The sequence below is a fragment of the Pleurodeles waltl genome, chromosome 9 (assembly GCF_031143425.1).
Source record: "Pleurodeles waltl isolate 20211129_DDA chromosome 9, aPleWal1.hap1.20221129, whole genome shotgun sequence".
NCBI classification, from domain to species: domain Eukaryota; kingdom Metazoa; phylum Chordata; class Amphibia; order Caudata; family Salamandridae; genus Pleurodeles; species Pleurodeles waltl.
The window spans coordinates 243,887,393-244,175,750 of record NC_090448.1 but is presented as its reverse complement, the minus strand read 5'-3'; the positions used below and the strand labels follow the sequence as shown (position 1 = coordinate 244,175,750).

At 43.9% G+C, this 288,358-nt stretch overlaps 1 protein-coding gene across 2 annotated transcripts; it reads left to right on the top strand.

The window, feature by feature from the left end:
* Positions 1-85,942: 85,942 nt before the first annotated feature.
* Positions 85,943-278,505, top strand: PPARG (peroxisome proliferator activated receptor gamma). Of its 2 annotated transcripts, XM_069206652.1 has the most exons (8): positions 85,943-86,163; positions 150,824-150,939; positions 166,081-166,308; positions 170,532-170,701; positions 178,202-178,340; positions 199,846-200,045; positions 230,199-230,649; positions 278,051-278,505. In XM_069206652.1, the coding sequence occupies exons 2-8, from the start codon at positions 150,915-150,917 to the stop codon at positions 278,296-278,298; spliced, it is 1,461 nt and encodes a 486-aa protein (XP_069062753.1). In that variant the 5' UTR covers positions 85,943-86,163; positions 150,824-150,914; the 3' UTR covers positions 278,299-278,505. The 2 variants fall into 2 exon arrangements, with proteins under 2 accessions (XP_069062753.1, XP_069062755.1); XM_069206654.1 differs by lacking the exon at positions 150,824-150,939 and having other exon boundaries at positions 85,944-86,163.
* The last annotated feature ends 9,853 nt before the right edge of the window (positions 278,506-288,358 follow it).

The window sequence follows — 288,358 nt, the reverse complement described above, 5'->3', positions numbered from 1 at the left end:
CCTATCAACATGGTTTAGAAGAGGTTCTGTTGACAACAGGGATGCAGGAAAGTTAGACATTACTGCTGTAAATTTGAGAGAATCATAATTCCTGTGCTGTTTTTCTGACGCATGTTCCACATAGAGTGTTATTTTCCAGAGGAATGACAGCTGACACTGTGCTGCCTGTCTGTCTTTGGTGAAATGAGTCTTGTACAGATACAATTAAATTTTAGGCTAGAAGGACTGACAGACATCTGAGTTATAAATCATTCTAGACTCACTGCTAGGGTTGCGTGGAGTATTGCCAGCTGCTGTTGTTAATGAATATGAATTCCTTCATCAGCTGTATCGAACTGGAAGTATGAGCTTAGTTTCCAGGATTGGATAAGCTTTATAGATTATTTTAGGCAATGGAATATGTCGATTGATTTTGCTATGTGAGGATATTATTGTCCTACTGATTAACTTTAATTCTGCTTAGGAATTATCAGATTTCCAAAGAACACACTGTAGCAGTTCAACAACAAGGGGTAGAGGGTTCATCCTTAACGTAGTGTGCTTTTCAGTGTCATTTAGAAGAGGCGTTTGGATGAACTGATAGCAGTTACTTGGTTGAGAGGTTAAAACTGCTAGCGCGCCTGGTCCTTAGTAAGCAAACTTACAAGGGGACACGTATAGGCCGATGAACCTTTTGCATCGCATGGAGTATCCTAGCTATGTAGTAATCGATGAACATCAATTATCAAAGTAATCAATCATCAACCACTAACAGAATCATTAAGCATGAGATAATAAATCAACATTTCATGAATAACCACAACTCAATTATACGTTTTGTGAAATTTATTTCCCTATTAGTTACAATACTAAGTCATCGGGTTCGATCAAACTCTATTCAATCAAATCAGAATTCATTCATTAATGACCACTGTTAGGCTTTTCATCCTTGCGCGGTCTCCCTTAACTTTTTGCCTCTGTTCCCCAGGTTGTTGATGTGTGCTGGACTCTGATTTTGCTGTTTTTGTTACTCTGGGCACTTTACCACTGCTAACCAGTGCTAAAGTGCAAGTGCTCCTTTACAAAATGTGAATGTAATTGGCTTATCCATGATTGGCATATTTGATTTATTAGTAAGTCCCTAGTTCAGTGCACTAGAGATGCCCATGGCCTGTAAATCAAATGCTACTAATGGGCCTGCAGCACTGTTTGTGCCACCCACATAAGTAGCTCTGTAATCATGTCTCAGGCCTGCCACTGCAGTGTCTGTGTGTGCAGTTTTTAACTATAAATTCCACTTGGCAAGTGTACCCACTTGCCAGGCCTAAACCTTCCATTTTCTTACATGTAAGGCACCCCTAATGTAGGCCCTAGGTAGTCCCAAGGGCAGGGTGTAGTGTATGGTTAAGGAAGGACATATAGTAATGTGTTTTATATGTCCTGACAGTGAAATATTGCTAAGTTCGTTTTTCACTGTTGAAAGGCCCGTCCCTCTCATAGGTTAACATGGGGACTACCTTTAAAAATGATTAAAGTGTAGATTCCCTTTGGGAGCGGATAGACGTGGAGTTTGGGGTCTCTGAGCTCACAATTTAAAAATACATCTTTTAGTAAAGTTGATTTTAAGATTGGGTGTTTGATAAATGCCACTTTTAGAAAGTGACTCTGCCTGTTTGAGGATTCCCTGTCTGGGTCAGTTTGACAGTTGGGCTAGTTGCACCTCTCACTCGACATTGACATAAAGGGAGCTGGGGTGTAGTCTGCATTTCATGATGAGTCATCTGTGCTTGGAGGGTGGGGAGGAGTGGCCACTCACACCTGAAAGGGCTGTGCCTGCCCTCACACAATGCAGTCTCTAACCTCCTGGTGAGTGTCTGGGGCCTAGCCTGGGCAAGGCAGGATTTCACATTCAAGAGAGACTTTGCTTTGAAGTAGGCCTACTTCAAAGGAGACATTGGGTTTAAGACCACAGACTTTAGAACACTTCTGGAAACCAAGAGGAACCTCTGCCTGGAGAAGAGCTGAAGAGCTGAGGAAGAAGAGCTGCCCTGCCTGTGATTGTCCTTTGTGGAGCTATCCTGCAGTTGCTGCTTCTGCCAGAGTCAGAGGGCAAAGACTGGACTTTGTGCGCCTTCCATCTTGTGAATATCTTCAAGGGCTTTATTAGAGCTGGCCTCCTGTTGTTTGAAGTCTCAGGGACAGCAAAGACTTCTCTCTGCCAGCACCTGAAGTCTCTGGAGAGACTCCTACTCTGCCCTGTGGTGCACATCCAGTTCCTCGGACCCTGACAGGATAAGCTGGCAGCCTAAGAGGAGGAAATCCAAGCACAGAGCGCCATGCGGGGAAAAGCTTGACGCAACTCCCATCTGCGGCTAGAGAAACGATACGCCACTGGCTCCGCGGCTGAAAATCGGCGCTCGTCGGAAACACGACTGAAGAATCGACGAGCGGAGCTGGAGAAACGACACACAGCATCACTGAAGGAGGCTGGGTCGATCGCAACCCACGCTGCGTGGTTTTTGGATTATCATGCGGCTGGATTTCCGACGCAAACACCACTGGGTGTGTAAAAACAACGCAAGGCCTGCCCGGAGCTGAGGGTGCTGACCAGATTGACGCATCACTCTCCTGCAGAGAGAAGAATCAACAGGCCCGACCAGACGAAAGGAGAAACGTTGCAAGGTCTTGCTAGTGAGTGAAATCGACGCATCGCAAGGCCTTTTTGACACACACTCGCCCATGGGGGGGTATTTTTGACAAACCCAAGGTACATTTTCATGCTAACAGTGTTAGTATGTGTTTTAAACTACATAAAGACTCTTTTTGCTTTTTAATTGATAACTTGACTTTTGTATTGACGATTTTTGTTGCTTTGGTCTTGTTTTGTTTAGATAAATATTTCCTGTTTTTCTAAATCTGTGTTGTGTCATTTTGTAGTGATTTCATTAAGTTACTCTGTGTGTTGGTACAAATACTTTACACATAGCACTCTGAAGTTAAGCCTACTGCTCGTGCCAAGCTACCAAGGGGGTAAGCAGGAGTTAGCTGAGGGTGATTCTCTTTTACCCTGGCTAGAGTAAGGGTCCTTGCTTGGACAGCGGGTAACCTGACTGCCAAAAAAAGACCCCATTTCTAACAACCACCAATAACATAATCTAATCAGAACTAGAGAAAACATATGCTTGAATGCTTCAGCATAAGCCAACAAAGATTAATAGAAAGGCATTAGTAGCAGAGTTCAGCAATCAGTCCGTCAATCATTTGTCACTGTCAACGTCCCCCAAAGGACCCTTGCCTAACCCAGAGTAGCATTTAGCATGTGGGACGTCTTGCAAAAACAATTTAGAAAACGTGAATTTGGAAAACATCTAGCTAAGAGAAAAACTATAAAACAGCACAGTTGGTACCTAGAAAGAAAGGCATAAAAGTTCATCAGTCACATTGTCATATCTACCTATCCACTAAATGGATCAGCAACAAAGTCAGTCTTCGTCCTCAGGTCATCAATCGATCAGCAACGCATCAGGCTCTCAAGAGCATGAGTCCAATAACAGAATCTCGAACCGTGTCTCTTGACGTCATCAATCCTCCCCTCGCTTCTGCCCTCGCATCTCCTGCATCTGAAGTTGTAGCCATTTGCAATTACTTTTTATTAGAGTTTTTCAGTCCATCCCCCTAATTCCTAATTCGTCAGTCAATCGGCAGATATGACTCTGACCTATAATATTAATTTTACAAATCTTTGAGTTCTAATATTTCTCCATCCCCAATTAGTTGATTGATTTTCTGTACAATGCCATCATCATCCTGCTCATCAAGTATCAAAAAGGTTGCATCTTCTTCTCCAGTCAGTGCTTCTAGTGTTCAAGTCCGGGAAAGTACATCGAGTCTGTCTTACATCAAACTTGTTCAATTTCCTAGTTCCTCATCTCCTGTTCGTCGGTACATTGCAGAAAATTCCAGTTAAGCAAATTTATTAAACAGCAAACATTTTACGGTCAGTTCAATACACCAGCTTCTCTGCAGCACGCTAGAAATTCAGCTTCTGTACGAGGCCTGGAAAAACTAGGCCACAACTTCGGCTAAGTTAATTCTACGATATAACATAGGTCATACATCTCAATATGACATATGATTACATTATTCTATTACATTTTCATTCTTTCACACATTTTTAGTTCTTTTAGTACAAGTTCGTATAAGTGGCTGACATACCCCGTGGGCACATTTTCAAACATGCACATTAATTTTTTTCTGCAATTAATTTCTCTATGAACTTTTGTAAATCATAAAATATAAACATTTATTAATAATTTCTAATTAGCATATCTGCATCAACAGTCCCTCCTCCGATGACTAAATATGTCATCACACCTTTCTTTACCAACATTTCATAATTCGGTTTCAGCTGTATTTTGTCCTTCACAAATCTTACCTATAAATTCTTTCCCTGTATTGTTCTTCCCTCCTCTGATTATTTTTAAATCTTCTCAATGTTATCTTTTGTCATAATTTACATGAACCTCATAATCCTAATAAGCAAGAAATCACAATTAATATTCCTTGTATGATTTTTAATAATACCCCATTCCAAATTTGATTAAGCCAAAATCCCACTGAAGCAAATCCCTTTCCAACTTTTTCCCAAACTCCTGGTTCTTTCAATTCTTTTAAATCCTTAATGGAGTTAGTCAGGTTAGTGAGTAAGGGCCAGATGTACCAAGGGGTTTTACCCAGTCTGTGTCTATGGAAAAATGCTTTAGTACATATGGCCCTAAGTCTCTTATCTCTCTATCATTCTCTGGAATGAATGAGCAACAATGCCTAGCATTAATCATCTTACAGACTCTGCCGTCTTTCGCTAAAAGAATGTCTAAAGAAAACTTATTTTGAAGCGTCATAGCTCAATCCGTGGCTTATTTAGTATCTATCAGGAGTATTGCCCCTGTAAAATTTGTCAACATGTTATCCACAATAATAGACAACTTTTGTATCTTGATCGAATTCAGAATGACTCCCACTGAAGGAATCACTACACTAAAGATATCTCCCACAATTGCAGAAGAGGTTTCCCTCCTCTGTCGCTTATGATGTAATTCAGTCAATTTCGGAAACTTCTTTAAATCATCTATCTGGTACATTTTTGGGAAAACTATCCCCAAATAACATGTCCCAATCCATCCTCTTGGAAGACGGTAATAAGCATTAAGTCAACAAATATAATAGATCCCAGGAATAGCAGGGTCCTGACCATTCAGCCTAAAACGTCCACTTACTCTGAAACAAACACACATGCCTACATTCACTCGTTTCCACAAATAAAGGGTCAGTGTGTGATTTTAGCCTATATATACAAAGCTTCCCTACATGTAATGCATCTAATGCTAATTTCCCTTGCGTTTTAATTGCAGTGTAAGCATAATCATTTTTATAAGTCCTTTTCTCTAAACCCTTTTCTAATTTCTCTTTTAATACTTTTCTCCTATCATCAGTATGCCCTTTTCTAAAGGTGTGAGCAAACATGTGAGTTTATTACGATGTGCATATGCAGTTCCAAATGTTAATGTAGGCTCAAAGAATCCTATAACTAATACAATATCATGCTCTTTAGCTACTGTATATACTCTTGGTTATAGAATCTTGTTAGTAGCAAGCTACAGCTTATTCCATATGTTAGCGGAATACTGTGGTACGTAACCCCTTCTTCTACTGACGAAGAAATTTGCATACATACAATACAATTCCTCACATCCATTGTCTCAACATACTCGCTCAACAAGCAATAGAAAACGTTAGAAGAAAGCTCTCCTTGTACGTTAGTATAATCATGCAAATATATTTAAAAACACATTTTCCTCACATTTCGGCGACAGAAAGTTCAGGAATCTGAGAGGAGCCACAAATTTCCTTCCACCCAGCGTTCCCCCAAGTCTCCTGATAAAAATGATACCTCACTTGTGTGGGTAGGCCTAGCGCCCGCGACAGAAAATGCCCCAAAACACAACGTGGACACATCCCATTTTTTGACAGAAAACAGAGGTGTTTTTTGCAAAGTGGCTACCTATAGATTTTGGCCTCTAGCTCAGCCAGCACCTAGGGAAACCTACCAAACCTGGGCATTTTTGAAAACTAGAGACCTAGGGGAATCCAAGATGGGGTGACTTGTGGGGCTCTGACCAGGTTCTGTTACCCAGAATCCTTTGCAAACCTCAAGATTTGGCTAAAAAAACAAATTTTCCTCACATTTTAGTGGCAGAAAGTTCTGGAATCTGAGAGGAGCCACAAATTTCCTTCCACCCAGCGTTCCCCCAAGTCTCCTGATAAAAATGATACCTCACTTGTGTGGGTAGGCCTAGCGCCCGCGACAGGAAATGCCCCAAAACACAACGTGGACACATCCCATTTTTTGACAGAAAAGAAGAGGTGTTTTTTGCAAAGTGCCTACCTGTAGATTTTGGCCTCTAGCTCAGCCGGCACCTAGGAAAACCTACCAACACCTGTGCATTTTTTTAAACTAGAGACCTAGGGGATCCAAGATAGGGTTACTTGTGGGGCTCTGCCCAGGTTCTGTTACCCAGAATCCTTTGCAAACCTCAAAATGTGGCTAAAAAAACACATTTTCCTCACATTTCGGCGACAGAAAGTTCAGGAATCTGAGAGGAGCCACAAATTTCCTTCCACCCAGCGTTCCCCCAAGTCTCCCGATAAAATTGATACTCACTTGTGTGGGTAGGCCTAGCACCCGTGACAGGAAATGCCCCAAAACACAACGTGGACACATCACATTTTTTGATAGAAAAAAGAGGGTTTTTTTTTGCAAAGTGCCTACCTGTAGATTTTGGCCTCTAGCTCAGTCGGCACCTAGGGAAACCTACCACACCTGTGTATTTTTTTAAACTAGAGACCTAGGGGAATCCAATATGGGGTGACTTGTGGGGCTCTGACCAGGTTCTGTTACCCAGAATCCTTTGCAAACCTCAAAATTTGGCTAAAAAAACACATTTTCCTCACATTTCGGTTACAGAAAGTTCTGGAATCTGAGAGGAGCCACAAATTTCCTTCCACCTAGCGACCCCAAGTCTCCCGATAAAAATGATACCTCACTTGTGTGGGTAGGACTAGCGCCCGCGACAGGAAATGCCCCAAAACACAACGTGGACACATCCCATTTTTTGACAGAAAACAGAGGTGTTTTTTGCAAAGTGGCTACCTGTAGATTTTGGCCTCTAGCTCAGCCAGCACCTAGGGAAACCTACCAAACCTGTGCATTTTTGAAAACTAGAGACCTAGGGGAATCCAAGATGGGGTGACTTGTGGGGCTCTGACCAGGTTCTGTTACCCAGAATCCTTTGCAAACCTCAAGATTTGGCTAAAAAAACAAATTTTCCTCACATTTTAGTGGCAGAAAGTTCTGGAATCTGAGAGGAGCCACAAATTTCCTTCCACCCAGCGTTCCCCCAAGTCTCCTGATAAAAATGATACCTCACTTGTGTGGGTAGGCCTAGCGCCCGCGACAGGAAATGCCCCAAAACACAACGTGGACACATCCCATTTTTTGACAGAAAAGAAGAGGTGTTTTTTGCAAAGGGCCTACCTGTAGATTTTGGCCTCTAGCTCATCCGGCACCTAGGAAAACCTACCAACACCTGTGCATTTCTTTAAACTAGAGACCTAGGGGATCCAAGATGGGATTACTTGTGGGGCTCTGCCCAGGTTCTGTTACCCAGAATCCTTTGCAAACCTCAAAATGTGGCTAAAAAAACACATTTTCCTCACATTTCGGCGACAGAAAGTTCAGGAATCTGAGAGGAGCCACAAATTTCCTTCCACCCAGCGTTCCCCCAAGTCTCCCGATAAAATTGATACTCACTTGTGTGGGTAGGCCTAGCGCCCGCGACAGGAAATGCCCCAAAACACAACGTGGACACATCCCATTTTTTGACAGAAAACAGAGGTGTTTTTTGCAAAGTGCCTACCTGTAGATGTTGGCCTCTAGCTCAGTCGTCACCTAGGGAAACCTACCACACCTGTGTATTTTTTTAAACTAGAGACCTAGGGGAATCCAATATGGGGTGACTTGTGGGGCTCTGACCAGGTTCTGTTACCCAGAATCCTTTGCAAACCTCAAAATTTGGCTAAAAAAACACATTTTCCTCACATTTCGGTTACAGAAAGTTCTGGAATCTGAGAGGAGCCACAAATTTCCTTCCACCTAGCGTCCCCCAAGTCTCCCGATAAAAATGATACCTCACTTGTGTGGGTAGGCCTAGCGCCCGCGACAGGAAATGCCCCAAAACACAACGTGGACACATCCCATTTTTTGACAGAAAACAGAGGTGTTTTTTGCAAAGTGCCTACCTGTAGATGTTGGCCTCTAGCTCAGCCGGCACCTAGGAAAACCTACCAACACCTGTGCATTTTTTTAAACTAGAGACCTAGGGGATCCAAGATGGGGTTACTTGTGGGGCTCTGCCCAGGTTCTGTTACCCAGAATCCTTTGCAAACCTCAAAATGTGGCTAAAAAAACACATTTTCCTCACATTTCGGCGACAGAAAGTTCAGGAATCTGAGAGGAGCCACACATTTCCTTCCACCCAGCGTTCCCCCAAGTCTCCTGATAAAAATGATACCTCACTTGTGTGGGTAGGCCTAGCGCCCGCGACAGGAAATGCCCCAAAACACAACGTGGACACATCCCATTTTTTGACAGAAAACAGAGGTGTTTTTTGCAAAGTGGCTACCTGTAGATTTTGGCCTCTAGCTCAGCCAGCACCTAGGGAAACCTACCAAACCTGTGCATTTTTGAAAACTAGAGACCTAGGGGAATCCAAGATGGGGTGACTTGTGGGGCTCTGACCAGGTTCTGTTACCCAGAATCCTTTGCAAACCTCAAGATTTGGCTAAAAAAACAAATTTTCCTCACATTTTAGTGGCAGAAAGTTCTGGAATCTGAGAGGAGCCACAAATTTCCTTCCACCCAGCGTTCCCCCAAGTCTCCTGATAAAAATGATACCTCACTTGTGTAGGTAGGCCTAGCGCCCGCGACAGGAAATGCCCCAAAACACAACGTGGACACTTCCCATTTTTTGACAGAAAACAGAGGTGTTTTTTGCAAAGGGCCTACCTGTAGATTTTGGCCTCTAGCTCATCCGGTACCTAGGGAAACCTACCAAACCTGTGCATTTTTTAAAACTACAGACCTAGGGCAATCCAAGATGGGGTGACTTGTGGGGCTCTGACCAGGTTCTGTTACCCAGAATCCTTTGAAAACCTCAAAATTTGGCTAAAAAAACACATTTTCCTCACATTTCGGTGACAGAAAGTTCTGGAATCTGAGAGGAGCCACAAATTTCCTTACACCCAACGTTCCCCCAAGTCTCCTGATAAAAATGATACCTCACTTGTGTGCGTAGGCCTAGCGCCCGCGACAGGAAATGCCCCAAAACACAACGTGGACACATCCCATTTTTTGACAGAAAAGAAGAGGTGTTTTTTGCAAAGTGCCTACCTGTAGATTTTGGCCTCTAGCTCAGCCGGCACCTAGGAAAACCTACCAACACCTGTGCATTTTTTTAAACTAGAGACCTAGGGGATCCAAGATGGGGTTACTTGTGGGGCTCTGCCCAGGTTCTGTTACCCAGAATCCTTTGCAAACCTCAAAATGTGGCTAAAAAAACACATTTTCCTCACATTTCGGCGACAGAAAGTTCAGGAATCTGAGAGGAGCCACAAATTTCCTTCCACCCAGCGTTCCCCCAAGTCTCCCGATAAAATTGATACTCACTTGTGTGGGTAGGCCTAGCACCCGTGACAGGAAATGCCCCAAAACACAACGTGGACACATCCCATTTTTTGACAGAAAACAGAGGTGTTTTTTGCAAAGTGCCTACCTGTAGATTTTGGCCTCTAGCTCAGTCGGCACCTAGGGAAACATACCACACCTGTGTATTTTTTTAAACTAGAGACCTAGGGGAATCCAATATGGGGTGACTTGTGGGGCTCTGACCAGGTTCTGTTACCCAGAATCCTTTGCAAACCTCAAAATGTGGCTAAAAAAACACATTTTCCTCACATTTCGGCAACAGAAAGTTCAGGAATCTGAGAGGAGGCACAAATTTCCTTCCACCCAGCGTTCCCCCAAGTCTCCTGATAAAAATGATACCTCACTTGTGTGGGTAGGCCTAGCGCCCGCGACAGGAAATGCCCCAAAACACAACGTGGACACATCCCATTTTTTGACAGAAAACAGAGGTGTTTTTTGCAAAGTGGCTACCTGTAGATTTTGGCCTCTAGCTCAGCCAGCACCTAGGGAAACCTACCAAACCTGTGCATTTTTGAAAACTAGAGACCTAGGGGAATCCAAGATGGGGTGACTTGTGGGGTTCTGACCAGGTTCTGTTACCCAGAATCCTTTGCAAACCTCAAGATTTGGCTAAAAAAACACATTTTCCTCACATTTTAGTGGCAGAAAGTTCTGGAATCTGAGAGGAGCCACAAATTTCCTTCCACCCAGCGTTCCCCCAAGTCTCCTGATAAAAATGATACCTCACTTGTGTGGGTAGGCCTAGCCCCCGCAACAGGAAATGCCCCAAAACACAACGTGGACTCATCCCATTTTTTGACAGAAAACAGAGGTGTTTTTTGCAAAGTGCCTACCTGTAGATTTTGGCCTCTAGCTCATCCGGTACCTAGGGAAACCTACCAAACCTGTGCATTTTTTAAAACTAGAGACCTAGGGCAATCCAAGATGGGGTGACTTGTGGGGCTCTGAACAGGTTCTGTTACCCAGAATCCTTTGAAAACCTCAAAATTTGGCTAAAAAAACAAATTTTCCTCACATTTCGGTGAAAGAAAGTTCTGGAATCTGAGAGGAGCCACAAATTTCCTTCCACCCAACGTTCCCCCAAGTCTCCTGATAAAAATGATACCTCACTTGTGTGCGTAGGCCTAGCGCCCGCGACAGGAAATGCCCCAAAACACAACATGGACACATCCCATTTTTTGACAGAAAAGAAGAGGTGTTTTTTGCAAAGTGCCTACCTGTAGATTTTGGCCTCTAGCTCAGCCGGCACCTAGGAAAACCTACCAACACCTGTGCATTTTTTAAAACTAGAGACCTAGGGGATCCAAGATGGGGTTACTTGTGGGGCTCTGCCCAGGTTCTGTTACCCAGAATCCTTTGCAAACCTCAAAATGTGGCTAAAAAAACACATTTTCCTCACATTTCGGCGACAGAAAGTTCAGGAATCTGAGAGGAGCCACAAATTTCCTTCCACCCAGCGTTCCCCCAAGTCTCCCGATAAAAATGATACCTCACTTGTGTGGGTAGGCCTAGCGCCCGCGACAGGAAATGCCCCAAAACACAACGTGGACACATCCCATTTTTTGACAGAAAACAGAGGTGTTTTTTGCAAAGTGCCTACCTGTAGATTTTGGCCTCTAGCTCATCCGGTACCTAGGGAAACCTACCAAACCTGTGCATTTTTTAAAACTAGAGACCTAGGGCAATCCAAGATGGGGTGACTTGTGGGGCTCTGAACAGGTTCTGTTACCCAGAATCCTTTGAAAACCTCAAAATTTGGCTAAAAAAACACATTTTCCTCACATTTCGGTGACAGAAAGTTCTGGAATCTGAGAGGAGCCACAAATTTCCTTCCACCCAACGTTCCCCCAAGTCTCCTGATAAAAATGATACCTCACTTGTGTGCGTAGGCCTAGCGCCCGCGACAGGAAATGCCCCAAAACACAATGTGGACACATCCCATTTTTTGACAGAAAAGAAGAGGTGTTTTTTGCAAAGTGCCTACCTGTAGATTTTGGCCTCTAGCTCAGCCGGCACCTAGGAAAACCTACCAACACCTGTGCATTTTTTAAAACTAGAGACCTAGGGGATCCAAGATGGGGTTACTTGTGGGGCTCTGCCCAGGTTCTGTTACCCAGAATCCTTTGCAAACCTCAAAATGTGGCTAAAAAAACAAATTTTCCTCACATTTCGGCGACAGAAAGTTCAGGAATCTGAGAGGAGCCACAAATTTCCTTCCACCCAGCGTTCCCCCAAGTCTCCCGATAAAATTGATACTCACTTGTGTGGGTAGGCCTAGCACTCGTGACAGGAAATGCCCCAAAACACAACGTGGACACATCCCATTTTTTGACAGAAAACTGAGGTGTTTTTTGCAAAGTGCCTACCTGTAGATTTTGGCCTCTAGCTCAGTCGGCACCTAGGGAAACCTACCACACCTGTGCATTTTTTAAAACTAGAGACCTAGGGGAATCCAAGATGGGGTGACTTGTGGGGCTCTGACCAGGTTCTGTTACCCAGAATCCTTTGCAAACCTCAAAATTTGGCTAAAAAAACACATTTTCCTCACATTTCGGTTACAGAAAGTTCTGGAATCTGAGAGGAGCCACAAATTTCCTTCCACCTAGCGTCCCCCAAGTCTCCCGATAAAAATTATACCTCACTTGTGTGGGTAGGCCTAGCGCCCGCGACAGGAAATGCCCCAAAACACAACGTGGACACATCCCATTTTTTGACAGAAAACAGAGGTGTTTTTTGCAAAGTGCCTACCTGTAGATTTTGTCCTCTAGCCCAGCCGGCACCTAGGGAAACCTACCAAACCTGTGCATTTTTTAAAACTAGAGACCTAGGGGAATCCAAGATGGGGTGACTTGTGGGGCTCTGAACAGGTTCTGTTACCCAGAATCCTTTGCAAACCTCGAAATTTGGCTAAAAAAACACATTTTCCTCACATTTCGGTGACAGAAAGTTCTGGAATCTGAGAGGACCCACAAATTTCTTTCCACCCAGCGTTCCCCCAAGTCTCCCGATAAAAATGATACCTCACTTTTGTGGGTGGGCCAGGTGCCTGCAACAGAATAAGGCCAAAAACGTGTAGAGATAGAGGGGATAGCACAGCGAGTTGATAAGGACACATTCTTCTATTATACATCTTTAGGCTGACTCTGCTTTGGGTACCCACGCAAGTGAGGTGTCATTTTACTTGGGAGACTGAAGGGAACGCTGGGGAGTAGGAATTTTGTGCTGGAGCGGTGATCTTACAAATGAAAGTCAGGAAAATATGCTTTTTTAAGCAGATTTTGAGGTTTGCTGAGGAGTCTGGGTAAGAAAATGTTGGGGGATCCACGCAAGCCACACCTCCCTGGACTCCTTGGGGTGTCTAGTTTTAAAAAATGTCTAGGTTTGGTAGGTTTCCCTGGATGAAGGCCGCACCCAGGACCAAAAACATAGGTGCCCCTCCCCCCAAACACAGGTAGTTTTGTAATATATCATTTTGATGTGTCCACATACGTCTGTGATGTGCCAAACACTAAAATTGTGAAAAAAAACGCACTTAGGTTATGTGAAAAAGACCCCTCACCCACCAACCAAGTTGGTGGCATGCTTCATTATTGGGGTCCCACCCGAGGCACCTAGCGTGTCACAGGTGTGCTGCGACGCCTGATTACAGCGGAGCAGGTTTTGTTATTTTTACCACACATACCGGTTGGATTTGGCACGAGGGTGGGTGATGGTTCAGTGGATCAAATTTTATTAACAAGAGATTTCACAAAAATGAAATGCACTGTTAATAACTGAAAGGCCAAAAAACTAAACCAATGACTCACAGCTCGTGAGCTGTAAAGCCACAGCAAGGCACCAACCGCTTTACAGTCCATTCACACACCTTTCATACATGACATGCACAAGACCACTCACGCCGCCAGCCACGGGCCCGGCACATTACAACACTCTCATCGTCAGACAGCGCCACTCAAGGGCGCATCACTTACATACGCCCACATGCCTGATACAACAATCACACCAGCTGATGGGAGTGTGTGGACTGGTGTTCGGCTGGCAGTGTGTTGCAGTAGCCAACAGCAAGTCAATATGTTCACTATGTACACCCTCAGCCAAGCCCCACTCCACACACAATGGCATCACTTTTTTTTTTTTAAACAAAGAAACCCCTAACTAATTAGAAATAATTACAAAACTACAAACACAAAAGCTCTAACTAAGTACATGACAGAAATGCTAACCATGAAACTGAACACATGAAAATACAAAACAGACATGAGTTTACACTCATGGTTGTTCCCAGTAATTCTTCTGGGTGTGGTAATTCTTAAAACAACCACCCACACACAGCCCAGGCTTTGAAGGACAATCTGGGCAGTACATGCCAGTCTCCCTCTGGATACCTCTTCGAAAACACACTCTACATTTCTTAGCTGGAAAGTCTTTTTTGGGTGTGGGAGGAATGTGCTCAGCAAAGTGGTGATCTTTCAATCTAGCCACATCCTCCACCACTGCTTCTCTAGGAACTCTGGCCTGTTCCACCACAATAAGGCTCTCTATCACTGACTCCTGAAATTTCACAAATGTCATCTTTGACTCTGGAGACCTATCCTTAAACACAATATAAGCATTAAAAGTTGCTAAGTGGAAGAGGTGAATTGCTAACTTCTTATACCAAACGTAAGACTTACGAATAGCAGTATAAGGTTTCAACCTTTGATCAACTCTATCTACACCTCCCATGTGCTTATTATAATCTAAAATGCACACAGGTTTGCGCACTTCAGCAACCTGGCCCCAAACAGTCAAGGGGGAAGTACTCTCATCATGGATGGTACTTAGCATGTAGACATCCCTCCTGTCTGAAAACTTCAAAGCTAGCAGCTCATCATTCCGCAAGGCACTGCCCCCTCTGAAGTTTTTTACCGACAAGCTCCCTTGAATAGCCTTTCCAGTTACAACGAATTGTGCCACAAGCAACAGTGCCCACTCTAAACAATTCCTTGAACTACTGCACTCCAATGTAAAAGTTATCTACATACAAATGGTGACCTTTGTTGAACAGTCGTCTACCAAGTTTCCACACAATTTTCTCAGTAACTCCAAAAGTGGGAGGACAACCAGGGGGGTCAATACTGGAATCCCTACCAGTGACGACACAGAAATTATACACATATCCTGTACTACTTTCAGACAGAATATACAATTTAATTCCACATCGTGCCCTCTTGCTAGGAATGTACTGCCTAAAAACCAAACGACCCTTGAAGAGGACCAAAGACTCGTTCACAGCTATTTCTTTGCCTGGAACATAGACCTCTGAAAACCGATCTACAAAATGATCAAGGACAGGCCTAATCTTAAAAAGACAGTCAGAATCAGGGTGATCTCGTGGCAAGGCTAATGCATTGTCAATAAAATGCAGCATCCTAAGAAGAAGCAAATACCGATTACGACTCATTGTTGCAGGAAATATAGCTGTTGCCATCAAGGGACTAGTAGACCAATAAGAAGCCAGTGACGGCTTCCTTATCAACCCCATCAAAAGAGTCAAACCTAAAAGCCTTTTCATCTCCTCTAAATTTGTAGGAATCCACTTGGCAGCTCTAGAGTGCGGCCTAAGTCTAGCAGCGTGGTCCCTTAAATACTGCTCCGCATACAAATTAGTCTGCTCAACAATCTCTTCCAAAAACACATCATCCACAAATAACTCAAAGAAATTGACAGGCAAAAAGTTCTCAGTATTGACTCTACACCCCGGGAGACCAGTAAAGGCAGGCAACTCTGGCTGCTCCATGTTTGGGGCAACCCAGAGTTCAGGTCTTCTAACGGGAAACCTTTCAGCCCCAGGTTGCTGCACTAATGGCACATCAGTGTCCTCCTCTGAAACAGGCCCTTCATCTGCACTGAGTGTGGCTTCCACATCAGAAGATTCCTCTCCGACAGAAACTTCACTGCCAGAATCCCTCACTTCCTCCTCTGCTTCAGATGCAGAGTCCGTCTCATAATCATGATCAGACAATGACTCAAAAAGCATACCAACCACCTGCTGAGCGGTCATCCTGCGGCTAGCCATGATCTTTCCTACAAAAATTTACTGGACAAATGCACCACAAACAACCAGCACTGTGTAAGAAAAGTAATAAAGTGTAGCTTTATTAGTAAGAGTTATAAACTCAAAAACTATACCGCTCACTTGCCTGAAAAAGCTTGAATCACCAGCAACTACTCTGCACAGACACAGCAATCAACAATGATATCCCACTAAAAAGAAAGAAAGAAAAGCAAATTAGAAATACAATACAAATATCATTGTGCACAAATCTAAGGACAGTTTCACACAAACCTGCATTTAGGACACCACCTACAAACATGTCATTCATGCACTCCTTTGGAGTAAATTGATTTTACTTACCTAAAACATGCTATTATGCAAACCACAGGTCAACCAGTGCTAAAACCGCAAGGAGCCACAGCAAAGAAAGCAAAAGCTTTGAACTAGAACAAAAAGGAGGAAAAAAATTATCACAAATGCAAATACTTCGTCAGTTGACAAACATCCCACCATCAAGCATTTAGAAATTGGTGCCTAAGTGGATTCTGCCATAGGGGCAGAAGGGCCTACTAAAAAGTAGGCCTATCTGCCCCAAGGAGGGCAGAAAATACCTTCAGTAGTGTGTCCCCAGGGGGAGCGACCCTTGCCCAAAAGCCCACCCCCAAACAAAAATCAAACAACACACACACACTATCCCTGGTGCCTACAGTTCAATGCCCCCACATAAATAAACATATTTTTTTTAAAAACTGGCGTTCTAGTGGTTTCTGCCCCCCTTGGGGGCAGATGGGCCTAAAAACAATAGGCCCATCTGCCCCCAAGGGGGGCAGAAATGGCCAACAGTTCAATGCCCCCCTTGGGGGGGGGGCGCCCCCCACATAAATAAACATATTTTTTTTAAAAACTGGCGTTCTAGTGGTTTCTGCCCCCCTTGGGGGCAGATCAGCCTAAAAATAATAGGCTGATCTGTCCCCAAGGGGGCCAGAAATGGCCTTGGTACACGTGCCCCCAAAGGGGGGCGCCCCTTGCCCAAGGGGACGCCCTCCACATAAATAAACATATTTTAAAAAATCCCTGGCGTTCTAGTGGTTTCTGCCCCCTTTGGGGGCAGATCAGCCTAAAAATAATAGGCTGATCTGTCCCCAAGGGGGGCAGAAATGGCCTTGGTACACGTGCCCCCAATGGGGGGGCGACCCTTGCCAAAGGGGTTGCCCCCCCTCCACCAACACACACACACACACACACTATCCCTGGTGTCTAAGTGGCTTCTGCCTCCCTTGGGGGCAGATCGGCCTAAAAATAATAGGCCAATCTGCCCCCAAGGGGGGGCAGAAATGGGCAACATAAACATGCCCCCAATGGGAGCAACCCTTGCCCAAGGGGCCGCTCCCAAACGCTTAAACATTTTAAAAATAAAAAATGTTTAAAATCCCTGACGTCTAGTGGGCATTCCTGGTGCCCGATCGCAATGCGATCGGGCAGCAGGAATGCTCAAAGAGACACCGGGGGAAAGGAAAAGCCTTTCCTTTCCCCCGGTGCCTCTTTGTCCCAAACCCCCCACCTGCCGGAGAAGAAACTCACCTGTTTCTCCTTTCGTCGCACTGGAAGCAAATGGCTTCCAGTGCGACCGGCAGTGGGTAATGATGTCAGTGCGCGATCGCACGCTGACGTCATTACGGGTGGGTGGGGGTGGAAGGGGAAGGTCTTCCCCTTCCATCCCAAGCCTTGGGTGGGTGGGGAGAACCTCCGGGCTGAGGATGTAATGGTTACGTCCTCTGCACAGGAGCACTGTGCCGCGGGACGTAACCACTACGTCCGCGGCACAGAAGGGGATAATGCAAAATGACAAACCTTATGCAATGTAATAATTCATGCATTATGTGTTGATATTGCATATTAACTTTTTGCATTGCAGGTATTCATCTTGAAATGTCATTAATGCTGTTTGTAGTGTATTGTTAATTTTCATTTTCAAGCATTTCCTGATGGGTGGGCATGTGGGCGGGGCTTGGGTCTATTTAAGGAACCCAGCCCAGCTCCACGTGCTCACTATTCAGAGGTCCCGGTGCAGAGCAGCAGCATTTTTCTGGGCTCCTGTTCCGGAGGCCTACTTGGACATTTCCTGGCCCTGTCCTCATTATCTTGCCGATCTTCAAGCAGGGCGGTAAGGCGTAGGTCGGGGTAGGCCCCCCGACTCCATTTCTAGAAACATTTGAGTTTTTGGCTTTGTGATTTACAGTGTGCGCAATTTATTCTTGGCACTTAACCTTTGCAGTTCGGATCGGCAGAGTGCGCAATCATTTCGAGGCATTTGAATCTTGATGGTTGAATCGGCAACAGTGTGCGTGGTATATTTTTGACACTTAACCCTTGCAGTTCGGATCGGCAGAGTGCGCGATCATTTCGAGGCATTTGAATCTTGATGGTTGAAGCGGCAACAGTGTGCGCAATTCATTCTTGGCAATTAACCCTTGCAGTTTGGATCGGCAGAGTGTGCGATCATTTCAAGGCATTTGAATCTTGATGGTTGAATTGGCAACAGTGTGCATGATTCATTCTTGGCAATTAACCCTTACAGTTCAGATCGGCAGAGTGAGCGATCATTTCGAGGCATTTGAATCTTGATGGTTGAATCTGCAACAGTGTGCGTGATTTATTCTTGGCAATTAACTCTTGTAGTTCTGATAGGAAGAGTGCGTAATCATTTTGAGGCATTTGAATCTTGATGATTGAATCGGCAACAGTGTGCGCAATTCATTCTTGGCAATTAACCCTTGCAGTTCAGATCGTAAGAGTGCGCGATCATTCTAGGTACTTGAGTCTTGATGCGCAGTCTGGCAATAAGGTACGCAATAATTTCTGGGCAATTGAATCTTGAAACTTAGATCAAACAGTGTGTGATCTTTCTAGACAAAACAATTTTAGTCAGTTTGCCTATTCTACAGTATCATTCATGAATCCTATAGCAGTTAATTCTTTGGGAACGAATGTACTCATTGACTCTTGTTGTGACGTAATTGCTATTCTAAGGATTAACTTGAGAGAGTTCAATGTTCAGAGATTATGACTATAAAAAGGTCACGTTATTGAAAAGTTCTTGATCTCTCATGTTATTTGAGCATAAAGAATTAAAACAAAGTTCATGAAGATTAATGTGAATGATCTTGCTATTGTGTTCTTAACTCTTACTTCCACAGGTCTCCTTCCCCGCTGTTCCCAACCTAAACCCCATCCCCGCTTGGCCATTCTTTAACTCTGTGCTATGATAGCTAGTTCAGTTTGGAGCTGCCAAGAGGTGGAGATATTGGGAACAGGCGCAAACCCTGAGGATCCGGCCTCGCTGACAGGTTTGCCCAATGCTTGGTCCTGGGTAGTGCAAGGCCACAGTCTCTCTAGTGGGTGGTTTGCCCACTGCTTGGTCCTGGGGAAAGCAAGGTCACAGTCTCTCTAGTGGATGGCTTCTCCAATGGTTCTGGAGGGGGCCTTGTGCCCAGTGTGATTCATCCTGGGAAAGATGGGGTGAGTGGATGGCTTCTTCCACTGGTTCTGGAGGGGGCTTTGTGCCCAGTGTACTTCATCCTGGCAAGGATGCGGTGAGTTGATGCCTTCTTCCACAGGTTCTGGAAGGGGCTTTTTACCCAGTGATGCAGCACTTGGGGAGTGCCAGGTCACAGTCCCTCACCTGTGTGTCAGACCCACTAGATCTGCAGCGGGCAGGAGGCATAACACTCAATGGAGGCAGGACTACAGTCCATCCGCCGGCGGCTACAACTGCACAGTGGTGGTAGTGGTGGTGCAGGTGGCGGTGCTGCAAGTGGTGGGGGGAGGCTCCAGCCCTTCCCCTGCAGCCTCAGACGGCCGCCCACTGGGGCTGCTGCTGCTGGCAGCGGTGTTGACAGTGGTGTAGGTGGCGCTGCAGGTGGCGGTGCAGCTGGCGGCTCTGGTGGAAGGGCTGGTGGCGGTGCTGGTGGCAGTGCTGGCAGTGGTGGGGGGAGGCTCCAGCACTTCCCCTGCAGCCTCAGACGGCCGCCCACTGGGGCTGCTGCTGCTGGCAGTGGTGCTGACAGTGGTGCAGGTGGCGCTGCAGGCAGTGGTGCAGCTGGCGGTGCTGGTGGCGGGGCTGGTGGTGGTGGTGTTGACAGTCGTGGGGGGAGGCTCCAGCCTTCCCCTGCAGCCTGGGATGGCTGAAGTGCCATGGTTGGTGTTGTGTGCTCAGATCCATCTCCAGCACCAGGCCCCCTATCAATCCTGCCTGCAGTGTCTGCCCTTGGCAGCTGGTGGTCCCTTCTTGCCCTTGCCAGCTGGTGGTACCTCCTTGCCCTTGGTAGCTGGTGGTGACTCCTTGCCCTTGGTAGCTGGTGGTCCCTTCTTGCCCTTGCCAGCTGGTGGTGCCTTCTTGCCCTGGCCAGCTTGTGGTGCCTCCTTGCCATTGCCAGCTGATGGTGCCTTCTTGCCCTTGGTAGCTGGTGGTGCCTCCCTGTTCTTGGTAGCTTGTGGTCCCTTCTTGCCCTTGCCAGCTGGTGCAGGCACACTGCCAGTGCTGACGGGTGTCTCCTTGGAGTCTCTCACACCTGCAGTAGCTGCCGAAACTACAGTGGCCGTGGACTTCCACGCAGAAATACCGCAAGCAAGCCTTGCTAGCTGCAAGAGTTGCAGTTGAAGATAATGGGTGCTGCCAGGGCCCAGGAAGGACCAGGAGGTCGTCCCTTGGAGTAGGAGACAGAGCGGCTGAATCAGAAACAGACAGAGCCCATGCAGAAGCAGGCAGCACCCACAGAAGTACTTCAACAGGCATTCAAGATATGTGAGCACGGTGGTCATCTCAACACCACAAAAGAGGGTCCCACGAAGCCGGTGGTCAACTCAGCAAGTTGAGCAATGCAGGACAGAGTGCTGGGGACCTGGGCTGTGCTGTGCATGAAGGAATCCTTGCAAAAGAGCACAGAAGCCATAGCAGCTGCATATCACGCAGTACACAGGATTACAGTCTGGCGTGGGGAGGCAAGGACTTACCTCCACCAAATTTGTACAGAAAGACTACTGGACTGTCGGGGTGACTTGGATCCAGCTTCTGTGTTCCAGGGACTACGATCGTCAAGATGAGAGGGGCCCGGAGTACTGGTGATGCAGAAGATTGGTGCCTGCGGTAGCAGGCGGAAGATTCCGTCGACCCACGGAAGATTTCTTCTTGGCTTCCAGTGCAGGGTGAAGGCAGACAGCCCTCAGAACATGCACCACCAGGAAACAGTAGAGAAAGCCGGCAGGATTAGGCGCTACAATGTTGCTGGTAGTCTTCTTGCTACTTTGTTGAGGTTTTGCAGGCATCCTGGAGCAGTCAGCGGTCGATCCTTGGCAGAAGTTAAAGAGGGAGATGCAGAGGAACTCTGGTGAGCTCTTGCATTTGTTATCTGAAGAGGAACCCGCAGGAGAGACCCTAAAGAGCCCTCAGAGGAGGATTGGCTACCTAACTAGGTAAGAGCCTATCAGGAGGCGTCTCTGATGTCACCTGCTGGCACTGGCCACTCAGAGGTCCCCATTGTGCCCTCACACCTCTGCATTCAAGATGGCAGAGGTCTGGGACACACTGGAGGAGCTCTGGGCACCACCCCTGGGGTGCTAATGTCCAGTACCGCGCCAGAGCAGGGGCTGGGGGATCCCTGAACCGGTGTAGACTGGCTTATGCAAGGAGGGCACCATTTGTGCCCTTCAAAGCATTTCCAGAGGCTGGGGAAGCTACTTCTCCCCAGCCCTTAACACCTATTTCCAAAGGGAGAGGGTGTAACGCCCTCTCTCAGAGGAAATCCTTTGTTCTGCCTTCCTGGGACTGGGCTGCCCAGACCCCAGGAGAGCAGAAACATGTCTGAGGGTTGGCAGCAGCGGTAGTTGCAGAGAAAACCCCAGAGAGCTAACTTGGCAGTACCCGGGTCCATACTGGAGCCCGGGGGGTGCATGGGATTGGCACCCCAATACCAGATTTGGCTTGGGGGGACAATTCTACAATCTTAGACATGTTACATGGCCATGTGCGGAGTTACCATTGTGAAGCTACACATAGGTATTGACCTGTATGTAGTTCACATGTGTAATGGTGACCCTGCACTCACAAAGTCTGGGGAAATTCCCCTGAACAATGTGGGGGCACCTTGGCTAGTGCCAGGGTGCCCTCACACTTAGTAACTTTGCACATAACCTTCACTAGGTGAAGGTTAGACATATAGGTGACTTATAAGTTACTTAAGTGCAGTGTAAAATGGCTGTGAAATAACATGGACGTTATTTCACTCAGGCTGCAGTGGCAGTCCTGTGTAAGAGTTGTCTGAGCTCCCTATGGGTGGCAAAAGAAATGCTGCAGCCCATAGGGATCTCCTGGGACCCCAATACCCTGGGTACCTCGGTACCATATACTAGGGAATTATAAGGGTGTTCCAGTGTGCCAATCAGAATTGGTGAAAATGGTCACTAGCCTGCACTGACAATTTTAAAAGCAGAGAGAGCATAAACACTGAAGTTCGGGTTAGCAGAGCCTCAGTGATACAGTTAGGCACACACAGGGAACACATATAGACGACAAATTATGAGCACTGGGGTCCTGGCTAGCAGGATCCCAGTGACACAGGCAAAAACAAACTGACACACAAGTAAAAATGGGGGTAACACGCCAGGCAAGATGGTACTTTCCTACACAACCCCCCCCAAACGAGGGACAATAAGGCTAATCCTTGCCCAGATGAGTCTTCATTGTCTAAGTGGAAATATCTGGAGAGTCAATCTGCATTGGAGGGGGTACTCCCAGGCCTATGTTCCACGGTGTAGTCCATTCCCTGGAGGGAGATGGACCACCTCAACAATTTAGGGTTTTCACCTTTCATTTGTTTTAGCCAAAGTAGAGGTTTGTGGTCTGTCTGAACAATAAAGTGAGTACCAAACAGGTATGGTCTCAACTTTTTCAGAGAACAGACCACAGCAAAGGCCTCCCTCTCTATGGCAGACCAACGCTTCTCTCTAGGGGTCAACCTCCTGCTGATAAAAGCAACAGGTTGATCCTGGCCCTCAGTATTAAGTTGTGATAGCACTACCCCAACCCCCAAATCAGAAGCATCAGTCTGAACTATGAACGTTTTGGAGTAGAAAGGGCTTTTTAGGACAGGTGCAGAGCACATGTCCTGTTTCAGGTCATCAAAAGCTTTTTGACAGCTAGCTGTCCACAATACCTTTTTAGGCATCTTCTTACTAGTGAGGTCATTAAGAGGAGCTGCAATGGAGCCATAATTCTTAATGACCCTCCTATAGTACCCTGTGAGGCCTAGAAAGGCTCTCACCTGGGTTTGAGTTGTAGGGGGAGCCCATTCCATAATGGTCTGGATCTTCCCCTGCAGTGATGCAATCTGTTCCCCACCTACAAGGTGGCCCAGATAAACTACTTTCCCGTGCCCTATCTGGCACTTTGAGGACTTGATAGTGAGGCCTGCCTTTTGCAGGGCCTCTAAAACTTTCCACAGGTGGACCAGGTGATCATCCCAGGTGGAGCTAAAGACAGCTATATCATCTAGATATGCTGCAGTAAAAGATTCCAACCCTTGCAGGACTGTGTTCACCAACCTTTGAAAAGTGGCAGGTGCATTCTTCAGACCAAAGGGCATCACAATGAATTGATAGTGCCCTCCAATGGTTAAAAATGAAGTTTTGGGTTTAGCATCTTCTGATAATTTAATCTGCCAATACCCTGCAGTTCAATCAAAATAGCTTAGATACTTGGCAGAAGCCAGTGTATCTATCAGCTCATCTGCCATGGGTATAGGGTGAGCATCTATCTTGGTTACTTGGTTGAGCCCTCTATAGTCAACACTAAACCTCATCTCTCTTTTACCATCTTTACTGTGAAGTTTTGGAACAAGCACCACTGGGCTAGCCCATGGGCTTTCCGAATGCTCAATTACTCCTAAGTCTAACATTTTCTGAACCTCTTGTTTAATGCAGTGCCTGACATGGTCAGACTGCCTATAAATCTTACTTTTGACAGGTAACCTGTCTCCAGTATTGATTGTATGCACACACCAAGTAGTAATACACAAGTAGGCTATCTCTTTTTTAAAATCGTTTACTTAGGACTATGGCCCTCATTCTGACCCTGGCGGTTTGAAACCGCCAGGTCAGAGGGCCGCGGAAGCACCGCCAACAGGCTGGCGGTGCTTCATGGGCAATTCTGACCGCAGCTTTCAGAAAAGGGCAACCAGCGGTTTCCCGCCGGTTTACCCAAGCAGCGCCGCCATGGGGATTCCGACCCCCTTCCCGCAAGCCTGTTCCTGGCGGTTTACACCGCCAGGAAGAGGCTGGCGAGAACGGGTGTCGTGGGGCCCCTGGGGGCCCCTGCACTGCCAATGCCACTGGCATGGGCAGTGCAGGGGCCCCCTAACAGGGCCCCATAATGATTTTCAGTGTCTGCTTTGCAGACACTGAAAATCGCGACGGGTGCAACTGCACTCGTCGCACCCCTGCAAATCCGCCGGCTCCATTCGGAGCCGGCTTCCTCTTTGCAGGGGCTTTCCCGCTGGGCCGGCGAGCGATCTTCTTGAGATCGCCCGCCGGCCCAGCGGGAAAGTTGGAATCACCCCCGCGGTCATTTGACCGCGGTGCGGTGTTTGAGCGGTTTCCGCCCGGCGGGCGGTGCCCGCCGGGGTCGGAATGACCCCCTATGTGTGCTTAATTATTCCTGAATTCAATTTTGAAATACTTTGGAATCTGATTGCTATGCGGTCACAATTTTAAAAAGGAAGTCGTTTTAAATATCCGAATTTTAATTCTTTTGTTTTATTTGGGGGCATTTTAATACTGAATTGTTATTTTCTATGCTGTGTCTGAGCACCGGAGCCCGTGTTTAGTTGGCTACCGGATGCTCAGTAGTCCTTGTTTTCTTCCTCTTCCTGTCTGTGCCATTTTGCGACCGCCATTTTGTGTGGGTTAACGGTCTAGTCTTTTTTATCTTTTCTCCTCGATGCTGGCTCAGGCTGCCTCTCGTCATTATTTAAGGCGCGCCAAAGGCAAGCCCGTCTGCGCCCATCCGCGCCCTGGAGCGTCCTGGGCCCGGAGATGCTGCCCTTCTCCCTCCCCCTAGGAGGTTAGTTTATTCCTCCTCAGAACTATTGGCATTTAGAAACAATAATCCCTGTGTCTCTCATCCTAATGAGTCACATCTCCCTCCCCTCCCCACCTGCCCTCGTTGTGGGTGGACCACCGTGCCCCTCACGTCCGCTAAAACTTTCTCCCCCCTGCTAGCTAGAATGATGCTATTTAACTGCCGGTCCCTTTCTGCTCACTCTTTATATATCCATAATCTCCTTGAAGACCTCATACCTGACGTTCTGTTTCTTACCGAAACCTGGCTTGATGAGGACTCTGCCTTACTCATCTGTAGTTCCCTGCCCACCAGGTACTCTATGATTCATCTAGACAGATCCACGGCCAGAGGCGGTGGAATAGCTATTATTTTCAAAACCACTATTAAATGCACTACTCAACCCCTGGATATTCCTGATTGTGAGAGCTTATTGTTCTCACTATGTTTGTCTCCTACTTTTTACCTTTTCAGGTATTTTGCTTTACCGCCCTCCGGGACCTGTGCTACGTTTCCTAGACGCTTTACCGGAGGTTGCAGCTAGCCACATTTGCAACCTTTCCAATCTTACTATTTTAGGAGACTTCAATATTCATCTTGATAACTTGGAATGCCCTTCGGCTAAACTATTGACATCCTCTTTTGCTGCTCTCCAACTAACTCAGTATGTATCTGGCCCCACCCATCAGAAGGGTCACACGTTAGATCTCATATTCAGCAATATTACCAACTTGCTGACGGTCCCTCCTTTGCCACTTCTTTGGACCGATCATTTCCTTCTCTCGTTCACTTTTCCGTATGATGCCACTCATGGCCACCTCCCTAACACCATTTCTTCCGGTCGTTCTTGGTCAAAACTTGACCCTGTAGAGTGGCGCAAAGCTCTTCTAGCCTCTGATTTAATTTATCACCCCTCTGCCTCAGGAACTGTAGACTCCTTTTATAAATGGATCTCATCCTCTCTGGATGCTGTGCTACCCATTAGCACCAGAGTATCCCTCTTAACTCATAAACCCAAACCTTGGTTTTCCCCCCATCTTCTTGAACTCAAAAAGGACTGTAAAAGACTTGAGAGACTGTGGCGTAAAAGCTACAGTCCCTCCAGCAGAGAGACATACAAGCAATCCGTTAGAACTTACCACCATAACATTAAAATGGCCCAGTCCACCTTCTATGGTGAAAAAATAGAACGCTCGTTATGTCCGCAGAAAGAAATATTTCAAATCTTTAAAGATCTCACTACCCCTTCTAAATCTACTCCGATGACGGAGGCATCTGTGTCCTACAGTAATCGACTGGCATCCTTTTTTCAGGACAAAGTCACCAGTATTTACTTGGGTTTTCCTTCCTATATGAATCACTTCCCCATTGACAACCCTACAGACTCCCTACCTATGGGAGCTTCCCTTATCTCCTTCCCTCCCCTCACCGAGGAGATGACCACTAATCTTTTGTCCAAAATTAAATCTGGCTCTCCCTTAGACCCCGCTCCTCCCTCTGCTCTCGTGCAGGTAGCAGATGTCATTGTCCCTCCTCTCACCAAAATTCTTAACAATTCACTTTCCCTGGGATCGGTTCCCCTGTCATTTAAACACGCTATTGTTAAACCCCTTTTGAAAAAACCCAAACTGGACCCTACCTTACTAGAAAACTTTAGACCTATTGCTCTTCTTCCTATTTCCGCAAAAATCCTTGAGAAACATGTCAACACTGAACTCACCTGTTATCTTGAAAGCAATGAACTTCTTCATCCCACACAAATGGGCTTTAGAACCTTGCACAGCACCGAGTCAGCTCTTCTTACAGTAACTGAGTCAGCTCGCCAGCTCTTAGACCGAGGGTCGCACGTAGCTATCATTCTGCTTGACCTAAGCGCAGCATTCGATACTGTTGACCACGATCTTCTCGGTTCGAGATTATCTGATATAGGAGTAGGAGGCTCTGCTCTTTCCTGGCTCTTCTCTTTCCTTAAAGACAGATCTTTTCAAGTTTTGGACCGTACCTGTTTTTCCGGTCTCTATCCGCTGGTATGCGGAGTTCCCCAGGGCTCGTATCTCAGCCCCACTCTTTTTAATGTCTATCTGTCACCTTTAGCTAGAGTAATTGCCCCTTACAATCTGACTCTGGTAACCTATGCAGATGACACCCAGCTAGTGGTGTCTCTTTCCAGTTCCGGGGACTCTCCAGTGACCAATTTCTCTCGATGCATGAGTGACATTGCCAACTGGATGACCAAGTCCAAACTCAAGTTTAACGATGGGAAATCGGAAGTCCTGGTCCTTGGTAACGGCCCCCTCGCTCTCCCTCTTCCCTCTCTCTCAGATGCCTTTAGATCTCTTCCTCCTCCTAAACCCAAAGTTAAGACTCTAGGTGTGATACTTGATCCCCGGCTTACAATGGATTCTCAAGCCAGTAAAATCTCTTCTACCTGTTTTGGCCTCTTGCGGATGTTTAGAAAGATTCTTACCCTTCTTCCTCCCACAGCCAGAAGAATCCTCATTCAAGCCCTAAATCTCTCCCGCTTGGACTACGGAAACTCTTTGTTCCTTAGTTCCCCTCTCTATGTTTTAAAGAAGCTGCAAAGAGTACAAAACGCAGCGGCCAGACTTCTTACCCACTCCTCAAAATTTGCCTCCGCTAAACTGCATATTTCCACCCTCCACTGGCTCCCCGTTAGAGAAAGGATCCAGTTCAAATCTCTCTGCATTGTTCATAGGGCCCTACAGGACAAAGGCCCCATCTCTTTGAGGAAACATATTTTCCTGCATACTCCTTCCAGGAGCCTTCGCTCCTCCTCTCTTAGGTATGTACATGTTTCTCGCTTTAAGAGAGCCTGGGGTAATAACTCCTTCTCTACTAGAGCCTCCCACCGTTGGAATACCCTGCCTACGGAACTCCGTTTGGAACCCTCCGAGCGCCTCTTTAGGAAAAAGCTTAAAACTTTTTTATTCTGTAACTAATACCGGTTCTCTCTCCTTCTTGTGCTTCGTTACTTTCAGCGTTGGGATGCCTTCGGGTCGTCATGCGCTCTACAAATTCTGAAAACTAAACTAAACTAGTACCTGGTATCAGTGAGAAGAGTTCAGAAAACTGATTTAAGAGATTTACACAGTTGTCCTTCTGCTCAGCGGTAAGGCAATTTGCAAGTACTACTCCCTCCACTAAGCCATCAGCTTCAGTGGTGGAGAAGAGATCAGGGAGAGGGTCACTCTCTTCTTCCTGTCCCTCATCAGTTGCCATGAGCAGGGTGAGATCAGTCCTGTCATAGTAGGGTTTTAGGCGGTTGACATGGAGCACCCTAAGGGGACTCCTGGCAGTGCCCAGGTCTATCAAGTAGATAACCTCACCCTTTTTCTCCACAATGAGATGGGGTCCACTCCATTTGTCCTGGAGTGCTCTTGGGGCCACAGGCTCCAATACCCACACCTTCTGTCCTGGGTGGTACTGGGTCAGGACAGCCTTCTGGTCATGCCATTGCTTTTGCAGCTTCTGGCTGGCCTAAAAGTTTTTACTGGCCTTTTTCATGTACTCAGCCATTCTTGATCTTAGGCCAAGTACATAGTCCCCAATGTCCTGTGTAGGAGCTTTTAAAGGTTGTTCCCAACCCTCCTTAACAAGTGCAAGGGGACCTTTCACATGGTGCCCAAAGAGGAGTTCAAAGGGGCTAGAGGCCACTCCTTTTTGGGGTACCTCCCTGTAAGCAAAAAGGAGGCAAGGTAACAGGACATCCCATCTCTTTCTGAGTTTTTCAGGGAGTCCCATTATCATACCTTTGAGAGTTTAATAAACCTCTCAACCAGACCATTTGTTTGTGGATGTAAAGGAGTAGTGAACTTGTATGTTGCACCATACTCCTTCCACGTTGCTTTGAGGTATGCAGACATGACAGACATGAAGTTACTACCTCTGTCTGACACCACTTCCTTAGGGAAGCCCACTCTGGAAAAGATTCCCAGGAGGGCCTGTGCCACTGCAGGAGCTGTAGTGGTCCTTAAGGGGATTGCTTCAGGATACCTAGTGGCATGGTCCACTACCACAAGGATAAACCTATTGCCTGAAGCTGTTGGAGGGTCAAGGGGGCCAACTATGTCAACCCCTACCCTTTCAAAGGGCACCCCAACCACAGGAAGTAGAAGTAAGGGGGCCTTTGGTGTGCCACCAGTCTTGCCACTGGCTTGGCAGGTCACACAAGAGCAAAAAAACTCGTAGGGTCCTCTGACATATGAGGCCAGTGAAACAGGGGAACAAGCCTGTCCCAAGTTTTACTCTGGCCCAAATGCCCAGTCAAAGGAATGTCATGTGTCAAGGTAAGGAGAAACTCCCTATACTGCAAAGGGATGACCAATCTCCTGGCAGCTCCAGGTTTAGGGTCCCTTGATTCAGTATACAGGAGGAAGTCTTCCCAATACACCTTAAGGCTATCACTGACATCCCCATTCTGCAGTTTGACAGCTTGCTGTCTCAAACCCTCTAGTGTGGGACAGGTCTGCTATGCCACACTCAGCTCTTCCCTAGCAGGCCCCCCTGCACTCAAAAGCTCAGCTGGTGAGGGAGGGATAGTGGGCAAGGATTTACCCTTACTACCCCAGGCTTTTGGGAACACTTGGTCCATTGTTCCAGGATCCAAGTTCTCCTGTCCTTTTTGCTTCTTGGCCTGAGCCCTTGTCAAAGCAAAAAATATGCCCAGGAATGCCCAGCATTGCTGCATGAGCCTCCAACTCCACTTCAGCCCAAGTTGATGTCTCCAAATCATTGCCTAGTAAGCAATCTACTGGTCAATCAGTGGTTACCACAACTTTCTTTGGACCAGTAACCCCCTCCCCCTCCCAAGTTGAGATTCACAAAAGCCATGGGGTGGCTAAGTGTGTTTTTGTGAGCATCAGTCACTTGGTACTGCTGACCAAGTAGGTGTTGATCAGAGTGAACCAGTTTCTCTATAACCGTAGTTACACTTGCTCCTGTATCCCTGTAGGCCTCAACCTCAACACCATTAATTAGGGGTAGTTGCTTGTACTTACCCATATTAAGGGGACAAGCAACCAAGGTGGCAAAGGCAATGCCACCATCAGAGACTAAAACAGCCTCTGTGGTCTCTATGGACGTGACAGCCATTTTATGTCTGTTCAATCACTTGATACCTGATCTTCGACAGGAGAGGACCTACACTGCAAGTGCTGCTGTGACCTCAGTCTGGAAGAGACACTGTCTCGTGTGTCTGGGGAAAGGGCCCCTGCCTTCAACACTGAGGAGTTGGAGAAACTAGTGGATGGGGACCTCCCCCAGTACACGCTACTCTACAGTCCTCCAGACAAACAGGTAAGTACACTGTGAGCATGCTGTAAGGGCAATGCCTGTTTGGAGTGGTGTGGATGAAAGATAGGGGGAGGGAATGAGGCATGCATGAAACGACGGTGAGTGCATGTGCGTCATGGCAAGGGTAGGGATGCGGGCCAATGACTGTGACGGTGCGGATGGTTGTATCTTCTCCTTTTCCCCTGTAGCATTCCTGCAGGTCAGCGCCCACCAGAAGAAGGATATTTGGCGTGCCATCACCAAGGAAGTCTGGACCCTGGGGGTCTACCACAGACAGAGCACCCACTGCCGGAAAAGATGGGAGGACATTCGCCGCTGGAGCAAGAAGACGGCGGAGGCCCAGCTGGGGATGGCCTCCCAAGATGGGAGGGGTGCCCGTCGCACCATGACCCCCCCTGATGTTCCGGATCCTGGCGGTGACGTACCCGGAGTTGAATGGGCGCTTGAGGGCATCACAGCAGCCACAAGAGGGTCAGTACACTCTCATTCAGCTGATTCAGCGCGCATTGTACATGTCTGGGTGGGGGAGGTGGGCTGTGGGTTCCCCTAGACCTGGGCGAGTTTAGTAGGCAAAGTCCCTTCTTAAGGCAGGCCCTGTGGCACCCCACCCCACCTGTGTACTGAGCCAACTACACCTAGTCAGGCTCCTGTGACTTTTATGTGTGCAGCAATCGGGCATAGCTTTGTAACCCATGTCCCTGTGATTGTTTGGGGAACTCCAAGTGCAAGGCGTAGTGCAGGGGGCTTCTGTGTCTGTAGTGTCTGCCAACTGTAGCGGTATTGCATGCACTCAACAGGTCTTTTTTCTGCATTCCCCCACCTTTTTGGGGTCTCCCTGTGCTTGTGTGCATTAGCATCATCAGGCGGAGGAGCAGTGGCACCGGAGCAGGAGGGAGCTGCATCCCACATGGCCCTGGAGGGTGACACAACAGAGTCAGAATTTACCAGTGGGACGGAGGGCGAGGGGAGCTCCACGGCGGGGACAGGAGCTGAGACCAGCGACACCAACTCCTCCTCTGATGGGAGGTCCCTTGCGGTGGTGGGCCCCTCTGTGCCCCCGCATCTACAGGTCCAGCCGCCATTCCCCCTACCAGCACCGCCCTCCAAGCAGCCCCTCAGCGTTTGCTCCGTGGCCACTCACCCAGGAGGGTCGGCATCTCCTTTGCCTCATGCACCTCAGCCCCTGCCCCTGTCACCGCTGCTGTCCTCAGTGAGGAGGCCATTGACCTCCTCAGGTCCCTCACTGTTGGGCAGTCTACCATTTTGAATGCCATCCAGGGTGTAGAGAGGAAGTTGCAACAGACCAATGCATACCTGGAGGGGATTCATTCTGGTCAGGCAGCCCATCAGCAAGCTTTTCAGACTCTGGCCTCAGCACTGATGGCAGCCATTGTCCCTGTCTCTAGCCTCCCCCTCCAACTTCCTCCACCCACACCCAAACCCCTGTACCTCAGCCTATCCTAAGCATACCATCAGACCAGCATGAACACACGTCAACACACAAGGGAAGCTCAGGCAAACATAAGTACCACACATCCCACAGGCACTCACGCAAGCATCATACCTATGCAGACATGCCAACAGCCACTGCCTCCACCGTGTCACCCTCCTCCTCGTCTCCCTCCTCCCTCCCAGTCTCGTCTCCACTCACCTGCATGCACTACATCGTCAGCCACTACCTCCATCACCAGCACACCCACCACCACACCCCGCTCACGTGCAGTCACCACCCCCACTACCATTCACACATCTCCTGTGTCCTCTCCCAGTGTGTCTGTGAGCCCACCTCCCAAGGTACACAAACGCAGCCACACACCCACCCAACAGCCATCCACCTCACGACAGCCTCCAGCCCATGCACCTTCACCCAAAGTCAGCAAACGCAGACCTCCTACAACCACTACCTCTTCCTCCACTCCTAAACCCCCTCCATCTACCCGTCCCATTGTGTCCGCCACAAGCACCGCTGAACAGGACACCGCCACCACCAGCACCGATGAACAGGACACCGCCGCCACCAGCACCACTGAACAGGACACCGCCGCAACAAGCACCGCAGGCCAGTGAGCGGCAAAGCTTCCGACGCTACTGAGGCCGCCACGAGCAGGATGAAGCACTCTGGGCACAAAACCCCCTCCAGAACTAGTGGAGATTCACATCCACTACCTCACTCCTTTGCAGGATGAAGCACTCTGGGCACAAAGCCCCCTCCAGAACCAGTGGAGATTCACATCCACTACCTCAGTCCTTGGCAGGATGAAGCACTTTGGGCACATAGCCCCTTCCAGAACCAGTGGAGAAAGGCATCCACTTGAGAGACTGTGGCTTTGCACTCCCCAGGATGCAGCAGTGGGCAACCCACCCACTTGAGAGACTTGAGAGACTGTGGCTTTGCACTCCCCAGGATAAAGCAGTGGACAACCCACCCACTTGAGAGACTTGAGAGACTGTGGCTTTGCACTCCCCAGGATAAAGCATTGGGCAACCCACCCACTGGAGAGACTTGAGAGACTGTGGCTTTGCACTCCCCAGGATGCAGCAGTGGGCAAACCACCCACTGGGGAGACTTGAGAGACTTTGGCTTTGCACTCCCCAGGATAAAGGAGTGGGCAACCCACGCACTGGAGAGACATGAGAGACTGTGGCTTTGCACTCCCCAGGATAAAGCAGTGGGCAACCCACCCACTGGAGAGACTTGAGAGACTGTGGCTTTGCACTCCCCAGGATAAAGCAGTGGGCAACCCACCCACTGAAGAGACTTGAGAGACTGTGGCTTTGCACTCCCCAGGATACATCAATGGGCATGGAGCCCCCTCGCGGATCTGGCTTCATGCACTCATCTGGCTGAGGTGCCCCACCTCCCTTCCCCCTGAGGTGCCTGTTGTATTTCTTTCTGATGCCCCAGCAGTGTTCTCTCCATTTTGATCGGGTATTGAGTGTGGGCCTCGCCCATGCATTTTGGGCACAGTGGTCCATGGACTATGATGGTGGAATACCTTGGACTTGTATTCTTGGTGTATATATTTGTTTCTATTGTAAATATATGTATATGAATGTATATATTTTTGATTACTGTTTGTGAATAGATTACAAACGTTTGACTCATTTCCTTTTGTCCTTGCATTCTTCCAGGGGGAGTTGGGGGTTGTTAATGTAATGTATCTACATGTACTTCTGTGTGTGTTGTAGTGGGTGAGGGTGAGGGTGGGAGTGTTGCGTGTTGCCTGTGTGTGTCACTCTTTTTTCCCTCCCCTCTCCCCTGATTCGTAGGTGCAGTACTCACCGTAGTCTTCGCCGCCGTCTTTGTTGATCCTGGTAGAGAAGCAGGAAGATAAAGGCTGGCAGTATCTGGAGTTCTGGTTCCATGGCGTCCTGGTTCCTCGTGGGGTGTGTAGAGGTGAGCGTTTTCCCTTCCAAGTCCTGTTTCCGCCGTGTTTTTGTTTGCGGTGAATCCGCCCCGGAAAAGGCGGCGGATTGGACTGTTGTAATACAGTGGGCAGTACATTGTCTTCCGCCTATCTGTTGGCAGTTATCGCCGCGGTGTTTATTTGTACGGCTGTGGCGGTCGGAGTGTTAAAGTGGCTGTCTATGTTGGCGGTTTCCGCCACGGTCGTGATTAATTTTTTTTTACCACCGGCCTGTTGGCGGTCTTACCGCTGCTTTAACACCGACCGCCACGGTTGTAATGACCAATTATATCATAAGAAACACAATACTCAGTTACTAAACATAAAGGTACTTTATTTTAGTGACAATATGCCAAAAGTATCTCACAAGATATACTACCTTAGGAGGTAAGTAAAATACACAAAACATACACACAAAACAAAATCAGGTAAGTAAAACACTTAGAAAAGTAGTGCAAACACTGTAGAACACAATAGAATGCAACAGGAGAAAATAGGCCTAGGGGCAACACAAACCATATACTCCAGAAGTGGAATGCGAACCACGAATGTACCCCAGGCCTATTGCAGTGTGTAGAGGGTCACTGGGAGTGTAAGAAAACACTAATGGTGTCCAAGATACCCCACCCCAAGACCCTGAAAAGTAGGAGTAAAGTTACCCTACTACCCCAGAAAGACAGTAAAGTCGAGATAGGGGATTCTGCAAAGACAACAACTGACTGAAAAGCACTGAAGATGGATTCCTGGACCTGAGGACCTAAAAGGAAAGGGACCAAGTCTAAGAGTCACGAAAGTGTCCGAGGGGGCAGGAGCCCACTAAACCACAGATGAAGGTGCAAAAGGGCTGCCTCTGGGTGGAAGAAGCCAAAGATTCTGCAACAACGGAAGGTGTCAGGAACTTCTCCTTTGGTCAGAAGATGTCCCACAGCATGCTGGAGGATGCAGAGTTGTTTCCATGTAGAAAGACCACAAACAAGCCTTGCTAGCTGCAAGAGTTTCAGTTAAAGATAATGGGTGCTGCCAGGGCCCAGGAAAGACCAGGAGGTCTCCTCTTGGAAGAGGAGACAGAGGGGGCGCTCAGCAACAGACAGAGCCCATGCAGAAGAAGGAAGCACCTGCAGAAGCACTTGAACAGGCATTCAAGAAATCTGAGCATGGCGGTCATCTCAACACAACAAAAGAGGGTCCCATGAAGCTGGTGGTCAACTCAGTGAGTTGAACAATGCAGTAGGGAGTGCTGGGGACCTGGGCTGTGCTTTGCATGAAGGAATCCTTGCAAAGGTGCACAGAAGCCCTAGCAGCTGCAGATGACATAGTACACAGGATTACTGTCTGGGGTGGGGAGACAAGGACTTACCTCCACCAAATTTGACCGAAGGACCACTGGACTGTTGGGGTCACTTGGATCCAGCTTCTGTGTTCCACGGACCACACTCGTCAAGATGAGAGGGGACCCAGAGGACCGGTGATGCAGAAGTTTGTTGCCTGCGGCAGAAGGGGGAAGATTCCGTCGACCCATGGGAGATTTCTTCTTGGCTTCCAGTGCAGGGTGAAGGCAGACAGCCCTCAGAGCATGCACCACCAGGAAACAGTTGAGAAAGCCAGCCTGATTAGGCACTACAATGTTGCTGGTAGTCTTCTTGCTACTTTGTTGCGGTTTTGCAGGTGTCCTGGAGCAGTCAGCGGTCGATCCTTGGCAGAAGTCAAAGAGGGAGATGCAGAGGAACTCTGGTGAGCTCTTGCATTCATTATTTGACGCAAAACCCACAGGAGAGACCCTAAATAGCCCTCAGAGGAGGATTGGCAACCTAACCAGGTAACAGCCTATCAGGAGGGGTCTCTGAGTCACCTGCTGCACCGGCCACTCACAGGTCCACATTGTGCCCTCACACCTCTGCATTCAAGATGGCAGAGGTCTGGGACACACTGGAGGAGCTCTGGGCACCACCCCGGTGGTTGTGATGGACAGGGAAGTGGTCACTCCCCTTTCCTTTGTCCAGTTTCTCACCAAAGCAGGGGCTGGGGGCTCCCTAAACTGGTGTAGACTGGCTTATGCAAGGAGGACACCATCTGTGCCCTTCAAAGCATTTCCAGAGATTGGGGGAGGCTACTCCTCCCCAGCCCTTGACACCTATTTCCAAAGGGAGAGGGTGTAACACCCTCTCTCAGAGGAAATCCTTTGTTCTGTCTTCCTGGGACTGGGCTGCCCAGACCCCAGGAGTGCAGAAACCTGTCTGAGGGTTGGCAGCAGCGGTAGCTGCAGAAAAAACCCCAGAGAGCTAGCTTGGCAGGTCCCCGGGTCCATGCTGGAGCCCCGGGGATGCATGGGATTGGCACCCCAATACCAGATTTGGCTTGGGGGGACAATGCCACGATCTTAGACATGTTACATGGCCATGTTTGGAGTTACCATTGTGAAGCTGCACATAGGTATTGACCTATATGTTGTTCACGTGTGTAATGGTGTCCCCGCACCTCCAAAGTCTGGGGAAATTGCCCTGAACAATGTGGGGGCACCTTGGCTAGTGCCAGGGTGCCCTCACACTTAGTAACTTTGCACCTAACCTTCACTAGGTGAGGGTTAGGCATATAGGTGACTTATAAGTTACTTAAGTGCAGTGTAAAATGGCTGTGAAATAACATGGACGTTATTTCACTCAGGCTGCAGTGGCAGTCCTGTGTAAGAATTGGCTGAGCTCCCGAAGGGTGGCAAATGAAATGCTGCAGCCCATAGGCATCTCCTGGGACCCCAATACCCTGGGTACCTAGGTACCATATACTAGGGAATTATAAGGGTGTTCCAGTGTGCCAATCAGAATTGGTGAAAATGGTCACTAGCCTGCACTGACAATTTTAAAAGCAGAGAGAGCATAAACGCTAAGGTTCTGGTTAGCAGAGCCTCAGTGATACAGTTAGGCACCACACAGGGAACACATATAGGCCACAAATTATGAGCACTGGGGTCCTGGCTAGCAGGATCCCAGTGACACAGGCAAAAACAAACTGACACACAAGTAAAAATGGGGGTAACATGCCAGGCAAGATGGTACTTTCCTACAAATAAACATAGAATAATGCTATCAGTCATACTGTCCGGCCTGTACACTCATGCCCCACCATATCCCTCCCATGCCCTTACGCACATACATTGCCCACAATACATGTAGCACTCTGCACAGGACCCCCCAACCAGCCCCCCCTTACATGAGGCCTTTGCCCACAGCACTCATGCCCCATGCATTGTGCACACAGTGTACTCTACTGTTGGTCTGGATAGCAATCGGTACTGGCGTAGGATCCATTCCAGTAGTCTCTCCAACTCTTCTAAAGTGAAGGCTGGGGCCCTTTCCCCAGAGACTCGAGCCATGGTTGCTTCCTGACACAGGTCACAGCAGCACTTGCAGTGTAGGTCCTCTCCTGTTGAAGGTCAGGTAGCAAGTGAGTGAACAGATAGAAAGCGGCCTCCACGGCGTGCGTACCGTCACCACCGGCGTGCATCACCATTGGCTACTGTAACCCATTGGGCCCAATGATAACCAATGAGGAGTTGCACAGCGGTTCTCGACCGCCTCCCGCAACGGCCCACAACGTCAGCAGAATTACCTCATTTCTTCCTGTCCCTCCACACAGGACAGGCATATGCCATTTCAGGGAGGGGCATGCCATGGCACCTAACTGTGTCACAGCCGTCATAAGCACATTTTGGGATTAAATATAAACTTACTGTTTCTGTCACAACATGCAATGCATTGTACAATTATGAAATGTTGAAAAGTGAGCAGATGCTCATCGTTTTTACCTCTAGAGTACAACCGCTGAGGATGAATAGGAGATGGAGACATCCCACCATGTACAGGACCTTGGTGGACTTGGCAGCAATGGAGAACAGGCACATTATCCTCATCTACAGACTTGATAGGGCCACAATCCAAGAGCTGTGTGCCCAATTGGAGCCAGTCCTGGTCCCAGCTATCCGCCAGCCCACTGGGATCCCCCCTCTTGTGCAAGTCCTATCAGTGCTACATTTCTTGGCAAGTGGCTCCTTCCAAGCAACAGTGGCCATGGCAACATTGATGTCTCAGCCAATTGTAGGAGGCTGGACTGGCTTGTAGTGAGTACCAAGGGGTACTTGCACCTTGCACCAGGCCCAGTTATCCCTTATTAGTGTATAGGGTGTCTAGCAGCTTAGGCTGATAGATAATGGTAGCTTAGCAGAGCAGCTTAGGCTGAACTAGGAGACGTGTGAAGCTACTACAGTACCACTTAGTGTCATATGCACAATATCATAAGAAAACACAATACACAGTTATACTAAAAATAAAGGTACTTTATTTTTATGACAATATGCCAAAGTATCTTAGAGTGTACCCTCAGTGAGAGGATAGGAAATATACACAAGATATATATATACACAATAGCAAAAATATGCAGTATAGTCTTAGAAAACAGTGCAAACAATGTATAGTTACAATAGGATGCAATGGGGAAACATAGGGATAGGGGCAACACAAACCATATACTCCAAAAGTGGAATGCGAACCACGAATGGACCCCAAACCTATGTGACCTTGTAGAGGGTCGCTGGGACTATTAGAAAATAGTGAGAGTTAGCAAAATAACCCTCCCCAAGACCCTGAAAAGTGAGTGCAAAGTGCACTAAAGTTCCCCTAAGGACAAAGTAGTCGTGTTAGAGGAATAATGCAGGAAAGACACAAACCAGCAATGCAACAACTGTGGATTTCCAATCTAGGGTACCTGTGGAACAAGGGGACCAAGTCCAAAAGTCACAAGCAAGTCGGAGATGGGCAGATGCCCAGGAAATGCCAGCTGCGGGTGCAAAGAAGCTTCGACTGGACAGAAGAAGCTGAGGTTTCTGCAGGAACGAAAAGGGCTAGAGACTTCTCCTTTGGTGGACGGATCCCTCTCGCCGTGGAGAGTCGTGCAGAAGTATTTTCCCGCCGAAAGAACTCCAACAAGCCTTGCTAGCTGCAAATCGTGCGTTTGGCGTTTTTGGACGCTGCTGGGGCCCAGGAGGGACCAGGAGGTCGCAATTTGGACCTGAAGAGAAAGGGGACGTCGAGCAAGACAAAGAGCCCTCACTGAAGCAGGTAGCACCCGGAGAAGTGCCAGAAACAGGCACTACGAGGATGCGTGAAACGGTGCTCGCCGAAGTTGCACAAAGGAGTCCCACGTCGCCGGAGACCAACTTAGAAAGTCATGCAATGCAGGTTAGAGTGCCGTGGACCCAGGCTTGGCTGTGCACAAAGGATTTCCGCCGGAAGTGCACAGGGGCCGGAGTAGCTGCAAAGTCGCGGTTCCCAGCAATGCAGCCCAGCGAGGTGACGCAAGGACTTACCTCCACCAAACTTGGACTGAAGAGTCACTGGACCGTGGGGGTCACTTGGACAGAGTCGCTGGATTCGAGGGACCTCGCTCGTCGTGCTGAGAGGAGACCCAAGGGACTGGTAATGCAGCTTTTTGGTGCCTGCGGTTGCAGGGGGAAGATTCCGTCGACCAACGGGAGATTTCTTCGGAGCTTCTGGTGCAGAGAGGAGGCAGACTACCCCCACAGCATGCACAAGCAGGAAAACAGTCGAGAAGGCGGCAGGATCAGCGTTACAGAGTTGCAGTAGTCGTCTTTGCTACTATGTTGCAGGTTTGCAGGCTTCCAGCGCGGTCAGCAGTCGATTCCTTATCAGAAGGTGAAGAGAGAGATGCAGAGGAACTCGGCTGAGCTCATGCATTCGTTATCTGAAGTTTCCCCAGAGACAGAGACCCTAAATAGCCAGAAAAGAGGGTTTGGCTACCTAGGAGAGAGGATAGGCTAGCAACACCTGAAGGAGCCTATCACAAGGAGTCTCTGACGTCACCTGGTGGCACTGGCCACTCAGAGCAGTCCAGTGTGCCAGCAGCACCTCTGTTTCCAAGATGGCAGAGGTCTGGAGCACACTGGAGGAGCTCTGGACACCTCCCAGGGGAGGTGCAGGTCAGGGGAGTGGTCACTCCCCTTTCCTTTGTCCAGTTTCACGCCAGAGCAGGGGCTAAGGGGTCCCTGAACCGGTGTAGACTGGCTTATGCAGAATTGGGCACCTCTGTGCCCAACAAAGCATTTCCAGAGGCTGGGGGAGGCTACTCCTCCCCTGCCTTCACACCATTTTCCAAAGGGAGAGGATGTCACACCCTCTCTCAGAGGAAGTTCTTTGTTCTGCCATCCTGGGCCAGGCCTGGCTGGACCCCAGGAGGGCAGATGCCTGTCTGAGGGGTTGGCAGCAGCAGCAGCTGCAGTGAAACCCCAGGAAGGGCAGTTTGGCAGTACCAGGGTCTGTGCTACAGACCACTGGGATCATGGTATTGTGCCAACTATGCCAGGATGGCATAGAGGGGGCAATTCCATGATCATAGACATGTTACATGGCCATATTCGGAGTTACCATTGTGAAGCTACATATAGGTAGTGACCTATATGTAGTGCACGCGTGTAATGGTGTCCCCGCACTCACAAAGTTCAGGGAATTGGCTCTGAACAATGTGGGGGCAACCTTGGCTAGTGCCAGGGTGCCCTCACACTAAGTAACTTTGCACCTAACCTTTACCAGGTAAAGGTTAGACATATAGGTGACTTATAAGTTACTTAAGTGCAGTGTAAAATGGCTGTGAAATAACGTGGACGTTATTTCACTCAGGCTGCAGTGGCAGGCCTGTGTAAGAATTGTCAGAGCTCCCTATGGGTGGCAAAAGAAATGCTGCAGCCCATAGGGATCTCCTGGAACCCCAATACCCTGGGTACCTCAGTACCAAATACTAGGGAATTATAAGGGTGTTCCAGTAAGCCAATGTAAATTGGTAAAATTGGTCACTAGCCTGTTAGTGACAATTTGAAATAAATGAGAGAGCATAACCACTGAGGTTCTGGTTAGCAGAGCCTCAGTGAGACAGTTAGGCATCACACAGGGAACATATACATGCACACCTATGAGCACTGGGGCCCTGTGTGACAGGGTCCCAGTGACACATACATATAGGCCACAAACCTATGAGCACTGGGGTCCTGACCAGCAGGATCCCAGTGACACATAACAAACATACTGAAAACATAGTGTTTTCACTATGAGCACTGAGGCCTGGCTATCAGGATCCCAGTGAGACAGTGAAAACAGTGACAAACACCCTAACATACACTCACAAACAGGCCAAAAGTGGGGGTAACAAGGCTAGAAAGAGGCTACCTTCTCACACCAATGTACTCAAACGTGCTGACCAGAGTGTTGTCTGCTCTGATTAAACACATGCGCAGCTACATCATTTTCCCCCAGGTGGAGGAATTGGCCACAGTGAAGGCTGACTTCTATGCAATGGGACATATCCCCAACATCATTGGGGCAATTGATGGTACATATATTGCATTTGTCCCCCACTGGAAAAATGAACAGGTGTTCAGAAATCAAAAGGGCTTTCATTCTATGAATGTGCAGATAGTGTGCTTGGCGGACCAGTACATCTCCCATGTGAATGTCAAGTATCCTGGGTGTGTGCATGATGTCTTTATCCTGAGGAATAGCAGCATTCCATAAGTGATGGCTCAGGTCCAGAGGCACAGGGTGTGGCTAATATGTGAGCCCTGATCCCCACCAAGTTGATGTAGGTATATGGGTGTGGGGTTGGCCCTAAGAGTGAGTGTCTGGCTAACAGGTATGCCTCGATTTTCGCAGGTGACTCTGGTTACCCCAACCTCTCTTGGCTACTTACCCCAGTGAGGAATGCTAGGACAAGGGCAGAGGAAAGGTACAATGAGGCACATGGGCGTACAAGAAGAATTATTGAGCGCACCTTTGGCCTCCTGAAGGCCAGGTTCAGGTGCCTCCATCTGACAGGTGGATCCCTGTGCTACTCACCCAAGAAGGTTTGCCAGATCATCTTGGCATGTTGCACATCCTAGCCTTAAGAGGCCAGGTGCCTTTTCTGAAGGAGGATGGGGCTGGAGATGGGCATGTGGCAGCTGTGGAGCCTGTGGACAGTGATGAAGAGGAAGATGAGGATGTGGACAACAGAACATCTATCATACCGCAGTATTTCCAGTGACACACAGGTAAGACACTGTAACTTCACCTTCCATTGCAGGTTTGTGTAGTTAATTTTCTCTAGGCTGGCTGCTGTTCCCACTATTCTGGCCACTTACTGTACCCTTTGACATGTCTATTCACAGATCTTTTTGCCCTACTCTGGCTCCTGGTGTATTGACTGCAGCACATTACAGGTCATACCTATGTATACATAACTGTACAGTCTATCTGTAATGTTCACAGATTGTTAAATGAATACATCCTTAATTAATTTGACAGACTCCATACTTGTATTTTTTAAGAGAGTTTTTATTTGAGTGCTGAGACGTAAATGGGTATGTGCAATGGGCTGGGGTGATGATGGAGGAAAGTCCAGGGTAGAGCTCAGTCTGTTTGTATCACAGGTGCACTGCCCCAGGGGGCATAGGAAGTAGAGCAATGGCAGTTCCAGGTGGACAGGGTAACAGAGTGGGACACAAGGGTGACAATTAGGAGAGTCTTATTTCCTGGCAGGGGTCTTGACCATGTTCTCTGGCTTCTGCCTGGATCGCAGTGACCGTTTGCGTGGTGGTTCTCTTCTGCAGGAGGTGGGGTGCCAATGGCCTGTTGTTCCTGTGGCAGGGCATCCTTTCCTCTAGAGTTGGCAGAGGTGGAGGGCTGTTCATCGGTGTGGCTAGTGTCAGGGGCCTGTTGGTGTGCCACTGCCTCCTTCATGGTATTGGCCATGTCAGCCAGCACCCCTGCAATGGTGACCAGGGTTGTGTGGATGTCCCTGAGGTCCTCCCTGTCCCCAGGTCCTGTCCCTCCTGCAGCCGCTGGGTCTCCTGCAACTTGGCCAGTATCTGTCCCATCGTCTTCTGGAAATGGTGGTATGCTCCCAGGATGAGTGCCTCATGGAGGGTCGGTTCCCTGGGCCTGTCCTCCCCCTGTCGCACAGCAGTCCTCCCAGCTTCCCTGTTCTCCTGTGCCTCTGTCCCCTGAACCGTGTGCCCCCTGCCACTGACCCCACGTCCCTCATCGTTCTGTGTTTGTGGGGTGGCCTGGGGTCTCTGTAGTTGTGGACATACAGCTGATTGACATGTCCTGGGGACAGGGGTATGGTCCCGCTGGGTGGGTGCTGTGGTGGTGTTTCCTGAGGGGGAGGCTCTGTGGTGTTATGGGACTGTGGCTGGGTAACCGACTGTCCAGAGGTCCCTGATGGGCCAGATAGGTCATCCTGATCCAGGCATGCAGAGGTGCTGTCATCACTGTGGGCCTCTTCTGTGGGGGGAACTGGATGTTGCTGGCACCTCCTCTCCGGTGATGTTGTGTGGGGGACCTGTGGGGATGTAATTGCAGTGTTATAGTTTTAGCATGCGTCATCTTGGGCATGGGTATGTTGCCCTCTATGGTTGATATTGCCATGGCAGATTGGCCTTAGTGAGAGTTGTTATTTGGTGGGCCAGGTGATTGTCTCTAGTGTGCATGCAGTGGTGATGGTTGTCCATGCAGGTCTGTGAGTGCATTGGTATATCATGCAGGGCTTGGCATTGGGATGAGTGGGTTGTGATGGTGGGGTGTGTGGGTAGTGGTGGAGTGATGGGAGTGAGGGTGGGGGTTTGTGTTGGCATGCAGGTGGGGGGGGGGTGAAAGTAGTAATGATTTGAATTACCAGAGTCAAGTCCTCCAGATACTCCTGCCAAGCCCTCAGGATGCATTATTGTCAAGACTTGCTCCTCCCATGTTGTTAGTTGTGGGGGAGGAGGCGGGGGTCCACCGCCAGTCCTCTGTACAGCTATCTGGTGTCTTGCTACCACGGAACGCACCTTCCCCCATAGGTCGTTCCACCTCTACCTGATGTCATCCCTTGTTCTTCGGTGCTGTCCCACGCTGTTGACCCTGTCCACGATCCTCCGCCATAGATCCATCTTCCTTGCAATGGATGTCTGCTGCACCTGTGATCCAAATAGCTGTAGCTCTACCAGGATGATTTCCTACACCATGAACCTTAGCTCCTCCTCAGAGAACCTGGGGTGTCTTTGTGGTGCTATGGGTGTAGTGTGAGTGGTGTGTGTGAGGATGTATGGGGTGATGTGTTGAGGTGTGTGCTGTGAGGTGCGTGGATGGTGTATGGGTGATGGTGTTCTGTGGCTCTGGTTGTGTGGGTGCTCTTGGTGTGTATCTCTCTCAGTTGTAAAGATTTTTGAGTCGTAAAGGGTTGTGGGTAATGTGGGTGTAGTGTGTGTAAAGGGTTGTGGGTAATGTGGGTGTAGTGTGTGTATGTGTGTCAGGTGTGTCAGATGTATGTGGTTTGAATTGTCCAATGTGGTGTGGTTTTGTATCTTTGTGTGTATTTTGAGCGCAGTGGTATGTACCGCCAATGGTTTACCGAGGTTAAATGTCCGCCGCAGTGATTCGGGAGTCATAATGCTGTGGGCGTAGTTCTGTTGGCTTAACGGTGTGGGTTTTGCTACCGCCAGTTTATCAGTGGCCTTTGGGCTGGCGGACTTGTGCGTGTGTCTGTATAGTGACGGATTTCTATGTGTGGGTCATAATATGGGTAGCGGTATACCGCTGTGGTCTGTTGGCGGCATTCGCCATGGAGGTAATCGGGACTTACCGCTATGTCATAATGAGGGCCTTAGTCTTGCACAGTTAGTCCCTTCCCAGTAGGTATACTGGATTTGAGTCACAGACTACAAACTTATGCAGTCCCTGGAAGTTGCCAATCTCAACCTGTACTGGATCTGTGATTGGATTTGTCAACTGTCTGTTTGCTACTCCCACAACCTGAACTGTTCTGCCTGAAAGAGGTACGTTCCAAACTTCTGCACTTCTCACTGTAGAGCGTGTAGCTCCTGTGTCTACTAAGAATGAGACTCTGTGACCCATCACCTTTCCCTTCACAAAAAGTCCTCTCTGATCTACCTCTAAGGACGCTGCAAGCATACATAGCTCTTCATCCGAACTAATACTCATCCATTCATCGTTTATTTCATTCTCACAATGTAAGAGGAATTGGTGCACTGTGTCATTACTTCTATCTTGTCTCTGACCTGTGACCTGCGGAGTAAGCATCATCTGTTGCTGTTCCATCGGGGCTTGAGGTATCTGCATTTGCTCTCTAGGTACCATATGAACCTGCTGCTGCATTGGTTGTAACTGTTTTCTCACTCAGTTTTGGATAATCATTTGTGAATGACAGAATATTACTCCTGTGCTATGGAACATGAACAAACTGCCCTCCTGGTATTTCCCTCATCAGTAAAGTTTTTACTGGATCCTTTTCTTTCTGAACACCTTCAGACCCTTCTTGTGAATCTCGTTTCCATTTATCCTTCTTCTTTGCCCACCTACCTTCCCACTTTTCTAATGCTCCCCAAATCTGAGCACTCTGCAATAATTCTTTAAGGTGCGCCTTCATACCTGCTGACCTCATAAGCTCAAAATCCTTTGCCTTGAAATCTAACCTGTAGCTTTGTTTCAAGTGCTTTGTTTTCTCAATTTCTATGTCATGCTTATCTGCCAAGTCTCCAATTTCTGGTGTATCTTGCCCACTTCTCATGTAATCCTCAGACACAAGTACCTCAGCTCTACTTCTGTATAGGACTCTAACCTATTCACTCCCATCGTCCCTTCAACTAGCTCGGTTATTTCTGTAGCCAGCCTTACACGGATTATCTGCTCTTCACCCTTGGAAGTGTTTTGAGGAGTATTCAAACCTTCCAACCACTCATTCAATTGCTGTGCTGTCAATCCCTGTAATGAGATTTTACTCGCATTTGGCAATGGTACCTGTTGTACCACTGCACCTGGAGTCTGCAGTGTCAAAAGCTTCAGGCTCTGACTTACACTCGGGCCATTTACCGCATCTGGAAGTGCAACAAGTGGACTAAGATCAATTAATGGTCTAGATCTATCAAAGGTCTGTTCCGTAGACAATACCACCTGCACATGATCACTCACTCCCCTCCTAATGAGGCTCTGTGACATTTCACCCTGATCTCCTGCAATTGTTTTGTTTTGCGCAAACAATGGTACCGCTGGACCAACAGTAATCGGCAGTGATGTAGCATCTGCTGCTGCTCTGACACTCGCATTTTGTGGAAGTATTACTCCCATGTTCTGATTTATCACTGGTGTCACATCTGACTGTGTTCCTGTCATTGGGTAAACTTCAGCAAACCCTGTGGCTGTGCTTGAGTCAACAACATTGGAGTCGGCTCAGTCTGAACTAGCATTGGCCTCAGAATCACTTGCTCCGACGGCACTACTAAGTTCGAAGTTGTCTCAAGAATTGGTACATCTGGATACATCTTCTGTATTAATGGTGGGTGCATTTGGGCTTGGACTACTGAAATAGTCACTGCAATAGGAGTACTCTGCACTACCCCTTGTATCTCTCCATTATCTGTCTGTACTGGTCCCACTGTTCCTGTCAGTTGTGCTGGAGCAGTCGGAACAGAACTAGTACTTGGACCCCCATCATGTGCTGCATATGGTGGAGGTCGATCCCTCAATATCTGTGTAATGAGATCCTCGACATCTGAATCACCTTCCGCTAAATAAGTATTTTTCTTCTTATTATCTCTTGAACCCTTATCACTCTAGTCATCATCCTCTTTCCCATCTGACTCATCTTCCTCTGCAATAGCAGGAAACAGCCTAACACCCTGTAACATTGTCATTCTCCACTTCTTCTGTTCCCAATCCCACCTTGCTTCTGCCAAGTACTTCTCTACCTTACTTATTCTTCTTTGCAACTTCATCTCTTGCTGCTGTCTGACTCCGAGTGCCCAAACTGCTAAAGCCTCAAACTGTGCTGGTCTCGGAAGTGGCTTCATCTCATATAATGTAATTTGCAACTGATCCAAAATTCTCAAATTAAACATTCCATGCTCTGGAAACGCTAAAGCTCCCTGTTTCTCTGTCAATTTGCACCACTGTTTTAACCAAAGACATAGCACAACACCTCATTCCTCCATCACAATAAATACCGGAGAATTTTCCGGTGGGGTAGGCTCCCCAACTGTCACCTTAATTTAAGAATCACCCTTCATGGCACTTCTGAACACTTTGAAAAACGTCATCTTACTATCTTTTATGTATTTGATTCAATAAAGAAATTACTTTTACTCCCAAGATTCCTTTCACCCGCTTTCTCAACCAATTGCCTCTTACAGGCGGCTCCCAATCCGCTCACGACTCTTTTCACTAACCAATCTATCCCAGTGCGGCTCACTCTGACATCACACTCACACACTGCGGCTGACAAAGTTTTGCAGCTTGTCCTCCTAAACTTCGACTCACACGAAATGCAAAATTATTGCGAGCCAATAACCAAAACAAACCTGCTGGTTTACCACAGAAAGGTACACAATCGCTTCAGAGACCTTACTGATTTTCACTAATGGCCCTTTCACTCATGTAGCTATTCCTCTTTCTCATTCTCCCACACTCGCAAGCAAAATTTGACCCGCAAATTTCACTCTCAACTGATCAATGGGTCTGTCCTGGTGCACATAGGACTCGCCAGATCTCAGTCGAAAAATTTCTTTTACTCGCTTAACTTACACACGACTTGTTCAACACGCCCGATCAACCTACTAAACCAGACAGATTACAACATATACCCAAGTGTCTCCTACACTTGTCAATATACTCTGGAGTCTTAGACCACACAGGGTCCGTACATCACCAACAACCACGTGGACAATTTTTTAGCACAAAGCGCCACACACATATGAAGTTTGACGACTTCCCTACTCTCATACTGCGGAGTACCCACACTCCTACTAAACCTCAACAGGAGTACGCAAACTTCCTACATTCCTCACACACATCACAATTCACCTGCGATTTGCATAACCCTTTGCAAGCGCAACCTACCACTTTCATACTATCACAAACGCGCCGAGACAATACCCATCTTTACTAGCAGTATCAAGGATCTGGAAAAGTCATTTCTGGGCTTAAGGGAACATAATTTTTGCTACAATTGCCATTTCAGAAAAACAAAATTCAAACCTCATAAAAAAATGCACAACTAACCCTTAACTTAAACTACCACCATAACCATCAGTCACCACATAACTAGTTCTCAAAGGAAACTAGCCATGAAGCTGCTACCAAACATTGCAAGCGCGCCTGGTCCTTAGTAAGTAAACTTACAAGGGGACGCGTTTAGGCCGATGAACCTTTTGGATCGCATGGAGTATCCTAGCTATGTAGTAATCGATGAACATCAATTATCAAAGTAGTCAATCATCAACCGCTAAGAGAATCATTAAGCATGAGATAATAAATCAACATTTCATGAATAACCACAACTCACTTCTACATTTTATGAATTTTATTTCCCTATTAGTTACAATACTAAATCATCAGGTTAGTTCAAACTTTATTCAATCAACTCAGAATTAATTCATTAATGACCACCAATAACATAATCTAATCAGAACTTGAGAAAACATATGCTTGAATGCTTCAGCATAAGCCAACACAGATGAATATAGCAGCATTAGTACCAGAGTTCAGCAATCAGCCTGTGAATCATTTGTCACTGTCAACCTCACCCAAAGGACTCTTGCCTAACCCAGATTAGCATTTAGCACGTGGGACTTCATGCAAAAACAATTTAGAAAACGTGAATTTGGAAAACATCTAGCTAAGAGAAAAACTATAAAACAGCACAGTTGGTACCTAGAAAGAAAGGCATAAAAGTTAATCAGTCACATTGTCATAGCTATCTATCCACGAAATGGATCAGCAACAAAGTCAGTCTTCGTCCTCAGGTCATCAATCCATCAGGCTCTTAAGAGCATGAGCCCAATAAGAGAATCTCGAACCGCGTCTCTAGACGTCATCAATCCTCCCCTCACATCTGCCCTTGCATCTGCTCTCGCATCTACCGCATCTGAAGTTTTAGCCCTTTGTCATGACTTTTTATTAGAGTTTTTCAGTCCATCCCCCTAATTCCTAATTGGTCAGTCAATCGGCAGATATGACTCTAACCTACAATATTAATTTTACAAATCTATGAGTTCTAATATTTCTCCATCCCCAATTAGTTGATTGGTTCGCTGTACGATGCCCTCATCATCTGGCTCATCAGGTATCGAAAATGTTGCATCTTCTTCTCCAGTCAGTGCTTCTATTGTTCAAGTCCTGGGAAAGTACATCGAGTCTGTCTTACATCAAACCTGTTACATTTCCTAGTCCCTCATCTCCTGTTCATCGGTACATTACAGAAAATTCTAGCTAAGCAGATTTATTAAACAGCAAACAGTTCACGGTCAGTTCAATGCACCAGCTTCTCTGCAGCACGCTAGAAATTCAGCTTCTGTATGAGGCCTGAAAAAACTAGGCCACGACTACAGCTAAGTTAATTCTATGATAAAATGCAAAACATAGGTTATACATCTCAATATGACATATTGTTACATTATTCTATTACATTTTCATTATTTCACACATTCTTTGTTCTTTTAGTACAAGTTTGTATAAGTGGCTGACATACCCGATGGGCATGTTTTCAAACATGCACATTCATTTTTCTCTGTGTTTAATTTCTCTATGAACTTTTGTAAATCATAACATATAAACATTTATTAATAATTTCTAATTAGCATAACTGCATCAACAAAACTAATAAAATACTGCCATGCAGGTGTAGAGGATGCCTGGGCTGCTTTTATCCCAAGAAGGCCAGCCATGCCAGTCCAAAAGGGGTCACCTTGATCAGAGATCTTTGCTACATCATTTATCGCTTGACACTCTGCTGCATAAAACTTGTTGTCTGCATGTGACCTTACGAGCAAGAAACTGAGTCTATTTGAGAGCTTCCGTTTGACTCACAGGTGTGACAGAGCATGTAGGAGGCTAGATCTGTGTGAAAGACTGCTGTGTGGAAACTTTACATAAGAAACCCTTTTGTGTCAGTTTCTGTGTGTCTTTTTTGTGAAAGAATTATTCACAAAGGGCACCAATGAATAGTGCAACAGTTCATCTCAATAAGTCATGTATGATAGTTCCCTTCCGTCAAACACAAAAAGTCTAAAAAGTCATACTTCACCATTGTTTATGTCAACAAGGCAACACCTTCATACCCTAGTTAAAGGAAGAAATCAAGCAGCGTAATGTTCCCAACCACACATTGTCAGCAGCATTGGGCTCCTCCGTTTTGGTTTCAATAAGTCATGGTTTTGCTTGTGGACAGCCTTAAAGATAGTGGAGAGCTGGAGGCAATTGTAAGTTCAGCACCCTGCTGTAACAAAGTCAATCAATCAATCAGTGCTTGTAAAGAGCAGCTACTCACCCGTTAGGGTCTCAAGGTGCTGGGGTGGAGTGTCGTGTAAACTGGTCGGTTGTTTTAAAAAACCCATGTCTTGAGTTATTTCGTGAAGCTGAGGAAGGAGGTGGTTTGTCTAATGTGGATGGGTAGGGTGTTCCAGGTGGTGGCTGCGAGGTAGGAGAATGAGCATGCTCCTGTTCTGGTTTTCCTGATGCAGGGTACTTTTGCGAGAGGGAGCTTGGCTGAGCGTAGGGCCTGTGGGGTACATGGAAGTTGAGTCGCTCGTTCAGATAAGCTGGTCTGGTGTTGTGGAGGGCTTTGTGTGCGTGGTTGAGGATCTTGAAAGTGATTCGTTTCTCTATGGGGAGCCAGTGCAGTGTACGTAGGTGTTGTGAGATGTTGCAGCATCGGGGTAGGTTGAGTGCCAGTCTGGCGGTGGCGTTCTGGTTGTTTTGCAATTTGCGGGTGAGTTTTTCATTGATTCCCATGTAGAGTGCGTTCCCATAGTCCAGTCTGCTGGTGATGAGGGCGTGTGTGATGTTCTTTCTATGTTCAAGGGGGATCCATTTGAAGGTTTTGCGTAAGAGGCAGAGGGTGCCGAAGCAGGTGGAGGTGACTGAGTTGATTTGTTTGTTCATGCTGAGGTCAGGGTCCAGTATGATTTGGAGGTTGCGGGCTTGGCTGGCGGGGGTGGGCGGGTTTTAGAGGGTGGGTGGCCGCCAGGCATCGCTCCATGCATTGGGTTGTGGGCCCATGATGAGTACTTCTGTCTTGTTTGTGTTGGGTTGAAGGCAGCTGTTTCTCATCCAGTTGGCAACTGCTTCCATGCCTTAGTGGAAGTTGTGTCTGGCCTTGTCAGGTTCGTTGGAGAGGGAGTGTATGAGTTGGGGGTCATCGGCGTAGGAGATGATGTTCATTCCATAGCTTCTGACAAGAGTGGCTAGCAGGGCCATGTAAATTAGCCCAGCTAGCCAAGTCAATTGAAAAGCACAATATAAGGCGGGAAACAATAATTGGCTGTTCTCACAGAGAAAAAAGACTCAGGCGGTCATTCTGACCGCGGCGGTCGCCGCCCGCCAAGCGGTTCCCGCCGAAAGACCGCTCTGCGGTCAAAAGACCGCGGCGGCCATTCTGGCTTTCCCGCGGGGCCGGCGGGCGACCGCCAGAAGACCGCCGGCCGGCCCAGCGGGAAAGCCCCTTCAACAATGAAGCCGGCTCGAAATGGAGCCGGCGGAGTTGCAGGGGTGCGACGGGTGCAGTGGCACCCGTCGCGATTTTCACTGTCTGCAAAGCAGACAGTGAAAAACTTTGTGGGGCCCCCAGGGGCCCCACAGCACCCGTTCCCGCCATCCTGGTTCTGGCGGTGGACACCGCCAGAAACAGGCTGGCGGGAAGGCGGTCAGAATCCCCATGGCGGTGCTGCAAGCAGCGCCACCATGGCGGATACACTGGGCCAGCGGGAAACCGCCGGCTCCCCTTTTCTGACCGCGGCTTTACCGCCGCGGTCAGAATCGCCCAGGAAGCACCGCCAGCCTGTTGACGGTGCTTCCGCCGCCCTCCACCATGTCGGTCATGGACCGCCAGGGTCAGAATGACCCCCTTAGAGCCATCCATCAAATTCCATGGAAGATTGCGCATTCATGAATAGGAAAGATTGAAACTGAGAGAAGACCATAAGAGTGAAGGAAAGGAAACTGGCATGGAATGTATTGATTGTGATGGAAATTCTGAAATTTGGGCTGATGTTACAGAACGTAATGGTATTATGTGTTGAGTTGTCAAAAATATACAATTTATCAGAATCAGAAAGGGGGAATAATCTAAGCTGAAAGAGAGTATGGGGAATTAAAAACGGGAATGATCATCTAAGGTGCCTTTACTAGTACCCTGGCACAAGGAATGTTAATTCCCTATCCTCCAAATTAATTATACTTTTAATGTCAGAGAGTAAAAAATTAACAAGAGCTACAGGTTTAACCTTGAGAACCAAATTCCACACTAATTCCTCATTTTCCCTGCGGTTTCCCATATGTATTTCAGCTGCTTCCAGCAATCTCTGAGGGGATAATAGCAGGTCTGTGGTGTTTCTGAGGATTTTGAAATTCCTATGGGAACTCTGCTACCAGCCTCATCAGGAATTCCGAGACACATCTAACAAGCTCCTTCACAACAGAGTATCTTGTCATCAAAGAATCCTGTGTACTAGAGATAAAGTCAATAAATATATTACAGGCCTCTTCTTGCTAGAGAAAAAGATCAAACAGCTAAGAAATAGAACAAATGGACAAAGGTCATATGTTTTGAAAATCCAACAGATCAGGCGTGGTTAGAAAGTGCTCTGCGATATTTATCCCTGGATTTAGGTGTCCTTTACTGTTGTCAGAATTTGTTGTTTATGTGAATTTAACATCTTCAAAACACTATAAAGGGGTGAGAGGGAGTTCCTGTCCGACCTCCCTAAACCAATAATATTCTCACAGGACAAGGAATGATGTCTGGTGTCAAAACCAGACTAGTTCAAACATCAATATTTTGAAAAAACGGCCCTCACCCACAATTTGTGGCATGCTTCATCATAGGGCCCTGCTAACACACTCTGAGATATAAATCCCCTTCAGAGTGGAGCAGTAAGGGTGGGGGAACATAAAAGCACATTAGACAAGACCAACAATCATGGCACAGGGACCAAAGACGGACAACAGAAAGAGACATAACACTGATTCAGGTTGACCACTTATCCTATTTTATTCCAGTGCAGCCTGGACAGGATTAAAAATGTAATGGTGGTGTTTTCAGGAATTAGTTACCTGTACACCCCAATCTTTGTAGAGAGTCAACATGTTTTGGCCTATTCAAAATGCCAACTTGGGTCATGCAGCCTTCATCAGGACCTTCGTCCTGTCCCCGTATTTATAAAAGTCCCTACCTGTCCTTTAATCAGGAGGTTCACTGATTTGTGCCGCTAGGTACACTTTTGTTTGTCAGCACACTCAGTTATCGAGTTTTATTAACACTCGCTTTCATCAAAGCAGGGTGGGAGCACCACCCTGTAGTCATACATTCGTCAAGGGTCCGGTACTGCCGGTCACCGCCACTCCCCGGCTCCGCGTGGATCCGGGGAGCCGTGGCTTTTCTCTGCCCTTGTCCTGGGATTCCTCATTGGGGTCAGCAGCCATGACAGGTTGGGGTAACCAGAGTCACCTGCAAATGTCGAGGGACAACTATTAGACACACACTAACCCTTAGGGACAGCCCCATACCCAGACACCTATGTCAACTGTATTGGGACCTTGGCCTCACCTATTAGCCACACACGGTGCCTCTGGATTTGCCCCATCACATAAGGGATGCTGCTATTCCTCAAAATGTAAGCGTCATGCACAGAGCCAGGATACTTGACATTCATATAGGAGATGTACTGGTCTGCCAAACACTCCATCTGCACATTCATCGAATGGTAGCTCTTTCGGTTTCTGTACACCTGTTCATTCCTGCAGGGGGGACAAATGCCACATGTGTACCATCAATGCACCAATGATGTTGGGGAGATGTCTCAGGGCATAGAAGTCACCTTTCACTGTGGGCAAATCTTCCACCTCAGGGAACACGATGTAGCTGCGCATGTGTTTCAGCAGGACAGACAACACTCTGGACAACACATTAGAGAACATTGGCTGGGACATCCCTGATGCCATGGCCACTGTTGTTTGAAAAGACCCACTGGCCAGGAAATGGAATACAGACAGGACCTGCACTAGAGGGGGGATTCCTGTGGGATGGCGGATAGATGAAATCAGGTCTAGCTCCAATTCGGCACACGGTTCGTGGATTGTTACACAATCAAGTCTGTATGTGACTAGGATGTGTTTCTCTTCCATTGTCGACAGGTCCACCAGGGGTCTGTACACCGGAGGATGCAGCCATCTCATCACCTGCCCCAGCGGACGTGCCCTATGGTGGAGAACAGCGAGCAGAGAGTCATCCAACACTGAGGTATCACAATGTGTTATTTGCAGAAACGTTAACAATCCGCAATGTGCTGGTATCTGTCTATATTCCCAGCCTAGATAGGTGTGACGCAGTTAACATCCATCCCATGTGGCCTCCTGAAATGGCGGCAGCCTCACCTGTAAGGTGGGACAAGGGCATAGGAGGTAACTGCGCTGGCGTTCTAAACCTCGCGGTGGGCAGTCGAAGACCGCGGCGCAATTCTGCACTGGTTAATATTGGGCCCTATGGGTCCCAGGAGCCAATGACGATGTACGGCGGCGGTGGCAGTACGCAGCGCCGCAGATGTGACCGCCATTTTCTGTCTGTTCACTCACTTGATACCTGACCTTCGACAGGAGAGGACCTACACTGCAAGTGCTGCTGTGACCTGTGTCTGGAAGCGACAATGGCACATGTGTTTTGGGAAAGGGCCCCTGCCTTCACTTCGAAGGAATTGGAGAAACTAGTGGATGGGGTCCTCCGCAGTACACGCAACTGTACAGTTCTCCAGACAAACAGGTGAGTACACTGTGAGCATGCTGCATGGGCAATGACTGTTTTGAGTGGTGTGGATGGAAGATACATATGGGGGGGCTAAGGCCTGCATGTGTGGATGTGTGTCAGGGCATGGTTGGGAACTGGGGGGCAATGAGTATGACGGTCCGGACGGGTAAGTAATTTCCTTTCCCCCTGTACCATTCCCCTATGTCAGCGCCCACCAGAAGAAGGGTATTTGGCATGCCATCGCCAAGGACGTCCGGACCCTGGGGGTCTACCACAGACGGAGCACCCACTGCCGTAAAAGATGGGAGGATTGTGGGGCGGAGCTAGCCTGCCGGCAAGATGGCCGTCACCTCTTAGGGCTTAGGGCTTTCAACGTTAATTTATCCTAACGTGGCTGTGTTGGGGGGCCCCCTGTGTCGGGAGCCCTCCAGATTGCTGTGGTGTCCCCGCCCGCTGCCGTTTTTCCTTTGCGGGTGCCCCCGCGGTGGGGCGACGCAGAGCGAGCTAGGCCTGGGGCGGGCCTGCGGTGGGAGGCCTGCCCAGCTGTGGGGGCTGCCGCTCGCCTGCGCGGGCGGCCAGAAGAGGCTTTCGTGTTCTGCTGGAGCGGGGCGCGTGGTGGGCGCTTCCTGGGGGGTCCCTCGGCGGTCGCCTCAGGCCGCGGACCCCCCGAGAGAGATCTGGCCGGCCCCGGGCTTAGGGTGGTGGTGGTCGCGTGGCTGCAGGGCCTGGGCGAGTGAGTCGGCCCGAGTTGGAGTGGCGCGGGCAGCTGTCGCGCTCTGCCGCTTTGGTGGTGGCCGGCGGGGAGACCTGGGAGCCCCGCAGGAGCGAGACGAGCGGTGAGTGGTGCCTGGAGGGACCTTCGGCGGTCGTTTTCGGTCCGCAGCCTCCCCGCGAGGGATTGCTTGGTTGGCCCACGACTTGGGTTGCTCGGCCCATGGGTGGTGGCCGCGCGGTCTGGGCGGCTGAGTTTGCCTCCTTTTGAGGTACCGCGGGAGCCTGCCTTGCTGTGCTGGTTTGGTGGCGGCTGGGCGGCCCCTAGTTTGGCGCTCACATTGGGGTGCGGGGCCCCCCTGTAATTGCCTACTGAGGTGTTGCTTGGTTGGGCTGGAGGCTGGTCCTACACATTGGTTGGCCCGTTTTGGACTGCCTGGCCCTGGGCTTCGCCGGTGGGCCCTGGTGCCTTGATCGCCAGCTGATTCGGGCCTGGGGGAGCCACTTGTGGCGTCTGGTGCAGCATTGGCCTTTTTGGGATTTCTTTGAGGCCTTCTGTTACTGCACTGTAGTGGGGCCTTTGCTGGCTGCACAGACGGAAGCAGCTGAAGATCTGCTGATAGAGATGGTGGCGTGATGGAGCTTCTGGCCGGCCCTTGACACCTTTGTGGAGCCTACTAAGTGTATTGAGGACCTCTGGAACTCACCTGGCTGTGACTGGGCGCTGCCTGGTCAGAGGTATTTTGGGGTTTTGGCTGGGGGCCCTGGCTGGGCCGTGAGCTCTTTGTTTGGACTGTCGGGCCCCTGGTACTTGAAGGTTTACTGGTGGCTGGCTCCCTGGTGCTGTATGGTATGGGCAAGGCGGAGCAGCGGCAGGCGAAGCTCTCTTTTGATGGTGGTAGGCGGAAGGGGAGCACCCCAGGGCCATCAACTGGAGAGGTACAGATGGAGGAGGGGTCCTCGGATGCTTCGGTTCGGTCCATGTTTTTGGATCTCAAGAGTAGCTTGGCGGGCATTGACGCCAAGTTGAACCATTTGACAGAGCAGATGGATCGCAGCCAGGCCCGGGTTGATGAGCATGATGCCCGTTTTGAGCAACTTGAGTCGCGCACTTCGGAGTTGGAAGACCAGGGCCATGGGAGGAGAGAACGTCTGTTACAGATGGAGCGGGTACTGGAGGTGATCAGGAACAAGAACGAGGATTTGGAGGCACAATCCAGGCGGAACAATGTCAGGATGCTTGGTCTTCAGACATGGGTAAAATGGAGGACTTCATGGAGAAGTTGCTTGCGGACTTGTTCCCGGGTGGGCTCTCTCGCATGCTGGTGGTGGAGAGGGCTCATCGATCGCTGGGCCCTCGGCCTCCCCCTGGGACCCTGCCGCGTCCTGTTATTTTCCACCTCTTAAACTATCGCGACAGTGATAATGTGCTGCGAATGGCCCCGGAACACCACCCACTGTTATACGGTAACATGGAGTTATCTTTTTTCCCTGATTATACTCCGACTGTGCAGGCGGCGCGCAAGGCCTTTTTGCCAATGAAGCGCTCATTGAGCTTGACTGCTGCTCGTTTTTCACTAATATACCTGGCAAAACTTAGGATTCAGCATGGTGGCACCCTGCATTTCTTTACGGACCCGAAACTGGCGGCCAAGTTTGTTAAAACGATACCACGGCGCTCTGTTACTGAGGGGGCTGGTGATGCTGGCCCGGAGCGGGCGGCCCTCAGTGACACTGATTGACTGCCTCTGCTCTGAGGCACTGCTGGAACTTGGCTCCTGCTTGGAGCGCTTGTCGTATTGGACTTCAGATACTTTCTTGAAGCCGCTATGTCTGCGTCTTTGTTTGTTCATTTCTGCCCTTCGTCCTTTCTGGCCTGTCTGCTTGCGGATGGTTTGGATGGCTAGCTCACGACCCTTGGATGAGTTCTTTAACTATGTTGTGGGCCCCTGTATGTTCTTTTTGGGGGTTGGGTGGGGGTGTCTCTACTTTGACCCAGTTGGGGGGTCGGCGTGGGTGGGGGGTGGTGAGTGCTTTGGTTGGGTGTTTCACTGTTGAGTGGATATATTGTTCTTGTCTCTCTGGATTGAGGGGGTTCGGCAGGTGGCGACGAGTGGCACGCTGGTGGGGCATAGAGAGTGGTTGCTGGTTTATGGCAAGGACTGATGGCGACAGTTAACTGTCTTACATGGAATGTGCGTGGCTTGAATGATCAGCTGCGTCTGCTTATTTTCAGCGTTACCATATCGATATATGTATGCTTCAGGAGACGCATTTGGATGGCTCCATGACACATCGGTCGCGGGCTGGGTGGATTGGTGAATACCATGGAGCGGGGTTTTCGCGCTACGCTAAAGGAGTGGCGATTCTGATTCGTAAGGGGCTGCAGTGGCGTACTCATTATGTGATAGTGGATCCAGAAGGGCGCTATGTGCTGTTGAATGGCACCCTGTTGGGTCGGCCTTGTCGGTTGGTGTCAGTGTACAGCCTGAATGTTGATGACCCTGGGTTTTTCTGCGAGGTATGGTGCCTGATTGACTCACTGGGATGTGGGACTGTGATCTGGGGAGGCGACTTCAATGTGTTGTTCTGGATCCTGAGCGTATTCGGGAGAGTGCGTCTGGGCCTCGACATTCTGCTGCTGCGTTAAAGACTGTAATGTGTGATGGTACCCTGGTTGATTTATGGAGGGTGAAACATGGGGATAAGAGAGAGGGCATGTACGTTAATTTTATTCATAACAGCCCGTCGCACTTAGATCGATGGCTGGGCACTCGAGATGTGGAGATGTGGATGCAGTCGGTGGATCATTTGGCTCGGACCCTCTCAGACCACTCTCCAGTCGTGCTGCGGCATTCCATAGCTGGAGCCTCGAGTGCTGCATTTGCCTGGTGTCTGCCGCGGGGGTACTTCGAGACGAGGTATTTCGAGAAGAGATCCGTGAGGCCATTGTCAATTTCTTTGCTGAGAATCGGGGGTCGGTAGATTCGGCGAGAACGCTTTGGGAGACCTTTAAAGTGGTCATGCGAGGAGAGTGTCTGTCCAAGCAGCATGGGGTGCTTTGTGCGTTGCGGAGGGAGTTGGCCGAGCTGGAGGGGCGAATATCAGAGCTGGAGGTGCAATTGGTGGCAGATTGGGCAAGCGAGACGATGGTGGCTCTACGTGAGGCGATTTCTAGATATGGGGAAGCCGCTCAACGGAAAGTTTGTTTTCTGGGTAAATATGCCAGGGCCCGGCATTATGGGGAAGGGGACAGGGCGGGTCGGACACTGGGGAATCTGCTGCGCAAGCCTTGGACGAGTGGGTACGTGACCGGAATCGATGGGCAGGGAGGTGAGCGAGTACTGGGTACTGAAGGTGTAATGTAGGATTTTGCACAATATTTTGCGGATCTATATTCTGCCCCCTCTGATCATAACCTTGATGCGGCGCAGGCTTACTTCTCGGAGATTAGTTTGCTTTGGTTCGAGGAGGTTCATAGGGCTTATTTTGATGAGCCTTTTTCAGTGGAGGAGGTCAAGGCAGTAATCAGTGGGCTGCCTGGTGAGAAGGCCCCGGGTTTGGACAGACTAACTCCTGCCTTTTATAAGGAGTACACTGATATTCTTGCTCCTTATCTGTTGGAGGTCTATGCTGAGGCTCTGGAGACAGGATCCCTCCCTGCATCCTTGAGGGAAGTGTTGATTGTTACGATCCTTAAACCTGGCAATGACACGTACAGTTGTGACTCGTACCGTCCACTGTCCATGATCAACGTGGACAATAAAATACTCGCCAAGCTGTTGGCGCTGCGTTTGCAGCCCCTGATGTCGCACTTAGTGCTTCCGGACCAGTCCGGCTTCGTGCCGGAGCGGTCGACGATGCATAATCTTCGTACCTTTTTTCGCGGTGCTGGGTGGTCTTTCGGCAGACGACGAGACTGCCGCTGTGTTTTTGGACGCGACTAAGGCGTTTGATTCTTTGGCCTGGCCATATTTGTTCACGCTCTTGGCAGGGTGGGCATGAGTGCCCGATTTATTAAATTGATCCGCTTGCTGTATTCGGGCCCAGTTGCACGGTTGAGGCTGAATGGTTATAGCCGCTCCTATTCGCTATTGGCATGGGACCGTTGGCGGCTTATCTGCGGCAGCATCACAACCATAGGGGTCTTCAGTTTCGGCAGCGACCGATTTTAATCTCGCTGTATGCGGATGATATCGCGCTGTATGTGCGGGAGCCGGGTGTGAATTTGGATGTCCTGCTGACTGAGGTCGTTCGATTTGGCGGCTTCTCGGGCATCACGATGAATTGGTCTAAGTCGGTGGTGCTTCCCCTCTCTAGTGGGATTGCGCGCTGCTCGTCGCAGTATCCAGTTGAATGGGTGGAGGGCCAGGTCCAATATTTGGGAGTGTGGCTTAGCTGTGATGTAGAAACTTTGTGGCTTGCCAATTACGGTAGATTGATGGCCTGGCTGGAAGATAGACTGGAGGTGTGGCGCACGCTGCCGCTTTCGCTCATTGGGCGCATTGGCATCGCTAAAATGGTTGTTTTGCCAACGTTTTTGTATCTCTTTGTTAACATGCCGCTGGTGCTTACTGTGAATTTCCTTAAGAGGCTTAGATCCGCTTTGGTGCGACTGGTGTGGGCAGGCGCACAGCCTAGGATTGCTTGGGAGAAGCTGACGCTGCTGTTTGAGATGGGGGGCCTTGCTGCCCCGGATCTGGAGCTTTATTATTATTGCGTGCAGGTCCACTTTGCGTATTTCTGGATTCACCCTATAAGGTATCTGCCTCACGTTGCCCCTGAGAGTGATTTGGTCTGGCCGGATCGGCTGCCAAGAGTTCTCGGTTGTCTGTCTCGGACTTGTTCGAGAGGGATAGATTCTGTGGCGTGTACTTCCAGCGCCTGGGTGGCTTTGGGGCGTAGGTTTGGGACAGGTTTGGTTTTTGCCCCTGCGATGCCGGTGTTGGATGCGGCGGATGAGCGGATGTCTCGCGACGCTCGCCTGCGTGAGTTCCTTGAGGCATCTGAGCTGTCATCACTGGGAGCTTGGTTTGTGAATGAATGTTTGCTTGCACCGGAAGAGGCGCTGCGGGCGGGTGCTGACAACCCGTTGCATAGGTTATATTTACTGCGGGTTTACGCGATGCTTCGTGCGCGGTATCCTGGTCTCCCGGCCGTGCCTGAGACTTGTCGAGCACTGGAGTTGTTGTGGCGGGTGCAGTCTTCTCTGAGGCTTATTACTCAATTGTATGGGTGCATGCAGGAGCAGCAGAGGGCAGTGGCGGTGGCTGCTAAGGCTAAATGGGAGCTGGATGTGGGGGAGGTGCTTACCGAGGAAATGTGGAGGAGCTGTTGTGCGCATATTCGCATGTTGTCGCCCAATTATAGGCTGCGACTCATCCACTTTAAATTCCTGTATCGGCTATATTACACCCCTCGTAGCTTATGTGCTATGGGTTTGCGGACTGATGCACGCTGTGAAAGCTGTCATGCTCCGGACACAAATTTTTTGCATCTAGCGTGGAGCTGTGCTGAGGTGCGTGCTTTTTGGGAGGATGTGATGCATGACATTGCTGGATGGACGGGCTCGGTTATGCCTTTCTCCCCTGTGATGGTGCTACTTGGGTTGCTGGATGGGGTGCCATCGGCATGGAGGCGTCTGGTGGGTATACTGCTTCTTCTGGCAAAGAGAAGGGTGGTGATGTGTTGGGGCGGGGCAGGGCACCGCGTAGAGCTGACTGGCTGCGTGATGCTGTGTTCTGTCAGGAACAGTTGTCAATCTTCTGGGAGCTGGCCCCTGCGAATTCTCGTCCTAGGGATATCTGGGCACCTTTCTGCGCTTTTTTGGACTCTCAGGATTGAATGGAGTGAGGTGATGCTTCCTATGTCACGCCACATTCTGACATTGCTTGGCTTGGGTGGGATATACTGTGCGTCATGCATGATCCGCCTGATTGTGGACCCTGCTGTTCGTGCTTGCTCTGCCGCCTCTATTTTGTTGGTTGGTTTGTGTTGATTATGTGTGTGCCCTAGTGAATGCAGGCGGGATTCATTCTTGTGGTGTGATTCTTGTGGCTGTGTTTCTGGATGGCTGGGAGGCTGCTGGTCTCTGTTAAGCTTGATTTGTTGAGATTCTTTATCATTGTACTTTGCCTCTGGCGGTTTCTTGCAAGATTTTAGTACACTACTGTATCCCCTTTACTTGAGGTACAGCTCACAGGGTGGTTATTGGTGTTGTATTGTAAATTTTGCATAAATAAATAAAAAACATTTTTTTTTAAAGATGGGAGGACCTGCGCTGCGGAACAAGAAGACGGTGGAGCCCCAGCTGGGGATGGCCTCCCAACGTGGGAGGGGTGCCCGTCACACCATGACCCCCCTGATGTTCCGGATCCTGGCTGTGGCGTATCCGGAGTTGGATGGGCACTTGAGGGCATCACAGCAGCCACAAGGGGGTGAGTACACTCTCATTCAGCAGACTCAGGGTGCCTTACGAGTTGTCTGGGTGGGGGAGGTGGGCAGTGGGTTCCCTTATGCCAGGGTGAACTTGGTAGGCAAGGTCCCTTGTGAGGCAGGCCATGTGACACCCCAAACCCACCAGTGGTAAGAGCCATCTACACCTAGTCAGGCTCCTATGACTTCCAGGTGTGCAACAATTGGTCTTAGGCCTCGTATCCCATGGTCAGCTGAAATTTCTAGGAACTGTCAGTACATGGCGTAGTGCAGAGGGCTGCTCCCTGTGTGTTGTGTACGCCAGCGGTAGTGGTGTTGCATGCACTGAACATGTCTTCCTTCTGTCTTCCCCCCCTTTTTGTGGTCTCCCTGTTCTTGTGTGCAACAGCATCATTAAGTGGAGGAGCATTGGCACAGGAGGGAGCTGAAACCCACTTGGCCCTGGAGGGTGAAACAACGGAGTCTGAAGCCACCAGTGGGACGGAGGGTGACGCGAGCTCCATGGCAGGGACAGGAGCAGACAGCAGTGACAGCGACTCCTCCTCTGATGGGAGCTCCCTTGCGGTGGCGGGCTCCTCTGCGGCCACCGCATCAACTGGTACAGCTGCCACCCCCCCTACTAGCACCGCCCTCCCAGCAGCCCCTCAGCGTGTGTCCCCAGACAACTCACCCAGGAGGGTGGGCATCTCCTTTCCCCCTAGGCACCTCAGGCCCTGCCCCAGTCAGCCCTGCTGCCCTCAGTGAGGAGGCTATTGACCTCCTGAGATCCCTCACTGTTGGGCAATCTACCATTGTGAATGCCATCCAGGGTGTAGAGAGGCATTTGCAACAAACAAATACATACCTGGAGGGCATTCATTCTGGGCAGGCAGCCCAACAGAGAGCATTTCAGTCTCTGGCCTCAGCACTGATAGCAGCCATCGTCCCGGTGTCCAGCCTCCCCCCTCCAACTTCCTACACCCAGACCCAATCCCCTGTACCTCAGCCTATCCCAAGCACACCATCAGACCAGCATGCACACTCATCAACACACAAGAGTGGCTCAGGCAAACATAAGCACCACACATCCCACAGGCACTCACACAAGCACCATCCTCATGCAGACACAGCAACATCCACTGCCTCCACTGTGTCCCCCTCCTCCACGTCCTCCTCCTCCCTCCCTGTCTCATCTCCACTCACACCTGCATGCACTACATCCTCATCCACTGCCTCCATCACCAGCACGCCCATCACCACACACCGCTCATGTGCACTCACCACCCCACTACTATTCACACATCCCCAGTGTCCTCTCTCAGTGTGTCAGTGAGCCCTCCTCCCAAAGTACACAAATGCAGGCACACACCCACCCAACAGCCATCCACCTCACAACAGCCTCCGGCCCATGCACCTTCACCCAAATTCAGCAAACGTACACCTCCTACAACCACTACCTATACCTCTTCTCCCAAACCCCCTCCATCTTCCCGTCCCAGTGTGTCTAAAAAACTCTTCCTGGCTAACATTGACCTCTTCCCTACACCTTCCCCCCCGTCCTTCCCCTACGGCCAGGCTTTCCAGGTCCCCAGTCCAGCACCTCAGCCACCACATCCCCAGGCACAGTGGTGCCCGCAACTGCTGGGTCATCGAGTGCGCCACCTCTCAGGGCTGCCAGTGTGCCACGTAGCGAGGGCAAGGACATTCCACCACCTGCCAAGGTGAAAAAGGTGCCCACAACCCGGAGGAAGAAGCCGAAACTACCAGCCACCAAGGGCTCAGCAAAAACCAAAGGGGATAGTGGCAAGACAACTGTGGCACCATCAAAGCTGGGGAAGGCCCTAAAGCTGAAGAGCAGGTCAGGAGAGGGCATGGTGGCACCGACTGAGGGACCAGTGTCACACTTTCTGTCCACGACCATGTCAACCTGTATGGCGGCGAAAACCGCTAGCTGCCCCACCACCACAACCGCCACCTTCACCACCGCAAGGCCCACCACCTGCACTGCCCCAGCACGTGTACAGCCTCAGCGACAGTCCACAGCCTCTTCCCCAGTGGGCAGCCGTCCAAGGCTGCAGGAGACGTCCTGCTGTGTCCCTCAGCAGGTGCTGACCCATGCACCGCCACCAGCACCGCCGCCACAGACACTGCCACAAGCACCGCCGCCACAGACACCGCTGCAAGCACCGCCACCGGCCCCGCAGTGTCCTTGGACACAGGCAGCACAGCTGAAATGGCTACCATCCCCAGTGGTCAGTCGTCTGAGGCTGGAGGAGAGTTCCTGGACCTTGGGGCAGCTTCCATGAGGCATGACTTCCATCACTGTTTGCACCTGCAGGTGGAAGGCACAGCCGCAGAAGTGTGGGGTATGTCACTGCCTCCATGGCGTATCATGCTACCTGAACCTCGTAAATCTCGTGGCACGCACAACCAGGTGAGGGAATTGTACTGGCCACACTGCACGTGGAGCACTCTTTGCACCATGCCCCCTCCAGAACCAGTGGGGAAAAGCATCCACTACCTTAGTCCTTGGCAGGATGAAGCACTCTGGGCACCATGCCCCCTCCAGAACCAGTGGAATATCACATCCATACCCTCAGTCCTTGGCAGGATGAAGCACTCTGGGACCAGGCCCCCTCTAGAACCAGTGGAGACTGTTCTCCACTTGAGAGACTGTGGCTTTGCACTCCCCAGGATAAAGCAGTGGGCAAACCACCCTCTGCCGTGACATGAGAGACTGTGGCTCTGCACTCCCCAGGATAAAGCAGTGGGCAAACCACCCACTGGAGAGACTTGAGAGACTGTGGCTTTGCACTCCCCAGGACAAAGCAGTGGGCAAACCACCCACTGGAGAGACTTGAGAGACTGTGGCTTTGCCCTCCCCAGGATACAGCAATGGGCATGGAGCCCCCTCGTGCAGCAGTGGCGTTGTGCATTCATCAGGCTGAGGTGTCCCTTCCCCTGAGGTGCCTGTGTATTTTCGATCTGATGCCCCAGCAGTGTTCTCTCCGTTTCGAGTCAGGTATCATGTGTGGGCTTCGCCCATGCATTTTGGGCCCAGTGGTCCACGGACAATGATTAGTACACTATCCGGACTTGTGTAGTTGGTGTACATATTTTTATATACTGAATTTGGAGTTTTGACTAATGGATTTTTCATGATTACAATTGTTACAATCATTTCCTTTTGCCCTTGTGTTCTTCCAGGGGGTGGGGAGGTGTATATGTAATGTTGCTGCATGTATTTGTGGGTATGTTGTGGGTGAGGGTGGGGGTGTTGCGTGTGTGTGTCACTCTCTTTCCTCCCCCCCTCCCCTGTGTTGTAGGTGCAGTACTCACCGTGGTCTCCACCACCGCCGTTCGTACTCCTGGTAGAAGAGGAGGTAAACCAACATGGGTAACACCTGAAGTTCAGGTTCCATGGCATCCTGGTTCCTCGCTGGGTGTCGAGAGGTGAGTGTTTTCCCTTCTGTGTACTATTTCCGCTGTGCTTTTGATAGCGTTGGTTCCACCCCGGAAAAGGTGGCGGATAGGCCTCTTGTAATACAGTGGGCGGTACTTTGTCTTCCACCTGTCTGTTGGCGGTGTCCACCGTGCTGTTTGTTTCTACCGCCGTGGCAGTCGGAGTGTTAAAGTGGCTGTCTATGTTGGCAGTTTCCGCCACGGTTGTAATCCCATTTTTTTTTCCGCCAGCCTGTTTGCGATATTACCGCAGCTTTAACACCGACCACCAGGGTTGTAATGAGGGCCTACATTAGCAAAATTCTACAATATGCATCTTTACAAACTTCAGACTAATTTTGCCTATATTACATGAAATAGTTCAAGCAGTTGTCTGAAAATTGTACATACTGAGATCAGTGGCGGCCCGTCCTTTAGGGCGGAGGGGCCACGCCCCCCCACCCCATGAAGAGTGTCTGTCAGGCTGAACAAAGGTCAGCCTGACAGACACTCTTCATGCTCAGGTCAGGCAGCCAGGAGCAGACATGCTCGATTTGCGTAGACTCCTGGCTGCCTGAGCTGAACTTTGCTGGGCTGAGGAGGTCACAGCTCCTATGGGCGTGACCTCCTCGGCCCAGCAAAGGTGCCTCGAGGCCCTCCCCTGGGTGACGAGGAAAGCGTCACCAATTGACACTCTCCCTGGGCGCTTCAGTTTAAGCCCTGAAGCGCCCAGGGCGAGTGTCAATCAGTGACACTTCGTCACAGAGTGGGGTGGGGTCAGCAGTCTCACTGACCCCAACCCACTCTGTGACGAGGCTGGGACTGCTGCCTTCCCTCATTGGCTGACCTCAGGTCAGCCAATGAGGGAAGGCAGCAGTCCCAACCCTCCTGGGACCTGGAGGCTAAAGGTAAGTGTGTGTGTGTATGTATGTGTGTTATGTTTTACATTGAATGTTTGGTGTGCGCGTGCATGTTTGAGTGTTATGAGTGTTGTTAATGGATGTGCGTGCGTGCGTGCGTGTGTCAAAGAATGAATGTGTGTGATCTTGTAAAATGAATGTTTGGTGCGTGCGTGCATGTTTGAATGGAATGAGTGTTGTTAATGGATGTGCGTGCGTGCGTATGTGAAAGAATGAATGTGTGTGATCTTGTAAAATGAATGTTTGGTGCGTGCGTGCATGTTTGAATGGAATGAGTGTTGTTAATGGATGAGCGTGTGTGCGTGCGTGTCTGAAAGAATGAGTCTGTGTGTGTGTGTGTGTGTGCCCCGCCCGACCCCCTCCCAAAGCTGCCGGCCGCCACTTGCTGAGATCAAAGGAGAGGATTCACAATGATATGGCTGCTCATTTCTGAAAAGCAAGTGGTGTTGTCTCTCGTACAAGATAGGCTTTACTTTTCCAAGCTAGAGATTCGAACTCACAATTAGGATCTGGAGATGTTGCTCAGGCCTTGCCTTTCTAGGTGAACCATCCTTATAAACTATATCAGCAGACATTATTTTTGCGCTCTAGTGTGAGTTGGCCCCTGAGAATATCGTTAACAATAACAGGACTTAAAGAAGCTATGGCCTTGTCAATTGATTGAATTACACTTGTACCCCTGAATGGATACCAGAAATGCAATTCTGTATTATGCTGCTTTTGATGTGATTTAGCAGTGGCGTACGTGGCGCTTGCTGTGCTGTTAGGGAACCTCTGTACCATGTCAGGATGTTGGATGAACGATAGATGTGGATCAATTTCTGCGTGGATCGGTAATACAGAAGATCCGCGCCTGCCCGATGCCGGGTATAATGCCCAGTCACACTCTCAAAGCACCCATTTTGTTTTGGACAGTAGGGGAAAGATGCACATTCTAGACATGCAGCACACTTTACACATTGAGATTTGTGTGTGAACCTGCGCTTGCACAACATGTGCTTCCCACACCATTAGTGCTAGGACAGATGGGGATAAATTGCTTAGGACTCTCCTCTCCCACACTCAGTTGCTAACAATGTTTTTTTCATTATCCTGCTTTAATGCTGTAATTATCAAGGTTGGATTCATACAACGGTATAAGAGAAATATGTGAGTACATTTATAGTAGCGATTTTATTTTTTTGTTTATTTACCCTTTAATATTTACTTATGTTGCTTGTGTTATTGTTTCATTATTGTCTGCATGTATTGTTTGTTGATTGTTTTATTGTTTTTTGTGTGTCTTTATCATGTTAGGAATGGTATAAACAAGGACAGACAAGGACAATAGGCCCCTACTCTAAAAGAGCAATTGATCTGCCAATGTTTTTCCATCTCGCCAACACAGCGCATGCGCTGTGCTGCAAGACATATTGTTTATCAGTAGGCTTACAACTGACTCACACCATACAGTTGTTTTTTTTATTGTCCCTCTCATTTGCAATCTTGCGATTGCTTAGCTCCCATAGTCTTCCATTCCATCCTTGTGTTACGTCTCATTTGAGCATGGACCAAAGTACATTTGTTTTTCCTCATCTTTTGGGAACACACTACACTTTTATTTTATAACTTTTTCAGTGATATTCCTGAATGTGCAATGCATTTTCATACTTTTGTCACACAGGCATACAGTTGTGTTCACCCCATCTGCCAAGTCTGTTAATGTTTTACTTACTTTCATCGATAGCTTTACTACTCTACTCTTCACTACTCCACTGTATGCCACTCCATTGCACTCTACACCACTCCAGTCTATGCCACTCCATCTACCCCACTCCACTCTATATCACTCTATGCCACTTACATCGATACCACTCTATTCTACACCACTCCACTGTACTGTATGCCACTCTGTCACTTCACTCTCCTCTACACCACCTCACTCTACTCTGCGCCTCTCCACTCTCCTCTGCACCACTCCACTTCATGCCTCTCCACTCTACACCACTCTGCTCTATACCACTTTACTCTACACCAATCCATGCTACTGTTTATCAATCTATTCTACAAAACTCCGCTGTACCCTATGCCACTCCACTCTGCTTTATGCCACTCCACTTTACCCTACACCACTCCACTTTACTCAGCACCACACAACTCTATATAACTCCACTCACTGCCACTGTACACCACACCACTCTACTCTATGGCACTGTACTCACAACACTCTACATTACCCCACTATGTTCAATGCCACTCCATATCACTCCACTCTATGTCACTTTACTCTATGCCACTTCATGCTACTCTTTTCTACTCCACTCTGCACAACTCTGTGCTGGTCCACTCTATGCCACTCTATTCTATGGCACTATAGACTGCACCGCTATAGTGTTCGCTACTCTATGCCACTTCATTCTATGCCACTCCACACCACTCACCCACATGCCACTTCACTCTACACCACTTCATTCTACACCAGTCTGCTCCACTGTAGTCCCATCTACACCATGCTATGCCACTGTAAGCCACTCTACTCCACTTCATACCACCAGACAATACCACTCTATGCCACTCTAGTCCACTCCAACATATGCACTCTAGTATAGGTCTCTCTATGCCACTCTTCTCTGTGGAACTTTATTCTACACAACTCCACACTATGGCACTCTCCACTACAACACTCCACTTTATGCCAGTCCATTTTACTCTACACCACTCTACTTTACTTCACCCCACTCTGTGCCACTCTACGCCAGTTTATGCCAATCTACTGTAAGCTATGCAACTCTATGCCACTCTATTCTATGCTCCACTGCATTCTTTGCTGCTCTACTCTACTCTATGCCACTCTATTCTACACCACTCTACTCTACATCACTCTGCTATATGCCACTCCACAGCACTCTACTCCATGAAATTCTGCTCCACTCCATGGCACTCTAATATATGCCCCTCTATGCCGCTCCACTTCACTCTATGTCACTTTACTTCACATCACTCTACTCCACTTTATGCAACTTTACTCCATGCCACTCAACTCTACACCACTCACTACACTTTACGCTACACTATGCCACTTCTACTCTGTACCACTTCACTCTCTACCACTCTATTCCTCGCCACTCTATTCTACTCTACTTCGTTCTATACTATGCCACTCCACTTTACACCACTCCACTCTACACCAGTCTGCTCTATGCCACTCCACAGCACTCTAATCCAGGCCACTCTACTCCACTTCATTCCCCGACATTCTATTCTACACCACTCTATGCCAATTTGCTCTACGCCACTCCACTCGCCTCTGCACTATTCTACTCTGACACTCTACTTTATGCCACTCTACTCTAGTCTATAACACTCTATTTAATGCCACTTCACTCTCTGCTTCTGTACTCCATGACACTGCACTCCACTCTATGCAGCTCTAATCTATGCCACTCTCTTTATGCCACTTCACTCTATATCATGTCACTCTATGCCACTTCACTCTACTCTCTACCACGCCGCTCTATGCTACTCCACTCTACACCACTCACTCCACTCTAGGCCACACTACTCTCCATCACTCTATTCCTCTCCACTCTACTCCATTCCCACTCTCTATGCTATTCTACTCTAAGCCACTCTACTTGATGCCACTTTATTCTATGCTATGCCACTCTACACTACCCCACACTACTGTACACCACTCTACTGTATGCCACTCACTCCAATCAATGCAACTCTACACTCCTCTACTCTTGCCATTCCACATTATGCCTCTCCACTCTATGACACTCTACTCTATGTCACTCAGTTTTATGCCACTCCACTCTACTCTACATTACTCCACACAATGCCACTCTATAGAACTCTACACCATTCCACTCTGCACCACTCTACTGTATGCCACACAATGTGACTACACTCAATGCAACTCTACTCTATGCCACTCCAATCTACTCTACATCAATATACTCCATGTCACTCCAATCTACTCCGTGCCACTCTACTCCACTCAACCCCACTCTATGCTACGCTACTCTATGCCACTCTACACTACTCTACTCTATACGATGACGATCTATGACACTCCACTCGATGCCACTCCACAGTATGCCACTCACTCCACTCTACCCTACTATATGTGCTCTGCTCTGGACCACTCCACCTTATGCACTCTACTCTCCTCCATCGTACTCTCTGCTACTTTTCTCCAGGCCACTCTATTTCACAACACTCCACTATCCCACTCTATGCCACTTACTCTAAGCCATTTTACTCTATGCCAGTCCACTCTACTCTATTTCACTATATGCCACTTTACACCAGTCCCCTTTGTCCCACTCAACTCTGCACCACTTCACTCTACACCACTCTGCTTTTTGCCACTATACTCTATGCTACTTCGCTCTGCACCACTCCTCTTTCCACTCTACACTACATCACTCCACACAATGCAACTATACAGCACTCTACACCACTCCACTCTATGCAACTCTACTTTATACAACGCTATGCCACTCAATTCAAATGCAGTCCTGTAGGAGGCTGGCCTGGCTTGTAGTGGGTACCAAGGGGTACTTACACTCTGTACCAGGTCCAGTTATCCCTTATTAGTGTAGAAGAGGTGTTTCTAGCAGCTTAGGCTGATAGAAGGTAGCTATAGCAGAGCAGCTTAGGCTGAACTAGGAGACATGCAAAGTTCCTACTATACCACTATGGTGTCATATGCACAATATCATAAGAAAACACAATACACAGATATACTAAAAATAAAGGTACTTTATTTTTATGACAATATGCCAAAAGTATCTCAGTGAGTACCCTCAGTATGAGGATGCCAAATATACACAAGATATATGTACACAATACCAAAAATATGCAGTAATAGCAAAAGGAAGTAATGCAAGCAGTGTAAAATTACAATGTATTGCAATAGGAGCACATAGGTATAGGGGCAACACAAACCATATACTCCAAAAGTGGAATGCGAATAACGTATGGACCCCAAACCTATGTGAGCTCGTAGAGGGTCGCTGGGACTGTAAGAAAACAGTGAGGGTTAGAAAAATAGCCCACCCCAAGACCCTGAAAAGTAGGTGTAAAGTGCACCTATATTCCCCAGAGAGCACAGAAGTTGTGATAGGGGATTTCTGCAAGAAAGACCAACACCAGCAATGCAACCAAAGTGGATTTCCAGACGAGAGTACCTGTGGAACAAGGGGACCAAGTCCAAGAGTCGCGACAAAGTCGAGATTGGGCAGATGCCCAGGAAATGCGAGCTGAGGGTACAAAGAGGCTGCCACCGGATGGTAGAAGCTGTGGATTCTGCAAGAACGAAGAGGGCTAGAAACTTCCCCTTTAGAGGATGGATGTCCCACGTCATGAAGAAGCTTGCAGAGGTGTTCCCACGCAGAAAGACTGCAAACAAGCCTTGCTAGCTGGAAGGGTCGTGGTTAGGGTTTTTGGATGCTGCTGTGGCCCAGGATAGACCAGGATGTCGCCACTTGGACGAAGAGACAGAAGGGGCACCCAGCAAGTCAGGGAGCCCTCACAGGAGCAGGCAGCACCCGCAGAAGTACCGGAACAGGCACTTGGAAGAGGAGTGAACCGGAGCTCACCCGAAGACACAAAAGGGAGTCCCACGACGCCGGAGGACAACTCAGGAGGTTGTGCACTGCAGGTTAGAGTGTCGGGGACCCAGGCTTGGCTGTGCACAAAGGAAATCCTGGAAGAGTGCACAGGAGCCGGAGCAGCTGCAAATCATGTGGTACCCAGCAATGCAGTCTAGCGTGGGGAGGCAAGGACTTACCTCCACCAAACTTGGACTGAAGAGTCACTGGAATGTGGGAGTCACTTGGACAGAGTTGCTGAATTCCAGGGACCACGCTCGTTGTGCTGAGAGGGGACCCAGAGGACCGGTGATGCAGTCTTTTGTTGCCTGCGGTTGCAGGGGGAAGATTCCGTCGACCCACGGGAGATTTCTTCAGAGCTCCTAGTGTAGAGAGGAGGCAGGCTACCCCCACAGCATGCACCACCAGGAAACCAGTCGAGAAGGCGGCAGGATCAGCGCTACAAGGTTGCAGTAGTCGTCTTTGCTACTTTGTTACGGTTTTGCAGGCATCCTGAGCAGTCAGCGGTCGATCCTTTAGCAGAAGGTGAAAAGAGAGATGCAGAGGAACTCTGATGAGCTCTTGCATTCGTTATCTAAAGAATTCCCCAAAGCAGAGACCCTAAATAGCCAGAAAAGGAGGTTTGGCTACTTAGGAAGGAGGATAGGCTAGCAACACAGGTAAGAGCCTATCAGGAGGAGTCTCTGACGTCACCTGCTGGCACTGGCCACTCAGAGCAGTCCAGTGTGCCAGCAGCACCTCTGTTTCCAAGATGGCAGAGGTCTGGAACACACTGGAGGAGCTCTGGGCACCTCCCCTGGGAGGTGCAGGTCAGGGGGGTGGTCACTCCCCTTTCCTTTGTCCAGTTTCGCGCCAGAGCAGGGCTGGGGGATCCCTGAACCGGTGTAGACTAGCTTATTCAGAGATGGGCACCATCTGTGCCCATCAAAGCATTTCCAGAGGCTGGGGGAGGCTACTCCTCCCCAGCCCTGACACCTTTTTCCAAAGGGAGAGGGTGTATATCACCCTCTCTCTGAGGAAGTCCTTTGTTCTGCCTTCCTGGGCCAAACCTGGCTGGACCCCAGGAGGGCAGAAACCTGTCTGAGGGGTTGGCAGCAGCAGCAGCTGCAGTGAAACCCCGGGAAAGGAAGTTTGGCAGTACCCGGGTCTGTGCTAGAGACCCGGGGGATCATGGAATTGTCTCCCCAATGCCAAGATGGCATTGGGGTGGCAATTCCAGGATCTTAGACATGTTACATGGCCATGTTCGGAGTTACCATTGTGACGCTATACATAGGTAGTGACCTATGTATAGTGCACGCGTGTAATGGTGTCTCCGCACTCACAAAGTCCGGGGAATTTGCCCTGAACAATGAGGGGGCACCTTGGCTAGTGCCAGGGTGCCCACACACTAAGTAACTTGCCACCCAACCTTCACCAGGTGAAGGTTAGACGTATAGGTGACTTATAAGTTACTTAAGTGCAGTGTAAAATGGCTGTGAAATAATGTGGGCATTATTTCACTCAGGCTGCAGTGGCAGGCCTGTGTAAGAATTGTCAGAGCTCCCTATGGGTGGCAAAAGAAATGCTGCAGCCCATGGGGATCTCCTGGAACCCCAATACCCTGGGTACCTCAGTACCATATACTAGGGAATTATAAGGGTGTTCCAGTATGCCAATGTGAATTGGTGAAATTGGTCACTAGCCTGTTAGTGACAATTTAGAAAGCAGAGAGAGCATAACCACTGAGGCTCTGGTTAGCAGAGCCTCAGTGAGACAGTTAGTCATCACACAGGGAACACATACAGGGCACACTTATGAGCACTGGGGCCCTGGCTGGCAGGGTCCCAGTGACACATACACTAAAACAACATATATACAGTGAAATATGGGGGTAACATGCCAGGCAAGATGATACTTTCCTACACAACCCCCCCACCCAAACGAAGGACAATAAGACTAGTCATGACCTGATGAGTCTTCATTGTCTAAGTGGAAATATCTGGAGAGTCCATCTGCATTGGAGTGGGTACTCCCAGGTCTATGTTCCACTGTATAGTCCATTCCCTGTAGAGATATGGACCACCTCAACAATTTAGGGTTTTCACATTTCATTTGTTTTAGCCAAAGTAGAGGTTTGTGGTCTGTCTGAACAATGAAGTGGGTGCCAAACAGGTATGGCCTCAACTTCTTCAGTGCCCAGACCACAGCAAAGGCCTCCCTCTATGTGGCAGACCAACGCTTTTCTCTAGGGCTCAACCTCCTGCTGATAAAAGCAACAGGTTGATCCTGGCCCTCAGAATTGAGTTGTGATAAGACTGCCCCCACCCCTAATTCAGATGCATCAGTTTGAACAATGAATTTTTTGGAGTAAGATGGGCTTTTTAGGACAGGTGCAGTGCACATGGCCTGTTTCAGCTCCTCAAAAGCTTTCTGACAGCTAGCTGTCCACAATACCTTTTTAGGCATTTTCTTAGAAGTGAGGTCATTAGGAGGGGCTGCAATGGAGCCATAGTTCGTTATGAACCTCCTGTAATACCCAGTGAGGCCTAAGAAGGCTCTCACCTGGGTCTGAGTTGTAGGGGGAACCCAATCTATAATAGTTTGGATTTTCCCCTGAAGTGGTACAATCTGGTCTCCACCAACCAGGTGTCCCAGATAAACCACTTTCCCCTGCCCTATCTCGCACTTTGAAGCCTTGATAGTGAGGCCTGCCTTTTGCAGGGCCTCCAAAACTTTCCACAGGTGGACCAGGTGATCATCCCAGGTGGAGCTAAAGACAGCTATATCATCTAGATATGCTGCACTAAAAGCCTCCAACCCTTGCAGGACTGTATTCACCAACCTCTGAAAAGTGGCAGGTGCATTTTTCAAACCAAAGGGCATTACTGTGAATTGGTAGTGCCCTCCAATAGTTGAAAATGCAGTTTTTGCTTTTGCATCCTTTGATAACTTGATCTGCCAATACCCTGCAGTCAAATCAAAGGTGCTTAGATACTTGGCAGATGCCAGTGTATCTATGAGCTCATCTGCCCTGGGTATAGGGTGAGCATCAGTTTTAGTTACCTGGTTGAGACCTCTGTAATCTACACAAAACCTCATTTCTCTTTTCCCATCTTTAGAGTGAGGCTTTGGTACAAGCACCACAGGAGAGGCCCATGAGCTTTCAGAGTGCTCAACCACTCCCAGTTCAAGCATTTTCTGAAATTCTTGTTTTATGCAGTCCCTGACATGGTCAGGCTGCCTATAGATCTTACTTTTGACAGGCATGCTGTCTCCAGTATCTATAGTGTGCTCACACCAAGAAGTAGTGCCTGGCACAGTAGAAAATAGTTCAGAAAACTGACCCAGGAGATTTATGCAGTGGTCTTTCTGCTCAGCAGTAAGACAGTCTGCTAAAACTACACCTTCCACTAGAGCATCTTGTTCTGTGGAAGAGAAGAGATCAGGGAGAGGGTCACTCTCTTCTTCCTGTCCTTCATCTGTTGCCATGAGCAGGGTGAGATCAGCCCTGTCATAGTAGGGTTTTAGGCGATTGACATGGAGCACCCTAAGGGGGCTCCTGGCAGTGCCCAAGTCAACCAAGTAGGTGACTTCTCCCTTCTTTTCAACAATGATGTGGGGTCCACTCCATTTGTCTTGGAGTGCTCTTGGGGCCACAGGCTCCAAGACGCACACCATCTGTCCTGGTTAGTACTGAATCAGAACAGCCTTCTGGTCATGCCATTGCTTTTGGAGCTCTTGGCTGGCCTGAAGGTTTTTACTGGCCTTTTTCATGGACTCAGCCATTCTGGATCTTAGGCCGAGTACATAGTCCACTATGTCTTGCTTAGGAGCTTTTAAAGGTTGTTCCCAACCCTCCTTCACAAGTGTTAGGGGACCTCTTACAGGGTGTCCAAATAGGAGTTCAAAGGGGCTGAAGCCCACTCCTTTCTGGGGTACCTCCCTGTAAGCAAAAAGGAGGCAAGGTAACAGGACATCCCATCTCCTCCTGAGTTTTTCAGGGAGTTCCTTTATCATTCCTTTGAGAGTTTTATTAAACCTCTCTACCAGTCCATTTGTTTGTGGATGATAAGATGTGGTGAATTTGTATGTTACACCACATTCCTTCCACATGGCCTTTAAGTATGCAGACATAAAGTTGCTACCCCTGTCTGATACCACCTCTTTTGGGAAACCCACCCTGGAAAAGATTCCCAGGAGGGCCTTTGCCACTGCAGGTGCTGTAGTGGTCCTAAAAGGAATAGCTTCAGGATATCTTGTGGCATGGTCCACTACCACCAAGATAAACCTATTGCCTGAAGCAGTAGGAGGGTCAAGGGGGCCAACTATGTCAACCCCTACCCTTTCAAAGGGAACCCCAACCACAGGCAGTGGGATAAGGGGAGCCTTTGGGGTGCCACCAGTCTTGCCACCGGCTTGATAGGTGACACAGGACTTACAAAAATCTTTTGTGTCCTCTGACATTCTAGGCCAATGAAACAGGGGGACACGCCTTTCCCATGTTTTAATTTGCCCTAAATGTCCAGCCAAGGGAATGTCGTGGGCTAGAGTTAGGAGGAACTCTCTGTATTGCAGGGGAATGACCAATCTGCTGGCTGCTCCAGGTTTAGGGTCCCTTGCCTCTGTATACAAGAGGTTGTCCTTCCAGTAAACTCTATGTGAGTCACTGACATCCCCATTTTGCTGTTTGACAGCTTGCTGTCTTAGACCCTCTAATGGGGGACAGGTTTTCTGTGCCACACTCAGCACCTCCCTGGCAGGCCCCCTCCACCCAAAAGCTCAGCAGTGTCTGCTTCCAGCTCCTCTGATGAAGGTTCTGCACAGGGGGGAAATTCTTCTTCCTCAGAAGTAGAATCATCTGTAGAGGGAGGGATAGTGGGTAGGGATTTACCCTTACTAACCCTAGCTTTAGGGAGCACTTGGTCCATTGTTCCAGGATCCAAGTCACCCTGTCCTTTTTGCTTTTTGGCCTGAGCCCTGGTTAAAGCAAAAATATGCCCAGGAATGCCCAGCATTGCTGCATGAGCCTCCAACTCCACTTCTGCCCAAGCTGATGTCTCTAAATCATTCCCTAGTAGACAGTCTACAGGTAAATCTGAGGCAACCACAACTTTCTTTGGACCAGTAACCCCGCCTCCCCCCCCCCCCCCCCCCAGTTGAGATTTACAACAGCCATGGGGTGGCTAAGAGTGTTGTTATGAGCATCAGTCACTTGGTACTGGTGACCAAGTAGGTGTTGTTCAGGGTGTACCAGTTTCTCTATTACCATGGTAACACTGGCACCTGTGTCCCTGTAGGCCTGAACCTCAACACCATTTATTAGGGGAAGTTACTTGTACTTATCCATATTAAGGGGACAAGCAACCAAGGTGGCCAAATCAATGGCACCTTCAGAGACTAGCACAGCCTCTGTGGTCTCCCTAACAAGACCAACCCCAACTAAATTACCAAAAGTGAGCCCAGCTACTCCCTTGGATTGGCTATTAGTAGGTTTGCTCCCACTACCACTGCTATTACTAGGGGCACTAGGTGTAGCAGTAGGGGTTGTGGTAGTGGGAGGCTTGGTGCTTTTCTTTGGACAACTGGCATCAGTTGTCCAATGGCCTTTTACTTTACATAAATAGCACCATGGTTTTTTTACTTGATTAGAAGAGGATTTGGGCCCACCACCCCCACCAGAGTGTTTTTGTGGGCCTGATGAAGACTCATTTTTAGATTTGTCCCCACCCTTGTCTGAAGACTTACCATCCTTCTTCTTGCCATCCTTGTCACCCTCTGTATGAACTTTTCTGTTCACTCTTGTTCTGACCCATTTGTCTGCCTTCTTTCCCAATTCTTGGGGAGAGGTCAGATCTGAGTCCACTAGATATTGGTGTAACAAATCAGACACACAGTTATTCAGAATATGCTCTCTCAAGATTAGATTGTACAGGCTTTCATAGTCAGAAACTTTACTGCCACGTAACCACTCCTCCAAGGCCTTCACTGAATAGTCAACAAAGTCTACCAAGTCTTGTGAGGACTCTTTTCTGGTTTCTCTGAACTTACTCCTGTAATGTTCAGTGGTTAAGCCAAATCCATCCAAGAGTGAATTCTTCAAAACTGTAAAATTATTGGCATCACTTTCTTTCACAGTAAGGAGCCTATCCCTACCCTTTCCACTGAAGGATAGCCATAGGATAGCAGCCCACTGCCTTTGAGGGACCCCCTGTGCAACACAGGCCCTCTCAAGTGCAGCAAACCACTTGTTAATGTCACCCCCCTCCTTGTAAGGGGGAACTATCTTATGCAGATTCCTAGAATCATGCTCTTTCACATGATTACTATCTGTAATACTGCTGCTGCCACCATGGGGTCCAAACCCCAACCTCTGTCTTTCTTTTTCTAAGTCTAAAGATTCCCTGTCTAGAGCCAGCTGTTGCTGTTTAAGCTTCAGCCTGGTCTCTTCCACTCTTAATCTATTGAGCTCCCTTTCTAACATTCTGTCATCAGGGTGGGTGGGTTGGGCATGCTTTGACACAGAAGAATGATGTGAATGAACAGAGGGTGAATTGTCCCTAACAGTTGGCACTCTAACAACCTGGCCTGCAGGAATGACATCCATACTGTGATGATAGGTCACATTAGTACCAGTTATGCTAGGTGGTCTGCTAAGGGGCAGTTTGGGAAGGGTACCATCTAACACTCTCCCTAGTGGTGCCCCAGAGTCAGAGTGTGAACCATCTCCTAACTTCTCCACTGATGTGCCAGCTAAGGCCTTATCATTTTCAATGAGCATGTTATTTAACAATTCTCTAGAGGGATTCTTCCCTACCCCTAAACCTCTATCAATGCAGAGACTCCTCAAACCTTTCCAGCTAAGGTGGTCATAAGCTGTGCTGACCAGATCAAGAGTAGGACCTGTGCCAGACATGATAGAAAAGGGTTTAGGGACAGAAAAAAGAAAGAAAAAGTTTCAGGACTTTTTTAAGGACACAGAAAAAATAACTTTTTCAACTTTTTAGAAACTTTTTGAAAGTTTAGAGGTACTTTTCAGCACTTAGCAAATAGAGTAAGAGGAGAAAAGCAAAACTTTTGGGTTAGGTTTACATACACTGAACTTGTTTTGTATATTTTTCTCTTATGAAAAGTACAATATGACAAAGTGGTAAGCAGTTACAAGTACTTATCCCACCACTGCACAACCAATGTAGGAGGCTGGCCTGGTACTTACACTCTGTACCAGGTCCAGTTATCGCTTATTAGTGTAGAAGAGGTGTTTCTAGCAGCTTAGGCTGATAGAAGGTAGCTATAGCAGAGCAGCTTAGGCTGAACTAGGAGACATGCAAAGTTCCTACTATACCACTGGTGTCATATGCACAATATCATAAGAAAACACAATACACAGATATACTAAAAATAAAGGTACTTTATTTTTATGACAATATGCCAAAAGTATCTCAGTGAGTACCCTCAGTATGAGGATGCCAAATATACACACGATATATGTACACAATACCAAAAATATGAAGTAATAGCAAAAGGAAGTAATGCAAGCAGTGTAAAATTACAATGTATTGCAATAGGAGCACATAGGTATAGGCGCAACACAAACCATATACTCCAAAAGTGGAATGCGAATAACGTATGGACCCCAAACCTATGTGAGCTCGTAGAGGGTCGCTGGGACTGTAAGAAAACAGTGAGGGTTAGAAAAATAGCCCACCCCAAGACCCTGAAAAGTAGGTGTAAAGTGCACCTATATTCCCCAGAGAGCACAGAAGTTGTGATAGGGGATTTCTGCAAGAAAGACCAACACCAGCAATGCAACCAAAGTGGATTTCCAGACGAGAGTACCTGTGGAACAAGGGGACCAAGTCCAAGAGTCGCGACAAAGTCGAGATTGGGCAGATGCCCAGGAAATGCCAGCTGAGGGTGCAAAGAAGCTGCCACCGGATGGTAGAAGCTGTGGATTCTGCAAGAATAAAGAGGGCTAGAAACTTCCCCTTTGGAGGATGGATGTCCCACGTCGTGAAGAATCCTGCAGAGGTGTTCCCATGCAGAAAGACCACAAACAAGCCTTGCTAGCTGCAAGGGTCGTGGTTAGGGTTTTTGGATGCTGCTGTGGCCCAGGAGGGACCAGGATGTCCCCACTTGGATGAGGAGACAGAGGGGGTGCCCAGCAAGTCAGGGAGCCCTCACAGGAGCAGGCAGCACCCGCAGAAGTACTGGAACAGGCACTTGGAAGAGGAGTGAACCAGAGCTCACCCGAAGACACAAAAGGGAGTCCCACAACGCCAGAGGACAACTCAGGAGGTTGTGCACAGCAGGTTAGAGTGTCGGGGACCCAGGCTTGGCTGTGCACAAAGGAAATCCTGGAAGAGTGCACAGGAGCCGGAGCAGCTGCAAATCATGTGGTACCCAGCAATGCAGTCTAGCATGGGGAGGCAAGGACTTACCTCCACCAAACTTGGACTGAAGAGTCACTGGACTGTGGGAGTCACTTGGACAGAGTTGCTGAGTTCCAGGGACCACGCTCGTCATGCTGAGAGGGGACCCAGAGGACCGGTGATGCAGTCTTTTGTTGCCTGCGGTTGCAGGGGGAAGATTCCGTCGACCCACGGGAGATTTCTTCAGAGCTCCTAGTGCAGAGAGGAGGCAGGCTACCCCCACAGCATGCACCACCAGGAAAACAGTTGAGAAGGCGGCAGGATCAGCGATACAAGGTTGCAGTAGTCGTCTTTGCTACTTTGTTACGGTTTTGCAGGCGTCCTGAGCAGTCAGCGGTCGATCCTTTGGCAGAAGGTGAAGAGAGAGATGCAGAGGAACTCTGATGAGCTCTTGCATTCGTATCTATAGAATTCCCCAAAGCAGAGACCCTAAATAGCCAGAAAAGGAGGTTTGGCTACTTAGGAAGGAGGATAGGCTAGCAACACAGGTAAGAGCCTATCAGGAGGAGTCTCTGACGTCACCTGCTGGCACTGGCCACTCAGAGCAGTCCAGTGTGCCAGCAGCACCTCTGTTTCCAAGATGGCAGAGGTCTGGAGCACACTGGAGGAGCTCTGGGCACCTCCCCTGGGAGGTGCAGGTCAGGGGGTGGTCACTCCCCTTTCCTTTGTCCAGTTTCACGCCAGAGCAGGGCTGAGGGATCCCTGAACCGGTGTAGACTGGCTTATGCAGAGATGGGCACCATCTGTGCCCATCAAAGCATTTCCAGAGGCTGGGGGAGGCTACTTCTCCCCAGCCCTGACACCTTTTTCCAAAGGGAGAGGGTGTAACACCCTCTCTCTGAGGAAGTCCTTTGTTCCGCCTTCCTGGGCCAAGCCTGGCTGGACCCCAGGAGGGCAGAAACCTGTCTGAGGGGTTGGCAGCAGCAGCAGCTGCAGTGAAACCCCGGGAAAGGTAGTTTGGCAGTACCCGGTCTGTGCTAGAGACCCGGGGGATCATGGAATTGTCTCCCCAATGCCAGTATGGCATTGGGGTGGCAATTCCATGATCTTAGACATGTTACATGGCCATGTTCGGAGTTACCATTGTGACGCTATACATAGGTAGTGACCTATGTATAGTGCATGCGTGTAATGGTGTCCCGCACTCACAAAGTCCGGGGAATTTGCCCTGAACGATGTGGGGGCACCTTGGCTAGTGCCAGGGTGCCCACACTCTAAGTAACTTGGCACCCAACCTTCACCAGGTGAAGGTTAGACATATAGGTGACTTATAAGTAACTTAAGTGCAGTGTAAAATGGCTGTGAAATAATGTGGGCATTATTTCACTCAGGCTGCAGTGGCAGGCCTGTGTAAGAATTGTCAGAGCTCCCTATGGGTGCAAAAGAAATGCTGCAGCCCATAGGGATCTCCTGGAACCCCAATACCCTGGGTACCTCAGTACCATATACTAGGGAATTATAAGGGTGTTCCAGTATGCCAATGTGAATTGGTGAAATTGGTCACTAGCCTGTTAGTGACAATTTAGAAAGCAGAGAGAGCATAACCACTGAGGCTCTGGTTAGCAGAGGCTCAGTGAGACAGTTAGTCATCACACAGGGAACACATACAGGGCACACTTATGAGCACTGGGACCCTGGCTGGCAGGGTCCCAGTGACACATACACTAAAACAACATATATACAGTGAAATATGGGGGTAACATGCCAGGCAAGATGGTACTTTCCTACAAGTCCTCCAAACAATGCCTCTCTATACATCTCCACTCTATGTTACTCTATCCTATGCCTCTCTAAGCCACTCCACTCCCCTTTACAACACTGTACTCTTCACCACTCCACTCTACCCCACTCCATATTACTCCATGCCACTCTACTCCACACCACTTTAGTCCACTCAACGCCACTATTCTCTCCATCACTCTACACAGTCTACACCATTCTACTCTTTGCCTTATTACTCTATTCCACTCTACTCTATATAAATCTAATCTATGCCACTCTACTCTACACCGCTCTATGCCCCTATTTTCCATGCCACTCCACTCCAGTATATGCCACTATGTGCATTCCACACCACTCCACTCCACACAGTGCCACTCTATAGCACTCCATGCCATTCCACCCACTGCATGCCACTCCACTCTACACCACTCTACTCTATGCCACTCAACTCTATGCCACTCTACTCTAACCCACTCCACTCTACACCAGTCAACTGTATGCCACTCCAATCTACGCCTTTCGATTCCATGGTACATCAGTCTGTGTCACTCTCCACCACTCTACACTACTTCTCTCTACTCTTTGCCACGTCAGTCTATGCTACTCTACTCTTCACCCATCTACTCTAGCCCTCTCTATGCCACTCTATTCTATGCCACTGTACTTTATGTCACTTTGCTGTACATCACTCCATTCTACGCCACTCCACTTTACTCTATGCACTCCACTCTTCACCACTCCACTCTATACCACCCCACTCTATGCCACTCAACTTTACTCAATGAACTCCACTCTACACCACTCCACTCTTCACCACTCCACTCTATGCCACTCTTCTCTGCACCACTCTATCCTACACCACTCCTCTCAACTCCACTCTTGAGCACTCTACTCCACCCCACTCTAGCTCACCCCACTCCAAGGGCCAGATGTACAACGTGTTTTACATGGCGCAAACTGCGGAATTCGCAGTTTGTGCCATGCAAAACGCGCATTGCGATGCACATTCCTATTTTGCGAGTCGGTACCGACTCGCAAAATGGGAATGTGACTCGCAAATAGGAAGGGGTGTTCCCTTCCTATTTGCGATTCGCACCGCGATGCAGAATTGCTTTGTGACCGCGAACGCGGTCGCAAAGCAATTTGCAGTTAGCACCCATGTCAAGTGGGTGCTAACTCATTCGCAAAAGGGAAGGGGTCCCCATGGGACTCCTTCCCCTTTGTGAATGTCGCCAAAAATATTTTTTCAGACCAGGCAGTGGTCCAATGGACCACTGCCTACTCTGAAAAAATGAAACCAAATGGTTTAATTTTTTTCTTTTGTATTGCAACTCGATTTCCTTTAAGGAAAACGGGCTGCAATACAAACAAAAAACTGCTTTATTAAAAAAGCAGTCACAGACATATTAATGAGGTGGGTCTTTGCGACCCCCTTGCGATTCGCAGATGGTGTCATGGACACCATTCTGCATATGATTTTGCGACTCGCAAATTCTGAGTCGCAAAATCATATGTACCTACATCTGGCCCCAAGACACAATACTCTTTGCCACCCAGAGCCACTCTGCTCTACACCACTACACACCACTCAACACCACTCTAGTCTATGTCACTCCATTCTACTCTATGCCACTCTACTATGTGCCGCCCCACACTATTCTACACCACTCTGCATCAATCCACTCTACTCTGTGCAACTCCACTCTACACCACTAACTTCACGCTAAGCTACTCTATGCCACTCCACTCTGCCAACTCTACTCCATTCCATCCCACTCTCACACTATATGCCACACTACTCTGTCACTCTACCCACTCACCTCTACACCACCCCACTCAACTCTATGACACTCAATGCTACTTCATTTGATTTTACACCACTCTATGCCACTCACTCCACTCAATACCAGTCTTTGCCACTCCACTTTGCACCACTCCATGCCACTCTTCTCTACATCACTCTACATCACAATGTCTTTTAGCCATGCTGCTGTACAATATGGCTAAAAGACATTGACAAAGCCAATAGCTCTCAATCTATTGACTTTGTCAATGCTTATTTACATTGCCAATAGCTTGAATGCATTCATATTAATGGGCATGCATCCATGGCTGGCAATCTTGCTGTGGGGTGTCGATTGAAGAAAATGCTTCTCAAAAAGGTTGTCAACATGTCAATGCTACACAACATGCACGTGCCTCTGCATCACAACACATGCACAAAAATGCCTTATGACTTCTGGGTGCATGTGCATCCATGTAGCAGTTTGCCGCCTGCAGGGGTGGGTCATTAATATACATACATAAATATTTAAAACAAGGAGCAGGAAGGGGATTTGTGGAAGTGAGGTACAGAAAGGAGAGTACAGTGAGAGTGTGCAGGGACAAAGGAACAAGAAGGAGAAAGTAAGCACAAGGGGTGGTAGATGGTAAAAAAAAATATATATTCCCCTTAAGTTGGCAGTAAAAGGAACCCTGTGACACTGAAATGCTGCTGTCCTGGGTGTCACAAAAACAAAGAGGAAAGCTGTTGAATCAAGCCCTGAAGTAGACGAGAAAGTCAACTCATCATGGGGACAGGGCAGACATAATGTCCACTCAAAGTATATATTATGTACCAGAACTAAAAGGTCTTGCCGGGCCATGTGGACCATGTACAGCCAGGTTTCAGACCCCAACAGTACTTAAAATCCTGACACAGAAACGTAGCCCTGCCAGGCTCTATATTCCTGTTCTTAACTCTACTATCCAAAGAAACACTGATCGAGGATTCGAGTTCTCAGCAATGACTTTAAAAACCCTTAAAATATATTTCTTGTCAGCGATTCAATAATCACATTTCACATGCATCCTCTGAGTCTGCTTTTTTCAAGATTATGTATTTTTGCTCCTTTTTCATGCAACATGTGACTTTTAGTGTAGTCCATACTTTGAAATGAGTTTCCTCAGGTGTCTAGATGAGTTCAAGTTGTGGGTGGATATTTATAACTGGGCACAATTGAGATATTTGATGCTGAGGCTCAAGGAAGTGTATGTTTCTCACAGTGCTTGTCTGTGGGTCATAAAGGTGTGCAGACAACGTGCGCATCCATTCCGTGGCCTCTCTGTAGAGTGGTGAAAGCGCTGGCTTCATTTGTGCCAAATGGAATTTTGAGAATGTGTGTAACAGAGGTGCACAGATGTCAAACAGTGATGTAGGAAATGAAAATGCCCCGCTTTCAAGTGAGTGGTTAGCACGAGTGATAAATGGTAAAGTGCAGGAGACAAAAGGATGCACAAGCCATGGCAAAACCAATCGGTCTGGGTTGTTTTAGGAATATGTGTTGATTGTGATATATGTCTGGATGAAAGGGTCAAGTGGCACACTAGGTGTAGAACAGGATAAAGTATACATGTTTTAATCGACACCCACCATTAATTACATAGGTCATGCCTCCTTGAAAGAATTCATGGCATGCTTCCTTGACTACGACCTTTTTAGAAAACCCACTGACTACATTCCTCCTCTCGTCCTCGTTTTGCTTCGTGTTTCGTATGATTGAAGTAGTACATTTTCACTTCCTAGTCGGTGGCGTTTACCCTCCGCTTCCTTCTCTGCACTGCTTACACTTAGAATTCGTAATCACTATCCACGATTCACGCACCATGCCTCTACATCAAGCACTGCGATGCCCTTTTCAGCCCTCTGTGCTGTCTCATCACCAAGTTAAGGCCAGCGCTACCGGCTTCAGAGCCGGGGGTACAAGGGTCGAAAATCTGCCTCGGCTCAACACGTTGTGATTCTGGGCAAGTCACCAAATATCCTCGTGCGTACAGAAAAAAAAACGAACATGAACGTGTCCTTGGTGTAACTTGTGCTCATGTAAAGCGCCCCCATACCTTCGAGTTCGTGCAGTATACAACTGCAAAAATAACAAAACGACGTTTTAGCCCAGAGCAGAAGAACCGCCGGGCGCACATTTTTGCAGAGCCTACGTTCCACTCAATATAATATCCGCCCAGTAGGCGGCGATGAATTAGTGTAAGTGGCTTACATTATTGCTAGACTTTAAAAAAAGATGAAAAAAGTACCGAAATGAAGTTTCATGGAGGTCCTCCTGAGGGAGAGAGCACGCGGAGAGAGGCCACATGGGGCGGAATGGAGAGGGAATGAGGAAGCGGGGAGAGAGAGACGGGTGTAATCTGACAGCTCCCTCTGAAAGGGGAGGAGACGACTCGCCAAGACTCTCAGCGGGCAGGCTTGCAGCGCGTTGCCCGCCCCTCCTTATTAGCCAGGACATAGAGAGCGAGGCTTCCCTCTGAGTGGTTTCATGTCACTCAGAAGAAGACAGCGAGAGAAGCTGCTATGTCACGCTGAGGTGATGTCTCTGCGGGTGGCCGATTGACAAGTACAACCAGTCTCTCGATAAGAGTCGAAATCTTTGCATTGGGACTTGGCACTTCGAAGGTCAGTGAACTGAAGGGGTCCAAAGTTTGCCAAGCTCGCCAACTTACGTTATTATGTAAGCTGTGATGTATGTGCTTGCGATAGGTTCAAGAAAGCCATTACACGTATATCGTAACTTAATCCATATTCGGGTAGAGATGTACGCATGCTTGTTAGTCCTAGCTATGCTATCCATATGCGTACTCCTATGTTATGAGTATCATTGGCTGCGCTCTCGTCAGAATTGATCTGTATAGTTAGTAGCAGTGCGCGAGACTGTGCCCTTTGAACCATGACGACAGTGGCAGAAGTGCTTGAAATATGTCCACCTCGGTGTTTACTTGAGTGTTTTGTCATCCCGGTCATTGAGAAGGGTGTTACTGAGTTACCTATCTATCCACGAGGTTTTCCAGTTTACACTGTCGTAGCTATCAATGCATTTTCGCAGGTTTTAAAGTGAGCTCGTGCTGAACCTAGATTTTTTTAAAATTAATGTTAACAATCTTCTAATACAAGACCCATTCCTGTCAATTCCTGACGTCTTCATAACTATTCTTTAAAAATATATTAATGTTTCCTAAATAATGTGCTTCTTTGCAACATTCCTTACATTATGTTTGTGCCTGCTCTAAATGCACCTGTGAGGTAGGCAGCTACTATTTGGACTCTATAAGGCATGTGACATCCTCGTCGTGCTCCCTTCTGTATAGTCCTGGCACTGAATTGCCTATATCATGGTTATGTTTACAAGCAACGGGTGGGTTTTCAGGGAAGTCCCATGTAGCCTTCGATCAGCAGTAGCTCATGCTCAATAGCAGTGGTAGGCATAGGCCATGACATCGAACTGAGTAGATGGACCACTTTACAACAGCTAAGTGATGATATGGTCTTCAAATCCCAAGTACTTTAATTTCTGCAGGCAGTTGGACCGGCACTCAGATGGAGAACTGAGAATTATTTTCATCAGCAGACATTTACCCAGTGTGAGAGACAGATATACAGAGTAAGGAGCTACAAGGAGGAAGTGAAGCAATAGCAGGGATAAAAAAAGAACCCGTAAGTGTACTATAAGGAGACAGGAAGTGTCAAGTTGTGGAAAAAAGAGACAAGAAGTGTAATCAAGGCTAGCTATCCTTGGTTTCTGTAACCCTGTCTTTTGGCAGCCCAGCAGGCTGGCTCCTAAGAAAGTCTTTGGCCCCTCCACTTATTTTGGTACAAATTAAGCACTGTCACCTTCTAGTGCCCTCATGACATTGTCTGCAGAGAGGTGGTGTGGTTTCCAATATTCATTGGGACATCCGTGACATCAATAGGTACTGTGTTTTTACTATAGCATTTTCATTAAATTACTGACTACATAAGCAGTGCCAGGCAGTGTCCTGCACCAATCCCCCTCCATCACAGAGACTGAAGTATAACAAAAATATTGGAACTGTGAGCAGTGGTACATAGGTGGTACCTCAGAGGATGACGAGAGGGAGTGGTGTTTAATTGAAACAGATCACAGTTTAAAGTTCACCAGAAGCACAAGTAAAATAATTAGCATCATAGGAAATTTCAAATGAGACTGTAGAATAAAAAGAGGTACACTTTAGCTGAAAAGAGGTCTGGAAAAGTAAATGAGTACACAGAGCAGTGGAATTCTTTACAAATAATTAACATGTAGAACTCAGTTCCTATTACTTCATGCTCACTTCGACCTGGGCCTAATCTAATGAAAGTGTTTGCAATGTGGTCTGTTGTAAATTAAGTACTGAGGGTATATCAGCTAGCTCGAAACAGTTGAATACTATAGTTAGATTATTAGCCACAACTAATACTTTTCAAGCATTGCAAGGTTCCTGTTCCTGCACACGGGCGAGCAGTACTGGCAAATAGAGCTCTGGTCAGACACATTCTGCAATAGGGCTCCTTTAAGACTGAGTAAATTTAGCATTCTGTATGTTGCTTGGTGAAAGGAGTAATAAAACGCAAACATCGAGAAAAAATCACCCCTCAGTAGAAGGTAGCAAATAAACTCTGTAATGTCATCAATATAATTGAAAGAGTCTTGATTGTGAAGATTGTAAACTATAGGATGGGAGATCCCTTCTCTTCCGGGTTTAGGGATTAAAATCCTGTCCCAGTGATTCATTCACGAAATGTAGAGGTACACACTGGATATTCCCCCACATAAACGGGCCACTGAGATGCCACAGCTTCAGTCCCTATGTATAAAAGCGCAATTCAAACTTTTTAAATCACTCTTGGAGTTTGTGGAGGTTTCCCCGTTTGAAACCAGACATGCCCCATAGCGAGAAAAAAAACAATATTGCATTCAAGCTGAGAACGTAAGCATCGCTTTAAGAGATTTTGGCACGTAATTATTTTTTACATAGTCCTCAAATACTATGTTTCCAAAATGTATCCCCGCTTATTAAACTGTTGGTAGACAGATGGCTCAGTGGTTTGACACATAGCTGAAGCTCTTATGTTACTGGTTGTAGTGCAGTCTGTTTCGGAGATAATTTAATGTTCTGGTTCTACAGCAGTCACCTGGTAGTTTTAAAGAATAAGCCAGGGAAGTAGTCCAATGTGGCTTATTTGTTAACAACCACCATAGTAGTCAGTTTTCATAGCCTCACTGTAGAGTCAAAAGATGGGATGAGTATGGATTTTGAGCTACTAGTAAGTAGATTTTCACTCTCTGAGGAGCCCATTCCAGGGGGCAGTTAAGATACCCTGTCTGAGCATTATAAGGAGGCTTGCACGGATAATGTTTTCACTGTGTCTTCTGCGTGGATACATGCAGCATATATCTTCAAGGTGCTGTCTGTCCCTTATGTTCCTTGTTCACTTCCAGAATAAAGCATTAACTTGAAAAATATCTCATAGTCTTTCAATGGACTTGAACTTAGGAAGCAACATTCTCCAAAGAAAAGACCTGTCTAGGGGGTGGCTGGAAAGGAGATGGCAGCTTATTTAGCATGCCGATTAAAAGTAACTGATTTCACGCTAATTCATTGCGAAACACAAAGCAGCCCTGTTAAAAAAAGAGTACACGATGCCTATGGAAGTTCAGTTAAATTTCTAATGTTAAAAATATTTTTGAACCATCAGACCTTTGATTATAATTTCACATCCCGGCTGGGATGGCAAACGTTTTTCTTCTAGCCTTCAGAAAGTAAAGCTAATTCAGCATCTATAAAATGTGGCCACATACAAGAAGTTCACACGTTGAGTCTATATGGAAGTAGAACTCAGGCTTATAAGGTTTAGTGGCTGGTTCACTTTCAATATCATGTGTCAGGTAGGGGAATTCCCACCTCTAATTAGCGCTCTAGTAAAAGCTCGGAGTGCTTACGGCAAGTTCTCTATGTAGTGCCCATCTATTTATGTGAAAAAAACAGTGAAATGTGGTTTCTGAAAAGTCAAGTCTAAAACAGAGTAACATTTGACTGGTGACCAATACATGGGTTGAAGAATGGAAGGGTCTAGAACTTTCTGTCCACAGGGATGACATACTGAGGGTGCAAGAAAACCCAATATGGACTGTGGGTCAATTTTAGGAAACCTACACATATTGAGTACATGTTGACATTTAACTCAGTACAATGGTATTGCGAAATCAAAAGTTCACACCACTGATTTCTTTACTCGAGTTAATGTTCGTTAGGGAATCCACATGTTCAGGAAGGGGGTGAGCTTTGAGACTCTTCTGTTTTCATAGGTGTTCTTACACATGGCTATGGACATCTGAAAACTGATATCAGGGACATTTACAAGCTAGAAGAACACCACAAGGAAAATAGCTTCACCTCTCACTTTTACTTACGTGGCCATCGAGTTTCACTCAGTAAAGTCTGCTAAAGTCAACATGTGGGGCAGAAATGAGGGAAATTTCCTCAAGAATAGGGATAAATGCATCATGAAGATTTTGAAGGAGAAAGCACCAGTTAGCAGGGCAGGGATTGAAGTCACTTGTGTGTGGCCAAACCTTCCAATGAAATATCTATATAAAGTTATGCCTGCGATGTGCCTGACAGAGAAAGGGTTAATCAATAAAGGCACTTTGTCCAATAATATAGCACAGTAAACATATAATACAGATTGGTAAAATGATTATGTTAGCATTGTAGTACCTTCTGTACATTGGTCAACATTATCAGCACAGGCCTATTTTTTATTTTTTTTGCTTACTAAGTTTGCATATATAGCCCTCACGCTACTCCATAGCTACAGCCAAGCCTTTCATCCCAAGAAGGGGATGGTTGTTGCAAAGCATTGCTAGTCTGTTTTGAACATTTGATCAATCCCATAGGCCAAGGTGAAACTATGGATTTCCTCTCTGTCAGTATCTTCAACAGTCTTCTTCCAACCTGCAATGAAAGAGAAGAAATATCCCAGAAGAATTGACCCATCCCGCTTCACCCCAATTGCAGACCTCAGCCTTAGATGTATGAAAGCACCTTAATAACTTAGTGTGAATTCCTATGGCACAGGACCATGTGGAGAATACACCAAGTACTTAATTTATGAGGAAATCAGGCAGTGCAGCACAGCAAGTCACCTTACTGTGCTGCCCTAGGTGACAGGGAAAGGACAGGAATACAGCATGTTTAAGGCAATTCAGTGCATTCCTTTCCTTTTCCATGGGCTGGCACACAATGGGCTGCCTAGAGCTAACGCAGGCACGCTTGCACCATGATGCAGGGGTGCCTACATTGGATGCAGAATTGTTTTTGTGCACAAAAACAATCCTAGGAGGTATATTCCTCTCAGCACACATAGAAATAGGAAGAAACAAGGAGAAATAGCAATAGTTCTCCTCATTATGCCTCCTCTGGGAAGGTGTAAGATTTTGGAGCATACCCAGGTATACAAATGCTTGTAAATCTGGGGATACATAAAAATTCATGGGAATTATGTGGGAACATCCAGGCAATACTCATGGAATGCCTTAGCAGAGTAACGCAACGCAGTGATTTGCGCTGCGTGGTCTTACTCAAGATTTTTGGAACCACTCAGAGCCATGCAAAGTGGCTTTGTGTGTCTTCAAAATTCTGTCTTATGGTTTGCATCGCTCTTGCACCATGTTGCGTGGTGCAAGAGTGATGCAAACTGCCTCATAAATAGCCCTCCTAGTCTCAAAAATGGACCTAAGAATGCTATCTACATGAAAATGGGCATTTTCAAGGTTAATCAGGGTCTTTGCTTGTTGTCTCGCATACCCGATTTCCTTAAAATTGTATGATTACTACACATGTGAGCTATTTGGAGATGATACTAGTAGCAAGATAAGTAGGTATGAAGATGGTGATGAGGGAAGCTAGATACAGGGGTTTTCTGTTGAGGAGTTTTCAACTATCACAGATGGAAGAGTGGTTAGTATAAAGTAAAGGATGAAGTCTGGGACATCTATCTGAATAATGTGGTGTACCAGCCATCAGCAGGACAATAGAGCTCTTTTTGTGGATGGAGTAGCTGTTTTTGGTATAGGTTGGGTGATCAGTGGAATTAGTTTCATACTTTGGCGTCATTGATGATGTGCACCCTGAATATCAAACCCAGAATATCAATGGGACAGAATATCAAGGGCAAAATATTGGAAAAAAATATTGGCAAGTACGTCTAGATTGTCTTTACCTAATTCCACATATATGTGCCTACGCAATACATGTATCTTTATGGCACATAGTTGGGGAGGTAAGAATAGTAAATCTATACTTCCTGACACACATTTAGCTTTCAAGATTTTGCCTTTATGATATTTTGAGCTAGATATTCATATACCACACTATTCCGGGGGCTTGTATTCAGTAAGACAACCATCAGTGGGAGTGGAAAATCAGAACCTCCAACACTGTTGTCAAGTGTAGGAGCCTGAAAGGGTGAAGTATGATCTAGATTACATAAACTGCCCTAGTGATTCTAATTTGTAGAGCCCATTTAAACCCATTATATAAATGCAGAAAAGTGTTATTTAATTTCCATTGGTGAGTATTGTATGGACTCAGAAAAACTCAACATATTCTGTGCAGGTAAATAAAATACAAACATTTTTTTTTGCTGCTTTAGTGAAGCAGTGGCTGTTGCAAAAAGAGATGAAGCAAAATATTACACAATCTCAATATGCACTATGTTGTAACATAACAAATCAGTGCAAATTAGAAACATCCTTTAAGTTAATGTAATCAAGAACATATCCACCTCTCCTTAGGTCTCATTATGGGTGCCCTGGTGCAGGGGATATTAATTCCACACCCATTGAGTTAATAATACTGCGGGTCCCATTAACTTCAGGGATGCAGAAGGAATTGGAAATATTAAGTGAACCATAAAAAGCCACTCAAAATGGGGACTCATATAATTCTGGGTCTGAGCCCACAAGCAGTTCCTTATTCTCTCCCACAGTTCTGCTGAGATTTCGGCTCCTGAAAACAGATGAAATTTGCTAGGGAAATGAAGGTCAGTTGAGGTTCCACAGTCCTTGCATTTCTCAGTATGGCCGGAAATAACTGCATGCTGCAGGGCACTTCTATTGAGACTCAGAGGAAGGTAAAATTAGAGTTTCTAAAGGCTGGCACTGAAAACATGTGTGGTTCAGTGCTAAAAGCATAGTGGACTAGTGTCTCACACTCAAAATAAGCCTAAGACAAGAGGAAGCTGTTATCTGCACACTTTAAGAAGAGTGCTTCTGATTGGTTTGTATTGGTATTGGTGTAATCTCGAGTTAGGAACTATTTTTCCAATCTTGCCTTCATGATAATTCCTCCTTTATTTATTTTATTTGTTGTGTTTCATAAAGCGAGAGCATAGCCATCACGGTAACACAGTGCTGTACAAAGAGCGTGCTATTTAGGGTTACTATAATGTGTAACACACCTGTTACTTCAGATCCGCTGTTCATGGAGTTCGAAGAGCTAGGTCAAAGCAATTGGATACAACATAAAATAAGATGAATGACAGTTCTCTTATGACACAAGGTTTTCTAGAAGTATGCCTTTGACTTCCTTCTTGAAAAGTCAGGGTGAGGTAATTGCTGTGGTGGTTTGAATGGTTGTAGATTTCTAAGAAGCTGCAGATGCAGGTTAGCGCTTCTGATTGCAGCTTTCATGTGAGCACACATGTTTAGATTTGAGTCTAGTGTGATGCCTAGTGATTTTACTTATTTGCAAATGGTTGGGATGGAGTTTAGCAATCTGAGGGAAAATTACCATGATTGCAGATGTAGGGATCTAAGGGGTGGGGAGAGAAGAATGAATTCGGTTTTCATTGGATTCCATTTTAGATGGTTGTGTGCCAGCCAGTCCTGTGTTTTCCTCAGGGTGTCATCTAGTCTCCGGATATCCTCTTGAATTGAGAGTTTGATGTAGAGCTGAGTATCATCAGCATCGATGTGGTATGAGATTTATGATTGTTTCTGGATTTAAGTGAGTCGTTACATGTATAGATTGAATAGCGTTGGTGAAATTGCAGATCCTTACAGAACGCCCATGTCAATATCCGCTACATCAGATAGGATGGTGTTGATTAGTTCTGCAAGAAGGAGGTGACCAAGTTAAGGACTGCTCCTGATAGGTCCATTCTGAATTCAAGAGTTTCTTTGAGGCATATGTGGCATTCCTCCCCCTGCCCCAAAGCAAATAGACCTGATGGGTCTTTCTTGAAATTTACGGTTCGGTGGGTTTAGTGTTAGCCAAGACCTTTAAATTTTACTAAAACTATATGTATAGTGGACTTACATATAGGGGATTTCAGCCAGCTTTTTCCATCCATTGGTCTGCTCTTGTAACATTTCTCTCAAATACAGCATGCCTCTTGGGGCAATGTTTCAGCCCACTTTAGCCATTGACTACTTTCACTGTGAGAGATATTATTTTGCCATTTCACAGGTATCATGTCTGCAGACAAAGTATTTCCGTTAGGCGACAGGAACATTACTATTATGGCAATGTGTGATTTTTGTGACCAAACACATTTTTGCTTATAGCCAATCACTTTTTTGTATCGAAGAAGGCCCATCAACTACGCCAACAATAACATTGTGCAAAAACCATGACAAAGAAACCAAGCACTGGCAAAGCCTAAAACGTTGCAGCCAATGCCAGACCTTTTGGCTTCACCAATGGTCTTATTCTTAGGTGAAATTGATTTACTGAATGTTCACTTATGTCTTTAACTGTTCTGCTATCTGCTTTAGAAAAGCCTGCATTACAGAGCTCTGTAAACAACGCATTACCTAGAGAAAGTGAGGTTAAATATTTGTCTATATATCACAAAGTGCATAGTTGTAATTGAGTAAATGTGCAGCTGTCTGCCACTAGGTGAACATAGATCTGGCGGGTGTATGATATGTATGCTGGAATAAAGCTGCATCTATAGCCAGTGGTACTAAACTAATTATAACAACCTGAAGCACCCACTCATCAACTCTAACCAGGAGGGAAAGGTTCAAATAGAATAGATGTACTTATGACTAGCAATCACATACTCTATGGAGTAGCAGTACAGACAAAGTGAACATACCAATTATTTAAACACACACCTAGAAAATACAAGGCAGCTCATCCTTATGATAATAAGCTATTATGGTGCATATATGTTCATCTGTAATTCATTAAAAACACATACAGTGAAGTAAGGAAACAAGAATTCACATCTGCCTTGGTGTGAATAGAAACTCATCACAGAGAAGAGACACTTACCAAAGATTCAACAGACAAGAATTTATTTCCTTATTTTATGAAGCATCACAGGATAGATGTGTATCGCAGTCACATTATACACATACTTCAGCCTCTCTTTGACCCTCCTGGCTTATATTCATTGGGGCGGGGTGAGTGCTAATCATGAGGGTGCTCTTTCTGGCCAATCAAACTTTGAACATTAACAATTTACTATTAGAAACATTAGACTAGTTAGCCTCAATGCAAAGCTGGTTATTGAATGTAATTGATACCTATGTAAATTTTCCTGCCGGATTATTGGTACACCTTTAGAAACCAGAATTATGGTTGTGGAGTGGTCTTGAGTTTGTATTTTGCAAAGTTCTTTATGGAAATAGTTTCCTGCCATTAATCTTCTTCCTATTAAAAATCTTCATTCCTGTTCTGATACATTCTTCCACAATTCTTTCGGTAGTCAGCTGACCAGGTAACTCAAGACTCCTAATTCTCAGAGGACTATGCTGCATGTAGAATCTGTGGGCATATAGATGTGATTTAAGTTTAGGGAGGTGACAGGCCCTGAGGCTACAGGGAGGTCGCGCGGCCCTCGCTGCATTCTATGTGATTTAAGCCCTGGGAGGTGGAGGTTCCCGGGCATAAAAATTCTCTAGGAGGGGGCCCTGTGCACCCCCCCTCCTCTCTTTCAACATTCTCCGGGGGCTTCATAAAAACAAGCACTGTAGAGCGCCCTTGGTTTTTTTATTTAAAATTTTTGCCATTAATTTGCAATGTTGTCGTGAATAAGCAGCATTTTGTTTTTTAGGTGTCCGTATCCTGGCCCTTTTTCTTTCCTTCACTTTTTTTCTGGGACTCGGCTGAAGCTGGGTCCCAAGATGGCTGCCAACACCTCCTTGTTTGAAGTGTTGGCAGTCAATCAGAGCTCTGCAGCTCTCTGCACAAGTTCTTATTATTTGCAGTGTCATCAGGGAGGATATGTGGCTCTAGACATACACATTTATTTTCCCTTTAATACCTCAAAAATTACTGAGCAGGTTTACACCAAATAACCAAAAGCACAATCTACAGAACAAAATCTAGCTTTTTGTCAAATTTGATGTGATTCCATCTGGCAGTTAGGACTGTGGTTGTGTTTAAAACTGCTATGGGAAATACGATGGGAAGTGCAGGTTTTTGATACCCCCTTTTTCTTTGACCCCTACTTGCCAGATCACCCCAAAACTTCCCATTTGCAACAAGAATTACAGGAACACTTTTTTAGAAAAGTTTCTGAAGATTCATCAAACTGTGCAAAGATATAGGCAAGTCAAAAGCGCTTTTTCTTTGGAAACATCACTAGGTAAGATATATATACACACACATACATATTAGGTATATATATATATATATATATATATATATATATATATATATATATATGGCACATTTTAAAACATCTTGAAGATGAAGTTCTCTGCATACTGGTGAATGGCCACACACCTTTCAATGTCATATTTTGGTCTCCTAAATACAAACGCTGATTTATTCTCAGCTGCTAGGCCCTGCCCTTTGATTTGGTCCAACCAATTAGTCGTAATCTTCTCACTAAACAAGACAATGTCTTGGATTCTTCTACTATCCCAAATCACTCCACGTGGGCTTGCAGAAAGCTGTAATGACTTATGTATGAGTGTTTTTTTTTTTTACAAAACATTCCATAATTGAAAACTTTATTTTAAATGTGACGGTTTTAACTGTATTTCTTGTAAAAAATCAGACATACTTGTTTACCCCTGATGTGGCTCTTAAAAAAACTGTCAGTGAAAAATATTTTTGTTGAGAAAAAATTACACAACCTTATTCTCTTTCTGAAAAAGTTTCTTTAATTCTAATCCTATTTAATTCTGTAGATTTCTCCTAACTTTCTAGTGAAATCCAGGATTCCTATTATATCTCTTCCATAGGTGTGATGAATCTGTATAAAGTCCAATCCCATCAAATGTGCCAATGATGTTCTGTTGCTTAGTATTGACCAAAGAGTGGAAGTCATACATGTGGCTAATACGATGCAGTCACAAAACTGAGAGTGAAAGTTGACTTATCATATATTGAATGTGGCGGCTTTGCACTGAGCACGTACTTATGCATCACAAAGCAAACTCTCACTTGTCACAGGATGATTGTGCACTGACATTTTGTAGGCAAATTAACTCTGTATATAATGCTTGTTAATCGAACCTAAGAATGTGTTTATAAAGCTGCCTGAATGAGCCTTGAAGAGAAATATTTGACAAGCAGATCTAACCGTTCTGTAGCAGAGCATTGATCCGTATCATATTGCATGATCATTCTGACTACCAAAACATGGAAAAAGACCCTAAGAAACCCATGGGCATATGTAAAATCTTTTGACGCTGGGCAGCGCACATTCCTGTCCTTTTCCAATGCGCTGGTGCATAATTAGCTGCCATGCGCCAACCCAAGCACCCTTGCACCATGAAGGAAGGGTGTTTGTGCTGGGGGGAGGATAGTTTTTGAGTTTCCTGCACAAAAACAAACATGAGAGGCGTTTTCCTCTTTCCTCTTTCTATGTGGGCTGCAGAAATCTGAGAATGCATCAAAATCTGTAGGTGTTGAATGGGAACACAAACCGCGATACCCATGGAATGCCTCTTTGACGCAGAGTAAGGTAACGGAGCAACTTGAGCTGCATTGCCTTACTCCATATCTACAAGGCCATGTAAAGCCATGGCTTGTAAATATGGACCCTAGTATATTTGGCTTTATTTCTAGTAATAATTCTACTCTGATATACTGCGTCATTCCATGTTCAGAGCGGGCTGAATTACTGATTCTTGCTTTACACCATCACCACACACACACACACACACAAAAGAGACCTGGTATGTAATAATCCAGAAAAGATATTCTATAAGCTTATGTTTCCTGGCTGTCAGTTGATGCAGTGTGATTCTGACACAGATTGCTCATTTTTGTATGAATTTACACATGGGCTTTAGAAGTGCAGAGTTTGCACCTTCCATAGGACCATGTGCTTTTTACAATAATGTGCAATGATTTTTCAGTACTGTTCACCAATAAGTCAACAGTTGGCAAATGATTTGTTATTGATTCGCAAAAATATTTTCTTTGAAGAATGTTAGAAGATGCCCCTTGGCAACTCAGAATTATATCAGAATTCATACTATGTTCATAAAAATTTAAATTGAAGGAAATAATTTGTTAATGTGTGTCTATGTGAAGCCTTGAGAAGGGCCGGTGGGCTGCTGTCAATCATCCGCTTGCTCCATCGGAGCCCTCTCATAGGCAATTTATTTTGCAGATTGGCAATCCAATCCCCTGCTCTCATACATTTCAAAGGTCTATCAGATTTATCCCTCTTTGGCAAAAATCTGAATCCTCCACAATCTCACCAAGCCAGACTCTGCCCACCCAAACCTCCACCCCCGCACTAGTTCCTGCACTACTCCCTGTTCCCCAGGGTGCCTAACCCAGACACAAGAAGTTCTGCCATTCTCGGACAACTGGTAGGCATCACTCACTCCAATTCAGCTTGCTTTGCTTGCTAAGAGCAAACATTCTGATCTCCCTACTTGACCTGCCTGTTTGAGATGCTACTTTACACATTTAATTGCAAATATTTGCCCATGTGCATCTTCAAAATGAGCAATTCATCTCCAGATTTTCTTGAGTTTGGTATAAAAGAGGCTAACAGGCTCACATATGCCCCAAGGAAAGCATAAAAACAGATGAATATGATATATATGCCTATTTTTGCACTGTCTCCTTTTGAGGGCAGATAGGAATTCCACTGGATCACACTTTACACTTGCAGTTTGCTTGGTGTGGACTGTTAGCACTGATTGGGATTGACGCGCAAAGAGAATGTGCAAAACAGGCACAAAAATCTTTGGTGCATGTAATTCCCCATTTTTTCAAAGAGGGGTAAATTGCATACAATAACTCAGTGGGCATTTGCTGCATGTGTAATTTGTATAACTCAGTATGTATGCGCTGCAAGTGTAAGTCGTGCTTGTGAGTTTGGGGGCCTGATTTGGTGACTGGCTCTAAATTGTCTGTTAAAAGCAATGTTAACTACCAAAGTTGATCTCAGAAATTGCTTGAGCAGTCTGAAGCCTCTTTTGTTGAAAGTGTGCTCTAATGCAAGACCGTTAAAAAACAAAAAATGTGATGGATGGATGCTTGAATTAATATCAACAACTGAGTCCATCGGCTTTTGCGTACCCGGCCACTATAGATAGACACCAACCATATGCAAGTGAGACTTGGTCCTGCTCCCGTGAGAACTGTGAGGGCAGGCCACTCCAATGGAAATGCAAGCAACCCCAGAACAGATTCAGGTCCTCATTACAACTTTGGCGGTCTTTTTTGAAGATCGCTGAAGCTGCTGCAGTCAGCAGACTGCCAGTGTTCGTGGTCTGCTGACAGCCATATTACAAGTCCTGATAGGACTTCCGCCCGTTTACAGGTGGAAATCTGACTCCTTCGGCCTGGCTGACGGAGTTGAAGAGGAGGTTCCACCACCAGCACCACCATGCCAACAAGACTCTGCCCGCCGTATTACGATACGGAATACGGGGTGGCAGAGTCCTGTACGGCGGTGAAAAACACCAGGACCCATCCCCTTCCGGACGACTTCCTCGCCGGAAAAGGTAAGTTGATCGTCCGAAAGGGGAGGTGGGTGGGAGGTGTTGGGTGCATGTGTGTGGTGTGTACATGTATGTGTGCCTGAATGGGTGTGTGTGAGTGTATGTCTGTGTGCGTGGAAGGCGTGTGTGTGTGTGTGCATGTGTGGATGAATGGGGGGGTGGGTGAATGTCGATGAAGGGGGTGGGGTGTGCATGTGTGTGGATGAAGGGGGAAGTGCATGAGTGTGAATTTGGAGGGAGTGTGTGTGCATGTATGCAAATGAGTGGGATGGTACATGGGGGTGTGCGGACATGCGTGTGTGTATGTGCCGGCGGCAGGAATGGGGATTCCTGTCACCAGGTGTGTGACCGCCAGGCTTTTCGTGGCAGCGTAACCACCACAAAAAGCCTGGCGGTACACTGCCTCGTAATGCGGCCGGCAGCCTGAGACCTGACGCCGGCCCGGAGGCCTGAGACCTGCTGCCGGCCCGGAGGAGCTCATGCTGGTCGCGTCGGGGCGACTGCACCAGTGGGCCAGGCGGCGTTGTGGCAATTTGGCTGCAGCCAAATCGCCTATCTCATAATGCGGCGGTCTTCACCCCGGGGACCGGGGCGGGGAGACTGCCGCAGTGAGGCTGGCTGTTTAAAGACCACCAGCCTCGTAATGAGGGCCTCAGTCTCTAGGGTGTCTCATAAATGAGCCTGAGTCCAATGGCACAGTGAGCATAGGGCTCACTTTTTGGCATACCCACCACACCAAGGCTATTTCACTTTGAATACCTAAAGTGAAAAAAGCATGCTTGAATTAATCTCAGACACTGGTCCTTTTTCACTCAAGGATACATTTAACTTCCTCTATTGTTGTTTCTGATTATCTCATTCTAGGCAGGGACTAACTGTGTGCAAATCAGACATGTTACTGCTCCTTTAGGAACTGTTAGGCCATGCCCTCCTGAGACACAACACACACAACCTCAGTAAAGGTTTCAGTCTGTCTGCAGTGGTGAGTGGAGAGTTGCACAACATTATTGAAAAAAGTATTAAAAAATATATACATTTTAATATGGTTAACCTCTAATTAAGAGGTAACTTCGCATTTTGCTTTGTACCCACTGGAAAGTCTACTAAAGCAAAATCAATCCTAGGAGTAAAATTGATAATTCTAAAAAAATAGATAGTGTGCACTGCTGACATGTCATGTTCGCTGTCCTTATTTGACAAAGGGCCGTTTCTTTCCGTCCATCAGTTCATTTTAGGCCTTTAGAGCGTGGCGACCATTGTGTTGTGTCTGTCAAGCCTGTCCCAGCAGTTTGAGGCTCTCTAAATGTTCTTCCCCCAAGAGGCAGGTGTTGGGGGCATGAAACAGAATTCTGAAGCAGCAGGACCAGGGCTTGTTGAGCCTGTTGTTCGTGACACTGTGTCATCTGGTAACCCTTAATTATCAAAGCCAAGCAACAACTGAAAGTACGGTTTGCGGTGGAAATACAACATACCTGAATTCTATTGTTGAAGAAAGCCTTCGAAAGGCCCCCGAGCTAATATCAACATGAGCGGATCTGGATGGAACGAAACGTGGGACTTATAGTACAGAACGTGACAGAATTCTAATTCTGCTTCCTGGATGGACTGGAAATAAGGCCCAGATTCACAAACTGTCACTCAAGGCAGCACAGCGGAAAAAATGCTGCACTGTGTTGCGTGACAAGGAGAGAGAAGGAGAGCGCCTTATCTATAGACTTTTGCTGCGGAGCGCCACCGACACACCTTTGCGCCATAGTGCAAGAGTGTGTGCGTGAGCCTAGCATAAGTTTTGTACAGAGGGATACCCTTCCAGTACAAAAATACTATGCTTGAACTTAATTTAAACTTTTTTCTCACTTTACATGTGTGCAGTGCAGTGCAGCACGCATGCAAAGTCGGAAAAGAAAGGAGAAATAAAACCATTTATCCTTTTAACACCTTTTTCACTTGGCGTTAATTTTTGGTGCAAAACCCCGTTTATTATTGTTGTTAATAGATAGGGTTTTGTATTAAAAAGCATGGGTAGTTGCATGGGAACGGCCATGTACCAGTCTTGTAACGCCCCCTTGGCACTGAGTAATGCAAAGCAGTGCTTTACACTGATTTGTGTTACTTTTAGGCTCCTTTCAGTCACTTTTACATTTAGGCTGCTAAATGTAAAAAAAAAAACATTTTGTGCTGGTTTGCGTCAACTTTGTTAGGCAACCCCAGCATAACATGTTTGTAAATCTACCCCTAAGTGTTGGTTCTGTGCCTCACAACATTCAGGTCAGTGATTTGAAAAGATGAAGCCATTTACACAATTCATAGGGTTACTTTAGGGCTGGGCGGAATTTCAATTAAGCTGAGGTATTTGGAATAATTTTAGAAATTCTGCAATATTCCTTGATACGGAATTACCAATAATTAAACCATTATTCATCCTCGTGTAATTGAGTGTAATTTGAGGGGGAAAAATCCTAACGTGAGAGCACATGTAGTGAGCATGAGAGGGCACTCGCGATTTGTGTTCTGCTGCATTTAGCGCTGTTTCTTTGCAAAAATGCATCGTTCTGTACATTTTTGACATAGGTGTAATTTTTGCACTAAGAAAATGGTGCTAAATGTCAGTAGTAAGTTGGAGGAAAATCCTACATCAAGAGCACATTTAGTAAGCGTGAGCAGCGCTTGCAGTTGTTACTTGTGTTCTGTTGCAGTTAGGGTTATTTCTTAATGCAAAATTAACCCTTGTATCCATTTTGGGTGCAAGGGGGATTTTTGTGCTAAGAAATAGCACTAAGTGCAGAATTAATCTTCATGCATAATTCAAGCATACTTTTGCTGAAGTTTTAGGTAATTTTGCATAATTACGCTACACTGAATTATGAGAGTAGGGCCACCCCTAGTTTACATCTAAGCAAGGAGAGACTGACACATCTTTTGGTGATCGGCCCCAATGGTCCTTATTTGTCATGCTTCCAGAATCAAGGGATGGTTACTTTGAAACCCGCCGGAACCATCACAGTACACATTTTATATGTAAAACATGCACTGTTCTGAAGTCAAATGGTACATTATCACCAAATTATTTCTCATATCTGTTCGCTTGACTTTTTTGCTAGTCGTAGGCTCCCATTATGGGTGCCCCACAGTTACCTGGCGCTAATACTGAACCCAGTGTTAGTGATACAACACCCTGCGCCCTGTTATTACCTTGGGATCTTAAGTTGCTCCCCCATGTCCTCTTTTGGAACAGTGAATAACGTGGGAATCCGTGTTTCCACGTAGTTATGTCCATATAAATCTGTACTTCCAATATATTTTTGTAACAAGGACAGAGTCCTCTATGTATGATCTGAAGGATTTGCCCTCAGTAAGTAGCACGTTTAGCACATCGAGGAAAACCAGGTGTGGTGATTCCGCATCACCTGTGATTCCCGATCTATCTGATAACTCCCGCTCCCAGTACAAGCGAGAATTATTTTTGAAACGTATTCTTTGCAGTTTTATACAGCATACATGGTCGACCCAGGTTTGTGGAATCGCTTTGCATGCGAACCAGTTACATTCCACAAGGTCAGATTCACTGTCTCGGCACAGTGCCATTAAGTGATTTGCCCAGAATTTCAGGATCTTAAGCCCCGCTGAGACTCGAACATGGTTCCCCCTGTCCCAAGGTCGACAGCTCCGGCCCTAACGCCACAACTTCTCCCCAGTTCACTCGTACCAAAGGCCGTTCTGCGGTATAGTGTTTCACGTTGCCACACAACTTTTCTTCTTGGCCGTATAATAAAGAAATCACACAATGCACTGCAGCTTAAAGATAGATAGATGCCCGTTTTATTTTTTGGAAGTCATTTTGTTTCCCCCGAGAGCTTAATTAAGTTATTCAGTGGTTCAGTGAATGCCGAAGTGTGTTCCCTCTATTGTGAAGGCTGTTGTGCGAAAAGGCTTATCCGTTAGTAGCCAAAGGTGTCAGATAACAGACAACTCATTGCCTTGACGTAGAAGGCTGTTGTTCCTGCAGGGTATTTGTTTGCCCTAACACAGACCTCAGCTTTTGTAAACTGATTCAGTGCTGCGTGGGAGTGCGGCATGAAAACTGTTTGTGAGAACAGAATCCCGTATATATTTATCCTCTATTCTCAGAATGACTACATCGGTTAGTTATTGTTGTGAAACCCGAGACCCGCACAATATGGTGCCTTTTCACTATTGAAAAGGCATCACTCTCAACTGTGTGCGTGTTCACTGCACCATCCATCGTGCGTTCAGTGATTGGACTTTATAAAGGCTCAGGCAACGGGGTTTCCGTTTTCTATTTTTGGAAGCCAAGTTTCGCGTATGGGCGTTACATTTATATGCAATACTTCATACATATGTCCTGGTCTGCTCCTAGAAGATCACAGATTAGAGCCTTCAATTATAATCCGCCGTTCTTAAAAGCAGAACAGGCAGAGCGAAATTAACATGTGCACGTTTTTAAGACGGATAGATTTCACCCGCCCCCTAGCTTCCCAGGGAACGTGGCAATATTGGACACTTCTTGGATCAAACTGGTGTCTCCTTGCTGGTCCCTTCATAAACATACTGCTGCCTTAATGAAGCACAGGGCTTGCAAGCTTTCTAAATTGACAATGTATCATGAGTGCTTCGCCCTCAAACGTTCACAGTCTTTACCGAATATACCTTGACATGTACATAGAGAGTGTCTGTGAGTATTCAAGACCCACCAATGATCTTCTACAAAGTCTCATGGTATTTCACACACAACCAGAGCAAACAGGTGTCTTTCACGATGTGAAATCACATTTGTAATTAAAAAAAGCCAGGCGAGCAATTTTCTGCACTTGGATTATGCCTACCTTTGGAGTAGATTTCCAAATTTTATGGATCCTCAAAGAATGCTAGTACAACCCTGCGAAATATACGACATTATGAAATACTCAAACTTTACCAAGCAGATTTTCACGTACATGAAATATCTGCAGGAATAAATCATGAGGAATGGTACATTTGCAGAATCAGCCTTTTGAAGATTGTTCTTTACACTATTATCAAGCAAATTCCAAAACTAAAGAACAGATAGAGTAAACAAAACATTTTTGGAATATCATCCAGATGTGTTTAATTTTCCAGATAGGCTTACTTACTTATCAATTTTAAACTATGCACAATCACATGCGGAGAAGAATCCCCAAGCCCATCAGCTTTTGATTGCATGTAGTATGGGAAAGTCACCATCCGCCTGAACACTGCAGCAACAGACAGGGAGATCAGGAGTGGTACAGGACTACTAGTCGCTGATTCTGTGTCAGGACCAGGGTCTGAATGATGGTCCACATGAGCCCTATACGCTATAGGAGATGCGAATGTCTATGGTTTTAGGATAAATTCTTTTTGGTTGATCTCTGCTGGGCGGTGTGGGGTAGGGGAGACAGGAGGGTTTGAGTAATATTATTAACCAAGAGAACATTGCACTGTTGGCCTTTCTCTGCAGGAGGCCTATGTTCCCTGTGGGGTGGGGTACTCTCTTTTGTCAGCGGAAGTTTCGTCTTATATGTACCCTGTTGTTCCTTTCCAGGACTGGAGCTGCGGTGTCACTGTCATGTGCCTAGGACATGTTTATGAGATATGGATCATGGTTATATCCTGTTTCAGTGATGGACTTTAGGTGTTCTAAAAACGCAATAAAGATATCTTGTAAAACAAAAAAAGGTAAATTAAGCCATCTATACTGCCTATTAACTTTCACAAGTGGGCCCTGCATCAGTCCGGTTACACCTGGAAGGACACAATAATCTACTTGACATTTTGCCCAAGGTTACATAAAACTCTGCCAAAGGATTCTTCATTCATTAGCCCATATAATTACAGATGTAAATGACAAGACCATATTCATGGTAATTGACAATCAATGACTACCTGTAGAAGCTAGAATAAACCGGTAAGGCCTAAGTATATTTTGCAGTGCTATTTATCTCCACCAGCCCCTATACCTTATGAAGAAAGTCTGTATAGAAATTCAGACATAAAGCACTTTAAAGGTAAAGGTGGAAATAGGTGTTCTTTCCTCACTGACAAAATTAACATGTGGTTGGTGTGGAGTAATATCCAGACAATGGACAATGCAGGACTTTATACCTTTTATAGGACTTTTTTAAGCTTTTAACAGCCAGTAGGCTTGTTTTACAATTGAAACTGAATGGAGGAGTCCCTTCAAAGGTAGAATGAACATTTATTCCCTATACTTCAACCCAAACTCCCAGTTCATTAGCCCTGTGATTATTTTAAATGATGCACAAGCAAAGTGGTAGGTGGGCTATAGTGGCAGTTGTAGAGGGGTGGCTGTCACACATCTGAGATGGTTCTGTACTATCACAACCACCAACTAGGTGACTGCAGTAGAGCTTCTGTAAAATATATTGTATCTATTTTTCGATGAAATTTGGTGTAGGCATTGCCTGTTGGACGGGGAGAGAGGATGGTTGAAGATTATTGGTAAGATTAGAGTGCCAACAGAGTAACAGTAAATGTATCATATTAAAACACATGCAAATATTATTTGCTAGGATATACAAGATTTACCTTCTACTGTATTGGATTTGACAAAATTGTTCCTAGGGTCACACTGTTACTGGATTCGAGCTGGGCTTTATGTGCTGAGACAGGTCATGGATTCATTTTATGGATCAAATCTGTTTATTGGTATATAAAAAGCATGAGAACCGCATACAAAACACTGTGCCTACAGCAATGAATACAGACCAGTAACCCCTGTCATGCATATCAAAGGACGGACTAGGCAGAAGGCTAATTGACAAAGACAAACAAAAGCTGTTGTCCCCTTCAACCCAACCACTGGAGCTGGCGCCCACGTTACCAGTGACCAGGGAACCAGTCCATAATAAAACTGGAAAGCACAGAAACAAACAAAAACAAAATAACAAAACAGTGCTCCCCCCATTTAACCTGCAGCAATGCCTCTCCATTCCGCCACCCTCCGCTCTGCACTCCCCACAGGAGGCCCTCCAACCCCATCACCCTCCAGCTCTGCCCGACGACCCCCCAACCTCGGACACCTCCAATAGCCCCAGAACCCTTAGATAGGCAGGGCAAGTCAGTTCGCTGAATTTCGTGGAAAGAATCTGAATGAAGGGTCTCCAAAGCATGGAGGCCTCCTCTGCCGTCTGCCAAGAAGCCAGTGTTAGTTTCTCCATCGCAAGGATGAACCAAAGGTTATGGAGCCAGGATGTATACGTTGGGACCCTTTTGAAACCCCACAAAGCTAAGATCGTCTGATGCGCGCTGCTCAACGAGCGAAGGGTTAGGTGCAGGGGTTGGGTAAACCCAGTATAAAATATGCCTGAAGTCTAGGAATCTCTGTATGAAAAACTCTGTCTATATCGTCAAGGATGCCCTTCCAAAATCTATTGAGCTTGGGACAGTGCCATAGCAGATGTATAAGTGTGCCCTTGTTGCCACATCCCCTCCAACAGAGCCTCGATTTAGATGGGTCCCATGCATGCACCCTACCCTGTGTATAATACCAGTATGTTGCCAGCTTATAAGCTTTCTCTGCCCCCGACGTGCTGTGCGCTGTGTGGTGTGCTCTATAGTGGACTCTCTCCCACTCCTCCTCCGCCAACTCCCGCCCCAACTCTTCCTCCCATCTCTTGTGTCATGTGGTTTTCGACAGAGGTGCTACCCCCTGCAAGAGTCTATACAGTTCCGAAATCACCCGTTTATCATCTTTCTTCATCAGGAGCCATTTCTCAAAAAGGTGTAAGCGCTCTACCCACCAAGGGCCTGACCGCCGGCTGGAGAGCCCATGGATTCATTTTATGAAGTAAGTAGGAGTGTCCATTGTTCACATAAATTACATTCTCTTAAGCACACAAAATATTAGGAAAATTACTCGAAATTATGGGAATCCATCATTAGTGCTGTATTTTACCACAAAATGCATCCTCAAGTCAATTTTGATGCAAGGACACAGTTCACACTAAAATATAGCAGGAAAAACAATTGAGGTGAACAACAGCTGCTCACGCTCAGGTTGTTCCCAGTGTTGTCACACTCCTGTGCTATAATTGTGCCACAAACAGCAGTATAATTACTTGATGTGGAATAATGACATAAATTGTGGAATTTTGCATAACAAGCATAACACAAAATTACGTGAACTATGCTGGCATATTATAAATTTCACCTGGGGTTTGTAAGGATACCATCTTGATTTTTTTCTCTCCCTTAAACCTAGTCAATATGGCCTTTAAGGATAGGTGACTAGGTATGATCTTGGGGATTCTGTTTAAAATGTAGCTGTAGTGTTCTTAAGGCCCTGTGCTGGTGAAATAAGTCTTAGGTTCACAGGCATGTAGGCCTTTGTATTGGTCTATTCATCCCTATCACCGATGTACAGTTGTCTTATGACATCAGAGGGGATCCACACAATAAATATATGATAATGTTTGGCAGATTATTCAGATTAACATAGCCAGAGGCTATCTGTAAAGACAAACATCACTAATCACTTCTACAGTTCTCATTTTAGGTAGGAAAGAAACAGAATTATTACCAATGTGCAAATCCGGAAAGTGCTGTTACCTTCAGGAGCCACCCCACAAGGTGACATGGCATGCCCAAATACCTCTTAAAATGAAGGTTAACGTTCCCATGAGAACCAAGCATGCATGCGCACTTCTGAAGACACTATGGTTTGGATTGAACATGCTGACCATGTTTCATCTTATTTTCAATCTACAATTATTTCCTTCAGAAGCACAGGCATGGAGGTCTTCTCTTCCTTTTCACCAGTTGCAGAATCAGTCCCGCAACCCACAGTGGCATAACAAAGGCACACGCAGCCCCCGCGATGCAGTAGGCCCCTGAGCCCCAGCGGACCCCATCAGCACAGCACCTAGCTTGAGAAAGTCTGTAGGAGAGGCCCCTCCATGATGTTTGCAGGGTGCCGCCTTCAGTTTCGTTACGCCACTGACAACACACAAGAGAGCAAAATCTCATTGTGATAAAATGCAGAATTTCGGCCAATCTGCTTATACACAACAGCATGTTTTAACTTTGAACCCATATGTGAAAATTCTTCACACTATACTGAGCATGGTGTTGGCTTTAAATGTTCTTTTTTATCGACAGTGTACATATTCGAGATAGAATAGCAATGGGAAATTGTTCTAATAACAGACACTTAGAATTACACGAAGTTGAGGTGAGAACAATTTGTGCAGATTGTCCTACAGCTGATGCTCATGACTGATGCTCATGTTTGGGAGTAACTAAAGGACACTGCTGTTTCCGAAGTGTGATCACGAAAAGCGTTAGTGTTAGAAGCCATTGAAAGCGCTGACCACACAACTCTTCAAAGAACACAACATAATGACTCACTAAATAGTCTACCTCCAGGCTCAAAACCTAGCAATGCTACATAGATTCTTCCTCTCTTTGTATCTCAGTCTAGGTCCCTGTGCCCAATTTCTTTGCCCTTTATCTAGGTTCATTCTACACAAACACCACATATATACATGCATGCACATACATTTCTTTTTTCTACCCAGCTTGCCTACATCTCTTTCACCTTTTTGTTACAGCATAAAGTTTTAAAGTTTCCAAAAGAGGGACACATTTCTGATTCCTTGATTGTATTGCCCGAACGTCTGTGAGAATTGGGGAAATATGCTTTGACACATTTTTAGCCTAATGTAGTTTCTTTCAAATACACTATTAATATAAATATCAATCCTTCACTTTTTCACTATGGTACATCATTAAACGTTTAAAAGATCTTCTTGCAGGCATTTGACTTCATGTGACATGTATTCACAATAAAAAAATAACACGAAGTGGGGAAGCGAGTGTTGCTAATATTGCGTAGAAGGAATCAGGAAGGCAAACATACTTTTAACAATAATCCTTTTTCTCGTCTTAAAACAATTTCTTTTACTTTCCTGCTGTACCTTTAAAAACGGTACCTTAATGAGCAACCACAAAAGCTCCACAAAATCAAAGAGACTTTAATTTCGTCTGAGGCAGAGATTTTCTTCGCACCTTTGTCAACGGTGCCTAAAAAACACAACCGATTTTCTCACTGGCAGACTAGTATCGTGTTCGTGTATACACAATATGGGTTCTTTGGAGGGGCATGTTAACGATGCAATTTACTGGATCCTTGTGCATCTCTCATTGTGAAACCACAGGCCAAACTTACAGGGAGACACACATTTCCAAATGAACCAAAGACCCACATGTTTTGCTCTTCGTTTAATCAGGGGAAGTACACAGCCCTATTAAGCATTTTGGGCCAGATGTAGGAACCAAAAAAAATAGCGAGTCGGAAATAGCAACTCCTTGCGAATCACTATTTCCGACTCGCATAACGAGATGCCAGGAAAAATTGCTATATCAAATAGCGATTCGGTGCGGAGTCGCACCGCGATTTGTGACCTCTCATTTTGCAAGGTCGCTATTTGTGACCTCGTAATTTGCGAGGTCGCAAATTGCACAACGGTGTGGTCCGGTGTTGCAAATTGCTACTGACTCGCAAATTGCACGCAGGTGCAAATTAAACTGTTGGAAAACCCACTTCCTGGTTCTGAGTGATGACAAACAGCAGAGTCACACCCAAGTGAGAGGAGCTGCAGCAACAATGGCTACTCAGGACAAGGAGACACCCAGTGCTGGCAGGAGTTGGAGGTGCTCATAGAGGAGTGCTGCCTGCACCATGATGAGTTATTTGGAAAGGCAGCAATGAGTGTCCCTGAAAGCTACAAGAAAAAAATCTGGCAGGACATCCTCAACAAAATCAATGCCATCGGAGTCAGCCACCGCACACTGGATGAGGTCCGCAAAAGGTGGTATGACCTACGCTCCAGGACCAAGGAAAGAGTGGCGGAGCGCATGAGGGAGATGCATGGCACTGGCCCATCTACTGTACCACCCCCTACAACCATCAAAACCATGGTGGAGACCACTCTGGAGCCAGAGGCAGTACTTGGCATCAGAGACCTTGACAGTTCAGCACCAGGAACATCCAAAAGTAAGTACCAAAATGAACGTATTTACACCACTCTATGCACCATGCATACAACCACAGTACACATAAGCATGCACCTCCAGATTAGCTCCAGTCCCAGTTTTGCAACCTATAGAACAGTACATAATGGGCAATGTAGTACAGTAGTCCAAATATAGAGAAATGTTTATTCTGAGGCATCAAACATATATGAGGCACCGAAAGTGTTTCCCCTGCGTTCCACAGGTCTCCCACAAGGACCCACCAACAGCGCCACCATGCAGGTAGAGGACCAAGGCATAGACACACAAGAGGAGCCTGCCACAGACACTGCAGGGGAGTGCAGGACAACACCACCCATCCAATCAGCACCAGAGGACACGGATGATCCTGATCTGGGTTTAGGAGCAGCCAATGTGACACCGGGGCCAATGCTTAGAGAGAATCGACCACATAGATCAGCTGGCTCGGTGCGTAAACGGCAACACCCAAAGCAGTTAGCGCGTGGGGAGGATGTCACAGATGAACAATTGTTGGGACTGGAGGCATCCTTACTGCAAAGTTACCGGCTGCAAAATAGACATATGCGGTTAGTGAATCGGAACCTTACCAGACTGCAGAACACACTCAAGCAGGGGTTTGGAAAATGTGGACAACCAGTTCACTACAATGAACGCTCACATGGCAAACCTGACCTTTTCCATAGACAACTTGGTCAGGGATAGGGTGGCTGACAGGGCACATGCACGGTGCAGGGAGCGCAACACTGCTGCCCGTTTATACAGACTAAGTGTGTCAATAGGGCACCTAGCTACCACAACAACCTGCCTATCAAGGCACACAGTGAGCCTGCAAATCAAACTTGGCCATTTTGCAGGTGATGTGGCCATGCAGTGGACCTGCTGGAGACCAGACAGGCAGCAAGGGACATTGGCGATACCCTGCAGGATAGTGAGGAGCTCTCCAGTGTCAGTAGTGTGTCTGCCACTGATGCACCAGTCCTGTGGAGTAGCAGTGCCCGCCAGGGATCAGGGGACCTACCTGGAGTGAGCCATGGTGGCCGCAGTCTCAGGAGGCTGTGAGCTACTAATATGTGGTGTGACAGAGGCACATGAACTTAATGTGTCAGACTACACTTTTTGTGTTCATTATACAGTTTAGTTGACTATAGTTTCCCCATTATAGTCCTGAAATAAAAGGGTTAATTTGTTGAACTACAAAACTGGGCTATGTATGTCCCTGCCAAAGTAGTGGGTTGCAATGTGGTTCCGTCTCTGTCTGCCCTCCATTGCGATGCTTCCATCCCCAGTCTGTCGATGTGGTAACTCTTGCTCCTCATCCTCCAAATCTGTGTCGTCAGGGGTTAGATGTAGCCTACGTCTGCTGGCAATGTTGTGTAGGATGGCACAAGTAGCAACGATCTTGCATGCTGTTTCTGGGGCATACTGAAGTGCTCCTCCACTTTTGTGCAGGCATCTGAATCGTGACTTCAACAAGCCGAACGTCCTCTCTATAACAGCTCTGGCCCGCCGATGTCCAATGTTGTATCGCCTCTCATTCTGATTGGCAGGTGTTAGGTATGGGGTGAGTATCCATGGTCTCAGGGCATATGCACTGTCACCTGTTTGACAAAAGAGGCAAACTTAGCAGGGCATCACAGGGTTACGCAGTACCTAATAAATATCCTTCTCCAAACTCCTCACGTTCTAGGCGTTGGTGTATCCCACTGTGCCTGAATTTGTATGCATCATGTTTACTCACTGGATATTTAGCCACAATGTCAGTAATGACATTATGGGCATCACATACCACCTGGATATTTAGTGAGTGGGTACATTTCCTATTGCAGAACACACATATTCCAGATTTGCAGATGGACAAATTGATATATGTGTCCCGTCCACACAACCTATTACATGGGGGAAGTTGGCAATTCTGTAGAAGTCCAATTTGGTGCTGTTAATTTCTGCCTCATTCCTGGGAAGGTATGTATATCTGGACATGTGTGCGAGTATGGCATCTAGGAAACGTCTGAAGAATCTTGAGAGGGCACTTTGAGATACCCCACCTGCCACTGCAATCACCCCCTGATAGCTATCCGAGGCCAAGAGGTGCAGTGAGCATAGCACTTGCACATGTGTGGGGATGGCGCAGCCGCGCATTGTCTGGCGTTCTAGCTGAGGTTTCTGCAGTTCAATGATCTCTAGGATAACAGCGCTGCTCAGTCTGTATTCATCATAAATCACGTCCTCAGTTTGTTGGAATAGTGTCTGCCTAGTTCGGTATATCCTCTCCTGTCTCTGCCTCCTCCTCCTCCTCTGCTGGGCAGCCTGGACTCTCCTCCTCCCTGCAATCACGTATAGTGCAGCCATTTTGAGTAACCCTGATGCCCTCTGGGTCTCCTTTGGTTCCGGTTACCACCTGTTCGGAATCAGTGGTAATCTGGGTGTGCAAAACGGCCTTTTTGCGACTAGTCGCAATTTGCGACTGGCTTGTGCATTCAGTTTGCAACTTCGTAATTGCGAGTCGCAAAATCAGGTCACAATTCTTGTGAGTCAGTAATGGGTCGCATCGCTATTTGGTACTCCGAAATGGGATTTGTACATTCCATTTAGCTTTTGTGCGAGGTTGCAAATAGCGCTGTGACCCATTAGTGACTAGCAAAAGTTTCCTACATCTGGCCCTCTATCGTTTACAACTCATCATGCCTGTATCTTTGCTCCACACTATCCCTTTTGTGGGTAGTCACATGCCTAAGACCTTGTCAAATCCTGCTTTTAAGTAGGTGAGAAGGTTCTCTAGAGACATGTTTCAACTTCACCCACAATCAAAATGGTCATACATGTTTGTATGCAGTGCACACAGGTCATTAACATCTTGGCTTCAACTGCCTTATCCACTTCCTCTTCGAGCAGCGTGTAGTGACTAAGCAGCAGCATGTAGCACTTCATGAAAACCCTTCTTAGGTTACAGAGGCAATGATGCTGTGAACACAAGGCTAGAAGCAGGAAAAGACTCCCGAGGTGCGCTCATTAGGTTTAAGTTGTGCCTTGGAGCGCAGCCTTGTTCTTGGCCATGTTCAGTGACTTAATTGACTTTAATGGAGTCTCAATCACTCAGAAATATATTTTCTGTAAAATAAATTATATTTTTCTTAAAGCTCTATAATCTCTCTGACATGGAGGTCTGTCTGCTGGCAAATGGATTTGGTGACCTCAGTTTTAAATTATATGGCTCAATGTTATACAAACACAGATTCCAAGCTTATCTTTCAGCTTGGAGAAGGGAGTTGTCCACACATTAAGCAAACATTACCTGCCCTTTTTGCATAGATATCCTGCATGCAAGGCCATGCCATGCACATGCGTGGGAGATCTCCACATGTAAACACAAGGGCCAGTTGGACAAGTAGCAGGATATGAACAGAACGTGTTTGTGTGTGTGCAATTCATCAGCTTGCAGTGTTTGAAAGCAGGATAAATATCTGAAAGTGGATATGCATTAAATTCTGACTTTTCATAAAATGTGTGTTAGTCATACATGTGTAATAGGAAGGCGTTGTGAAATGCACAGTTTCGGCGGCCACCTGACAATTTCATCAGCCCAAACAGATTCTGTGATGTAATGGTAGTTTCTGATAATAGAGGGGATCCACAAACTACATGCATGAATTTCTCTGAAGGTGGTCGAGGTTGTACACTCACATTCACCATTAAGGTGATATCCTGAGCTGTAATATTTGAAAGAAAGAATAAGAAATGCAAAGTTAAATACATGCAATGGTAAAAACAGGTGAAGTTTAGACTTGGGCTGTGGTATATCTTAGGTGGTGTTATTCCTACTCCCAAAACTGAAGCCCAAATAAAACAGCTGTGATACTGCCAGTAGTGTTAGGTGAGTCTGGTGGGTCTGGTGGTGGCTTAGTAGATATATGCATCCATTACAGGGTTTTGTGTTTGGCCACCCGTTCATAGGTTTGAATCCCACTATGTTCACTGAGCATTTCATCCTTCTGAGATTGATAAAATGAACCCCATTGGGTTAGTCAACAGTGCACATCTGTTATCCTGTACATAGTGCCAAAAGATCTATCTAGAGAGTGAACATACGTTTTTGAAATACGTCATACATGAATAACTTTGTATCATTAATAGTTTGAAACAATTATGTAGCTACCCCCACAGCTGGCACATAAGGAAATACTTTAGCCACCACGTAGCTCACTGAAGTTCCACCTCTCTTGAAGTTGTAGCATTAGCTGCTTCAAAAAGAACCACCTGCTGGTTGTATGTTGCCTGATTAAAATGATGCTGCTGGCTTGGCAGTACAACTACTTGCATTTAAAGTGAGTTTTTTAATTGAATCAGTTATTCTATTTTATACAGTCAGGCAAGAGTTATAGTGCCAATGATGATCTTACAGGTCAGTTAATGTCAATGTACAACTTATATTCTACCTTTCGAAACAGTATTCCAAAATCCCAATGCCAGATCCACACCAACACTAATACAGGGCAAAGTCTGAATATGTATTGTATAGTATGTTCAACCATTCATAGGAATTCCTCAAAATGTACATTAAACTGGTGATTTTGCTGGCTTAGTATTATGGATACCAGGGTGCCTGGTATTTTCTTGCTGAGGTGTAGATTTCCTATAGCTCGACACCCAGGACATATTGTTTGGGGTCAAGGACAAAATGTTTTCAGGTTTATTTTGTCCTTGGGACATGTAGGCCCAACCCCCTGTAGCACAAACCCTTTGGTTGCCAATTTATAGTACCACATTATGGAGCAGAGAAGGGAATTGCCTGCAGTTGAGGTAATATTTGTGTCCCTATGTTAACGCTGTTCAAACTTTTATTCATGGTTCATTAATTGAAAGCCATTATTTTTAGGGTGATTGCTCTAAATAAAATGTACGCTCTAACTGCACTACTGACAGTAAAAAAGCCAGTAAAAAAGACTGTGTACACACATTTGGCTGCATATAATGATCACAGAATGCTCTCTGATTAGATGCAGATATTTGTAGAAACTTAAAAGCGAGGTTGATGATAGTTTTCTTGCAAAACAAAATGTTCACAAAAAATGCAACTAGGAAAAACAACTTTACTAAACTATTGTGGCATATTAGGTACAATTTCTTTCAAGCATCATTTAATAAAATGTATTTATGCATGCTAGTATTTACAAAAAATATTCATAATGGAAAGTCAGTGTAACCTGTTTCAACAAGATTATGGGAGACATGAATATAAACAAGCATTTTTAAAGCTGATAGGTCCAACATTGGTGATTAGTCTTTTAGCTTTGTCAATGAGTGTCTTGTTTTCACCCGTTTTTTGTAAAACTTTATTGTTGTGGGAGCTCCTGGGCCCTTGTCATTGTAACAAATATTAGCAAAAAGCTAAAATCTTTTGGGTCATAAAAAGCCCACATTGCCATAGTAGTTCCTGGCACTGAACAAAACTAGTTTGTGTGGCGATATTCTCCTTGTGATAGAGCAGATTGCGACCATTGTAATGCAATATAACGTGGCTTTGTAGAGAACGAAACTTGTCAGTTGTGAGGTTATCCAGACGCTAGGAATCGGTTCTGCAAGTAAAGTAACCCAAAGTAACCCATGGTGAAACCATTGATAAATAGATAGAGAGATAGTATTTTAATAAAACAAAAAGTCTTGGTTAACACCAGTCCCAACTAGGGACCCAATTCTTAAAGAAATTCACAAATATGCACCCATGGTGTAAGCTTTTGCATTAGTGCAGATCTGCGTTTTTCATGAATGCAGAAGAATTTGAAGGAGTAGACCAGGAAATTGTACTCCTAGAAAATATTTGTGGCCTATATTTTAGCACAAGCAAATATGATGTTCACTTTCCCTTAAACCCCTTTCTCCCAACCCTGGAAGACATTTTACTTCTGAACCTTGTCTGGAGGAAATTTCAGTTTCAGTTTGGGAAATGATTAGCGAAGAGCTGGTGAAACCCTTAAAACATGCAAGTTAGTAGTTGGGCAATGACTCAAAAGGGCATTCCAGCCTTGGATCTACTACTTATCACTACCTCTAGCCATAGTATGTAGATGTGCAGAAAAGTGGCAAAACAAGGAAATTGCTAGTATTCAAGCCCTACTATAAAATTAGCCTTGACATAATCAGAGTGGCTATCATCAGAGCACTTATATAATGAGATTGCTGCCATAATTTGTCGCCGCACTACATGGCACCAAAGGGGCAAGTAGATTTTTTTACAGGACATGTATATTTATGAAGCAACCTGTTTCATTGACAAGTAGATACTTTATTAAATTCCACACCCTTGTCTTGGTGTGATATTACCTCTCAAATCTGGATTATACTAATCAGCAAGGGCAATAGCAAGGTAATGTTGCATGTTTTCCCCCATTCCAGGTGTCAAAATTCATAATGTCTAGTATTTCCCAGGACAAAATTCCAACATGATTTAGCTGGCGAAATTTGTGTGATGAAAAATGAAATGCTGTAATATTATACATCTTGCTAATCTATTGGGGCACAAACTCCCATTTGTGTCCAAATCGGGATAACCGGGGCATTTGTAGTGAGTCTAAAGAGAGCAACATGAAAAAAGCACCTTTATCTACCCCAGCTCACACTGGTACAGAGTACCTTCAGCAGCTAATGTCATGTTACTGATCATCCTTTACGTGGAATTGAAGACTCTGCCAAGCCTCTGCATCATACAGGCAGGGCCTGAGTCTGCTAACTTGAATGCTCTGCAGCTCTTAGTATAACTGCCCATACTTTCACTTCCTGTCCTTTATTCATTTACTTCAATAGTAGTGGATAATGATTCTGATCATGCTTAAATTCACAGCATTATACTGATTTGTATATTATATCCTCTAGGTTTCTTAAAACTCACTTTTAACTGATGAATCATTAAAGTGTCTTACCTGTCACTAAAGTGATGTACATCATATTAACTGTAAATTTAGGATGGGTTATAACTCCTCTTCAAGCTTTTCATCTTTAAATCGTAATGATGAATTTGCATTTTACTTAACAATGATCATTTTGGTTTCTAAAAAAGAACTAATATTCATATAATAATGCCTTTCTACAACGAGGTCTCCATTTAGAGGCCCGTTTGCTATTCTTGCCATTTAATATTGCATATCTGTTTTAGTCATGGAAATTTGCATCTAGTATGCCAGTAGCAGACATGGACATTTTCTTTGCGTTTTTTGTGGCCAAGGGGATGCATAAGTATGTTCATCAACATATAACAGGAAGTACTGTTAAGTAAAGTAATGATGCTAAATCTATCCCCTTGGGAGGGTGGATTGCTGAGTTGTACTTGCAAAGATTCAAGGCCATGATCAGTGGGTCACAGAATAACAATGCCTATTGAACGAAATAGTTCACTCAATTTTATTGGGCCAGCACAGTCAAAGAGGTTTAGCTCTTTGACTGTGATAATGGAATGAATTGAAAAAATAATGCAGAAGTCTGGAATATAGATCAACACCCATCAAACCTTTCTCATTTACTTTCTTATGTTATGCAACAATCAATTTGATTTAATAAAATATTTTTGTGAGAGCCCAGGGGGTCTGACAGGGACTATCTTCGGGGCCCGGCACTGCCCTTTGCCTTATGATCTATTCTTATGTACTGAAATATTCTCATTATTACTAATTACCTCTCTTCTTGCACTTCCCTAAACACCCCTGTGAAGTGTGTAATCATTCACATGTTTGTTGGGTTCCTGATTTTGCTCTTTGTGACACCAAAGCAGCGTGGGATCTTGCATCACTGACTTGAGGTCTCTTGATGACGTGATGCTGTGGTGGAGAGGGCTATGTGCCCTTGTGACTAATGTGGAGGAAAGGTTATCAAAGGATTTCCTAATACTCCTGGTGCTCACAGCTATTAAACTTATGCTTACATCAGAGTTCTTGTGGGTACCACAACACTTCCAGGTTTTAGTTACGTGGAGGAGGAGGTAAGTGGGAAAGGGCCAGTGCTAATAAGTTGTGAATGTATTTCTTAGTTCAGTCACCTAACACTATGTATGATCCTATTCACACTACTTTGAAACATTATTATTAATTTTGGGACAGCTCTTTCGGTCCATTACATTGTTATTCAACAATGTATTTTTTCTTTAAAAGCATTACAATAAGTACCCCTTGACAAGGAGCACATCCACATGCAAAGTAGTTCATTTCAGTGCCAGAGACTATTATGGAAATGTGTTCTTTCTGAGACAAAATAAAAATATTTTTTTATTTTACACTTTTTTATAATATTAATGATGGCCTATCAGCTTCCCCAATTATAAAGTTTTGCAAAAACCTAAACAAAACAAGGATCAATCAAGCCTATTTTGGGAGCCAATGGCAGACCTATTTACTTTACCAATGCTTATTCATATTTTGTGTTTTTTGTGCCCGGAGGGGAAGTAAGCTTTTCTTATTACAATTTTTGCATTTATAAAGCACTTTCTAAATCTGATAAGGCGCTGAAGCACATTTGCAGATGAGTACCCAAATGAATGTGCTTAGATGGGAGAATATGAGTTTCTGGTGTTGTCTGTGTGGGAAATGTTTGGTTCCTGCATTTGATGACCAGAGAGTTTTTCTCATGTTATGTTTGTGTTACTGCGCCTGTTATGTGTAGTGAAGTGAAAGGAGTGAGAAATGTAATACTTAGACATGCCCACGCCCAATTTAAACATCTTAAATACAAACAGAAAGTACTGGAATTAGTTATTCAAATATCACCAGTGCTGAGGTAGCCCCAGGAGACGGATCCTAACAAGACCTTGTCACACCAATGGAAGTGGACTGGGCGAAGGGACCAACGCTCAATTCACTATGCAAATTAAAAGGTACCCACAACCGCTACAGCAGCCTTGAACTAATGCTATAATGATCCGCCAGGGCTGAGATCACTGCTTAAAAATAAAATACCAATAAAACAAGCTGGACTTGCTTCACCACTGAAAAAAGAAAGGAACACTCAAGTAACTTAATTGGCAATAATTTTCCTCACTTTCAGCAGTGAGTGGGGTTTCTGAGGGTGTTTGTTTGCTTTTTGTTGTCCTCAGTGCAGATGTAATTTGTCTGACAGATCTCAAACACCTATCGCTGTTGGAGAGACACTACCACTCTAGGTATAGGTTTTTGATAATGTGCATTAATAACTTCCTGCATGGATCGCCTTTCCCATCAATAGTGCCAGTGCATTTGCGACGGACTCAGGCTCCAGCTTAAATAGAAAGCATTCTAAAAAGAAGACTGCCAACAATCTTCTTAATCCCTTTGTTGTGTTAGAAACATTTCGCCTGGCTACCTTTGTGAAACGCAAAAGCGAATACCCACAAACTCCTGGAATAAAGACAATAGTTCATGAACGTAGAAAACATATTTAATGACAGATATGAAATGAAATGACATCATACAAAAATATATTCTTTAAAGCATACACTGATTTAAACTCTCTGTAGTATCCTTTTTTTTAAAGTCTTTCTTTGTTTTTAGTAACGGAAGATGACTGATCTTTTAGAAAATGGAATTAAAAATGAAGCATAACCATAACAATAAAAGCAGGTATATTGCCATTCCTTGGTACCGTACGTACTCTGTCTCTGTGTTTTAAGGGACCCTATCAGTTCTTATAAAAGTCCCCTCACCCACCTAACTAGTTGGCGGCATGCTTCATCATAGGGGTCCCTCGCCGGGTGACTAGTGCCTCCAGCATGTGCTTTCATGCCTGATTACAGCAGAGCGGGTCAATAATTAAGGTTTTGTGCACTTCAAAAGTGATTCATTCATAAACTGAAAAAAAGGGTGTGGTTTTAAATTGTCCAAAGGGACCCCACATACTACTGCACCTTTATTGCTGGTCCTCTCTGGCAAGATTAAAAACAGTATACTAATGCATTGAGCTCACTTATGAGAACTTACTAGTAATGAAACATACTACTGTCCAGAATTTCTGAAACAAGAACAGCACCATCGTTTATTGTGGTTTTTGCTATGCTTAATCACATAATGCATGAAAGGAGCTGCCTCTGGTGCATTAATTGCCATCAGCAATTCTTAGACTTCCTAAGTTGATAATAAAAATGAATGAATCCAAAAGGAGCACTGTACAGTCCACTGTCTTAGGATCAGTAAACCTTGGCAAAGGAAGACGTTTTCAGAATAGAGGAATATTTAGGGTGATGCAACCATGTTATTTCTGGTGAAACACCAAGCATAATATTGAAAAACTTGTTTTAATGAGGACACTGTTATTCTTAATCTGTTGAACCTTTATCCTTATCAACCTCTCTGTATCCATGCCACCTAGTTGCAGGGCTGGAAAATGCTTCTATGACTTTTTAATGTAGAACGTTTCATGCCGGTACCATGTATGTATGCCTATGTCAAACACAACATGGTGCAGGCTTGTTTGCATCCCTTCCTTTCATAAAAAAATAAATAAGCCAATGGGTATATGATAGCATAATTAAGGCAGATGGGCAGGCAAGAAGTTGTTGCTAATGGTAAAGAGTCCAAGGCCTAACTGTAACTTAGTCATCATAGAGTTAACTTTATTCTGCAATTTCTGTTTTTTGCCACTCACCACCTGTGGATACATGCCACAGCACTTGAAAAAAAAGAAAGGAAGGGGGAAGAGGAATGGGGACGGAGTGTGTGGGGGAGAAGAATTGGAGTTGGTCAAAGTGGTTTTACATTGTTTCCTGGTCAAACCTAGTGCTCGCTGTTCAGGGAGAAAGCCTCTCTGGTGTACAGTCAACCAAATGTGTATGGGACAGTCTATGTAGCCACCCTGCACACAGGTCTGACAGGCACATGCCTGAAAAATGTCATAGCCACCACCCTAGCTGTGCTCAAGTTCATCACAACACCAAATGGGGAGTGGATTCCCTGGAGTGCAACAAAGTGTGATTGATTATGTTATCCATCTGCAGTAATAGACTGTGCAGCTGCTTCACCATTGTCTTTGATTCTAAAGAGCACAAACAACTGGTGTGATGAATGAGGGGTCTTAGTTCCATAAAGACATATGTGCAATGCACACTTCATGTCCAAACTGTGTAATTCTCCTTAGCCCAGAAGAAGAACTATCTCCTCATTTGGATGGATCTTGAACAGCAGTTCCATAGAACCTTCCAATCTCTATGAAATATTTTAAAGGGCTACGGCCACCATGTTTCCTCAGTGGATTCCCTAGGAAACAAGCCAAAGCCCACCCACATTAGCTTACTCACCAGCACGGGTCCCATTCATAAAAATTACAGCTGGCTTTGGCCCCGGTACAGAGTCACCGGGCCCGAAGTTCATGTAACTCAGAGTCACTCAGTAAACTAGGACTGAAGTGGATGCCTGCTTGTGCCCTGAGGGGACTGTAGAGTGCACACAATGATGAATGCACTCAAGTGGGTCCCTGCTTGTGCCCAGGGGGGACTAAATTGAGAGTGCTTTGTCTGGAACATTGAGAAGGAATAAAAGGCATATTGCAGGATCTCCATCGAGATAATAATAGTGGGCTGAGCCCACGGCACTTGGGCACCACAACAAAGTTAAAGCAAAGGTGTAGCTCTTCGTATGCTTTATTTTGTTTTCCCGATCGTTGCTTGAGACACTTAAAAAAGAAGTTCGACCAAAGCTGATAAACACAGTACTTTGCTGATGGGAAACTGATAAGAGAAACACACACGGAAGAACTGGAAATAGAACACCTACACCCAATAGAAATGAGGAATAGTAAAATGACAAGTACAAGGACCAATAAGAAGTGAAGGTGGGATGTAATTCCCTTTTAAGATATATTTAATACAATAGATTTTACAAGCACAGCATGAGCGCTGTGCAGGCACAACCTAAACAAGGGGAACCTCTCCTTTAGAGCCTTTTGCCGTCCAAAGATTAGTCTCAGAAATGGTTTGAGAACCATAGGACACTGAACAAGTAGGTCATTCTGTAACAGAAAGAATCCTACATTAATTTGGGGGCTTCAGGAATTAATAATTCTTCCCGGAGGAGAAAGGTATGTATTTGTCACTCATCTCCCCTCCATTGATTTAGCTGTTTTCTCACCATACACATTACCTCTGCAAGCCCACCAGGAAAAGAACTTTCCACATCTCACCTCTACCTGTGGAACTCTGTCACTTTTGTCTTAATCTGAGCGTCACTGACACATAAAGGTATTCCTAAGAAGCTGTCTAGGGTGTCACTAGCAAAAGCCCATGAGTTTGTCCTTATAATCAGCAAGTGTAAACCCATTGTCAGTGGAGGGACTGCCCCAAAAATTAATTTCATATTTATGTGTTTAAAGTTCTTAACTAAACCATGCTGAACACAGGCTTAGCTATGATACTAGTAGAAGATATCATACAGTATTCTGTTGAAAGGAACTGGTGATGTAAGGTGCACAGGAGATATGTACGTCACCAAGGAATGTACATATGGTTTTCGTTAAGATGTTCAGACCAGCTGACAATATTTTTATTCATCCAGCAAACTGTTTAACTATAAACTGCACAAATTAAGACATACCGTTGTTCACAAGTGAGACCTGGTACGCAGGTTACACTAACTGATTCCAATTAACAACTTTTAGGTCTGGCCTGGAGACAGCTTTTACCGTTTCCTCAGCCCCATGTAATAACAAAACAACTTAAATAAAAATTACATACATGTATAATTACACAGTGAGGCTTTTTGTTAGCCCTTATCACCCATTAATTGCCTCGACTATCATTCACATTTTCTTCTGATTTTCAAAGAATACAACTTTTGTCTGTGGGTCTGCCCAAATCACTGTTGGCTCTCTTTCACTATAGGTGGCAGCATTTTTCTTGATCACATGTGCACATCGTTCTAACGACAAGTGTTCTTCAATACCAGGATTGGTAGGTAAATTACTAGACCTGACAGCCTTAGGGTAGTTACCCCCATCTTTTTGCCGGCCTCCCTCCACTTTTTGATACTGTTTTTGCTGGTTTTAGGACTCTGCACACTTTACCACTGCTAACCAGTGCTAAAGTGCATATGCTCTCTCCCTTAAAACATGGTAACATTGGTTCATACACAATGGCATATTTGATCTACTGGTGAGTCCCTAGTAAAGTGCACTGCATGTGACCAGGGGCTGTAGATTGAATGCTACTAGTGGGCCTGCAGCACTGGTTGTGGCACCCTCATAAGTAGCCCCTTAACCATGTCTCAGGCCTGCCATTGCAAGGCCTGTGTGTGCAGTTTCACTGCCACTTCGACTTGGCATTTAAAAGTACTTGCCAATCTTTAAACTCCCCTTTTTCTACATATAAGTCACCCCTAAGGTAGGCCCTAGTTAACCCAGAGGGCAGGGTGCTGTGTGGGTAAAAGGCAGGACATATATCTGTGTGTTTTATATGTCCCGGTAATGGAAAAAGCCTAAATTCATTTTCCACTGCTGTGAGGCCAACATTAAGGCTACCCTCATATACTGTTGGATTGGTAGATTCTGATTAGAAAGAGGTAAACAGGTCAAATTTAGTATGGCCAGAATAGTAATACAAAATCCTGCTGACTGGTGAAGTTGGATATTATGTAACTATTTCAGAAATGCTACTTTTAGAAAATGAGCATTTCTATCCACTTAAATCCTTCTGTGCCTTACAATCCGCATCTGTGGTGGGCTGGTTGACAGCTCCCTTGTACATTTCACCCAGACAACCACAAACACAGGATGCTAAGTCACACCTGCACACATCTGCATACTGAAAGGGTCTTCCTGGGCTGGAAGGGTGGAGGGTCTGACACTTACATTTCAAAGGACAGTGGCCTGCCCTCACACAATGGACTGCCACACCCCCTACTGGGACCATGGCAGACAGCACTGTACTGAAAAGGGACCTTGAGCACTTCTAAGCCACTCTTTGAAGTCTCCCCCACTTCAAAGGCACATTTGGGTATATAAACTGGGTCCCTGGCCCTACCAACTCAGACACTTCTTGGCAAAACACTTCCTGGGAAAGAAACTCTGAACCAGAACCTGCAACCTGCAAAGAGAAGCTGCCTGTCTGCCCAAAGGACTCACCTTGACTGCTGTGCTGTAATGGACGGCTGCCTTGCTGTTGCCCTCCTGCCTTGCTGGCCTCTGGCACTCCTGATAAGTGCTCTCCAAAGGCTTGGATTGAGCTTGACTCCTGTTTCCTGAATTCGCAGGGCCAAAAAGACTTCATCTCTGCAAAGAACTCCTTGTGTGTCGAAAAAATTGACACACAGCCTGCTGGACACGATGCATAGCCTGCTTAGCAGGGAAAGAATCCCCGCATTGCGAACTGGAACGATGCAGCCCGGCTCCCCAAGTGGAGATTGACGTAGTACCAGCTTTGCGACTGGAACTTTGATGCACAGCCCACTGGATCGACGCATTGCCGAGCTGGAACGACGCAGCCCGACTTCATACTAGGGGAATTGATGCAGCGCCTGCCGTGCGACAGAAACTCTGATGCAACACCCACCAGATTGACGCAGCACCTGTGACTTCGTCTTGTGTGCCCCATATTTCCATGCATCATCCCTGGGTGTCAAAAGACCCCGCATCACAAAGAAGATTCAAACTTGCACACCGGAATTTGACACAAAACCCTTGTCACATGGAAAAGAATCGACGCATCGTCTGTGTGCGCCCACAAATCCAAAGCAGACCTACCGTTTTCAATGCATCTCCTCCTCTGCTGTCTTCGTGCGTGTAATTTTGACGCAAACCAGGTACTTTGTGTTTACAAGAGACCATTGTTGCTTTTAAAGAACATAAAACTCATCTTATCATTACAAAAGTGATATTTCAACTTGAATTTATCAAATCTTGATCGTTTTGACCTTAATCTACTCAGATAAATATTCTATATTTTTCTAAACTGGTGCGGTGTATTTTTGTGGTGTTTGCACTGTTATTGCATGATTTATTGCACAAATACATTCCACATTGTCTTCTCAGTTAAGCCTGACAGCTCAGTGCCATGCTACCAGAGGGTGGGCAGAGGATAATTTGGATTGTGTGTGACGTACCCCGACTAGAGTGAGGGTCCTTGCTTGAACAGGGGGTAACCTGACTGCCTACCAAACACACCATGTCTAACACAAATCATTTGCCAATTGTTTTTGCTTTTCATTCTTTATCCTTTATTATTTTTTGAGTTGTCCTTTGTGTTTAAACTATGTCTTCTGGGTACAGTAACACAAATATAATAGTAATTCCTTTTTTTAACTATTAAGACATATTTCCTGTTTTGTGCATTAAAATAGAAAATGTGTTCTATTCTTGTTGTGAGTGCATCTTCTTGCTGCAAAACACCTTTATTACTCTATGAAAATAATAGGCAATGGATATTTCGCTCATTTTAATTTTGTATTGCGAGTATAAGGCTTTCCCAATTAAGTGTCATGTTTTCGGTTAGATTCTTTTAATGTTTGCCTTAATAAATACAAAAACAACAACAACTCTACCAGCTTGCTGAGGCCAGGAGCAAATCACACCTACTCATGTTGGACAGCTTAGTGAATTAGACCTGTTTATTACCAAAAATTGAGAAGCCACGTGATAGTTTTAAACAAACCATACATTTAACAAGTCAAGTAGGGCTGGCTCAAGATCACTGTCTTGTTTTTGAACAAATGTGTATTGTGAATGTCATATTTGTTATTTCTTTTTTTTTAAAACTAATTAGAACTGTGTCCTAAGACTGCACAAAAATAGGATGAACGTATTCCAATTTTCTATTCATTAAGGAGGAACTTTCGCAGAATCGTTCATCTTGTGCTGGGCAAACCCTGGGGGACAGTACAACCAACTGATTGACAGTAGCTGCATTGCCCTGCCGCTCATGCTATTATACATATTATAATACCATTGTACAACGCTTAGGAGCATATTTACAAGAAAGTGGCACATCAGCTCTGATGCACCACTTTTCTTGCGTTGCCCTGCACCCTCTCAAGTCACCATGGTAGCGCTGTATTTACTGTACGGTGCACCATGGCGCACACTAGCACAATAGCGTAATAATTTATTATGCTATTGTGACGTTTGCTGGATTACCACCGTAGATTATAGTGCTAGTCCAGCAAAGCATCGGGAGGTCCATAGGTTATTATGGGAGCATCACTTTAACGTCGAGCAGGCATTAAAAATGCCTGCCAAAATGGCACAGTGAAATCTTGTAAATGTCACTGCAGCATTTGTTTGGGCCTCCCTACATAGGAATGCCCCCCTTGCATAATTTATACCTGGTGTAGGTGTAGTGTGGCACAAGGGGTTACAAAGTGGCACAATGCATGCATTGCGCCACTTTGTAAATATGGCACACGGTAGGGGCCTCCTTAATGCCTCCTTAGCATCAAAATAAATGATGCTAGGGAGGCACAAGGGGCTAGTAAATATACCCCTTAGTGCCACAGTCTTGTAGTCAGGCATGTCAATGGTTTTTGCATGGCCTTGGACAAAAAATATTATTATGGGCCCACAGGTGAATCTGGCACTATCTAGTTAGTTAAGTCCTGTTAACTGCCAAGCACATATAAGACAGCTTGCTTGAAACACAAAATGAGTGCATGGCCCTACAAAAGTGTAGGGTCTGTGGAATAGTGTCAGTTCCTGCCACCACCCCCTTCTGACTGCCTTGCTTATTTTTTCACAGTAATATATACAGCAAGGCATCTGTAACAGACAGCTGCCCACATATGAACCCATAATTCTCGTGAGAGTGGCATACATTAAGTGTTGGAAACCTTACACAATTTGACTCTCCCTGTAGAAGCAAAGGGTATTTTGCACCAAAAACCACCTCATTTGCTTTTTGGTGAAATAAAATACCTAAACCCTACTTAAAAGCAATCAATTGATACTGTTTGTAAAGATAAAGATGGTCTTTGTGTCTGAGAGATGAGCACAATCAGCAGGCGTTAAAAATGCCACAAAAAATTATGCAAGGAAATCTTTAAGATTTCTTTGCGCAATGTTTTCGGCTCCCCTAATGGTGGAACACCCCCCCTTTGCATACATTATGCCTGGAGCAGGCATAATGTGGTGCAAGGGGGTAAAAAGTGGGGCAATTCATTCATTGCGCCACTTTGTAAATATGGTGCAGCAGTTTTTGAGGCCTAGAGCCACTTTAGCATAAAAAAATGACGCTAATGTGGTGCTAGAGCCTCTTGGATCTGGGCCAAAGTGGTTGATAAAGTCTCCAGAGTGGGTGCCAGAGGTGGTTAGAAGATTTGATAGCACAAGTCTTATGCCATTTCGACCCTTTCTTCATCTTGACTTCACTTTTTTATGCTTTGAAGCAGCTTTATACAGACTTCATTAGCACCTTACAAATGACCAATAAACGAATAAATTGATCATACAGATGCAAATCTCCAATGGACAATCAAGATTTTTCCCGTTGTTGGGGTATGTTTACACGCAACACTCGACCCAACCTTCTGTCAATACGGCCTTCAACTACTGGCATGGCAGATCCCCACTACACTCCCAATCAGAACATACATAGGGCACGGCTGATAACCAGGGCTGGGCGGCTTCGTTGAGCTGAAGATTGATGTGTTTGTAGTATGCAGATATGAATACGTACTGTTTTACATTTGAAGGTTTTCTTCAGCGTCAGGGTTACTGTGGTAGCTGGCAACACTTAAAATACACATTGCCTCCTAGGACGCCAACAGAATAACATATTACCTAAGATTGTTTAGATAGTATAGATCCTACTTGCAGGCTCTATCTGTAAATAATCAGGACAAAAATGGCTGTCAATGGCCATGCCTCGGTCACCCACGCATAGTTTCACACAGTTGCAGGAGTTGTTAGAGTTTGCTAAAAGTGCATAGTGCATTATTGTCTACCTAGATGGACATCTGTCCTCAGAACAAACACCAAGTAGACAGTGTTGCATTAACAACATATTCCCCCAAAGAACCAAAAAGCTTCTATTAAGTGTTCAATACCATACTGAAGGGTGGTTAAAATGTCCCTCCCACCGGATGGCATTACCGACCGTTATACAAAAGATATGAGTTGGAACAGTGACACACAGATGGTCAGGCAGAAACACGCTGGCATGAAAGTGTAGCAAGGGCACATGAGCAGAAGAGCAATGCAAATGGCAAGGAAACATTGACTTTATACCAGGGGCAAGCGGACAAAGCCGCAAACTCATTGATACTGGGACAAGACAAGGCCACTGAGAAAGTAGAAATGCACGTTGATACTGCAAAAACGGCATACAAGAACACGAAGAGATGGACATGGATAATGGGGCAGATGTTCGTGCATGGAAATAGGGAGACACACGAACACACATGAAGGGACAAACCAACCTGTAAACTAGCATAGCGCACAGTCCTCATTACCAAATGCCATGACATTGGCAGAACTCCAACTTACGATATACTTCATTACAGTATTTATAGGGTTTGGAAAAGAGCGATTCTGTACAATTTACAAGTGTTTGTTTTTACAGGAGCAGCATGCTTTCTCATTTTGCCTGTGCACGTGGGCTCTTTTGATGGACACTAATAGTTATGTTTATCACATGGCAAAGTATCGTGCTTTATCTGTGATCCTTCCCAGAGAGCCGTCAGATCTGACTGTAATTACTGTACCGCCATGTTGATGCCATAAGTTTGTCTGGTTGTTGTACAGTCCATGATTTGTGAACTGTCAACTGCATTTCTTAAATCATTGAGAGTTTCCACACCCTGACGTTATTTTGCAATTACAATTACTGTAGGAGTTGCCGAGGGAAGGCATGGCCGACTGTAGAGGAGGGACTTTCTCCTTCAGACGTAGTTTCTAGAGCCCTCTCTGGCTGAAGCAGCTCTCTCCAGCTGTCAGCCCAGGTTCCTGCAAATAATCTTTCTCTAGTCAGCAGGAAGGGATTCTCTTCTGCAAAACGGATGGTCAGCGTCAAACTGGACATTGCACGTAAGCGATCTGCTTTCTGTGAAATGTGATTTTGTCAATATTGTTTTTGTAGGTACAGTCTCACACTTTTTACACTAGTGTTGGCTAAAATTCTACTGTGGCCCACTGGTCAGATAAGGGTCTAGAGGAGGTAATTAGAAGACATAGCTAGAGGTCTCCTCCACACCAGTGGTCTTATTCCCCTCCACCCTACACCGCGCTGATACTAAGTTGAAACAGTGACCCAATGCAGGACCTTGGACCCAGAAACAGAGTTGCGCGAGCCTAGGGGACCTCAATGAGGAAAGGCGAGTTTAACGCATCATCCTATAACTTGTAGGGAAGAAGGCCCACTCAGCCAACCTCCCCACACTTTTTGCTTTCATAATGTGAGAGTGTTAGCTGTCCCAAAAGAAACCCAAACATCAAAGCTCACGTTCTGACAGGGCCTCACAATACAAATGTGCATGAAATGAAATGCTAAACATTTAGACGATTTTCCTTTAATCACAATACAACACCGTCCTTCTCTACCTTCCAGCGGGGTCGCACCTTGGCAGTTTTGTGATCAAAGGCGAGAATGCGGGGCTGGGAAAGTGAATAATAAGTCACTTGGGGAAAGAGTAGTAATGCTAATTAACACAATATGTTTTCCATTCATTTAGACAATATCAATAGATATGGAGCCCAATCAAAGCGCTTAGAGGCATTGTGTTTTGGTTGAGTTTTAGGTCACTCCCTTACAATTAAGCTATGGGAACTCTTGATTGTGATTGCACATTGCACTATTGGGGGTTTGTGTGGGAAAGCCTGCTGTACAATCTTGAAACGTGAAATGTGCTAAGAAGAGGTTTCCTGCCATTTATGTTCATATTTCGAAAATGTCAAATTGGACTTTAAAAATAATAAATGTACTTTGCTGTAGTCCCTGTGTGTTCTGCTACTAGGATATAGAATGGCGGGTATGGAGTGAGCGCTCTTGGAAATGAACCAACAATCCCTTTAAGGAGAAAACTGGAGACTCAAGAGGTTACATGCTTTTATATGTGATTCAAAGTCCGATCTGGAATTCCCCTGAATCCCCAGTGCTAGAGTGTATGCATGCCTTAACCAACACACAGGGGTGTGCTGCCAGCGCCACTCTGAGCGACAAAGAAGCCTTCGAAATATTTAAACGTGATTGGACGAAAGACAGGGCCCAAAACGTTGCTTTGAAACCCAAATACATCATTGCGGTGTTTTCTCTGTTTGCAAATTACCAAAGCAAGCAAAGTTTGAGCACCATCCAGCCTGAAGAGGAATATACACCATTAAAATCCGGCTTTTAATTTGTCAAGGGGTACTTTCAGAACTAAAAGATTGGCAATTGGACCCCTGACTGGTCAGTTATAAAATGATGGGAACATTTTGTTGCAGAACTGCTGTTTTCTACCCATCTCTCCTTCAGTTTGTTACGGTATATCTAGGACCCAACTTCTACACCAGCTCCACTATTACAGTTTCCATTAGATAACACGGTTATATCATCCCACAGTTTATTGGAAATATTCCCCAGAGGGGTGGTGGGCGACCATCAGCATTAGGTATTTAAATAAGGAAATATTCTCTGAAGGCCCATCCCAAAAAGCTGTCGTCCACGAGTATATGTCCGGTACCTCGAGAAATTGAGTGGTAAGTCAAGAGTAAGTCACATCTACTCACAGAAAACTCTTTGTGGTTTATGCCTTAATAACAATATGCAAACAAAATGCAGTTGTCACAAAGATATATATAGTGATGCACTTTGTGCAACATGGCTTTTTACTATGAATGCTGGAACAAAATGAGGGAATTAGTTGATGCACAGCAGGGCCCGATGTTTCTTTGTCATGCTCTCAACATACCTAAAAGAACCTCCTTGCCCTTTACCACGAGTGCTGCCATTGCTAATGCCAGTTCTGTGATGGGGAATCAAGGGAGGCATGCCTAAAGAACGCCTACTGCCTGCTTGGGATGGGAGATTGTTGCACATTGCATGACATCACATTATAGTCACTATCTTCTTTCAGGTTGACCCTATTAGTACTGAGATAACAAGTGGTGCTTTGTGAATATCATGTCCATCACCATACCAGCACTGCCAATTGCTTGGCTGTGGCCCACTATTGTGTGTGTAGATATTTATGTTCAATATTATGCTTGATGTCCCCAAATATTACTTTTTCTCAAAATTCTCATATTTATAAATCTGAGTACGGATGGGAATGTTCATTGCTTCTAGGTGTATAGTACTGAAGCAGTTTTTGCAATAATGTAGGTCTTTATGAGGAGGGCTTTATTAGTGATATACACCAGAAGAGGGCTCTAGATGGTTGATTTTCTCTGGTGGTATAGGTCGCACCCTACTTTCTTCTTGCATTTGAATCATGCTCTTCCACTCGAATGAGGAATCTGATAATACCATCTACTGCTTTTCCATCTTTATTTACATGGGTATGCTTGTTCTGTGCATTGATGATCGAGGAGATAATTTATCCTGTTCTTTCCTTTTTTCATTGGACTTAGTGACATATTGATCAGTAGCGTAGTTAACATCACCACCATCATAATTGTTGCTTGTTGACAAATAGATGAAAGAATGGCGGAGGAGGAGGAATTTGTGGTGCTCTTATATTTCATCTGCTTCTCCACAGAGTACTCTAGCTCCTTTACCTATGCAGATGACTTGAAAGTATCATGGAAGGATTCTTAGCACTGATTAGGGACTCTCAACACTGCATCAAAGGTCCTGCTGATGAAGTATCAGGTACAAGTTAACTAGCCTTTAGTGTCAGCACTAGGTGATGGTGCTGACCTTGGACAGAGTAGCCATAGCAGTTGCAATTTGATAAACAATCAGATCTCTTCATAAAAATGTTTTCTGCACTGCAGTGGCAGCTGACAAAAATGATTTAGGTTTGCCCCTCCCCCTACTCCAATCTATTTATGGGCTGGTTTGAGAGCAAGCATGCCTGGTTTCGGGCAGCAAGACGACTTGCCAACCTTATCACTTTTACTGCAACCATTGTATAGGTTATGATTTGACCAGGAACCATCCCAGAACTGAACAAATACTTTCATACCTGAATGACAATGTCTGTATTACAACAAATCAGAAGAAAAAATATCCAGTTCTTTGATATAGAGCTATATAAGAAGGAGACTTGGATTGAAAGTAAGGTATAGTGCACATGTTCTGTTAGCAAATCTGTCTTACATGCTACCAGATCTATTCTGCCAGCAGATCTGCCCTACTTGCTAACAGACCCAGTTCACATCGCTAATCAGTTCTTTGCCATTTAGGAAAGTGATATGCTTAAGAAGGAACTGAGTGTGGATAGGGATTCCTGACAAACGTAACTGTACTGGAAGACAGATTCGGAACTAGAGTGCACAATGAAAAGACTCCAAGCAAGGATCACTTGAGAATTAATACAGTTAGGATGGATGTTTTTTGAGACCCAAACCAAATAAAGTGACAAATGCACACCGAAGCTTTCACACGACCAGGTCATATAGTACAAACAGCTGTGCCATCTATAACATGTTCATCTGTTCACAGAAGAAAACTTGACTTGAACACTAAAGTCGTAACTAGTCTAGAAGAAATGGAGGAGTATCAGGAACGTTATTAGTCCAAATTTTTTACCTCCGCGAGGTAATAAGGGGCTCTGATTTCCTCAAGCTCCAAGAGTATTCCACAAATGTGGTGTCTGCAATATTTGCAAAACACTTGTTAATAAATATAAAACTGTAAAAATATGCAAGATTAAAAAGGCTATCTGGAGAATTATGTCACAATAGAATGCAAAATAAAAGTGATATCATCAAAAAAAGCAACATTCTCGAGTAACTATTGGTGATTGTTAGCAACACAATGCTGGGCTAAGAGAACTGGCCCCTTGACGGACGTTATTAATCACAACAAGTTTGTGACATTAACATACGAATGCACCTGTCGAATAATATATGAGTAGCACTTGAGAGAGCTCAAGATAAGAATGAAAACGCATGTCAAATCAATCCACAGTGGTGATAGTAGATATTTCAAGCCTTTCCATCACAGTAAATAGAATAAAACAGAGAGGAACCTGGAGATTAAATTCTCAGGGATGCATCCTATCAGGAATGACCCTGGAGGTGGAGAAGCAAAGCTGATGCTCACACAATCTGAGCTAAATGGATATGATTTTTAAAGGTTATGCAACACTGTTTGTATATATTGTTTATCACACTGGTAGTGATTAATACAATAAATACTACCATAGGCATGCGAAATCCAAAATACAATGTCTGCTATTAAGGCAAAATGATATTTGCTTCTACTTAACAGGCAGTGGTCTGTGATTGGAAAGAAAACATTATATGTCCTGTACAAGATTGGAGTGTAGAAAGAAAAATATAACCACATAACTTGATAAATGAATTGTATATTTAGAAGTTAAATAAACATGTGTCCACTAACAAAGCTGTAACTATCGTTTTGATACTAGTATGTTATATTGTACAATAGGGACTACCATAACTTTATCTTGTAACAATGCAAGAAGGGAAGTTACCATAAAATGGGCCTTTAAAGAGAAGGTGTTTGCTTGGGTTACATATGGCAATCCTCAATAGGCCTCTTCCTGGTTTCATTCAGTATAAAACGAGGCACAGAGACCTTGAAGCCCTTGGTTTAACGCATTAAAGTCTATTTTCTCTCTTTTTGCGTTCCTAGTCTGGCATGACTCCGTTCTATCGAAATCACTATATTAATAACGTGTCCCGGTATCATTGTAATTGTTATTGTCGTCATCCTCATAGTCATTCTGTTTTTTTGTTGTAAAATAACTTGATTCAAGTCTTCACGCATTTCAGTAGCCTTATCACTATAAACACAGCCCCCAGTGACCCTGGTGGGGAATGGAAAGCATATTGTTATTTAAATAAAATAGATGTAAATATCTTTTCTGAAACAGAGAGGCTTACATTTCTGAGTTTAAAATCAGAGCTTCACTAGAATTACACCGACGAAGGCCAAACCCAAAATCGATAATGGAGCAACAAAAAAGCGCATTCACTAGAAAGCGCCTAGAATACACCAGTGTTTATTGTTTGCTCGTGCAGTTTGTAGCAGGCGATGCTAGCGCTGTGGAGGAGCCTGCAGCTACAGGAACTCTTCTCCTGCAGCCTGATGTATTCATATGAGTATGAGATAAAGCAGCTACCGGGGTCCTTCTTTAAGTGGCGTCATTTTGTGATTTTATTCTGCTTTTAACTTACCTGGCAGCAGTAGTGCTAAGAAACTGGTGTAAAGTCATTTGTCTGTGTAGTAATTCTTAGGCATGCCATGTGTTTGCAACGCTCTCTGCCAACACCTAGGCTCCTAACTCCCGCAGTTACTGTGTTGTGTTTGTAAATCATGAGGTTACTTGAGCAGGTGTCTGCTACTGCAATCTGCCTCTATGATTCTTGTGGATATAATTTACTCCTACATTTTGGTGTGCTGGTGTAAGGCTAAAGTATCTGGACCGTGTAAATGTGCTACACATGAAACTTTGTAATACATCAGGCCTTCTGTGGATATGCCGGAAGCTTTTCTGCGCTATCAATAGTGCATCGTAACCAAAGGGAAGGCCATAGGGCGGTAATCGGTATGCGGTCAGATAGCATCCTAGTAGTGAGTCGAAGTCTGTTTACATTGTGCAAATATGCTCCCTTGTATTTTAGTTAATATTTAACTTATTGTTCGCCTGAAGCAGCTATTTGTAACAACGCTATTCTTAGGCCCTCATTCTAAACGTGCGGGAATGAAGGTGGGGAGGTGTTCACCGCAACTGGCTTCGTTGCAACCGCTTATTCCGAGTTTTCAATATGGAACTGAGGAGGTACAAGCTAAATCCACTAACTCCAGAAATTCACTACGGAAAATGCAGGAGTTAGCCCATGCGCCAGAATTTAGTGGTCTGCTTGGAATCAGGGCTCAACACGAATCTATGACTATTCACCGAACCCCACGTATCACTTGTCATTTAACTTGAAATAAGCGAATCACTGCATGTCTGAGTGAGGTTAGGAGAGAGGTAGTGACATTTTCATTGAGGGTTATTTTCCTGCAGCATGCTATTTATTGCGTCAATTTTCTAAAAAAAATAATTACACGAGTAAGTTTTCTTAACATTCAGATTGCATGGCTTTATGTGGTGTTGAAGTGTGTGTTTAGCATAAAAATGATGTGCGGGGCACCTACATAATAATTTGGTATATAGTGCTCCATATCACCTTTCCTAGTTTCTAAGCACTGTACCTAAGAGGTGATATTGTTACTCGGATTAATGGTTCTCAATTTAATGATGACATAAATCAGAGCTGGAAATGCGGTGATTCAGATTCACTACCCAGACATCAGAGCGGACATTAGCGGTGACCTTTAACTCTGGTCTTTCTTTCCAGTATCTTTGTCTGTCTTTGGTCAGTCATTTTTCTCAAAGTATTAAACAGAGTTTGAACATGGTGATTCTAAACTGATACCTGTTCTGTGAAGGTGAGGGAGGTGGGTTCAAGTGACGCTCACAGGTGGTAAAATAGGTGTCTTTGAATGTTCATTGTGTGAGTTTGAAGGAGCTTTTTTTCTGCACACAGGAGACCCTATTTAAATGTGAAGAAGCTAAAGTGGTTGCCCAAAGAGGATGGGCAGAAGTAGGTGGTATATTATTACCATATTTCCACATCACAACCATATTTGCAAATTAAAAACAAAATAATTGTATGTTTGAGGAGAAAGAAAAACGTATGTACACCTTCTGTATATGTGCTCGAGTGATAGAGAGCCCAAGTCATGGCCTGTAAATGGAAAAACATAAAGCATGGTGGAGTAGAAGTAGACAGGTACAGTTACCGCTATGACGGCTCTTTCCTGCATGTGGTGCTCATTTCTTGGCAGGGGAACAGTCGTAGGAAATCCTAAGCCAAAGTAGGTTGCACGTGGCTATGGGCAATAGTGTACGTTAGTTGGACCGAAAACTGTCATGTTAATGAGGAAATTGCTTGGGAGGATCCCAGACCTGGCCCATGTTAACTCAGTTATGTCCTAGCTCCTTGCAGTGCCACAGCCTTCTTGAGGAGAGAGAAGTTTCAATGGAACTCCTATCGCCCACTGCCATATGTATGTGGGGGAGGAAAGGTTTTTCACAGTATAAACACAACATTTATCAGGCATGAGTGTGGGCAAGAGGATGGCAGACAAGCAGGTTTTGAAGAATCCCTCAAAGTGGCTCCAGTGTGGAAGGATTTGGAGCTTAGACCATAAGCAGCTAATGGGCAGATGAACCCTTCCATTAGTGGTCACAACTCAGATACCACATAGACCATGATGTCTGGCACAAGCAGGTGGCATGAGACAAGCACAGTCCTTCACTGATGTCGAGGGTATGTGCGGTGTAAGAGGGGCTGAAGGTTAATTGTATTCATCTGTGAAAAAAGGAGACGTTTTGAGTAGGGACAAGATGGCCAGGCAGATATTCCACCTAAATATTGTTTCAAAAACCTTGTGTTACCATTATATTATGTGGAAAATATCAAGGACCAAAATTTTGGCAAGGTAAGTATAGATTTACTTTACTTAACACATATACATACCTTGATAATCTACATATCCTGAAGGTATGTAGATGCGTACTTAAGAATACTTATATGTATGTGTATACTGTCTTGATAGGTTGGTCCTAGATATTTTGCACATGATATGGTAGCACATTATTTTTGAAAGAATATGTTCACATACAACTGTAAATGCAAAAAGGCAGTCAGCATTGGGTGTGCTTCTAATGTGATGATGACTGCAGTCAGTGGCTTGTGGGTTGACTGGGTTTTATGTTGCCTTTATGCGTGAAGTAGATGTGAGAAGTCTTCGGACTTCAAAGAGGACGGTGGCAGGATCAACTCCTCAGAAGCAGAGGGAACCAAAAGGCCAAATGATGGCCTTGTGTCAAGTTTGCTTTAGAGGGGGTGGATTGATTTGTACTCTGGCAGAAATAGGTTCTCAACATGCCTTCCTTCGAATACTCATTGCGACGGTTTACTTCAAATTATGCCTGGTTGCTTTTCCTCTAAGTGATGGTGTTCTGAATCATCACAAAGAAAAAAACCACCACAGGGTAGAAAAAACAACTGTGTAGGCCATTACATGACTTTACAGGTTCAAAAGTTCATAAGTGTAAAAACTAAACAATCTAATAGAAATCTAGACTGCAAATGCAGTCATAATAAAACACCAAGCATGTGGTTTCTTGTGCTTCTTTAGCTAAACCAGCAAACTATGATTTTGTCTACAGGTGCCACATTTGACACCACTGACATGAGTTTACTTCCATCCTAGTTAAACTTCTGCATGTTTTTGATTTATACTTTCTCAGAAGTGCTACCTAGAGCCATAAAGGTTGACCAGATCAAGGACATTTCCGGGAAGCATGTTTGCCTGTTTAGCAGTCTTCAGTTTAGCTCCTCTTGTTCGTCCGAGCGTCCAACATCCAGAAACTGCTGGTGTAATTTTGTGGAAGGGGTATTCTTGCAAGTAGTTCAAACTCTGAAGAACAGAAGGTCTTTTACTCAGTCCCATTCAGTGCTTAGTTTGTAAGAAAAAACAAAATAAGTGCAGGGGGGCACATTTTTTCTTAGGAGACCACCACTGGGGTTGTCACATGCTGGGATTGCCAAATGCTAAGACCACCTAGTCTTGACTCTTCCTCTTGTATTTTTCTCCTCCCCCACACTTCCTGACATATTCTCTCCCTCTTAGAGGTTCTTTTCCAATATGCCACCTCCCTTTGTCACTGTTTTCTTTTATTTCTCTTCCACCTTCTTCCTCTCTTTGTTCTAACTTCTTTCTCTTGCCCTGGTTGAAATTCAAATGACAACAAAGAAGTCCTGGTCCTTAAAAAGGACTTCCTGTTCACAACCTCTATGACCACCTCGACAAATTGTGTGGCCCCTCCATCTCTCACCGGGTTATTGCTGTGATCACAGCTCTGTCTCTCTCTTAAAACAGCTTCAATCTGAAGCTACAGTGCATGACACAGAAAACCTCAGGCAGGAAGCTGGAGGTTAATATTTGTAAGACATTTTAAACTCCTGACCTTGATAGGAAGCAGCAGACAGCACTACCTAGTCTAATAAATCTTGTGGTACACCAAACCCGCTCCATGTGCAAACTGCTGCACAAGAAGAGATCACACTCGCTTTGAGTCAATTTCCTTTTGCTTTCTGGCACGACTTCTTCCCCTTCTATCTGAATTAGTAACAACAACATTTGTATTTGTATTTTGTTATGTGTAGGCGCCGGGGAAGTCTCAGAGTTTCTTAGCATTGAAAATATATAACGGAAAAAGACAACCACAAGGTTAATGTGGATGGGCGATAAAGTGCGAAATTCACAGCATAATTCGTTTATATGGTTGAAAGTGGTGGGCACCTGCACTCATTTTTTTGTAGACACGTTCCTATTTTTCATCATCATATATTTTCATTCAGAACAACAGAGAGAAAGGCAAGCATTGGAGAAAAAAAGGAGGAAGAGAAAGAAAGGTAAACCATTATCAAGGGAGACACCAAAAATGAAAAAGAACCTGCAAGACTGAGATAAAGAGAAAATAAGTGGATCGTGGTTGGAGAAAGTGGCATGCAGTGGAATTAAGAATAAGGAGACCTGGTGTTTTCAGATTAAGTGGGGATGAAATCCTAAACAGAAACTATAAAAAAATAAACCTTTAATCTAGCCAGAGGGATAATGTAATAAATATAAGGCTTTGACATAAGACAAGGAAGAATATTCAGCAAAGACTCATTATTTGAAAGAGCTGACTAAATGAATACAGAATACTTCTACTGAAATGGACATAGGAATGAGTTTGATGGAAAATACATCCCACCGTGCTATATAGTATTAATAAGGTGTTTTCATATCTTTTTTGCGAGTGCCACTTTGTAGTGCTGTATAGAACTGGTGTTTATATCACCCAATGTAATGATACTCAATTTATCAACGTGATCAGGTGAAGGACAGTCTCATCCCATCAAGGATTTGAGCTTGAAGGCTTCAATGAAAACACATATTAGAACAGAGCCCTTAATACACTGAGCTGTCTCACAAAGGTAAGGAATGATAATTTTATTAAAAATAGGGGGAAATAAAGTTGTTTCTAGTGATCAGGTATTTATTGCACAAACTGTCAAAATACACACAGCCAATCGCGATAAAACTCATCCCAAGCTGGGCTTTCAGGTTACTATCACGACTTTTGTGGTATTTTGAATGCAAGCACATTTTATTTTGACTTACTCCGAAAATAGCTAAAGAAAATCCTCTTCAATTGCCGACATAGTATGATTTTAAAATCCTCACAAGAAGAAACTGAACAAGGTATGTGCTCGCATAAAAAATGCTCACAAGTTACTACTGCCATTTAACACTCGTTAGGGAAAACAAGGCAAGCTCCCAGGGACGGGAGAAGTTGGTGGTTTCACAAACCAGTGGTTAGCTATTAATCTAAAACGCTGTGAGGCAACACTTGTGTAATCAAAACACAATTCCTATAATGCATGGCAGGACATCTTTCACACATTTCAAAAATGTAATGGTGATCTCCATTGAATGCTACGTTTTTTTCTTCTATGCTTCTCTAGACCATTATGTTACAGGGGTGGACCATATCAGCCTTCCTATCTTTCTGGAACTTTTCAAGAAAGAAAGGTGATAACCCAGAATTAGGAGACAGCAAGTCATAGACCTCCACTTGTTGCATGGTTGTTTGAACGACGAGTTTCTGATTTGAAATTTCGGAAGTGTTTTTAATCTGCAAGATGTCCAGTTTTGCCAAAAAATTAATGTTGGTGCCACCACCTAAAGCCAGTGGCACACATGTAGCACTGCTGTGTCCCTCCATCCAATACCTGGGCCCAAATCTGAACACTTAAATTTCTCATTGGTTGCTAAGCCTTCCACTTTGCTTCAGAATTAAAAATATAGATTTAAAAGATTATGGGCCTCATTATGACCCTGGCGGTAGAGAACCGCCAGGGCCAACGGGGGCGGGAGCACCGCCGACAGGCCGGCGGTGCTCCCTTGGTCATTCTGACCGCGGCGCTTTGGCCGCGGTCAGAACGGGAAAACCGGCGGTCTCCCGCCGGTTTTCCACTGCCCCTAAGAATCCTCCAAGGCGGCGCAGCTCGCTGCGCCGCCGAGGGGATTCTGACAATCCTTACCGCCATCCTGTCAGGATGGCGGTAAGGATTGTAGTGGGGCCCCTGGGGGCCCCTGCAGTGCCCATGCCAATGGCATGGGCACTGTAGGGGCCCCCGTAAGAGGGCCCCGCTAGTATTTCACTGTCTGCGTAGCAGACAGTGAAATACGCGACGGGTGCAGTAGCACCCGTCGCACCTTCCCACTCCGCCGGCTCGATTACGAGCCGGCATCCTCGTGGGAAGGGAGTTTTTCCCTGGGCTGGCGGGCGGTCTTTTGGAGACTGCCCGCCAGCCCAGGGAAAAACTCATAATACCCTCCGCGGTCTTCTGACCGCGGAGCGGTATTATGGAGGGCGGCATCCTGGCGGGCGGCCTCCGCCGCCCGCCAGGGTCATAATGAGGCCCTATGCCTGGTACCTTATCTCAATTATTGAATTTTAGGACTTCCTTTAAAAAAAACAGCTAAAGTTCTGCTTGTACTGACCGCGACCATGAACTCCTCTGTCCTCCCTGCTGAGGCTGGCACTGAGAAACAGCTGCCAGGCTCTGGGAAAACTGATTTTGAAGCGTCAGACATTTCACATTTATTCCTGGTAAATGAATTGTATCTCAATGACAACCACTGAACCAACGTAACCACAGTGTTCCCATATTAGTTTCCTTTTAAGTAGCTTCTCTAATGCCCAGGAAGTACCCCAGTGTAGGAGTCTCTAATGGGAGATGCCTGTGCCACTCAGGAAATTTGATTCACTAACTAGGTCGTAATCCCTCCACAAATTCTATCCTCTAGTTTAAATCAAGGAGTTCCAGGTCTTTGAGTTCTTTCGATGCAAATGAACACGTTGCACTTTTAGCATTTGTTGAGTAAGTGGGCATATGGGCATATTTCAATTAAATTATGGGTGCAGCAGCGCCGTGCTTACATGCCAGCAGCCTTGAACAGCTGTCTGATAGGAGCCGGAAAAGACGGGTCACTTGAAAGTCATTCCAGTCCAGGAATGCTGGCTTGTAAGTGCTTGTTTGATTATTTGTACTTATACAGGGCCTGAGGCTGCCAAATATTCTTCAAGGTGCTGCCTGAAGTGCATTATCATTGGTCTACAATTCCCGCAGGGCAGAAAATCACGTTACTGGCCTCATCAGGCATTATCAAATTACCACAGACATGTCATGTTTTCCTTGGACATCCTACAAAAATCCTACTGCAGGACCACAGGAACAATGAACGTAGTGAACGCGAGGAGCTGTAGCAGTGCATGCTCTATTGCATAAAGCGCTATTTTCCTGACACAAAATGCATCCTCGAGTCCATTTTGGACGAGAGGGTGCATTTTGTGCAAAGAAAACAACTGTAAATGCTGTGTTACACTCCACGTGTTTTTTCATAATATCGTGTAATTTCGATGTAGTTTTTGCATAATTATGCTACAGAAAATTATGCAGATTACCCCCCCGCCCCTAGTAATTACTGGGAGAAAGTGAACTAAAATTACCTACTCTTTTGTAATTCCTGATAACTTACTGAATTCTTCAGCAATATCACAAAGTGAAATGATGGGCACAACCAGCTCTAATGTATTTCCATTTGTGCAGACATAACTTTCTAGCTCCTGACTATGGTATTACGGTTTGTAATCAGCCTCATGTTTCTGCTTTTCGTCTTACACGAGGATCCATTCAGCATATGTCACTGATCAGTGTTCCCTTTCCTCCTCGTGCTCCTCAAGATTCTCCCCCTTTTCACAAATCTTCACATTGTGATAAATTAACACTCATCTACGTGCACATCGCATCCAACAAACCTTAAAGACCACATATTCTAGGATTAAAGGCTGCAACTGTCATGAATCAATATTTTTGGGAAGTGCATACTATGTCACGGTGTATTACTAGTATGATTTTTTTAGTGTTTTGTAAGGAAGGTGTCTCTCCAATAAGTAATGTCCGTCTCTTTTTTAATACCTACAGTGATAATAATGAAACATATCACAGAGTCTGGTTTGCTATATTAAAGTTGTGAAATGCAAGAGGCACAGTATACGTTCCTTTCAATCTAATGCAAAATGTACACACATTTCTTTTACATGCATTTTAATATTGAACTGTCTTTTCTGGCTGCTTTGGTGTGGCTATGAACCGTGTTACTGTTGGACCTAATCTAAGATGTTATAGGTTTCTGAAGGTTTGACACAGTTTGTAGAATCTTCAACACTGCTGTGATTAATGGGTGCAATTTTGTACTGCACAAGGGAACCACAATTTTTAGCTTCCTGTAAGTTTTTTAATGTTGCACACTCGCCTTGTGTGAAAAAATCATTTGGACCTCCAAGAATGACAAACACATGTCTTCCCAATTATTCTATACACCTGGCAGCTGTAAACATATTAAACAATTCAAACATTTAATTTATGTTCAGTCTTCACTAATACGTGATTGCCAACATGCTATAGGCAGTCTGGTCTCCCTAAAGTGGAAACATTTCCTCAGTGTTATCCTTTATCGGAAGTGGGGAGAGGGATTTTGAAGGTTATTTGGACCCTCCTTGATTCCTTTTGTCAGCCAGGACAGACGAATCAAAACGTGATACTAGTGGCCCATTACGGAGTGGCTCGCTGCCACTCTGTGTTTTTCACTAAATACACAGTACTGTTGTCAGCATGATGTGTCTTTTTGGCAAGTGTTTAGCGTTCCCCTTGAGATCAATTCAAGACCCTCCAGTTGGAAGAGCTCTTTTTCAGGTTTGTTTTTAGAAAGGAACCTTTACTCTTCTTCACTTTGCATCTGTCTCTGATTACTGTTAACATATATGGGTAAAAACGTTTCTATATCCATCACTGTGGGTCTATAATCACAAGTAGAGAAATAAAAAAGTCAGCCAAGTAACCAGCAAGAAAATAAAGAGAAAGATTGAGTGCGAGATGCCCTTTCTCTGGAAGTGCTTCAGGAATAAACTGCAACAAAACAGTGTTACTTTAATGCTTTATTGCATGTAGTTGAATTCTTGTAACCTTTAAAGATCGGAATTACAGGGCTCTGGTACTAGGATGTCTTCTACGGTAAATAATTTAACAGAAGTAGGTTGTATTCCACAGATGAGATAATAGTCTGTCGATCATCTGAAATCTCAGTGCTCAATCGCTGCTCTCGGCGGACATGGCCGTCTTTATTTTAAAAACTGAGCAAGCCTTCTTGTCTCTTGGTGGACTTCTCTGTTCCTCAGGCTCAATGCAATTGATTGCTCCCACTCGTGTTCCACAGTTTTTTAATTCCTCACCATTGCACTTTCTTTGAACTCTTTTCAAGTACACCCTAAGGGAATGGGCAATTTTTCAAGAACCCTCTGGTTATGCTTTTACCTGGAATGCCCTTTCAGAATTTATTTTTATTTTTCATAGGCCCTCATAAAATATAGATCTGTATGGAATGGATTTAGTCGTGTAGCTTCCTGAAATCTCATTTCCATGCAATGATTAGCATTGCAAGAGCAGTGAGGCTCGAAATGGGTTCTTTTTTATTACCCTGTCAAGCATGTAAGTAAAGGAAAACAGATGTTCCTTTATAATATATCGTTTAGGATTCTTTGAATTTCTGTTCGACATGATATTTTCAAGAAAACTTCACAATATATTTTCAGCTGCCAATTTGTAACATTAGCAAGGATCTGTGCACACCAATTAGTGTATAGGTGGTGCTAACCGTAACGAGAAATAATTTTCATGTCTTTATTTTAATTCACCCTGTTTCTTTTGGCACCAAACAAAAGTACTGTCTGCATTTTTCAAGAATCTTCACCAAAAGCTGCTCCACGTGAATGCTCCAGGTCTCAACGAATATCTCCTTTTTGAGTATCATCTACCAAGAGTACCAGCTTCTGGGGCAGTTTACGATGAGTTATTATTACATTTGTGGAACCACAAGGGTGTACAAACAGCTCTTTGATAGGTACTGTAGTGCAGAAAGTGGTTCTAGACTTATCTTGTTGCTTCCTGTTATTCTTTTTTCATTGTTCCTTTAGTATTACGTTTTATTCACTGCATAAATTATCAGAGATTTTATCTGAGTTATCTAACAAAGGAGAGGATCTTGAAGTATCATTGGGCACAATTGATGTCTAAAGAGTATCTCAAAACCAGTAGGTACTGGAAGAAGTGACATTTCTTGAAGTAAAATGACAGTTAACTGCAAAAAGTTCAACACTATTTTGACAAAAAAACTCAGGATTTAAACATTTTTTTTTTTTAAAAGAGAGTATCCCAAACTGAACTGAATACAAAAGTGTTCTTATTGTGCACACCCTGCCATAGTATAACATAGATAAGGTCAGATTTTTAGGATTATTTTATGATTACCCATGAACATGCACGGAAAGAGTGACTGGGGTGCCTTCAACAAAGAACCATAGAAAAACATTTTGAACAACAGAGCATTGGTGTTGACATCATTTTTCAAGCATCAGTTTGTCGTAGCCTAAAAAATAAAATATAATTTTTCAACTTGCACTGTCACTTTCACTGTAGCTGTAGTAAAAGATGCATCATTGGGAGTGATAGCACACAACTTTTGATGCAAATAATGGGCCATTATAAGGAACATCAGCATACATCATGTTAATTAAACCTTCATTAATAACAGCCTTCTTTATCTAATAATATCACCGTATCCATCTGTCAATGCTTGAGGCATATTTAATGTAGTCATACTTTGATATGATCTAGCAAAGTAGATGTAATTGTCTCAAAGGTGGTCCATTCAGGTATCTCTCACTGAATTTTAAGGTCATTGACCAAGATCACAAACACCATAAGCATGATGAGCTAACTTTTCTATAAAGAGGGAATAAATGTTTGCTAAGCAACATGTGCAATGATTTGTTGGTTTGATTTTTATGGCAGTGGATACTTCAATTCTGCAGGGAACATAAGGCCCCTTCAACAGTTCACATCAGATGTATTTTCTAAATTAGATGACATTTTCTGAAACAGATATCCAGGTTACCGACACCTGCAGAAATAATTGTTTTCATCTTAATTTTCCCACACACAGCTTTTTCAGGAATGTTTTTGCGAGACTGCTGCTTTTTTTAGTTACAGGCCTGCTCCTGCCCCTCTACTATGCAACCTGCCAAAGATATAAGCCATCATTACGACCCTGATGGTCTCAAGACCACCATGGTCGCGGTGGTGGTTGGACCGCCGCCAATGTGGCTGTCCGGCAGCCACGTTACAACCGTGGAGGTCATGCCATAATCGGACCGCCAGCATCGACAGATCATGACTTTTCATTTGTCTGACGGTCCTAATCCACCAGGGCAGCACTTCAAGCAATGCTGCCCTGGGGATTACACATACCTTCTCCGCCGGAGATCACATGGCAGTAGCCCCGCCAAGTATAGGCTGGCAGAGACGGAGTGCAGGGTGCCTCAAGGGGACATCTGCACTGTCCAAGTACCTGGCCTTGTACCCTGGCCAGCCCCATCGCAATTTTCACTGCCTGCTTTGTTTTGCAGAGAGGGAAAGTCTCGATGGATGCTGGTACACCCTACGCACTACAGCATTGCCGCCGACTCAATTATGAGCCGGTATCAATGTTGTAGGTTGCATTCCCCTGGGCCAGCTGGAAACTATTGATGGGGCCCGCTGGAAGGGGACCGCACTGGCAGTTACCTGACCGTGGGAGTTTGGTGGACGGCCTTTTCCATCCGCCAAACTCATAATGACCCCCATAGTCTATACTATTGTGTACAGTGAGCATTAGTCTGTGTTGGCTAGAGTGTTGTATCACATTATGTTTCTGTAAAAGACGTTTAGCTGTCAAAGCAAAAGAAAAAGATATGATAATGCACTGATAGACAAAACAGTTGATTGTCGACTGCTGAAGCATTTTCAGATAAGTGATGCACAGATGTGCTTATATTTTGAGGGGAGCTAATATCAACTTCAGTACAAAGATTATACTTCAATCCTATATACAGTTTACAGTTGTAGAAGGCGCCCACCATTTTTTTCCTCTCACTAGTTTGCAAAAATCAAAAATTTTCTTTCTGAAAATACTCACGTTTCCCTTGAAAAGAATTCAGACTGACTCCTAATTGACTCTTTAAGTGCAGGAACAAGCTATCTTACTGCTCTCAGATTTTGTTTCTGTATGGGACGATATACTCATAATATTTTACACTGAAGCCCTAATTATGAGTCACAAGTGATTTTGCTGCTTCAGTGCAGCAAAATCATCCTAGCTCTGCCCGTTCATGAGTAAAACCCCGTGGAACGAGGAATTGCAGTGTGGGATGAGTTTCTATCCATAAACCACGCAGAAGACCCTTGTCTAATCGAATTTATCACATACATTTTTGACCTGCTCTGAGCAGGTTGTATAGGTATGTCGGGGCCAGTGCATGAGGTTGGTGGTGAAGGAGGGCGAATGGGGAGTGTGGGAGGGAAGGGACTTTTTTTATGGCAGGTTAAAGCGTTGTATATTGCCCCACAAAATTAAAAAAAGGTGGCATGTGACTTGGATGCTGCTGCAGCCAACATCTCATACTATTGTTTTGTACAACAAGCGGTAAATCTGGATGTGGAAAAACTCAGTGACTCGTTTACTTGTTATCATGCCTTGAGTGTTGTATGCAATAGAATCGGCTCAATACAACCCATAAACCCATGATCTAGGTAACATCATGCAAATAGTGTCAATGTGGACGAATACCATCCACTTTAGCAGTACTTTGTCTCGAAGATACCATATTGAATGAAAGTGGTCTAGCATTGATAACAAAGGATACACCTTCCACAATAGAGTCCAATTGTACTTTTCTTTATAGTGATAATTACACTTGTGTCCCCAATTAATCACCATCTGCTAGATAAAATGTGATATGTTTTTTTTTTTAAACGACTATAGTTCTGAGTGTGTTTGTATCGATTTCTTAAGTACGTCGATCAAAATACCTATTCAGGTTTATGCCCAATGTGATTGTAATTGCAGAGTTGGGTACACCAACTTTCCAAGTCTTAGTAATGGAATGATCGACACTGTTATACCCTTTCCCTCTCTTATCTGGGCTATTGTCTCCATTATGCTAAAAGATTGCTATAAGTTACTGGGCTCTAGTAGTATGCCATATTCCAATCCCCCTGGTGGCAAATATATTTAATAAAGAGTATTTAGATTTGTGGGTGCAGAACATAATGCAAACATTCATTTGATTGAGTTGCGTGCAAACCTTATTATGTCTGTTGACATAAGAAAAATAGTCACAATGTTATGCTTCTAAAAACATCCTCTGGCAAATGCAGCTGATTGTTGGGTGTGAAAACAACTAGATCAATCCATCATCATTAGACCATCATGGCTGTTATTTAAACGTTACAAAGTTGTTTGCTTTTCTGTGTTACCTATTACTGGCTTAACTACTCTCAGCGTGGCAGGGAATGTCGAAGGCAGAATATCGAAGGGTCATAATATTGTGACCAGAATATCAAGGGAATTTTTTTTATTGAGTCAAGTGCACAGAGGGATGTTTAAGCTTACTTTTCTTAACTTTACAGCTACGCACCTTGAAGATATATCTATCAAAAAGGTACATATATGTGGAATTACGTACAGAAAATCCATACATCATAGAAACGTTTCTTTAAATATTTGTCCCTGGATATTCTGGGACTGACTTCGACATTCCTGACCCACACCACTACTCTCTGGTCATTAGCACTATTTACTGCAAGAGAACTCATCAAATGAAATTTAAATATTTTGAGTCCGCACCAAATTTAGGCACCTGGTCAATTTTCAGATACTTTTAAAGACCTTTCTCTTTTGTATGAGTCCATCTGTTTGTTTATTGAGGCATGAGTTGAATGCTGTTGTGTAAAATGTTTTTACTACAAGAATACAGTACTGAATTAGGGAAAAATGGGGGAGTAGAACAATAAAGTTTGGGAACATTTAGGGGCAGATTTACCACTCTTCCGGGCAACACAGTGCAGCAGCCAAAATATCTGTGGTGCATTGTGCTGTGTTCCCCGAGTAGGAGGAAGCAGGAGATCGCCAGACCTGCACAATTATGGCTCTCTCCTCCCCCTTCCCCTAGTGCCAGTGCTGATTTCAGCTGCCGTGCCCACGCACACACCTTTGCACCTTAGTGCAAGAGTGTATGCAAGTGTCTGGCATAGGTTTTGTACTGGAAGGGTATCGTTCAGTACAAAATACTAGGCCAAGACATCACTTCTAAAATTTTTCCTACTTTGTATGTGTGCTGCATAGTAGGAAAAGAAAGGAGAAATTACATTTCCCTTTTTAACGCCTGGTTTTAAAAGGCATTCATTTTTTTATGCAAAACTCTTTGTCACAGTTTTGGTAGGTAGGGTTTTGCGTCAAAAGGATTTGTGGTTGCATGGAACCACCCATGTAACGCCCCCTTGACTCAAAGTAATGCAAAGCAGTGCCTCGCGCTACTTTGCATTACTTTTCATTATTCTCCAGCACAAAACTAGTTTTGCGTTGTGAATTAAATCATAGAAAAAACATTTTGTAATGGTTTGCGTCACTTTCATGATGCAAACCCAGCACAAAATGTTGGTAGACCTGCCCCCTGTTTAATATATGACTAGCCTTTCTTCATGAATCACATCTACTGTACCAACATTAGAAATCTGATTAACAAAATTAATGCTTTATACATATGTTAATCGGTGATGAGGGATCTGTACAAAGAACGTATTATGATTCTTTTTGTGTATGTCGATGTATTTTGTATTTAATAGAAACAATTGTGATAAAAAAGTTATTTTTGAAGAAGAGTTCTCAAGGTATAAAGAACTGGGATAGGCGATTACAATGGTGATCAGTACAAGGTTACCACCCAGACACTTTCATTTTCATTCCCATCTGAAATTCTTCTCATTTGATTAAACTTTCCTATCTATGTTCTTTACTGTATTTACATTCACAAATTGTAAAATGCTCAAATATTTTTTTTAATTAACTAAACAAACATATTTAGCATTGTATTGTGGTGTAGGGCAGTTTTTCTCAACCTGTGGTCTGGGGACCCCTGGGGCCTGCTCAGGGGGTCCATGACTGCTTAGAAAATGAAATAATATTAACGGATTAGGTCCCCAGCTTTCAGTAATTACTCAGTAGGTTGTCCCCTGATTCCAATAATGATTCAGTAGGAGTACCCCGGTTCCAGTAATGATAAAGTGGGGGTCCACAGATGTCAAAGTTTGTGAACATCTGGTGTGGACTGTTGAAATAGCACCATCTTTTGTGCTAAATGTGATTTATTTAAGAATACAATGACATAATCATCTTTCTGATGTCACCCAGGCTTGGAGGAATAATGATCCAATAAAAAGTATTTACCTCTTGTCTTGGTCAGACAATACAAGTATATAGTCAGAGTGCTTCGGGTTGGATTTGTTGCCACGAAGGAAGTACAGATGTTTTTCAGTAATCACTATAATGATTTTAGACAGGTTGGACGCTTTTAAAAATGTGCTTATTCACAAAAGAAACAATGGTTATTTTCTTCTGAAGGGAGTGCGAACGTACTGCAAAAACAATTACTGACAATTATAGGTTAAACTGATTCTCAAATTTGTAGTCTTACATGCAAATATTAGTGCAAGGAGTGCTACAGAAATTAGCTAACAAATTATTATGGCCTGATTACAAGTACTATTTTAAATCCCAAGCCTGTCCAAACAAAAGTTTACAAGTTGTGCCATATTTATCACACACTGTCACTTTTCTCCTGATAGATTGTGGCAGGTCAAATCTTGCTAAATCTATCAGGAGAAAGGGACTGGCAAAAAGCAAAACACGTGAAATTCAGCGTGTTAAATACTGATTCTGCTTGTTATGTCTCATTTCTGGGTTGAAAACACCCTGTAAGTTCCTCGCCAAAGAGTAATATTATTTACCAGATGTGATAAACTTGCAACCAGGGCTTTAGTCAGTTGAACAGAACTTGAAAAGGGTGTAAGGGCTGTCAAATCTTTCTGAACTACTCACACGGGTGCTGTCTTCCTGCAATGTTGTAAGGCAATGGCCTTCTGCCACTGCATTTTCACTGAACACCTTGGTGACTTGTTCTATGATTATGTAGAGTTTGAAAGGTATTTTTCTATTTTGTAATACAGATCCCCCATTCAGACTTGAAGAAAATCTTGCCATAATATTGCTCCACCATTGGCTTTGGACCTCACTTCCCAGATGCTCCCCAGGAGCTGAATGGACAATGACCAAAGTGCTCACGGTGTGTAATATCTTCTCTGCTCTCCATCTCACTCACATGTATTTTTTTTGTTAACTCCTGCAGACCAGTGTTAATGTTGTACAGATTGTGTATCCTACATTTGAAATCCATCACTGATGGAAATTCAGTAAATTAATTACAATTTGTGCCTGCATTCTCCAGAAGCTGGCAAGTGGTTTTTGAGACATCTCCTGAACACCTCTGGAAACAATTCCAGGTGAACCTTGGAACTGGTTATTGGTCTGTAGTCTTATTTGTTGGTTTCAATTCTAGCTGGATGTACTTATTCTAATGTCCAACAATGCATACACCATAACTGTGCCAAGAAGAAAACATTTGTAACTGCCACACCAAAATTTACACCATGGTTGTGTAACTTTTCTAAATGAAGTACTTAAGCAATCCATACATGCAAACACTTGTAATTTTTGTTTAAAACAAATATGACATTTAACAGATGATGTTTCCAAGATAAGACTATTACAGCCTAAAGAACTATTCATGCTTTTCGGGAGTGAAACTTCCTTTCATAGTGTACAACTTACTCTTAGGCACTTGTTATGCAGTGGGCAGATTTCCGCCTATTATTCCCCCTATAAACACCTCCCAACCATTAAATCCCAATACCTACAGCATCCACGGTTCACCAAAGCCTGGAGTGCCTCCCAGAAGAAAAGAAATTAAGTGCTACTGCCCCTTTTCATGAAAAAGTACTTCACACACCATTGTCTTGTGATCCAGGTGACTCATATCTAGTGTTCTTACTCTCTGCATCTTCAACAACATGCCTAAATCAACCTTAGCTGAGGTCCTACCAGGGTGCCTAATTGAAGGTGAGGGACCTGAGGTGTAAGATGGGAGAAGGAAGAGAAACTCTGTACAGTGCAGAAAATTACAGAAAAGAGCCACATTATTCACAAAAAAAGATACTCTTATAGAAGTTATAAAAGATGACAATTCATTGAAGGACAAGGTGATGCAACAAAAGCATATTCTTTTAATGACAAGCTATAGATGAATCTGTTGCTTCCAAGAGCTGTGAATGTGTGTATTTTCCTCTAAAGGCATCCATTTTTTTACCTTAATCATTATGCAAATTACTAGGGTAACAAAACATTGGTCTTTAAGTAGATACATTTGTATCACACGCACAGCAGAAAGCCTGGCTTGATTTGTTTGCGTCCACTTGCCCTCCAATGAACTGTTTTGTGATCAAGGCAGTACATGCTGTTTGGCCCTCCTAAACATTAGTAGAAGTTGAAGAAATGGTTGGGGAAAGGAAGAATAAAGAGATTACAGGTCAGGTGACTGTGGGTAGTGGTGGTTTGCAGAAGCAGTGATTTAATTTTCTTTGGAGCCAGTTCAGAAGAGGAATGCAGCATGGCCTGTATTTAGACAGGTCATAAAACCCCTCTTAGAATTTCTACATTTTCCAGAGAAAAATACCAGCCATTTAAGTTTTAAAATTCTACAATGGCCTGGACTTGATTCTTAACTAAAACTTTATGTGAAAATCGCTTTTATTCATTTTTAACGTGTCTTTTCTGTCTTTGTTTACTTTAATTATAATTCAGGGGTGATTAGGGCAGCTGTAGAACACATTATTTTAATGTGTATTTTTCTAATATTTACTGTTCTAAAGTATATACTGATAAGGCGAAAGTGAAAGTTTTATGTGCTTTTTCTAATGTTTGCACCACAGGGACATTACAATATTGGTCATGCTGGAATAAAACCAGATAGGTGACAATCCTAACCAGTGGTGGCTGGTGATTGAAAGCAGTGGTGGGGCACAAATACAAGACGGAATTGCACCTTGTGAGAGAGCCTCACTACCCACGTCTTTCCATTCACCTACTCACCCACTCCCTTTGGTCACCTACCCATTTACTCATACACATTGTCATCCACTGCCATTCACACAACTCTTATACACAGACACCCACATTTTCTCAGCCACTCTGTCAAGCCCTGCAAACACATTCAAACAAACACACATTGCCTCACCCATCCAGTATCCAGCAGTTTCAGTGATAAAAGGTACACGTTTATTTGAGCTGCAGATTACATGTTTAACATGACATATCACGTCATTAGTCTGCAGAAGAAATAAAACAATAGCTAGCCATGATAAATTACTGGAACCATTACTGCCTTTGAGAGACAAAATCACCTACAGAGGCAGTGAGAGGAGAGCTGAGAGAACAGATTTTTTTCTTATTGTCTGTAAAAAAGATAGAGCTCCAACTTACTTGTGTGCAGGGTTGTCTTTGGCATATTTATGACTTGAAGTCTTCAGGTCACACTCCTGTCTCCCAGAGAGCCCTAGATGGAGTTATTTATTGTATTTATTCCATTTCTCTGCCACAAACTGCTTGTAATGCAGGAAAAGGGGATTTTCGTTGTGCAATGCCACATTATTTTAATAAAATGTGACCTCTTGTACGTAGACCCTTCTGATCACACCCCACCATTTGAGTAAATAGGAAAGGGTGGAGAATAATATCGGAGTGACATGAAGTTTTCAGAAACCCGGGCTGAACAAAATACGCTCCAGGCTGTTTACTATCAGGGCTTCAGGTGGAGGAGGAGATAAGCCAGGGAAGTCACTGCGTTCTGAGAAAATGTAAGGGCTTTGCGTGGGCAAGCCCTGTCAGCCCTACTGTGCAGCTTTCAGCCACATACTGACGCAGGCGCAGTGGGGCTTTTCAAAGTGCACAACTTTCACTCGAAAAATGTTGTGCAGAAAATGTTTTACTTTCATCATGTAATTAAATATATGCTTCACTAGAGAGGCCAGGAAAGGCTAGGGGCGCAGCCCCTTAGCCCTTGAACACCAGCCGCCCCTGATACTAACCCATCTGAATGTCTGCATCCAAGATGTGGGCCCGTCTTACCCATGCCAAAGGCCGACCCTCACAGCATCAGTCACTGGGGGAGGCAGAGGGCTGTGGGATTTTGGCACTAACTGGCGAGAGTGGTGAAATACTGCATCCTCTAATCTGAGTGAGTTTGTAAACTCCTATTACCGGCCTCATTGGGATTACTATGCCGCGCAGAATGAGGGTCCTGCAGCCTCTGACGAGGCTTCAAAGGGCCTTCTGCCACTTATAGATGCTGCCATTCGCCACACTTCATGCAATCCCTAGTCAATAGTGTGGTTTCAGACTACGGCCTAGTCCAAGAGCCCCTGTCTGTGAAAAATATACCATAAAATGAAGCACTTGCTCATGTTTACAGGCCACGTAAACAGGAAGTGGTGTAACAGTTATAAACGAAGCTCCCTAAATGTAATTTGGCTGTGGGAGTCAGTGCAGCCGAAACCAGCCAAGGCCATGGCCAGGACGCTCCTGCATTTAACATACAGCTTTATCCTCCCGGATTACGCTCTGCTTTGGCTCAGATCCCGGAGAAGACACTCAAAATGTGCTTCCTGTCGCTAAGAGGGAGTTCTGCTCTGCACCATCCTGCTTCCCCTTACAGAAAACTGGCACACTTCTCTTTACAGAGTTGATGCTGATATGGCATGGCGCCATTTTCTAGCTTATTATATAGCCACGACTGCTATGCATATTAGTCTGTGTGCATCTTTTTGTTACTGGTTAAATGAAACAAAAACAATTGTATGATGAATCAAAACTTGGCATTTTTAACAGAATGCTTACAGACTCATTACGTGATGCGGTTGTGTAGGACCAGTGCCTTTTCAAGCTTTGGTGAGGCCCTCGGAATGCAATTTTGGTGGGTTCCCTAGAATAAAATGTTGAGTGGATTCAAATCTAAGATTTACTGGGTGCACACAGATATATGCAGCAAACCATACCAACTGTAGACACAAAGGAATGTTGTGCTTCAAAACGTGGAACCATATTCTTATTGTAATTGTAATTTGTTGCAACTTGGTCCAGCGGCAAATGTTGTTAGCACATTACAAATAAACAATTGTGGCATCGTCCCGTTCCACCCAAAAAGCTCTGCCTCCTATCTATCCTATCTCTACCAACCACACATCTTCTCAATTTTTCCCATGGCTGTTTGTATATACACTGAAATATTTTTTGATACACAAAACCATTTGCTTTGTTAATGTTTACTGAAATGGAGGAGAAACACGTACACTCTAGTATAGCCCATAGGCCAGTGACCACATACTGTACTTCTCTTCCTCCATCTCCTTACAAACAATATTGGCTGCTTCCTGCAAAGATACTCTTTTCTTGTGGCTGTTATGACAAAGTCATGGTTAGATCATGTTATCTTCATTTTACCATGAGCCATTAATAGTCTCAAATGCTGTCAACTAAAGGACATGGCACTGCCTGGAGCAAGGCCCAGGGCAGTAACCCCTGTCTTTACCCCACCCTATCTAGGATGTGGTGTTAACAACCCCTCCTTAAACCTGTATGTGGTTAGGCAATTTCAGGTGTGAGCCAACTGCAAGTTTTAACTGTATTTTAAAAGACCGTCCTGTAGACCATCCTGTCTCTCGTTAGTAGCTACAGTTTAGAAATTTTTCAAGACAATAGTCAAGGTTATGTGAAAATCAGGCAAAATTAAGCAAATGCTATGAAATGTGGCTCAGCAGTATCTCGCATGACATTTTCACACGATGGCATACCTCATATTAAAAAACAATTTGCGATGTATGAGCAGGACTAGTTGAATCAGAAAATGTCTCTTGGTCAAACACTTTCAGCTCGAACTTGTCTGCTGCAAGCAAATAATGCTGCAAAATTATATAACGCAAACTTTTGTGATTCTTTGAATTTGCTGATCCAAGATTCTACACTAGAGCCAATTAACAAAAAAAGGCCTGCAAGTGTTGAGGTATAGAGGTAACAGAGTAGCGGATGATGGTAAGACAGTGAAAAGTGGCACAAGGAGGGCAGAGGGAAGACGCACATTTGAGAGAGAGCATCATGGAGTGGGAGAGGGGGGAGAAGAACACAAGGATAGCAGAAAAACATATGCACTCATAGGTTGCTTAAGCAAAAAGAAAAAAGTAGTTCACTGAAAATGGGTAGTGGAAGGACGTAAGTAAAGAGGATATGTTTATGTGGATGGACAAATGCAAGATGGACTAGGCAAGTCATTGAATAAGAAACAAGCAAATGAGAGTGAAAATATAGCAAACCAATGGTAATCAATGGGTGGGCATTAAGCCCACGACAATACCTTGGTAGGCTAACAATAGTTTTTTTGCAACCAGATAGCTTGCACTGTCTGGTATGCTCGACCTGGAAAGGATATCACACACTTGGCGAAGCTGAGTTAGTACAAAATAAATGATAAATGATAATGAGTTGATTTTCGGCTTTTTCTCAGTTTATGGTGATCTCAGATCTAAAAACAATGTAACAAGCATAGCTCTTCTCGTCTAAGTATAGTTTGACCAGTTAATTTGTAACTGCACAGTTTTTGATTGTATACAAAACATTTTAATATTCTATGTCGCTTCTTTTCAAAGTGATTATGCAGATCACCAGATTTAAAGCCGCATGATTCGTTGCTTTGCAGTCAGAACAGTGAAAATCTGTTCGGCTATTTATTGTTTATACATCACAGCAGTGAAAAGACAGGTTGTAACCTTGTGCTTGGACAGCAAATGGCCTGGTGCCTTCCCTTGGTGTACAGAAACCCAAAGGATTAGCACATCACGGTTGCCTGTCTCCTTGGCCTCTTTCTAGTCTCCTCAAACCGCATGGAGTTGGAGGAAGGGGATGATCTTCTTGTCTGCCAACCACTGTCTCACTGCCTGCCACAGGGTTGTGCAAATCTACAGCAGAACCGGGATTAGCAGGAAAACATAACACCTAATGAGAGGACTCAGGAATGAGGGTGAGGTATTGAGATAATGTACAGACTGTGACACGGGTTTCTAAAGAGAAAGGTGAATTTAGGAAGCGGCTCTTGTAATAGGTAGATGCACCACTAACTAAAGCTAGCTACATGCACCTAAAGCTTGCACCTTAATATTGGAGAACATTCTTAGAACGTGTCTCATTAAGAAACTTTACACCCTCTTTCTCACTAATATGACACACATCAGCCATCCTCTCAGCATGAATTAGCATAAAGTGTATGAACAGAAATCCTCAGGAACAAGATGACTTAATTTACTAACATTATTACAATTATAATGTAAACACGGATCATGAAATGAGGTGAAAATATTGAGAATAAAAGTGAGAAAGAAACACATTCTACATAAATAGTTAAGCAATAAGGGATGACTGCGTGCTTTAAGGAACATACAAAATTGAATGGACAAATTCAATAATTAAAAAGTAGGTGAATTAGGCTAAATCATAGAAGCACAGTCAGAGTTGGATTGCGGGACCAATGCTGTCCAGTAATTATAGGCATAGGCATTAATGCTTGAGCATTATTAACTCATGGAGGGAGGGCCTTTTAAGGAATGTGTTTGGGACAAAAGGTAGTGAGAGGTGATTTCAGGTACAGGTGTCAGACGGATGTTTTACATGAATTCGGAATATTCAGAATAGATTTTCAAAATATGGTTCAGTGAGAGAACAGATGGTACAAAGACCACATACCCATATTCTTTAGCATTTATTCTTTGAACATTTATAAAGGAAAAGCATTACATTTTGCAAGTCAGATGTCTCCAGTTTCATAGGCCAGTAGAATCAGCTTTGGAATGTATTTAAAATTAGACATGCTTCTCGATTCAAAAGCTTTTACCCATTATACATTTGCCTTAAAATAAAATCACATATAAGTATAGGAATGTAATAAATATAGCCATTTTGATTTTTGAATTTTTACTTTTTAATTTTTGAATAAATTCTCATTTTTTTAATTGCTAAAACAAATATTAATTGTCTAATATGTTCATTCAAATATGCTGATTTTCTCACTTCTGCATCAAAACTGTTCATCTAGAGCCAACCCACGAAGACATTGCTTCTCTGCTTCTTGCATTTGGACGTTCATTTCAAAGAATTGTTAGCCCTGCAAATGTAGTAAAGACATTTTTGGTGTAAACAACTTAACACTCTGTGTCAAAGGTCCTGCATTAACAATTACCCCTCTAACCCTTTCTCAGTACCTTTCACATAAGAATTAATAATAAATATAGTAATTGTTGTTATGAAATTGGCTCAAAAATGTGCTCATTGGTTCCTTCCTTTGAACATTGGCATCCATGGGAGCGGACTGGGTGAGAGTTCATGAACAGGACATACAAGGCCGTTCACTGCGGAAGTCGACCTCTAGTGTGGAATGTTTTTGCCATCTGATGAATGAGAGTATATTTTTACATGGGTAATTCACTTGTATCCTATTAGACCACGTTTCTGACAAGAGCAGCTCAGCTCCCACATTAGGAGTTGGCAGCCCTGTTTGTGTCTCTGTTCCAAGCAGGCCAAGGGTCACAAGCAAGCCGTCCCTGATTGCATAGCTGACCAGGATACATTCCCAGAAGGATTTCAGGGCTATACATAGTCACCACTACTGCAGCAGCCAAAAATGCATTTTATTGTAAGAATATAAATGGCCTGATTTAGAGTTAGGTGGGCAAGGTACTCCGTCACAAACATGACGGATATCCAGTCTGCTATATTTGAAGTTCCTTAGGATATAATGGAATATGGCTGCCTCATTTGTGATGTAGAAACTCTGACTTCCAAACTCTAAATCAGACGCATAGTTCTTTATCTCAGCTAGCTCAGGTGTGTGTGTTCTCAAACACATTCCTTCCTATCCACTTCATCATATTTATTTCTTAACTAAAAGGATCTAGGTCTGTTCTGTGAATACTTCCTCACTGAATTGTGTTCTCTCCACATCAGCAACACTGCGGTTTTCCCATTAACATTTTTAGATGACAGGCCTGTGCATTTGTTTGCATGTGAATCAACAGTTGGATGGCAAGGGAGCCATGAATGTAGTCCTTGATTTGTATCTGTGGCATAGAAACAACACAACAGTATATAAAAGCTACAACACTATCAACGTCAAAGAGGCAAATAAGGCTGCCGTGGAAGCTGAAATGAGAAGCCGCATGGAGCTTAAGTTCATTATAAAACTATGCCCAGCAGCAGTGAGGAAAAGGCGCTGGGAGGTCAAACTTTAAAAAAAAATGCTTGCCCCGATGTCAATGAGAAAAAGCTTCTGGGAGCTGAAATAACATGTAGGGGGTGATTCTGACCCCGGCGGTCTTAGACCGCCGGGGCCAGGGTCAGCGGGAGCACCGCCGACAGGCCGGCGGTGCCCCGCAGGGCATTCTGACCGCGGCGGTAAAGCCGCGGTCAGACCGGCAACACTGGCGGTCTCCCGCCAGTGTACCGCTGCCCTATTGAATCCTCCAAGGCGGCGCAGCTAGCTGTGCCGCCGAGGGGATTCCGACCCCCCCTACCGCCATCGGAACCAGATGGCGGTGGGGGGGTCGCGGGGCCCCTGGGGGCCCCTGCAGTGCCCATGCCACTGGCATGGGCACTGCAGGGGCCCCCGTAAGAGGGCCCCTACAAGTATTTCACTGTCTGCTTGGCAGACAGTGAAATACGCGACGGGTGCAACAGCACCCGTCGCACCTTCCCACTCCGCCGGCTCGATTACGAGCCGGCATCCTTGTGGGAAGGGAGTTTTTCCCTGGGCTGGCGGGCGGTCTTTTGTCGACCGCCCGCCAGCCCAGGGAAAAACTTAGAATACCCTCCGCGGTCTTTCGACCGCGGAGCGGTATTTCGGAGGGGGAAGTCTGGCGGGCGGCCTCCGCCGCCCGCCAGACTTAGAATGACCCCCATAGTCTGTCCTTATTTCTACATGACCCCCACATGGACACAATGAGCTGAAAAAAGGTCGCCTTGTTAGGGTCAAGTTTGCATGAGCCCTGACATGGAAACAACAATGACAATATAAAAATATTGATTTATCGAAAATATTAAATACAATGGTTAGCTCCATGTATACAATCCATGTAAGCTATTAATAAATTAATGTGTAATGATTGTATACTTTTTGCATGGAAAAAGCCATTTATGCATTGCTATGAAAGATAGAAGAATTCCTTGAAACAACCGATAGCTTGAGGTGAGAGAGAAATATAGAACTATAGCTCTGTGGTGGATCCAAAGCTTACTTCGTGTAAACATTAATGTGAAGGTAGCAGTTGGTCTTTCAGATAGCTATGCTGTTAAGCCCGACCTAAAAATTAATTTTGAATCCCGTGTACATATATTGGTGTATATCAGCTTGGGTATCGGCAATAACAGAGTCTTCCTCAGTAGTACCTGCCTCTGAATTGCATTTTTTCATATTGCCTTTGCTGTCTCGCTCTATCAATTTAAGCAAGGCTTCACTTGCAAAAATGGGGCATGATCCCAGGTTGTGCTTTGGTGTACCAAAATCAAATATGCCACAAGTAGACCGGAGTTTTATGCCGCCTTAACAATAACAGAAATCTAGTTTGATAACGCTGTCACCGTTCTCACATGTGCAGATATGTGCAGGCATGGAAATCCACAAAGGAATCCCAAAGTGTACTAGTGCGCATTGAAGTCTACCTCCACTTATGGGCCATCACCTTTGAGGGCGATGCTCTTCCCTGCATTTACTAGCACCACCAAAGAGGTAGATATTGGTACAGAGAGACCATAGGTGATAAGGACATTGTGAGAATGTCATTTATTTAAGCATATGATCTGCAGCCTGCACAGCATAGGAATAGCGATGCATAAATTATGTATTTGTACAAACGAACACAGCAGCACCATTAGATGCAAGAGGAGATCCACAAAGATATTTCCTGGAAAAACAATTTCGAAAATCAACATTAAGGGCCATATTTACAAGAAAGTGGCACATCACTAGTGATGCACCACTTTTGTTGCTGCACCCTTGAGTCCACTAATGCCACCATGGTAGCACTGTATTTGCAATACAACGCACTATGGCGCATGTTAGGGGCAATTGCGTCAGTTTTTATGATGGTATTGTAACGCTATACTGGATTAGCTTAAAACAAATAATGCTAATCAAGTATAGTGTTTAGAGGCCCATTGAAATCAATGGGAGCCTCATTTTAACGCCTGCTTCAAGCAGGCATTAAAAATGATGCTATAAATGGCACAATGGAATCTTGTAGATTCCATTGCACCATTTGTAGTGGCCCTCTAACGAGAGAACACCTCCTTTGCATACATCATGCATATATGCTTGTAAATATGGCACTATGGTAGTAGCCTGTTAGCGTCACATTTGCAGCACAAAGTTTGACGCAAATGTAGCACTAAGGGGCACAAGAGCTTTGTAAATCTGGCCCTAAATGTGTTATTCTAGCAAATAGTTACAAATAATCGACTTAACATCCCACAGAGATTACTTAACTAGGAGCAAAGATATGAGTACCATATTAAGACTCATAACCGGGATAAATAATGACATTACGTGGTTATTGGTGGGATAGTTCTAATATCCAAAGCCTCATATTCCCTTTACCCAATTGTGATCTGTACAATATAGCAGTTAACCCACATAGCACTAGCGCAAACTATAGGAGCTCACCCCTCTTACATCTGCTTGATATACCATTACTCAGCAAACAAGCAATCTTCCAGCTATTCTGTCATTCACAAATTATACACGTTGCAAAGCATAAAACAATACCTACCTAATCAGGTTTCTGCCCACAATAAGGGAACATTTACACTGGTGCTGTGGTAACACCTTACTTAAGCCCACCCTAGATGGTTTACTCCCAATGTTAGGAACAATACATGCACTCAGTAATAATATTCTACCAGAGTTGAATTTGATGTGCATTACTATCTGCAGTGTAACGCCAATCACACATCACCATAAGTACACTCTTTCCTACCTGCTGCCTTCCACCAGATGATGTCACCACACATTATGTTCAAAGTCGCACATGGAAGTGGTTGTCCTCACTGAAAGTGATATGTACTCTTCAGCTCCCTTCAAATACCTTACATCTGCTGTAGATAGGTAAGAATCGGAGGATGCCTTAGGTTAACCAGTAGAGATTCTCCCTTTGACTAAGTAAGTAGCACGACGCAACATGAAGCAGGGGACACTTCTCTTGTTATCACTGACTAATGATCTGCATATTACATCACAATTCCCCAGTGTGTGGCTGCAAGGGGTTCTCTTCTGTTCCTTCATGGGGCTCTGACACCCTATGAACATTGTAAGACCAGGGACGGCTCCTTCACAATGGCGGAGGAGAGTCACCCCCCTGGCTAATAGCCAGCAGATGAAAAATAAAACAATAGCTTACTATCATTTTAGTTTTCATCTGCTGGCTCAGCCAGCATGTGAAAAGAGGTGCGGAGCTGGGCCATGGGAGGGAGAGAGAGAGCACCTAACTGCGCATGTGTGTTTAGCCGGCTGCCTCAGGCCAGCCAAGAAACATGCACACTTAGGTTTCTTCAACCAGGTTGTGTTGAACAGCCGGGCTGGAGAAACTGCACAGACCCCAGGGTAGTGTCTGAGTGGCAGTCCAAGCTGCTCAGACCAATCCTGATGCTGCTTTCATGCTAGGTTTAGCATTAAAGCAGCACCGGGATAGCTGGGGAGCCTGTGCTGGTATCCCAGTGAATGCTGGAACTCCAGAAGAGGAGCAAGACGGCAGGAGGCGGCGGCAGCAGGAGGCAACGGCAACGAGAACGGTAAGTGGAGTTATTTTTGTTTCCCCTATCCCTGTCATCGACTAGACAATGGAAAAGGCATGATGAATACATTCCTTTCACTAATGAAAGCAATCAGATTTTAAAAGGCAAGCCCACAAACCAATGAAAGTGACAGGCGTAACATGGGCGTGGTTAAAAGCCCAAACAGAGATTACAACAGGGACTGAACGCTTGTGCACTCGACCCTAAAAATGCAGGAGAAAGGTGGATGTTTCCAAAGGATTATTAGATATGCATCTGTAGAAAGCATGTAAAACGTGACCTTGAAAAAATTGCAGCTGGTTGTGACATACAGCCAAGTATGGAGATTAGTGATAATAGACAATCTTCTTATTTCAGAAGGAAAGACTGGAGAAAATTCACTGGGGGAATTCCGTGACATGACGGAAATTCCCCTACTGAATTCTGATTTGGATTTAACATTTCCCCAAAAAATCCGAGAATGTCTCACTAGCACCCAACTTTAAAACAAACTGACAGGAGGCACAACTAGCATGACCGTTATGTTTAATGCAAGTGAAATCTTACTGAAATGCCAATGATGCGGCTTCCTGTATTTCATAGAATGTTCATTTTTCTTGTGCGTTTACACTTAATTTTCACCTGCAGGAGACTTGTTCGAGCAGAATATTTTTTTGGGTGGTATTTAAAAATGGCTATGTGCCTCTGCATCACGTGCTACTCTAGAAAAAATCGCTGTATGACTGTTGGAACTGTGTGAAAAATATATTGAGCTGGGATCATGACCACTTTAGGACAAGGCATATCTCGCATTCAGTTTCCAAACAGATGGCTACCCATGTCTATTTCGCCTATTTCTCTTATTATGTAGATTTTGTGTGTGGAAAACATATAATTTCGCTTATCCGTGTGGACGATCTAAATTAAATTAGTCTATATAATACACCAGTTACCCAAAGGTCACACTTAGGGAGTAAGAAATCTCTGACAATTAAACGAAATCTTTCACCCTGCCATGTCGGTGGCTATTAAAGGTGTCCTAAAGGCTTCTCAGGAGTGACAATACTTCTTACACTCTGAAAAATAAGTCTGACAGTTATTTTCAGTTTATTCATACACTCACAAGTTACTCAAAAAATGCCAATAGGAGTTCTATTCCTAGGCTTCTGTTTCACAAACCATTTTGAGGTGTTTTTATTACAATGGGTTCAAATGACCACATCTACTTCTACTTGAATGCTCTCATGAGTTAATTTAATGCCAAAGACTGGTACAAGGTCACAGATTTACTAAAGTCTACACCTTGTCAGTGGCAGGGGTGGCTCCTCTGTTAGGGAGGAGGAGCGTCGCCCCCCTGCCAGCAGCAGAAGCTGCAAAACTTTCACAACCAGGGGATAATAAACTATGGGCCGTATTTACAGGCCCCTAGTGCCACAGGAGCATCACTTTTTGTGACACTCCTGTGGCTCTAAGCACAGCGCCGTATTTACAAGGTGGCATTAAGCAAGGCGTAAATACGGCCCCTTCCCACGCAGCACTGTGCGTGGAAGGGGCGTGCAATGGGTGTTGCTGTGGACGTGCCAACACCTATTGCATTTTGATGGTGTCTCAGATTTATGAAACTTCGTAAACCTGAGGCAGCACAAAAATCTAACGCCACACCTAGGGTTGGCGTTAGCAGGGCACAACAAGGAGGAATACTTTTTTTCTTCCTCTTTTTTTGCTTTTTATATGTGGCTGCATTCTGCTGCACGCATAGAAAAAGCAAAATGCCAGAAATTATTGTATATGTGTGGGAAGGTGTCCCTTCCTGCACATAAACAATCATTTAAAAATGACGCTATGGCACTTCTAGGCGTTCTGCATTGTGCAGCACACACAGAAGAGCCAAAGCACCATTAGTGATTGTCTATTTGCAGGAAAGGACACCTTCCCGCACATAAAAATCACACCCCTCAACACAAACATCCTTGCACGATGGTGCAAGGATGCCTGCGTTGGCACTGGCAGCTAAATTTAGCACCAGCGCAAGGGGAAACACAGGGGTGCGCCGTATTTCCTTAAATACGGCGCATCCCTGTGTTTCTAAAGTGACGCGGTGCGGTGCTGCCAATTTTGGCGCAGCATCGCACTGCGCCATTTTTCTTTAAATCTGGCCCCTATGTTTATTATCCCCTCATTGTGAAAGGGGCAGGGCATCTGGGATGAGGAGCAGTGAGGGGGAGTGCACAGCACTGCCCGTCAGAGCGCATGTGTGTTTGGCCAGCTGGCTCTTTGGAGAGCCTACAGATGCTCCCTGTCTGCCTGGGAGCACCCTGGCTGGGCGCTCCCGGCCAATCCTGATGCTCCTTTTGAGCAGCGTCAGGATTGACCGCAGGGGAGCCTGTGTCTGCCTGCAGCCAGCAGAGGAGAGGAGAGGAATGGGGCACGGCGGCGAAAAGGTAAGTGTTCATTTAAAGAAAAATTCTATTAAATTTTAGACCCAGCACTCACCCCTGCGCGCCACACCCATCTCGCTCCATAAGAGCGAAGTAAGCTGCATCTGGTCGGGGGTAGTAACGCTATACAAATACAATTTAAAGTTGTGCATGAGTGCTTGTCCCACGCAGTGCGACGGTATGTCATGCTAAGGGATTCAGATACTGACACTGGTCTACTTTCAGATGCAAATAACATTTTGTGTCAAACTTGGATGCTATGCAACTCTGAAGGGCACCGCGTCAGATCAGCTATTGTCATGCGACTTGTCTTTCCATTGAATACAAGTGTCAATGAAAACAGACAATTGTTTGCTATTTCCATCTATAATACATGTACTTTTTTCACCTGATGCCTCTTGTATGTCTTTGCCCAATGCTGAATTCCTATTAGTGTCATTCAGTTGCAGTATATTTAGGTGGCTGATGGCATTACCTACATGTGGCACATGGTAAAAACTATGCACCTTAAATGTTGGCAGTTCATGCTATGTAGATTTGCAGATCTCCACATAGCATTTCCAGGGTTGAATTGACCTATAGAGCTACCTGACAGTCCCAGACGAGCTGGTCTGACAGGGCAGTCTGTGGGCAGTTATTTTGGCTGTTTGTTGGTCTGTTTTACGGTCTGCTGGGCCAGTTTTCACTGTTGAGTTCTCAAATATTAAAACAAACATTGCCCGCAGCAAGCTCAAATCCATGCAGTCTTCCATAGCTTGCAAAGCACTTATATGGCTTGTCGATTTTAAACTCACCCAATTTCCAAACATGGGCCACTTTTTTTGCAATCTAGTTCACTAAGAAGGGCCTCTTTTATTTTAGAGTTCTAGCTTATTTTCTGGAAGTCCGACACCAAATATTCTGTTGCATGAGTCTTGAAACTGCTGCAAGGCCTTCAGATGAAATATACTGTTTTGTAACCCTAACTCAGCATACCTTAATTATCATGTCGGTTTGGACACAACTTTTTGATATAACTGTTTTCAGCAACATCCAGCTTCTCAGTTTGGTGATTTGTTTTGCTTTCATTTCAGGACAGAAAATGGTGGACACGGAGATGCCGTTTTGGCCCACTAACTATGGAGTCAGCTCGTTGGATCTGTCGGCCATGAGCGGCCTCTCCCAGGGCTATGACATTAAGCCCTTCACCACGGTGGACTTCACCAGCATTTCGGGCGGACACTTTGAAGAAATTCCTTTATCGAGAATCGAGCAGGAAGAGTTTGACTTTAAATATGACTTGAAGTTGCAAGAGTGTCAAAGTATGCACTTTTCTTTCCATTGAAACGTGGTCTTTATTTCAGTCTTTATTAACAGTCTAGCAAGAAACCCATTAGAAGTTTGTCAGTTAATAGTTTTTATCCCAAATTATTTTCTGGCCTGAATCCATGTGCACGCCCTACCAACAGAGTTCCACCTCAAAAGCTATAATGACAGACACCGAGTTAAAAAGCAAGAGAAAATATAATGAAAGGCATTGAGTTTTTCTGTTATCAGGCCTGGAAAGCACCACATCTTCCACCACAGCATATGAGACAGATACAAATGGTAAAGTACTCTCATAATAGTTTCTTCATGAGCTACCTATAAAAAATGGTACGCGGGCAGAACTTCTCTTCCATCAAATGTGTTGGAAAAAAAAAAGCTTTCCAAATGTGTTCATGTTTTCTACATTTTAGTATCGAACCACTTTAAGTAGAATAGGACTTTTTAATGAAAGGAAGCTAAATCAATTACTTAAGTAAAACATTCGACTTATTTTTTTCCAGTGGGTATAGAATGTCTTTTTTGTATTCATGTTTGCAAGGTCGAGAAATGCTCTATTTTCCTCTGTGTCATATTTCACAATGGAATAAATCTAACATCCTGCAGCAGTAGTGATGGCCCACCACCGGCCTCGACTCATATCTAACTGTATGATGCCCTTCCAAAAAATACCTTATGCAAGAAATGCAACATTGCTAGGAGTAAGTTCCTGAAATGTACCTTTAAGGTACGGGGACATTTTAATACAGCTCCATCACCTTTGCTGACAACTACACAATACAAAATTGCATTTCTACAGTGGTCCTGCCTGCATATTACATGAATACAGAAGTTTTGATTGTAATATTTTGTTTATTACCAGTCTGAGTGCAGATTTGCATGTACGCTTTGTGCGATGCTGTCTTACTTTAGAACTCTAAACACAAATATTTAATGATAGCCAAAGCACAAGTGGTAAAATCACCCTGGTGAAACAACATAATAAACTGTGTGTGTGAGCCCAGTTGGCTTCTTCTGTAAAAAGGTGCTTGCAACTTGCATCTGTGAAGCAAGAAATGGTAATTTCCACCTCAACTCCTTCCTGGAACGCTTCATTGTGATCCATCCCAGGAAAGGAGAAGGGGGCAAGATAAGAGGGCTCCTAAAATGTTAATTTCCAATGTTAATTCCCAGAGCAAACTTTAGATTTAGGAAAAAACTGCTGCACAGAATTACAGCAATTTGGGAAAAAGTTAGAACACTGTTCAGAAAGTGTGCTTTTTGTGATTTGGTGTAAATATCTTTATCAGTTTTGAAGAAATGTGTGATTAAAGAAATGGTTAGGGTGATTATGAAGGGTTTTAAAAATAGGTATATCTGGACTGTTAGTGTCCAGATGTGTTCTGACGCGTTACTTTAAAGGCGACAAGTCAATCCTGATTGGCTAGCCACAATACAAACAATATATTGTGACAGCTATTACAAGATTCAAGTTCATGGTTCTCATTGAAATGCATTGTAGTGAATGCCAGGAATTGAGGATCAAAAAAGGAGTACATATAAAGCTTGAGGTGAGCCCTGAGCCCACCCTTCATGAACACGTAACACCCTACTTGCTGAGCCTTCAGTCTTTTGCAGCAATGGTTGAGAAAAGGGGTCTATTGTTCAATGATACTGAGCAGCCAGCTCTCAGCAAGTGACCTACCCTATACTGCACCCATCCTTTGGGTGAATACAAGTAAAATGACAATGACACCCTCCAAAAGTGCTTCACTTCTAAAATATCCAATTTCTTTTGCATCTTTTGAAAGCTTGCAGGCAGGTGTATAAGACACCAACCATTAATTTAGTTTGATGTATTACTCCTCATTTACAAAGTCTATAGTACACTGTCAGAATCATAGGCTGATCTCATTAGTGATGGTTACAGTGTTGTTATTTAAATAATCAATGATGTAATCAATTATGTTATTTAAATTTAAAATGTGATGAGTGATGTAATATGTGAGGTCATAAGTAGTGCATGATCGGGGCTCAAGTTATAGTTAGTTCACTAAACTATAACTTGTGTATTTTAGTGTTTTATTTGGGTTTTTTCCAATAAGCTCATGTTTCATTCCAACACCTAACTATAACATCTCTTTAATCATTGGTGAAATATGCAAATGCATGTGAGCCTGCAAAATTTCCCTAATACAGATGGGTTGTGGTGTTTATAATCTCTAATCTCTTATCATTAGAAAATAGGTTGCTGCTCAACTGTAATACATTATTAAAGTTGAGCTGTAATGTCATAATCCCTGCTACTAGAGCCAGCAACCAAGGTGCAAATTATGTCCAGGAGAACAAACTGCAGTTTAAACAAGGACATGGCAAACAGTTTTTTCCTCCTTTGGGTCTTTATTTTTAAAGTTAACAGCAAACAACAGAAAGGAGATGCTTATTTTCTCCACACTTTAAGTCATTACATGAAAGATAGAATCTCTGCATTTTTCTGAACTTTCTGAGCTAAGCATTTTTTAATCTGTCTCACATTGAACTGATTCTAATATCTGTATGCCATAGATTATTAAAACATTTTTGTTGTCTGTTTAATTTTTGTACTACATATTCTAGTTTTATTCGTCATGCCTGCAAACATACTATTTCTTGCATATGAAAAATCAAGACAACAAGGATGTATTTGGTTTGTGGGAAAGGCCATAGTCTGAGCATGTGTTTTAAGGAATAACGCAACTCCTGTAATATGTTAAGAGAATATTGCAGATCAGCTCAGAGTTCTATGATCTTATAAAGAGACTTGGCCTTATTCTCTCTCTCTGTTCACATATCTCCTTAGTGACTTGAAATATCCTTATAACGTGTGGCAGTGGGTACTTCATTCAAGATATATATATATATATATGTATATATATATATATATATACATATATATATATATATATGTATGTATTTATATTAGAGGGATGTGATAGTTTGGCAGACATTTTACCCGCACAAAACCAATTCAGCAGTTATAATTATACTTATACTTATGTTAAGAAACTATAACTCATAACCTAAAGTTACTCAATGGCACGAATTACAGATAAGTATAACTACAACTGCTGGATTTCTATGGTTTTGCGTGCGTAAGCCGACCACCTACATATAACGTCCTTGTAACCTTTGCGTTTTTCAGTGAATTTCTATGCTTTTTAATATAAAGTAATATGTATGTTAATACAACCACCACCACACATGGCCTTCGACCATGCACAGTACTGGTATGGTGTGTGAGTGGGTGGAGGTTTTTTCCCCATGGGGTTTCAGATCCGTGGATACATTGCAGATTTACACTGAGGGTCACACTGTGCACTGCAATGGATCTGCAGATCGGCCAAAACAAAAAATTGGACAGTTTTTTGCCCATGGGAAGTCCCTCAGAGACCCCTCTATGTGTCCTATTGGGTCAGAATACCTCTACCCTTACTCCTAATGGTTGTATTTATTTACATTTTCTCCCCGGGGACCCAGCCATGATGCAAAATGATGGCTGCAACTTTCCTTTCAGGATGCCGCCAGGCAATCAGGGCCTTTCTTTTCACCCAGATCCGTGGGTACCCAGACATCCCATGCGGGTACCCGCAGATCTGCAAACGATCTGCGTCCCTAGATATCTATATTATTTTTTCTTTAATAATTTCAAAACTACTAAACAGATTTACACCAAATTACAAAAAAGAAGCTCTTTCTAGACCAAGATCTAACTTTCTGCAAAATTTGGTGTAATTCCTTTCAGCGGTTCAGCTGTAGTTGTGCATTATCGCCACAGACAGTGCATGGGGAAATAGCATTTTGGGACCCCCTTTTTTGTCGGCCCCTGATTCACAACTGACCCCAAAACTTTCCAGAGAGCAACTGAAGTAACTGGTGCACTAGTTTTTACATTTTTGTGAAGAGTCATCTAACGCCGCCAAAATTATTAGCAAAACAAAGAACACCAAAACACTTTGCCTATTAGAAAAGTAGGTCCTAACTGTAAATATCTATTTGCTATTGCCAGTAGGCTATGTATATATATATATATATATATGTATATATATATATATATATACATATATATTTTTATATATATATATATATATATATATATATAACATATGCAGATATATATGTGTCATCAGATAATACTATAGTCTTCATAACTAATATGTTTGACACACCATTCTCATGTTCTACTATCTTTTTATGTACACAGATTCAATTAAATTGGAACCTCCGTCTCCTCCTTACTATTCAGAACAAAATCATTCTTACAGTAAACTTCCTGAAGATGCCTCCAACTCCCTTATCGCAATAGAGTGCAGAGTGTGTGGAGACAAGGCTTCTGGGTTCCATTATGGAGTTCATGCATGTGAAGGGTGTAAGGTAAGCCACATTCTTTTGCTTGGACCGGGATTAACTAGCATTCACAAAAATATTAATGAAGATCTTTCCCAAACACAGACTGATTGTTTCAGGATTTGGGACATTGTAGAGAAGAGTCAATGCCCTTCCTAGTACTTGAAGAACTCCCTTGTTATGGAAAAATAATGTGCACCTGGTTGAAAGACATTTTGACTCAAGAGCAGAATCACCCAAGCAGAATTTATGATTTGTACTAACATAGTAATCCTTTTATCTCTAGTGGTTAGAAAAAAATTCTGAGTGGACTGTTTTCACAGCCACCTCTCATAGTTTTGGGCCAAAATCTATTCTCTAGACAGAGGGGGAATGTGTGCAGATTCCGTGCGTCCCTGCTTCACAGTGAACGATATGCCACACATGCTGATAGGTGTCAGAAGACCTTTTTGTGACCCCTTCATACCCAACCACATTTATACCAGAAAAAGGCTGGTCTAAATAAGGGCACTTTATGCTCTTACAGTGTCTGCTCTTTAATACCACTTTAGTATACGGAAATAGAGGTGTTTTGTCATGGTTCACTTCAGGAAAATGTGTGGTGATGACGAGCAGGGATTACAGCTGATGGATTGTAATAGTTGATATTCATTTAGCATGTCCCTATCCATGACTAGTTGGAAGACAGGCAGTTAGTGGGGGAACACTCCTTGTGTCTTGATGTTCTCGTCTGTGTCTCCTTGTTACAGAGCTTACGTCTCACTGTCTCAATGTCTCTGTCTTAATGTCCTAAACTGTGGGGTAGAATTACCAATGTTTTGTGTGGTGTCTGACGTATGACAACATGATGTAGACTATGGTTGTGATTTACTATCCATTATAAAAGGCTAGAAGTGCAGCAAAAATATGCACTGCACTTGGTGAGTGTCCATGCAACCCTTAGAAAATATCAGGGCCAAACTGGGAACTATTAGTAGCCATGCAAACATGTTCAAACCAACTTGACACCCTTGCTCCCCCATGTATTGCTATCTCTCTCCCCCTCTATTGCCCTTTTCATATATTCTTTCACTCTTCCACTTTCTTCTCCCTCTATATAATCTCTACCCATCCTCTCTTTCTCATCTTCCTCTCTCTTTACTTTCCCTCTTTCCATCTTTCTATCTCTCCCACTCAGCTTATGCCCCTGTGGAAATGAACAGAGTAAAAAATGTCCCAAAGGCAGCCATAGACCTTGAAAAACTAGCTCCCAGAGGTGGTATCCTCTGGAGAAAAAAAAATCTACTGAGATGAATTGCTAGTTTAGCCTTAGTGATATAACTTCACAAGTCTTCATGTTTCCCAGTCCCAGTGTTCATGTCAGTATATCCTGTGGCTAGTATATCTTCCGTCCACTGTCCTCGTCTCTTTCTCTGATCTAGATGGGATGTGAAGGTTTCTAAGTCTCCTTGATCCTTTATCCATAGTTTCCTGCCACCATTCCCATTCCCATCTCTCCTTGTTAAAGTAACTCCATCTTCTTACCCTGGCTACAGGTCACTCTTCTGTCATTTCCGACCATCCCAAATTCTGGTTCCCCTTGTGCCAGTGTCTGTGTCTCTGTGCTCCTGGTTCCATCACCATGCCCCACTGATCTTGTATAACTGTCACAATACCCATGTCTTTTCATCCTAGGGTTCATATTTTCATATCTAAGCATTCATGTAAATGTTGTCCCAATACCCAGGTCTTCCTCTCCAAGAGTCTGTGTCTCCCTGTCACAGTGCCCTTATCTTCCCTTCCCAATGTCTGTGTCTCTATGCCCAAGTCTTGTTTCTCTAGGTTCATATCCCCTTGTCTTGGTGACTGTGTCTCCATGTCCAGTGGTCATACCTGTCCTGGTGTGAATGGCCCACTGTCTTTGATCTTGTTCCCACCTATTCTAGTGTCTGTGTCTCCCAGTCCTAGTGCCCATGCCTTTAAGCGGCATGTGCCTTTAAGAGGCCATATCCAAGTCTCACCTCCCAAAACAATGGTTCTGTAACTTTAGGATGTTGTAAACCTCGAAGAAGGCTGCATACCCAGTGAAAACCACGACTGAGAGCTGTGGTACCTAGATTTTATTTGAACCACTGGAATGGTAAACAATGTAGTCTTAGCTCTGCCAATCAAGGCATCCCTTAATGCCTCCTCAAACCCGACATTGGATTTATTTATTGTATTCTACAGTCACATATCTGCTAAGGGATTTAGCATATTTGTTTGGTCATACATATGGCCCTTTTACTTCACTGTGTGCAAATGCCCATTCATACCATTGGCTCTTCAAAACTCTCATCACAGAACAGGCTGCATTATAAGTCCTGCTGCATAAGACCATAGAGCCCTTTTTTCCTTTGTTTTTTTACTTGCTTACAATACACAGCATATATGCCATCAGTGATATCATTAATTATTTAAATCAACATGTCATGAGTGATGACATAAGTAAAGTCTTAGGCAGTGCATAACAAGGGTGTGTGTTATGATTAGTTTAAGTAAACCCAACCAGCAAGTATTAGTGTTTTCTAGTTGTTGTTTTGAAACCATAACTGTTTTAGTGAGAGAGAGAGGGTGTGTATGTTTTTGAGAGACACAAGAAGGTTCTACTGTGCATTTATAACAATCCCAAACAAAGCTAACTTTAAAGAAGTTTTTTTAAAGAAGTATTTGCTAATTAACAATATATCAGGGATGTTCATAACTCACATTGAATGGGTGTTGGCATTTAAGTACATTCCTAAACGTCAAAGTTGTTTGGTTTTAGTCACTCTTTTATTTTTACTACTTATGTAAACTACAGATGGTTTTGAATCTATTTAACTATTTGGTAGACCATGGCATTTTATGCTTCCTGGAGCTTGTTTAGTAAATAGTTAGACATGTCTTGGATTTAACACTGCTTCAACAACTTTCGTTTTTAATGCAGGTAGTGTATATTTTTGTTATATGCAGTTTATTGTGCTTTCATAGTCTACAGTGCTATATGCGCTTATCCAAATGGGCACCTAGGCCATCATTTTCAAAGATTTCAAACATGGTACCGCAGATGTGAAGTTGCTGTGCTGTTTTATGTGAAAGGGAGATAGCAGAACTACATTACTTTTTTCATTTAAAAAACTGTTTTACTTTTTCCCTGCACTGACACACAATGGGCTGCTTAGAGCCAATGCAGGCATCCTTGTCCATAGTGCATTATGGTCAAGGTATTTTCTGAGCTGGAAGAGATAATTTCCTGCACAAAAATTATCCTTAGATGCTTTTTCCTATTTGAGTGTGTATTGCGGAATGCAGCTCACATGCAAAGAAGAAATTACAAAGAGAAATAATGAAAATTCTCCTCCATATGCAAGCCTCAATCAGGTGCACACTTTTGGCGCAAACCAATGTCTACAACTCTTTGTAAATGTGGCTTTGCTTCAAAATTCATGCCGCAAAATACACAAGGCAGTCCAATACCCTGTTGTGTTACTTTTTTTCTTACTGAGCAACTCAAATTGACATGCATAGCTTCGCAATAACCAACATTTTGCATCAGGTCAAAAAAGTGTTGGAAATCTGATGCAAAATCTTTGTAAATCTAAGCAACAATTTATTGATTTTTATGATCTGAGGGCAAAAGCCTTTCAAGCAGGAATCATTTAACTGAGCTTTGGTCTCAAAGAACATTTCCCATTCAGAAGATATATGTCAGCAGCACCAGCCTGGAACTGAAGTCCATACACATCACTCCATAATGTGGAGTAGAGGTTGCATACAGACATAAATGAGCATGAAAAGCGATGTAAGAGGTTCCACAGTTCATTTTAGTTGGGTCTGAGTAACAATCTCCCAACTTTCCTACTGATCTCTCAGAAAGGATCTAATCCAGTATGTTTCCTAATCCAAACAAATCTACGAATCATAGATTAAACAACTGGCAAAATAAAATATTTGTTATTCCCTTAGCATCCAAAATGGTCATATCTGCTCTAACTCAACGATAGCGTGTTTCACTTGCTTATCCTTCTTGAAACTGCAAATTACTCTCAACATTATTCATGCAGGGCTGAAAACTTTACCTCTTTATAACTCGTAAATGTATTTTTTCTTCTAAATACTCTGAATTTTATGCGTTTAAGTAGCATTTCATCCTTTGGCCCTTTAAATGCTTTTTCTCACTATACTCAGTCGCGTTGCCAATATCCGGAACATTTCCGTAAAGGGGCTGCATTGAAGAAAAACAAATGAATAACTTTTTTTCATATAGCAAAATGTTCTTACTCAGCGTGCCATGCCTAAGGGCTGTAAAGAAAAGATTGCACTAATATCAAATCTCATGGTATTCAGTTTGTGACTCCAGCAACATGGCAGACTGAATCGTCAATGGCTGGTTTTCAACTTGTAGCCTTCAGATCTCCACAGCAGTAAGCAGTGAGTGATAACTCAGCACACAATTTTGCTTGCTATAGTGTACCATCTTGCAAGCCAAAACACCATACTTTAATTTACTAATACCAAGAAGCTCCTGCTTCTTTCCCATGAAAGACCACTAGCTCAACATTATTGCTCTAACACTCATGATACCACACAGGGGATCCAAATAGAGGTATCTGGGGAAGATTCTACTAATGAATATCAATCTGAGCATGTTGTAGTACAAGAATATTTAGCACAGAATATCGAGGGTCAAAATATCAAAAGGTAAGTGCATATCGGGAAGTATAGATTTGCTATTCCGAACTTCACATATATGCATTACGTAGGTACACATATGTGGAGTTAAGTATAGAAATTCTAGACTTACCTGTCAATATATGTTCTTTCAATATTTTGTCCTCGATGTTGTGTTACATCGATTTGGTGAGATTGATATTCAAGATGCAGACCCTAGCTGAGGTAATTGCCAAAAATATTTCACTAGATGCAACCCCATGCAGCTTAAACTAATGTAACTAAGGTCATTAACATGCAAGAGTGGAATAGTTTTTATTAGTTTGATTCGTTTAGTAGCTGTTGCTTTTTGTTTGTATAGAGTTACCATGGAACAGTATCACGTCTTCAGTATATACATGGGTTAAGGGTTGAGTATTGGTCCAGTCGCTGCTCTGCATTACATTACTTTTTTGTAAGTTTGGAGGCCTAGTGGTTTGTGATGTTACTACATTGACACGTGGATTGTTGTAGTGTGCTGGTTTACGTTCATGGAAAACATCAATAAATAAAATACAAAAGTGCAAACCTCTCCTGTTCCTGCACAGACCACTTTGAGCAACAGAATCAATCCAGGTTCTTGCTCTGAGTTTTCAGCCCAATACTGAGTTCAATTTTCTGGACTCAATGCATGGGCAAAGATTACTGCCTACTCCTTCTTCTCGAGCCAGGCAACCTTAAGGGAGTTCAGGCAAACAACTGAATATTCAAATCATGTCAGTTTTATTTCTATTTGGTTTTATGCAGTTCTTTTTCTCCTTATCTCAGGACATGGTGCGCTTTTTTTCAAGTTCAGCGTTTGGTTTGAGGACATTGTCCAAGTTCGGTCCATTTTATCCTGTTACTCCTTATTGTTCTATTTTATAAGGTGATGTTTAAAACCCCACACATTGATATCACGTTGTGAAATGTATGTCACCTTATAAAGAATTATAAAATAACTCAAATTAAAGGAATAAGATGCAGAAAAGGGTGAATTATTTCCAGAAACAACACAAGTTCAAAGAGCATTATTGCTAATGATCTAAGAACATGATTGCAATGAAAAAAAGATAAAGCGCTTTGTCTTTTAAGTACCTTTTAGAAAAGATATTAACCAAAAGTAGTGTAATCACATATTCTGTGACTTGGGCCTCTGCATTATTCTTATACTATAAACTTGATAAAATTGGACAGAAAATTATGTTTTCAATGTTCACTCTGATTTTCAATCTAGGCCCAGCTTTGCTTACACTTACATTGCTGTATTGGGACTTACTTGGAAAGTAGCCCTAAACAGAGTATGTCCTACGTTGCAACAAGAGGGGGCACCATGGGTGGCACAGGCACTCTCGTGCTACCACCGGTGGATTATTATTATTATTATTATGCACATCTGTACTTACTAACATTGACAGACAGGGATTTGCGCAAAATTGTATGCCTCCTTGAAGCTGGCTTAAGGTTGGACAAAAGTTTGCTTTTCTCCAAACTTGTCCAAGTTTGCATGTGTGCTGTACTTTAAAGGACACATGCAAACTTGTAAGAGTTTTAAACTATGACTAGAAATAGTATTTTGCACTGGAATAGTTCCCTTGTAAGGCTGTGGTTGTGGTGCATAGCAGCCAAACGTGTACCACTACAAGGCGAGGGAGGAAGAGTGTCAGAACCTACTAGATAAGGAGCTGTTCTGCTCCCTTTCTTTGATTAAATTCAGCCCATTAGTTGTTGCACTGTGTTGCGTGACTTATTTTTTAATTTGCCTCTTAGTTTTTGTACCTGATAAGTGTCCATTTGTGCACCTCCTTGGCTCCCAAACTTGGCCCATGTATCTGACTTTCTGGTCTGGCACATACTCCCCTATTTACTTCCTGCTGCAGTGGCAGCCGGCACAAATTAAAAGAGGTGGGTGGGTGGAGGGGGCACGGGGTAGCGCAGAGGAAGTTTAATCAATAAAAAATAAAAAAACTTTTCTGGTGCTCCAGGACGCCTCGGTCTCCTATGCTTCCTGGTCCCAGCAGTCCCTGAGACAGCATCAGAAACTCCCTGAGCAATCCCCCCACTGCTCTCATTCTATTACCAAGCATGAGAGCAGCACAGCGATTCGCATGAGCGGGCTGATTTACTGCTCGCTCAGGCTGTGCTGTTTCTCCAACCTGGCTGTGCAATACAGCTGGGTTGGAGAAACCTAACTGCGCATGTCTGTTCAGTCAGCCTAGAACAGCCGGCCAAACTGACTTGCGCACTTAAGTGCACACCACTACTCCACTCCTGTTCCCCCCTCCCATGGCCCGGGCCTGCACACGCTGGCTCAGTCAGCAGCTGAAAAATAAAATAATAATCAAATATTGTTTTTTTTTTTAGCTGCTGGCTCTGAGCCACTGCTGCCCTGATGTCAATAAACCATACTTCTTGGGTCAGACAGTGCATGGTGCTGAGGTGCAGTGGGTGGACCTGAAACAGTGGGAGAGATGTTTGGGAGACCGCTTTGCTCTCTAACCCTGGGCTGGACCTTGCCGACTTCCAGTTAGTCAGGTTATTTCACCGAAGCACCCCACCCCCCCACGTGGCTGCAACAGCCATCCCTAGCTTGATCACCATTTATTTTTAATACTTTGCTTACAAATGGAGCAGCCTGTTTAATAAATTGTTCCATCTTTTTGTCAAAATGTGTATTCTAACTAATGAACAAAACTTAAAAGTGCACTCACATTTACTGCAGCTCGCTCGAGGACATTGGGGAACATGCACATGTATGCTTATATTTGCGCCTAGGAGGAGTCTGGGCTTTTTCACGTCCTGGTTGGTTTGTTTTTCATATCTACCTTTGTCTTTTAGGGCTTCTTCAGACGAACAATTAGATTAAAGCTAATTTACGACCGGTGCGACCTGAACTGCAGAATACACAAGAAAAGCAGAAACAAATGCCAGTACTGCCGGTTCCAGAAGTGCCTGTCAGCTGGCATGTCACATAATGGTGAGTACACAGCGAGACCTGCTGCAACCAATGCGAGGTTTAATCGTCCAGAAAATAGGGCATTCCTATTACTGTAGCTTATTCACCCCTAAAATCAAGCTCTAGACAGGGTCGAACTGGGACATAAATAGGCTCTGGCACCAAAATAAAAATGGCCCACATTAGGGAAAACAGACAGTTAAAAAAGTGGTAATCTAAGGGAAATCAAAAGTAAAAACTGGCTCATCTGGCCATAAAACTGCCCAACAACTGCTAAAAAAACTGCACACACACTGATCTGTCAGGCCAGACCATTCGGCACTGCCTGGTTAGTCCGACCCTCGTTCTGGCAAGCTGGCACAGTGGTTATAATTTAAATATATTTTGATGCAAGTAAAAAAGAAAAAAAATAGAAAAACATAAAACATGCCCCCCTACATTTTGCAGCCGGATGCCTGCAGTAAAAATTGCAAATTAAAAAAGATAATAATTGCAAATAAATTTAATTTAACAGTGCAGGTGTTAGCAGGCAGAATCCTTTTTTATTTTTAATGCACAGTATAGGAAAACATGATGCTTCTTGGAATAAATAAAATATATTATTGGCTTTGAATTACTATATGTACAAACACATAGAAACAACTAAACCAAAAAGAAAAAAAGGAAAAACCACTGGCAAAGTGTTGGAAAATCATCTTTGGCTCTAAAGTGCTCTTATTTTTTTGTGACTGTGTACATGTGAACAGGTAAAATACAGGTACTCATAATGCAAGACAACCAGTGACTGAAGTGTGCTGGCCCAGTACCCCATGGTTTATGCTGTTTTTGGCAGAAGCAAAATGTGAGGAACAGACCACACTTATCAACAACAATCTTATTCATGGAAAATTCATATACATTTGAGTTTTGCAGAATATTGATGTGCAGAATCATAGGTCTGAAAACCAAGACAACATCTCTTTGAGTAAAAACACTCACCCACCCCACCCGCCGATATATATTGTTTTTGACAATTAAAAAGGCACAAGATCCCCTTCATCTTAGTTCTCTCTGTGCTTTACTGATTCTTCAGGCCTAAAACACACCTCAGTTGTATCCAGAAGGACAGAGACAATTTTTTGTAGGTAAATCCCCATTACCTTGATAACTTAACATCAGCTTTCTTAAAGTTACCAAATAGCTCCATATATTTGAGAGCAGGTTATCATAGGCCCTGGAGTTCTATTTTTTCGTATTACTATTTACTCGTATTTTAGTTAAATTTACTTTCTTGGGCTGAAATAAGGATTCAACATCTATAATGCAATCGATTTGTTAAATGAAATCCCAGGCCTGATAAATTGTGTCCCTGAGGACATGGACTAATCAGGTAATCTTAACTGACCTCTAAATGGGCCTGGCCCCCTAAATCAGACTTGGCCATTACCTCGACGTGCATAACTTACTACAGCTGGCGGTAGAATAATAAGTATGCTCAGTTCAAGTACAAGCAAGTGGAGGTAATGGTCAGTTCTCCACAGGAGATCGAGGCTGTGACCTCTTCATCTTTTTTAGATAAATGTGAAAATATTGCATATGAAAGTTGAGCCTTTTGTTTTACAAACTCAGCTAAACGTGCACAGTCACCAATTAAGGTGCCTTGCACGCCCATTATTGACTGCTTACACATGCTCGGGGTGAAGGAGGTTAACAAATAGGCAAACTCCCTTGGCACAGAGCCCACCCTCTGCACTCATCCTTTCACCATTGTCAAGGTCACTCTAGGAGCAATCTGTAGTGCCAGGGCACTGGTTTCCTGGCATGCAGTCAGCTCACATTGCAATATAACATTCCCCAAGGATCTTTTATGGGGCTACTCATTCACTGATTTGATGGCATGCCCCGGCTTGCAAACACTTTTACAACTCCGGTGTCGATGGCACAATAAAAGAAGAGCATTCGTGTAATATACAGTATCAAGCTATAAAGCTAAAAAGCTTGTTTCCTCTAAATAAATTGCCCTGTTTACGGGCTTCGAACATAAAGATATCACCGCATCCATTTCTTCATATGTGCAAGGCCTTGGGGTGTGGAATTGTGTTTTTGCTTGCAAGGTTTCTGATTTTCGTCCTTTTCCAAGTGCACATTTTCAGTTTAAATTTGCCAAGTTTTTTTTCCCTGCAATTAAATTTTCCTTGCTTATTGAAATGTGTTTTTTCACTCCAATTGAACCTTAGAATACTGGAAAACGTATGCGAAGTATTTCTCTGCAAGTTTATTTTCCGCAGAGCTTTTCATTGCACAATGGTGGTGCACTGAAAAAGAACAATGACGGCTGATTCCAGGTGCAGCAATGATTCGGTTTGAGCTTAATCCGTTTTTTTTCTGAAACATGAGTACAACCATCCTTGTATTTCCAGGCACATAACCACTTTCGAAATGCAGGTTGAAATATGCCAGGAAAACCATTCTGAATTTGGGAAAAACATACTAAAACGGTGCATTACGGTGCACCTCTTTCCACGTGTTATTGCACATTGTAGTTAAAACTTGGAATTGCCCAGCAGAGGCTTGGTAGTACCACGGATTATGTTACACCATGTACAGTATCATCATACGGCCTCCACAGCCTAACAACTAGCGGTATGTTATGCAGAACCATTTTATTCTTGATAATTAAGGTTAAGTGTTGTTTTGCAGTTTAATATAGTGCCTACCACCCCTGTCGAGGCTTTGAATAACTTTGTGGATGGGTAGCACTCTAGTCCTTTGAGCCCAGAGTTAAATTGCAATGTGAGCAGTAAGTGTTGAAAACATGTTTACAGGTTGTAGCATTATAAGAGTAGTGCAGCAAACGTTCTTGATTGACACACAGATGCTACAAAGTGAAACAAGTATTTGCAATGCAGTGGGTCTCGCTTTTGCTCGAGTTAAGGCTATAAGCATTGTAAATTCCTAACAGAACTTTTCTTACCACATAAATTGAAAATGAAAAGTAAAACAGTTGACATTAGCGAGCCGATTCAAAGAGCCATGGCCGCCATGAGCATGAACACGAAGGAGAGACACAAAATGAAAAAGAAGTTTGATCGCAGTCAAATATATTTGCAAAAGTGAAATTATCCATGTAACAGGGTCGATGGCCAAGGCGGTAACAAAACTGCCCCATGGAGGGACAAACGTAAAGCATTTACCAATGATAGCAAAGAATTTTTGAAAGGCAAACCCATGAAAGAGTGAAAGTGAAGGGAGTTCGGTGGGCATGGCTAAGAGTCAACGGATAGATTACAACAGGTCAAAGGGTTTGCACGATCAACCTAAAAATGAAGCCTCAAAAGGTTTCTAAATCTCTGTAGGCATTTCAGAAGGCTTTAAAAAAATCACAACTCCACACACTCATTGTCACCTTGTCACTGGTGTCATTATTCACTACAGCACAGCCGGGGATGGGGGGTGTAGATCAGATGCTCACACTGCTCAAGAGCAATTTTTATAGTGTTTGTTTAAAGTACAGAAATGCTTTGCTGAACAACATCTGACCACAAAGCGTAAATATTTTTATATCAACAAACTCAGCAAAAGCGTGCATTCATAATTTTTATTCTTTGATATTATTATCTTGGGCTCCAATCATTCCTCTGTAAAGATCTTTGCTGTCTACAAATATGTGTCCTTAAAATAGCTATCACAATTGTAAATGAATAGTTCTAATTCCTGATGCATGTTTTTACTTTCAGTTTCTCTTTCCAAATGTTAACAGAACTCGAAAAGGAAGAGCATGCGAATCATTCAGTAATTTTGAATGCTTTCGCAAAAACAAAAAAAGTTGCACTCTTGGGTGGAGCTGCACAAACCTTGTATATAATCAAAGACCAGTAGTTTACTTACGAGATTGAGTCTAATGTTTTGCTTCACAAATCGATTAGACGGAGGCCAATATTTATACTCCTTTGGTGCTAAATTTGCATAATTTTTTTAATGCAAATTCGGTGCAAACCTAACTCCATATTTAAATTTTGACGTTAAAAATGTCTAACTTCAAAATATAGGAGTTTGCACAGTTTTTTGGATGAGTGAACCTACCTTGTGTCAGTGAGATGCAGGGTAGGTTTTCCCATTCAAAAAATGGTTCTATCCCCATATCTCCATATTTATTCCTCTGTGCTAAAATGACACACTGGTTTTGAGACGGGGCTAAATAATGGTGCTAAGCTTCCTTAGCACCATTATTTAACAACTGGATCAGACCAAGCTTTAGGGGACATGTGGACCCATTTCCATAGTTAAACACCATGGAATGGGTCCACAGGAGCCCTTCCCAAGCCCTGGGAACATCCCCACCAGAGGGACACCAGAGGATGGAGGACCCCATCCCAAGTGAGTCCAGGTAAGTATTTTTTAATTTTTTTGTTGCCATTGGTGGCCCTAACTTGGGGCTCTCTGCATGGCACAGTGTGCAATTGCCATGCCCAGGGGCACTTGTCCCCTGTGCTTGCCATTTGGGTGGTGGGCATGACTCTTGTCTTTCCTAAGACAGGAGTCATGTTTTTGGTGGTTGTGCGCTAGTCTGGTTAGGGGCATTTTTTTTACTCTAACCAGGCTAGTGTCATTTTTTCCACACAATCCCCTCCTTCCCTACTGCCACCCACACCGGCTAGCGTCTTTTTTAAAACACTAGCCCAAATATAGCACCGGCTTGTGGCATTCTATTAATACAGCGCCCGGCTGCCATTGTAAAATGACGCAGGCCAGTGCTATACTTTTTGGTGCAGAACTGCATTCCTGCAGTTTTGCACCAAAAGGTACAAATTCGGACCATTCTTCTCATTAAGATGATGATGATGATTATTATTATGAATATAAAGATTATACATATTAATTTTAAATGATTTTATTTTAATTAAGATTATTAAAATTAAGATAAAAATTCTTATTCTTATTGATTTCTTATTGAGATTAGACATAGTCTTTCTTATTGAAATCCGAAGGCTGACAGAATATGGCACAAAATGCTTAACTTCATCTAAACTTCTCCTTCCCCGTGCATGATTTTAGCACAGGGGGATAAATATGGTTCTAAGGCCACAGAGTCATTTTTTGCATGGGAACGCCTACCTTGCATCTTATTGACGCAAGGTAGGTTTCCACGTCCCAAAAATTACTTTGGCACTAGACGGGTCTAGAGCCAAAGTATAAATATGGAGTGAGTTTTGCACCAAATTTATGTTAAAAAAATGACGCAAATTCTGCGCAAAACAAGTATAAACATTCCCCTAGGAGATTATTTTCCGCCTAGATCATGCCAGAGATATCCCCACACCTTCCTCATGAGCACGGCCATGACTTGCTCTTACTGAAGCCCCCCTTAGCAGCCAATGGCAGACAGAGAAGCAAGCATATACACCTACATCAGAACCATGTATCTCACCCTAAGAATAGGCCTGATGCCCTTTTCCGGAGAAGTATCTTGTTCATTTATAGATTTTAGGGTTATTGTTACAGCATCCTGGACTGCTGGTTAAAGGCCCTACATTGTCTAATTAAGTGGCAGAGCTTAACTGTTCTTGCTGTACCTGTTCTGTGAATGCAGAGGTGCCCTGCACCCCCTCCCGTTCTTTTCACGTGCCACAAAAGCACTCTCACACGTGCGGTAGTTCACAATTTTGGCAGCGTTATTTCCATTTCTGCCAAGGAGGCTCCGTGAGTTAAAAGCTTGCTGCTGACATTTGCTATGATCTGCTGCTCATGCACTTATAGTCTTGGCAAGGCTGACTCAGCCTTCTATACTTCAGAGATCCGTAATTACTTACACTGGGTCACAGTAACACCTGTTAGCTAAAGTGCTTAGAAACAGTCGTAGTGCAGTACTAAGTGCTACGGAAAGATAACTGTTCACTGGCTGGAAAGTAACAGATTTGCTTTTAGACGGGAACTTTCCATTTCAAATTAGAAGTGCGTACCAGCAGTAATCTTTCAAGCAGCCAAATGGCAAATAAAACATGCCCTTGTTTACCCTCGTACAAGGCAATAATCATTTTCAGTTTAGAGGTTTAGCATCGGCAGTATTATCATGTTAAAAAGGCACTTTTATAGGTCGGTGGCAGTTTGTGGGAGATAAAAACAGTGCACAGAAGAACAAAGAGTCGTGGGATATAGATGTATATAAGTATAAAACAAGTTATAGGCCAATTTGGAATAGTCATAATCTCATTCTGAATGTTGATGAAAGTTTATAAATTGATATAGCATATATTTATATAATTCCATGGAAATCCCAGCACAATACAAATAATTTCAAACATAGTTGCAATGTCCTTTTTATGTCTTTTTGTGAAAGAATGGTAACACGTGTTTATTTTTCTAATTTACATTTTAAAGGTGATCCTCTAGTCGCTTGGATTGATACATATTGACACTCATTTTCTGCTGTGGCTTTGCCAAATATGAGGTTCACTTTTTAAAAAGGTATAAAAGCACTCGTGTCACCGGCCAAAAAGTTATAGCCCAACAGCGCTGCACAATAATAAAATGACTTTATCTCCAGTGTAACTGAAACCAACGATACCATCACTTGGTTGACATGATTACCTGGTTTTGGGAAATTGATTTCAGTGGGGAAAATAAATAGAGTTTTAATTTCACAATCATGTTGCAGAATCAGATCAGACACCCCCACAATAAACGATTCAACCATGATTAATTTCCTTAAAAAGGTCTTTCACAATTAAAATTGCATTTGACAAAAAAATAATGCATTACATTTCTGTATTGCCCATGGCTTAAAATAGCAAAGTTGGCAGCGATTTGTGGAAGGCCATGTGTGTCATGCGTTAGTGGTTTGCTTTCATTTTATTTTGCTAAAAAAGGGATGCTGACACTATTTGTCTTGTTTTATATTTTTTGTATTGTTTATTGTAATATTCTTATGGAAGAAGACTTCCTTGAAGATTACAGTGGTGGTTTGTGCTGGAAAACTACGTTCACGGTGTTTGTAATACTGGAGTTTTTGCTCACCTCTTACCTCTTTCTTTTGCCTCTTTTGGAAAAAAATAATTGCTGTTTGTTAGCCTTTTTCCCCCTCTTTGTAATATGTTCTGCTTAATGCTTTCTTATAGGCGGTTGCAAACTTTCATTGTACTGCAATCTGAAGGCTCCTCTTTGAGCCTTAATGGTTTGAAGGAATTTGTGGGAGCCTGGATCAGGTATGGGGTGTATAAACTTGCAAAGTCAAGAGGCTCGCAAGTTAGTAGATTTTTAAAAACCTAAAAAATGCGCAGCTCGCTAGGTTTTTTGTAAAAAAAAAAAAAAACAGGAGGAACAGTTTCAGTGTTCCTTTGCACCAGCGGAAATCTATTACCACTGCTGCAAAGTGTGCAAGGCAGAGGGTGGACTATCACCACATAACAGATGTTCTCTGTGCCCTGCTCCGAGACCCACTCTTCTATGCCCTACCTACCACAAGGATTCAGGTGCTGCTCACTTTCCTGGTCCTGAAATTCAGGTTCTGGTGAGATCCTCATCTGTGTACCGTCCCCATAACCAATGACATCCTTCCACTGTGATCCTTCCACACCATCACTTGCAGCCCTCTCCCACACTTTCAGATTGTGACTGTAGGAGACTCACAGGTTTCAGAGATCTCCTGCTTCAAGATGTCACATGCTGGAAACATCGCAGACCACGAAGCATCAGATTGCAACAGGCTGGGGATTTTCCCTAAGTAATGCAACAAACCGGGTGAAGTCTAAAAACTTCACCCAGCTTCATAAAGGCTGAAACTTCCCAACTCATGCTAACTACGCAAGCCTAATACAAATTAAGCCCACCCCCTGCTTATGATTGAGGGAGCCAAGAGAAAGACCAAGGATGTTGGTGCATTCATTTCAAATTGACATTGCGCCTGACAACGTGGCCCACTTGAGTCTGTGTGGGATAAAAACACAACGTTGGTTTGAGTTGCATTTAAGCGTAGCTGTGGAAGGTGTGAGTAGCGCTACCTGAAAAACACCATTCCAATCCTTAGTAAGCCTGCTGCTGAGCAGAATGTATCGACCTGTCATACGAGGAGGTTGATGGCTGATGGTGTCATGGGTTATCAGATTTCAGCTGACTGATGAGAGCATTAATGAAGATTCGTGTCACGCTATCCACGCCAAAAAGTGCTAGGTGAAGTAGTCAGCACTTCAATTGTATCCTTAACTAGCATCCTTGTCGTCGCAGAAAGAAGGCAGCGTAGGCCCTACTCTCCAACTATTCAAGAAGAGACTCCAAGGCGAAATGTGTGTTCTTGTGATATAAACTGATTAGGACCATTAGAATATTTAATCCAGGAATTAGATCCATACGAAGGCAGCAGAACAATTGAAATAGATCTATTTTAGCTGTTAAGGGGAACAACTAACAAGGTAAAAACATGTGCTGTGCAGCACTTTATGATGGACTGTATTGTCAAGGTTCACTTTCTTTTGAGTTTTGTGCAAAATGCAGCTTGAATTTCTTTTGCATTTATGAAATGTACATGGCTCACTATGAGTACACTGGAATTCCTGATGGGGCTGGTACTAGAGTTATCAGCCTTATCGGAAATTAGAAGACGCAGGGAAACTCGACAAACATCTCATTTGTTCCCCTTATATTCCAGCTGTTTTTCAACGTATGGGGAGGGGAAGTTGGACAATGAGGAACTACCAGGAAGGCAGACCCAGAATTACTGAGTTCCATAGCAACTCCTCATTACTCTATCGATTATCAGTGCACAACCTGTAACCCTTCTTAATTTCTCGCCCCTTGGTGCATTGATCTTTCTGTGGCCCTTTTTCTGCTGATGACAACTTACTTGTACAGGCCTCTTCGTTGCACTGTCAGTCAGACGCCTGCAGCTGCTGATTGGCAGTGAGGAGAAGGAAAGACATCTTCACTGATAACGTCATCACATCGCTGGCATTGGTATACATGAAAACGACAAAAATACAAATGAAATAAGTTCCCATTAATGAAAATGAGGCATCATCGGTCATCATAAATTGTCGTCAGTCTAGTCTGTCTCCTTTAAAATAGTCTAAAAATGTATCGGCAGAGCTGTTTCCTGTTCAGTAACTACAGTAACAACTTCGAGACTCAAGAGTCAAGGCTATCCATGAGAATTTCTTGCAAGAGCCAGTACAGTTATAAACGTGGAGACAGAATGCCCTGGGAATCAGCAAATAGAGAAGTTTCTTCACTTTCCTCTAGGTTATGGGAAAAAATGTCCTAAAAGCAATAATCCAGTATAATAAAATATGAGGACACATATAATTATTATATATCATAATTCCAAGCTCTAGTAGGTAAAATGTCATGAAAGGTGGGCTGATCTCCACCTACTTAGTATATTGAACGTTTTTATTGTGAGGCATATAACTTTTGCAATGCACTGCTCAATAACTAAGCCCTGTGACACAGATGAAATCACAAAGGATGGCATCAGTGACTTCACTAACGACATCACAGGCACCTTCGGGGTACTATTGTGAGCAAATGTGTGCCCTTGTAAATAATATGTAGAGAAGCAGATTCCTTCAGTTACACTCACAAGTCGTGCACGTCCTCATATTTATTAATTGCATTTGGAAGGCTGTAGAACCAAATGCAGCAAACTGAAGAATTTGAAGTGCGTATATATACAAAAAACAAAGCTCTATTCACACAAAAAACAAAAGGGGAAAAGAGCAATTGTTTGTGATGTCAGTGATTATATTGATAATGTGAATGGCTATTTGATATGTGATGTCACCGGTGATGTAATCAATTATGTTATTTGTGCTGTCATCTATATATTTAGATAATGAAGGATGCTGCACATACACAGAATAGAAACACATGTAGAAATTAAGTACAATGTCTTCCATTAGAATCAACGTTACTTGCCAATCTCCTGTGAACTATTACCAGTTCATCAATCAATGCATGGAATGGAATATATAACAACGCAATTGATTTAGTGCAACAGTTAAATATTTGTAAGAGAGATTATCTTTCATTGTGGGACGAGAAATAACACTCCAAATAGTAATATAGTGAGAAACACCACACGAAAAGGAAAAATATCATTATTTTTTAATAAATATAACAAGCCAAAACAACAAAAATACAATCAGTAGAAAAAGAGATATGCAATTTTAAAGATTTTGGTGAAAATAGCACTAAGAAGGACACAATACCAACTGTGGATATCTGGTCACGCTAGACCGGGACAAATTCACAAGTTCAGGCAGACCATGATGGATTATAGGCCGGCTACAGGGACCAAGTTAGGCATGCTGAACAAAGTATCTTAAATCCTGGTTTGCAGAGCACTCTGAGGATCTGTGTCGAAGATGAGTTGTGCAGCCAAAGCAATGCGTCGGTTCAGAGGGCAGCAAGGCTACGATGTGTGGTCCTATGTCATCATTGGGGATCCTGTGAATGAGAGCTTGCAGTGCAAAGTCATGCGGAGTCCAGCACGGTTGTCGAGGCTTCTGTCGATAAGGGAAGTGAGAGTCTGCACCGAGGATGCATCATCCAGCAGTAGTTCCGGAGAGGCTGCAAAAGCGATGCAGGTCCTTGCGGTGGGTCCAATCCATACAGCAACGATGCATCAGTTCTGCCAAGGGTTGCTTGCACAGCAGAGGAGATGTGTTCATTCTGCTGGATCTCCAAAAGTCTGGCAGAGAAGTGTATACCCACTTCCAAGGGTCCAGGACTGAGACTGCTGAGACTAACAGATGCAGAGTCCAGGTGCTGGAGTCCAGATTGTTGGAGCCTTTTGTCCTGTCCCTGACTCAAGTCACGCAGCCAACTAGCCTTTAGACTCACTTCGGTTGTCCTGGGTTCAACCAATTTAGGTCCAGTTCTTCCCACCCAGGCAAGAGGACAGCACACAGCAGGTCACCACAGCAGGGCAGCAGTCCTTCAGGGTAGCAGTCCAGCAGACTGGTAGTCCTTTCAGCAGCACATCAGTCAGTCATCTTGGCAGAGTATCCAGAAGTGTATTGAAGAGTTGGTTCTGAGGTCTAGTATTTATACTGTGTGTGCATTTTAAAGTGGGGACTAGTTTCTAGAGGTATGCCTTTGAAGTGCACAGGTGCTCCGACTTCCTGGCCCTGGCTCCAGAATAAGTACAGGGGGGAATACAGTCATTTGTGTGGAGGTAGGGCACAGCAAATTCCATTGTAAGTTGGGCTGTGCAAAGCTCCTACCACCCATCCTGCCAGTGATGGCCCTATTGTTTGTGGCTGCCTAGGAGGAATACAAAAATGCATTTTTTCAACTACTCCCCGTCATGTGATGCAAAGACAGACTACAGGCACCAAATGGCTAAGACAGGGAAATTTCAACTTTCTAAAGGTGGTATTTTCAAAATTGTAATTTAAAATTCGATTTCACTGTAAGTTAGGATTTTTCATTACAATTTGAAAGGCAACAATCATGAACTGGTTACATGTTCCTATTTGGAAATTACAACTTATTAAAAGTAATAAGGTAACTTGAATGTTATCCTATGGGAGAGGTGGGACCTGCAGTAGTGAAAAACTAATTTAAAGAGCTTTTCACTACCAGGACATGTGAAACCTAAAAGTACATGTCCAACCTTTTGAATACACAGCACCCTGTCCAGGGCCTACCCTAGGTGTGGCATATGTATTTAAAAGGAAGTTTGGGGCCTGGCAAGAGATTTATTTTGCAAGGTTGAAATGGGCAGTTTAAAACTGCACACATGCTGCAATGGCAGGCCTGAGACATGTTTGGAAGGGCTACTTAAGTGGGTAGCACAATCAGTGCTGTAGGTCTACTGGTAGCAATTAATTTACAGGCTCTGCGAACAGGTAGTGACACTTTACTAGGCACTTCAAGGTAAATAAAATATGCCAATTGGGTATGAGTCAACTCTACCATGCTTTAAAGAGAAGGCACAAGCACTTTAGCATTGGTTAGCAGTGGTAAACTATACAGAGTCCTAAGACCAGCAAAACAGTAGGTCTGAAAACAAAATGTTAGGGGGGTAAACTATGCCAAGGATGCCAGGACTAACAAATAATATTTTACAAAACAAACCTCAATTTGTGAAATGGCCTCATTTGCATCTAAGCTTACCTGAGTCCAGATCCAGTCACATACCCACTTGTCTGAATACCCTTCATAGGCAAGAATGTTTCATTAACAACATACAAAATGCACCAGTCAAAGCCCCGGCAAGTTAAGGCGTCAAACTTCAAAGAAGTTGAATCTTTGAGTTGCTCCGCTTTGTTTTGTTGGGTCATCTGGAGCCAGCATCCTTCACTGGCAGTGTACTGCCTAGATTCACCATTCTCAAAAACTCTTCTCATCTGGATATTGCTTAAAACTATACTGTTTCAACACAAACGTTCTTGTTTTGTGAGAAGTTTGGATATCAGAGATGTGCTTGATACTAAAAGGAACACTTAGCCTGCCTCAATAGCCATTCAATGCCTGATAAAATATGATCACATTACTCTATCTTGATAGAACATGATTGGTTCCCTGTGCCAGCCCACACCATCTTCAAAAAATGCTGCACCAATTACAAAACAATAAAGACCAATCAATACCTATGCTTATCTTGTAGATAAGCCTACCATCTCTGGTGGATCTTTTCACAACTGCAGCAAGAATACTATCCGACTACAGACTAAGAAGCGTAAAAAAGCAAAAAATGCTGCAGGCCTTTTTATCTATGCACCTGGGATCTGGAACAACATCCCCATATCCATCAGTACCACCCCAACCCTGCTCCAATTTAGGACAATATTAAAGACTCACCTCCTTAAAGGACAACTACATCACAATACATTTAACATCCACAACCCAGCTTCCTCCTCTATAACTCGCTGACTTTAGGTCTTTGAACATGGACAGCAATCCGCTGCTTTTTGGCTAGGTTTGTGTTATAGAAGTACAATATTCATAGATACATGAAGAAAGAAATTATGAAGGAATGTATGAGAGGATTCACAAAAACGTGACCTTGGCACGATAGATTGGCCCTCAGTTTCAAAGTAGTAATCACTAATAGTCCTTTTGAGTCTGTTGTGAGGTGTGATCTCCATACGTTTCATTTTTCTCTTGTGCAAACATTAAATTTATTCTTAAGTCAGAATAGTTAGTTCTTCGGTACCGCGTGTACAGCTAGCAGAACTGTTTCAAGGTACTGGAATGAATTATGTGTGCAGGCATGAGCTGCACCATGTGGTTCAGAATTCAGAGTAGTAGATACCGAAATTATCTCAAGCAACTCCTGGTTTCAGGCCTGGCTCCTAGTATCTGCACATACCACTAACAGGGTGAAAAGTTTGTATCAGTGTAAAATTAATCTTCAAGAAGCAATTATTTGAAATGGGGGTGTATATTATAAAAGCGCAGATGCGTATTAATGCAGTCACGTTGATATTACATATTGTGCCACTCGAGAAACGTGTACTACAAAATCAATTAGTTGGACACTCCGCTATCAGCACTTTTTTAGAACATCCTTGCTAGCGGTTTGTTATTGTTCGCTATCGTGTTGGAGAAGATGCCGTTTTACCATGCTCAAAATAAACGTTTTTAGCTAGTCACTGACATAGTGGGTCACACAGGTCAATCTCTTACAAACAAAGTTACTCCAATCAGGGACATCTTAAGGATTTTGGGGGCCCTGCGCCAAACATATTTAGTGGGGGGGGGTGGGGTGGAGGTGCTCCTGTTAGGAACAGTTTTGAATTTATGATGCAATTTCAGCTCTTTCAAGCCCTCTTCGACCAGGTCACTCACAGGGTACAGGCACACTGATCCAAATTTTAAATGTGTTTACATTCTAAAAGTGTTTATATCTAATATTCAAGGATCGTGACGTGAATTATCAATATTGTAACACAGCCGCAACTCACTATTAGTGCAAATAATATATGTGACACCCTCCCATTTCACATATGTGAGTTCCTGTATTTATCAAAAAACAAACTTTTTAATGGATGTTGCATGTAACACATTTCTCGGAAAATGGCTTAAATAGGCACTCACACCTTACCCACACTAAACATAAAACAAAGCAAAACAGTATGTAAAACAATCTTAGAATTATTCAAGGTCATCAGATCAATACTCTCTGCAAAACAGAGTGGGCTCTATCAGGGGGCCCCTAAAAGGCTGGAGCCCTGGCCGGAGCCTGCTTTGCCCATGCCTTAAAGAGCCCTGACTCCAGTTCAGAGATGTCCACAGACTTCCACTCGGGTGGGCTATCCTGGTGATCGGGGTATGTCACCGTTCTCATTATCCCCTAAGGGACTCTGCGAGACACCGCCTCACATCATGCAACATCACGCACTTTTTTGAGGGGCACGTGGTGGACGCCAAGATGTTACTTGAACATCACGCACTTTTTCAGGGGCACGTGGTGGACGCCAAGATGTTACGTGTTAGTGACAGTGCTCTGTTGACAGCTGAGCCCTAAGGGAAAAAGAGTTATGGTACGGAAGCCGACCTGCTGCTTTGAAGAGCACATATTAGCCAGTAGAATTACAGGCCAGACACCATTCCAACAACCCCTTTCTAAACAGGGGCAGAAAACAAGTTAATCATGCTGCCTGGGTGTGGAAAGGATTCAGAATGCAAGACCTTATCAGATCTCGTGCGATGGAACTGCCTATCTGAACTCACTTTACCTCTGGGAGGTCACTGCCGGGTTCTTTTTTATTATTATCACTTTTGTGGCCTAGAGAGAGATATTTTACTCTGTGTGTCATGAGGTTGTTGGCCTGCTGGTTTTCTCTAAGACTTGTTAACTCGCTGAGACTACATTTTAGAGCCGATATGACTCGCACAATTCAGTTAAAAACATACAGAGCAAATTTGCTTGCAGGATACATCAGTGGTTTGTGGTGTCTCCTCCCCTACTCTCAATTTAGTTGTGATGGTCTAGGCAGGATAGCTGAGCTTGGTCGCAGTCATTAGCTTTTGCGCCGTTCACCGAAGGGGTGATATTCTGGTGCAGGACACGTTTTATCTGCAAGTATTGGCAACAATATACTCTGTCACTCGACAAGACCAATAGAGTGGTAGACATGGTGTCAACAACTGTGCAACATCTTGCAAGACTGCCATTGCATTTATTGATGTAAGCGAGACAGCATAGTTCAGCTCCTGGATTTGTTATGAATGTAAACTTCAACATAAATAAAACAATAAAAGGCCCAGTTTTATGTTCAAGTACTTATCTGTGAACAGGAGGGGTTAGGGTGCATTAAAAGGTGCATGTCCTGAAAAAGGTTGCACTGAGTTTACTTACTGAGTTTTAATACTATGTTGTAATTGTTTTAAGTGGTGTGATAGAAGAGATTATATCTGAAACATTCACATCAAAGAAACATCAGAGGCAAGCACATGATGTCTGCTGGGTGTAAGCTTTAACACAAAGCTCTCCATGGCAGGGTAGGATGGCATAGTAGTCAGAGGAGTCAGCACTGTGGAAATGAATAAGGCTGCAGTGAGATGAGTGTACATCCCTTGGCTCAGCTCCACAGCACCAGAACCACCTCCTGATGACAGCAGCGAGCCTGGGTTTGGCCTCAAATGGCAACAGCGAGGATAAAAGCAATATCCTAACCAAACATAAGTGTGCATAAGAGGCTGTCGAAAACCCATAGTACCTGTAAATCTAGCCAATAGTAGTAGGGGATGCCCTGTCAGCCGCCTGCAGTTCCTTCCCTCCTCCATATTCCAGACCCAGATGTCCAGGAAAGAGCCTTCGGTCTCCTGCGGTTCCAGTAAGGGAAAAATGGCAGAAAGGTTTAATGGCATGGATATGTCTGAGAGTGCGGTGGTATCAATAGTGGAGAATAGAAACAACTTCCTTAAGCTAGTAGTGGGGTCTTTAGGCCAATGGAGTTCAGGGAGAGAAAGTATCAACCATGTGACAGTCTAAGAATGGGACAGGACAAACTATTATAACACAGTCAGAACTGAGGCCAAGGCAGACACATGATGTTATACGGCCAGTCAGTGAGGATGGAAGATACAGCAGAGGCAAAGTATATGAGAAGAATGTAATACATAGGAGAGAGACTGAGTGATTGAGAAAGGGAAAACTATCGAAAAGTGGAGAAAAAAACTTGAATGCCTTGTTAATTAAACCTAATGGACAATATAGTGTACTGTATAAACATAACAGAAGCCTCCATTGAAGCTTTATCAGGGGCCATGGAATGAGAAAAGCAATATGGTGCCGAAGAATTAGCAAGGCAAGGAAGAGGAACAATTGAGGGAGTAGCCAACTGTAATAGCCATTTATGGGTGAGCCAAAGTATTTTTAGGTGAATGGCCCGGTATGGAATGTTTTTTTTATGCACATTAACAGTGATTTCTGGAAATCTTGTCTCCACGTTGAATAGGTGTCCTTATGGTGGTGATTCTCCTGTAGTTTAATTTGTTAACATATTTTATCCCATTAAAGGTATCCAATTAAGGAAAAGGTGACTAGCAATGTGTTTGCCTACATTTCTTCATACGGCCAATGTATGTTTTGGACAATGTGCTGCTTTACTATTCCTTTTAGTTTTCTTTCTCCTCTGCTGGCTCACAATGCCGTAGGATTTTACAGCATGGTCAACAATTGGCCTCATGGGTCTACTGCTCACCATCTGTTTCATCTTCAGTCTTGAGCTTGCTCCCAAGAGCCAGAAAAGAGTCTTAAGAAATGTGCCAAAGTCCAGTTACGGCTGGTATGGGTTGCCACATCCACATGCAAGATCCCCTCCAGGAGACCATGTTGGCAACCCAGCTAGTAAGGAGCAGGAACTTTGCAAGAGCTGTATCTTCCAGCGTGGGTATTGCAAAATGAACCCTGAGACCGAATGACACATTAATCACAAGGCGTTACTTGTTTCCAACATTGTACATTTTTTCAGGCTGATAACCAGAATAACTGGGCGGGGGTGTGTGTTTGGAGAAGAGAAACAAAATGTGTCGGGTGGCGGGGGGGCAGAATAAGGAGGGACAGATGAAAAGTGGAGAGGAGGGGATAAAATTGAGAGATTGGAGATAGTGCAAGAGGGAAAAAAAGAGGACTGAGGCAAGGAGAGGACAGGAGAAAAAAGAGGTGTCTGTGTAGAAATGTATAAAGGTTTTCTCTCCCAAACTTCTTGCGCATTATGCAACTACTACCCACAGTTCTTCATGTATGTTTGAATGTTAAAAGTCAGAATTTACCTGCCTTTGCATGTTGCTTCCTGAAAAATATAGGCAACATATACCCGGTTCCATGGTTCTGGGGAAAATGGTTTCAAAGTTAAACCAGCAGAAAACAGCACATTCATTTTCAGCTCCAACTACTACTTGTGAGGAAAGATTGCCAATTTGCAAGAAAGAAACCCTTGAAATAGCAAGCAAGCAAGAAAAGCAGAAACGTCTGTAAACTATATGAAGGGCAATATAGTAGATCAATGCAAGGCTTCCTTTATGTGATGAAAAGTTCTCACATGACTAGGTTTGTGGAGATTGACATGAGGCAGACAGAGGGCATTTCAGATAAAAAATAACATTTCACACAATCTGAGACATACAACACTCCAATTGTGCACGTGTTTCATTAGTGTCAATTCTCAACAGAGTACCAAAATATTGTTGACACTTTATCATATGACATAAATATCATGGTATAAATAGAGTCTACTAAAATATTGCCCCATTGCAGTTCATAATAGGAATTCTACACCCAACGGAACAATAGATTTGTAAACAAAATTTAGGACACATTATTTATGCTAGACGATATTTCTTTATGCGATATTCTGCTATACAGTACACCTGCCAGTGCTGTTGCACACTTATTTCCGCCTAACTGACCACAACATTTCTTCAAACCTTCTTTGTCAGTTAATTTTCAAAAGTTGTGGCTTGTTGCTGCTTTACACCTGGTTGACAATCACATGCAGACTGGCTATCTGACTAGCATCTCTGGTTAGAAGCACATGCTAGGAAGTTGATCTGTGTTTCTTTTCCCTTTTTTATTAAATTCTGCCTTTCTGTGGTAACTTATACCAACCTCTTCCTTTTTACGCTAAACTATACTTTCAAATGATTTCTCTTACAGAGGCACAGTACCTTTTTAAAAACTTTGGAGGAACACTTGCCTAGCAATATGTCTAGCTAATTTGGGGCATATTTATATGCCCCTAGCGCCACCTTGCTTCACATGAGTGTCATGTTTTTTTGCTAATGTGGCCCAATGAGGCCAAAGTCCTTGCGCCATATTTACAAAGTGGTGCAATGCATGAATTGCACCATTTTGTAACCCTTTGCACTACATTATGTCTGTGCCAGGCGTAATGTATGCAAAGGGAGGGGGTTACCCCATTAGGGGGGGTGAAAAATGACGCAAGGAAATCTAACAGATTTCCTTGCGTCATTTTGTACAGCACTTTAAATGCCTACTCAAAGCAAGCATTAAAAGAGGGCTTTCATCATTTATAATGGGCCCCTATGTACTCTGTAGGAGTAGCGCTAAAATTTTGGCACTACTCCTGCAGAGTACATAAATAGTGTCAATAAAAATGATGCTATTTCCCCCTAACCTGCAGCATGGTGAGCCGTATCTTAGATACACAAAGTGGTGGTAGGGGGATTCTAAGGGGCGCAAGGAAAGTGGCGCTGCACTTTGTGCAGTGCCACTTTCCTTAAATATGACCCTTTGTTCCTTGAATATGATCTAATCAGAGGATGTCATAAGGGAGAAGGACATTTCTTTCATTTGAGCCCTAACTTTCCTCCGTTCGGTGGTTCTGAGGTCTTTTACCCTAGCTCATTTTATCTCCCAATATCTGTCAAGCTTCCAGAAGTATATTGTTGTTGTGAATGGTACTTGGTTCTTTTGTTATATATTATCAGACCCCAAGAGTTGCAGGAAGTGCCAAGGTTTTTCTTGGGAACTCGTTGTCAGTGTTACTCAATGCTGTGGTTGTTGAAAACGGAGGCTGCCTTTTATTGATTCCTCTTCACACACTTTTCTTTCACCACCATACACTTGCTGTCTCGTTATATTACACATGCAGTTTCCTTTTCATTCCTGCTTTCTCCCTCTGTTAATGTTTTCATATTTTCCCTTCTCTCTTCTTTCTCCCTTTTCAGCTTTTTTCTCTCTTGCCCTACGTCAAAGTCTCATGATGAAAAATAAGTCCTGTTCCCCAAAAATAAGTGGTGATGCCGACCACCTGCAACCACCCACACAAATTAGTTGCAGGTGAAAAGGACACCTGACCAGCCATTACCAAGATGTTACTAAAGTCTTTATGGGTGGAATTTCTTGTGAAAATATCGCAAGAATTTAACTACAAAGTGGCTTGTTACTCTTTTTGTAATACAGAATGTAACTGTGCAGGGCATCTATCATGACAAGTGGCTGTAGAACCAACCACTCCTGTGGAGCATCTCTTACTATATTTTGGGGGGTTGTATGAAGGATTTTCTCATTTCTTCTTTTAAGGACATTTAAAAAAGATTTACCACCCCTTTACCCATATCCCCATTCTGAGTATTGGTGAAATTATTGTCACTCCAAACCCTCCTTTCCAAGAACATGTATACAAAGACGTTTGTAGTCCTGAAGAGCTGTAGAAAGGATGCCCTGCTCCTTCTGCTGCAGAATATTGTAAGAAGTAATTGACCAATATCCTGACGATCTGTGGTTCCTCCAATGGTTAAAACAATTCTGTGTTTCTCATGTCCTCAGCATATTAACTTTTTCATCCACATATTAAAGAAGCAACAAGACTCTAAAGAAGGCAGAAGAGCCCACTAAAGCAAGTAAACACCTTGACCATTCAACACTGTGAGCTAGGATTACATCCACAAATAGTCCATGATAGATTGTGATTGGCCAGTATGAGTTCACTGAGTACCCAGGAATAATTTCAATTTGTTGCTGTACTCCATCCTACATGAAATCTTAATAGACTAGTAACACATTTGACCATGCATTCACATGCACACTCTTATTCACAGACACAGGCATGAACACACACACACGGACACATGCATTTATGTAAATGCACAAAGTGACATGCCCAAGCCCACACATACATAGAGACATATGTCCACCAATTAAACCCTGAAACCCTGAACGTAAATCTACAGTGCATTCCCTACTATTGAGAGGGGTGACACGGATTTCATTAGATGTACACCAGGAATGTAAGCTTCAGGCAACCTGTGGCCACTTGCCTGTGATTTGCACTTACATACCTGCAGGCTATTGGCCCGATTTAGAGTTTTGTGGCCAAGGTACGCCATTATAGGAGCAACAGAGTACCCTGTCCGCCAAACCATTGTTCCGCCAACCTCATTTAGCAATGGACTAAGGGGGTCATTCTGACCCTGGCGGTAGGCTACCGCCAGGCCAACGACCGCGGATGCACCGCCAACAGGCTGGCGGTGCATCCATGGGCATTCTGAAAACCGGCGGTGTCCCGCCGGTTTCCCGCTGCCCTGGGGAATCCTCCATGGCGGCGCTGCAGGCAGCGCCGCCATGGGGATTCCGACCCCCTTACCGCCAGCCTGGCTCTGGCGGTTTTGACCGCCAGAACCTGGCTGGCGGTAACGGGTGTCGCGGGGCCCCTGGGGGCCCCTGCAGTGCCGATGCCACTGGCATGGGCACTGCAGGGGCCCCCTAACAGGGCCCCACCAAGATTTTCAGTGTCTGCCAAGCAGACACTGAAAATCGCGACGGGTGCAACTGCACCCGTCGCACCCCTTCCACTCCGCTGGCTCCATTCGGAGCCGGCATCCTCATGGAAGGGGGTTTCCCACTGGGCTGGCGGGCGGCCTCCTGGCGGTCGCCCGCCAGCCCAGCGGGAAACTCAGAATTACCGCGGCGGTCTTTTGACCGCGCAGCGGTATTCTGACGGCGGTACTTTGGCGGGCAGCCTCCGCCGCCCGCCAAGGTCAGAATGAGGCCCTAAGTCTTGCTCCGAAGGTTCGACAAAGTGGGGGTGTCAGAAGAAGGATATTACACCGACTACTGTATTTAGGGTAGACAGTGTAATGTTTTTTTTTTTTCCCCAGTCCATCAACCCCATGAAAAAACCATCAATAAGGAGCAGGGAAAATACTGATCCCCCACTCACTAGGAGAGAACCCCACAGAGGGCTAAGGTCATTAGTTTTCTTCTTTTCTGAAACAAACTCCAGCTTTGGGAGATTGTCAGAAAAACAAAAAACCTTTGAAAAGTTTGATGAATGGTTGCTGGTGGCGATTGCTCAGAACAGACACTCATGTAAGTTTTATTTTGTTTGTGAGTTGAGCTGAGCATGCCACGTGGTGCAGCGGAGTGGTGGGCGGAAGTGCCAGACGTGGGTTTTCCGCTTCTCTGCTTTTGAGATTTACTCTCCAAATCAGCTAACTTTGCTGAGGTCAAGTGCCTCATAACGAAACCAGAGACTGCCAAGAGGTGCTGTGGGGGCAGGGGACTGTTAGAATGCACAGACCTGTATGTCCTTTGGAGTGTGAGGTTAACATGAGCTTTTGTTTTCTTCTTTTTCAGCCATCAGGTTTGGACGCATGCCACAAGCTGAAAAGGAGAAACTCCTTGCGGAGATATCAAGCGACGTGGACCACCTGAACCCTGAGTCAGCGGACCTGCGAGTCCTTGCCAAGCACTTGTACGACTCGTACCAAAAGTCTTTCCCTCTGACAAAGGCCAAGGCGAGGGCCATCTTGACGGGGAGGACGACAGACAAATCAGTTAGTTCTCTTTGCATATATTTTTCATTAATCTCTACGTAAAGTACAATGTCTTTCTACAATTAAAAAAATACCCCACCTCTTCTTTTGAGGTTGGCTATGACATCTTTCTGACCTTGCATAAAAGAAAACATTATTTAGGTAAGTCAGGCAACAGTAGACGTAAAACTACACAACATACAAAGTACTGTAAATTACAGAAAGCTTTCAAGAAATTGAAGGTCAACTAAGCATTTTAACTTGGTGTGACTGTATAGAAGGTTTTTCGTTCTAGCTCCTAGTGGGCCGGATCCAATGCCAGATTTCCAGGTTATCTCCAAAAGTTAACTTTTCATACATTCAGTGTTACTAGAACTTATAGACATAGTTAGTGGTAATTTTAAATGCTTGGTTTGGATCTGGCCCTCTTGGTCCTACTTTGGAGACCCCTGCTGTATAGTGTCAGAGACAGGGCTATTCACGACCCAGGCAGTCGTATTGTGCATGGTGAAAGTAAGATCTTGAAACATCTGGTCTTCTGGAATAATTTAAAATTACCCATTTCAAACCGATTTTTTTTCGTAAGCATAGAAGATAAACAAGGGCTGCCTAGCTCAGTTATACGACCCTGAGTTGCAGAGACTCTCACTATCTGATCTGATATGTGGATGCTTGCTTTAAGTAGGCCGATAGCTCCAGTTCAGTTGTCAGAAGTATGAGGCTGTTCGGTAAGAGAAAATATCACACACTGTACATATTGGTAGTCTCAGCAGAGAGGCCTTTGATTAGCAGATGATTGAATGGGTCCTCTTCCATTCCAAAGCATATCGGTGAGAACCTCATATGAAAAGTACTAAATTTACACTCAAGTTCAAGAAACCGCAACGAATTTGACTTTGTGTGTGGTGCTCTTACAATCAAATTAATCCAGTATGTCTGTGCTGTCCAGTCATGTTTTTTAGATTGAAATCAGCGGTGCTATTGCAGATGTTACGAGGCAGTGTGTCTGTGGCATGTAGTTAGGTGGTTAATTTCCGGATGTAATTTCGCTTCTTTGGCAACATCTTTTTTTCATGCAAACTAAAGTTTGCACTATTGTGAAAATAGCGTGACTTCTTTTATAGAACTTGTTTTTAATAGAGGGGCATTGAGCAAAAAAGCCCAACTTGTTGAAAGCATACCATTTATTTTGGGAGTACTTACATAACAGGTTCATATTTTTCTACTACTTTTAAGTGTGTTAAAGATTAATTTTATATATGAAATTTGATGATTTTTTTTAAATTTGGACGTAATATGCATTATTTACACTAAACTGCATTATTAAGGAATAAGTGGCCCTCCTTGGTAATATGAAAGCTGCACCCCTGTCTTCAGATTTATGACTAAACAATATACAGAAAATTATTTTTTGCCAAATAGTTTCCCCAAAATGTGTTCGAACAAATGTGAAACTTGTACAACTTCGAAAGGATTTTCCCTCAGCTGTGGAAACTTGAAGAAGCCGAGCTTTGATGACTTCGTATGCCTCGAGATAAAACTTTTGATTCTGGCTAGTTTTTTGCCCTTGTGTGGAGGCTTTGCTTGGAACGGCTGTGCCCATAATCATCTGATTTAGGACAGTACAACTCGTTGCCTTTATAGGAACTAGCCAGCCTGGCATAGATCAGGAGTGCAAAGTGATTTTTAATGACAATCTATTCAGCACTAACTGAAGAGGAGGCCGTGCAGCCAAATGCCTGCATTTGACAGTAATTACTGATCCTGAAAGGGGTAGTTCCACGGTCGGACTGGAACAGAAAATAGGCCTGGGCACCAAAAAAAATATAACTAAAGCACTTCCATAAACCTTCTTCCTCTCCTAAGTGGACTGCACCAATCTCAGAGTCCTGCACCGAATCCAGCGCTGCACCTGGATGCCAAAATGCAGCAAACTTTTGCATTTTGCAGGAAGCAGCCACAGAAACAAAGGAAGGGCACAGGGATCCCTGAGGCACATTAAAAAGAGAAGAAGGACTCAAGGGGGCGATTGGGACAAAGGAGGGGAGAGGGTGTGGGTAACGCCCAGAGCTGCGGACCTTCGAGCTGGGGAACTAGGGGCCAGATGTATCAAAGCTTTTTGCATTCGCAAACGGTGCGAATGCAAAAAGCCATTTCAGAATGTATCAAAGGCATTCTGAATGCAATTTTAAGGAATCGCTAAAATAGCGATTCCTTAAAATTGCGACCCTGTTTAGAGAGTCGCAAATTGAGACTCTCTAAATAAGAAATCGCAAATAAGGAATCCTTACTTGCGATTTCTAAAGCACATGTAAGAAGCAATTCCTTAATGCGAATTGGGCATTAAGGAATCGCTATTACCACCAAGTTGAACTTGGTGGTAACCATGCACAAATTTTAAAAATGCATTTTTAAAATTAACATGTAAAGCACACATGCCCTTTTGGGGTGCAGCAGAGGGGTTCTTAGGCCCCCAGCACCCTGGACTTTGCATTTCCAAAAATTGCGAATTCCAGTTAGGAATTCGCAATTTGGGACATGCAAAATATTCGCAAATATGGGCCGACAGGCCCATAGATGCGAATGGGGGCTGTATCGCAATTTGCGATTCGGTAATAGCATTTGCGATTTTAAAGAAATCGCTATTACTGAATCGCGAATGTGATACATTGCATTTTGCGAATCAGAAATAGCAATTTCTTAAAAATCGCTATTTCCGATTCACAAAATGCATTCTTGATACATCTGGCCCTAGGTTTGAGCCTCAGCATCGGCACAACATCCTGTGATTGTGCAAATCACTTAATTGCCCTGTGCCTACCAATAAAAAAATGACTTAATTGTTGACTTTGTAACCTCCACCAGTCTCCTACTGATACGTTTCAAGCTCTCAGTGCACTAGGCAGGTATTTGCCTTCAAACAAGATGCTGAATGCTTGACAAATGAGTTTAAACAGACCCTTGATTCTCGAACATCGTAGAAACGGTCAGCACACATAATGAGGAAAAACCATAAAGGTTATTAGTCAAATATTTCAGCGGCTTGTTCCCCTCCCTTATTTATACATGGGTAACCCAGAATGCCTCCTTACCTTAACCCATGTTTTACAACAAAAGTGTTCCCAGCTCGTAACTGCATACATTTTTCACTGCTGTAGTAGCACAGCCCCCACACACAAAATTAGTTTCTGAATAACGAGGCGCTGATATAAGGGGTACAAGAACAAAACAAGGCTTTTTAACACAGCATAGTGAGCGCAATATAATAATGCAATTTATTTTAAATGTAAACACAGGGGCATTCAGGGAAACAAAAGGGAAGAAGGGGTTAATGGTGGGTGCAGAGTGGGAGTGGGAGTCAGTGCTGGAAATTGAGATAAAATCCTAAAAAATACCAATTGTCTTGGAGAGAGGATGTGACATAACATTCAGAGCTTCCGACTTTGGACCTGGAAAGCTGGTTTGAGTCTCCTTGTCGGCTCTCCCGTGTTAAAAAAAAACACTCTAAAAACTTTGTTTTGGACCTGGTAGTTGATAATAGCTATAATGAATTCAAGTTTGTTTACGCTACATCGTTTCCCGCCAGGAAAAGGCTGTCAAAAAATGAAACATTATCCGCAGGGTAGTGCCGCTACACTGGCAGATAGTTTTTCAACTTACCACCAGGCTGCCTGACGGCAGGAGCCTGGCGGTGGGTGAGGGCTGCCGATGGTGGCCCTCACCATTTTCAGAATATGGCGGTTTGGCCCACCATATTGACTGGCGGCTTCAGCCGCCAATGCCGGCATGGTGGGCCAAACCGCCATGTTCGTAATGAGGGCCTGTGTCGACTTTTCAAAACTGTAAAGATTTTACTTGTAAAACATACTTACCTGATCATATTGATTCTAGTACCAAAACATTTGTAAATATTCTTAATATTTTTATCAATTGGTGTGAATCTCCTTCTTGATTCGTGTATCTCATTTATTGACTGTGTGTGTATTTGCAGATGTCTCACACTCTTCTCATATAAGCCTAAGGCAGCTCCACCACACTACCCCCTAGGAGAGCACCTTGTGATTGCTAGAGCAAGCCCCTGTCCACTAGTAAGTGAACCCCTCGACTCTTTGCAAAATATATATCCCATATTGATATATCATATAAAGAGGCAGCTTCCTACGTTAATTTATCAATAAAAAGATTAGAGGAGATACTTGGCCCATTGGTGACTGGAATAGAGGGACAATTTGACTCCTGCAAATGTCTAGACTATCATTTTTGATGGGGTGAGGAGGAAACACCAAAGCACGGTACATGGTTTTGTATACTTGTGTAGCAATATGGCCCTCTCTACTCAGTTGCTGAATAAAAGATGGAAGGTTTGAAGGAGACAATGTACTATTTTTTAAGAGAGTTTCACTTTGATCTTTAAAAACAATAGAAATCCATATCGGATAGGGAGTACTTCACCTGTAGTAGGGCAAAGGATATTGGGTGACCAACCTCACTCAGATCATATACTATGTTACCACCCGTAGTGGCCCAAACAGGGCCAATATCGGCTGAGATCATGAAAGATGTTTTTGAATTGTTCCAGAAACAGAAGGCCGAAGATTTAGATAAATTAGGGGACAAAGATTTGTCCACAAGTTCAAGAGCTTGAATAGTGTCAAGAAAAATAAGAAAAGAATGAGGTAACGCCTCAGAGTTCATTGTTAAGGTTGCAAGCAAAGAATATGGGGACATGAGATGGTTTTCTATCAAGAGCTATGGGACCACTCTATGGGATGAGGTATCAAGCCGATTCACATAGCCTAGTACAAGAAAAGCTTTTTGGTAACTACATCGATTTAGGAGGTCACATCTTTCCACCGAACGCGGTAATCTAACTTTTTTAAGATTCATTCTAGGCATTTTATTTGACCACAGAAAACCGGATGCTAATTTATTCACAGTAGAGAAGAAATTTAGAGACAACCTTAGAGACAGCATCATGGCCAGGACATTTACCAGGAGCAGGGGTGTGACCATCATTTTCAAAGTTTCCAGTCCCCCCCACCATGATGTGAATTTAGGGACCAAGAAGATAATTGGTTTTTGATGTTATCTAATATTTTTTGTTCAATAATGGCGACCAACTCTACTAAGTCCCCATGGAACTAGATGCCAAGATACTTTATCATTTTAGGCTGCCAATAAAGACCTGATTGACTAATACAAGAAGAGTGACAATGAACGTTGAGAGGCATAACGTCTGTCTTGTCTGTAATTAAGAAATGCTGCTAAAGATTGGATTAAAGAAACAACTTTGGGGATTGTAGCATCAGGATTCTCTGAGAAAAAAAGTATATTTTCTGCATAGACAGCTGTTTTGAGCGTATTTGAGCTGAAGGTAACCCCACTGATATCCGTGGATTCATTAATCAATAGCAACAAAGGGTCTATTGAGAGGAAGAATAGCACAGGGGATAGAGGACGGACAACCCTGGCGAGTAGCTTGATGGATGTAGAGAGTAGGAAGAAGAGCCCAGTTAATAGTGGGATTCACATATAAAGACATAACCATTGAGGAGAATGAATCGCCCAGAATGTAGCGCCACAAGACAGCAGTAAGAAAAGGCCAGTGCACTTTAACAAAAGCCTTTTTGGCATCTAGAGCTACAGCTATAGTGGCACGGGACTGGAGAAGAGCAGCATCCTCATTTATATGCCAAAAGAGATGACTATTATTGCATTCTAATCTACCTTTGATAAACCCAGACTATGATTGATGGATCAATCTAGGAATCAAAGATTCCAGATGTTTTGCTAGAATTTTCACATACATTTTTGATTCCAGATTCAAGAGGGAGATGGGTCTGTAGTTCTCAGCCTCAAGGCGTTTTCCCCCCTCTTTAGGGAATACTACAATAGTGGTTTCTGCTGGCATTCCTGAAACGGTCCCAGAAACTGTCAGAGTCACCAGATCCTCGGGGTCTGTGCACGTTCCCAACACGTCAACCACAAGACAGCTCCAATACTCTGATTAGAATGTCACAGAGTCTAAGAGAGTCCAAGTGGGGAAAAGGGGATTAGGTAGGGAACAGCTGGAAAGGAGACCTGTAGGAAGCAAAAAGGTTAGAACACACAATATCAAGATTATATCATATTAATCATTACTATGCTATGACACTAAGCATTGTCATACTGGAAACATGGATAACTTAAACATGGACTTAAATAACAAGGCCTCAAAAATGTTTGAATACCTGTGAGGGAATCAAGAAAGATTAATACAACTTTCGAATGAACCACTCAATGAAATGTTCCACATGAATTAGAAACATCAGATTTTTCTAGAATTACACTTTCAAATTCAAGCATAGACTTTTGCATGAGGACAAGGAAATAATCTGAATGATTTCTATAACACCATATGAATTGTACTTGAGAGACTTGTTATGCACATACAATATGACATCTAGAATTTATTTTTATTTTTGTTTTCTTAGAATGCAGGAACATGAATTGCGTACATTACAGATTTCTACAAAGGTTTGTAACTGCCATGAAATGTTTAGGCACAAGGAGCAACATGAATTAAACACGAGAAATGAATCGCGCGTTTTGCCAATTCGAAGGCCACCACGTGAATGCCAAGAAAGGGTAGCGCACACTGCATGTCATGAATTTAGTACAAGAAATGAATTGCGTGTCTTGCCAATTCGAAGGCCACCATGTGAATGCCGAGAAATGGTAGCGCACACTGAATATCTTGAACTAAGCACAAGAAATGAATTGCGCGTCTTGCCGATTCTAAGGCCACCATGTAAATGCCAAGAAATGGTAGCGCACACTGCATATCATGAATTTAGTACAAGAAATGAATCGCGCGTCTTGCCGATTCGAAGGCCACCATGTGAATGCCAAGAAATGGTAGCGCACACTGAATATCATGAACTAGGCACAAGAAATGAATCGCACGTCTTGCCGATTCGAATACCACCATATGAATGCCAAGAAATGATAGCGTACAATGAATAACATGAAATAAGCATGAGAAATGAATCGCGTGTCTTGCTGATTCGAATGCTACTTTGTAAATGCCATAAAATGGTAGCGCACAATGAATATCAAGATTTGTACTCGAGGAAAGAATCGCGCGTCTTGCTGATTCGAATGCCAGCATGAAAAATACCATTAAACATCAAGCGCACATTCACACGCACGAGAGCAAAATAGTTTAATCATGCTAATTAGGCCCAAGAACTTGAAATCCTTCGAGAACGGAATCGGGTCCCAGCCCGACCTCCGTCTTACCGCCCTGATCAAGAATCACCGAGCAAAGTGAAAGGGCGAGGCCTGGAAGATCAAAGTAGGCCTCCGGAACAGGAGCTCAGGAAGACTGCTGCTGCTCTGCACCTGGACCTCTGAATAGTGAGCACGTGGAGCTGGGCTGGCTCTCTTATATAGAGTCTTGGCCCAGCCCACAAACCACACCCTGGCATGCTGCAGGGAAAGCTTCTAGAAGGCCCTGGAAAGGGACCATACCCTAACACACTCTGAAAGCCTGCAGCAGTACATTGCAAATGAACAGTATTTATATGCATCTTGAACATAAGTCTTCAGGATTAAACTCTGCAATGCAAAAGGTTAAACAACAGCCTAACAGCACAATGCATGAATTACGTTATCTTGAGAGTTCTGGGTTTTTGCATTCTAGTCGCCCGTAGAGCGCGCATTGCCCTGATGTTGACAGAAACGACAAAATAATAGAATAAAGATTCCAGAGGTGGCAGAATTAAATCAGAGATTGTCTTATAAAATTCAATCAGCAGACCATCCGGTCCAGGACCCTTGTCCCCGGGGATAAGCTGATTGCTTGTACAATTTCAGCTGCATTAATCGGTTTGCTGAGGTGGATATTCTCAAAATCTGAGAGAGATTTCATGGGTATGCATTTAAGAAAAGTTGCACAAGCATCCATCGTGGCTCAGATTTTCGGGGTATAAGAGTGGCATAAACATTTCTAAACTCTAGTAAATCCTCCGTTCCAGGCTTAGTAACACCCTGTAGGTCTTCAAGTGTTAATATGATAGAATTGTTATGTTTAGATTAGAGATATGCTGCTAGAAATTTGCCAGATTTGTTTAAGTAAAAGGGTTTCTTACTTTTTTTAGCTTGTACCACCAAGTGTTCTCTCATACTGACAATAGAATTGTATTCCTATTTGAGACTCAGTTTCTATCTATAAAGGAGGGTCTTTTGCATGCCTGGTAAAAAGATGTCTTATCCTTAACAGTCTTGTCAAGAGAGACCAACAAAGCTTTAATGTATTTACTTTAGCCATCCTACTAATACAGAAGCCCCTAATACACCTTTCAGATCATCCCATAGGACCACCAGAGGGGCAACTGATTGAGAATTTTCCATTAGATATTCTGAAAGTTCTTTGCTCAACCATAACCTGTCGTCCTCAGGACCTAGGAGTTCTTTGTTCATCTCCCACAAACAGTGCTCATGGTGCATGAGGGAGAATGTATAAGATACCGTGATAGCAGCGTGATCAGATACCAGAATGGGTTCTCTGGAGGAGTCTAGAATATCTTGAGATAGGCCAGTACTAAGCAGAATATAATTTATCCTCGAGAAATATGAGAAGAAAGACATATGAAGCCACATACTGTGGGTTCTGTAAGTGCCAGACATCGAATAGTTTATGTGTCTTACATTAATTGAGCATGGCTTTATGAGCCTTTGTAGGCCTTTAATGAAATGCTGATTGTCTATCAAGAACTGTGTCCACCTAGAAAACTATGTGCCAACTGAAGTAAAGAGAAATGCATGGTGTTAATAGTATACCAGAACTCGGGGTCATCATTATTGGGAGAATATATATTGATAGCATTTTTCTTGCCATCACTCTCTGAGAATCTGGCTGTAGACCACCTATCTTTGTTATCCGGTTCCACTGAAATAATAGAAAGACATGAGCATGCTGTAATGAATGTAATCACATCATTCTTTTTTAAACTTGCAGAGGAGCAGGTCAAGTTAGAGATCTGAGTAGAGCGCAGGGAAAGGGGATGTTTAAGACCAATTTTTGTTTCTTGGAGGAACAACGCAGTGGTCCAGTATCTTACTATGTTTTGCTGGATGGTTTAGGCCTTTAGCATTAAGAGGAACAACTTTCAAACTAGGCATTTTAGAGAGTATTAATTGGTTAAAGTATGAAATATGTCATATTCGCTAAATCATAGGGCTAAATAGAAAAATCATCAGTACTGGATGAGAAGAGCCCAAGTGGCACAAAGGGTAGAGTAAAGAGCTAAAGAAAAAAATAGAGCGAATGACATAGGAGTAAAGAAAACTACAAAAAAAGAGCCAACCGTGGTGTCCCTTCTACAATAAAGAGGAAAAGTCCTAAGGGGCGACATACGAGCCAAAGAGGCTGTGGGAGCATCCACTCAGTGATGGAGCCTGGGGCAATCCACTGTGACAACTATATATTGTAAAGGAAGGCCCTGTAGTAGGGAAACCTGACCGTCAGACATATGAGCAGGGAGGAGGGTTCAGCAACCTGATTATTATAGTTTAGTAATACGAGTAAAAAATATAGAAAAGATGGAAATCGTAATCCCTTGCCAGAGGATCCTCTTGGAATTTCTCACATATGCTACAACGGTTTCTGCATGTTGGTAGTGTAGAGGTTTGAAAGCTACCGGTTGTGGAGTTCTAGAGTGTTTACAATGGAATGGAGGTATCCAGTAAGCATGTTCTATTTCAAAGTCTCTGTGGAATGAAATTTGAATGGTGGCCAGTATCCAGCACTCTAAAAACTCAACCATAGAAAGGGCTTTCTCCTCTGTCCCCTCGGGGAGAACAACAATTCTGAGATTCCCAAGTCTGTTGCAGTCTTCCATGTCAGTAACATCCCATTTGAGAGAAGATACAGTCTGATCGATCCTTTGTAGTTTCTCCCCATGGGCCGTGGTACGATCCTCTACATTGCTTATGCTGTCTTCAGCACTGTTTAGTCTAATATTTAAGTCTTTCACATATCTCCTGATAACTGCCACTCCACCTGTAGGAGATCTTAGTACTTTGTGCAATTTCATGCACAGCATTGAGCTAATTAGGATGGCATTCTTAGTGGAAGACTGTTGGAAAATGGGTTATTGGTAGGGCAGGTAGGTACCTACACCTAGCAACAAGCCACTAACCTCCACATAGGTACAGTTAGGTCTCAGTAAATTAATCCCAGCTCAACCCTTGGTAGCTTGGCAACGAGCGTCAAGGCTTAACTTAGGAGACAAAGTGTAAAGCATTCAAATATCACAAAACAGTAATTAAATAAAACACAGGAAACAGTTTAAAAATCCAAAACCAATTTATAAAAATAGTTTATATTTTTATCTTTAAAATGACACAAAAACGATTAAAATCGGTTCAGGGGAACCGGAGATATGAATTTTTAAAGAATTATTACTTTTCTAGCGCTTAGAAACAAAAAGCGCCAATCGGGTCATCTGTTTGCACCTCGACCGGGACAAAGTCAAACTTTCAGGCCGACCGCGATGGAGCCCTGCTCGGCTACAGGTCGCGGGAGGCCTCGGTTAAAAAGTTACCTTCTGACTTAGTCTTTATTTTGAAGTTTTTCTTCACCGGGACGAACCTGCCAGTTGAATCCGACCTCCTGGAGCCCTTGTCCGGATACGCGATGTGGGTTTCCTCGGTGGAGACTTTTACCTTCGGACTTAGTCGTTTTTTCGAGATGAAAATCCTTCGACCGGGGTAAACCTGGATCTTGATCCGACGTCCATGGAGCCCTTCTCGGATACGATGGCTGGGAGGTCCCGGTCAACTTTTTACGTTCGGACTTAGTCTCTTTTTTGGATGTTTTTCTTTACCGGGACGAACCACGAAGTCAGGCCGGGTCGCGGTTGAGGCAAGCCGGCTAGAATTTCCGCTGCGGGTCGGTCCCTCTCTGGAGCTTTTTTCCAAAAATTCTCAAATCTTTTCCAAACTTCTGGGGCTTCACCCAGATGTTCTTTTAAGGTTCTTTTGGGGTCCACAGCTCACCCCAAGGGTCCAGAAGTTCTGTGATGGTCCTTGGGGGGTGCGGACTTCAACTCCCAGAATGCACCTGGCGCAAACTCCTTTTTGGCCACTGGACAGTGGTCAGCTGGTCGCTTTCTTCAGGAGTTGGTGCAGGGGACTCTGGTTTAGCAATTTTTCACCTGTAGCAAACAGGGAGTCCCTCCTTGAACCAGTTGAAGCCAGGCAAAGTCCTTCTTGTGGTGAAGCCCAAGTGTGCAGCTGGTGCAGTCCTTCTGAGTGCAGGGTCCAGGTGCAGGCCAGGGGTCCAGCAGGGCAGTCCTTCTTCTTCTTTAGTTCCTTTCTTGTTGAATTCTGGAGGGGATCTGAGGTGTGGGGGCAGGTCTGCCAGTTTTATCCTTGCTCCTGGGTGAAAAGCAGGGGGGCCCTGGTTCTCCAATCAGGTACAGGGTCGTCCCCCTGTGATGACCACTTCCTGGGAAGTGTGGCAAAAATCCATCCCAAAAGGCAACAGTCTCTAAAAATCCAACATGGCTGAATCTGATTTTTGGAGGTTACATCTGGCTGAGCCCACCCACTGGTGTGGCTAAAAATCATAAACACACCCCTCTCCTGCCCTCTCCTAATCTAATCAAGGGGGCACCTAGCTGTCTGGGGTTGCAGGATGTGGGGGTGTTGCTGGGTGCTGCAAACGTCCTTCTCTGCCTTTGAAGACCAGTTTGGCAGCCCTCCCCCTTCCTGCCTCACCATCTGCTGAGGGGAGATTCTCTCCCCCAAGCACATTCCTTTGTGTGAAGCCAGGCCACTTCACACCTAATCAAGGCAGCCTGGCAGAAGCTGCTGCAGGCTGGCCAATCAGAGCACAGCAGCAAAAACAATGCAGAGCTGAAATTGGCAACTTTTTAGGTAAAGTCTCAACTTTTTACCTGAACAAGTTATATTAAATCCAACAACTGGAAGTTGTGGGATTTATTACAACAATTAATTTGATACCAAATTCTTGGTATGTAACATTTAAGGAGACTTTAAAATTTAAAATAAAGTCTGCCCATTCTAGCCTATGAAGGCCATTTACTTCAATGAGGGAAAAACGAATTTGGCTGTTTTTACCTCACCAGGGCTTATAAATCTATTTTTATAAAGTCCCTGCTTATAGTTACATGGCACCCAGCCCTAGGGGCACATAGGGCACACCTTAGGGGTGACTTATATGTAAAAATAAGGTAGTTTAAGACTTTGGAAGTACCTTTAATTCCAAAGTCGAATTTGCATATAACTTTAATTTAAAAGCAGCCAGCAAGGCAGGCTTGCTTTTAAAATGACACTGGGCACCTCAGCAATGCACCTAGGTGTGCACCACCTATGCTGTGGTCCCTAAACCTACATGCCCTACCATATACTAGGGACTTATAGGTAGGTTAACTTAGCCAATCGGGTCATCTGGTTGCACCTCGACCGGGGCAAAGTCAAACTTTCAGGCCGACCGCGATGGAGCCCTGCTCGGCTACAGGTCGCGGGAGGCCTCGGTTAAAAAGTTACCTTCTGACTTAGTCTTTATTTTGAAGTTTTTCTTCACCGGGACGAACCTGCCAGTTGAATCCGACCTCCTGGAGCCCTTGTCCGGATACGCAATGTGGGTTTCCTCGGTGGAGACTTTTACCTTCGGACTTAGTCGTTTTTTCGAGATGAAAATCCTTCGACCGGGGTAAACCTGGATCTTGATCCGACGTCCATGGAGCCCTTCTCGGATACGATGGCTGGGAGGTCCCGGTCAACTTTTTACGTTCGGACTTAGTCTCTTTTTTGGATGTTTTTCTTTACCGGGACGAACCACGAAGTCAGGCCGGGTCGCGGTTGAGGCAAGCCGGCTAGAATTTCCGCGGCGGGTCGGTCCCTCTCTGGAGCTTTTTTCCAAAAATTCTCAAATCTTTTCCAAACTTCTGGGGCTTCACCCAGATGTTCTTTTAAGGTTCTTTTGGGGTCCACAGCTCACCCCAAGGGTCCAGAAGTTCTGTGATGGTCCTTGGGGGGTGCGGACTTCAACTCCCAGAATGCACCTGGCGCAAACTCCTTTTTGGCCACTGGACAGTGGTCAGCTGGTCGCTTTCTTCAGGAGTTGGTGCAGGGGACTCTGGTTTAGCAATTTTTCACCTGTAGCAAACAGGGAGTCCCTCCTTGAACCAGTTGAAGCCAGGCAAAGTCCTTCTTGTGGTGAAGCCCAAGTGTGCAGCTGGTGCAGTCCTTTTGAGTGCAGGGTCCAGGTGCAGGCCAGGGGTCCAGCAGGGCAGTCCTTCTTCTTCTTTAGTTCCTTTCTTGTTGAATTCTGGAGGGGATCTGAGGTGTGGGGGCAGGTCTGCCAGTTTTATCCTTGCTCCTGGGTGAAAAGCAGGGGGGCCCTGGTTCTCCAATCAGGTACAGGGTCGTCCCCCTGTGATGACCACTTCCTGGGAAGTGTGGCAAAAATCCATCCCAAAAGGCAACAGTCTCTAAAAATCCAACATGGCTGAATCTGATTTTTGGAGGTTACATCTGGCTGAGCCCACCCACTGGTGTGGCTAAAAATCATAAACACACCCCTCTCCTGCCCTCTCCTAATCTAATCAAGGGGGCACCTAGCTGTCTGGGGTTGCAGGATGTGGGGGTGTTGCTGGGTGCTGCAAACGTCCTTCTCTGCCTTTGAAGACCAGTTTGGCAGCCCTCCCCCTTCCTGCCTCACCATCTGCTGAGGGGAGATTCTCTCCCCCAAGCACATTCCTTTGTGTGAAGCCAGGCCACTTCACACCTAATCAAGGCAGCCTGGCAGAAGCTGCTGCAGGCTGGCCAATCAGAGCACAGCAGCAAAAACAATGCAGAGCTGAAATTGGCAACTTTTTAGGTAAAGTCTAAACTTTTTACCTGAACAAGTTATATTAAATCCAACAACTGGAAGTTGTGGGATTTATTACAACAATTAATCTGATACCAAATTCTTGGTATGTAACATTTAAGGAGACTTTAAAATTTAAAATGAAGTCTGCCCATTCTAGCCTATGAAGGCCATTTACTTCAATGAGGGAAAAACGAATTTGGCTGTTTTTACCTCACCAGGGCTTATAAATCTATTTTTATAAAGTCCCTGCTTATAGTTACATGGCACCCAGCCCTAGGGGCACATAGGGCACACCTTAGGGGTGACTTATATGTAAAAATAAGGTAGTTTAAGACTTTGGAAGTACCTTTAATTCCAAAGTCGAATTTGCATATAACTTTAATTTAAAAGCAGCCAGCAAGGCAGGCTTGCTTTTAAAATGACACTGGGCACCTCAGCAATGCACCTAGGTGTGCACCACCTATGCTGTGGTCCCTAAACCTACATGCCCTACCATATACTAGGGACTTATAGGTAGGTTAACTTAGCCAATTATAATTAGCCTAATTTGCATATCCATTTTACACAGAGCACAGGCCCTGGGACTGGTTAGCAGTACCCAGGGCACCTTTAAAGTCAGGAAAACACCAGCAAAAAGTGGAAAATGGGGGCAAAAAGTTATGGGGCCTCTGCAATCAGCCCTGTTTTCTCACAAAGACTCATCGGGTTTACCCTTGATAGGAGATTCAGGGAGTGGAGGTTCCTGTTTAGTGTTTTTCAATTTCCCTTTGGCATCTTTATTCTTAGGGTCTTTGGTTTCAGACATGATGTCATGCCAGAATGTGAGGTAAGTTACGTAAGACAATTACGATATAAGGCGGAGGCACCGTTGTGATACCCCAATTAAAAAGCACAGTGAGGGAATTAAAAAGCGAAAGGCAATTATTGTCACAATCCCTAATTAGAACATACCTTCCAATCTACAAGCCCTTTGGGATTAGATTCAACAGCCAACAGCCAGATGGCACCATCACAGAATAAAGATCACTGGGAGCATGTACCAGATTAAGCTTGCTACTAGTATCAACCAAAAACATCTTGAAGTCACGTCAGTTGTGAGAAGCAGTGCAAAGATATCCAATAAGATGGGCAAAATACTTAGCATCTAAAGAATTTAGACCATGAGTCTATTGTTAATAACAATACAAAAAGAAAAGCAGGAACCAATGAAAAGGCAAGACCAGAAGTGTAAGAGCAGCCCTCTAAAGGTATTTCCTGCATATGAGTAGAAAGGATTTCTGAGGAGGGCTCAGCTAAAGCTCATATGTGTGTTCACAGTTCCTTATCAGCAGCAAGTTCGAGGTGGTAACCGGTGAATAACCCAGATACAACGAAAAACGAAGGGCAGAACAAGTGCTCCAGTGCGACGGGGCTCAAAATCAAATAATGCATAGACAGTAGGGCAATGGGAAAAGTCTCCAGGCATCTGTCACTCACCCCAATGCATTCCAATAGAAAGCGGCCACTGAGTCCTCCTTTGTCAACTTCAGTGCAGCTTCTCCAGCAAGGCTCAGAAAACAAAAGAAAATTACATGGATGACGCCATCTTGGGAGCCGACCGTCTTTGTAGTGTCAAGCCAATGTCGCTGCACAAGCCAAGCATGTTACCCAGGGCACCGGCTCATTAACTCCTCTCTGCCATGGTATCAGGGGACTCCCCCACCAAGGAACATAACTAGAATGGCAGAATTTCAGGTGTTAAGGGTGTTGATATTTTGGTGGCTCCCCAAACCTCACAGGAGAGCTGCCATCCGATGAGGTGCGCAAGCCATGCCTCCTCAAATTAGCTTTCCTAATGCAGCAAGGAGAGTACTTTAGTAGTGTCTCATAGGACATATGGCACACAGTGTTCCATCTGATAGGTTTACTTCTGCGAACCAACACTTTTCAAAGGATAGTGGTGCAAACAACAGTGCGTATCACCTTAAAAGTGCAAAATAGATTTTTTGCTGAAAAGTTGAAGGGCTCACAGTGCAAAGTGCCTTTGCATTGCAGACTTCAACTACCTCCATTATCTAGCGATAGGGGACATAATGGGGTGGGATCAGTGTAAATTCTCATAGGGGTTTGTGCAAAGCCAAACCTACTAAAATAGCTAGACCTTGCTTTTTTGTGAAATCCTAGCAAAAAGGAAACAAGGCTCACAAGAGAGGTAAGCAGAATATTGTATGGTATGCTTACGCTTCAGATGTGTAATTGATGTGACATTACACATTTATGCAGCTTACACTTTGCTGGTTGTAACCATATTTTAATTTGTACTGGAGGATGTACCTCAGGTTACAACATAACAATCTGTACAGTTTTCTAAAGATTATGCAACACTGCACTGCATACTTAAGTGCAGCACTGCATTGCATGAATGTTAGCAAATGTCATCCCTTTTATATGTTACCATGAGTAGGCCAGTACATTGCCTTTTGTTTGTGGCACACTAGCAAGTAAAGAAACGGAAGCAATATGGTTCTATACTTAACATTAGTCAGATTAGGAACTAGGTACGCATTAGTAAGACATATACATTAGTATAGACACCTCCAACCACTGTATTACATTTCAAATCCTAAGTAATGTTTTGCCAGACCATCAATCTTCACATATAATGCTGGGATGTCCCTGAATATCAAACCGACAATATCAGTGGAACAGAATATCAAGGACAAAATATTGAAAAAAATATCAAAAGGTAAGTAAGCATAGATTTTCTATACCTAACTCCACATGTGCATATGCATATGCATTACATATATCTTCAAGGTACGTAGATGTGGAGTTAGGAATAGTAAATCTATACTTCCTCTCTATAAACTTACCTTTTGATATTTTGTCCCTTAATATTCTGTCCTTGATATTTTTATATCGCCATATTGTTGATGTCGACATTCAGTAGTACTATCTATGATGTCTAACAGTATAAATGATGTGACTCATACACCTTGCAGTTTTATGTATCATTTCCTGTACATTACACACTTGTATGATTCATTGTCTCTGAGTAATATGTGGGTGTGAGAGATGTAAAGTGCTTTGACATCCTACATTGGGAGAAGTAGCGCTGTTAAAACAAATTAAATATATTTGAAAGAGAGGCTATGAAGTGATGAAGGTAACCAGTGGAGGGTGATAGTATGAAATATTTGAAGAAGGAAGCAATTGGTGCTGTGTGGGGGAGTGGTGACACCAGCAAAGATTGCTGCACAGGACACCACCAATGTTGAAACTGAACCAGGTGAATAACCGCTGCGCTTTGTCAGAGAGCATGCAGATCCAACTATGGTCTTTGACCCTGTAAATTTATCAAGAACATCACTTGATTGAAAGTACCAGGCACGTTTCAAAATTGAAAACATGTGGCATCAGTAGTGAGAAAGTCATACTTAGTATGTTCCCTTTTGCATGTCAGAAGTGCAGTACCAGACAGATTCCTATCTCTTCCGTGCACAAAGTGAAGCGACATATATGTGGATGCTGGTTTTAGCACTGTAGGAAGTGATGAGGTGTAGGAAGCCTGTGTCTGACTTGTTGAGAGTATGTGGTTTGGGATGCCAATACTCATATCGTCTTCTGGGACTGGGGTTTCCTGGATAGTGTTATGTCGAGGATACAAATGGTAACAGTGTTAGGATTCTCAGTGCAACAAACTAAAGATAATTTTACCATCTGGAGCCTTTCTCATACTCTGAAAAATACCTTTTGGGGAGGGGAATCGTTTTCAGTTAGTATGGGGCTGCCATCAAATGGTTACACTTCAGAGGAATACATGCTGGTTGTGATGTACGTTTTTAAAAACTTCAATAAAATTGCTTATCAGGAAAAAACTTTAGAGGAAATGAGAGACCACACCTACCTTGATATATAAACATCACAGGATCATTGGCAGAGGTCTGAGAAAGCAGTGGAGTGAAACGTATATTAAAATGCAGTGATATCTTAAACACTCTTGGATTCCGTTAAAATACATAATCTTACGTTTTTTGGCTGGATTAAACAACACAGCTGTCAAACAGACCTATTGATGATACACAACATACATAGGGCCTGATTACAACTTTGGAGGAAGGTGTTAATCCGTCCCAAATATGACGGATATACCACCAGCCGTATTACGAGTCCATTATATCCTATGGAACTCGTAATACGGCTGGTGGTATATCCGTCACATTTGGGACGGATTAACACCTCCTCCAAAGTTGTAATCAGGCCCATAGTGTTGCATTCGGGTCTTCTTCTTTCCAACTATTGGCGTTCTTTGACCTGAGACTTTGCAAATCATGTCTTGGTTCAACCCAGTGGAATATTCATATCTAAAAACACAAAAGGGTATGGGGATCACTTGAAATGAGGAGCTCAACCCAAGGGAGATTATCCAGGGGCTCCTAGACCTCAGTGGGTGTATGAATGGAGTGTGAGTGCTGTGGAGTGGTGAGGGGAGGGGAGAGGGAAGCGAATTTCCTTTACGGACTAGGTGGTCTCACACACTATATAGTGTCATGCTTCATCATTTGACCACCTAGCCCCACCCAGGTAGGACAATGCCACCTGGGCGGACTCAACCTTGCCGTTAAAGGAACGGGAGGGAGTGCGTAAATTAGTATTATCTGGAATAAGCGGGATCCAGCTAAGCTAGGGAAAAATATTAAAACACCTAGGTAGTTATCAGTGTGTAATCTACACTTTTAATAATGGTGTCTGCTGGTGTATTAAGCAAGGATCGGACACCAGGGTGAGGACAAGGACTCACTGGGTCACCTATCTAAAAAATGGCCGACATGTTTCTGCCCTCTACAATGAGCCAAGGAAGGTCTGGGGGCTTTCTTCAGGGCCTAGGATCCCTAAACGTCAGGCAATGCAGAGACAGACATCCAACACTCAGTAAGTGAGTGGGTGCAGAAAAATAAGAAGAAATAATGAGGCCTACCTGTGGCGAGGAACTACCTAACGTAGGCCTAAGGAAACAGAAGCGTAATTAACATTTCGTAACAAACACAGCAAAGCAAAACACACACAGGGGTGACACGGCAAGCCAAAGTCATGCAATGCAAAACAAGTGTAACATATATCTACCGAGAGCATAATGTCTTACCCCAAGTCTAAAGGCTACTAGCCTCAAATTCCAGGAGGGGGAGTGTCCCCTTATAGTCACACTGTAAGGGGAGGTAAAAAGAAGAAATAGGCAGTGGCGGCAGTCAATATAAGTAAAAGTAACAGTACAAAACACTATCCAGTGGAAGGTTGACCAAATCCATAGGTATAATCCCTAGGGAAACATATAGGAATACTTATGTGAAACAATGAGGTAAATAACAAGATAACCAACATCTCGAGTCAGCAAGCAGGTGCAGATGCGTGGGTACCTGCAGGGAGGTAATATGCTGAAGTCAGGGAAGAGAAAACGGCAAGCAAATCGTCAGGTACCATAATCACGTGCTAGAAAGCCCGGCCGTCTGTTCCCCGGATCGGGGAAACAGCGGTTGGGAAAGGAAAACTGCACACAGGCTGCACCTATTTAGAGGTGAAATATTTAAAAGTAACTGAGTTCGTTTTTTGAGGAAACTACATTTATCATGATGCAATGGGGCAGATTATTTGCTGGGATGTTAGGCAGGTGTGCTCCTAACTGTTTGTGACTTTAAAAAGGCTCCCTTGAGCCACTGGGCTGACGAGCTCTGGAGCACGCCAGTGAAGAGGTATTGAAACCGGATGATTAATGGCAGCATTTCCAGCACCCCGCAAACTTGTTCTCTGCTGAAGAAGGGATTAACCCAGAAACACATGTGTCCAGAGATGCACAGCAAAGGCTGCACCTATTTAGAGGTGAAATATTTAAAAGTAACTGAGTTCGTTTTTTGAGGAAACTACATTTATCATGATGCAATGGGGCAGATTATTTGCTGGGATGTTAGGCAGGTGTGCTCCTAACTGTTTGTGACTTTAAAAAGGCTCCCTTGAGCCACTGGGCTGACGAGCTCTGGAGCACGCCAGTGAAGAGGTATTGAAACCGGATGATTAATGGCAGCATTTCCAGCACCCCGCAAACTTGTTCTCTGCTGAAGAAGGGATTAACCCAGAAACACATGTGTCCAGAGATGCACAGCAAAGGCTGCACCTATTTAGAGGTGAAATATTTAAAAGTAACTGAGTTCGTTTTTTGAGGAAACTACATTTATCATGATACAATGGGGCAGATTATTTGCTGGGATGTTAGGCAGGTGTGCTTCTAACTGTTTGTGACTTTAAAAAGGCTCCCTTGAGCCACTGGGCTGACGAGCTCTGGAGCACGCCAGTGAAGAGGTATTGAAACTGGATGATTAATGGCAGCATTTCCAGCACCCCGCAAACTTGTTCTCTGCTGAAGAAGGGATTAACCCAGAAACACATGTGTCCAGAGATGCACAGCAAAGGCTGCACCTATTTAGAGGTGAAATATTTAAAAGTAACTGAGTTCGTTTTTTGAGGAAACTACATTTATCATGATGCAATGGGGCAGATTATTTGCTGGGATGTTAGGCAGGTGTGCTCCTAACTGTTTGTGACTTTAAAAAGGCTCCCTTGAGCCACTGGGCTGACGAGCTCTGGAGCACGCCAGTGAAGAGGTATTGAAACCGGATGATTAATGGCAGCATTTCCAGCACCCCGCAAACTTGTTCTCTGCTGAAGAAGGGATTAACCCAGAAACACATGTGTCCAGAGATGCACAGCAAAGGCTGCACCTATTTAGAGGTGAAATATTTAAAAGTAACTGAGTTCGTTTTTTGAGGAAACTACATTTATCATGATGCAATGGGGCAGATTATTTGCTGGGATGTTAGGCAGGTGTGCTCCTAACTGTTTGTGACTTTAAAAAGGCTCCCTTGAGCCACTGGGCTGACGAGCTCTGGAGCACGCCAGTGAAGAGGTATTGAAACCGGATGATTAATGGCAGCATTTCCAGCACCCCGCAAACTTGTTCTCTGCTGAAGAAGGGATTAACCCAGAAACACATGTGTCCAGAGATGCACAGCAAAGGCTGCACCTATTTAGAGGTGAAATATTTAAAAGTAACTGAGTTCGTTTTTTGAGGAAACTACATTTATCATGATGCAATGGGGCAGATTATTTGCTGGGATGTTAGGCAGGTGTGCTCCTAACTGTTTGTGACTATATAGTGTGTGAGACCACATAGTCCGTAAAGGAAATCCCCCTTCCCTCCCCCCCTCACCACTCCACAGCACTCACACTCCATTCACACACCCACTGAGGTCTAGGAGCACCTGGATAATCTCCCTTGGGTTGAGCTCCTCATTTCAAGTGATCCCCATACCCTTTTGTGTTTTTGGCTTTACATGAAGGGAGTTAGTATGGGTCAATCCCTTTGAATCGTTTAGTCTAATCTCCCTCACTCTCCTTTTGTGTTACGAGAGAATATTCATATCTCACTTAAAGCATGTGGCTGTTTGAATGTATACTTCCCCCTACACTTGAGTGCTTGCAAGGTACTCTATCAGGGATTCCTTTAAACCTATAGCCTCTCTGTCCATATCTTCTGCCCCCTGTGTTTCTTGCTGTAATGTAGAAACGTTGCACGGCTACATGAGTCAGCACATTAAACCCAGGACTATTGGTTTTGCCAATGGATATTTATATTATTGATGTACATTGCATGTATGACCTTGGCAAGCACTATAAGTAAAAAGTGCAACTGCTTCCCAATTTCCCGACCTCAGAAGGACGACCTTCCTACAATCCAAACTCATGTTTCAGCGAGCCATTCATGCATGCTAAAGGGTCGAGCATTTTGTGTTTACGATGCATAAGCCACTTCCTGAGGACATGTATTCCCCAAACCAGCCTGCTGAGCTGACCAACTATCTAGGGAGAGTGGATGGAGGTCATGACAGCCAGATAAAGAATGACATTCTTAAAAATAGATTGTGGGAATGTTGCTAATTTTCCCCAAGTGGTAAACCATGATACTCATTAAATCCTACAGTGTGATAAAAATGTAACAACGTCCAGCACATCCCTAACCTCAAGTAATGTCAGATTTCCTTAAACACCAGAAATATGCCATAAACATGTTAATTATAAATCCCAGGTTCGTCCTTTCCATTTTAAAAGGCATGTGAATTTGTTAGTGCGCTAGTAGACGATCTTAGCTTTGGCATAATTTGTGTGCATGTTGGCACGCCTGTGGACTTTGCACCGCAGTATATTGCACCTTTCACAATGGGCAGAGTTGTAGACTTCCCCGTATTTTAACCATAGATCTTGTATCACATATTATGTGATTGTTGCACCAAATGTGCATTGCTCCAAGATCTCTAATGTACATTAAATATGTCCATTTTAACTTCCACCTACAGGCCTTCTTCATAAGTCTAATGAGGACAGGTTCATAAACTTCCATTTTGACTTCTCCTTGACTCACTATGGTGAAGTTTAACCATAATTGAAAGTAATACATTCCATGATCCGTGTATGTGTAAAGTGCACGTTCACCCCAAAGGGCATTTTAGTGTTGAACATCAGATCCCTATTATTACACAACTCTGTGATACTCATTTCAATGACCTTATAAGAATGAAAAGGTGTTTGGAATAAAAATATAAAAATCAAACCTATGACAAGGAGGTGATAGGCATTTCCCTGCAGTGGATGCATCAGTCCACTGAACCACTGGACAGAGGAAGTAGCAATTCTTTTGTTGTCCAGACTACCTTCTTTATCAGTGCAGAGCTTCTTTCGAGGTTTTATGGGGTAGCACACTTTATATAGGACTCGGCTTATCCATTACGGTGCCTTCAAAAGTGTGGAATGTAATAGAACAAGGCCATTCCAACATGACTCCTTGAGACGTCATCGGCTTCAAGTGAACAAGAGTGCCAACCTTAAACCAGGGAGCATGTTCCAAAAGGGTAACCACAACTTTGTGTCCCATCAGATGCAGGACCTACTAGTATTTGCTCAATTGTCAATCACTTAGGTTAACTAAAGAGGATTCAGTGACTAGTACCTAATAACATGAGCTGACCTACACCTACACCCTGGAGCTCATTCCTACTCACAGCAGGGGGTCACAGCCGGTTATCCATCAGAGACAAAAGCCACTTGAGCCATATTTTTTATATGTCAAGTCAACCTACAGTTGAACCCAGAACAAGAACTAACATTCCTTTGAAAGGGCCAATGGGATACTAAATGCATCCTTTCAAATCAGCTCTAAATTTACAAGATAAGGGACTACTTGTGCCTCAGAGCAATTCCATATGTGGTTTTAAAATGTGTGCCTTACACTAGTTCACCAGGTTAGGGTGTGTTAATATGAATGTCAATCTGAGTATCATCAGCAGATGCATCTGTGAAACGCTGATTTCAGAAACAAGATAATTCATAAGCATGTTTGTGTGCTTTTACTTCACAAAATGCAGTGGTATAAAAACCTATATTTCACAAGAACTCATGAAATGTTTTCCATATGTTACAAAAAGTATATTTAAACTCTAGCCTTTCCAGAGCTTTACCATTGCCCATTATATAATTAGTAAAATAAAAAAGCTTTACATCTCTGAGCTTATTTTTCCCTCATTATTTAATTTTTGACAGCCTTGCAAAACAGTGATATGCTAAATTAAATCAGGGTATATTGCTACCTCTGCCTTATGGGCAGTAGCCTCAAAGCCTGCATATAAACACTATCTCTTGTTCAATCAGTTCATGAAAGCTAAATATTCTAATTGCAATCAGCACCCATTTCAGCTGTAGTTTAATTGAAGAACATTTTGTGTTTTTTTAAGAAAGCAAAGCCTATTTTCTCTGTTACCTCATTATCAGTTACACAATTAACAAATATTACTCTAGTCTTTTTATTGCAGACAATCAGTATAGTCCAGTATGTCACTTACTGTTTTCAGTAACCCTTTTTTTTTTTAAGAAAGCATTAATTTCATTCTAATTGCACATGAATAAAAATGTTATATTAAAAATTCATAAAATCCAACTTGTGTAATATGACCCTATATTATCATCTCTGGGTTTTGGTGATATTTACAAACCACTTAGCCTCAATGGTGATATAGGACTGTCTTATACAGTTTCCTGTATGGTCTTCGTTTGATTTGTAATGATTGTACAGCCCCATTTAAACAGAAAAAGTAATTGTGGAGATGGGAATGGACTGCCTAGCGGCATAGCTGTATTCGCTTCGTAATATATGCTTTGATTCAAATTACAGTATTATAAAAACCCATATTTCACAACTAACTGCAAAGTATGGAAAATACTGAATGGTGCCTTCTGGAGTACAGGTTTCATCATTTTAACAACAGCACTAAATCACTTGGCTGCACTCAACCATTGCCATGGCAGTTTGATTATGTGGCAAAGTTATTTAAATTATGTGGAGGGGGTTACTAAAACTAAACTTTCGAACTCGAGTAACCGCCCAATGTTAGGTGTGCATTTTCAAACTAAATATCCCAAATAAACATATAATATTTTTAAAAAACTTAACAGGAAATGTAGAGTATGGCCCCTTGCTACCTACTCAGTGTTCTGGTGACATTGCAAATATACAATTTGCTACATAATTAGATTTCACAATGAATGCTGTTTATAGTTCAAATTGATCAAAATAATGATGCATAATTTAGATAACCTTGCTGCATAATTCAGCTACCCTTATTGGGTAATCCCAGTAGCCCTGACAGTGATAAAGTTTTAAAGAGTCGGTTGGGTACTGTCATTATGATGATGAAAACCATCTTTCACTGAATGGTTTTACTTTTTTTTTATACCAATGCATTTGGTGCATCAAAAACTCCCAAGCATGATACACTGACAGTACTCATGTTTACATTCTGATGAATGCCCGCAGCTGATACAATGTTCCTTTTGAATAGTCACGTCAAGTTACAACTAGTGCTCGTTGAACATTTCCATTTAGGATCTGCCTCAGTACTTAATTTAGGCTGGTGGTTTCTAGTGTGGGGCACCGGCACTTATTTTTGAGAGCCGGTACCTATTTTTCTTCTTTAGCATTTACTGTGAGCAAAAGACACATGGAAAGATGGAGGAAGAGAAATACGAAAACGTGTCACAAAGGGAGAAAGCAAAAAGCTGCAAGAGTGAGCTAAAGGGGCAGGGAGTGGCTCTAAATGGCTCTAAATGGATTAAAGATGCCTGAGATGGCTTTGGGTTTACACTGCCTCAGTATTCTATGCTCGCTCAATAACTTGCAGCATCCACTTGTTTCAGGGGAGAGCTTTGGGCACAAGCACGTTTTTATTTACAAATTAAGTACTGATCTGCCTTTTATTAAAAAAGCCAAGGTAATGATAACATTCACAGCAGAAAATCAGATCTTTTTTTCCATACTAGACTGACATGTGCAGGCATATACAAAATATGTAATATTTCTAATTGTAATGTCTGTAATGGGGAGTAGCTCAGGCTGAGAGAAGCCATGCTGACCTCTGATCTCAATTCTAAAATTAAGATTCCAAAAGAGCATCCTAAAGTTTCTTAGAACCAGAAAGAACCCTGCTGAGTGTTGTTTATCTGTTGAGGAGACAAAGGGTACGAACACTTCCGAGCTGGACATTAGAATATTGTTTCTTCTGCATCTGTTTATCATTCCCCAGAGCTTCAGTCTCCCTGTCGACTACCTCTGAAGGACTGATGTGCGTAGGATAGGCTTTATTTTGCTTGTTAGTTTGGCCTTTGAAGTCAATGCCTCCCCAGTTCATTGACCTGGCTTCGAGATTGCACAAAGAGCTCTAAACTATTAAGATTTAAAAGAGGTCCGGGTTGGTGAATTTTGACTAAAGGAACTTTGTTTGTTCCACTTGCTTTGCACTTTTACTTGTAAAGGGAAGTATGTTGCATCCGTTTTTCAGATAATTTAGTCTCTCTCTGTGAGCCTAGTACAAGGATCTCCAACCTTTAATGTAGTTCGAGCTACCTCTGGTGACTGTAGAGCACCACCTCATCTATGAGTGTTACATAATGGTACAAAAAGTCCACATAAATGAAACAACGCCCCTTGTGCATCCCAGTCCTGCTCCAGTAGTGGGGTCTATAAGGAACATTTTTGTCCTTTGATTTTATTAATCAAAATGATAGATGAGAGTCTAATTTAGACTTGTGTCCTTGTTTCGTTATCATACAATAAATAAGATGACACTGTTCATTGTGATAGATGGGTCATAAAGAACCATTATCAATAATGCATTTTGTGAAGCTCACGCAACCTTCATACCAATCTACAACTAAAAGTATCTTGCCAGTGACCAGCACAATGCACAGCAGACAGACAATATTGACACACAAATTAAGATTTCAAGAGATTGCTTTAAGAAGCTAGTCTGTTTTAGTGGCTAGAAAATCTGTGTTGGTGTCTTCTTTTTTCCGGCCTTGAATAGTACTGCATGTGACATCATCACAGAATGCCACAGAATTGTACACTTCCTGCACAAAAATTATTTCAGTACACGAAGAAAACGCAAATCTGACCTCTATTACTGAAGGGTAAAAAAAGTCTTCATGGAAGTCCAACACAATTCAAAAAAAAGGAAGGAAAGGAAAAAAAACTACAAAAGACTTATAGAAGGATGCAGAGAAGAAAAGAAAGAAATGTATATCAGAATTTCCTCAGCAGGAGCAATCACGGGTACGTCTGCCAAAATCTCTTCCCTCACCCATTCTCTCAGACTTATTAGGGATACGATTTGAAGAGGAGGTTCTTTATTTATCTGGCTGCTCCTTTGTTTGATAGAATAGTGCCATTACTTATTTGCAGGTCTACTGTGCCACTAATGGACAGTGCCAGCACTTTGATGAGTTGCATATTTTTATTATGGTAGTATCAGCACTTCTCAGAGTTATAGCTATTTTTTTCATAACAGTGCTTCAAACAACAGTTTTGCTGTTTTACCAAATGTAGATAGTAGGCATTACTATCACCTAATCTACTCGTCCTCGATTTATCAACCTCAGAGGGATGGTAAACTGAGTCAGCAATTGGGAGGCTTGAACACATGACCTGTATGTCTCCACACATCAACAATGATTTTTTTTAACTCTCTGATTCATCCTGGCAGCTATAAAGGTCTCCTGTAGTAGAAAAATAGAGTACCAGCACTCCTCAAGTGGTCTGCCATATCTTTTAAAGTGACATCACATCGCATTTTCTTCAGTACTACCATATGAATAGAGTTGTATTTGCACTTCCCATCAACTTTGCTTTACAGACAATCCAAGTCTACCAGCACCACTGTTAGGTCTTCTGCATATCCTATTGGTAACTCATCTTTTATGAAATCTCTGTAGAGTCCTCATCAAATCACGAGAGAGACATACATGCTTCACACAATGAATAATCAAAGACTCATAAATAGTCCAGAAATGGAAAATGCTTCACGCTTCTGTGCTTCCTTCTGTCAATCTTGTTTGTTCTATCATGGGTTCTCTAATCATTTACTGCCTTTTAACCATGGTAAATACAACATCACCCCATCTACGAATATTTTACTACATTTAAAAGGTACCTTCTACATCTATATGTGTCTGTAATCTAGCCATGGTGGGGAAAGGAAAAACAATCTAAACTCTTTTGATACAACTCAGCACTAAGCTTCCTTTGTAACAAAAACATGCACCTTCCCTGGGTTAGAAGTATTTCTCATGCTTGTTTACCAATTGTCATGTTTGTTTTCTGCAATTGAGCTAAATTATTAATTATCCATATGACCTTCTGGTTGAAAAATGAATCATTCAAACAAGTCATGCTAGCAAACATTGGAAAAAAGCCAGGGCCTGTGTGTGCACCAGATATACACAAAACATAACCCAGCCCACCACAAACAATATAAATGAGTTTGCCTTTATGTTGTGCTCTGGGCTATTCTTTTACTATATGCACAAATACCAGACCGCCCATAGAAGTCCTTAAACTCACCTATAAGTGATCAGTAAAGAATAATTATGGCTATAAGACTCAGATGGTATGGGGCTATGATGAACCCCAAAATGAGTGGTCTCATTCACTATAATTGGGATAGTAATCTTTTGTGTTGGGGTAGGGTTGGGGTGATCTGTTGTGTATGTTGTGCAGAGCTGTGATTGCCTACCTCAAGTGAGATGTTTCAGACTGCATGGATCTGATAGGTTAATCAGTGAGAACCATGCATATTGCACGGATTTCACAATCATTGGGGATACTGCATGCCTATTACAGTCTTCTGATTGGCTACATAATGCTGAAGAATCAAGCAGAGAGTGAACAAGAACAGTAGAAGAGCAACCAAAGGAACAAAAGAGGGAAAGCTGTCACCAAAATCTCTGACGTTATTGTACAGCTGGCCCACTCTGCACTTGCGAAACATATAGCCTTCTTCCAAGGCTGGCTGATGTCTTTTACCAAACAAAGCAGCTTTGGTATGGATATTGGTTTATTTCCTGCCAAGGTTACTTTCTCAAAAATGTAAATACAACAAAACTGTAAACAAGCATTAAATAAGAACCGCTATTATTCATTTGATGATCTCCCCCGCCCCCTCCTGTAGTGAGACATTTTCTGAAAGGTGTCAGTACTACTGAGTTAAAACATTTCCACAGGTTTGGGAGGAAGCAATGCCACAGGAACGCCCACTCATACAGTCTCTTATTAACATGGATGGTTGAATACCTGCCAGCCATCTACATTCAGCAATAAGTGACACTTTCAAAACACTTAATTTCAGAGCACAAAATGTCAGTTTTGCTTCCAATTTAGATTATTGTTTTCTTCCCATTGGGACTAGGATTAGCTTGTTTTCCAGGAGTGATAATCTCTGAGGACACTTGGCAGAAATGTTTTTTTTTAGGCTAATCTTAAGAGCTCCAGTGCTTGGCCTTACATGAAACCAGTGTTCGTTTCAGAGTTGGAATCTTACCCATACAATTTAACTTTCAATGTTTCTAAAGATTAATAATAAATTAGTATAACTCAATCAAATATTTGACACCTTTCAGATGTCAAATATCCTTTCTACAAGATGATCAACAATCATCACCTCTATATACAATGAAAAGAAAAGAAACACTCCAATAATGTTGGGGACCAAAAGCTTCACTGGACACTCGAAATTTGTTGCAAAGCAATGTTATATAGAGTAATGCAGAAAACCCTAGGTGGGGGTTTTAAAGTTTGGTGGACCTGGATGACTGCTTTGCACCTGGCCCACCAAAAAAAACATCTGACCTAACAACCAGTCCACAGCACTGTCATATTTAGCAAATGGTGACAATCACTATATTTACCTGCCCATGACCTCATGTCAATTCGAGGACCTGGGCCCAGTCATAGGCATAGAATTTGCATAAAGACCCCTATTTGCAGGGAGAAAACTATTTGCATGTTGGGTTTAATGGAGTTTTCTGTTTTTCAAAAATAAATTCCCACTTAAGGACTTGAAAAGCGAAACACTTTGCCAAGTGGAACCATTAAATATGTTACCTGCTCAGCAAGGCTTCACTGCATTCAATGAAGCCCCCATGATGTTGACTCCACTGCAGTTAGAGATAACCCTATTTACACAGATGGGATGTTGCAACCTGTTTTTTGTCTCAGAGGCCAACCTGGTGGCCTCATGAACCTCTGGCCGCCTTAGTATAAATGACACACACAGTCTCCTAAATCATAGTATGACTTCAGTGCCACTCAAAACATTACAAATGTACTGTCTGAAAGTATTTTTTAAAGTAAAACCGGCTTTGAAAATCAAATCCAGTTCATGAAGGTCTGATTGGGCCAGTCTTCTTCAACACCAGCGCCATATGTACTCCTACATTATCATCCTGTTTTTTCCAGTTGCATTTACAAAGAATTGTTTTTGTCATAGAGCCTCTTCAGAAGAGGAGTTCACTGAACACATGCCCAAATAGTATAAGACTCATCTTTGCAGTAGTAAATATATTAAGAGCTACAATAATCTAATCAAGATAGTGTAACTGCCCTTGTAATTACATTCATGGCACATTATACACATGATAGCTTTTTTCATCCACTTGAATTTTGTTTTTATACTAATAGGACTTCAAGGCAAAAATTTAAAGTCTTACAAAAAGCCCTAAAAAATTGTAAATAAAGCAAATGACCTTTTAATATAATACTATCAGCCTGATACCAACGGTTTCTAGTTTTTGACAAACTACAATGTTTAACTGACATTAGAATTACTTTTTCAAAATGGCTGACATTAATACATTATGGTTTTTATTTTATTTTATAGCCCTTTGTCATTTATGACATGAATTCCTTAATGATGGGAGAGGATCAGATCAAATGCCAACATCTAAGCCCTTTCCCGGAGCAAAATAAAGAAGTGGCCATCCGCATCTTCCAGCGATGTCAGTTCCGCTCAGTGGAGTCAGTGCGGGAGATCACTGAATTTGCCAAAAACATTCCAGGATTTGTGAACCTTGACCTCAATGACCAGGTGACTCTCCTAAAGTATGGAGTCCATGAGATCATATTTACAATGTTGGCTTCTTTAATGAACAAAGATGGCCTTCTCATAGCTGACGGGCAAGGATTTATGACCAGGGAATTTTTGAAAAGCCTGAGAAAGCCTTTTTGTGACTTTATGGAGCCCAAATTTGAGTTTGCTGTAAAGTTCAACGCACTGGAACTGGATGACAGCGATCTAGCCATATTTGCATCTGTAATTATTCTTAGTGGAGGTAAGGTTAACATTTGCTAATTTCTAAAAAATATTCTATAGTTACAGCAATCCTTTATCCTTTTCGGCTGGTTTGCAGTGTACCCTGGATGTGTGTGCGACACAACATTAGTGGACGTCGCTGGTACTGCTGTTGCCTGGATTTCTTTTATGCATGCATAAGCCTCAATGTCATGTCTATTCTTCTTCATCCATAAAACAGTGTACTGTTTTCCCAGTCGTGCACTTCTTATAATTTTGCATTTTTCTGCAGTTTCATCAATTTCATCAAATACTGCTCCTTCAAATATATCCATGCCAACTAATCTCATCCCTATTGAGTCACTTGCACAACCAGATTTATTTGAATAAAGAATGGGGCAACGATTTTCTGCAATCTGGGCAATACAGCAATTTAGTTTTAGAGTGCTCCCTGTTCCCTAATTTAAAAAAGACACATTTTCGGGGCTTTTCTAACCAGGCTAACTACTGGAGAAGCCCTGTAGCTGATGGCTAATTTTTCTTTAGGGAAGCACTCACCCTACTGCCAAGCTTCCTTCCTATGTCCGTTCTACCCCTTTCACTATTCTGAAGTGAGCTTGTGTCTTCTCCCTTTACCTATTATTTCTGCCATTCCTGTCTCACTCCCTTACATGATTTCACTTCTTCTCCACCCCAACACCTGATTTTGTCATTGCTCAGCCCTCTCAAAATCTTTCAAGTTTTATCTCACTCACCTGATCTTTCTTCATTTCCCGACTCCTCTAATACACATTGGTCTCACTTTCTGGCCTGATCGCCTCATTCTCCCATTCTTGTTAATATTCTCTTTCTTACTTCTCCCAATCCCCTCACAATATTTTTTGCCAAACAAGCATTCTTTCCCCATATTTCACTTTCTTTCACTGACATTCTGATTATACATGGCCTGGCTGTTCGAGCAGTAGCAGCACCCCCCCACCTCAGCACCTTGAAACCCTTACGGGTGAGTAGTGCGCTTTACAGATTCCTTATCGATTGATTGATACATGGGCACAAGGATGTATACAACCATGTTACTGCCTGCTATGTTTAAAGCTGAATAAAATGTGGTAGAAAGCTAGCAACTCATGTTTCCAAAAGTGCAAAACAGCAACCAATACCACTGATATCCATTAGCAATAGAGATGGAATGGATTTCAGTTGGCGACATAGAAGTGACGGGCTACTAATGCCTAATCCAACCCCCACTTGCCCCATTAAGTCAATTATTGGGGGTTACATAGTTGATCTTCGAAGATTTGAAGGTTCTGGGTATAAAATGATGTACAGAAAATTGACCAAGTTGACAGAAATTAGAAAGTGGATCCTTTCAGTAAACGGGTGGTCTTGTTTGGGTAATAACTTCAGAATTGTATGTATGAATGTATGTCTGTATGAAGGGTGTTTTTATAGTGACAGCTCGTTATAGAGCAGTAGAATTCTGCACAGAGATGGACATGCAGTAACCGCAGGGTAATTTGTAATCTTTAGTAGAGGGAGAAAATTGCAGAAAGAAATGAAAAAGGTGAAGTGGGAGAGGGTTACATGCAGCAGCGACCCATCCTTAAGGGGAGAGGGGCCATGCCCCCGCATTCTTTGGACATAAAGAGTGTATGTCAGGCTGGGCAAAGGTCAATCTTACAGACACTGTTTATTTTCAGGTTAGGCAACCAGGACCTAGACATGTGCTAAATGTTCAGGCTCAGCTGTCTGAGCTGAACCTTGGTGGACTGGCTCCTCAGCTCAGCAAAGGTCCTCAAGGCCATCCCCTTCTGACGAATGGGAGATCCAGTGATAGCCTTACACCTGGGCGCTTCAGTTTTAAGCCCTGAAGTGCCCAGGGCTGAGTGTCTATTACTGCCAGCTTGTCACATGGAGGGTGGGGTCAGCAGTCTCTCTGGCCCCATCCTACTCTGTGACGAGGTAGGGACTGATGCCTCCACTCACTGGTCAGCCATTGAGGGAAGGCAGCAGTCTCCACCCTCCAGGCACCTCTGAGGCATTTTTCACCGAGAGATGCAGCAGGTAAGATTTGTGTTTTTATTGACTGTTTGGTTCGTGCAAATATGTATGAATGTATGAGTATTTTCGAGTGTTGTGAATGGGTATATGTATACATATGTGAATGCGTGGGTGTAAGAGTGCATGTGTGTGTGTGTGTGTGTGTGTGTGTGTGTGGGCCCCACCCCCTCTACGTTTTACTTACTGGCCGCTACTGGTGTATGTAGGCCAGAGAGTGATAGATGAACTACTTACCGCTGAGACATATTGTGAATAAGTGTTTCAAGAATATGGGTGGCTCTAATGAAATGTAATTTTCTGATTTATTAAGTTGAGTTAATTATCCTAGTATTAGGAGCTAATAACAACCCGCCCCTCGCGCCCCTTGAAAATAAACAGGACTCGGAAAGTCATTTTGGTGTTGAGTTAGAACAGGCTTTAGGTTGTAGAAGCTTCGATCCTAAAGTGGGGTTATCTATTACTCAGCATAATATTCTCATGAGAATAAGTTAGGCTACAACTAAATTGACTGTCAACTCTTTCGAACTTTAAAATTATCTGTTTTGTTTCTTGTATATTATCACTACTTCATATATTATATTCTTTAGAAAGATGCAATAAGTGCACAGTCAGAGAGACAGATCCTACCACACTTTTCCTTCTAAAGTGTTATAGGAGACCAATCCTTCAAGCTTACTGTAGAATCATTCATAGAAATGTTTGCCCCAAGGGCGCCTATTTTTCTTCTTTAACTTGTGCTCCTTGGTTTTTCACACTGCACTTGCAAAGTTAATTGACACAGCTTTATAAAATACAACTTCACCTGCAGCGAGAACACGGATTCTTACGTCAGTTTTTGCCACTTCTAAATGTGGCAAATAACAGATGATATTTTACATAATAAATACAGGTGTATTGTTATACAAGCCATCGGCCTGCGAAGGATTTAAGCTTCTGATGTTCTTAAAGGAATTCCGACTCGTTATCCCTAAGCCATATTAGATGCCAGCAGGAGAGCATTTAACTCTTTGAGCTATCTTACCAGTTAAATGCATTGGCAAATTTGTGTGCAGTTTTTGCAGAAAAAGATGAAATAGAACGGGTGGTGGTATAAAACTGTAAACAGAGCAAGACTTAAGATGGAATAAAACGTGTTAGTAGTTAATGGACATATTAAATTTTCAAAGAACTTTGTGACAAGACCTAGATATTACATAGGAGAAAAAGTGAGTGTGGAAAATGAAGGTGTGACTCCTGCGAGAATGACGAATTAAGAATAGCATAATACATTGCAAAGATTGGAAGAAGATAAAAAACATATATACTTACAAAAGTGACACAAAATGTGGCATATTTCTGATCGAAAATGCCATAAGCAGGTGGGACAGATTGAAAAGGTATTTCATAAAGAAGAAAGCCTAACTAGAGTGTGTTGAAATTGTTCTCTCATTCCATTAGGTATTCTACAGCAACTTAAATTTAGCATAACATGTCCAATAGATTTTTTGCATCCACTGTTGGCCAGTGAAGCTGCAACTATGCAATGCAACAAAATGATCTATTGAACTAGTCAAGTCCACTTCAAACAAACACAGTACCTCCAAAAGCAAGGAGACCCCAAGGACTTTCAAAACAGTGAAGGGGAATATGATATTTGGACTCCTTTATTTGGTTTGTAAAAGCTGTGGCTCTTTGAGAGTTCTGTCCAGAACTGATCCCCTTGAGTTAATACAAAATATCCAGATGGAAGTCATTTGACAGAGAGCAAATTGACCTTTTAGTTTATTGTAAATGTGCATTAAATTAGAGTACCCAGTATCTGGACCAACATCAAATGCCCCAGTGCTGCTACAGTTTATAAAATAGTTGAAAGCTCACCCTAATGGACACTGCATTACAATGCAGTAACTGTCCACAGCCCATCTCCCTCTCCTATTTTTGCTGACTTTATGCTTGTATTGGGCACTGTGCAATGCCTCTCTGCCTGTTGGCTAGGATTGCACTATAGAAATACCATAAACATGCATACATATACAGTTCCACTTGATCATACATTAACATTACTATTTATATTGGATATTGCACCCTAGGAAGGAATCGGCCAAACATGATGGTTAGAGAAATGCTTTATTATAAAACTCGAGGCCCGCTTTCCCCACCTATTACTTCACTGTGCAAGAGTGGAGTCCGCTCTTTGCATGGCACTCATGGCCAGCTTTAATAATTGCTCATGCAACCCAGCACAGCAAACTCATTTTACTCAAGAGCTCCATTGGCCCCCAGTGAATAAACTGTAGCGTATTAAAGATCCTCTAGGTTTTCTATAAGACTTTATAATGTAACATAATTATAAGTTAATCATATGTCTAGACAATTATGCAGAGTCAAATATCTGGGTTATTTCTCACAATTGGTACCAACACAAGGGAAGCAGTGCCTTTTCTATTCTGGTCCCAACATTGTGTAATAATCTCACTGACTACCTAACCAGGATATTGAATTGATTGGAGTCCTGAAAGTCTCTGAAAAATGTATTTGTCTGCCTCGTCTGTTTTAGGCGTCCTTTGGAGCTGTCTGAAACAAACAACATGAAACGATAGGGTGAGCAAGAGCCACATATAAGACTGCGCAGAGAGAGATGTATTGGTTCTGTCTATAGCTCAGAATTGATGTAGTATGGATACTCTATGAGGCTTGTCACATGTTTGTAGTTTCACATGTGCCACAGCGGGCTCCTTCATCATAATAAGAACGTTGTTGTATACAGCCCTTCATTCTAGACTTCTGGTGTTTCTAAATGGCGTAAACAACAGTTGTTAATATTACTCAATTTATGGTGATCAATTTATTGATCTCTGAAAGATGGAAGCCTGAATCTGCCATACAAGGATATAAAATTGTTAACTTCAGATCACCTCGTTGTCATTGGTGAGTGTTTTTATTCACTGAGCCATCCTCATGGTACAAAATGTATTCCCAGGGATGCAGTCCTGCAGATGGACAGACAGACAGATAAACGGACAGACGGACGGACGGACGAACAGATAGATAGATAGATAGATAGATAGATAGATAGATAGATAGATTTCAACCCATACATTTTTTCTGTAACACTTTTTGTGAGGTAATACACATCACTCAGGATCTCCTTTTTCTGTACCTCCGTTCTGACTGACATCATTTTAAACATAAACTGAAGCACACTCAACTTGACCCATTTCTGGAATTTGATATGTTTCTTGGATAAGATGTTAGATACTGCACGAATAGGTTACCACCCCCTGCCTGGCAGATTTCCTATTTCAATCACTGTTGCATCATCCCCATTTGTCAAAAAACGTTCTGAACTCTAGTCTAGGCATGATCATGCTTGCCACGTGTTGCACATATCGTCCTTCATTAAGATATAATTATGAACAGTTAGGAAAAGTCTCTTTGATTGATAAAATAATATAGGATTGCATTTTATAGCACTATATTTTTCCTAAGTCCAAAAAGGGTCAGAAGTATCATTCCTGTCATGTATGCTAGGATTTACACCTTTAACCTTCAGATTACAAGCGACAGTCTGTTACTGGAAAAGTAACTGAACAGCAAGAAAGGTTTCATTTTGAATTACCAGAGATGGGTCCTTCACTTCTTCTGCCTCATTCAATGTATTTACCCCATTATTTTCTGAGGCATGGGCTGTGATGGGTGTCATACATGAGTAGTAAGTCTCTCCTCCATAGATTCGATGGTGTCTCTCTTTGTATCATGTAAAAAAAAATCCATTCCCTAGAAGGACTAGAAGGAAATGAGAATGCGAACGTGGTTGATCTTTCTTTATCACTTGTTTAAACTGCAGGGTAAAACCTTCAGCTGAGTAAAAAACGTAATGGAATCACTACTTTGTGTCATTAAATCGTCCCTTTATGCCTCAATAGCCTCAAGTAAATAACCATAAGTGGACAAAAGAATTAGAAATGATAAAACATTTAAGTGATATACTATAAAAAGTTAAAGCATCATAATACAACACTAAATGGGTACAAACATAAATGAAAAAGAATACATAAATAAACATAAAAACACAACTGTAATAAATAGCTTTAGCATCTCTACATATCTGGTTGCTATGTCCAACATTTAGTGTATGTATCTATACGTATGTGGTACTTCTAAAGCACAAACATAGCCAAAAGATAGTGGAGTGTTGTACAATGTCAAGGACAAACATGAAGTCAACATGTGTTAGGAGAGATACCTGGTTTGTGGTTGGTTAATGCATTCTGATGTAGTGTTCATTAAAGAGGTGCACACGGGTGGCTCCTCTGCAATGGCAGTGGAGCGTTGCCCCACTTGGCCAAGAGCCGGGAGATGAAAAATAAAATAATAGTTTGCTATCATTTTATCTTTCATCTTCTGGCTTAGCCAGCAGTGTAGGGAGGGGTGGGCTGGGCCACGGGAGGTGGTAGGGAGGAGGAGGAGGAGAGAGTGCACCTAAGTGCACATGTGTGTTTAGCCGTCCGTCTCAGGCCGGCCAAACACACATGTGCACTCAGGTTTCTCCAACCAGGATGGAGAAACTGCACAGACCCCAGTGCAGTGTCTGAGTGGCTGGCCAAGCAGCTCAGTCCAATCCTGATGCTGCTTCCATGCTACGTGTAGCATGAAAGCAGCACCAGGATTTCGGGGAAGCCTGGATTTCAGGGAGTGCTGGAACACCAACCATCAGGAGCAGAGGAGCAATGCGGCAGGAGGTGGGGGGAATGGCAGGAAAGGTAAGTGTATTAAAAAAAAAATTCATTGTTTCCCCCGTCAACCCCACCTTGACATTTGCAGCAGCTGCCGCTTGAGGTCCATAGCTGTTTTCTAAATCGTAGCAGGGTTGGGGCAGTCTTGAATGATATGGGGATGTTGTTCCAGATTATAGGTGCATAGATGGAAAAGGCCGTTTCCTTGTTTTCCCGTTTATTTGCTTCTTCGTCTGCAGTATTATGGTATCATGGATGCCAGTATGCCAAGAACCAGCAAAGACAGTGAGCTTGTCTCCAGAACATTTTGATCATTTAGGCTTTGTAAATGATCAGCTGGTTTTAAAGATGGTGTGGGCAGGCAAGGCGGTCAAATGGACACAGTCAGGATGGGGGTGATATGATTATATTTTTTTCAGGTCCTGGACAAGACATGCTGCGGTGTATAGGACTCCCCCTCCCAAAGGAGTGTCGGTGTGAAGTCTGTGACGTTATGGGCCACGACATTACCTCCAGATGCAAAAGTATGAGGGCTTGAACAGCGAGTCTGAAGTCATTCACTGAAATAAATTATTTCTCTTTCTTTAGAAAAGAGAGCAGTCACTAGTATGTTTTTTGGGGGAGCAGTGTGTTCCTTGAGGGAGAGGTTGGTATCCAGGGTGAATTCAGGTGACTTGGCATTCAGTGAATGACAGAGGTTGATGCCATCAAGGTTCATGTCACTAAACCAGGCTTGGACTGTTTTTTCTTTGTTATTTTTGGCAAATAACAGGCATTCTGTCTTGGTGGAGGTGAGCTTCTGGTAAGTGCTTGATGTCTACTGTGGATGATGTGCATAGAGAGCATTTATTGAAGCTTTGAATGTCTGAGGCAGAGGACTGTTTCTTGGAATACGTGGCATCATTGCTATTCAAGATACATGATTATAATCACTTGGTATTGCCTTCTAATCGCAGTGTTAAAAGTTGTTAATGCCCAATATAGAGGATGTTAATCACTGTTTCCTGATTGAAATGCAAGCATGGGCCCAAACCGTAGGAATGATGAGGGGAAAGAAAAATTACCATCTCTCAAATGCCTGGACAGTTAAATGTCAACTGCCTCTGTCTGAATAATGTCTTAACCTATGAAAGTAGAATACATTCAAACAACAGTAGTTAGTGCGAACATTCTAAGCATTCTAATTGGCTGAGTCAATCTCAGGATTCCCCAGAGGAATTCCAAATAGTCGTACTATGGTATGCATTCAAGAGAAATCAAAAGTTCATATCAGAGAGGATGCTCAGCTCCAAAATCCTATCTAAGCCTTTCAGCTTTGTGATGTGTGACTCTTGTGGAAACCGCAAAGAGTTTTTTGGGTTGATATTTGCTACCATGTTACTGTTCAAATAATCATGCAACGTAGAGCGGGTTAAAAAATGTTTGTCATTAGTGTGAGGGATAAACAATGGAACAAGACAAAATTAGCCACTCCTTCTGGAGATAATAACCCTAGAGGTTGCAAATAATGTCAAGGCTGTAAGCTATGCAAACATTAACAATCTGAGTTAAACTGCTAAATCTTTATTTTATTACCAATTACTAATTCAGAAGAAAAAGTGCATAGAATAGCACAATATATTTGAGACCGAAGTTGCTTATCATAACTGTGTTGTGCTAACAAGTATCCTTTTTGGTACGTAGAAAGCCAGTTATGTGCATTGACATGTTGGTCGAAAGTTTTTATTTGTGTCATAGGATCAATACATACTCTGAATCTTGTGAATTATCACAAGGCGAAAGTGTATGTTGGATAGGGATAGCTGACAAGGTGGGAGAAAAGAGGGTAGAAGGCAGGATGTGTAAACTGTCAGACCAGCATGAAGATACAAACAAGAATTGGCAAAGGCAGTGTTATGTGCAAGACCTATTGGCTTTGCCAAAATGTTTTAGCCAACATGCACACCCACATGGCAGCTGTTCGGCATGCCTAAAAGTTGGTGGGATAGAGGTGAGTGGCGTGTCGTAGAGTGGAATGATGAAGAGTGGAGTATACTGTTGTAGAGTGGAGTGAAGGAGAGTGTTGTATATTGGAATGGCATAGTGTGATGTCGCTTTGATAAGCATACACAAGTGGCAAAGAGTTGAGTGGACTGGCTTAGACTGCATTGGTGTAGGGTTGCAGAGGATAGTCCCATAGAGTGCAGTGGCACTGAGTGAAGTGGCATTGAATTCAGTGGCGTACAATGCAGGTTGCAGAATGCAGTGGCTTCATATTGGAGTGGTGCATAGTTGAGTGCAGTGGTGCAGAGGGCAGTGGTACAGAAGGTAGTAGTGCAGAGTATAGTGGTGTAGAGTATGACAGAGGGCAGTGGCGCAGAGTAGAGTGGCAGAGAATAGAGTGGCGTAGAGTGCAGTGAAGTAGAGTGGTGTAAAGTGTAATGGCATAGAGTTGAGTGATGCAGAAAACAGTGGTGCAGGATAGAGTCAAGTGGCATAGAGTGGCGCAGAGTAGAGTAGCATAGAATGATGTAGAGTAGAGTATAGTGCCATAGAGTGCAGTGGCATAGAGTGGAGTAGGGTGGAGTGGATAGTGCAGAGTAGAGTGGTATAGACTTCAGTAATGGAGAGTGCAGTGTTGCAGAGTTGAGTGCCAGAGTGCAGTGGTTAGAAATAGATTCAAGTGGCATAGAGTGGAGTGGCAAAGAGTGGAGTAGAGTGGCATAGAGTAAATTGCTTCAGAGTAGAATGATGTGGCATAGAGTACAGTGGTGTAGGGTAGAGTGCAGTTGTGTCGAGTGGCATAGAGTCTAATGGCATACATTAAAGGGGTGTAGAGGACAGTGGTGCAGAATAGTTTAGAGTGGCGTACATTGGATTGGCATAAAGTGCAGGGATAAAGAGTTTAGCGTTACATAGTTCAGTGCATTGACACAGAGTATTGGCATAGAGTGCAGTATTGCAGAGTGATGTAGAGTACAGTGGCGTAGAGTGGAGTTGTGCAGAGTAGATTGGTATGTCCTATAATGGAGGAGTGCAGAGTGCAGTGACAAAGAGTGCAGAGGTGCTGTGTAGAGTGGCAAAGTGTGCACTGGCATGAAGTACAGTGGTACAGGGTACAGTAGACAGGCATAGCTTGAAATGGTGTAGAGTGCAGTAGTGTAGAGTGGAGTACTGGAGAGTGGAGTGGAGTGGCATGGTGTGGTGTGAAGAGGATTACTGTAGAGTAGAGCATTCATTGTGTGATAGCACACTGCCATTACGGACAGCAGATTTTCAATTGAATAGACCATTACATTAGCACAGACATAAAGTTTTACTAATAAAATTATACGGTGCACAGACGAAAATGTGTGAAAATTACATCAGCTAGTTTAATTATTTCTTTGATTATATTAAAGTATTTTTTCCAACACACTTCAGAAATAACAAAAGATGTGCTGCATTTGTGTTTCTAATTCTGATACATTCTGAAATACTGATACAGGCCTTTTAAATATTGTGGTGTACTAGAAAAAATAACTCTTTCCTACCCTATTATCCAGCATGATTGTAACATAAATCCTCTCACTTTGAAGTCAGGGAAGGAGAAGTAAACAAGCGCCCTAGGAAGGCAGACCCTGACATTCCATGTTTAGCGGCAAGATACCCCAAGTGGGTGATTACTAGTGATGTAAAAAAACTATTTTCAAGATAATTCCATTGTCTCATTGCTTGCCATTGTAAAATCAAGTAGTGCAAGGTATTTATTGATTGGTCCCTGGCAATAGAAGATAAAGAACAATGTTCACAGCAAAGGACCAATTATTTAAAATGTTGTTTCGTTAACGTTAGGCATTTGCCCTGTCTGATTCAGGAAAGTAATTACAGTCCCAGCTAACATAATACAAAGCTCGTATGTAATCATCATTGAATAATGGTATTGTGGCTTAAGAAAATAGAGGTGCAGTTGTGCAATTGTTAAAATGGAAAGGGAAATTAAGAAATTAAAATGTGATCATACTTCCTTCAACAGTCCGGATACGGATCTGAAGTTGAAAACGCCCTTATAGGGATATAATAAAATTCTGACTTTAAACATCAGACAGGAAACGGAAACTACCAGTTCTGAGACATACACATAGCTTGCAGACAACATAATTAAAAGCTTGAGCGATTATTAAGGGCAGCTTTTGAAAGTTAACGTTTCTATGCACAAAACATTTGCACCAAAGGGGATTATAGAGACACCCTACGACTGACCTTCATATAAAAATCTAGATCTTCCCACAGTACTCATGATTAGACATCCCAAAAGGTATTGGCACTGTTCTGGGCCTTTGCCAACATCTTACGTAAGGAAACACTTGTCTACGACAGAACTGAATGGGCGTCAGACGGGTATCTTGTACTCTCACACCTATTTACTAGCACTTCCTGGTTTTACCTACTGCATCCGCATGAAGGTGTGCAACCGAGCATGACAAATGCATTCCTGAATTACACAAGACCAGTATTACAAAATGTATTTAATCAATGAGTAACCTTGCACAGAGCACAAATAAAAACAGACCGACATGCCCTGGTGGAGCCAAAGTCACCTATCTATTTGAAGTTGGCACTAATGTGCAGAAAAGATGCAGAGGTTGCAGAATACAGTGTCGCATGACACGAAACAGACCTGTATTACACAGGGCAAAATTCAAATGAATTACTTCAGCAAGTGGTTTAGCAATCAAAATGTGGTAATGAGAAAATCAAAGTGAACTAGGTCTCATTTCCTTACATTTAAAACATGGAACCCTTTTGAGCCCTTTGATGGACTTCACGGAAATCGGGTTCTGACCAAATAGTTGTGGAGTGAAGAATACATGCACTATGTCCTTCCATTTAGGCATCATTTCTGACCTACGGTTCTCAAATGATTCCCTGTCAATTAAATAAGCGTATTTGTTTCATTTGACTTAAACAAAATTTCAACTACCACAATGCATGGTTTTACTGTATGAAAACTTAGGATGGGAAACCTAGTTGTCTGGGGACGTAGAGCCATCTACTAACCCCAATTACGACCTCAATACAAAATTCCTTAAACCTTTATGCCAGATAAAGAACCAATTATTTAAAATGTTGTTTTGTTAACATTAGGCATTTGTCTTGTCTGATTCAGGCAAGTAACAGTCCTAGAAATCATAATACAAAGTCCGTATATAATCATAATTGAATAATGAGAAATCAAAAGAATATAGCCAATTTGGCACCATTGGCCATATCAGCATCAATCTCTATGTCATCCTCTTCAAGGGCTCGTTCAAACAGGTGAAGTATTCAAAATGTGGACTCTAGGATAACGTCCTGTATAGCCTTTAACACAATCAAGCGGTTTGCTGCGATTATTTTTGTTGATTTATCTTCAGAGCAAATTCACCCTCAGTCTCATAAGAGTAGAGTCCTTTCCGGTTTTTGATTCAAAACATAAACCCCACTTATCAAAATAAAGACACTGCTGGGAGAACAAGATGGAACGAATTTGAATAATCCAGACATAATAATATCACTGTTTGGACTGCCAAATGTGGGGCTTAAAAAGGGAGAAGGAGGTTCATGTTGCAAAATAGAGGGGCAGGATGGATGCGAGCAGATAGAGAGGGCGACTGATCGAAAAAGAAACCTAGGTTTCGGAATTTCAGGACGGCGTTTAGGGGATAGACAAGTTCGGCTGGCACCATTCACTACATCAGTGGGTTCTTTTGTTACTAAAAACGGATAAATCCGTTTTGCCTGCATTGATTTCTAAGAAATTCTGATGCATTCAGGAGACTACACAGATAAGGCACCATTTGAAGTTGTACATTTGGTAAAAATGTGACCATAAAGTCAGAGCAGAATTTGAGAGTTGTCAGTAAGGTATGAAAAAGAGATCAAATTATTTTCACAACAGGAGAGACCTAAAGATATTAGAGGGTGGGGTGGAGAGCTAAGCCATGGCGAACACCATAAAGCAATTTCCTTAAAGTGAAATGTAAAGAGGCAAGAGTGCAAAACAGAGATTTTGAGACAGCTAAATTGGAATCTGGCAACAAGCCAGAGCCTTAAGACAAATTTAAAAATCTCCTTGGAGGAGAAGGATGATTTTGTAATGTTGTCCGAAATGATTGAGCTTGGGCGAGACAAATAGATTTCCTATGAGAGTGGAGTGCAATTCTGTAGCTGCCCCAAACTCTGGAGGATTAAGTAAGAAGCAGTATATTTCCTGCCTTCTTGCAGAACAATTTATGGTTCTAAGATTGTGGGGGTGAGGGCAGGCAACAGTAGCATTTAGTAACCTTCAGAGGAAAATACTCATCAGATAATTGAAGTACCCACTCATTGAGAAATTATATGTTTCTTTATTTTCTCTTCAAATAAAGGAGGAGCTCAACCTCGTGCCACATTTGTGACATATTCTCCTGTGTCCTGTTTTTTACCCACGTAGGAGAATGAGAAGTCTCCTTCTAACTAGAGTGTACATGTTGAGCCCTTACTGCTTTATTGTACAGTAAGTGTGTGGGGAGTTGTCAACCCTACAGCAGAGCTGTAGTTTTAGAAGCAGCCAGGCCTACAGAGTGACATCCAAGTAAGACACACGTGGTAAAATACAGCACCATTCAGTCCACACTTTTCACTGTGCTCATACTCATTGATCAGTGATGAGTAGCAGTACATGAAACAAAGAAAGTGTTTAAAAGCCCAAGAGAATTTTTCACAGTACCGACTTTACGCCAAACAACCTTAAACCAGGTGTGGACACTTCATGCACTTTTGAGTGGGTTTCATGTATACCTGAGGTCGGGAACCGTATAGGCCCCGATTATGAGTCACACTGAGCGAAATTACTGCACGTTTTCAAGTGTTTTTACACTCTCTGTTTATAAGTTAACTGTATATGAGTTTTTCATACACGATTATACTGTGTGCTATAATCGTATGTAAATAAATCATGTAAGAAAAATCTGCATGCAATTTTACCGTTCTTAGGGACAGATTTACAAGTCCCTAGCACCTCCTTGCTCCACACTAGCATCAATTTTTTTTTACGCTAATGTGGCACAAGGAGGCAATTTTCACTTAACCATATTTACAAAGTGGAGCAATGTAGGCATTGTGCCACTTTGGGACCCCATGCGCCACATTATGCCTGAGTCAGGCATAATGTACATAAGGGGGAGTTCCAGCGTTAGGAGGCCCACAAAAATGGCACAGTAAAATCAACAAAGCAGGCATTAAAGTGACACACCCATTTTAATCAATGGGCCTCCTTGCACTTTGCTGCAATAGTGTCTAAATTTTGACGCCACTGCAGCAAAGAGCCACAGTAGTGTCAACAGTTTTGCTACAACTGGCCTAACGTGCACCATGCTGCGCCGTATTACAAATACAGCGCACCCATGGTGTCATTAGGTGGGGCAGGGGCGACGCAAGAAAACTGGTGCATCAGCACTGATGCTCCAGTTTCTTGTAAATATGCATCTTAGTTGGCTTATGGGATTGTTCTGCATTTCATGCATTTCATATTGCATCCCATTGATATCTCTAATAATTCGGTATCTCTCATCATAACACAAAACATTAATATTTACTGTGTTAATTCACAAACATCTGCTGTTCTAATAAAACGCTCACAATTGCCATAGAATTGTTTTGAAGGAAAATGCTGACCCTACACTGAGCAGTTTTAAAATTTTAAAAAGTTCGAGGAATACTACAATGGACTGCTTTGGTGGTTGGGGCTGCACTGAAAATGTCATTTCCCATGCTAATTACAACCACCCCATGTTCCATCCCATATGATGATCACAGAGCCGGAATTGGAAGCGGGGACAGCCTGACACCATAAATCCAGCATTTCACCTGGCATGTAAAAGAACAGTAACATTTTTCACCTGCACGGTTGGTTTTCGATTTGTTTAATCAGTATTCTGCTAGCGGATGCCACTCTGACGAAGGGCGTTACAGTTTACGTCTGGGGGTCTCTGGGCTTGATTAAGGACCCTGGGGTCAGTGCAATCAGTGGCACATTGGACGTAGGGCCCCCTGGCACGGCACTCGAGGACATCACATGCCTTCTAACTACATGGTTATGTTGAATGGTAGAAACTTATACACATTAACTACATTGACGAAGGATGGTTCAAAGTTTGAAACAGGTCTGCACTACAAGTGAAAAAACAATAATGGGGCCAATTCACAAAGGCCTGTAAGAGTATGTAAAAGTGTACTACAATAGTACTCTTTTAAATAATTGTACAAACCTATAGTACGCTTATATTCCTCTGTGAATTGGCCCAAAGTATTTAAAATGGGAATGCATTGGGAATATTCAGGTAATACTCAGATACCATAAGTACAAATAGAAGGACTGTGTCTTCATTGCACATTTGCTAAGGAAAGAGTTCTGATTAGATGTGTGTGAATTTCGTGGTCACTAATGGAGCTGGAATTAATTTGGACATTCGAATTAGTGGAAATGTCCTCGAAGAGACAAAATGAATAGTTCTTTGTCTATGAGAATAAGTTACATTTATCGCCTTGGTGCTTCTATTTTCATCTGGGCTGCAGCAATATGATTCCCATTATAACACTATAAAAAATGACTTTCTCCCCCGGGATAGATCAAGAAGATAACAATCACTAATTAAAAAAACATGACGCTGTTTTATATTCACTCTGAGGTTCTTCCTATTGCGTTCTATCAACTAGGAACCTCAAAGTTTCTATACATTTCTTTCTTACTTTGAACCCAAACTCTTCTGTCCTTACAACAGTTTGTGCTTCATTCCAGCCATCTGTTCATATGAGTGTTTTTGGCTCATCTGTCCGTCTGCCCATCCATCCAGTCATCCATCTTAGCTATGAAGCTATCTTTCTATTTAATTAGTTTTATTCTATTTCACCACCATGCTGAGCCTGTATTAACATACATACAAAAAGCATTGAAACCTCAGTTGAGGAGTAATAGTGAAAGTTGTCAATAAGTATGAAAAATGCATATTAATAACTTCAGAAACATCAGAATAAATAGAATTAAGTCAAATGAAGGCCTGAAAGCGAGAAGATTGGGTAGACTTCTAAATTGGAAGTGCAGTAACTTGCATGGGTTTGTTGTAGCACCCGTGAACATCTAGTTTAGGGTTTGGGAGACCTTCAATCTCTGTAATTTATTTTAGAGCGAGTTCTTCCAGAGACCATGTTGTTTACTGGTAATGACATATTAGCTAGATAAGTATGATTACTTTAGTTGGAAAGCTTTCTTACAGGAAGCAGATTTTTACTTAGACTTTCCGTCATTATTGACCTATGTAAGTATTTCAGGATTCAGGAAATATGATCCCATTTTCTTGTAGAGGAGATGTGTCATACTGGGTAATAGAGTAGAGCCTTAAGAGGGACAAAAGAACTTGGAGGGATGACAGTTAGTATTGTGCTGCCAAAATCCAATCTAGAGATGGCTAATGTGTGGGCTGATGTTCGTAGCTGTGCTAGATATAGTTAGCGGTATCTATCTATCTATCTATCTATCTATCTATCTATCTATCTATCTATCTATCTATCTATCTATCTATCTATCTATCTGTTCATCTCTCTGTATGCCCATCTGCAGGACTGCCTGACTGTGAATGCATTTTGTACTGGGAGGATGGCTCAGTGAGCGGAAACACTCACCACAGACAATGAGGTGATCTGAAGGTCAGAAGTTTGTATCCTGGCACGGTAGATTTAGGCTTCCATCTTTCAGAGATCAATACATTGAGCACCATAAATTGAGTAATATTAACACCTGTTGTTTACATTGTTTAGGAACACCGAAGGTCTGGTATTAAGGGCTGTATGCAATAAAGTTCTTATTTTGATGAAGAAGCCAAGGATGGCACACGTGTAACTACAAACATGTGACAAGCCTAATAGGATATTCATAACACATCAATTCTGAGCTAAAGACCCTTACAGAAGTCAAACAAAGACTGTCATCACTATTCGACATCTGCTTCAAATCACATGACAGTAATAAAAGCATAAAAGAGGGGAGAAACGAGCACAATCACAGGGGAGCAGTGGAAGTTGCAGGGAGAAGTGATGATGAGAACGCAGCAACTCAGGGAGTGAAGTTTTTGAAAATCAGGTGGAAAAGAGATGCAAAATGACATCTGGAGCAAAATTAATTCAAAGTAAGAGGGAGAGGACAGGTACATTGACTCAGGTTGCATCGCCAATGAAAAGTAATAGGCATGGGAAGTACATTGACTCGGGTAGGAAGGACAGTGAAAAGAGGTGCAGCGACTTTGTGAAAGCAACAAAGTGAAGTCAAAGGAAAGGAGATGGAACAAGTTGGTACAGTGGCAAAGGGAGCATAGTAGATAACATGGGTTTTGGACAAGCATAGCGCTGAGGTTGGCTATGCGTAAGCACATCAGCATGGTGGAAACCTAGAAAAGGGTTGTTCATATTGTGTCACCTGTGTCATTCAAAGCATAGCCATATGAGTTGGAATGGCTGGAATACATCAGACATGTCAACATGCTTCAGCACAAACAGAAGTAACCCAGTGCAAGACACAGGTAATGGAAACGCACACAAGAATCAACATAAGCACACAGAAATGATCTATTTAGATGACTGAAAAACATACTTCTAGTCCTTGATACTATAGTTATTTCATTTCCCAAGACTATTTAAAATAACCAGGGAGTTCTTCATTGTTGTTTAGGGTGTTCATTTAGACTCTGTGGGTAGCCTTCTGAGGCAGGATGAATTGGGATGTGGCCCCAAGTGATCGCCAGTGACTGAGATTAATTCACGCATTGCATCCATCATTTTGTTATTTTTACACTTGTCTTTGAATCAGACCATAAGTAATGGTGATACCGTATGTATGGAGGATAATTGAAGAAGACAAGAATGCTTAAGGTATCAAATCCTCCTCTAATGAAATGAAGTTATCACCCTTGCTAAATTATTTTTCATTTTTCTGAAAACAAGCATGATAGTCTATGTTACCAAATGGGGGTAGGCATGTCTCCCTTTCTATTCAGGCAAATATACCTCAGAAAAACTCAGTTTTCCTACTCCCAATTTTCCTGTGTTACATTTGTGAAAAGGGTGTAACATATGCAGTAAATAAATTGTATTCTCAAGTGCAGCTGCCAAAACCCCTTTCAAATGGCCACACATCATGCAGGGGCTACTGGGCCCAACCGTGCAAGTTGAGGTCTTTCACTCCTGATATACTGGGCCCGACCAACTATGAATTCCGAGCAACTGGGCCAAGTACTCGTTCTGCTCTTGACTCCCAGTATAGCATGGGAGGAGCAGCCCAATTCTCCTTTGGGGAGGAGCTGAATACACAATAGTTAAAACAGGCTCACACAAGTCAAAATACACAAAGCTTCAGTAAATTACTGTCCCGCTAATACTCACTTTTAAAAAAAAAAGGAAGTTTTATTTTCTACCACTATCACTCAAAAACAATTGAACAGTCCTCCTCTGAGGTCGGGGCTCTAGTGTTTTTAGGTAATACCCTGTCCCAGTCACTCCTCATGTTAGCAATCATGGTTATTCCCCATTCACAATTGGTAACATCTGGGGTATGTCCCTCTAGTAGTCTGAGTCTCTAGAGTGGACTATGACTGTAACTTAAAGTCAACAACGCTACTGTGCTAATTTAGTATTAAGTTCCTTCAGGTCCAACAGGCCCAAAACCAGCCTTATCCGCACCGGAAGATGTGAAGGATTCAGAATTCCTGAGTATGCCCCTTCCAAGGGCACTTGTAGTGGTTGCAGTTGAGCTCAGGTGCAGAGTTTCTCACTGTAGGAAAGTGCCATCTTGCCTGGCATGTTCCCCCCATTTTTCACTGTATATATGTTGTTTTAGTTGTATGTGTCACTGGGACCCTGTGCTCATAAGTGTGCCTGAATGTGTTACCTGTGTTATGACTAACTGTCTCACTGAGGCTCTGCTATTCAGAACCTCAGTGGTTATGCTCTCTCATTTCTTTCAAATTGTCACTAACAGGCTAGTGACCAATTTTACCAATTTACATTGGCTTACTGGAACACCCTTATAATTCCCTAGTATATGGTACTGAGGTACCCAGGGTATTGGGGTTCCAGGAGATCCCTATGGGCTGCAGCATTTCTTTTGCCACCCATAGGGAGCTCTGACAATTCTTACACAGGCCTGCCACCGCAGCCTGAGTGAAATAACGTCCACGTTATTTCACAGCCATTTTTCACTGCACTTAAGTAACTTATAAGTCACCTATATGTCTAACCTTTACCTGGTAAAGGTTGGGTGCTAAGTTACTTAGTGTGTGGGCACCCTGGCACTAGCCAAGGTGCCCCCACATTGTTCAGGGCCAATTCCCCGGACTTTGTGAGTGCGGGGACACCATTACACGCGTGCACTACATATAGGTCACTACCTATATGTAGCTTCACAATGGTAACTCCGAATATGGCCATGTAACATGTCTATGATCATGGAATTGCCCCCTCTATGCCATCCTGGCATAGTTGGCACAATCCCATGATACCAGTGGTCTGTAGCACAGACCCTGGTACTGCCAAACTGCCTTTCCCGGGGTTTCACTGCAGCTGCTGCTGCTGCCAGCCCCTCAGACAGGCTTCTGCCCTCCTGGGGTCCAGCCAGGCCTGGCCCAGGATGGCAGAACAAAGGACTTCCTCTGAGAGCGGGTGTTACACCCTCTCCCTTTGGAAAATGGTGTGAAGGCAGGGGAGGAGTAGCCTCCCCCAGCCTCTGGAAATGCTTTCATGGGCACACATGGTGCCCATTTCTGCATAAGCCAGTCTACACCGGTTCAGGGACCCCTTAGCCCTGCTCTGGCGCGAAACTGGACAAAGGAAAGGGGAGTGACCACTTCCCTGACCTGTACCTCCCCTGGGAGGTGCCCAGAGCTCTTCCAGTGTGCTCCAGACCTCTGCCATCTTGGAAACAGAGGTGCTGCTGGCACACTGGACTGCTCTGATTTGCCAGTGCCAGCAGGTGACGTCAGAGACTCCTTCTGATAGCTTCCTTCAGGTGTTGCTAGCCTATCTTCTCTCCTAAGTAGCCAAACCCTCTTTTCTGGCTATTTAGGGTCTCTGCTTTGGGGATTTCCTTAGATAACGAATGCAAGAGCTCATCCGAGTTCCTCTGCATCTCTCTCTTCACCTTCTGCCAAGGAATCGACTGCTGACCGCGCTGGAAGCCTGCAAAACTGCAACAAAGTAGCAAAGACGACTACTGCAACACTGTAACGCTGATCCTGCCGCCTTCTCGACTGTTTTCCTGGTGGTGCATGCTGTGGGGGTAGTCTGCCTCCTCTCTGCACTAGAAGCTCCGAAGAAATCTCCCGTGGGTCGACGGAATCGTCTCCCTGCAACCGCAGGCACCAAAGAACTGCATCACCGGTACCCTGGGTCTCCTCTCAGCATGACGAGCGAGGTCCCTTGAATCCAGCAACTCTGTCCAAGTGACTCCCTCAGTCCAGTGACTCTTCAGTCCAAGATTGGTGGAGGTAAGTCCTTGCCTCCCCACGCCAGACTGCATTGCTGGGAACCCCGACTTTTGCAGCTACTCCGGCCTCTGTGCACTTCCGGCGGACATCCTTTGTGCACAGTCCAGCCTGGTTCCACGGCACTCTAACCTGCATTGCACGACCTCCTAAGTTGTCCTCCGGCGACGTGGGACTCCTTTGTGCGACTTCGGGTGAGCACCATTTCACTCCACTTTGTAGTGCCTGTTCTGGCACTTCTACGGGTGCTGCCTGCTTCTGAGAGAGCTCCTTGTCTTGCTTGACGCCCCCTCTGTCCCCAGACGCAATTGGCGACATTCTGGTCCCTCCTGGGCCACAGCAGCATCCAAAAACCCTAACTGCACGATTTGCAGCTAGCAAGGCTTGTTGGCGGTCTTTCTTCAAGAAAATACTTCTGTATGACTCTCCACAGCGTGGGGAATCCGTCCTCCAAAGGGAAAGTTCCTAGCCCTTGTTGTTCCTGCAGAATCTTCAGCTTCTACTGTCCAGTAGCAGCTTCTTTGCACCCACAGCTGGCATTTCTTGGGCATCTGCCCATCTCCGACTTGCTTGTGACTTTTGGACTTGGTCCCCTTGTTCCACAGGTACCCTCAACTGGAAATCCATCGTTGTTGCATTGCTGATTTGTGTCTTTCCTGCAGAATTCCCCTATCACGACTTCTATGTCCTTTGGGGAACTTTAGTGCACTTTGCACTCACTTTTCAGGGTCTTGGGGTGGGCTATTTTTCTAACCCTTACTATTTTCTAATAGTCCCAGCGACCCTCTACAAGGTCACATAGGTTTGGGGTCCATTCATGGTTCGCATTCCACTTTTGGAGTATATGGTTTGTGTTGCCCCTATCCCTATGTGTCCCCATTGCATCCTATTGTAACTATACATTGTTTGCACTGTTTTCTAAGACTATTACTGCATATTTTGGTATTGTGTACATATATCTTTTGTATATTTGCTATCCTCATACTGAGGGTACTCACTGAGATACTTTTGGCATATTGTCATAAAAATAAAGTACCTTTATTTTTAGTATATCTGTGTATTGTGTTTTCTTATGATATTGTGCATATGACACTAGTGGTAGTGTAGGAGCTTCACTCGTCTCCTAGTTCAGCCTAAGCTGCTCTGCTAAGCTACCATTATCTGCTAGACACCCTATACACTAATAAGGGATAACTGGGCCTGCTGCAAGGTGTAAGTACCCCTTGGTACTCACTACAAGCCAGTCCAGCCTCCTACATTGGTTGTGCAGCGGTGGGATAAGTGCTTTGAGACTACTTACCACTTTTGTCATTGTACTTTTCATAAGAGAAAAATATACAAAACAAGTTCAGTGTATGTACACCTAACCAAAAAGTTTTGCATTTCTTTTCTCACCTCTTTTCTAAAGTGCTGAAAAGTACCTCTAAACTTTCTAAAAAGTTCTTAAAAGTTTAAAAAGTTTTTTTTTCTGTCTTTCTAAAAGTTCTGAAAACTTTTTTCTCTTTTTCTATCACTTAAACTCTCTCTAAAAATGTCTGGCACAGGCCAAAATGTTGATCTGGCCAAACTTGCATATGATCACCTTAGCTGGAAAGGAGCAAGGAGTCTCTGCATAGAGAGAGGTTTGAGTGTAGGGAAGAATCCTTCTTTGGAATTATGGCTTAACATGCTTAGAGAACAAGATAAGGCCAGAAGGGCCCCATCTGTTGAAAAAGTAGCCAATGGTTCCCAGTATGATCCAGGGACTCCCCTAGGAAAAGATTCAGGAAAGAAACTTCCTAGCCTGCCCAATACTAGACAGCCTAGCATAGTTGGTACAGAGGTTGAGTCACACCATACAGATAGTGTTGTCTCACATCTTAACAAGAGTATTCCTTCTCACCACAGTAGAAGTGATGTTTCTGTTAACCAAGCTGTTAGGGTGCCTTCTGTTAGGGATAGGTCTCCTTCTGTCAATTCTCATCATACCTCTGTTTCAAGACATGTCCCTCCCACCAACCCTGATGACAGAATGTTAGAAAGGGAACTCAATAAGTTGAGAGTGGAACAAACCAGACTGAAGCTTAAAAAGCAACAGCTGGATTTGGATAGACAGTCCTTAGAACTAGAGAACGAAAGACAGAAGTTGGGTTTAGAGACCCATGGTGGCAGCAGCAATATTCCCCATAGTCATCCTGCAAAAGAGCATGATTCCAGGAATCTGCATAGGATAGTTCCCCCTTATAAGGAGGGGGATGACATTAACAAGTGGTTTGCTGCACTTGAGAGGGCCTGTGTTGTACAGGATGTCCCTCAAAGTCAGTGGGCTGCTATCCTATGGCTATCATTTAGTGGAAAAGGTAGGGATAGGCTCCTTACTGTGAAAGAAAGTGATGCCAATAATTTTACAGTTCTTAAGAATGCACTCCTGGATGGTTATGGCTTAACCACTGAACAATACAGGATAAAGTTCAGAGAGACCAAAAAGGAGTCTTCACAAGACTGGGTTGATTTCATTGACCATTCAGTGAAGGCCTTGGAGGGGTGGTTACATGGCAGTAAAGTTACTGATTATGAAAGCCTGTATAACTTGATCCTGAGAGAGCATATTCTTAATAATTGTGTGTCTGATTTGTTGCACCAGTACCTGGTGGACTCTGATCTGACCTCTCCCCAAGAATTGGGAAAGAAGGCAGACAAATGGGTCAGAACAAGGGTGAACAGAAAGCTTCATACAGGGGGTGACAAAGATGGCAACAAGAAGAAGGATGGTAAGTCTTCTGACAAGGGTGGGGACAAATCTAAAAATGAGTCTTCATCAGGCCCACAAAAACACTCTGGTGGGGGTGGTGTGCCCAAATCCTCTTCTAATCAAAACAAAGAAAATAAACCATGGTGCTATTTATGTAAAATAAAAGGCCATTGGACAACAGATCCCAGTTGTCCAAAGAAAAGCACCAAGCCTCCTACCACTACAACCCCTACTGCTACACCTAGTGTCCCTACTAATAGCAGTGGTGTGGGAGCAAACCTACTAATAGCCAATCCAAGGGAGTAGCTGGGCTCACTATTGGTAACTTAGTTGGGGTTGGTCTTGTTAGGGAGACCACAGAGGCTGTGTTAGTCTCTGAGGGGGCTATTGATTTAGCCACCTTAGTTGCTTGTCCCCTTAATATGGATAAGTACAAGCAGCTACCCCTAATAAATGGTGTTGAGGTTCAGGCCTACAGGGACACAGGTGCCAGTGTCACAATGGTGATAGAGAAACTGGTCCACCCTGAACAACACCTACTTGGTCACCAGTACCAAGTAACCAATGCTCACAACAACACACTTAGCCACCCCATGGCTGTTGTAAATCTCAACTGGGGGGGGGTTACTGGTCCAAGGAAAGTTGTGGTAGCCTCAGATTTACCTGTAGACTGTCTACTAGGAAATGATTTGGAGACATCAGCTTGGTCAGATGTGGAGTTGGAGGCCCATGCAGCAATGCTGGGCCTCCCAGGGCATATTTTTGCTTTAACCAGGGCTCAGGCCAAAAAGCAAAAAGGACAGGGTGACTTGGATCCTGGAACAATGGACCAAGTGCTCCCTAAAGCTAGGGCTAGTAGAAGTCAAGCACTTCCTACTATCCCTCCCTCTACAGTGGATTCTACTTCTGAGTAAGAATAATTTCCACCCTGTGCAGAACCTACACCAGAGGAGCTAGAAGCAGACACTGCTGAGCTTTTGGGTGAAGGGGGGCCTGCCAGGGAGGAACTGAGTGTGGCACAGCAGACCTGTCCCACACTAGAGGGTCTAAGACAGCAAGCTGTCAAACAAGCTAATGGGGATGTCAGTGACTCTCACAGAGTTTACTGGGAGGACAACCTCTTGTACACTGAAGCAAGGGATCCTAAACCTGGAACTGCCAGGAGGTTAGTGATTCCTCAGGAGTACAGAAAGTTCCTCCTAACTCTAGCCCACGACATTCCCCTAGCTGGACATTTGGTACAAATGAAAACTTGGGACAGACTTGTTCCCTTGTTTCATTGGCCTAGAATGTCAGATGACACAAAGGAATTTTGTAAGTCCTGTGAAACCTGTCAAGCCAGTGGCAAGACAGGTGGCACTCCAAAGGCACCCCTTATCCCACTGCCTGTGGTTGGGGTTCCCTTTGAAAGGGTAGGGGTTGACATAGTTGGCCCCCTTGACCCTCCTACTGCTTCAGGCAATAGGTTTATCTTGGTGGTAGTGGACCATGCCACAAGATATCCTGAAGCAATTCCTCTAAGGACCACTACAGCACCTGCAGTGGCAAAGGCCCTCCTGGGAATATTTTCCAGGGTGGGCTTCCCAAAAGAGGTGGTATCAGACAGGGGAAGCAATTTCATGTCTGCTTACTTAAAGGCCATGTGGAAGGAGTGTGGTGTGACTTACAAGTTCACTACACCCTATCATCCACAAACAAATGGACTGGTGGAGAGATTTAACAAAACTCTCAAAGGCATGATTATGGGACTCCCTGAAAAACTCCGCAGGAGATGGGATATCCTTTTACCATGCCTCTTTTTTGCCTACAGGGAGGTACCCCAGAAAGGAGTGGGCTTCAGCCCCTTTGAACTCCTCTTTGGACACCCTGTTAGGGGTCCACTAACACTTGTCAAGGAGGGTTGGGAACAACCTTTAAAAGCTCCAAAGCAAGATATTGTGGATTATGTACTTGGCCTTTAGATCAAGGATGGCAGAGTGCGTGAAAAAGGCCAGTAAAAACCTTCAGGCCAGCCAAGAGCTCCAAAAGCAATGGCATGACCAGAAGGCTGTTTTGGTTCAGTACAAACCAGGGCAGAAAGTGTGGGTCTTGGAGCCTGTGGCCCTAAGAGCACTCCAAGATAAATGGAGTGGACCCCACACAATTGTTGAGAAAAAGGGTGAAGTCACCTACTTAGTTGACTTAGGCACTGCCAGGAGTCCCCTTAGGGTGCTCCATGTCAATCGCCTTAAACCCTACTATGACAGGGCTGATCTCACCCTGCTCATGGCAACTGATGAGGGACAGGAAGAAGACAGTGATCCTCTACCTGATCTCTTCTCTTCCACAGAACAAGATGCTCTAGTGGAAGGTGTAGTTTTGGCTGATTGTCTTACTGCTGAGCAGAAAGACCATTGCATAAATCTCCTGGGTCAGTTTTCTGAACTCTTCTCTACTGTGCCAGGTACCACTTCTTGATGTGAGCACACTATAGACACTGGAGACAGCTTGCCTGTCAAAAGTAAGATCTATAGGCAGCCTGACCATGTCAGAGACTGCATAAAACAAGAGGTGCAGAAAATGTTAGAACTGGGAGTGGTTGAGCACTCTGAAAGTCCATGGGCTTCTCCTGTGGTACTTGTACCAAAACCTCATTCCAAGGATGGAAAGAAAGAAATGTGGTTTTGTGTAGACTACAGAGGTCTCAACCAGGTAACCAAAACTGATGCTCACCCTATACCCAGGGTAGATGAGCTCATAGATACACTGGCATCTGCCAAGTATCTAAGCACTTTTGATTTGACTGCAGGGTATTGGCAGATCAAATTATCAGAAGATGCTAAACCTAAAACTGCATTTTCAACCATTGGAGGCCATTACCAATTCACAGTAATGCCTTTTGGATTGAAAAATGCACCTGCCACTTTTCAGAGGTTGGTGAACACAGTCCTGCAAGGGCTGGAAGCTTTTAGTGCAGCATATCTGGACGATATAGCTGTCTTTAGCTCCAGTTGGGATGATCACCTGGTCCACCTATGGAAAGATTTAGAGGCCCTGCAAAAGGCAGGCCTCATTATCAAGGCAAGGCTTCAAAGTGCCAGATAGGGCAGGGGAAGGTGGTTTATCTGGGACACCTTGTTGGTGGGGAACAGGTTGCACCACTTCAGGGGAAAATCCAAACTATTATAGATTGGGTTCCCCCGACTACTCAGACTCAGGTGAGAGCCTTCCTAGGCCTCACTGGGTATTACAGGAGGTTCATTAAGAACTATGGCTCCATTGCAGCCCCTCTTAATGACCTCACATCCAAGAAAATGCCTAAAAAGGTATTATGGACAGAAAACTGTCAGAAAGCTTTTGAGGAGCTGAAGCAGGCCATGTGCTCTGCACCTGTCCTGAAAAGCCCTTGTTACTCTAAAAAATTCTATGTCCAAACTGATGCATCTGAATTAGGAGTAGGGGCAGTCCTATCACAACTTAATTCTGAGGGCCAGGATCAACCTGTTGCTTTTATTAGTAGAAGGTTGACCCCTAGAGAAAAGCGTTGGTCTGCCATTGAGAGGGAGGCCTTTGCTGTGGTCTGGGCACTGAAGAAGTTGAGGCCATACCTGTTTGGCACTCACTTCATTGTTCAGACAGACCACAAACCTCTACTTTGGCTAAAACAAATGAAAGGTGAAAATCCTAAATTGTTGAGGTGGTCCATATCCCTACAGGGAATGGACTATACAGTGGAACATAGACCTGGGAGTAGCCACTCCAATGCAGATGGACTCTCCAGATATTTCCACTTAGACAATGAAGACTCATCAGGTCATGGCTAGTCTTATTGTCCTTCGTTTGGGGGGGGGGGGGGGGGGGTTGTAGGAAAGTACCATCTTGCCTGGCATGTTACCCCCATTTTTCACTGTATATATGTTGTTTTAGTTGTATGTGTCACTGGGACCCTGCCAGCCAGGGCCCCAGTGCTCATAAGTGTGCCTGAATGTGTTACCTGTGTTATGACTAACTGTCTCACTGAGGCTCTGTTATCCAGAACCTCAGTGGTTATGCTCTCTCATTTCTTTCAAATTGTCACTAACAGGCTAGTGACCAATTTTACCAATTTACATTGGCTTATTGGAACACCCTTATAATTCCCTAGTATATGGTACTGAGGTACCCAGGGTATTGGGGTTCCAGGAGATCCCTATGGGCTGCAGCATTTCTTTTGCCACCCATAGGGAGCTCTGACAATTCTTACACAGGCCTGCCACTGCAGCCTGAGTGAAATAACGTCCACGTTATTTCACAGCCATTTTACACTGCACTTAAGTAACTTATAAGTCACCTATATGTCTAACCTTTACCTGGTAAAGGTTGGGTGCTAAGTTACTTAGTGTGTGGGCACCCTGGCACTAGCCAAGGTGCCCCCACATTGTTCAGGGCCAATTCCCCGGACTTTGTGAGTGCGGGGACACCATTACACGCGTGCACTACATATAGGTCACTACCTATATGTAGCTTCACAATGGTAACTCCGAATATGGCCATGTAACATGTCTATGATCATGGAATTGCCCCCTCTATGCCATCCTGGCATAGTTGGCACAAGCCCATGATCCCAGTGGTCTGTAGCACAGACCCTGGTACTGCCAAACTGCCTTTCCCGGGGTTTCACTGCAGCTGCTGCTGCTGCCAGCCCCTCAGACAGGCTTCTGCCCTCATGGGGTCCAGCCAGGCCTGGCCCAGGATGGCAGAACAAAGGACTTCCTCTGAGAGAGGGTGTTACACCCTCTCCCTTTGGAAAATGGTGTGAAGGCAGGGGAGGAGTAGCCTCCCCCAGCCTCTGGAAATGCTTTCATGGGCACACATGGTGCCCATTTCTGCATAAGCCAGTCTACACCGGTTCAGGGACCCCTTAGCCCTGCTCTGGCGCGAAACTGGACAAAGGAAAGGGGAGTGACCACTCCCCTGACCTGTACCTCCCCTGGGTGGTGCCCAGAGCTCCTCCAGTGTGCTCCAGACCTCTGCCATCTTGGAAACAGAGGTGCTGCTGGCACACTGGACTTCTCTGAGTGGCCAGTGCCAGCAGGTGACGTCAGAGACTCCTTTTGATAGGCTCCTTCAGGTGTTGCTAGCCTATCTTCTCTCCTAAGTAGCCAAACCCTCTTTTCTGGCTATTTAGGGTCTCTGCTTTGGGGATTTCCTTAGATAACGAATGCGAGTTCCTCTGCATCTCTCTCTTCACCTTCTGCCAAGGAATCGACTGCTGACCGCGCTGGAAGCCTGCAAAACTGCAACAAAGTAGCAAAGACGACTACTGCAACACTGTAACGCTGATCCTGCGGCCTTCTCGACTGTTTTCCTGGTGGTGCATGCTGTGGGGGTAGTCTGCCTCCTCTCTGCACTAGAAGCTCCGAAGAAATCTCCCTTGGGTCGACGGAATCGTCCCCCTGCAACCGCAGGCACCAAAGAACTGCATCACCGGTACCCTGGGTCTCCTCTCAGCACGACGAGCGAGGTCCCTTGAATCCAGCAACTCTGTTCAAGTGACTCCCACAGTCCAGTGACTCTTCAGTCCAAGTTTGGTGGAGGTAAGTCCTTGCCTCCCCACGCCAGACTGCATTGCTGGGAACCGCGACTTTTGCAGCTACTCCGGCCTCCGTGCGCTTCCGGCAGAAATCCTTTGTGCACAGTCCAGCCTGGGTCCACGGCACTCTAACCTGCATTGCACGACCTCCTAAGTTGTCCTCCGGCGACATGGGACTCCTTTGTGCGGCGTTGGGTGAGCACCGTTTCACTCCACTTCGTAGTGCCTGTTCTGGCACTTCTGCGGGTGCTGCCTGCTTCTGAGAGGGCTCCTTGTCTTGCTCAACTCCTCCTCTATCCCCAGACGCAATTGGTGATATTCTGGTCCCTCCTGGGCCACAGCAGCATCCAAAAACCCTAACTGCATGATTTGCAGCTAGCAAGGCTTGTTGGCGGTCTTTCTTCAGGAAAATACTTCTGCACGACTCTCCACAGCGTGGGGAATCCGTCCTCCAAAGGGAAAGTTCCTAGCCCTTGTCGTTCCTGCAGAATCTTCAGCTTCTACTGTCCAGTAGCAGCTTCTTTGCACCCACAGCTGGCATTTCCTGGGCATCTGCCCATCTCCGACTTGCTTGTGACTTTTGGACTTGGTCCCCTTGTTCCACAGGTACCCTCGACTGGAAATCCATCGTTGTTGCATTGCTGATTTGTGTCTTTCCTGCAAAATTACCCTATCACGACTTCTATGTCCTTTGGGGAACTTTAGTGCACTTTGCACTCACTTTTCAGGGTCTTGGGGTGGGCTATTTTTCTAACCCTTACTATTTTCTAATAGTCCCAGCGACCCTCTACAAGGTCACATAGGTTTGGGGTCCATTCGTGGTTCGCATTCCACTTTTGGAGTATATGGTTTGTGTTGCCCCTATCCCTATGTGTCCCCATTGCATCCTATTGTAACTATACATTGTTTGCACTGTTTTCTAAGACTATTACTGCATATTTTGGTATTGTGTACATATATCTTGTGTATATTTGCTATCCTCATACTGAGGGTACTCACTGAGATACTTTTGGCATATTGTCATAAAAATAAAGTACCTTTATTTTTATAATATCTGTGTATTGTGTTTTCTTATGATATTGTGCATATTACACTAGTGGTACTGTAGGAGCTTCACTCGTCTCCTAGTTCAGCCTAAGCTGCTCTGCTAAGCTACCATTACCTATCAGCCTATGCTGCTAGACACCCTATACACTAATAAGGGATAACTGGGCCTGGTGCAAGGTGTAAGTACCCCTTGGTACTCACTACAAGCCAGTCCAGCCTCCTACACTCACTCGCAGTCCAGAGGCATTTTGCGGCTACTCCTGCAGGGTAAGTGTACCGTTCGTCTCCCAATGGGGGATGGCTAAGACAATTCTGCCTGTGGTCCATTACCTGGGAGATGGTGCACAGGTCTTCCCACAGCATTCTCATATCTCTGTTGGGGACAGAACTAGTAATTGACTTTGTTGGTCCCATGACCTCCTTTGACATATTGGGCGACCATAACTCACAGTCACAGGTCTGACCCAATCAGCACAGTGATATTCTCCACTGCGGCCCCCTCCTGTTATAAGGGGTCTCCGCCTCACTACCGCACAAGGCTACTGTCTTTACCACAAGACAGTCTTTCCAAAGGTAGCCCCGCCTGGGATATGGGGTCACCATTACACTACTGCACAAGTCTGCAGCCCTTACCACATTGCAATCTTTTCCTTGGTGGCCCCTTCTGGCATCAAGGTTTTCCGCCTAGCTTCTCCGCACAGGCTCCACCCCGATTGGTGCAACAAAACATATGGCTAAATTTTCAACATGGCATACAGTGGTTGCTGACTCTGTCCGGCACACAGATAATGACCCGATTGGTGCCTTACACCTCATATAGGGAGTCCACTTGACAGGGCTTCCCACTGTACCTTGCTCCCTCCAACGTTCTCCTATTCCTCACAGGGCACATTGGTCTTGGCAGGCAGACAGGAAGGCTTTAGGTCAGGTGGTCTTGGATTCCATGGGTGATGTCCCCTCACCCAGCAGGGAGACTAGCAGACCTTGGACACCAGTCGTGGTCACAGACTGAAGTCTTGAAGAGCTTCTCCTCCTCACAAAGCCCATCTGGCTACTTGCCTGATGACCATTTTTGTGGTCTCAATCTCTCCTTGTTATAGTCCATTTCTAGACACCAAATATTATTTAGGGTTTATGAAGTTTTATATTGCAGTTATTCGTCTTTTGAAGCACCTACACCTCTGTACCCTCTTGAAAAGCAGCCTGTCACAGCAGGAGTTTCTCTGAAGCTGATAGTTCCACAACACATGCTAGGGAGTGACAAGAGTTCACACCTGGATGTCAGCCTTAGTGATACGCGCCTTAAAAGGTTAGCCCAGGGCCCAAACCCAACTCTTTATGAATCCATTGTCAGTCCCATCTCTTTCCTAAGATGTGCTTAGGACCTTTTATTCTGACCTCTCATTGAACTAAAAAGCACCCTTTGATGTGTACATGGGAAGCTTTTCTCTATGCTCTCCACTGTGTGTCCCACCCAGCTTACAGGAATGCAGCAATACACAGATCTGTCTGGGGGGATCTTACTACCTCTTCCCCATGTTTCAACATGCAAGTCTGCATCTCCCCAAATAGAACCCAGGGCCTTCCACGTTTGGCACCATCCACAGCCACACATACACTCAGGGTATGTTTATAGCATACACACAACGCACATTACTGGCCCTTCCATGTACTATACCACTCATGTGCACATGTACATTCACCATCTGCATTTAAAATGCATGCACTGCCAAGAACGGTATGCTTTCATGTATTTTACCCCTCGTAGGTGCACATACATCCAGCATATGCATTGAATATGCACACACACTTTACCCTTACTACCCAAAATAAAGTCAGATTTGGTCTGATTTTAAAATGGATACAGCTATAAACAACTGCCACAGTGAGAAGTGTGTGCTCACAAAACACTCAAAGATGGGTGACACTAGAGAATCTGTTCATAAATTGAAAATAATAATGCCAGCTGGAATTTTAACTCCCTGAGCTATTTGTGCAGCTGCTGACAATAAATTATGTTTTCCACTTGCTGTAATTTTACCAATACCAGTAATTACCACCATATTTAGTGGTGGCAACATTTGTCATCCCTGGCATTACAACTGTAATTAAACTGAGATAACCATCCACTACTATTTCTTAAAAAGTGAAGCCTCGCCTTTAAGAAATTATTTTGTTGAGGACACTATATTCCAAGAGTTTCTAAAGCAAGAAATAACATGAAACCAAATTAATCAATTTAATGTGGAACAAATTACTGTAAATAATCTAAAGAAGGTGACGGCTGATGAAGCATACAGGAAGCAAAAAAAAGTAATGCAAATCACAATTTAAACTGTAGCTGACAGAACAGGTTTAAAACGGGATGCATCCTTTAAATCACTGGAGCCAAAACACCCTTCTTTTGAGTGGGGTCTAGAGCAATGTGAACTTCCATAATTTCTATGCGTGGAGTAAGCATATTCCTTATAAGAACTATGGAAAGTAAACAAAGTGCTTGAGGTCCAAGGAATTATGGCTTTTATTGGAAAATCGGTACTTTCACAATGGTTTATATTGCCTGGTCCCCATTATCTGAACTTATATGACACTTGCATAGCTTTCTTTTGTGAGCGCAGTGCTTAATTTGAGTTGGTGGTTGACAGTAGGGTCCCAGTGCACTTATTTTTGAGGACCAGCACTTATTTTTCCACCTCAGACATTTACTGAGATCAAGAGGGGGAGAAATACACAAACCAGAAAGATGGTGGAAGAGACAGACTGCATATGCGTCACAAAGGAAGAAAGCAGAAACCAGCAAGAGTGAGATAAAGGGGCAAGAAGTGTCAAGTAGTGGATTAAAGAGGCATGAGGTGACTCCAAGACTGCGCAGTCCAGATATTTGTCTCATTGATAATGAGTAGGACTGGCCACGGGCTTCTGGGCTGAGATTTGGGCACAGGCAATTATTCTTTTACAAATTAAGCACTGCATGAGTGGATACTGTCCAGGCTGTCAAAAAGCAAACAAACATAACAAATACATTGATGTTCTCGACGGTTGTGAGTTAGCGGCACAACTTGCTTCTATAGTACTTACAAATCAAAAGTTAAACAAGGTAAGCACTCGTAGCAAAATGCTGGTGAGTTAGAGATGTGACATGTTATCACAATACTCACAAGAAAAGATAAGAAATATATGTGCTTGCCTAGAAAATACCTGCAAATTGCCAATGGCAAATAACACCCTGAAGAGTAACTATGGGAGTGAAAACAGGAAATTTTGTAAACTAAAGGTGCGACAACAATTATAAACTCCTCAGTTTAATGATAAAAAATTATTGATCAGATCTTGAGGTGACTCATAGAAATGAATGACTGTGCTAAGAGAATTGATTGTACATCCAATCCTGTCCTACTAGTAAATGCTTGAGTAAGCCATGAGTGCACTTGGCTCACTCCTGGAATGCTGTTGTAAATCAGGCGTAATGCAAAAATAAGTCACTGCAAATTCTTTGTGAATTGGGCCAGAGTCTAGAAAAATCGGATTCATTATGTTAATGTTTCTCCCAACTCTCCTGCAGTCAGGTTGTTGTCACTGCATGCCATTCCTACCCGTTTGTCTGAAGGAACACCGCCTGGGGGTGCCGGACATTTGTAAGACAATGGCCTCTACTGTTATTTTAATAATTTGAGGAAAGAATTGTGATGAATGAGATTGGAGTCTCGGTACTAATTAGGGTGTATGAACCCTCACCTTGCAGTTTAATTGCACATGTCCTGCTGCTAGCTTCATGCTTCCTGATATCCCTCATGCAAACTCCAAATTGCCATTTTGTCTTGCTGCAATGCATAGTTACTGTAAGTGTTTATATCCAATTGCACTGACACTGACACTGGTGGAATCTATGTAACCCCAATTGGTGTAAAATTGCATGGAAAGTTATGTAAACTATTTCACCGAGTAATGGTGGAAATTGCAACCACACCAGTGCAATCTAGGTCATCTACAAATGGAGCACATTTGCAACTGCAGTATGAAAACTCATAATGCAGAAATGTTTTTGGAAAAGTACATTAGCACTGGTTCAATTAATGTACCAAAATCTTGGTACAATATTAGAACAGGGCAGGAGCAACCTAGAAATGCTGATGCAAATAACGCCAAACCCCGCTAGTATCTTGATCCTTTTTCTGTGCTGCATCGGCGCAAAGATCTGTTTGTTTCTTAATCGCTTTTTCAGCACATCCATTAATTCGAAAAATCTCTGAGCCTGTTTTGCTGAAAGCATAGTTCAGAAACAGGAAGAGACATCTACTGGCCTGTGTTTCTGAGCTGTGCTTCCTGCAGTCATACACTAACTCAGAGATTGTCGAGTTACTGTGTGCAGCGAAGAAGCACAAAATAAACCTGGACCCAGATTTACAAAGAGTTTATACATCACAGGACAGCAAGCAAATTGCTGTGCTGTGTTACGTAAGCTGGAGAAAGCAGAACTGCATCATATCTACAAAGAAGTGGTGCAGTCTACTCTCCCTGTGCTGGGGCACATTCAGCATCCACGCACCAAAGCGGACACCCTTGCAACATAATGCAAGGGTGTCTACTTTGTGGTCAGCATAGTTTTTGTGCAGGAAGGGGTCTTTTCCTGTACAAAAGGTGTGCTTTAAGACAGTTTCCTCTTTGAATGTGTGCTGCGTTCTTCAGCATACATTCAACGAGGAAAAAACGAGTTGATTTAAAAACATTTCTCCTTTATACACCAGACTATGGGAGGTGCAAGATTTTGGCCAGTGCATGTTTAGAATTCTCTGCAGATATGGAATTGCGACAAAATCCATTTACGGAGGCATGGGAGCACTCATGCCCCACCAATGGAATTCCCCATTGATGCAAAGTTAATTGGCCTCCCTTGCGGTTGCTTTTGGTTACTGACCAAACCAAATCGTCATTTGAGTTGGTTTGTACATACCAACTTGGAGTTTCCATCGGGTCTGTGTTGATTTGTACAGACCAACCTGGATTTTCCATGGGTCTGTGTTAAAAAGGTAACCCAAAACCGATGTAAAATGCTTCAAAATCAGGGTCTTACAAACCCTTTTTGTCCCTACGCAGGGCAGAAAATAGGAACATGATACAGCACTTGGAGCAAACTTTGGGGGTGATTCTGACCCTGGCGGTAAAATCCGCCAGGGCCAACGACCGCGGGAGCACCGCCAACAGGCTGGCGGTGCTCCCTTGGGCATTCTGACCGCGGCGGTACAGCCGCGGTCAGAAACGGAAAGCCGGCGGTGTACCGCCGGTTTTCCGCTGCCCTGGGGAATCCTCCATGGCGGCGCAGCTTGCTGCGCCGCCATGGGGATTCTGACCCCCATACCGCCATCCTGTTCCTGGCGGTTTTGGCCGCCAGGCACATGATGGCGGTATGGGGTGTCGTGGGGCCCCTGGGGGCCCCTGCATTGCCCATGCCAATGGCATGGGCACTGCAGGGGCCCCCTAACAGGACCCCACCAAGATTTTCAGTGTCTGCATAGCAGACACTGAAAATCGCGACGGGTGCAACTGCACCCGTAGCACCCTTTCCACTCCGCCGGCTCCATTCGGAGCCAGCATCCTCGTGGAAGGGGGTTTCCCGCTGGGCTGGCGGGCGGCCTTCTTGCGGTCGCCCGCCAGCCCAGCGGGAAACTCAGAATTACCGCAGCGGTCTTTTGACCGCGCAGCGGTATTCTGACGGCGGTACTTTGGCGGGCGGCCTCCGCCGCCCGCCATGGTCAGAATGAGGCCCTTTGTAATCTGGTTCACTGCTTGTTTTTGACTGTTCGAGAACGAAGGCAATAGGTGCACTTAGAAGTGCAATTTTCCAGCTGGGAGATGTTTAGAAACAAAACTGGTGCAGGTTTGAAGAGCATTTTTTCCTTTTAACAAAAAACAGCTGCTTAGCCTGTGGTTCTCAGTGCTGAGTCATGTTAGTCTGAAGGCAGAGGAAGCACTTCTGAAAGGGCCCACTCAGCCCCACTTCTGCCACGCGCTTCTTCAAATCCCATCATTCTCATGATCTGCTCACCCCCAGCCGACCCTGAACGAGAACTGCTGATGTAGTCAAAACCCACCTTCAGTAAATCTTGCAAAAACCCTCCAAGGACGGGCACGGCTGCGTCATGAGGCTGATAAGGGAACCACCAGGCATCTTGAAGAATACTCGAGCAGCAACGGAAGGAATGTTTCAGAAAATTCATTGATTTAGGTGCAGTGATGAGAGTACCAGGGCCTTGGACTTCAGCACTGGGGAGGGCGAGGCTGCATTGTTGTGGTCAGAGACTGAAACCAGAGGCTTGCTCGTGACACTGGAGGTGACTGGTACGTTCCAGTCACTGTTAGTCGATGGTTTGTAATCTAATCTTACAGTTTTGCAAAGCAGAATTAAATCCCGTTTACAATGTCTTGGAGATCTGGACTGTAAAAAAAAATGTGTTTGCATTGCCACCACCTGCTGCTAATTAAACAACAAACCTTAACGTGTGAAAGGCGCATGAAAGGTGATTGCTTTCTGAATTTATGGAACATGGTGAGGTGAAGTAATGCTAGAGCTAGGGACTTTCAAAAGGCTGTGTTTTTAACATTTTTCCAAATGTTTAATCAGAACGGCACGTTTTTTAGTTTTTAACTATTAAATCTAAAATTAGAAACCTCACCTTCAGTACCTCATTCTATCCTTTTAATGACTTTCCCTGAAATGTTTTAGAAAGCATTCATCTTCCCACTCAACCCCTTTTTTAATTACAAAGTTTTAGGTTATTTCAAGTCATTCTTCATGTGTTTACCTCTTCGGTGTTTCTACTTTGTTAGTTCTTCATTTTTGATTTTCTTCAGAATTGTCAATCACTTCTTTATACATCAGCTTGCACTAGATTTTTGTGATAGTGACTCACTTTGGCTGCTCGTGTCTATAATTCTGTAATCCACTTGGCCTTTTTGGTTGTTAGTATGCCATTTCTGTGCGACGCTTAATTCATGCAAGTCAGGCCTTCTACTATTTACTTCAAAGCAACGGGGAACTATACGCTTCTTTGAACAACAGTTGGTGCCTTTATTGGGTGAAGATCTTATCGCAAACATCTCTTCCGAGTTTTGCCACCAAAACATATCTCCGATCTTTAATTCACTGTATATTCTTTTAGGAAAAGAGTCTCAGGCAGCTGAGATGCCAGCATGTATTTTTCCAGGGTGTCCACATTTTTCACGCTATTTGTCTACTTGAGGATGCACTTCAGTTCCTCGTTAATGGAGCTAAACCTGGGCCCAATTAACAGTGTCCTTCGGAAGCTGCGACAAGTCGGATCCGTGCCAGAGTTTCTGGATAACCATTGACTATATAAATTAGTTCAGTTTGGATTTGTTGTATTTAAACTTGCCTTGCGTAGACATAATGGTTATCTGGCGTGGATCTGCCCCACTTACAACTATGTTAAATATCCTGGATTTCCCTGTACGGCCTATAAAAGTTTCTCATCCCAACATTGCCTTTTAACAGTAAGGTCCCGATTATGGTCTGCCTGATTAATTGATGTATATGCAGTGACACCTATTTATGCATATATCACAATAACTTGTGTAATACACACTGTACTCCGGCGTACATTTCAACAGGAAAAGTATGGCAAAGTTTACCGTAGGTAAAGTACCCCATAAAAAATGCTCACTCCACCAAAAACTCCGCATTGTAGTCCTATTTCGAGAGCATTATTCATAATTGAGTGCTATTTATGACTTCTGATAAGTTTCGATCCCTGTAGAGTCAGAATATATCTGGTGTAATAAATATTACATTCTTTCCTGGCCAAAAATGATTCGGTCTTGTTGTTTTGGGGTATTTTCTTTATTTTAACCTGTATTATATTAAAGGTCCGCCTTTTTAGATACTGCATGTTTTAAGAGAACACGACATTAAAAAAAGATCACTTGCAAGGGAATTCATGGGGTTTCATAATATTCATAGCTTGGTGCAGTTTTTGTTTAAAGGCCATTGGCCATCCTTGATTTTCAGCCTCATCCCAAATGACTCAGATGCTGACTTTTGAACTGCTTGATTTCTGAGTTTGGGTTGTGAGACTGTGTTGTGCACACCTACTCTGTCGCAACCATGTTGCCTTTGCCAAGAAGTTAGAAACAAAGCCAGATTCTCATCTTTGGACTGAATCATGATCTTGTAAACTGTTAAGATGGCAATGGAAAGACTGACTTTGAGGAGATTTTCAGGGCTTTCTAAAATATTGCCATCCAAAGGGCAGTGTTGAGCACATTTATACTAGGTCTGCTTTGAAGTTACCCTTTTGGGCACAGTAAAATGTTATGTTATGTTATGTTATTTAATGGTATGCTATATTTCATGTTTCAGCATTTGTACAGTGGCACTGCCATCCGCCGATGGGGTGAGGGGTATTGTGGTAATACAACACCAATGTTAAACAATAACAGAAAAAACTAATCTAAATTAGGCTGAAAGTGACCCATACTCGAGGAAAGAGCCAAGTCTTCAGGTGTTTCCTGACTTATACAAGGATGAATTCCTTCCTAATTTTCAGATGGAATCTGTTCCACTGTTCTGCTGCTGCTATCGAAAACACTCGACCCTTTGGGAAAAGTGAAAAAAGTGAAGCACCTTCAAATGAGCTTGGTCATGTGATCTCAATAACTAAGGATGATGGTACCAATTAAGTATGCCTAATAAGATGGAACCACTGGACAAGCAGATTGCCTTGTCCATCAAATACAGCGATTTAAAAACAATCCATTCCTTAAAATGGAGCCAGTGAAGGTATGCCAGCATATAGGAAACAACATATCTCTTAGAGTAATACTGATCAGTGGTCAGTGTTTCAGGGAATTATCGCAAAATCTTATATTTGATGTTTTAGTCACATATTGAGGTTGCTTTAGGGATAAATGATTTTAAAGGAATTGGCATCTAGTTTAATCTAGTGTTTAGAACTTGAGATAAAATTGGATTGGGACATATTGAGAATTATCCTGTTTTTGTTTTGATAACTCTATTGCAACGATAAGCAAAATGGAGTTGTACCACTTCAACAGGCAAATGAGAATGTAGGACAATTCTCCAGTAGAATCGAAGACATTCAAAATGAAATTAAATCAGCTATTGGGAAACTTTCCCTGACAATTGCTTTATGTTGATGAATTTATTTCCCTCCTTTCAGCTCGTCTGTATGGTTACTTTGGCATCTTCAAGGCATTGATCATATTTAAGGTCTGGCTCTGTTGAGAACACATTTCTAACCTGAAAATTCCATTACATGACAGTAGGCATTTAGGGCCAGATGTAGGAACCAGTTTGAGACTCGCAAATGGCAAAAATTGCCGTTTGCGACTCGCAAACCGGAGTTTCCTATGCAGAAATGCATTTTGCGAGTCGGGACCGACTCGCAAAATGCATTTCCGACTCGCAAATAGGAAGTGGTGTTCCCTTCCTATTTGCGACTCGCAGTGGTATGCAATTCCATTTGCGACCGCATATGCGGTCGCAAATGGAGTCGCAGTTACCATCCACTTGAAGTGGATGGTAACCCACTCGCAAATTGGAAGGGGTCCCCATGGGACCCCTTCCCCTTTGTGAGTGGACCCCAAAATATTTTTTCAGGGCAGGTAGTGGTCCAAGGGACCACTACCTGCCCTGAAAAAATACCGAAACAAAAGGTTTCGGATTTTTTTTTTAAGTGCAGCTCGTTTTCCTTTAAGGAAAACGGGCTACACTTGAATAAAAAAAAACTGCTTTATTAGCAAGCAGTCACAGACATGGAGGTCTGCTGACTACAGCAGGCCTCCATGTCAGTGAGTGCCCATAGTCACTACGGGGCCGCAATTTGCGACCCACCTCATTAATATTAATGAGGTGGGTCTTTGCGACCCCATAGTGACTCGCAGACGGTGTCTGAGACACCGTTCTGCATAGCAAATTGCGAGTTGCAATTTGCGAGTCGCTCGGACTCGCAAATTGCAAGTCGCAATTTGCTTTGTACCTACATCTGGCCCTTAATCCTTACTTTTATCTGGCTGTGTTGGGAATACATTTTCAATGCCAAGGCCTTGCCCATGTCTTTGGCCTCCTGAGTATTACCCCAATTAGAAGGCTGGTTTGACCATATAAGGATCAATCTTATGCCCTGCACATTTTAGGGGACGACAGCATAGAGTGCTAATGTTACATTTCCACTAAGTTCGCAACAGGAAGCATAATTCTTTACTTTTGCAGAGGACATACTCTGGGTGTCTCAGGAATGAGTTGGAATTAAAGTGTGTGATCAAATATGACTCGATCTTACAAAGCCAGTGCAGAACGTCTGTATCCTTTTTTTAGACCAGGCAAGCAACATTAAACACAGAAGCTTTGATATTTTAAAATGGCATATATTTGGTGGGGGGACTAATGTTTTCCTTTTCATAGAAAAAGGTTGTTTTTTTCTTTGGTGTAGATGTAGTCTTTCTAAGAGGTCTGTTGGGTAGGGAATGGGGAGAGTATTTCTCTCATATGAATTGATGAATTGATGAAAGGCTTCTATTAATTCCAATGAGTGAATGTTGGTCTCCATGTATAGCCTGTTAATTTAGCCTGGTCTCCAACAGTTACAGTGTCACCTGTGTACAAATGCCATGCTGAGCCAGACAGCAGTCTTACTTGCTGAACCTGCAAATCTCCATGGGTTCATGCAGAAGCTTATCAAAACCAATAATAACAGCCTTACAGCAGATTAAGGGGCACAAACCACCGGAGAGTCCAAAAACGAGATCCAAAACCATAAAAAGTTTTTTTTTGCAAAGGATTAAAGCCAATCTCCTGTTACATCAATCCTAGTAGCTTATTTAAGGCATGAGTGTTTAGAAGACAGTGTTGCACGGTCAAGCAGGCAGGTGGGCTTCAAATTCCTGCTCTGGATGAAAGATATCAGTCTTAGGTTTCTTTTTTGTATGCCCAGTTGATACAATTTGTTGAAAGAAATCATCATGCCTGAGGCTTGTTAAGCATCCTTTCCAAGATCGTGGCCTGTCGAGAGATTACTGTCCGTGGTTCCAATTACAAGATTAAGTTGGGTCTTTCTTGTTGTCAATTTCTGTTTGAATCATATATAAAGGAGGTATGTGGACATTTTGCAACACATTCTTTCCTTAATTTTGTCACATTAATCACCCATTTGCTATTATTTGTGTCCTGATTCTTGCTACATGCAACCAGAATTCCCTTTGAATGTTCCTCTGGAAAGCATTGCTTGGTGGTTTTCCATTCCCAGATGTCAAAAAGCTTGGTGTCTCACTGATCATCCTTTGCATAAATTTCATTTTTAATCAAGAACAACAAGATTGCAAAGGAGTTTTTGCCCTTTCCGGCCTTTTCTTCCTAACTGGTCTTAACCGTGGGACCTTATTTAAGTGACACCTGACACCTGTCATATGTAGTAAATAGTGATTGCGTTGTGGCACTAAGACCTTCATACCCTCCAGGCCTTGATAGTTCCAACAATATGCATGATAGTTAGTGGCAGAAAATGCCCTCCAATGTGTTTGTGTGTATGTGGGTGTGTTTGTGTCTGTAACACTGTTTATGTCATTTGTAATTGCATCTGTCACATGACAGGTGAGGTCATGAGCGATCATTTGGTTTTGAGGTTATGATTTGCATAGCATTTAAAACTGATCAAACTTGAGATAGCAAGGGGTGATCATACAGCATAGTTTGAGGTAGTTGAAATCAGTATAACTTTAAGAGTATTGCATAAGAAGCGGAAGCAAAGAAGATCCTTTAAGAAGTTAGACCACATTGCTGTTGTTTTCAAATGCAATCATCTAGTATGGTTTAAAGAGACTCGTGCTATGCACTTCCTTCATGCTCCCTGTCACATGTGTATGAGATGACTTCAACTTACAAATGTGGCTGTTGTGGTCCTGTAACCGGTTCCCATTAGCTACCAGAAAACATAGCCCTAGTTTCTAGCTAGTTCTTTGATATGTTGCACAGATTAGTACTGTGTTGGACAGTCTCGCTTTTTTATTATCAAAACAGAAGGAATGCAATTTGTGACAGAAACGTCAATTGAAATGCAGCATAAAGTCATTAATTGTCTAAAAGCTATACACTGGTGTTTAGACGTCTGTCTAAAATTAAACCCAGTAATGAAAATCTAATTGTTATGGAAATCATATTATTTAAAAACAACGGGGGACTTTGCCACCTGTTTTTTTTCTTCAAAAAATATATTTTTTAAAGTTGCTTTTGCAGTGTGTGATACAAACAGAATCCTTTATGTGCTGGCTTTCATCCGAAAGGACTAAGAAATCTAGGACCACCTCCTGAAGAGAGAATCATGGGGGTCAATGTGGACTTTAAAAGTATCACCTTGTGGCTTAGGCACATGTGGCTTCAAATTAGGAGACTCATGATGAAATCATGATGGACAAATCAAAGAACTATGAGGCATATTTACCACAGTGCCACCTTGCATCAGCCTAGCATCATTTTTTTATGCTTAGGTGGTGTTAAGGAGGCCTTTCTCCTACGTCGTATTTTCAAAGTTGTGCAATGCTTGAATTGCTCCAGTTTGTAAACTCTTGTGCCACATTATGTCTGTGGCAGGCATAATATATACAAGGGGGGGGGGCATTCTGACACAGGGAGGCCCGAAGAAACGGCGCAGTGAAATTTGCAACATTTCATTGCTCCATTTTTTCTTTCATTGTTAAAGCCTGCCCAGATAAGGCACTAAAATGACACATCCATTTTATCAACAAGTCTCCCTATGCTTTGCTACCCTAGGGTCAACATTTTTTACGCCAGTGCAGCAAAGTGCCACAATAGCTTCAAAAATGTTTGCCGCTATTGTTCTAACTACCTCCATGGTGCTCTGTATTATTCATACGGTGGAACAATGGTGTTGTTAGGTGGGGCAGGGGCAACACAAGAAAAGCGGTATATCGGGACCGATGCACCACTTTCTAGTAAATATGCCCCTACATTTGTTTATGCGTATGTTTGCTTCTGCACAAGTTTATCTGAGCGGTTTCACAAGGTTATGCACCAAGGATGTGAATCAGATAGCTGTTCAATTCCACTGTGGTTGTAGTCAGAAACTGGTACAAAATATGAATTTTATGTCATCAAATAAGATTTTTTGATATAGGAAACCTATTGTGGTTGTAATTTTGATACTAATCAAATGTGAGTATCATCTGGTTCTTCTACTGAAAAGATGGCTCAACCCCTTCTATCAGATGTGTGTTCCATGCTTCCATATTGCTCTTTTTATTGCCTTAGAGGTCTAATTCTACACTTGTTAATAGTTAACATGGCTGAACTGAGTTGGTCACTGCATCTGTTTGTTATGACAGCATTTCCAATAGATGTCTAAGGTATGGGCCATATTACATTGTGTGGCCTGTGCGTCATGTATTATGTTGCTAGGACTACGCAATACATCAGATTTACGTGGCCCTGTGCTGCTTGGGAAATCTGAAGTAATGCAAGGCCACTGGAAAGCATTCCATGGGTGGAAGGTGGGTGTTCCCACACCTTCACCCATGAATTATGGTTCAGTTCCACGTTCACATAGACTGGTAAATGTGGGAATGCGTCAAAATGCCGTGCCTTCTCCTCAATGTTTCCTCTTTCTAAGTGAGCTGTATACTGCAGCACACTTAAAAAGAAGAAAAAGCCTGTGAGTATTGTTTGTGTGTAGGAAGTTGTCCCTTCCTGAATAAAACCAATCCTGCCTGCAATACAGGCATCACTGCACCATGGTGCCAGGGTGTGCGCGTTGGTGTTAGCAGCACGAAGTGTGCCAGATAAAGGAGAGATCAGGAATGCTCCATATATTGGTAAGTATGGCACATTCCTGCCCCCTCTCTTTCACACAAGGCAACAAGTTGCCTTGCTTCACTGCATTGCGTGAAAGTTTCATAAATATGGCGCTATGTATCTCGTTTGAATTCGTTCGCAAGTGGCACGTGTTTGTATTTTTGAATTTAGCTACATATTTTATGGTTCAATATTGGATTAAAATTATGAGGTATTTTCCTAGTTATAAGTGTTAGAAGTTCACTTACTTAGCGGAGCACAGATCTGCGCCTCTGAAAAATAATCTAGCTAGCTATCTCCTAATAATCTTACAATGTATCTATAGGTAGTTTAATAATGGCTGCCAGAGGAAACATCACACAGGAAAGGTGAAATATGTTCTCGATTTGAATGGAGAAGCTAGCTTGTTACACCTCTCACAAAGTGTTTTGCTATTTGTGAAATGCTCCCATTTGCTAATTGTGAATACCGGATAGCCATTTCTGTGTTTCAGAGACCAATGTTTGCACAATCCGCAAATCTGGCGTTTCAGTAATTTAGAGTGAATTATTAAACTTGAACTATTATGCCAAACCAGTATTTATACATTCATGTTCCTTATAACCATGATAATGTGCATGACATTAAATTAGGTGTAAAATGTCAATGTTTTTCAATTTCGAAATAATCTTAAAGCCTCATTTATTTTAATATGCTTTGGAGGATGCATCTAACAATAAGGCATAATAAAAGGTTCTTCGTCATGATCAACTGAACCTGGGGCCAGGAAGGCAGCCCCAAATGCCTAGCAAAAAGGAAATCTCTGATAAAAATCAATGCTGTGTTTGCTCAGCATATTTTTATAACTACATTATGGAAAGCAGCTGTACCGTTGTTTACTTTAGCTATTTCACTCCAGCCGCTGCAAACTCACAGTCAGCATCTGCTTAAGCTTCTATCCGGTTGCCCCATTAGCCAATTGAGAGGCAGACATATTAACTTTTGCAACAGCGCAAAGTCACTAAAATGATGCATTTGGGTAGAAAATATTGATTTGTTTATCCGAGAAATTCCCTAAAACGAAAGCAATGAATCGGTTTGCTCTTATTTGTATTACTTTGTATCAAAGGAGCATCCAATGGGTGAAACATGACATTCCAACGCTACCACTCATGATTTTTGAACTTTTTAAACAAATTTCTACTAACATTTGTATTCAGGGCATTGCACCAAAAGGAACCCCTGGTCGAGGCAGGCATTACCTTGGAGAAAAGGTTTTATTTCTTCTAACGTTTTAAGCTGTGTATGTGTGCTGCACTCTGAAGCACACATAAAGGGGGTAATTCGGACGGGGACGCGGGAGCACCGCCAACAGGCTGGCGGTGCCCCGCAGGGCATTCTGACTGTGGCGGTTTGGCCGCGGTCAGAAGAGGAAAACCGGCGGTCTCCCGCCGGTTTTCCGCTGCCCTGGGAATCCCCCATGGCGGCGCAGCTTGCTGCGCCGCCATGGGGGATTCCGACCCCCTCACCGCCATCCTGTTCCTGGCGGCTCCGACTGCCAGGAACAGAATGGCGGTGAGGGGTGTCGTGGGGCCCCTGGGGGCCCCTGCAGTGCCCATGCCAATGGCATGGGCACTGTAGGGGCCCCCGTAGGAGGGCCCCACAAAGTATTTCAGTGTCTGCTTTGCAGACACTGAAATACGCGACGGGTGCAACTGCACCCGTCGCACCTTCCCACTCCGCCGGCTCCATTCGGAGCCGGCTTCCTCGTGGGAAGGGGTTTCCCGCTGGGCTGGCGGGCGGCCTCCTGGCGGTCGCCCGCCAGCCCAGCGGGAAAACCAGAATGGCCTCCGCGGTCTTTCGACCGCGGAGCGGCCATTTGGCGGTTCCAGCCAGGCGGGCGGCTTCCGCCGCCCGCCAGCCTCAGAATGAGGCCCAAAGTGTTTGAAGGAAAGTTTTAATGTATTTGTGCTGGAGGTGTACCCTACCTGTATAAAAGTTTTGCAGTACAAAACCTATGCTAGATGTCATGCTCACACATTTGCACTGCGGTGCAAGTTTGATGCCCTGCATTGCACAACTTCACAAACATGCAATCCTGATGGAGGTTGCCATGAAGGACTAGAGATGAAGTTAGGACTGGAGGTAGCGTATGGACACATAGAGTAGTATGTACTTGTGCAGAGTATAAATTGGAGGTGGAGGGCAGACTAGAAGTGTGTAATGGAAGTATTGTGTTGTGTAAGACTTTGTGGTGGAGTAAGGATGAGATGTGTGTAAGGAATGAAAGAGTGAATACTGGCTTGAGTGAGCATTTAAAGTGATGTGGAGTTGCACTGACAAGTGATGTATGTTCCATTGCTGGAATATGAATTGGACTAGGGTGTTTATGCTAGGTTGGAGGTGGAGTATGAAATTGCAAGATATATTTTGTATATATATAGATATATATATATATATATATAGAAAGAGAGAGAGAGAGAGAAGAGAGATGTGTTATGGTTGCAACTTATGTGGAGTAAAATTTTGAAAGTGCACTATGAATAGCGGGTGAATATATAGAATGGAGGTGGAATATGAACTGAAGATGGAGAATGGGATGGATCTGCAGTGTGGAATAGAGTCGTTATCTGGTTGTGACTGCAGTATGCACTTAAAGTTGAGTACCGAAGAGGGTTGTAATGTGGACGGGAACAGGATATGAACTGGAGGTACAATGTATATGGAAGGTAGACTACAATCTACACAGACTAGGATTAGGATGCGGAATATGGAATATAGCCTGGAGTTATTATGAAATGGTGGTTTCTTGATTGAACGAGAAGTATGGAAAGGTGGTAGGCCATGATTGAGAGGACAACTACAGACATTCTGGCTAAGCAGATGTAGATAGAAATGTGAACTCTGTGAGTATCTGAGACTGTCAACCTTACACTATAGAATATTTAGATTCAGACGTTTGCAATCTTATGCTTTACTTTGATCAATGTCATGTCACTGGCCATTAAGTCATGTTTCTGGACATTCAAAAGCAGTTTTCAAATATAAATGGAAATCCACACTTCTCGTGTAATCAGTAAACTTTTCTCTAAACCAGCATCATCACAGTCTGGCAGCAGCTGTCTTAATTCTTAAGATGTTTTTATTAATGCCGTTTTTACTATCACATTGTGGGAAAATAAGAACCATCTTATTTTACCTACATGCCTGCTACAGCACCTGGATACCCTAATAGGTAAAATAGAGGTAACATAACAATGATAGTGGGAGAATATATGTTCCTTTTTCAAACATCATATCAATGACACTTAACTCAAGTAGTCAGGAGATTTGCCTCACACGCTATTTTTCGGTCACTGGTTACCTTTTTGCTTATTGGGCACTTTTGTGGGAGAAAAACTGAAGGGTAAAGAAACTTTTGGGGAGGGTCTAGTTAAGTGAATGTAGCATTCCCACACGCCCTTCAGTAAGAAACTAGCCAAACACCAAGACATTAAGTTTTATCCTGTAAGTTCCCGATGACCTACCCTATGCTCTTCAAAGCTTTTTGTCGCAATCTTCCTACATCAGATGTGTCCAGCACAGCACTAGGTGGCCTACATTTTTGCCAGATTTTCAGGATTTCCACATAACATAATTTCACATACAATAATCATAAGTGAACGTTATTTGCAGGGAAGTGGTTATCCTGAAAACTGGCATGGATCTGGCGATCTGACGGCCAAGATGGACATTGGTCCTAACTGATCCTTCTCTTGATGAAGGAAAGCATGTGTCTTCTAGGAATATTCATTAAGACTGCTCACTCTGTATAAAGGCAAAGGGTAGGGAGACAGTAAGTTTAGTCTTGCTATGCTCCTTGGTACACTCTGGTCTCCATTAGCTTGCTGTGCCTTACTTAATGTGATTCATTCAAATATTTTCAAATGCTATAGAAATTCATTGTTCTAGTCAAAGTAAGTTATGTTCCCTAATGTTTCTTGATCTCTTTTTCTTTGTTCTTCCTTGGCAGATCGTCCTGGTTTATTGAATGTGAAGCCCATCGAAGATATCCAAGATAACCTACTGCAGGCGTTGGAGCTGCAGCTGAAACTCAACCACCCCGAGTCCTCCCAGCTCTTTGCCAAACTGCTGCAAAAAATGACAGACCTCAGACAGATAGTGACAGAGCATGTGCAACTCCTGCAGATGGTCAAGAAAACGGAGGCCGAAATGAACCTCCACCCACTCCTGCAAGAAATCTACAAGGACTTATACTAAGAAAAAAACACATTCTCTTATTCTGACATCATGTACATTCCACAAATTGCACTATTTTTTATGAGGGAAGACATTGCATACCTGCGATATTACTGTGAAATATTTTTTAAAGACAGAGCTTCAGCATCATATGTCTATTTTATGCATATTGTTTAAAAAGACACATTTTCAATTTACTTTTAATATTAAAAATGCCTATCTCACAAACGTGTTGCCAGTGTATTCAGATACTGTTTTTAAAGTATTATCCGTTATTGAACATACTCAACTTCCACTTCTGAAACCCACCAAAATGTGTATTGTTGCATGGATACATTTATGTCAACTAATTGAAAAAAATCTTCACAAGGAATTTTCAGAGGAAACAAGGCCATCTAGGTCTAGCCAAAAGACTTAGGGGCAGATTTAAGAACCCCTACCACATCCTTGTACCACATTAGCATCATTTTTTACGCTAATGTGGCCCAATGAGGCCAAAACCACCACGCCAAATTTACAAAGTGGCGCAGTGCATGCATTGCTCCACTTTGTAACTCTTTGCGCTACAGTATGCCTGCGCCAGGCATAATGTATGCAAAGGAGCCATTCCCCTGTTAAGAGAGCTGAAAAAATGGCACTATGAAATCTAAGAGATTTCTTTGAGTCATTTTTTTAGCACTTTTAACGCCTGCTCAGAGCAGGTGTTAAAAGGAGGCACACCATTGTTTACAATGGGCCTCAATGGGCTTTTCAGGATTAGCATCAACACTTTGGGGGTCATTCCGACCCTGGCGGTAAATACCGCCAGGGCCGGGGACCGCGGGAGCACCGCCAACAGGCTGGCGGTGCTCCCTTGGGCATTCTGACCGCGGCGGTTCGGCCGCGGTCAGAAGTGGAAAACCGGCGGTCTCCCGCCGGTTTTCCGCTGCCCTGGGAATCCCCCATGGCGGCGCAGCTTGCTGCGCCGCCATGGGGGATTCCAACCCCCTCACCGCCATCCTGTTCCTGGCGGTTCCGCCCGCCAGGAACAGGATGGCGGTGAGGGGTGTCGTGGGGCCCCTGGGGGCCCCTGCAGTGCCCATGCCAATGGCATGGGCACTGCAGGGGCCCCCGTAAGAGGCCCCCACTTTGTATTTCAGTGTCTGCATTGCAGACACTGAAATACGCGATGGGTGCCACTGCACCCGTCGCACATCCTCCACTCCGCCGGCTCCATTCAGAGCCGGCATCCTCATGGAGGGCTGTTTCCCACTGGGCTGGCGGGCGGCCTTTTGGCGGTCGCCCGCCAGCCCAGTGGGAAACCCAGAATGACCGCCGCGGTCTTTTGACCGCGGTACGGTCTTCTTGGTGGTTCCCTCCAGGCGGGCGGCTCCCGCCGCCCGCCGCCCGCCGGGGTCAGAATGCCTCCCTTTGTATGCTAACCCTGTAAAGTTCTGAATTAGCGTAAAAAATGTTGATGCTAGTTTCCCTTACTACCGCCATGGTGCACCGTATCTGGTGGCGTTAGGGGGGCGTTGAGGGGCACAAGAAAAGTGGCGCTGCACTGGGTGCAGCACCACTTTTCTTAAATCAGGCCCCTAGTTCAGGAAGCTGTATGAGCTAATGTGTACCTGCACACGCTTTTGACTCCGCACAGCAGCAGTGTCTTCTGAAACTGCTGCTATCAACTATTGATAGGGTATCTCATAGTGTCACCACACGCTTACTAGTAGAGTATGCAGGATCCTACGCCTTCCATGAGAAGTCTCCTTACTCATCAGAAAGCAAATGGAAGATATTTGATTAAAGGGATGATCCAGTGTAGAGAAAGCGCATTCACTTAAACAGCCCAGCTTTGCTAACTGCATCAACAAAGGCGTTTTCGGCTGTTGCTTTGTTTGATGATGTTAGCTTGTTTTTGACGTGTTGTGATGTCGTTAAAAGATGATGCTAAAAACTATGGAGTATTAGTGGCATCTCGGACCCCAAGACTTTTTCAATACCTTCTTGCAATGCAACGAAACATCGTCTACATTTTTTTTAGCTATGCTGATGTTCGCCTGTCCTATCTAGCCATTGCCACTATATAGAAACTTGTGCCCTATTTTGTACTGATTCCACAAGGCTTTAAAGCAGATGCTCTCTCCAGTGTTCTTCGTTTCCCTATTGTTTGTCTTGCTTCTCCTCAAGAACTCTCCTTTTAACAGCAGGAAATATTTTAGGCTAGCACTGATATTTTCGTTATCAAATAAGGCGCTGAAGACTAACTCTTTTGCCACTATTTTGCTTGTGGAAATAAGTAGGTCACATACTTGTGGGGTTCAATAAAGCATGCTGCACACATTTAGTAACGTTAAGAGTACACAAGTCATCAGATGTTTTTATCTCAAACAGTTTTCTAAGCTCTGATAAAGATACACTAAAGAAAAACTTAACACACCTTAAGACATTAACGTATCGGGCATGACCTTCACACCGATGGGCATGACCTTCGCACTAATGGGCATGACCTTCACACCGATGGGCATGACCTATGTTAATGGTGCTGAGAAGTTTCTCCTTAATGCAGGAGACATTTGTATTTTCTCCTTAATGCAGGATAAAGGGAATTCTTGGACATGTGCGGCAAACTGCAAATAACAGTCTGTTGAGGTACAATACAAATTAACAAATGGATATTCATCTAGAATAACATTCTGAAAGCACTAAGTAGAACCTACTTAATTACTGTGCAGGGTGGAATCTCTGCTGCATTCAAGATCCTAATCAATAAAGCAATGATGGAAATGTTTATTTGGGATGCTTGATTTCAGCAATCAGTCATAAATTGTTCTATTGTTTTTTGATGGTCAAGGAATAGTGCACATCAATGACGGCTCTGTACTGTGTCCTTTTAGTTTGATGTTTGTGCACTTCTCTGTAATGGCCTTAAAACTATGAATGCCTCCTATCACTGGGGTCAAATTTACACCATAGCAAAACATGTGCCATCATAGTGCTGAAATAATTTGACCAGGGACATCTTAAAGATTTTGCTGGCCATGGACCAAACTTGGGGCCCCTGTTCAGATAGTTTTGAATTTATGATTCAGTTTCAGCACTTTCATGCCCTCTTTAGCCAGGTCACTGTCAGTGCATCAACACAATCTTTCAAATTCTAAATTCTACACCGAAGGAATGCAGCACTTTATAAAACACAGAACTCCCCTGAAGGATGGATTCAATTAATGATAGGAGAAAGGAAAGGCAAAGATGGATCAATATATAGAAAGGTAAGTAAGGAGATTAGCAAACAGTCATAGGGAAGGCCCTTTGGATGAATGGATGGCTGATGGGTTCATGGACTGGTTGATGGGCAGATGGATGGGTCGTTGGATAGACATTCTGGCCCTTATTATGACTGCGTGGTCTTTTGCCAAGACCGCTGCAGCCATGGCCATCAGAAGACTGCCAGTGCTGGCAGTCTCCCGACCACCATATTATGACTGCCACCGGATATCCGCACCGCCGGCGGTCAGATATCCGGTGGCATTCATCACGGAGGGCAGCAGTGCTTAGGCAGATCCAATGATGACACAGCCATGCCAGAAAAAGACCGCCCAAAGAATTACGACCAGTAATTCTGTGTGGCTGTCTTATGGTGGCATGGCGGTGCCGGCGGTGGGAGTGCCGGATCCCATCCCCTCATGAAGGAGCACCTTGTTGGACAAAGTAAGTGTTGTCCGCAAGGGGAATGGGGTCGGGGGTGTGAATGGGTGTGTGTGAGTGAGTGTTTGTATGCGTGTCATGAATGTGGGGGGAAAGGAGTGTCTGTGCGTGCGTGTGTGCCTGTGTGTAAATGTGGTGATGGTGATGCGTGTGTGTATGCATGTGGATGTGGGGTGGGGATGAGTGCATGGGTGAATGTGTAAGGGGAGAGGGGGGTGTGAGTGAGTGCGTTCAGGTGCGTGTATGTATGGATGTGTATATGGTGTGTGCGTGCGGTGAGGTACGATTGGGGGTGGGGGGGTGTTTGTGTGAAGATGAGTAATGGGGTGGGGGTTGTGTATGTGAGTATGTAGTTGAACAGAGGGGGTGGGGGATGGTGAGTGTATGCATGCATGTGTGATGTGTATGGGTATGTATGCGTGTCTATTGGGTGAATGTTGTGAGTGCATGTGTGAGTGGTGTTGTGTCAGTGTGTGATTGTGTGTATGTGGGTGCATGCGTACATGTGTGCAGAGGTGTTCGGGGGGTATTCTGGCGGCAGGCACGCAAGTTCCTGTCATTGGGATAACTTACAACCAGCATTTTGTGGCCATGAGACTGCCAGGAAAATGCTGGCAGTGTCCCGAGCTGGAATGGCCTCGGCGGTTATCCGACTGTTGCCGGGCTGCAGGTTGAAACCTCCAGCCTGGTGGGCCGCAGTAAAGCGGCGGGACAGGCCGGGACTGCCAAATTGCCTCGGTCATAATATGGTGGTCTGTACCATCTGTCCCGCAACTGTGAGACCGCCACATCTGCACTGGCCCATGGACAGCCAGGGTCATAATGAGGGCCTATGTTATGCACATTTGTAAAGTGTATTATTACCTATAAGGATAGATAGCTAGATAGATAGCTAGATAGATAGCTAGATAGATAGCTAGATAGATAGATAGATAGATAGATAGATAGATAGATAGATAGATAGATAGATAGATAGATAGATTGATTGATTGATTGATTGATAGATAGATAGATAGATAGATAGATGGATGGCTTTGTTGCTAATGCATATTAGGGATGGAACCACACAAAAACATTAAGCGCCAAATCCTAAAATCTAGTAAACCAGGTGAAAGCAAGGTATATCGCCTGACATAACTACATGTAACAAGTGTGCTTTATGCTAAAGTAATTGTGGGTTTATCTTGACTATAAATCCTACACTAGGCAATGCTGGCTCGTATATGCACCATAGCGCAAGTCTGAGCATCAAGCAGAACAGCCCGTTTTAGTGCTTGAGCCCAATGATATCCAGGGGCGTAGATTGATGGGGGTGGGTGTCACATGCTACACTCCTGTGATAAATGAATTTTCTAATATATAGTTGGGTATAGATTCTTTCTGTTGAGTATGGTGAGATGTCGTCCTCATTTCACCAGGAATTTTTACACAGACAGATAAAAACTCACACACACTTTCTCAAGAAAAATCTTGATCATTTTACAAAATATTGTGTTTTCCCTCACTTGAGGCCAGATGTACAAGAAGTGGTGCAGCGCTGCTGCTGCGCCAAAATTGCCAGCGCCGCACCGTGTTACTTCTAAAACACAGGGATGTGCCATATTTACAGTAATACGGCGCACCCCTGTGTTTCCCCCTGCGCCAGTGCTAAAGTTGCTGCTGAGCACCAACGCACCCATCCTTGTGCCATAGTGCAAGGATGGTTGCGTTGAGGGGTAGATTGCTTTGCGCATCAAGGGACACCTTCCTGCACAAAACAATCTTCTATGGCGATTTGCTCTTATTATGTGTGCAGCAGAATGCAGCACACATAGAGCAAAAAACTAGGAGAAATGAAAGTATTTCTCCTTAGTGCACAATGCTAATGGGGTGGCATTAGATTTTGGTGCTGCCTCAGATTTACAAAATCAAGTAAACCTGAGGCAGCGTCAAAATGCTATAGGTGTTGTTGTGGAATGACTACATCTATTCTAGATTAAAATGTCGACAGGGGAGTTCATTCGGCCAGCTCTCTTGTAAGTAATCCCCTGTCAAAAATTGGGGCGACAAATCCCATCCACTTCCTCATCCTCTTTTCCCTACATCAGTCTTTCATTTGGGACCTGGGATTCGCTATAGGGCTCTCATATTTTTTTCACTTTTTCATCAGGTCGACATTTTGACACTTTGATATTTCATGAAGTTGGACCCTTGACACCTTTGGTTTTTGCAATTTGGGTTTCCTAAGTTTCTAGTTTCAAAAATTAACAATATCTGGTCTCTAGCGTAACAGAACAGGTTTTGTGTAAAGCTTATTCACCCACAAAATGGACCCAGGCCTTAACGACAGCTACATGATGTTCTATTCTCAATGTACCCATTTTATCGACCTCTGATGGACGAGAGGCTGCCTAGACATTGCACGATTGGAACCTCTGATCATGAGGTCCAACACAGAGCCCTGCAATGGATGTGTCAGTCTAATGGACCATCAGACCTAGCTACACATACTGCATTGTAGTTGCTGGTTTTGTAACCACATCTGCATCCTTTTGTTTATAAACTTCTGTAGTAGCGTGTCAATCTTTTATTTGTACCCTGTCTGTGCCCCGGCACCAAATTATTGGTTTCTATATTAAAATTGTATACAATATTTTGTTCAGTAAATGGCGTTTTCATGGACATTTTTGTCATACTTTTCTGTTCACCCCTTAAGACATTCAGGGCCAGATTTATGAATAGTTAGTGCTGCCTTTACGTTATTATTTTACGCAAAAGCGGAGCAAACGTACAAAATATAATTTATGAAAAGTTAGTGCCGCCTTTACATCATTTTTTTATTTAAAAGTGGCGCAAACTTACAAAAGTTTGCGCCGCTTTTGCATGAAAAAATGATATAAAGGCGGTGCTAACTATTCATAAATCAGGCCCTCAGTCTCACAATCCCACTATTAAAAATTCTCCTTTTGAGAACAAACATTAAATATTCACATAAATGTGTTTTCACACCAACAATGAGCCAAGCAGAAATCACTGCAATTCATAGACTACAAATGCGTTATTCACTCGTGGTTTTGTGACTAATTTATACAAATCTCATTATTTAAAATATGTCTAGGTCAGTTTGGAAGCAATTTGCTGGGACCAAATACGCAGATTATTTCCCTTGTTTGGATTTTGAGTCATTTTATTGAGGGCACTAGCCTCTGTCTTGATGTTAAAAAAACAAAAAATCCTTCTTTTGGTCTCACTGCTAAAAGGCAGAGAGGGTCTAGTCTTGATTTAATCTTTAGCAGAACTGCCACAAGGCCCAAACAATGTGACCCCTAAAAGATAAACTGTTTTTTGCCAAGAATCCCTGGTTTACTCTGAAAGGGCATCAAGTCTGACAGTTCTACCTAGCAGTCCAAATTAGAGCAGGACAAAGAGTGATTCGAATATATCTGGTCTTTGTCTAGATTTGAACAGTAGGAGAACGATGAAGGCTGGGATGTGGTCCAGAGTGACTGTAAACTGCAGAAATTAATCCAAGTATTCCTTCTATCACTTTGTTTTTCTTGCCGAAGGTACCTTAAATGTAAGGGTATGTCCAGACATGGTTATCATGCTCACTGTGCCACGGGACATACCTCACAGACAATGCCTAAGTGGTTAAAATTACTTTGGTATTGCTTGTGTGACCATCTGGATGGGCTTGGCCATGGAGATTGGGTTGGGCTGTTGCTGTTGGAGTTCTGCAACACACATAGAAGTGCCAAATTGCCATTATAGGTTGTTTATGTACAGGAAGGGACACCTTACTGCACATAAGCAATCATTTTCTTCAACACAGACGCCTTGCACTTTTATGCAAGGATGCCTGCATTGGTACACTAGGGGAAACATAGAGGTGTGCCATATTTTTGTAAATATGGAGCATCCCTTCATTCAGAACTGATGCGGTGTGGCACTGCCATTTTTGGTTCAGTGCCGCGCTGCAACAGCTCCCTGTAAATCTGTCCCAAAGTACCTTAAATCCTGGTTGCTGAGCATTGCCGTGAACTGCATCAGTGATATATGGTGCGGCCAAAGCAATGCATTTATTCCAAGAAGCAGAGGCTGAGGAACAAGGGCCTGCGACATACCTGTGGATCCCATTGACGGTGATACATAGTCCAGTGCTGTTGTCAAAGCTGCTGTCGATGAGGAACGCCAGGGCCATCACCGAGGAGGTGTCCTGCAGTAGCTGTTCCAAAGGTGTTGTGGTGGTGATGCAGGTCTTTGCGATGGGTCCAATCTACGCAGCAGTGAAGATGTCTTGGTTTTGGTCATGGTTGGTCTGCACAGCAGAGAAGATGCGTCAATTCTACTGAATCCACAAAGGCTGGCAGAGCGCCTTATTCCCACTTCCAAGGGTCCAGGACTGGTGGAACATCATTTGACAGGGTAGACACACAGATGGCAGATAAAATGTGCAGAAGCAAGGTTGTTGGAACCACGTTTTGTTCATGAGGCTTCAGATCAAGAGGCCAGACAACTAGCCCTTGGAGTCACTCTAAGTTCATCTCAAACAGGCAAGAGGGCAGCAGGTCAGCACAGCGGAGCAGCAGTTGCTTTAGAGCAGCAGTCCAGCAGAGTCCAGTCCTTGTAGCAACACAACAGTCCTTCTTCTTGGCAGGGTATCTACAGGTCCAGAAGTGTGCTGAAGTGCTTGTGTCTAAGGTCCAGTATAAATGCCTAGTTGTGCCTAAGAATAGGAAGAAGCTTCTACAGGCTTTCCTTTGATGTGTACAGGTGGCTTGGCTTCCTGGTTCACGGTTCTCCCCATCGTATGCCAACCTTTATATGGGCCTCTATGAAAAGATACATATCTGGTCACACGGTCCCCCAGCGTTCACAGAACATATTTTTTTCTGGGGACGATACATCAACGATATATTGATCTGGACGGGACCCGAACCAACACTATTAGAATTCTTGACCTAGATCAATACTAATGATTTCAACATAAAAATGACATGTGAGTACAATAAAAAACGAGTGAAATTTCTTGACCTGGAAATATTCATTGAAAACAATCAAGTTCACTCGAATTTGTATCGCAAATCCACCGCATGTAATGCTATATTACATGCAACAAGCTCTCATCCCAAAACTCAAATAAATGCCATCCCCTTTGGGGAAATGATTCGTGTCAAAAGAAATTGTAGTAAGGAAGAGCTCTGTGAAATAGATCTAGATAAATTGGAGAATAGATTTTTACACAGGGGCTACTCGCAACACAATATTAAAGTTGCAAGAAATAAAATCAACAAAGTGTCTAGATCTTTTCTTTTGAAGAAACATAACAAGAGTAAAGCAGCGTTATCGAAAAAAACAATATTGTTGTGTACACCGTATAGTCAGAACAGCCAGGACATTTACAATATTCTTCTCAAACATTGGAACGTTTTACATACAGATGACACATTAAAACAGATATTACCTTCTAGGCCTAAAATGATTCACAAAAAAGGCATGACTATCAGAGATTTGATATGTAAAAGCTATTTGCCTCCAGTGAAGGAAAATCTGAAGACATGGATCCCGACCAAGCCAATTGGCTTCTTTGCCTGTAACAACTGTAATATGTGTAATATAGCCCTACATAAAACTCTTATGTTTAATTTTAATGGCAGCAAACCATATAGGATTTTGACTTTCATCAACTGTAATACCAAATTCGTGGTTTACATATTGGTATGTGAGTGTAACAAGATATATGTAGGGAGCACCATCAGACCCTCGAAGGAGAGGGTGCAGGAACACATGCGTGCATTAAGGAACAATGATATGTCATCTCCTATAGTCCGTCATATCAACAAAGACCATCCTATGACAGAGATTCCTAAATTTAAATTTATGGGTATTAGTCAGACTATGTCTCATCCAAGGAGTGGAAACCATGAAATTGCATTGGGAAGAAGTGAGGCAAAGTGGATTATAAGACTTAAAAGCATCAAATTTGGTACGAACTTGGATCATGAAATGCATTATTTCCTATAATAGATGTTTCATATTGAATCAATGATGACTGTTATGCAATAATTGTATGGAATGATGGTTTGAATATACACTATCTTCATGTCACTAATTACGTTACATGGAATTATTCAGTAATACACTTTGGAACGGGTATGTTTGCTAACACGTTTAATTGCTACTTTACTCACATCTTTCTCCTTTTTTTTAGGAGATGTGTTAACATATCTGTCATTCTTCCAATTGCAGCACTTACTAACACAATGTGCAATGTGCATGATATGAGACATTTAGTTATGATTGATCTTTTTACACTCCTTGCCCTCTTTAGGTGATGGGCAAATGTAGACGTATTTCTTTGACTGATGTTCTCAGCGCGGTCAGTATTTGTTTGGTGATGAGAGACAATAATATG

Excerpts from the sequence above, each read along its gene's own strand:
- PPARG (XM_069206652.1), top strand. The coding sequence starts at position 150,915 with ATGGACAATGACCAAAGTGCTCACG. Across the intron at positions 150,940-166,080 it reads CAATGACCAAAGTGCTCACG|GACAGAAAATGGTGGACACG; the intron begins GTGTGTAATATC and ends CTTTCATTTCAG. Across the intron at positions 200,046-230,198 it reads GGAGGACGACAGACAAATCA|CCCTTTGTCATTTATGACAT; the intron begins GTTAGTTCTCTT and ends TTTATTTTATAG.